Source organism: Ambystoma mexicanum, chromosome 8 (assembly GCF_040938575.1).
Source record: "Ambystoma mexicanum isolate Mex_15411 chromosome 8, UKY_AmexF1_1, whole genome shotgun sequence".
Lineage (NCBI taxonomy): Eukaryota > Metazoa > Chordata > Amphibia > Caudata > Ambystomatidae > Ambystoma > Ambystoma mexicanum.
This window is the reverse complement of record NC_090929.1, coordinates 898,525,399-898,813,756: the sequence shown is the minus strand read 5'-3', so window position 1 is coordinate 898,813,756 and position 288,358 is coordinate 898,525,399. Positions and strand designations below refer to the sequence as shown.

General features: G+C 46.2%; 2 long non-coding RNA genes across 3 annotated transcripts; one reads left to right on the top strand and one right to left on the bottom strand.

Moving 5' to 3' along the window:
- Positions 1-31,891: 31,891 nt before the first annotated feature.
- On the bottom strand, positions 31,892-43,925 carry LOC138472551 (uncharacterized). Its single transcript, XR_011268640.1, has 3 exons — positions 43,787-43,925; positions 42,764-42,826; positions 31,892-32,137 (listed from the first exon to the last, which is right to left on the bottom strand). It is a non-coding gene; the product is annotated as an uncharacterized lncRNA (long non-coding RNA).
- Positions 43,926-49,037: 5,112 nt separating this feature from the next.
- LOC138472550 (uncharacterized) lies at positions 49,038-286,318 on the top strand. Of its 2 annotated transcripts, XR_011268639.1 has the most exons (6): positions 49,038-49,101; positions 49,397-49,430; positions 93,531-93,576; positions 116,801-116,883; positions 164,968-165,060; positions 286,017-286,318. It is a non-coding gene; the product is annotated as an uncharacterized lncRNA (long non-coding RNA). The 2 variants fall into 2 exon arrangements; XR_011268638.1 differs by lacking the exon at positions 164,968-165,060.
- Positions 286,319-288,358: the final 2,040 nt, after the last annotated feature.

Below are 288,358 nucleotides of genomic sequence, written 5' to 3'. Positions count from 1 at the left end.
CACTGGCTACTCCTTCAACAGCAGGGATATCAGCCTCTTGCACATTCTCCATTCTGAACTAGCTGTCTCTGAGTAGCCCGTACCCTTCCATTGTTGCTTGTTTTACCAGGTGCTGCCCTACCATCTCCTCCGGTGACCTGATGGGCTGATCTGGCTTGTCTCCCGACAACTAGATTCATGGTACACGGATGGCGAGTCCAGACCATCTTTGCAGCTTCCATGTGGAGGGAGGTTCTCACTCTATGCCCCAGTAGCTCCTTGGTACCCCACTCACCTTCTCTGCATGCTGCTTCTCCAGGCTCAAAAGGGGTTTCCATAACTTCCAGGTTCCACAGTGCCTGCCTTCCAGTACGGCACTACTCAACCCCATTTGCCTACAGCGCCAGGACCTCTTCTCTCTGCAGCACAGTTGCTCTCTTCTGGCAGGTGACCCATATCCCCTTCTTTCAGTGGTCTCAGAGACTGTTACCTAACATGATTAGTGGGTGTTTGCGCACAGAACACCTTTAGAGGCCGGATCATTTAGGATTTTCTGAGGTTTCAGAGCATAAAAACAAATTCAACATCTTTTTCATTTGGGTGCTCAATGGCACCCTAGCGACATATCAGGAATAACATTCTTGCCAGTTGTCAGATCACACATGGACATAATAGTTTCAAACAGGACACATACATTGGAAGTCATGTTGACAGCAAGTGAAACACAAGATGTGTTAACACTCCTCTGCACCTAGTCACAAGCCAACCTCATAATCATCAAGTCATGTTCTTGGCTTTCAACATCAGCCATTGAATCTCTCTTGAAGTGGAAAAGCAAGAAAGGTGTCAGAACTGTTTGTGGGTTGCCTTGGAATGAGATGTAACTAGCCCCGAGATTACAGTGTGGGATTATCAATGACAAGGTTGCTGGTTCAAGTCCACTCATTGACATGGAAATTTACAAATCTGTTTTCATTAATGTACTAGAAACACTGGAAGACAAGCTTATAGGTGACTTCTCTTAGTGGTCAAGTGTATAGATTGTAAAAAAAAGGGGAAAGAGTCCAGTCTCGTGGGGGACTTCACAAAGGGTGTGAACATATGGTTGGCCTGTGGGTACCCTGAAATGTGTATTGGCTTCTGCATATAAAAAAAACCCTGACATCATTGAGGTGCCATATGTGTCAATACAGCTATTCTTGGTCAATAATATCTAAGGCCACTAAGAGGTTTGCCATGAAAATGCTTACATTCCGCCCCGTCGATGACAATGAATAGATCCTCCACTACAAGTTGAACGATTGATACAAAGGGCCTTCTCTGGATCCACTTCTGAGTTGCACCAACAAAACACGCATCCATTGGGCAGCTCTCTAGCTGGGCAAAAGCAAGCTGGGTCATCACTTCCCTAATAAAAGGCCAATTAGAGATGGAATGATAGTCATCAACTTGAAACCCCAGTGGGCATGGCACTGCCTTTCTCAGTGGCACCCAGATCTCTGTTTAATCTCTGCAAAATGTTTCCCTAAGAGGCCATGACAGACATGAGCTGCAGCCGCCCTAGTCCAATCTAGACGTGAGCCTGTGGTGGTAATGGGTGCAGATTAGGCTGGATTCTCTCAGATCAAAATCTGACTGTCGGTGAAGACTCATGGAACGTTTAGCGCGGTGCTAAGAGACTCTGCACTGCAAACAAACAGGTGGAAGCAGGCCAAATTCACAGAGCGCTGCAAAGTGCATTCTTGTGGAGCAATTCACTTTGCACTGCGCTAAATGGGCCTAATTCACAACAAAGCACTAGTTTAGCAGCATGGATGTAATAGAAACGCTGGAATTCACTGTTATGTGAAATAAGCATCTTTTAGAAAATAGTAACCCTTCTGAAGTAAAGAGCAAAGGTAGATGTGATGCTTTCAAATTAAATATCTGAAAAACTGTGCAAGGGCATAGTTGTAGACATCTAGCCCGTGATCATTTTCATGATTGTAAGAAAAGTGGAATTGTACTGGGGCAGTAGGGTACAGTGTGTTCACAATTTCGGAGCGATGTGTTCGTTTAGCACCTGTGGCAGAGAGTACTGGAGAGTGTTTTGTTTGGCATTAAAAACATTAGTAACGCTGCTTGGTGTCTGCTTACTGACTGCCGTGGACATTGGAGTCTTTCCTTGCTGCTAACTGGTGCCCGCATACAAAACCTTCTACAGCAGTGCGTGGCAGAGAGTGCAGAACTTGCAGATGGATGCCTTCATGGTGCAGCAGCACAGGACCCAATCTCTGGATTCTTGGTTGTGGTGACAAAAGAATGGACACTGAATGTGAACTTGCTGCAGCAGTTGACAGAAAAGGATCCCAACGAAGGATTCTTCGGTGCTTCTCGCCACTCTGTGATTTAGGCACACTTTTCAAGGTACCAGATTGTCAAACGGGAAATTATATCGTCCCTCCTATTGCAATGAATATATATATATTGGCCTACGCCAAGCTGCTTGTAAGCCACTTGCGAAGAAATCCGCGTTGCAAGGTCCTGACCTTAGAATCAATGTAAGCCGCCATTTTAGGTTCTCTCTGTAAAGTCACCCACTGAGTTAAAATGGTGGACGATGTCATTCCGAAATACAACATGGCCGTCTTGACCTCTGTGTGCAATTAGTATGTAACTTGCAGGTCACTTGTTGGGGTCGTGAACTGAGACCTTGTCCTTCGCTGACCTGTGTGTAAAGGATTACTTGTGCCAATGAAACTAATCCGTGAGCATATGCTAAGAACAATGTATCCAAATACTGAACTGAGAACACTTGTTTAACTACATTGTATTAATGTTTGGGAAGACCTTTATGAGAAATCCTAAAATACACTGTTACCATGCAGACTTGTTGGCGAATGTATTAAAGGCAAACCCTATGCATATAGATTTGTGAACTCGGCATGAACCCTAGATCAGTAATGTATTAGAGGAATATTAACCCGCAGTAGGGTTGGACATCCTGTTCGCAAACGTATATAAAGTGGGACTATTCTAATGTACAGCCCCACTCACTGAGCACACCGAACCACGCTGGAGTTCGTTGTACTGTACTGAGGGCCGATAGCTATCCGTTACTTTTGTCCTTTGAAACTGTTCAGTATAAAATAAAAGATCTTTGTATATTCCTTTGTAACCCGTGTTCAGTGTATTTCCTTTTGGGGTACTCAGCCTCGATATTTTCATTTTGTTTTCACAAGATGGAGGATGGTCATTGCTGATCAGATTTGCCTCGCTATCTCACTGCAGCACTCTAGTGATGGAACTTCAAGGAGTGGAGTCGTGGCTCTGGAGATCCAGCAGGAGTCGCCCAAGTTTACACATAATTCTCTTCAAAGACATTGCACAATACTCAGGCTCGAGGTCCCAGTGTATTGGCTGTTTGCAGCCCTTGAAGGTCACAGTTCATCGTGGGATGGTTCGAAATGCAGGTTGTTTCAAGACTAAAGGGTGCCAAGAGTCTCTGGGTCAGAGTTGTCATCTTCGGGACTACTATGTCATTTCAAAGAAGGGGTCAGCACAGGAACTAGTTTCTCTCAGGCACACCAGAAGACAAAGTTCAGTGGAGTTTTGGACTCCTCCCTCACTTCCTTCCTTTACATACATGCTGGAGCCTCTGCGGGATACACAAAGGGTTCCCACTGTATAGAAAAGAACAACCAGGACTTCCCCCACCCAGGACGGCAGAAAGAGTACCAAGGAAGGACAAGCACACTAAAAATGGCGAAAAAAGAAAGAAGCCACAATTCAAGTAGAATGGTGACCCTTCTGTGCATTACTGCGGCTCGTTTGACAACCTGCGCATAAAAATCACACAAAAGTAAGCAAAGTATGTCCACTGTCATAATAGTAAGCGCGTCACTGTAACAGAAATGTAACAGGAACAGTGAGAAAGGAGATACCATGTATCTCCCAAGCACTCCACCTAAAGTGGGGTGTGCTGGCCTCACTATATACAATGTAAACAGGGTGAAATTCCTCTCTACTGTTGAGAACAGTAGTTCTGCAGGGTAAGTCAAGATAAAATAAAAAGGGAACTCCAAGGGGGAACCTAGCAGCACTGCAAAGAAAGTGCTGTGTGCTGCAATAATAAAATATAGATGCCCAAAAAGTTATAGGAAAGGATAGATTCAAAAATAAACTATGGAAAGTCAGAAGAATGACACCCATAAAAACAGTAAATGAAAGAGTGAGGGGGAAAAGGTTGCCATTCACTCAGGTACATGGAAAACGAAACCACAAGTACAGCAAAAAGTGCTGGGGGTCTCACAGCGGAAGCAGGTTTAGCATCAAAATGAAAATCTAACCTAACACTCGTCCCCCCCACCTCTGACTAAGGGACAAGGGGATTTAATCCACTCTTGGATGGCTCTCTTGTTTCAGTAAGTTAAACGTACTGTAGAGTAGACAAGCTATCATTTTGTAACCCTTAGTGAGAGCATTTTCAAAGTTAATTTTCCTTAATAAACTATAGGACCTACAAGGATTGCTTGTCATTGTTCTCTTTTTAAAAGTATAGGGGATCTGATTTACCAGTCCCTGAGGGGGTGTTTAAGCTCCTGAACCTGCAATATGTGTTTTATTGGGATATTTAGCAAAAGGTCCAAAGGACCTAGAGGGGACTCCATGATTCCTATCCACCTCTCCCTCTGGAGCAGGTTGGGTCTCCGGTTTCTTAGTTGGAGTTAGAGTGGCAGCGCATGGTTTATGCTCCCACTTCCTCTTAGATCTGGTTTGACCTTTTTTATAGGTTTCCATACTAACATTGGGATTTTTAATTGGGTCCCCTGTAGAGGATCCAATAGTCTTTGAGTAATTAAACCTTGACTTAGTTTTACACCAGCTTGAAATGGTAGAGCTTGGTTTAGGCTCCCATTTTCCTACAGCTCTAGTTTTAGTTTTGCCTTTGTTAAAGGTTAACCTCCTAGCATTAGGACGTTTCGTAGGGTTCTCTGTAGAGGATCCCACAGTTAAGTCTCCAGAAATAGAGACTCTAGCCCTTTGAGAAATCCTATGCATCTCTCCTGTAGGAACAGTCGGAGTCAAAGGCTTTTTAACAGAAGGCCTACTAAAAAAGAAAAGTTTAGACACTTTCTTACTCTTTAGGTTGTTCAGCTTTTCGGGTCGGGTGGTTTCCTTCTTGGCACTCTGAACCAATAAAGGGGATACATTAATTTCCACCTGGGTCAATAATCTCTCCCGTCAATTGCTGGTTGTCCAAGAACCGTTAGGTTCTGGTCAACCTTCTGGATCACCTCCACTGCCGGTGGGTTTTCAGGAGATTCCAGATTTGGGGTTTTATGAACCAACTCTACAGTATGTGGGTTTTCAGGTGGTTCAGCCAATTCAGTGTTAACTGGAGGTGCTTTTGTGTTAATGATATTACACCATTCTGGGGTCTCGTCAACCTTGTGGATCACCTCCACAGTATGGGGGTTTTCAGGAGCATCCAGCTTTTGGGTTTTATGAACCACTTCCACAGTATGTGGATTTTGAAGGGGTTCAGTGACCTCAGCCTCAGGTGGGGTCACATCAGTGACCTCTAGCTTTGTGGGCCTAGGGTCTTGGTCCCTATTTGGAGCTATGGTTGTGACAGCCAAGGGCATTTCAGAGTGGCAATGTGTACCTTTAGTCTAGCGGTCCCCTAAGGTGGCCTCTATGGCTTTAAGTTTAAGAGCCTCAACCTTTTTACGGTGTCCGGTCAAAGGATGGGAAAAAAAGGATCAAATGCCACTTTTTTCAAAACCAAAAGGACCGAAGAAAAAAGTTTGGAATGCTTTTATTTATTTAAATATTTTTTAGTTTAGTGTGCAAAAAAAAGTTTTATTGGTTTTATTTGGTGTTATTAGACCCATCTTTATTCCCAGGGTTTATACCCTCTATATTTTTGAGAGCCTTAGTGGAATGGGTTTCAGAAAGGTTTTCTTCAAACACTATATTCTTCTTCACCTCCTCAGTATGAGGAGCCCCAGAGTGCTTGTGAGAAGCCCTTCTGGCTTGCCATAAGTCCGCAAGTAGTGCTAGTTTGTTGGGGTCAAGTTCCCCTGAGCCAACCAAGTGTTGTCTCAGTTCTGGAAGACTGGCATCAAAATGAATTTCTCGTAGGAGGGAATTCCTCTTACTATAAAAAAATACTCACTTTCTGGTTTTCCATCCGCCCATCTAAGATTTTCAGAAAATTCACTCACCCAGGTAGTCCATTGGACACCATCCATTTTTTCATGTTCCCTTGAGGGGTCTAGATATGGAGACAGTGTTGAGAGCTTGTCTCACCCTACTCTATAGTTATTTCTATCAACTTCATTCATATCCAAGAGCACTTTGTAGTTAATCTTGGGAAGCCTAAGAAGAACCCAGGGTATCTGTTCACTCTCAGTCAGACCAAACATTTTACAAGTAAGGTCAAAGATTTTCGGCCATACAACAATATCACTCTCAATAAATACAATCCACAAACTTGTCCCCATAGACTTATCATACTTTAGCATTTTTCTGAGTTTCAAGTTATAGTCCATTACAAGTTTCCTTTGGTTAAGTTCCTTGGATATTTCAAGATTCAGTGCAGGGGAGAATTGAGTAATGCTAGAAAGAGAGGAGGTGAGCTTTCAACCTCGTCATCAGAACCTTTATAGTTATCCTCACAATATTTTTGACTGGTGCCTAACATGTCATCATTCTGGTCCTCATTAATATAGTTAGAAGAGGATATAGGTTTTGTGGTAAACTCTGTATAGTCCCACAACCTTTGTATTCATTCCAGCTTACTTCCTTTACAATTGGGGCCATACTTTTCACAATGTGATATTATTAGTTCTAATGACACATTTAAGCAGGCCTCAGGCTTCAAGTAGCCCCTGGTTTCAGTTGTGATTATGTTCAAGTACACTTTCTTGGCTAAACCAAACCTGATGGATGGTTTCTCCTTACTCACAGTATCTCAAGTGCCAATGTAATTCAACCTACACAAATCCCACTGTATGCCAGCAGTGCTAGGACAATTTTTCTAAATGTTCACCCAAGGGGCTTTATAAAACTATTCTAGAGGAAATACAGTAAACGCCAACTCTTCGTAAGGACCTGTACTGCATGGGTAGCATTGACAGAGCATCTAGGCTTATTTTAGGAGGGAGAGAGGATACAAAGAACTTGTAGCATGCATATGCTCCAACACTGATACACTAGTGTATTGTAAAAAAATAATGGTTTATTTTACGGTTTATATATACAGAGGAAAAGAGAATTATTTAGGAAGGTAAGTACTAAGTACTATTATCATTCATAAACACAATTATAAAAACCGACACAATACTATGGTACGGAAACCTAAGTAGAAACCTTATTTAGAATAGCAGAATGTAGTTCAAGGTGAGTAAAACCTAGTGCTACACATCTAGAATGGCAGTATGCTATTCATGGGCAGTAGAACCACATTAGAATGCCAGTATGTAATTTGTGGTAAGGATAATCTGACTGTCCTGTCCCCCCTACCCAGGAAGTACACAGCTATTCTAAGAGTTGGAGTTTACTGTATTGCCCCTAGAATTGTTGTATAAAGCCTCCTGGGTGGACTTCAGAAAAACTGTCCTAACAATGACCAGCATCTAGATGTGCTGGAAGATGTTTTCACCACACATACTCAAGGGTACTGTGGGGTCATCGGATGTCACATGGGTCTTAAAGGTTGCGATTGTGGTACATCATTCCTAATGCATAACAAGCACTCTTGATGCCCTGCCTCATTCTTGTTGAAGAGCTTGCACACAGCTGTGCATGCCCCTGCCAGTCTTTTCCTCTCAGACAGGGGAAACACTGTCAGCTAGGAGAAGCATGATTAAGACATTGACGAAGCAGTTAGCTGTTCTTCGGGCAGTCTTTTGGTCCACCATCCCCCACCTCAAGAAGTGAGCTAGAAACATCAGAACAGCCCACCACCACCTCCTCTACCTTATATTCTTCCCTATGACCCTTTTATTCCATCCCCAGGTCTGCATCTTCATATTCCTTCTCACGACCCCTCATCTGCCTCCTCACATGCCTCCTACTGGCTGTATATCACCTGCCCCTCTTCTACCACCTTGTGCAGCACCTGTTGCCACTCCTCCTGTTTTTCACCTCCTGATGCCCCACCTACTCTGGGCCTGCATCTCCCTCATGTTCCGGCTCCTACTGCCTCTTCTCCTGCCCTGCACCCCCCTCTCATTCTCTTGTCTTGCATCCACCTCATTGTCTTTCTTCTTGGGTTGTCCTCCACTTTCAATCTCATACTGCAACAACTTCTCATTTGCTGTGGCCACCTCCTTCTGCCTTACAGTTTACGTCTGCTTCATTGGCCATGCAGCAGCTGTCCCCATCTCATCCCTCATCAGTTGAAGGGGTTCCCCCAAGGGCTCCATGCTATTAAGAGATTATACCTTTCTACCGCCTCGTTATGCTGTTTCAGTCCAGTTTTTCGCAGCTCTGCACCAAACCCCAAAATAACATCACACCTGGCTCCAGGATGGTCGATACCACCATAATCATTCCCAAAACCATCATGCCTAGAGATGAAGGTGTGCTAAATCGTTTGAAGACAATGTTCTCCCAAAGTCCATTTCTAATGAATTTCAGGGAAGTCAGGCCGGGACCCTGCCGTCACCCTTGCGACCCCTGTATTAAAATTAAAAGAATACAACAAATATATATATATTTTTTAAACAGAAGCTCCAATGGACTTGCCATTATAGAAATGATCTTTTTTTGGGTTCCGCAAGTAAAAAAAAAGGTTAAAACAGAAAGAAAAAATTTAAAAAAGGGGGGTTGGGGGGGAAACCCCCCCATTTTGAACAAAGAACAAAGAAGAAAAGACATTCAACATTTCTTTTTTCGACATTATGTTTTTGACATTTTGACCTCGACAAAATGTTTTTCGGAAATTATCACTATAAACCCCATTAGACTGATAGTGCATTTTAGAGGGCAGTTGCATGTGCAATGATAAACATTGCACCCTTATCCACTCAAAGATGGCTGTGACATTTTCTGTAATTTCGGCCTGTTTGTGGAGCTGGAACGGAGATGGGGCACAGCTGGCCCTTCTTTGCTCATAAGTCAGCAATGTGTGATTGTGAACTTCCTTTTTCTGTGCTCTGTCTGAAAGACGTAATCATGAGGCTGGAGTTGGGCTGCCTAATACTTCTCCTGCCCAGTCTTTTAGCCTTCAACCTAGATGTGGAGAAGAAGATCACGGTCTACATTAGACCCTTGTGGAGCTGCTTTGGCTACTCCGTGGACTCCACCTGCCAGACAGAAGTCTGCAGAAGGGCTCTATGCTAGCCACCAAGTAAAGTGATGTATGGACAGGCTGTTGGTCCGGGTAGTGCAATCTGTGTGTGTGTTTGTTGCTCTTACATCCTTCTTCACTACTCCGGAGCACAAGGTCCTGCATCCTCCCACCCTGCCATCTGCTTGCACGCTTTGTGGTCGTGCCAGGCTGCTGCTGCCCCCCTCAATGAGGTAGGTGCACTTGTACTGATTTGCTGCACCCCCAGCGGAAATAAGAAGCCATTTGCAATTAAAAAACGAAGATAACGGAAAAGCTTTTAAATTTTACCCAAAATCACTGTGTTACTGCACATTGAAAACACGTTGCCTGGCAGTTTCTCTTACTACCACTAGCTGCCTGTGTTTCAAAATCTTGTGGTTTCCGTATTGGTGCCTGCTTTTCTGAATACCTTGCGGCACTTGTAAGATAGCCGCCGTCTTTTCATTGTGTTTTAGGCAGTGTGGCTGAGCTGCCTTCTTTCTCCTCTCATTGGCTGCCAAGTGCCTTTTCCAACCTACTGGGGACTGGCAGGCTTTAGCTGGCCCCCTCACCAAAGGCCCACTCCTAAGACCCCTTTCTGCTCCCTGTCCACTACTAGAATTCTACTTTGGGTTTTTTCTGCACCCCAGCACCTGAACTTACATAATGCTGCTACCTCACTCCTCAAAGAAATCTGGACTACATTGACATTCACACCTCCTTAACTACGGGTTAGTTCCCTCCTTCTGGACTCACTCCTAGCCCCTTTTGACTGTTTATTGGCCTTCTCTGCCTGCTTCTCCCATGTTTGCATTCTGAATTGCATTGCATGTTTACGCCATTTGATATCATCTGAACCCAAATTGTAAATTCCAAATCTTGCTGCTTTTGCATTTTGGTTAAAAGTCAAAACTGGCTGTTTTTGCATTTTGGTTAAAGGACAAATCTTGCTGTTTTAGCATGTTGGGTAAAAGTCAAACCTTGCTGTTTTTGCATTTTGGTTAAAAGTCAAATCTTTCTGTTTTTGCATTTTGGTTGAAAGTCCAATCTTGCAGTTTTTGCAAACTTGCTCCGCTCTTTGCTTGTATTGTTGCTTCTCTGTAACTCACTGGCCCAGTGACTTCACTGTTCTCTTTGTTCCACTCTTACCTGTTTCCCCCTGCTTCTCCCCCTTTTCTCGCTACCACACCCTTGGTGCCGTCTGTTTCCCCTGTCTTCTCCAACTGCTTCTCCATTGACTATCCTTCCCTTCTCACCAAGTCTGGTAGGAAGAAGTTCTAAAAGGATATCTTGGCCTCAGACCGTGGTCTACCTATCGCTGACACCTAGTCCAGCGCTTCCTCCAGACAGACCCTCACTGACATCCTCTTTGTCATTCCTTCGCCAGATCCATGGACTCTTCATATGATCTCTGTGCTCTGTCTTGTCTCCTCCATGTGTCCGGCTCAGTGGGTTGGACCAGAGGGAAAAATGGGTAGGGAAGAGAGTCACAGAGATCACGGAAGAGTACAGTGGCCGCATTAGAAGAGTCCAGATGAATGTTGAAGTCTCTAAGAAGAAGCTTGGAGGTAGAGGTTAGGAGAGGCATTAGTTATGAATCAAAGTGGTCACAGGTCCCTGAACTTGAAGAGATATTTTAGACATGTCCAGCACTAAGTAGAAAGCAAAGTACTACAGGCATGGCGTTAACACTAGTGTATCTCTATAGGAACATTTTGGGGGGCATGAGTGCCCTATCCAAATAGTCACATGTTATTTGGTGTATTGTGGCTTGGTTTAATTTTATATCACGCAAAGGATGCATGGAGCACATTAGCATCTGTATTGATGATTTGCACTCGCAAGCTCAGGCCGAGCATGTGCTGCTTAACATCATATTTCACAGGGCTTGAATCCGACCGTCTTTTCACTTACAACCTTGCTACCGTGAGCGGATATCTAGGTTGTGTTTGTTCCCGTGCTCTGTGGCAATATTCTTTACCTAAAAGGGGGAGGTTTGCTTCTTGTGGATGGCCCCTCCTCGTTCGCAGGCTCGGTCATAGTTGGAATTCATCGTCAAAGGACAGGTTCCTGAGTTCAACACGGGAGCGACATCCAAGGGGTGTGGGGCTAGCAAGGCTTGAAACTCTGCTGGATGATTCTGTGAGCCCTTCTTTGCTGGGAGTTTGCTTTATGTACAGGCCTGGCTTTGCGTCAGCCAGCATAGGTACTTTTATTTTCCGGAAGTTAGAGGTACTGCATTGTTGCAGAAGTGTTGTAACATTTAGAGTCCTCCGACTCCCCCTTGTCCCCTGCACCCTCATTCATCATTATTTTGGGATAGCTCAAAAGGTCCTGCTGTTGGGCTCTTTCAAGCAGTAATCTGCCGTATGGGTGCTTAGCGTTAAGAGATCTTCAGGCACGGTATGTGGGGGTGCACACTACAGTGTCTCCTATAACTGTGGGAGCCCATTTCAACATTGTGGTTGAGGGCCTCCCTTGCTTAGAGCGAAAACAATCTGAGGCACCCGTTGGGTGCACAGTGCATACATTACAATGGCAACAAAGATATGGTTAACAGCAGCTGATTATCAGGAGACAGCCAGCCAACAGGGAACTGAAACACTAAATGCCCAGTGAAAAGCTACAAAGCATTGTTTGTCAGAAAGAGGCGGATGTGGAGGAACCTGTGCTGAAGAGGTGATAACACTTCTGTATACCCCAAGGGAAGGGACAGCCTGAAGCGCTCCAGCAAACGCAGCTTGTAGGGAGAGTGCTTGAAAGCACATATTGAAAACCCTTGACATTTTTAGTTTGGGCAAGCAACAGTTTGTCGCGACTTGAAACACTTGTGTATAGGCGCGTTACAAATGCCATATCATATCATATCATAACACCTATAATCCAAAACCATTGCAGTGTAGTACATATGGGGAGGAATAGCATATGAGGAGGGAAAGTCCTGTTTCATACAAGCATTGGCAAAGCAAACATTGTTGGCCTTTTAAGCTTTTACCAGGCACAGCTAGTAGATGCCCAGGTACTCTCGCCATTTTTCACCTGCTACCAATAATGGGTTATTAATTTCACCAGGGCTGTTCCTTGGCAAGTGCCTTTCCCATGTCTACACAAAAGCCCAAACTGTTGGCATTGCCAATGTTTGTTGTATGAGGGGCCAAGTTCACGGCCTGATTTCTCCATTGTTTGTCTCCAATGTTCTAGCAAGGTGTACTGCCGTCTGTCTGTCTGCGTTAAGTACAAACTAAATCAAACCGTGACTGGTCCTTTATAACATGAAGAGAATGTTCAGTCACGAGCAGTACTGAGTAGAAGGTAAAGCACTGTTAACAGTATGTCTCTAGGGGACGTTTTTGTGAGAAATTAGTGCATTCATAGCTAGCGTACGCATTGCTCTCAACTTTTCATGGCCCTTGGGCGGGTGAAAACACCCGGTTTCACATTTGGAGTGTGAGTTGAGAGGTATGCGCACATAGGCCTTTTCGGGTGGAAAGGTTCAAAACGGGCAACGGGGCAACGTCGTGTTTACACCAATCCACATTTGGGTCATTTCCATGGTCCCCCTTTTAAGCCTTTACCTGTCCTAGTCATAAAGCAGTGCAGGCACAGCAGCAGGGCGGGCACCACCACTGTCTCTGTGCGGGAACATTCTGCGAGAAATGAGTGTGCTTGTGGCGTCTTACCTTGACTGGGGGTTAACAAGATGTAAGTAGTTATCTCACTAACTGCACAGGAGCCAGATTCCTCCGGACCTTCACTTTATTCCTCCATGTTACAACTGAACTCCCCCTTCCCTTGTCCCTCCCTTTTCTCCCGCTTCCCTCTCAAAGGGGCTCTGTCCATTTTCACTCACACCACCTTATTTCTACTTACAACTTCCTTACGGCGAACGGCTGTGCTAGGTGGCGGTTGTTCGTGTGTTGAGCTGCTCCAGCTAAGTCCTTCCGGGAGGATAGCTCAGCGGCAACATGTTCGCCTTGGAAGCAAAACAACAACGAGAAACGCAGGTTCGAGCCCGGGTCCATGCTTAAAAACCTCTGGGTATTTAAGCACATTATAAATACACAACTAAGCCAAAAAAAAATTGCGCTTTAAAAATGCAACATAAGGGAGCAATCGAGTTTTCATGCCACTAGTTTGGCTTGTAAGCAGCCAAGCCTGGGGTTCAGGCCTGGCTCTAGGCGCCCACCACAGGCCGAACCTGGGAAATGGCTGCACAAAACACTTTCGCCAAAACATCTCCGTTCAGATGAGAGAAAACCCACGCATTGCTTTCTTCACGCTAACACTGGAAGGAAACCACTGCAGGCTGACTGAGTCAGGGCTGCACTTTTCGTATGCAAGGTCATGAGAAGGGTGTGGGGACGCCCCCGCCCTCCCGACATCCACACCTGGCGCCACCACAGCCAAGTAGTGATGCTGATGCGTACAGAACAAAGGCGAGGCACCTCGCCCGCCTGGGAGCGCAGCTGCTACCTTCACTTCAATTCCCTTTTATTGGAAAATGTTTTCAGATTAGTTTTCATGAAAGCACTGCACATCTTAACACACGCCCTTTCATCAGAGCTTCAAATAAGCACAGTGTTGGCTGCAACCACTAGCCCATGAAAACATTACCCAGCATGCCCCCAAACACATCTTCCTTCTGACAAAATGGTGGTAATTAACATAAGTAAACTGTTGTGTCAGCTAGTGCAATGTATTAAGTATTGCATTGGCATGCATTGAATCAATCTGCAACAGCACACATTGCTCTTCCGTCCAAGTGGGTGGTGTGTAGCAGCACACACTCGTAATTCTGCCACTAATATCACCGCCCAATAACCACCAATCTGGGAACACATTTTAACAAGCACGCCCCAAACATATTTTCCCTCCCCTCAAAGTAGTGACAACGAGAGGAACACACATTCCATCAAGCTGGCCCACCCCAGATTCCAACTCCATCCTGGCATCCAGGGGCGTACAAATCTCGCACCAGGCACAATGGCAGATGATGGGAGACAAGCGAGAAAGCAATATCTGTAGCTATACTTCACCCCGTCTATGTATGATGCGTGCAAGTATAGAGTTGTATCCTAGTAAGTGTATGGTCTATATCTGGTATGAGAGCTGAGGGTCTGTGACTGGAGCTTGGAATGTTGGCACAGCTCTCATACCAGTTATAGACCATACACTTAATAGGATACAACATATAGCGACCTACATTGCATTTGAAATGTACTTTCTCCCTTGTCTGCCATTGTGCCCTGTGCGAGATATATTTATTTATTTATTTATTAATGTGTTAACAGCTTAACATAAGCTTTTCACATATAAATCAATAAAAAATTTTAAAGAGTAAAATTCTATTTGAATAAAAAAAAGATAATATCATTAATACAATATGATCATAGAAGAAGAGAAGAAAACAAAAGAAAAAAATGAAATATGAAATATTAACAACATTACTTAAGTTGACACAAATGACCTTATATCAAAAAAAAAATAAGGACAAGACATTTAAAGTGTAAGATTTACACTAAGTTACATTTAAACCTTCTTTCAGCATTTATACTTTATGTATCTAATAATAATGTAACTTATATAAAATAGGCATTCAAACTATATTATAAGACTTACATGTCAGTAGCTCATATAAACCTTAACTAATACAAACAGCCATATGACTAGTTATAGTCACAATAATAAAAATAGGTTAAATATCTCTATATAGCTATTTCTAATAATTTTTCAATTGTTAGCCATACGTTATATACATCAATATAGAGATTCATTCCTGAGCCATTGAGTGCCCTAAGCCAAAAGTCTTCACTGCAAATGTGGTCCAAATGGTGGACAAAGTCCCCATAGCAAGTTGCATAGGTTTTTTGCATGGCCGGACATCTGGTTAATACATGTTTACCTGATTCAATCGCCATATTATTAATGCATAACCGGCAGGATCGTTCTATCTTGGTAAGATTACTCATAATCCCGCTAATAGCCAATACCGGGAGTTGGTCCATCCGCAATAATAAAATAAATCGTCTTAATCGCGGAGAGGGGCACAGAGATAGATAGGGAACCGGTTTCTTAAAAATGTATCTCATATGTTGGACAAATTTATAGCGTTTCAACTCTTCCAAGTGTGCATAGTTTTCAATCCAGTCATATAATTCCGATTTTTTAGATAAGGCACATAAAGTAGAGGTTCGAATGCCGTTGTGCCTATTTGACCAGCCAATCTTTTCCAGATATTCCTCCATTTGTTTTTTCATGAGAGGGAATGAAGACGATTTATTTATTTCATTATGCAATGTGTTCAGGAGAAGGTTTTCTGTAACTGGTGACATCTTTAAATATAGTTCAGCTCTTTTTCTGAGAACTTGTGCTTTTAAGGATATCAGGCCCAATTCAAGTCTTAGGATAGACATTGGTATACAATTTGGGAGGCCAAGTAATTTCTTCCAGAATTTTCCTTCTAATATCTGGAGCCACCCCAAATCCATGAGCTGCAGGGCTTCTAATCCATAAATAATGATAGGGGTTAAAACCTGTAGATATAGTTGTCGTGCAGCCCAGACTGTGTATCCGCAGTGAGAAGTGGAAAAACTATATATTAGAACACTGATTTGTGCCGCTCTCGTAATTCGGACTTGCTTACACATCGCATATTGGCCCTTTGGCTCTATTTCAATTCCCAAGTATCTATAGAAGGGAGTATATTGAATTCTAGACCCTTGTATTTGTAGACTCACTCTGGCGATTTTCTTATTGCTGATGACCATCATCTGGGTTTTGTCTAGGTTGATAGTAAGGCCATTCCTATTGGCATAGCTCCATAGTGCCTCTGCAGAATTTCGAAGACCTTTGATAGTATGGTCCATAATGACTAAGTCGTCCGCATAGGCTAGAACTGCACAGTGAGCGGGGCCAATCTTAGGTGGGCAGTTATGGACTTCAGATAAGGCTTTTGGAATATCATGAACAAAGAGATTATATAGTGTTGGTGCTGTCACACAGCCTTGCTTGATGCCTCGCGATTGGTCGATCTTATTGGTCCTATTACCCTTTGCGTCTAATTTTAAAAAGACTGTGGTATCCATATGTATCTGTTTAAGGTAATATAATATTCCCTTCGGGCATCCTAGATTTTCTAATTTGGTCCACAGCAAGTCTCTCGGCACTAGATCAAAAGCAGCCTTAAAATCAATGAATAATATGTATAGTGGAGGACTGCCGGGAGATCTGGCCTTGTTACAAAGTATATCCATTGTGATAAGGTTGTGCACCGTAGAATATCCACTCCTGAAACCACATTGGAATTGATCCAAGATCTTTTCTCTGTCCATCCATATATGGAGCTCTTGAAGTAAATATGTCGCAAATAATTTGCCAGTGGAATCCAACATAGATAATAATCGATAGTTTAAGGGGTCTGTGCGACTTCCCCTCTTATATATGGGGACCAAGGTTGCAGTTCGCCAGGAGTCCCGTATAAGGCCGTCTTTCAAAGTTTTTTCAAACAGTATTTTCAGGACCTCTGCCAAATATTCAGGGTTGCTTTTTAGTATAACATTCGCTAGGCCATTAGGCCCAGGCGCTCTCGATGATTTAAGTTTTTTGATCATGATTATCAGTGAATCGACCGACACCTTGAAAGGAGGGGCCGGGCTGTTCCAGACCGTTGTCACCATAGACAAACCAGATAACTGGTTATTGCGACTTCTCAGAAATTCCTCCCAGTGGCCCTTGTCAATAGGATTGTTAAGACTACTATTCGTTTCTCCTCTGGCCTGACTCAGTAAACTCCATATAGAGCGGGAGTTTCTTGTGCATATTATTTGAACTGTCTTTTGCCATTTAGCTAATTTGGACGCATAGCATTTTGTCTAAGCCAAGATCTAAAGGCATTCTTGCATTTCTTACTGGAAATCAGGTAGGTATCCCAGGTGGTAGAGTTTTTCTGTAACATCTTAAGTTCTGCTCTTAAGATTCTTTTAGCTTCTCTGATTTCAACATCAAATGTGTTAGTTATTTTGGCGTCAGGAGCGATTATGTTAATATTCACAGCGGCGTGATTGTGTGAGAAGGAAGTTATCCACTTTTCAATATCATTGCCGGACATACTGAGAAGAGCAGCATGGCCAATAGCTGTCATTTTATTCATAGCTTCTACAGCTTTTGTGATATTTTTATCTGACCAGCGAATATTTGAAGAAGTGTGGTTCGTTCTCAAATCGCCAATCGATCGAGGGCAAATATGTTGAAGAACAAAATTAAATGTTAACAATAGGGAGGAATGGTCGCTCCAATCGTTGTCACTGGCCTTCATATCCGCAGTCAGATTAGCCATTGATGGATTTACAAAAATGTAATCTAGAGTACTACGGGCTCTGGTATTTCTCCAAGTAGATTGATCTGGATAGTCACTAGGAGTTCTACCATTCAAGATTTCAAAATCCCAAGCGTTGAAAAAATTGAACCACAGCAGTCCCTCCGCATTCGCCTCCTTATGCCACATCGTGCCTATGTTCTTCAACGATGGGTTGTTAGTCTTACTCATCGGTCCCACAATATGACAGTTGAAGTCACCTACAATTGTTACCAGATTGTGGTCAGAATCTACCATCCAATCAATCAGCAGCGAATGGCAAGCTTCCCGGATGCGATCTCTGTGTGGAGATTCAGGTGGATTGTAGAGGTTGATCACTAACATCTTCTCCACTTTATCTTTACCAGTGAGTTCAATCTCAACAGCTAACACAAATACGTCAAAGTTCGAGTGGATCCTCGAAGATTTTAGTGGGTGTATGACTCCAGTTTTAAGGCCCCCATACGGTCTTCCCATGGGACCCTTTTTGGCTAATTCCTGATGAAATGAATAGCCATTGAGAAGTGCCCGAGTGGTGATCCACGTCTCCTGTAGACAGATACATGTTTTCCCTACTAGCAAAGAAGATGAGCCCACTGCCGATAATAAGTGGCTAAATCCCCGACAGTTCCATGTAATTAAGCTTTGATCTCATTGGGTTAAGGAAAGCGACGGTAGGGACTCGGCAAGCCATTTAAGAACATTTTGCACATCAGCTAGTTGTACTGCGTTGCCTTTAGGTAATTTTGGTACTATAATTTCAACAGCTTTGGTGCTTGGTATATGTATTGGCCATTGTGGATCGATTGTATTAGGGTCAGCGTCTACTTCAATATCCACTTCCCACAAACTTGCTTTGTAGCTGCGAATCAGGTTGGCAGTCGCTAAAAATTTACAGTGTAGTGCCGAGGTATTAGAATTCTTCGCTTTCAAGGGCTCCAAATATTCAAAGTCTTCTGATCTCAGCACCCTAAGCTGTGGTATAGAATACAGTCTAGTCAACAGCGCCGATCTAGAGAGCCAATCATGATCGCTGTTTTGATACAGGTTTTTGATAATACATATCCTTCCACCTTGATATGGTATATTATTGCCTTTGTCGTCATTTTGAAGTTCCCCTAATGGTACAGATACTATATCTGTTCGAGCTGGATTGATTGGTACGGTATTTGTAATATCCACTGCGGGGTTATCCTTCAACTCATCAAGACATGTTGAATGATCTGGATCTCTCTCATATGCTTGAAGTGCAATAGTACTCTTATTAGAGACAATCTCCTCAACTGTGTTGTTGGTAGTGCTCTTCTCGAGAATAAGCCAACTAGTCAGTTTGTTCTCCCTGCTAGCAGTGCCTTTATTCTCTCGAGGTGCCATGCGTTTGGATTTTTTCTTGTCTTGTTTAGGGGTGCTGCCTTTGGTAGGAGTGGAGATTTCTTCTTCCTGCTCCACTGTGTCCGGTGGTCTTAAGGTTGCCATTTGGCGCTTTTTCCTCGCAAGGGCTCTTTTAACCAGTCGTCGCTGTTTTCGTGAGTAGAAGACATCCACATTCGTTGTGGTGTTAGGGTCGATGTCTTCGGTCTCCGGGCAGTCTGGCGGGATGGTCTTCTTTTCCTTGTGAGGCGGATCAATATTACTGTTATTTGCTATATTTCCTGATGGTAAGGTAAGAGTGACTTCCAATATCCTCCCACACATCTTTAGTAGGATGTTTAGAGCAAATTGCAGAGATGCAACTGAAGATTGCAAATCAACCAAGGTTATTTGACTTTCTCCTTGATCCCTACAGCAATCAGGTTCTGAAGATTCCAAATGTACATCCAAATTTGGAGAAGCAGATAGACTGTTATATATTTCACGCTGTGTGTGAGTAGGCAGGTGTTGGTAGCTATCATTCTGGATAGCCGAATTGCTTCCTGGGTAAGGAGTCATAGATCTCTGCATAGATAAACACAGGTCCAATAAAGAGTTGTTATCTATTACACTTTCACCAAGTGCCTCCGCGGAGGTATTCATACCGGAGCCCCCCGTAGATTTATCCATCAGGAGTATTGGTGTTGTAATATTAGCGGTGTCGGGGAGTGAGAAAAAATCAGTGATTGCTCCTTTCTCCACAGGTGCTTCTTTTGGGTCCTTTACTTCTGTTTGTTTTTATTATCGGGGTTCCGCTCTTCTGATTTCGTAGATTATATCTCGTCGCAGAGCATTTCCTAACTGATGGCATGTTGGGTCTTGAAATGCTTCTTGAATTAATAATCTCTGGCAACTCAATATCACGTGTATAGAGACACTGTTTAGAGCAGTGTAATAACAGTTCCCTGAGCTAAGTATGCCTACAAGCTCGATTGCAAACACCCGATCACAGTCTATAGACTATAGACTTAACTAAATGGAATTCAAGTAAACCTAATTACATGACACTGAAATGGAAGGGGGGGGGGCCCTTGTGCGGCCGCACCTTGAGCCAGCGCTGCTGTGCTCTCTATCATGCCTGGACCCTCAACAAAACTTCGGCAGTCAGGCCGAAATAAAAGCAGATGTGACTGCGTCTTTCTTTTTTAAATTGTGTTTTAATTGTTATGTTATGTTACTTGGCATTTATATAGTGCCTTATATATCATTGGTATGAGCTCAAAGCGCTGGTAGGTTGAACGCCTTCGGGAACCGCAGTTCAAGTCAGTAGAGAGAGAGAGAGAGAGAGAGAGAGAGAGAGAGAGAGAGAGAGAGAGAGTGTCGTATGGTGCGTGGGGCCAAATGTTAGGAGTGGGCGAGCAATGGGTGGGGCTCGTGGCAGCCCCTGCTTTGGGCAGGCATGGGCCCTAGCGGGGTTCAGGCCAGAGCCCTAGTTGGGGCTTGGACTGGCTGAGCCCTGCTGGGCTTGCCCAGCTCTACTTAGGGTTTCACATCAAGGTGTGAAAAGACAGCAATGTGCCTAAGGGTGGGGGGCGGGGATTGTTTCTGGTGCAAGGCTAGGCTATTGATGGCAATCATACATAACGGACACGTTCCTCATCTGAAGTGGAGTTTCAGGCGCTTCTTTCTTCTCCGTGCTGACAGATTTTATCCATCAGCATGCTTGAGTCTCATTACTCCATCTTCGCGAGTATGTAGTCTTGGGCTAGGATTCTTCAGGGTCTGTGTGGACTTGTCACAGTAGGGCTGGTTTCACAGAGTCTTTGCTGTGATGGGGCAGGTCTGGCTGGCATGCATATAGGGGAGGCCCCCCCCTCAGGCCAGCTGAAACCAGCTTCTGGCCTGTAGGGGGTAGCGGGGGGCTTTAAATTGCCTGGCTGTGCCAGAGAAAGTTTTCTCTTTGGCGGCCGGGACGAGTTGTTACTGCAGGGATAAAGCAAGGAGCTGCGTGAGAAGTGCTGGGTGGGGGGGGGGGGGCGGTAGTAGTACCAGGTATCAAGTGATGTTACCGAAAACAGAAATTCTGAATCGCATCGAAAGTGATTCGATATTTATTTTAAAGGCACTATCAAGCACTTTCCCCAAATATTCTAGGACTGGAGTTTGATTATATAATTGCACCAGTCCTAGAATACGTTGGGGAGGGTGTTTAGTGCCTTTAAAGCAATTATCGAATCACTTTCGATGTGATTCGGTATTTCCGTTTTCGCTAACATCACAAAAATCCGTAGTACCAGGTTACACTATTGTGAAGTGGTGTCTGCACCCCAAGCAGAGCTGGTGCTGGAACGCAGGCCAGGAAACAATGAAGGTCATGGAAGAGAGGTTAAAGATAATGAAAGGTGTTGTGCAATTAGCAGGAGGTTCAAGCCCGCAAGAGGGAGCCAGAGGTGTGTGAGGTTGCCAGAACTTGCCTGTAAACAGCTATGAATGCAGGTGCGACACTGGAAGGGAAAGAACAGGGTTGGATGATAACACTGAAGTTAGCGTCCCTGCAATTCTGGAGGACATGGAGAAACGGTGTACAGCAACAATTGCCTGGAGATTTTGATCGTACTCCCAATTTAGGGCCAACACTGTTCTACTGAGGCACAGACCAGGTTATATATACACTCCCTCTTGCAGATGGCCCAGGCTGTAGATGTGGGTTCGAAGGATGGGAAGGACGCTTAAGATACTGATAATTTGGGGCACTTCACCCTCCTTCGACTACGAACCTATTGTAGTGGTAAACTAGATGGTAGACGAACGGCTGCACAGGGAGACGCGAGTAAGGGCCCTGGAGGAGGTACCCCAAGAAAGGGAGAAGGACTGACCCCTTAAGAACCCCATACATAATTAAAGGGGAAGATGTCTAGTGTCAGGGGAGGAAAGATAGCTCAGGGGCAACGAGCTACTCTTGGATACAAGCCAACGCAGCGCAACATAGGTTAGAATCCCGATCCCGCGTTTAGAAACCACTTGTTGGTATTAAGCGTGTTATAAAAGAACAATTATAAAAAAGGGTAATAGACCCCACAATTGCGGTAGGGCGGAAATTAGGGGGCAATGGTTTGATCAGGTGAATGCTGCCACGCCAGGGTAAGGGGTTAACTAAAATACACATATGTTACTGGGAGCGCGCATCGATGGTCTTAAATGAACTTCTATGTGTTTGGGAACTAACTATGTAGTGCATTATTATATTATTACAAGGTCCATGGATGCCATGCTTAATTGGGAGATGGACATTTATTGCTCCAAGGCTTTCACGCAGGACATGGGCTAAGCACGAATAATGAATGGGCACAGTTTACTGCTAGACGGCCAGAGTGGACGTTTACTCACAGCAGGGCCTGTGGAGCTGTACAGTGGTTAATGCAGGGTGCAACGGATGGTGGATTTCGCACACAGCATTCAAAGTGGAGACGTCGAACACTTGGGCTTGCAGGTCAGGAGCAAAGCAACATTTGCCCAGGTATTGACTGCGGTAGCACTGCAGATCAAACAGCGTTTGATCCGGGAGAAGAGGTAGCGTTATGCACCAACACCCACCGTGGGAAATCCAGATTTAAGGGCGGTGTAGGGATATGTGCTCACTCAATTGTAATATCTTGGACACAAATGTTTCGGCATTCGCCATTGACCAGTGACTTTGGGACCAAAGTGAGTAGGTTAGAAGATTGTGTGCAGAAAGCAAAAGGTGTTCGTAATGAGGTTTTCTGGTTAGGGTGAAAGTGAGAGGTAAGGACTACCAAAGGGCGAAAGTTAGGTCTACAATAGGAAGGGCAGAGGATGAAGGAATGTCGTCACCACGTTGCTGCTGAAATACTGGACACCCAAGGTGTGTTGGAGACTCTCCCCCCACGCCCCAAGAGCTCATAGGGGACATCCAGCACTAGGTTGTGTATGATAAAGAGGGTTGAGCGGAACACATCAAGAAATGGCTCTCGTGCAGGCCTGTGCATCCAAGGCAAGGCGTTTACAGTTACAGGTCAACAGCTGTGCTGTGCAAACTGTGGGATGGAGAGAAATCAAAGGGATGGAGTAGAAGGTATAGTGACAGCATAGAGGAGTGTAGTGGGGCAATATAGGTGCACATAGGTATGTGGGTACAGCAATTTAAAAAGGTTGCAGTTATGCATATGTCACATATGTCCGCCGGTACAGAAAAGAGTGCACAAAAAGACCAGTTGGTAAGACGTTAAGAGCGGGTAATAAAGTATAAGTCCGGATCTGAAATACCCTGAGAAAAAAGGAAATGGTGGATACTAATGTTGATGGTACAGAAGAGCATACAGAGTGAACAACATAAGGGTGACGAAGAAGGTGTTGTATAAACTATAAGGTGCTTTCCTCATAATTAATTTGCCCACAAATACTGACATTTTAGGACACTTTTAGGACATGTTGATCATGTGGGGCAACCGTGGCACTAGAGGAGTAACCCTGCTGTTCACCCGGGAAGATTGTAAGTGGACCAGGGATACAGTTTAGGACACTGTCATCAAAGTAATAGGAACAGCCCCTGGTGTAAATATGCAACTTATAGTTCCTGTTAATTTGGTTTACTAATGGGTGCAGAGTTCATGTTGACTGTTCATATTTGACTAAGAGAACCCGCAGGTACTGTGTTGAGGTCCAATTTAGGGAAGATGCCGGTGGCACTTGAGTTGGAATAACACCACCGTGGATAAGTTCGGGGGATGACATATGTGTTGCTTGAAAGGATGGGCAATTCTATTTTTGGCTATTGGACCACTGAGAAAGAAAAATGCTGCGAACGGGTCGGTAGGAAGTATACAAACTCTAAATGTGGGGGTGCTGTGGGTTGCGGTACAGCCACCTGCGATGCATGGCGTAGTCGCAGGACGATGCCAGCGGAGGAGGAATGATGCCGCAGCTGGCGCTGCAATGACTACCCTCCGTCCAGGGAGGCCGGTTGTGGGATGGGTACTCTCAACCCTAAGGACAGTTGGACTTCTCTGCAACTGTTGATTGGCCTGGGCAATGCTCTATATAGGGTATGGGAGTGAACAGATGGTTCATGGTAGCAAGGACTACCAGAGATGGGTTTGAACCCAGAAGGACTTTGCCCTAAGTGACGTGAAACCTCACCCGGATTTAAATTCCTGGGAATGGTAAGGGGCCACTGGGAAGTAATTAAGCCCAGAAGTGACACATGTCCCCTAATATGGATGAACGGGAATGGAAAAGGGCCACCCGGAATCAATGGTTTAGAGCCTGGTTCAGGGGGAACAGGAGATTGTCTGGTCTGAATTCATTCCCAGGCATGAATGGCGAGGAGCATGGGCAAGTTCTGCGGCTGGGAAATTAAGGAAGAGAATAAATAGGGCAATGGAGAAATGTAAGCATATGGAGGGTCTGAGCTTTGTCAGGCATAGAATGCTGTGTGAGAAAGACTTGATTAATTTCTCGCCTGATGGGGTGCACCTATCAGGCAGAGGACACACATTTTTCCTGCTAGATATCGTTGGTGCCCTTCGGAAAGCTGGGCAAGCAGGATGACAGGGTGAGTATAAGAGCTATGAGGTGTGGGGGCATTGGTGGTCACGGGGGGCACCCCCAAAGTTGGCAGAGTTATAGGGCGATCCTATCTGAGGAGGATCCACACTGCCGATGCTAGCCGCGGAGTCTTAACCACTAGATGCAGGAGCTAGGACTGGAGCAACCAGCTCTTTCACTTTCACTCTCAACTGCAGTGGCCTGGGTTTCGCTCCGTATAGGGGCACAGGAGTTATGAGACTTGCTGGTAGAAAGGCTACAAGAAGCTGGTTTTAACCCGGAGGAACTTAACCGGAAGTCACGTAGTTCACCCGGAAGTAATAATAAACCAAAGTGAGGTTTCATCGGTTTGGTTTGAAAAGGCCCACCTGGAGAATGTGCTTAGGACCAGATCGCCTTGGGGCCTGTACACTGCTAGGGTCGCCCGTAAATTGACTCTGAATGAAGTGATCTGTTTTCTTCCAAATAACCAAAATTACCTATGTGTAAATGATTTTAATAACTTATATTACATGGATGTGGGGCCATAGTAGGGGCTAGCCCCGCTTTGTAGGGTGATTGTGGGCGCCACGTGACTTGGGGAGGCTGCTGTAGTTGCATGGGCTTAAGTTCAGGTGGGAAAGAAAGCAGACTAGCGCGTCCACAGTTTTCTCACACAGGAGCAGCACGGGCAATTTAGACATATGATAACGGTGAGTTCCTTTTGGAACTTCCAGTGCTCCCGTTGTGCCCCTGGAGCTCTATTGAGGGGATAATCAGTGTCATGGGCTGTGGTTTGAAGGATTGTATCCCCTGTTCCAATTAAGTAATGTCTGCATTTGCCCAATGCGGTTTTATTAGCTGGTGCTGTGCAGGACACCATTTCTGATTTGACTTGTGTTGGGTGAACTGTTCGTAATTTTGGCATGGCCACTAGTGGGCCTGTGGGGAAAAAAGAGGGTTGCCAAGGCACCGAGAATCACGTGACCTCCCTGCACCTGACCAGCACCGAACTCTTGTTCAACATCCGTTCACCTGTGCTTTGAAACGGAACGAGCGAAGACGTCAGTTAACATATTTCGATGTGTGCATGGAACATTAGTGGAGGGAAACGGATGCCTCTCATTCCTCTTCATTCTCCGTGGTAAATGTTCTCGTCCTTTAAAAAACAACCAGGCTGGAGACGTGCCTTTGCAATATGCACTGCTCAGGAACCCTTTCAGGACCTCTGAACAGGTTTTTTCGGCTGGGTTTCCCGCCCTGTGAAGGGAATCCACAGTCTGCATGAAGGGATCAGTATTCTGACCCCCACAGATATGCTGAAGGGGGCCTTACTCATCCCCAGGTAAAACAACACATTTTACAATACATTTTGCAGGAGGAATTGGAAAAAATCATAAGGTTTACAGGCAGGTCTGGATAACAACCCAGCAACTGTTGCCTAACCTGGTGAGCTGTCTGTGCAGAAGTAGGCTTGAGAGAAGTCCTTGCTTCTCCTACACCAGCCAAAGAACATTGGCCAGTCACCAACAAACACCCACCCCCAGTAATCAAGGCTTCTGTGGTCCATTGATAATGTGGACTTCCCACTTTGACGTGTGCAGCACTTGGCAATGTTGCAAGATGCATGATAACACTTCACAAAGCTTCAGCCAAATCAGCGGCATTAACACCAAGCCTAGCTATCATGTGATGGACAATAGACGAAATGCAAAAATGAAACGTGACCTCGAAGGGGCCAATCGCTGACTCCCTTCTGAGAGGTCTCTGCACATCACCACACGCACCTGCAATCCGCAGTGACGGCAAAGTCCAGTTCGTTCGACTTTGTAATCATGTTTAGCCTATTTGCTTTGTTTCGTTGAACTGTGTTATGTGTGCCTTTTACCGAGCAGAGATAGCTTTTTTTTAACAGATCTCGCAACTGTCTAAATTACGAGATATTGGAAGCTTGAGCTGATTTGATTTCTGTCACATGCACGCGCGCACAAACAACTCCCCCCCACACACACACTGCTCCCGCACTCACGCACAAAGCAGACTGCTCCACACACACTGCCCCTTACACACTGCCCCCGCCCCACAGACAATGCTTCCAAACACCCACACACACTGCCTCCCACACATAGTGGTGCACACCACCACAAACAATGCCCTCCACACACCCATACACCAACACACACCAACAAACTACCTGCCCCCCCCGCAAACACACACACTGTTCACTCCCCCACACATGCACTGCCCCACCACACAAACACACACACTGGCCCCCATACACTGCCACTAACGCCGCATCCAAACCAACTGGGGACGCACTGCTCTGGTACACACTGACCGCCACACAAACTTCCCCCACACATTGCTTTCACACACTTCCACACATCCACTGCCTAAACACACATGCATCCACTTCCCACTGACATAAACACTACCCATGAAACACACACTTCCCACACACACTGCTCTTCCCCACACAATGTACCAAACATAATGACCGCACACATTGTCCCCACCACATTGCCCAACCACACATGTCCCCCTGTCCCCATGCATACTACCCTGCCCACACACACCGTTCACACATAAGCAAACTTTTGCTACACATGCACTCTCCCCCTCATGCACACCTCCCACAATTTCCACACACGCACTGCCCCCAAACACTTCCAAGCACACCTATTGCCAGCACACACTACATCTACCCTAAAATAGAGATCCCCCACTGCCACAGGCACACATGATGCCCTGTGCACATTACCCCCATGTAGTCATCCTCTCACACACATATTGGTGAGCATCACACATGCATGCATTACCCATACACACTAACACTGCACCCACACACGTGCATTAACACTACCCCTACAAACTAACACTTCTTTCACACATACACACACACAGACACGCACACACACACGCTACTTTTACAAATCCCCACATGCACACTGCCCACTAACCATACATTTCCCCCACAGATACACCGCCACACACACACACACACACACACACACACACACACACACACACACTCAAACATATTGGTGAGCATCATACATGCACACATTGATCTTAACTACAAACACTGCCGCCCCCACAAACAACCCTTACAAATTAAAACTACCCCACACACTCCCATACACTGCACCATGCGCAAACTGCCCCAAACACACTGCCCCCACATGTACACTGCTCCCCACACATATATTTACCTCACACATATATTTCCCCCATCCATTCACACACATTGTCCATGCACACACACACTGTCCCCCATACACACAGTCCTCTCACACACATTTACCCCAATTTCACCTGCATACTTTCAATACATGCACACTACCCCCACAGACAACCCACATGAACTCACTGCCCACATACACCAACACTACCACACTACACCCATCACACATAATGCCCCAAAACACACACACTGCCCCACACATGTACTGGCCACCACGCACAGTCCCCATGCACACTGTCCCCCCACACCACTGTCCCCTAAACAACCCCCCACATACACAAATACATAAATACACACACACACACACTGTCCACATACATCACCCCTGCACACACATAGAAACTCACACACACACACTAACACTGCCCACATATGCACACATTGCCCCCCCCCCCCACACACACACACACACACACTGTCCCCACCCAACACACAGACACAATAGTTGCTCTGAGTACCTGGCCATTTCAGGGAAATTCATACTAATTGTTTTTGTAGCTGGGTATTTGAAGTAAATCCCTGGTGAGGATACACGTGCTTGGACATATGTGACAAATTATTGCCAAAAGGTGTGAGTACCTGAGCATAGGATGGTGATACATGCTTATATAATACCTAGTCAAAAGCCCAAACTGTTGACTTTGCCAATGTTTGTTTTTCACTGCCACCCACAAATATACACCTCCCACACATATACTGCCCCCACACACATTGCCCCTGTGCAAACATCCTCTCACAAATGTTGGTGAGCATCACACATGCACACATTGCCACATTTCCACCCTGCACACACAAACACTGCCCCCTCGCAAATACTGTCCTAGCACCCACAGAGCCCCCACCCACACTATATACGCACACCACTACCCCAAAACAGACTCCCCCACACACAGAATGACCCACCACAACTTAGCCACATACAGCACAAATGCGCCTATAGGCGCGTTATAAATGACATCATATATCATATCATGCGTAGGCAAACTCTCATGCACCACACACACTAACACTGCCCACATATGCATGCACTGCACCCACCCACCCACCATGTTCATATACACACAAACACACTGCCACCATACTGTTCATACACACAAACACACACTGTTCCCCCTCACACAAATTATTGTGAGAACCTGGCCATTTCAGGGATATTCATGCCAATAGTTTGTGTACCTGGATGTTTGAAGTCAATCCCTGGTTATGATGCAAGTGCTTGGATATATGAGGCCAATTGTTGTCAAAAGGTGTGAGTAGCTGAGCATAGGATGGTAATACCTGTCAAATTTGTATTCATTGCCTATGAAAATGCCCAAACTATTGGCTTTGCCAATGGTTATTTTTTGCCATTTTGGTTGCAGAATCTTGACAGGGAAAATTACCACACTGCCCCCACAAGTGAACTGCTCACCACACATACACTTGTATACTTCTCCCACCCATACACTGCCTATACACACATTGGGGGTCGTTACGAGGTTGACGGTAGCCGTGCTGGTAATACCTGCACGGCTGCCGCCGCAGTCATGAATTTTACGGTGTCCGGGAATGGGCAATTACCGGGGCATTATAGCCCCAGCGGATCCGGTAATTGCCCATTCCCGGGCGCCGAAAAATATCACCCTCATTCCCATTTGAGTCCCATTGAACTCAATGGGAATGGGGAGGACGGATGCACCGGCACCATTCATGAATGGTGCTGGTGCATCCGTCAAGGTCTGTGAGCGGGTGCCGTTCCACCTGTCAGGTCAGATCTGGCGGGCTGAAAGGCACCCGCTCGCAGAACTCATAGTTTGCCAGTCCGGAAACAACGGTACCAGCAAGTTTACCGGTACCGTTGTTTCCAGACCGGCAAGCTTGTGATGAGGCCCATTACCCATGCAGACTTCCCCTCACTCATATTGGCTAGTTTCACACATGCTCACATTGCCCATACACTCTTTCCCCCGTTGTTCATGGAGAATGGGGGCATTTGCCCCCTTTGCCCAAATGTATTTGTTGCTTGTGAATACAGGTTGAATGCACGCAGCAGTGAAATACTGGGGGATACAAGTTCCATCTGGATGATGAGTGAAAAGAATCTGCCAGAGAGGTCTAACTCTCAGAAACAGCAGTGGTCTTTCTCTTTCTGACAGATTCTATGGCATGTAGTGAATAAGCCCCCAAGTCAGACTAGGGTCCACTGTGAGTACACTTAGGTGCTGCAATGCAACATCAGGGGGTCTTCAGGGCTTTACAAACAGTCACTTGAATAACATAACAGCCACTCCATCATTAGCAATAAAGCTGAAAGATGCCAACACCAGACAAACTCCAGCTCATCTATTCAAACAAGCTATCAGAAGCAGCTCCCCTGGGTATTACACGAATTGTGTTGAACACACTAGAAAAGGTTTACACGCTACAATTCGACAAGAGAGGGAGGGCCTTGCCTTCATGCTGTTTAATGATATATGTTGAGGACAGTGGAAGAGCTTCAATACTTTTTTCTGTGGGGTTGAATGGAAGGCTAGCAGGGTCTGAACTAGTGTTCTTTTTCTTCTGTGAAGTCAGCCTGGTATATGTGGCCTGAGTGCATCCCTAAGGTACTCATCACTTGCTGTGCCCCCCTGGCTTGAGCATGCACCAAATCTCCGGCCTTCACGCTCGGATTTCTGCCCACTATGTGTGACCATGTGGCAAAAGTAAGACAAAGGTGTATGCCCTCACCAGCAAGCGCTCTACAAAATCAAACTCTAGCCACACCAACACTTCCAATTGTAGATCAAGCTTTCTCATTACTGCCTTTACAGATAAAGATCCCACCTTGCTGGACTTTGAAAGTCGACCACGGCCCTTCCGACAGCCAGTCCATATTGCGCTGCCCACCCCCCCCCCCCCCCACTTATTTATGAAGGGAAGAAGTGGGATCACATCACTCTTCTGTCCTCTCTCCATTGGCTCTCACATGATGCATACATCTCCTATAAAACATCCTGCTTAACATACAAAACTGTCTTGATCACCCAGCTCAGTTACTAAAAGCACATAGTCTCCATTGTTGCATTAAACAGTGATACAACTCTATCCTCTGTCTATTCCTACCTCTGAATAGTCTAACACTGTCCATCAAGCCTTCTCTCGCTTTCCCAGAGAACCTGAAGCCCATTCCCCATAACATGATATTAGCACCCTCCCACCAGACCCTTAGAGGTGCCTTCAATGTACATGTGTGTCGTGTTCAACCTCTTTCACTTCTTGTTCCTGTTCTTACAAGGTCCTTATTCTGGCTGCTTATTCACTGTTTGCTCATTTTTCCATTTTACTTTCTGATGATAGACTTATCATGTTCACTTCTGGTCTGCACCATGCTGATCTATCGCTTCACGAGTAGACATTACCATAGAGCCCACTCCTCCCAGAGGTGGTTCTAACTTGGGTTTATACAAACAAATATGGTAATTGACATATGTTATAAGCAATTATTTTTGAACCTTTACCTTTTCTTATATTAAGACAAATTGCCAACTATCAACTTTCAGTAGACAAGGAATAAGTCCAAGCAGATGGGAGTTCTGATTACAGAACAGAATTATTAAAATTGTGATTTTTGCACAAGTACAAATGGTTGTTTGTATGAATGGGGGTGATAGTGGATGTGAGAAATGATGTGTGAGATGTGATAATTGGTTGGTGTGATATGTGTCTTTCTAGATTTGGTTTTTAATAGATGATGTGTTTCATGTGACTCTTTATAAATGTTTTTTCACGATGATATTTAACTGATGAATAAAATAAAGGAATTCTAACATATATACTGCCCTTTGTCTAGAATATATACCCTTTAAATAGGGTTGTTGTTTGGAAGGGACTGTGTGGCGTCTCTATGCATGAATTGCATTAGTAATGATTGGAGGGTTCGCACTTATCCACGGATAATTGCAGTTTTGTATGATCGATCGCTTCACAGCATGCAGCAGGGAGATATGCACGGGTTACCGTGCCTTTTGACGCTGTAATCACGAGAAACCGGGCCGGCCGTCCCTGCTGATGCAGGATTAGCCAGGTTTCTTCACTTGGCTCCTCCAGGCTCTGGAGCACTAGCCTGTTATTTGGCATAAAAGTAGCACATTCAGGAGGGTTTAGATGGTGAAGTGATTTAATGACAGGCTATGATCATCAATGCTGAACTTTGAACATGCTTGTGAGTCCATACAAGGTTTTCTTCTCCTAACAAGTGCAGATTGAAAGAAGTCGGCTCATGGTATCTGGATAGCGTTCGTTGGCTGCGAGCATCACTTCTTCTTCAATCCGGGGATCTGCCCTTTTATCTGCCCTGCCACGTGTTCCCCGGAGTCCTTCGCAGCCTTGCATCCTTTATCGATGACTGGAAGGGAAAAACAAGGTGTTAACAAAACAGCTTATGAAGTGGTCTTTCTTCTATTATAGGTTGAGTTGAGGTCTAGACAGACGTATTTATTTCTTTTCCTTGGGTCTCTCAGTGAGTAGCTATCCTCAGCCACCACCAGGATGCCAGAGGCACAACCAGGGGCTTCTCTGACACCAGTGGCCCCCAAGATGCCCCAGCCTCTGGCAACACAGGGAATTGCCAGGCAGGTTCTCTGTGAACAGGTTGTCAGGTGCTAGACCCTTCTAAAATGGGGACAGGTCTTTTTTTGCAATATTTCTGACATGAGGCTTCACAATGCAACCCTTTCCTTGGGGGATGGGGGGAGGCAATCTAACAGCTATTCCAGCTCTCAGTTATCTACAGATTCTGAAAGCGCTTTATTGGTTTAGGGATCTGCTTCTTAAAGAGTGCAGAAGGGCACTCTCTGATTGAGTTTATGGTGGCTCTGCTCTGATCATGAAATCGTTGGAGGTATCAAAGAATTTCGTGGAGATGACAATTTGATGTACTATGTCCAGCATATTGTCAATTTTGTATCTCCCATGGTTTAGCTTTTTTTGTGGCTCAGTTTGGGGAAAATTGAGATAATTATAGTTTCGTCCACTGAAGGCTCCTTTCTCAATTTATTGACGATGGGGCAAATTACGAGTCAGGTGGTCACCCTGTCAGTGCTACCAGCGGGTTTCCACTGGACTCGTAACATTTCTTCTGGCGCCTGACTTCCCAGTGCCACCAGGTGATTACAACTCTGGCGGCCCGGGAAGTCAGGCGCCCGTAAAATGTATGTCCCCATTCCCATAGAGTCCTGTAGGACTCTATGGGAGTGGGGACACGGAAGCACCGGCTCCATTGCTAACAGTGCCGGTGCTTCCGTGACCGGTCTGCCTACTGTGGCCGCTGTCCTCGGCAGGGTCAGACCTGTCGGGCACAGCGGCCATGGCAGGCAGATTCGGAATTTGCTTATCCGGAAACAAGGGTGTCAGTGAACTTACCGGCACCCTTGTTTCCTGACCGGCAAACTTATAATGAGGCCCATGTCTTAAAGCTGTGTAAAAGGATTCAATAGTTCCAAACACCCTATCAATCATTGTAACTAGTCCAAGAACAAGAAGTCACCATGCTGAACATACAGAGGCGTATCCAGGATTGTCTAGCAAGTGGGCCAACCGCAGTGGCATTAACATCTGTAAATGCCCACACAGCACTGCTGAGAGGGCATTTACAGATTTTGGGTTGGCCTTGCCCACTCAGGCCCTACCCTATCTACGCCTCTGCTGAACAATCATCCTTTGTATTGTTCAGATTTGGCAATCACGTGGATTCCTAGGTTTCTCTGATTAAGAGTTTCTCCCTGATATATTTGCAAGAAGCCCTAGCCAAAAATGGCAAAGTACCTATTCCTTCCATAAACCATCTCCCGGTGGCCGCTTGGCCCAAATACTGGCACAACTGAGGAAATTTAGGGAGACATCAAATCAGCAACAGGAAAACACCTGAGATTAACTAGCAAATCAGTTCACTTTTTTAGGATGTCAAAATACGTCCTTGATTATAATGTTGGGAGTAAATAAATTTGGTGACAAAATAAAGTGAACATTTAATTAAGAACACGAAGAATTGTCATATCTTCAGGGAACAAAATACAAGACAGCGTAGCGATTGGATTTGTACTAGCCCCAATCTGAGGACAGAGAGTGGTTGAGGTTAGAGGTGAGACATTATAGGAAAACAGAAATGCCATCAGGATGTTTAAGAATATTTCCATTAAAGAACTGGAAGTCGTATTTTAAACACAGTGCAATCTATGGAGACTTTGACTCCTGGGTTTCAATTTTTTGGGGGCGTTTTTGAGCACTTTGTGGACATAAGAATATCCAAAAATGACTTAAATGAAACACTGATTGGAGATGTTCCCCGGCAGGTGCCAGTTCTGGATGCTTCTCAGGCATCATTCCACTCTTTGGGGTGTACACTCGTCTCCCCCTTTACTCTTTCTTGGAACTGGTGCCCCGAGCTATCAAACAGGCTTCTCCGTCAGGGGGAAATACTACAGCGTTTTCTGGAAGAAGAATTGATGTATAGAGTGGGCACCACACTGGACTGGTGTTTCCCTAGAACAGAGAACGCCTGCCCTTTCGTTCCACCCGCCAATCGTTATAAGCGAACTTAAGAATTCAAGATGGGAATTCTGTTGCAAGTACTGCCCTTCCTACAGATGTGGAGACCATCTCTGTGCCATACGCTTAAAAGATATCTACTTCTTTATCCTTTCAGGACCCCCCGCTATAGATTCCTTGGTCCTCTGGGCATTGGTGTGTGTCTACATCATCAGAACCAGGTCATCCAGTCTGGCCTAATTTCAGTTCTTTTCGTTTTCAACAAGCTGATGTCAACAATGGCAGCCCATTGGCAGCAGAGTGAACTGCATGTATATCCCTGCTTACATCACCGCAGTAACTGATTTATCCAGGAACCCCTTTCTTCCTGAAATCAGCCACACCCCTTCTTCTTGGACTGATCATGTTGGTCAATTATGGTGGTCAATTAAGCAAAGGCTTCCAAAGGATAAGTTACTTGTGGGCCGCCATAGAAGCATGTGTTGGTAAATAACTCCAGAGAAAGTCCTGACAAGGCAAGAGGTGGGCCGCCACTTTGGCAATTGGAAGCCAACCACTGTACACTTATGAAACCTCATATATAGGCCTGATGGCTATATCTGCTCAAGTAGGGCGCCTTTGCAAGGCTACAAAGTCGAGCTGCAACTGGTGTTCCATAGGAATGCATCCTAGAAACGGCTGCATGGCCCTGTCTGGTATCCAAACCACCCCAGGGCAAGTTCTAGTATGTAGTAGTGAGAGACCCCTAACCGTACAGTTAGATTGATTGTCTATCAATATTTATTTATTTATTTATTTATTTTATTTATTTGCATTTTTAAAGCGCTCCCACAGCCCGGGGGCATCGAGGCGCTGTTGCAGAATTTTGTAGTTGTTGTCTTAGTTGCATATTTATAGCGCTCTTAAATACCCAGATGTTTTTAAGCACGCACCTTGCTTCCAAGGCGAGCACGTTGCCACTGAGCTATCCTCCCGGGACCCGTCAGATCAGATATAACCCCTTGACTCCGATTCGTCCAAACATAGGTGGGTAGTTAGCACGTGTCACTACCAAGTGCATGGCCCTGACCTGTGACCCTCAACTTTAGGCTGTCTTGCTGCCCTGTCAGGCCGTCCCTGCCTTATGAGTTTGTGTTCCTGTGAAAATACCAAAGCCACGTTTAACCTAAACAAACATGGCAGGACACACATCCATCTCTCTGCAGACTGTGGTGCTGAGCAAGAAAAGAGGCATGCAATGGCCTGAAACTACTGAGTTGGACAATCAAACAGAGAATGACTCCTCCATTCTACTCATAAATGGTCTTATCACAAGAAGGAAGCTGAAAAGATATTACTGTGGCGAGAGTGCCCTGAGTTCTGACCTACTGTGTAATCGCCTTCATTTTTTGGTCGAAATATGTTGGATGTTTACCTGCAGTGAGGAAGCTTTTCCCCGAGAGCCAGTATTAAAGAAGGTAGATTGGCTCTTTTGTGTTGCCTCTTGGCAAACAGATAATGCTAAGGTACGTTGGCCAATGTTCTGCCCTTCATGTCTCATCTGGCATTTGCACATTGAGCTGTAATAATATATGTGAGGCCTGTGAGTGATTGGTATGCACAAACAATCACAGAATGTTTGCATTACATTTCATAATTAAGTTGCATACATCAGCACCCCATCCAATATTGGTTTTGGAGGCTGTTATTCCAGTTTTGAATCATGAGTCTTTTTGAGCAAATGGCCTTAAGTAACTATAAGGTGGTGGAGTGGAAGGGGGCCTTGCTTGCCATCACCTCGTTTGCTACCCGGGTGAAAGAAAAGCTGCAGGTTTTATGTGCTAAGCACACTTGCATGTTCTTGCATAAAGACAGGGTATCCCTTCAGACTCATCCTTATGTAGTCCCTGAAATATGTTTTAGAGACACTTTTAGAGTGCTTAGTGTTGTATTTTTATGTCTTCTGTGTCTGAAATTCGTTAGATGTTGTGTTTTGTGATTTGTAAGTGATTAATATGTATAGTACATACCCACAGTGTGTATTATAAGGGTCATTTTTATGAATTTTATTGATGCTAATAAATGGAACCAATTTAATTAATATGTACTAGAGGAGTACTGAGTCCATTTTTTCAGGACAATCAGTGCCAGGAAAATCAATCGCCCATTTCTTTTGATGAGAGAATTTTGCGTGTTAAACTAAATGTATCTATCTCCTTGTACGTACGTAGATAGGTCCACCCGTGACCGTGGAGACAGGTTTTTTCAAATTAGGGGTGCGTTCTCAAAACCTATTTTATGCATATATGTCCCTGAAATCCTGTCAGACTTCCGTATCCCTGATGTGGGTTCCGGCCAACCATGTTGCCTAATTTGTCATTGGATCTGCAAAGGATGCAAGACAATTTTGACATTTGAGGGGCCTCCAACTTTGACATACCTTTTGTCCCCGCCAGTCATTGTATCTCTGTGAGGTAGGCATGGAATGTTTGTATTGTCAATAAAGAAGTGTCCTGCTTTGTTGAATTTTACTCTGGACACCTCTTCCTCTGCCTATAGAGGTCCATGCTCATTAGGTTAGAGTAAAAGCAACACCTGGGACATTCCAAATGCACACTCTGAACGAGGTGATAACCACATATACACATCTGCCATGTGGGCTACTGCATACATGTTCTGCTAATACTGGACACTGGATGCTACCTCGTGAGATGATGTTGAGTTCTGTCGAGCCACCATGACTATTATCTTTGGCTAAACCCTTAAAAATGTGTTTAAGTCCTTCACTCCCGTACTAAGTTAGATAATAATCTCGACTCTCCAAATGCTTAACTGGAAGTGGGAGCTGGGAGTGGGGGTGTGGGACTTAGTGGCTGCAATACCATTAGGCAAGATATTGCCAGACTGGAATCCAAGAAGTGCAAGAAGAAGCCCAGAAAGCAAGCAATCTCCTGCTATGCTCCTACGCGCTGGAGCAACCCACCATGCTAACATTAGTCTGGATCCCTACCACCTGGGGTTCAGGCAGGATGTGAAGACACACCTCTTCAGGGAGCACTTCACTGGCAAATCAGGACCATAGAGTGACAAGGCAGCCCTCCGCCCCTCTACCCCTACATCTATGTTCCACTCCCTTTATTGCGTAGCCCTCCCTTGCTTTCTAGCTAGGTTCATGCTATATAAATTACCAGCATACATATATGCATATATTAGTAATTGCTCATCATTTTGAGTTCTGTACTCCTTGCCCATCTTCCCACCTTCCTTTATTTGACCCATCTGCCTTTCCTTATTTGTAGGATGTGCCTAGTTACCAGAAGGCAAGAAGACTGAGTGGGATGTCTAGAGGGACAGTATTGGCTATGTTGCCATGCTGTGGATTGTTGTTCCTCACATGCGTGTTGGTGGCGATGGTGACATGTCATTTTTTTGCAAACAACATTGGTGTTCCATACTTACTACACAAAATCATTGGAAGATCAGATCCATCAAAGGAGTTGAACAATAGAGGAGAAACATGAACTTAACACAGAGTTGCAGCCATCACCCGAACAGGAAATACGTAGGCGAGAAAGAGGGGCAACTGCAATGCTCTGGGTGGGAGGAAAGAGCACGAGCTCAACAGGAAGTAAAACCCGAGGCTCAATAGGGGGAAGAGGTGGGAGCACAAAAACAAAATCACAGGCAACCACCATGGCTGAGGTCCACTCAACATCACATAAAGCCACTAGAAGCACAGAAGGGGGGTCCACCTTTCCAGTGCTTGTCTTTGGGTTGAGGGTGATAGGCCTCTACTAGCTCTATGCCGTAGCATTCCTTCCCACCTTAATTCGTTTGTTTTCGACGTTGATTACGTTTGTTTTTCGACGTTCATTTCAGCGTGTGCACTTTGAGCACTTTTCCTTGATTTCACTTTGACCACATTCTTTTTTGGGGTATGTGATAATGCGTGTGGGGATATGGGGTCAGGGGGTGGCTTGTGATATAGAAGGTGGGGTTTGCGGTAGACCGCCACTTAAAAAGAACATTTGGTCAAAGTCAAATTGTGGAAATGGGCCCAAAGTGCACACGATTACAAGGATGTCGAAAAACCAACGTGGAACCCCTTCCATTGCTACCAACTCTTAGTTGTGCCAGAAGCTGGTCAGACGGAGTAAACAGGACATGGCATGGAGGCAAGAGGCCAGGATGCGGCTAGGGCAGCGTGTTGCCAGGCCCAGTAGGAGGAACACAGGTTAGAAACCTATCGATGTGTTGAGTGGGGCAAGCAGCAGGCTAGAATCGGCAGTCTAGGGGTACCCAATAGCAAAGAAAGGTTCGCATGAATGACCACTCGGACGGCCATGTTTCAGTGGTGATCGAGGAGTATTGAAGGGCCGGCACCAGGAGGAAGGCTACCAAAGTAGGTGAAAGGGCTGGTACAACATGGAACCGTGGTGAGGAGAGGTGGACGAGTAGAATGGAAGTCTCCATGATAGGTGACTTGTGCAACCACTGTAAAGTAGCACCTCGCGTTAGAGAGTACCCCTTTCAAAACTGAAAATGTACAACTGATCTTTCAAGGATAGCAGGGATCCGAGCAGCCAACTGGAGCCACAGAACACACATTTTAGGTTTAGCATCCAGAATCCTACGCACTTTAATGATCTTCAGGGAGTAAGAGGGGAAGCATGGCTCCTTCTTAATGAGCATGCCATGTGCGATATATGTAAAGTGGTACAGCGTTCATTCATTAAAATGTTTTTTTCTGCAGATTTTTTTACCACCGATTTTTGGCCGGAAAAATTAATTGCAAAATATGCAGGGAGGGCGGTTAAGGGTTATAAGTAGTAGGGAGTAAATAACTAACAGGGAAATGGGGACTGGGATGCGACCCCGTAAAATAATGTTAAACATCGATGAGTTTTTTTGGGACAAAATTCAGCGGCAAAAAACTCAGTGAAAAAAACCCTGCTAATGGAATGACATAAAACCACCGAAAAGTACATGTGTGGCTAATAGTCCAGCTGCAGTGTGATTTTCAAAAACGGGTCTTGATGAGGAACGCGTTGGGGTGATTTAGGAGTGACATAAACACAATACAATGCATGGGACTGCCTCCCAGCAGAGATGACGGTGGAAAAATCGGTAACAGATCAAAACTAGAGTGATATAATCACCCCACTCGCTGTGCACCACTGCCATACCCTGCATCTGCGCATCAAGTCCACCCCCACTGCACCAGGATTCAGGACTCCGCGGGAAGCACATTGATTCCCTGGAAGGAGCACCTGAGCAGTTGGACATCATCCCCTTAATCACCAATCCAGGACTTTTCACTGCACTTGCACATAAACACTGCAAAAGATAATCTTGCACTATATATACATGGTACTACATCCCTTCATCGATAGTCTTTTTCGAAGAGTTTTCAACAAAACTTTTTCAATGAAAAAAACTCATCGAAAAATATGGGGGGGGGAGTGCATATAAGGGATCGGGGGCATGGAGAAAAAATAATAAGGGATGGGAGTTTGGGGGAAACCCCCCAAAATAAACAATTTCAATGAGTTTTTTTGTTGAACATTTTTCATTAAAAAAACGAATTAAAAAAAAAAGACTGTCAATGAAATGACATAGAACCATATATACTCCCAATGTTTATTGTATGGAAGGTTCAACTGTACTCATTTTTATTTATTTTATTTATTGGACATTTGTATGGCGTTTATACACAAGTGTTTCCAGGTGCCACAAGACAAGACGGAGGGTGGCGGACAAGGGAATCATGAGCGTAGAACAACAAAAAACAAAAGACGGTTAAATTAGCCTTGTGACAATCCTATGGTGCAAGTGCTTGAGAAGGTGATAAGTGCAGGGAGCGAGGGAGTAGAGAGGGAAGTGCAGGAGTGGGGTGCCCCCATGGAAGGAGCAGGGAAGTGCTGGGAGGGCCAATGTGGCAAGTGCCAGGGGAAAAGTGGGAAAGGGAGGATGAGTGCGGTGGGCCGGGTGGACCAAGTTGGGCTAGTCCGGGAAAGGGAGCCTGTGGGCAAGTGCTGGGAAAGGGTGAAGAGGGGACTGGTGGGGGTTGGTCTGGCACCTGTATGACTCTGAGGTTATCATATGTCACGGCTGCCCCAATGCCTCCCTGACACGCCTGGTTCATGTCCCCATCTTTGGGGTCCCGAGTGAGCCAAATGTGCTTATTTACATATTTTGTTGTCGTTGATAATCTTCTGGCCTGACCAAATCAATTCAACCAAAACACAGATTAGAAGTAAACACAGAATTTAGGACTACATAGAAGCAAAAGTAGGTAGGGAAATAGTTTTACTTTAAGGTCTTGTCCTGCCTACGAATATGGGGACCTCTTCCAGAGTGTTCATTTCATGAACCACTTGTTATTTGCTGGGGAACTTTGCTGCAAAACATGCAATTTAATGAGTTCTTCATTGATGAAAACACAATGCTCTCTGACCTTTTAATGCCTGGCTGATTGGAGCAGAGGTGCCATTTAATCCTAAATGAGGGTGACAAGAGTGGGGTACCTGAAATCCGCCGGGCATTATTTTGGATGTCATCCTGCTTGAGTTTTAGTCTCACCAACATCGTCTACATAGATTACATCCAGAGACCCTGCACCTCTTCTGCACCTTCCCTGTTTCCTTCTGGAGCCACTCGCTCGCCGGTTAGATGAAGTGAGGCTGTAGTCTCACCTCCCCACCCGGAATATCCAGCCTGTGACACCGCTCTGTGCACTCAATTACTTTCTTTATGCCTAAGGGGCCATGTCAAATGTTTCAATATTGAAATCAAAAGCATACTCTGAAATCTAATTGCTAAAGAATTCACAGAGCGTTTTCCAATGGGGTTTTGCCATTATAAAACACATCTGTGAATTAGGCCCATAGCCTGTAAAGAAGGAGAAGCTGCCCTTTAAACACATCCATGAACATCAATGTTTGATACATTTGTGGAAAACAAGAAGCGAAATTTCAATTGTGACGTATCAAAACTAAGGACAAAATGCAGGGCCCCTATTCCACTTTTCTGAAGCTTTTCACGAAATCATTCAATCAAGTTAATATTGTACCTATTTTAAACGAATACCCTGCACCTGCTAACTTCAGTTGCAAACAATGTTAAGCAGTTCTTGATCACTTTATTCTCTGTCCTACATCCTCTTCTCTTGGTATTTTGGGATCTGTTTTCACCGAGGTCTCCTCCAATTTTCCAAATGCACTTAGTATCTTGTGATGGTACATCGCCAGACCCCTCTCTGCATCTTTGTGGTGTCCCCCATGGCTCTGCTCTTGGTCCTCGTCAATAGTCTATCTTCGCTTAGCCTCTCACTGCAATTATTTCTTGCTTTGGGCTTTCTTATCGTTTCTTCAGGGAACAGTCTAAGATTCTGTTTCCTCTTCACCTTTTCCATACAACTATCTGCAATTGGTTATCTGCCATACACTGCTGAGTAACTGCGCACTCCCAACATCTTCTCTTCAAACAATTACAATTCTGCGCTCACTTGTCTTTGTGCTTTACTTCCCTGACTAAATTCCATTTCCCATAAATCTAAAAAAAAAAAAAAGCACTGGAAAGTTTCTGATCAAAATCAGTGAGAAATATCATTTGAAGAGCTTCCATTGTGTAGTTTGTAATCCTGTCTGGGTCTTTACAGAAGGGGAATGACTGCGTACATATAAATCTTAATCTTGTCCCTAACTACCAGCCCAGATCAACTCTCCATAGGAATAGTAATCCCAGACATGTTTTTGCTTTTTTGGTCCTGGGAGCGCCTCAGCTTGATTCCCGAGGCACTGCCAGCAAGAGACATATCACAGATAGTCTATGAAAATAAGGGAGCCATTTTGTGGTGAGTGGAGTGCAAAGTGGAAAGGTCAAAGTGCCTTTCATTTTGTGCCCCATCACATTTTAGTGCCTTTCCAAGGCTTCTGAGGGCACCATAGCAGAGCTAGCATCTCTGCTTTTCTCCTCCGTTTGGAAGAGCACCTGCTTTTACGACTGCATTTGTTTATTATGCTGGTGTAAAATCAAAGGATTCCTATGGGATGCACCTTGATTTAGCACCTGCTAAAGACCAGTTGGATTCAGTTATAAAATGCTGTCTACAAAGAGTAATTTGCAGGTGGTGTTTTACTTCTCGCGTAATTTGCAGGTGGTGTTTTATTTCTCACAAAGCGCAGAGTAAGAGTAAAAGTGAAGGCGATTTAATCTTCATTTACTCTTTCTAATCATACTCGGCTTTGTGAGTATCTGTGCAAGCGTTGATGACCCATTGCATGCAATTAGCATTTTTGGGTGAATGACCCCCCTCTTCAATAAACACTTTTCAAAGGCAATGTTTTATGATTTAGGTTTTTTCAAAGTTGGGGGTTTTTAGATATTTTTTGATGGTGAGATTTTTTATGTGGCTTTTCTAGAATTCTGCAATGTGTAAGCATACCGTGGCATGCTCACATACATGCATGTTCCATGTCATAAAAGCAATGGTGTATCCACTCACCTTCTTGTCCAACTGCTTTTCCGTGTTCCAAGCAGTCCTTTGCAACTTGCTCACCCTGACCCACTAAAATGAGAGGAAAGCAGAAAAACAAGACACACGCCAAGTTGTAAATCAGAAAAAAGGCTAGTTTCCATCTTGTATTGTAAAACATATTCATGTCATTAAAGAAAATTACAGACTGAATAGATTAAAATATCTCCCATAACAGTGGATATCAGTGTCATGTCGCTCGAGTCCAGGGGTCTGCAACCTTTTGCTCTCCAGATGTTTTGGACTACAACTCCCATCCACTCCAGCCAGTATAATCAATGGGGAGGGTTAACGGGATTTGTAGTCCAAAACAACTGGAGAGCCACTGGTTTTAGACCCTTGCTCTAGAAAATCTATCAAGCATATCACAAACTAGAACAACCTCAATCCAGACATGAAACAGACCTCGCCCACCGCAGGACACTACTAAGCACCCACTTCTTTGCAGGCAACCATCTCCGAACCATGATAGTCACACGATATTCCCCTAAACAACTCGGCTAGCAACATTTACTCACGTAGATACAAGACCCTGGAAACCTTTGGATTCTACTCAAAGAAATGTTCAAAATTCTAAAGAACTGCTCCTGAAGAAGCACATTTCATAAAACGTGTCGCAGCACAATTCCTGCAACATCAGTGCAGTTGAGAAACTAAAAACAAAACTCAGGCTCTTAGAAGGTTACAGAAAATGAATGCCGGACTTATTAGGAAATTATAACAGAGCAAAGGTGATTTATATATATATAGTCATATGTAAATCAGCTCCTTGATGCCTACGGGTTAGGTGCGCTTTATAAATGCATAAATAAATAAATATGTGGCCATTAATACAAGTGCAGTAATGAATAGTTGGGTATGAGACAAGGTACAATGGTGCATAGCCAAATGAAATTCTGTGTGCATTCATGGTAGGTGCCACTTATTCTTCTCATTACCCATATGCTCATCTGTGAATTACAAATAGTAATGATGAAACGGTTCCGTTTTTACCTGCATCTTGGGCCACAGTCTCAGCCTGCTTCGGCAGGCCTTTGAAGCCTTTGGGGAGTGACATGGCTTCCTCGGGAACACAGTTGAGCACAGAACAAACGACACTGGAGTGTTATTGTCCAAGTCGTGTCGTTGAAGCGTCAAGGCGCTCCTCTTATAGTTCCTCTACGGCTCTGCCATCTCCCCCCCCCCCACTCCCCTTCGGCCACTCCCCTTGTTTGCCTCCAGGGCACATGTGTCCCAGTGGTGGACGGGTAGGCAGCAGGTATGTAAAGCCAGTGTTATGAAGACATCACGCAGGGTGCGGCCTTTGAATGTATGCTCATCTTTTGTTCCTCTGCCCCCAGGCTTGGGTGTAACTCCTGTACTTTCTATTTTCCAGGTGAGCCACACAAAAGAAATGTGTGGTAAACTGCTGCATGCATCAAGCTTTTGGGTTGTAGCTTTCCATAGCAAGGTGTGCTGCAAAATCTATTGACCCTCAGTAGGGAGGGGGATGGGACTGTCAAAGATGCTAAAAACCCACTCCCACCACCCTTGACCAATTACTAAAGTGAAAAAAAGATGCTTCACTACAAAGGTATTGACAACAGACAGGCCTCATTAGAGTGATGCTAATCCCCCGATGACCGATAAGTAGAGTCTTTAGCATAAGAGGATACATTGAAATGGACTAAATCGGTCTCCTTGTGCCTCAATAAAGAACCTTTGCACTGGTGCAAGTGTCATTTTGAACCGCATTTGCACCAAGGATAAAATGTAACTAGTGTCAAAACATATACTTTCAAAACATGTTCGTATGGTGGCAAAGCTTGCCCTACTGCTACTATTCCATATTAGCATTAGCGATAACATTGCCCTGGTGCAGAAATGCATTGAAAGAATTTGGGCCCGATTCATGGATTTATTTATTTATTTGCATTTATTTATAGTGTTACAGGCTGTACTTCTCACACAGTTCACAGTACAAAAACATTTCCTTAAGCACAACTGATAAAAGAACAAACACTGAATTACAAAAAAGATATACAATTCAAACACATTTTTCAAAAAGTCTAAAACTCTTACTAAAATCGCAATTTCATTAGTGTTTAAAATCCTGATCCAGAGAACCTCCTGCCCTAGACGCATGTAGGCTGCCATTTTTTCATTTCTGAGAGGGGACAGTACTGGGCAAATTATACATAAATGTTTCAAAATTTCGTCCACAACTTTTCAGAAGCGACACAAACGCATGCCGCTTTGCTCATTTCCCCTAATCCCCAGCACCTCAATTTCTGGAAAGAGATTTAGTTTTAATCTTAATATTTGAAAGTGAAAAACTCTGCAAGGATGTTTCCTCAAGTATGGAGAAACTACATTAACATTTTTGAATGACCACCTAAAGTGGTCGTTAAAACAACGATAAGCCATTAGCTCTGCCCTCAGCTCAATCCATACATATCTGTACAGCTTTGTTTTAGTTTTGTTCAGGCTTCCGGCCAGCTCCTCAGTTGGCGACTTTTACAAGCAGCTCTATACAGGATTGGCCGCATTGATCCAGTACTCTGCAAGTTCCTTTGCCCAACATTCAGCTGAGAAGGCCAACAAGAGACGCAGGCGTGGGGACCAGTATGTTAGCAAACATTTGTAAGAGGCCCCACTCAATATAGGTCTGGGCTGGGAGTTGGCCCAGCTCATGCAGAATACCGACAAAGGGGGGTGCTTGCGGGAGATGCGAGGCTTTCTTCCCCATTGATGCTTCCAACTTATCCCATGGTATAGTCCTATCGTAGCTTTGGGACCAAAAATAAACCATGGCAAGATTTTCGGTCTGTCTAGTTTAATTAATGGAAGTGCCGAATATCTCCCAAATTTATAATCGAATTGCGGCAACTGAGAATCTGCTGCTAGAAATGTTGTTTTAAGGTCCTTCACCTGGCCCATCTTCCCTCATTTAGTGTATATTTGAAGGCGTACACCCATTCAAAAACCATTTACATTTTTTCCATTATGAGCATCCGGCATTCAGGACCAGAACTTTCGATTTGATAGTATTCACAGGGAGATCCAAGCTCCCCAGGAAAGCAGCAATGCTGTGCAGGGCCCGTTGCAGGCCAGTTGGAGTCAAGTCACAGATAACAATGTCATCTGCATAGTTCAAGTATTGTAACTTTACTGAACCCATCACAGGGGAGGTTGATCCGTGACAGTTCCCAACAAGCCGCCATGTCCTTAATATACAAATTGAAAAGGAAAGGCGCAAGAGCGCACCCTTGCCGTAAACCTCAGTTGGTTTCAATCCAAACCGAGGAGGACCCATAAGCATCTAATCTAATCGTTAGGGCTTCCAGAATATTGAATAAGGGGTGCTGGCACCCATTTGCATTTAGCTTTTCCCAAAGTGTTGCACTTTTGACATGTTCAAACTTTTTTTTTTATGTCCAGGAAAGCCAGAAAAGCCAGTCTTCGTTGATTATTTACCTGGACAGCCCGGAGGGACAAAACAAAGCTATTTAACAATGTCCCCACACCCTTCCTGAAGCCGCCTGACTGACATAAGTCTAAGTTATTTGACCCAGCAGCCCAAGTTTGCAGTTCTTTCAGCAGTACCCTACCAAACATTTTATTAGTCCAGCAGTGATATTGGATGATACTGCAATGGCAACAGATGATCTCCCCCCTTGAAAATCAAAACAATCAAGGCTGCACCCCATGACCAGAATGTTCCTGAACAATCGTAACAATACACCAGCCCATCATGGAATTATTTGCATGGAAAATAGGGGACTTGCACGCCAAACTGTGCCAAACTGCACGCAAATCCGAGTTCGTGGATTCATGGAACCGGCTGTGCAGGACTTTCTTGGGACTTGCGTGGGTTTTGCGCAGGCCTAGAATGTCTGTGGGATCCGTCAAGTGCCTTGCGTGAGACACCATACAGAGCGTGGGCGTGGCTTGCGCAGAGGTCTGGGAAGGGGGCAGAATTCAGAAAATGGGGAAGAACATGCAAAGAAGTGGGCGCTACGAGGATAAGTACACTTGCGCATAGGATTTGCAGCACGGAGGTGAGTTAGCATGTCGGATTTAGGGGACTGTTTATGGAACCGGGGTTCCGATCTAACTTAGGGGTGCACGTAAGCAGTGTAGTGAGGTGCAGGAACGGTTTATGGGGGGTTCGAATGCAGATTTTACGAGTTTGGACAGAGTTACAATTTCTTCATATGTATGTTGTCGGGGTGCCGGCAACAGTTACTGGGGACCCTGTGTAGGGTCCCCGAGATGCAGGCCTGCTTGCGGGGGAACACACACACACTGTTTGAAGGGTGCATGTATTCATGCCCAGAGGAGCGCGTAAAGGTAGCTGTCCTGGCTGTTGATGCTTTACGTGTGGGCGTGTCGGGGCGTTCCAGGCTCGACTTGTGTATACGGGTTTCTTTGCGCAGTAAATTCCATGAATACATGGGGCGCAGATATTTTTTTCTGCACGCGGGCCCATGCAGTGTCCTTCTCGGCGCACAGACCCTACAGGATTTCTGCGCACATTTCCACGAATCGGTCCCATTTGTTTTTTGCACCTGGGCAATTCTAGCCTTAGTGCTAATATTGTGCAAAATTGCACTTGCATGAGCTCAAAGTTTCTATAATGAGGCCAATGTAGTCCTCCTATTTCTCTGCCTGCTCTAACACTAAGGCCACACATTATGGATCATTAGGGGATTCGTGGTATTCCCAAACGGAACATCACATGCTTTAATTATCATTAAAGCATTTTGTATCCTGAGTGAGGGGTCCTCACGTGAAGATCTGATGGAATTCCTTGCGGGCCTAATTCACGGAAGCATTTTCTTTGGTACCTAGAGTGCAGCCCGATGAAAGGAAACAGAATGAAATAAAGTTCATAACAACCTTTAGTCACGAGAATGGTGAATTAAAGAAAGTATTAAACAAAAATTGGCACCTTTTAAAATTGGACCCCCATCTTGCTAACTTTATGGGGGACAAACCTAGGATGACATTTCTCAAAGCTAAAACGATCAAGATGTTTTTGAGTCCCTCACTACTCCCATAACTGAACCCGGAACCCAGGGGGACTTGGTTAGGATTAAGGGCATTAGGTTTTCGAAAATGTGGGACATGTACCATTTGCCCCTATGCCCACGAACCAACGACGAGTTTCACGGATCCGAGAGGTACACGCATGGAGGTAAAATAAAACATTAATTGTCGATCTAAATATATAGTATATGCCATAATATGTGTATGTAAGCAGATATACATTGGAAGCACAATAAGGGAGGTCAGAGTACGTATTTGTGAACATTTCGCAACAGTGGGGAACCAAGACCCAACTCTGCCACTGGCCCAACACTGGCAACTACAACACCAAATGGACGACAAAAAGAACCTGCAATTCATTGGTCTACAGAAAGTGAAACTAAACAGACAAGGGGGAAACCTAGAAGAAAGACTTAGGCAGATGGAAGCAAGAACTATATGCGAATTTAGATCAATTGAATTTGGTTTAAACCAGGACAATGAGATGATCCACTTTTTGTGATGTAACCATAAATATACTGTATTAACGATGCAAGTATTCAACAGGACAATTACAATTGGCAATGTGAACTGCAGTGACCATCCTTATCTCTTTCCCTATCTCTCACCATATTCGAACCTCACCCATGTATACATACCTCTCACACTAAGGGTGAGCTAATGGGAAGAAGGTAAATTTGAAACACCTAAGCAAGTGTCGAACCAGGCAAAATGACTTGGCAACACGAATTTGTGACATTACACCTATATGCAATATTAACTACCCAATAGTGAATAATGGGGAAGCATTTAGAGTGACCTGATAATTTAGGACTGGCCAAATGTTACAACTTAAATTATAAAAGTACACGTAATACCATCTGGTAAAGTGTTCAAATATGAGTAATAAAACATTCTTCATTCGTTGTTTATGTGGAATAGGCAATATTCAATGGACTAGGTATGATACGAATTAAATTCTCAATTTGATATATTCTCAAATTTAAACTTTGAAGCTCAAATCCGGTGCGTAAAATCAGTAGCATTAAATTCGAATCACTAGGTATTTTGGTTCAACGATTAACAAGGTTATATAGGATTTGTAATAGATTCTTAATATAGCACAAGTAATTTATAAGTCCATTCAAACATGGCGTCCACGTGGAGACGTGGTAGACAGTGAAGTAGGACAATGAGTGTTGTCAAGGAAACATTATACAAAACTGAGGACGCGCGTCGCTTAGAGCTTTTAGTAGCAGCAGTGCTGACACGTGAGAACATGTCCGATAGTCAGCCAGGTAAGAGGGCGCCGGGGGACGTACAGTTATGTCCACGACTTGGCCTCCTTTGAATACGTGAATGTAATACTCGGTAAAAGCCTTGCAGGGGCTCCGCGGGTCTACTTTGATTTTCGCGTTAGCTTTTATGTGCATATATACCAGCTGAAGTAGCTACACGTGCAAGCAGGATTGTACCAGCCAATATTATTTTAAACACCCGGCACGGCCGGTTATCACCCCCACATTAAATGACCGATGGCAGGCCAGGAGATAGCTACATTTTAAACTATATTATTTGTTTTTATTCTTACAGGGATTATCTCGTGATTGAATAAGAACCCAATTTGGTAAGCAGGCATGCATTACTCACTTCAATGTGAATTAGTAGTAATAGTGCACAATTATGTTTGTATCCGTGGCAGCGTGTTAAAGAGTCATTTTGCCTGACAGATGAATGTGACAACAAGAGCTGAAACGTATATATATATATATATATATATATATAAACCTTTTTTTTAGACGTGACTAGACAAAACAGAGACGTTACTAGACAAAATAGAAAATTATGATTGCATGAAAACAGTGAATATATGCTAATTGTGATGGAAATGTATTCCGGATGCTCATAATATTGCGTATGGATATATATATGCACATGAGGAAGCGAACTCCGGTGAAACTATACCTAAAAATGCATCGATTGTCTTTTTTATTTTATTTTTTTCATTTTTGTCCTGTGTACTGTCGTATGTGTGTATATATGAATAATAATCAATGGTGACTACAAACCCATCCCCCAAATTCTCTTTTTCCTCCTATTTTTACATATTTTCTTCCTTTGTGATTATGATTCATGTTGAATTATATGTAACAATTTTATTTTGGATTTAGAACCTGAACAAGATTTAATTTACTTGCCCAGAAACTTTTTGTTTTGAAAAAGGCCCTTGAGACGCCGAAACACGTGTAAACCAACAGGGCAATACATCTCTTTTGACTGCAATCACAGTGACAAATTATTTTTGGAACTACTAAAAGTTTGGTGGCGCAGTATAAGTGTGGATTACATACTTTTATTTTCTAATGGCGCAAACCCATTGGAAAACACACTGTGAATCAGGCCCTATGTGTGATTTCCTTAAACATTAAAAAAGTGCATTTCCATCCTTTGCGGTAAGCAAACGCATCCGGGCAACCTTTCCTCACATGTATGAACAGACTGGCTCACTGCACAGTGCTGGCATGGGGCATCCCGAGTGAGTGCACCTCTGCACACATTCTGATGCCCTTTCGGTGCTACACTTACCGTTGCGTAGCATATTCCTTCCCTTACATGGACATATTTTTGTAAAGATTTGATGAATAGTGTGTGGTTTTCTGCCTCCTATTCATGCACTATTTTGAAAATACCACGTTTGGTAAAACCTGTAGTGAGGCGTTTCAATGATTTAGCATCAATGTGGTAACTACGGTTACCACCTGCACTAACTAAAGGGGGTCGCAATTAGTATGTGTTCCTCACCGAGGGCAGTAAAACCATTCCGCACATGCAGTATTTCTGAATATTACACCCAGGATTTCCAAAATATCCAATGTATGCTTTTTGGAAAAATAAAATGTAAACAAGTGTCCATTCCTGCTTGAGGGACGGAAATGCATAGGGCAAACCAGCTGTTCGTACTGCTGCTGTTGCATGGAAAGGTTAGTTATGTTATGTTAAATGAACATGGTAAAGCGCACGTACCCCCGAAGGCATCTTGGCGCTGACGTGTGAGTAGGTAAATTTTAAGAGGTATCAGACTCCAAAACAGAGTAGTTTTCAATAGCCGTCGGAAGGTGAAATGATCCACAATTCCCCGTAAAGCCAGGGGGAGATCATTCCAGGCCCCTGCGGCCACCACAGAAAAAGCTCACCCCCCCTTTCGTGACAGTCGGTATCGAGGAACCACTACAAGAAGAGCAGACTGGGATCGCAGAGAGCGAGTTGGCACAGAGTTTGAGAATTTGACCTGCAAATACTCTGCCCCCACGCTGTAGAAAGCACGGTGCAAAATGGACATGGATTTAAAGAAAATCTGACCAGCAACGGGAAGCCAGTGCAATTTCCTTAGCATTGGAGACATGTGAGTTCCAAAAGGGGGACAGAGAATAGATCTGGCGTCCGCGTTCTGCAGTAGTTGTAGCCTCTTAATCAGCGCGGTTGAGCCAGATAAAGAGTGTTGCAGTAGTCGAGTGTGCTCAACACCAGAGCTGCAACCACCGGGGCCCGACACTCAGTGGGAATAAAGGATAAAGCCTTCCGCAAAATGCAAAGCGTAAAATGGCCAGCCTTGCACACCGCAGCCACCTGCTCATCCAAGGCAAGGGAAGCAGAGGTTTTAACCCCCAAGTTCCTGACCGACTGGACAGGCATGGGGAGAGGGCCGAGAGAAGTGGGCCAGAAGTCTGGGGTCCAAAGCAGATGGGGAGATGTTATAAACACAACCAGGACCTCGGTCTTGCTGCCATTAAGCTTTATCCAGTTACTCATCATCCATGCCACCAAATCCTCAAGGCATTTCCTTAGCCGGACAGCTATGTCGGTTTGAGAGAGGTCGAGACGGACAAGGATTTGGGTATCATCCGCATATGAGTAATAGCGGAACCCATGAGGCGCAAGAGAGGTATAATATAGACATTAAATAGGATAGGGGACAGTGCTGATCTCTGAGGGACATCGCAGAAAAGTGAAACCGGAATAGAACGAAATGGAGGGAAGGAAATAGACTGGGATTGATCGGACAAAAAGGCTGTAAATCAGTCAAGAACTCGGCTGGACAGGCCAGCATCTGAGAGACAGGAGATCAAGATGGGTGATCAACTGTGTCGAAAGCAGTCAAAAGATCTAATAAAAGGACTGCTACGACACCCCCCTGATCCACCAGACACGCCAAGTCGTCCAGCACTGAGTTCAGGACAGATTCAGTGCCTCTCCCAGGCCTGAACCCAGACTGGAATGAGTCAAAATATCGAGAGGACTTCAGGAAGTTAGACAGAAGAGAGGAGACCAATGCTTCCATTACCTTCATCAGAAAAGGGAGGTGAGAAATAAGACAGTAGTTGAACAGTACATCAGGAGCAAGGAGGGCTTCTTTAACAGTGGGATCACCAGGGCATGCTTGAGTAATGGCGGGATCACTCTGCTTGCAAATGAGGCATTAACTGCAGTAGTGATATGTTCAATCAGGTCACCAGATGCTTCCTTTAAGAGAGCCAGAGGTATGGCATCAGCAGGGGAGGCAGACTTCAATTTCTGAATGGCCGACAGTACATCAGAATTAGAGAACAGGGGGAAGGAGGACCAGGACCCATTAGCAGGGGCGGGGGTCAGCAAAAGCTGTGTCAGCCGTCAGCAGGGGTAGGTCATCCTTTATATGATCCCGAATGGCAGAATTATTTGCCAGGAACAACGCCGAAAGAGAGTCACACAGCCCCTGTGAGGGCGGCACCAGCGTACATCCTTTCTCGGGTGAGGACAATGATTGAACAAGGTCAAAAAGGGCCTTTGGTTTATTAAGAGCCGCCTCTACCATGTGGCTGTAGTAGAGTTGTTTTGCATTTAGGACTGCTTTATGATTGGCTTCGAGGGAGCAGCAAAAGAAAGCTTTAGCTTCGCTGGAATAATCAAGTCGCTACTTTCTCTTAGCCTGTCTACAAAGCAGTTTGTGTGCTCTAAGGTCTTCCGAAAACCACGGTTTCTGTTTACTTAGTCTGACAGGCACCCTTCAGGTGCAAGGTATGCACAGAAGGGGGATCATCCTGTGCATCTTCAGAAGCAGCCTGAGCAACCCTTTACAGGGCTCTGTCAGCATAAGCAGAAGGTCCATGGCATCCAGTGATATGACAAACCTGGGGGCGAGGAACACACACAGACACAGACACACACACACACACCCCCCACCCAGCCGCCCCCAACCTCTCGCCCTTTATTAGTCAGTGACGCACCATGGAACTTGCCCTGCTCCATCAGTAAATCGGCTTGTCTGCACAGCCACTAGTGTGTTGTTGCGCACTCTGCTGAGAATATTTCAGGGGTGATGTGTTATTCTGGGACCACTGATAAAATATATCAATATTTAGCATTTTCATTCCCATTCCCTGAAAGGACAATATGGTTATCCTGTTCTCATTACCAGTGGTCTCCTCAACATTTCAGATTGTCTGAGGAATTTGCCATTTTCAGAGGGTAAGTGAAATGTATTTTAAGGTCAGAAACAAAAGACATTACAAAGGCTGAAATCTACATGAAATCTACATGACACTAAGGATACTCCAACAAAACCAATCACTTTCTGGGAGCGGAATTCCAGTTCTTATAGGGAGATCCATTTGTGGTGTTACAGACCCTTCTCTGTCATTAGCCCAGTTTGAGTCTTTGGTCACTGCCATGGGAAGCCCCACCCTCGCATCCATCTTGTGTGCCCTGGCACAAGAGAGCCTGCGGAACTGGGATCCCCCCTCAGCCAAGGAGAAGACTGGGCACTCAAATAAAAGGTTCGCCACCGTTTCTATCTAGTAGTGCCAAGAGAACATGTTCTCAAACTGTACTGAGAAACACGCTAACAGTTTGGGCATTTCCTGTATCCCACCCGTCATGCCCCCTGTGCCGCCACTACAGAGGTGGCCTACAGCAAAAGCGAAAACTGTAGGCTTTCTGAAGCTTGTTTCAGTTTCTTTTTTTTCTTTTGACTCAACTATTCCCGCTGGAAGACTTTTCCCTGCATTTAACAACCTTTCTATGCGTTTTATTCGTAAGTAACCCTTCTCCCAGCCCTCAAAACAACTCTTACAAGAGGTGTGGATCTCGGCTAGGGAAGTCATGATATAAACCACAGCCATTTCATGACAATTGTACCCGCCATGACATGGCTAGCCTCTAAGTTTGTAAATGCCTCGATCATGTGTACTTTCCCTCCCTACAGATGTGTGGCTCCTTGGCTATCTGTATCCTATTTCATACCTCCATAGCTCTTTTCTAGACTATGGAAACTCTCTCTTTATCCATCTAGGATATGGATATTTCGGAACTGGTCGCAAGACACTATCCAGGGCCTCACCAAAGAGTTATACAGTGCTAACAGATGTTGGTTTTGACTGATGCCCAACTCCCATGTCTCTCATTTAACCGGTCATGGAATACATTTCTTTCCAGGGGTACATTATCGTAACCTTAATGGGACAGACAGACAGATGATCTGACAGTCTGCACGTTAATATGGTGGACTGGCTGGGCTAGAGAGCAAGCGAACACAGCGAGTTTGTCCTGTTCAAAATGCACTTCAGCAGATCTCCCTCTTGTGTACTCGGGCTGAGTGTTGAGGTGTGCTGGTGGAGAAAGTGCATTGTTGTGTAGAAGCTGCACCACCCTTGGAGTGCCCACATGATGCCCCCTAGTGGTAATATACATGCAAGGCAGGCCCGCAAGCTTCACTGTGGGTCTCTGGTAGAGGAGATGACAAGCCCGGCCACATAAATCACAAGGTGGTGCCTACCTACCAAGTGCAAAGGTTACTCCCGACAAGCAGTTTGGTCACACAGAAAAGGACCAACTCTCCTAAGCTACTATCACTTGCAACATATTTCACACTTATCCAAATGTGGAGGAAGAGGTCACCTTTGTAAAAGCTATAAAAAGGAGACACAAGGTTGTTTGTTTATTCACTTATATTGCGCGCCGGACCCGAGGGTAGGAGGGCACAGGAACAGACAAGAATATTCTCAGCTTAGTTACAGTGCTGTACAGTATTTACAGTGAGTACATAGGTTAAGGCAGTTACAATAGAGGCAGTGATATACAGATGAGGAAGATGGTGTAGTCGTTGGGGATGGCTAGCGAGAGGGCTGGGCCTGCGGCTGCATGGAGCCAGGACTCGGTAATGGCTATGAAGTATAGGGACCTCATTACACAGTAGGCGGTAAACCATGGTGCTATTAGCACCATGGTTGCCGCAGGTACCGTACCCAATCTAAGGGCTTTAAGGTGAGGGGAGAACCAGGAGTTCAGGTGTTTTTTCGGCTTACATTTTCTAATCTTTAATGGTGCAATGGAGTCAAGGGCTGAGCTCATGATTTTGTTGTAGCCTTCTACAAGGTCATGAGGGGTGGAGGGGGCTGGGAGTTGGTTCAAAGTCGGTAAAATGAGTGGGATTAGTTTTTCCACAGTAATATTTTTCTTACTTCTCGTGGGGATAGCTGAGGCTAGCACATTATTGATGATGGGACTTTGGGCTTCAAGGGCAAAGGAGAGGAGATGGTGGTCAGACCATGGTTGTGGGGAGTTAGCTGAGATGGAGGCTACACAGTTATAGTCAGCCACCCAGTCAAGGGTTCTCCCTTTGTTGTGGCTGGGGTGAGCACTCTTTGAGTGAAGCCTAGTTCTGATATATAGTATTATTGATGAGGGTGGCCTGAAGGTCTTTAGGGTCATTTAGGCCTAAGTTGAAGTCCCCTAGGAGGAGGCACTGGGAGGAGTTTTTTAGGTTGTAGGTAAGGATAGTCGTGAGGTCTTCCTCGAAAGAACCTATGGGTCCAGGAGGTCTGTAGAATAAGTAGATGGATATAGTTTGGGAGTTGGCAGTGGCAGCTTAGCCGTGAGTGATTCACAGGATGGGAGGTGGTTGGAGGAGTCAAGTCTGATGTTGAGGTGTGTTTTGGCAATTATGGCCAGGCCCCCGCCTCTGGATTGAGTTCTATCTGCTCGGAAGATGGTGTAGTCGTTGGGGATGGCTAGCGAGAGGGCTGGGCCTGCGGCTGCATGGAGCCAGGACTCGGTAATGGCTATGAAGTCTAGGGACCTCATTACACAGTAGGCGGTAAACCATGGTGCTATTAGCACCATGGTTGCCGCCGGTACCATACCGGTACCACCATGGAGAAAAGGGGAATTACCACCCTATTCCAAGGTTGGCAGGTTGGTAATTCCCCCTTTCTCCATGGCCCTTCCCCATTCCCATTTTTGCCCCATAGGGCTCAATGGGAATGGGCTAATTACGGTACCGCAAATTGCGGTACCGTAATTAGCACCAAGTTCCCTTTGCAGGTCCCAACTTTAATGGCTGGTCTACACCAGCCGTTAAGGTCGGGTCCCGCAAAGGGACCTCGTAGTAAGGCGGTAAGGGTTTACCGGTACCGGTGCCCTTACCGGTACCGGTAAACCCTTACCGCCTACCGTGTAATGAGGCCCTAGGTCTTCTGCTAGAATGAGATCTGCTAAGTCTGTGGCATGGGCCACTATAGAGCGTGCATTGATTAGGGCACCTCTTATGGGCGAGACAGTACTTTTGGTGTGAGTGGGATTAGAGTCTGTGTTGTGCACCTTATGCTTGGACCTGGTATTAGTTGGGTTGTGCTTAGGTCTTTCCAAAGGGGGGTTGGTGAGAGTGGCCATATGCATAGTTGGGGAGCGGCTAGTGGGTATAGACTGGGTGGTGTCTCTGGCTCGAGGCTTGTATAATTTGGGTAGTCTGGTGCGTAGTCTGGTATTTCTGGCTGGGAGGCTGCATGGTTTGGAAGAGTAGGGAAAAGTAGTTGAGGGGCGGCATACTGGAAGGTGTAGAAGTAGGGCCTATGGGGGCCACACAAAGGGTGAATCTTAGATCAGTGAAGGAGTTAATAAGGGAGAGAATGACTCTCGGCAGTACTAAGCAGAGGCCTGGTATGTACATTTTGTTAATTGTAAGTGGTGTGTGGAGGTCAGGTGGTAGAGCTGAACTAGGATGAGTTTGCAGCAGTCAGGGGCTAGATGCTGTATGGGTAGCTGAGTGCGACTAACACGGTACAATATCAAGATACAGTGTAGTGGCAGGCTTGATGCAGTTTTAAAAGGCAGGTTAAATACAGCTATCAAGGCAGGCTAAATGCAGCTTTCCGGCAAGCTAAGTGCAACTTTCAAAAATGTAGTGTAATGTCAGGCTAAAAGTGCACCTATAACAGGCAGGCTAAATGCACCTTTCAAGAATACGGTGAAGTAGCAGGCTAGATGCAAGGATAGCATGAATGTCTATCTAACACTGCCTGCAATTTGCTTGTACTAGATTTCGCTGGTGTGCAGCTTATCTAACAGCAGACAGGAAAAGAAAGGAAAAGACAAATCTGTTTGTTCTTCAACTATGCAAGGTAATAGGAATGGACCTCTTCTCCTCATCCATCAATCTCACTCATACACATCTAAAATAGGGGAGACAGGGCAATTATAACGTGGTTCAGTTGTCTAGTTATAGTGTAATACAATTGGAATGACCTATAGACAAAATGAATAACTCCCAATACTCATAAAGAGCGAATCTAAAAGCATAAGATATTTACTAAAACATGTCAAAAGTTTGTGAAGACCAAAAAGCATCTACTCTCTAGTGTAAACCCCTGTAGATCAAATAGGGCCACATCAAGAGTAGAGCAAAACTGTGTTTTATGGCTAGCGACCTTAGCCTCCTCACAGATTTTTCTGTCTACCGGTTTTAGTGGTTTTTACGAGACCCACTTTCTTCAGGACAGTCTTCATTAACCAGTGTGGTATACTCACTACCGTCTGGAGCATGATAGACAGGTACTGGGCTTCTTACCCCACCTTCCTCAACTGCTGTGTGTGAATTAAAAACAGGTGGCCCTGTAATAACCCAAAGAAGTACAGGGTCACACTTTTCGTTCCCAAAAAGCACACTTCATTTTGGACAAAAATTAACCATATACTTAATCCTCTTAGTTTCAATAATTGACCAACTGCTTAATTGATCTTGTAGGGCAAGTCACACCTGCCCGTACTCTTGTTTAGGGTCAAATCAAGAACAGGGTTATACTTATGCCAATAGCCCATACATTGATATAGAGAGGAGCACTGACCTGTATTGATTTCCAGGTGTTTCCTCGTATGAAATGCACTTCTGATATAGCAGGGCCACTTGGTCCAAGGGTGTAACTTCCCCCACTTGTTCTAGCTATCAGGATTGTGTAAAAAAGGCACAATCGGGGTCGTATGCAAACCCTCGGACAGGGGACTCAACATTAGTAAGTAAACACACTGACCTGAAGACGGGCCAGTGTTCTCATACACTCTAGCCCCTGGCAGGCTGTGTACCTCTGTAAAGACAGGCTGCTTAGACTTGGTATGCTTTGTGGCCCATTTGGTTCGTACGGACTGTAGGGGGAACAACAAAGCAAACTTCAGCACGCCAGGTTTTGTTCTAGCCTGCAACGTTAAGCAACTTTCTGTTGTATCAATCCTCTGAATAGGGGCCATTTCTATCCATTTGGATAGCGAATGCCTAATGTATAATTCTTACAGTGTAATGCTCTTCCTGATTGCAAATAGTATTTATGAGCAGCACTTGTGCTGCAACACCGCACCCGGTCAGCCTGTTAGCCTTCAAACGTCAGTCGACCGAGACTGCGGCTCGTCATGTGGTTATGAAAGCTAACTTGGATGTACATTGCGTGTCGTCCCGCTAGGATGGTCAGGCAAGTCAGGCATCCCTGACTTTGCTAGGTGTTGGAGCGCAATGAATTCGCAAGCACTCCCGGTACTGTGGCAATTATATTCACTATGTGTGCATGTCGCACATTGTCAATGGGTCCACATCCTATGTGCACAGGCTCTGAGTTGTACCCTTCAAATCAGGCAAAACCAGTTGTGGGTTTCACTAATCTGAAGTCGTGAAAAGAGCCTGCATCCATTAGGGTCTAGACATTATGATCAAAGAATTCAAAGAGTCTAATCTGAACAAAAATATTCGGAAATTGCAAAAAGACATTTTGGCTTTTACACATGAGCAGTCCTACCCATACATCCTAGATAGCCACTACGATGATGTGTCTAATGATACTGGAATTAACCAACCACAGAGGTGGCGTCTCCCGAGAAAGAACACAAAGGGAAACAAACCAGCAGCGTGGAGCTTCTCAAGTGGTAACTCAGACGAGGATGCCAGACCAAGCACTTCGAGAGGGGATGACCGGAACTCGTCAAAGAATCGAGACCAGTCTAGAGACAGTCATGTCCAATGCCAGGATAAATCTAACTCGAGAGGACAAGACCAAGTAAGGAGGCCTTTTTTATACCCACGAGGCAGAGGCAAAGGATGAGGAGGAGGACAAGCCTCCAGCACCTCTGGTAGACGCTGCACGGCCGTGGCGGCGATGAGCTTCTAGGCTATTGAATAGCCCAGCAAACCTACAAGGCAGATCAGCACTTTAGGATCGCCTCGCTCAGCGGAGTTATGCCCGTTCCAGCATATGCTTCAAGGCAACACATGATGTTTTTGTGACATGAGGGTCTTGGCTATCCTTAGCAAATGGACCCAAATTGCGTCCTTCTCTCTGCTCTTTACTTCTGGAAGACTGCCATTGATAGCATGCACACACCCGCTTGAATCAGTGACAAGTGATCCCGGATGCAGCTTATCTCTGCGCCTTTCACTTACGACAAGCACATTTAGCGCGTTCAACGACTGACAAAGCGGTCATGTTACCTGCAATCTTCCAGCCCAGAAGCATGCCACTCGAAGAAATTTCCAACTAGCTATCTGTGGGGCTGTTTAATCGTCCTGATGAAGGCGGCTACTATGGATAAATAGCAATCCCTCTGACTCAGTTTCAAGATGGATGGTACTGTCACCGAAATTTCCAGTTCATGCAAGGGGGAACTACAAGCCGAGTGTAATGGGCTCTTCTGATAGACTTTCTCATGTGATTCAAACACCATTGGTGGTTTGACCACACTTTACCCCTGCGACATTGGCATATGACGATCATAATTATTCTTTTTTCTGCAAAATTTACCATTCAGATGTATGACCATTAGAACTTTCTAGGCACTCGAATAATTCATGATGCACTACGCAAGTTAACAAAAATTCATGCACCAGATATTTTGAATCTGGATACAAAAAAATAATAATTTTAGGTGCAAACCTAGAGGTGTATCCACTATATATGCTATTCTTATGGTTTATGTTGTGAATTCGTTTTTCCTTTTAACCACATTAGTTTTATGACTATTATATGATTTATATATTAGTGTCATAAACAGAGGAACAGCATGTTTTCTTTTTTAGTCCAGTAATGTGTTGTACATGCAAGTGTTTATAAGAGAATTTTGTTTTTGTCTTAATACAATTAAGTATATTCACGATACAGCCCTTTCTGTGTGTTTTTTCTTCTTTGACAATTTCATGGGCAACTAACTTTGGGATATATTCCTTGAGTATAATAAGGAAGGTTCCCCAGTACAACCAAAATGTTTTGCATCCCTTGAGGAAGCAATTGGCTTGAGCCTACTAGTAGCAGTACTATCTCTTCTGTGTTTCCTCCATTTTTTATGCCTGAGTCTGCTACTTTTCAGCACGGGCATTCCGAAAATTCTTTTTGATATAGAGGAGGAGGACAAGGTCAGAACTCACCAAGAATAACCAGGAGCAGAGGGAAAGGCATCTTCCGGAAGCACCTCAAGACATTCCTCTTCGCTTGTGCCTTTGCCCCTCTTCTCCCCTGCTAATCTGTTTCTCTCGCTCTGCATCGTGCACCTGGCCACCCTCTGTCCTTCGGGCACAGGTACCTGCGCACCCTGTCTCCCTCCTGAATTGCCTCAGGGCCACCCCTGGCACTGGGATCTGTATCTGTACCCATACAGTCCCCCACTCTTCATCTCCACTTATCAGATATACCCTATCTGACTAATCATGCGCGTGCCACGTGTCTGGCTACACTACATTTTTGTCTTTATTTATTTATGCCACATATTATTTATTCTGTTCTCTCTTTTGTCCACACTTTCCACTTCTACCCCTCAATGCACTTTCCCCCTTTTCCCTTTTCCTTGCACTTGCACGTTCTTAATGTCACTGGGCCTAGGAAGATTGTATTTTTGTTCTCCCCTGTTCTCCTCCCTTTGCTTGGTCGCGCTCTCAAACACTTGTGTATGAGCGCGATATAAATAAAATATCATATCATTTCCAACAATCAAATTATTAGTAATTAACCTGTCCACATACTCACTCATGGCTGCTGAGCTTCAGTTTTACAGAAAGGCTTAAGTTTCGTTCCATCGGCACACTATGATCTGTTTGTTTGACACCAGGATCCAATTAGCTTGCCTGATGCGTAAAATACTACTCAAGCAATTCTTCGGAGACAAAACTATCACAGACGAGGATGACTTATCAAAAGATATCATGGGTCTACAGCCGATATCCACTTTTTATCCCACCGTAGTCTCTGCAGAATCCATCACCTTCGAAAAAGCGATAATAAAAAAGCTAGAAGAAATTGAAAAGGAACTGTATCATTCCTTTCAGAACATCTCTAACAGGAAGCGTGATGCATTAAAGAGTCTGAGCAATAACAAAGGCATCATTATTAAACAGGCTGATAAAGGCATTGCAATCGTAGTAATGAACACCAGTGTCACCATGGTTACAGGCCTACTGAACAACAGAGACAACTATCAACCTCTACCGGGGGACCCGACGAATACACTAAGAACACTCATTACAGGAATAGTGGAGGAAGCCCTATGTGAAGGGCACATCAGCCCTAAGGAAGCATAATGTTTATGTCCGAAATAACCTAAGATTCCAGCTTTTTACACCTTACCAAAAGTACACAAAGGCATTTCTCCCCCTCCAGGTCGACCAACACTGGCAGGCATCAACTCATTTCCAGAGCCACTATCACAATTTCTGAATTTCTTTCTTAAGCCTGAAATCCCCAAAATGCATTTGTACCTGAAAGACACCACAGGCATACTTAACATGATAAAAGGACTCAATTTTGATTGAGAAACCCAGTTTCTAGTGACACATGACATCAAATCACTATACACAAACATCCTGCAGATGAAGACTTCTAATAATTGACCAAGTGCTCCAAGAACTAACCCCACCACTGAAAATCCAGAGATTTTTCAACCTACAACTGGCAGAAATAGTACTGACCAAAAACGTTTTCCAGAAAAAAAAGTTTTTTCACCAATGCTCAGGGACTGCAATGGGGGCAATTGTCGCACCCCCGCGGCCAATTTGTACTGTTTTATTTCCAAATGTATTGGGTTATTGCTTTGCCTTGAATGGTAATGAGGTAGTTAACTGGTAGGTAAACTCTGCCCTAATGGATGCAGGCTCTTTTCAAGACTTCAGATTAGTCAAACCCACAACTGTGTTTGCCTGCTTTGAAGGGTACAACTCAGAGCCTGTGCACATAGGAAAGATGTGGACCCATTGACAATGTCCAACGTGCACACATAGTAAATGTAATTGCCACAGTACCAGGAGGTGCTTGCGAATTCATTGCGCTCCAACATCTAGCAAAGTCTGGGATGCCTGACCATCCTAGCGGGACGACACGTAATGCACGTCCATGTTAGCTTTCATTACCACATGACGAGTCGCGGTCTCGGTTGACTGACATTTGAAGGGTAACAGACTGACCGTGTCCAGTGTTGCAGCACAGGTGCTGCTTGTAAATCCTATTTGGAATTAGGAGAAGCATTACACTGTAAGAATTATATATTAGGTGTTCGCTATCCAAATGGATAGATATGGCCCCTATCCATAGGACTGATACAATGGAAAGTTGCTTAACTTTACAGACTAGAGCAAAACCTGGCGTTCTGAAGTTTGCTTTGGTTTCCCCCTACAGTCCGTTCGAACCAAATGGGCCATGAACCATACCAAGGCTAAGCAGCCTGTCTTTGCGGAAGTACAAAGCCCTGCCACAGGCTAGAGTGTATGAGGACACTGGCACAGCTTCAGGTCAGTGTGTTTACTTACTAATGTTGAGTCCCCTGTCAGAGGGTTTGACTACGACCCTGACTGTGCCTTTTTTACACACTCTTGTTAGCTAGAACAAGTGGGGGAAGGTACACCCTTGGACCAAGTGGTCAAGCAATGTCGAAAGTGCATTTCACACCAGGAAACACCTGGAAATCAAAACAGGTCAGTGCCCCTCTCTATACCAATGTATGGGTTATTGGCATAAGTATACTCCACGATTTTGAATCGACCCTAAACAAGAGTATGGGCAGGTGTGGCTTGCCCTACGAGATCAATTAGGTAGTAGTCAATTCTTGAAACTAAGAGGATGAAGTAAATGGTTAATCATTGTCTGAAATGAAGTGTGCTTATTGGGAATGCGATGAAAATGCATATTCCTTGTCTAATTGAATTAGTCTTGCAATAAAAGTGTGATCCTTTACTGCGTTGTTACAGGGCCACTTGTTTTTAATTCACACATGGAAGTTTAGGAAGGTGTGGTAAAAAGTCCAGTACCTGACCATCATACTCCGGACGGTAGTGAGTATACCACGTTGGTTAACAAAGACTGTCCTGAAGAAAGTGGGTCTCATTGTTAAAACCACTGAAACCAGTAGACAGAAAAAAACTGTGAGGAGGGTAAGGTCGCCACCCATTAAACATAGTTTTGCTCTACTCTCTGTGTGGCCCTATTTGGTCTACAGGGGTTTACACTAGAGAGGAAATGCTTTTTGGTCTTCACAAACCTTTGACATGTTTTAGTAAATATCTTATGCGTTTAGATTCGCTCTTTGTGAGTAACAGGAGTTATTAATTGAAATGGTTGTATGTAAGGTTTTAATTGCTGGCATTTCTAAGGTCGTAGGGGTGTCCAACTCGGAAGTGCGTGGGTGTTGACCATATATGGTATAGAAGGGTGTTTCCCCAGTACTGGTGTGTAGGGAGTTGTTATAGGCATATTCAGCAATCCATAATATATCTGACCAGCTCTCCTCAGCTTGATGGAGCATACAGCGTAGATACTGTTTGAACGTCTGATTCGTTCGCTCAGTTTGACCATCCGTTTGGGGATGGTGACTGGTGGATAGTCGGATGTCAATGTGAGCCAAGGAGCAGCACTTCCTCTAGAAATTGGACACAAACTGAGTACCACGATCCAAAACCAGTAGTGAGGGGAAACCACGGAGTCGCACAATGCATTCCATAAATACTTTTGCTAGAGTAGAAGCGTTTGGGAGCCCCTTTAGAGGGATGAAGTGTGCCACTTTTGAAAACAGGTCCACAACTACTAGAATGGTGTTGAATCCCTGACTGGATGGCAGGTCAGTAATAAAGTCGAGGGATAACGTGTGCCAGGGTGCTGGTGGGATATCCAACGGTTGCAAGAGTCCTGCTGGTTTCTGTTTGGATGATTTGTTTTGAGCGCATACGCCACAAGATCGGATAAATTGAACAATGTCTTTACGCCACGTGGGCCACCAATAATTCCGTTTTACTTTGGCTAAAGTTTTTGCGATCCCCGGGTGGCCTTCGATTAAGGACTCATGATAGCTGGACATGGCTTGTTCTCATAGTTCCTGATTTGGTAAGAACAAGCGGTTTCTGAAGTAGGGCAACTGGTCCCTTATCGTGTAATGTTCCCTTTGTCTGCACCACTCTTGTGATTGCTTAGGACTCATCAAGTTTTGGATTTTTCATGCAGTTCTTTCTGAGTGATGGTTGCTGTAATTCCCAGGAGTTTATCACATGGGTTAATAGGTATCGGGTCCGGTGGTTTGTAGTCCTGTTCTTCAATACCCATACAGGAAAGGGCATCGCCTTCCCGTTTTTGACTCCAGGTCAAAATGTAATCACGTAGTCATATTCAGCGAAGAATAGGGCCCAACGTAACTGTCGTGAAGATTGCGCTTTAGCAGTTTTTAGATACTGGAGATTTCGGTGATATGTTATGACAGTGATGGTGTGTCTTGCACCCAGAAGGTAATGGCGCCATGCCTTAAAGGCAGACTTGAGGGCTAGGAGCGCTTTATCTGTGATGGCGTAATTGAGCTCGGGGGCTGTAAATTTACGTGACCAGAAGGCAACTGGGTGTAACTGACTCGTTTCAGGATCCTTTTGCGAGAGGACGGCTCCCATGGCCATGTTTAATGCGTCCGTTTCCACCACGTATGGGAGTTCTGGGCGAGGATGCCGTAGAATTGGGGCCGAAGTGAATCGAGCCTTAAGTTCCGGGAAAGCTCTTTCTGCTTCCTCTGTCCATTGACATTTTTTATTGCTCTTTTTTAGTAACAATGTGATGGGATGTACTATCTGTGAGAATTCTGGGATGAACCGGCGGTAGAAGTTTGCGAAACCTAACATGCTCTGTACTCCCTTGAACGAGTTTGGTGATGGCCAGTTTAGGATTGCATCTACCCTGTGTACATCCATACGGATACCCTTTGGACTAAGAATGAAACCAAGAAACTCCACCTCGGAAACATGGAATTAACACTTTTCAAGTTTGGCATAGAGCTGATGCTGGCATTGTTTTGCCAGTACGGATCGAACGTGTTTGACGTGGTCTTGTTTTGATGCGGAGTACACTAGGATGTCGTCAATGTATACTAAAGCACAGACATCAATTAATTTCCTTAAAACATCGTTCATGAAATATTGAAATGCAGCTGGCACGATGCAAAGGCCAAAGGGCATTACTTGATATTCGTACAGGCCATACTTGGTACGAAAGGCGGTTTTCCATTTGTCGCCCTTATTAACTCGGACAAGGTGATATGCTCCTCTTAAATCTAGTTTTGTGTATATTTGGGCGTCTTTGACTTGGTCAAGCAGTTCAGGCAGTTTTTGACGGTATTCTGGTTCAACGCGCGATAGTCAATGCACGTTCTTAGGTCCCCTTCCTTTTTCGGTAGGGTGCACTGATTGCCCTTTGACAATCATTTGCCAATCTATCCTAGCACCATGGGGGTTACAAGGCTGTCCCCTGGTCACAAATGCCTCCATGCGCAGAAACAGACTGGCATGCAGAGTACAGGGTACTTCCAGGAACGGGGTCATTTGGTGGGGAAAGATTTTGCGGCACTGGTCTCCATGCACACTCTTTGCCTGTCCGGCACTGTGTTCGATGATTCCTTTCTCTCATGTGTCTGTCCTCCCACGCTCACTGAGTCAGAAGGGTACTATGTGCCCCAACCAGTGCTGGAAATGGAAAAAATGTATTGGGGCAACTGTCACCTCTTTGGAGAGGCAGGGCTGTGGGAGGGAGGGGGCACGGCCAAAGGGTGTGGCCCCCACCAGCTTGTTGAACACAGTATCTGTTCATAGAACCCAATCTGGGCAATAATTTGCATAAAAGCAAAGAGCATTATAGGAACATCCTAATACCCACAATTTTAAATGTTAAACATATCGTACAGTGCTTCAGTAAGAAATCATTTTAAGTGAATAATGGACTTTTATATTTTGATTGGCCACAATATTTACCCTAATAAAGAGATGTCTGTAAATTGCAGGACATATATATCAGTTTGGACAGCTGCAATATTTTATGTGAGGCTTTGAGAGTTTCTGTATGCAGTGCCCACTCGTTTTAGCAACTAGTGCTCTTCCGTCCAGAGCCCCTGTGTGCAGACTGCTTTCAAAGACTCTTTTGAAAGCAGAACCTGGGACATGCATGTGTGCTTGCCCCTGGGTCTGGGGGACGGAGCCGAGCTCCAGCAAGAGGTTATCTTTGGAGCCGCGCTCCTGCACTCCCCATCACCACTAGCCCATCTCTAGCCTCCGCTTACCTTTTTTTTTTTTTTCTTCAATTTCTTTTTATTGAAATCTCGGATCACATAAAGTATAATACAGTAACAAACGAACATAAGGCTCTATAGCTGTTCAACCTTCATGTGTCAGGACTTCCTTTTGTCTGATTTAACAATACAACTGTTGGTCATAAACTTGGTAGTAATTCCTTATGAAACAGTTTAAACAACTCCATTAACAATGAAGCTAAACACTGTTCCAGGGTAATCAAGGGAAAAGGGTAGAAGAGGGGAGAGAGACAGAGTGAGAAAAAATAAAATAAAACACAATGTCTTCTATGCTTATTCCAAACATACATTTTATACAATCTCAGGTCGTCGTCATGGGTTCAACAAGAGTTTTACCAGTCTTGGTTGAAAGAACATATGCTCCTTTTCTGCCACATATTCTAGGAAAGGGCCCCACGTATTCATAAAGGTAGTTTCTTGTCCATCGTGGCTGTCAATTTTTCCATGGCAAGTAGTTCCAAAATTTTGACCCACCAGTATGCTGTGTGTGGGCCCTCCACCTCCTTCCAAAATCGTGCTCGAGTGAGTCTAGCAGCCATGAGAAGATGGGAGATTAGTTCAGCTCTGGGGCCAGAATCTGGATACGAGCCATCCTCAGGGGAGTCGCCCAACAGCAGAATTTGCGGGTCCATTGGAAGTTATGTGCCACAGATGTCTTTGATTTTGGATCTTATCTTGAGCCAGAATGTTTGTATAGTTGGGCAATGCCACCACATGTGGCCTAAGTCACCCTTTTCCCCGCAAACATGCCAACACGTGTCTGGAATCTCGGGGTTCATTGCATGAAGTCTATGTGGAGATAGATACCAGCGATAGCATAGTTTAAGGGTGCCCTCCCTAATTGCCGAACACTGAGAGTTTTGTGGGCCCTGTTCCAAATCCTCTGCCACGAGTCTTAGGAGATTGAAATCCCCAATTCCTTTTCCCATGCAAGTATATATGGTAATTTCTCATCTATTGGGGCGTTTCCAGAAGGCGGTAGCAGGTAGCCATTCTGTGGGTCTGCTGACCCTCTAACACTGTCAATTCTATCCCTTTCGGGGGTCTATTAGCTGCTTGTTTATGGTCGGGTGTGTGACCCAATGGCGCAACTGCAAGTAACGGAACCTCTCTGTTTCGGGAATCCCAAATTTCGACTTACATTGCTCAAAGGTCAAGCGTGTGGAGTTTTCATAGAGATCCCGTAACCTTAGGGGTTTCCCCTCTGACCAGTTGTGGTATGCATTGGGTTGAAGGCCCGGGGAGATAGCTGGATTCTGTGTGATAGGCGATAGGGGGCCCAGACCTGCCGGGATGCCTCGTTGTGCGCAAGCTTTACCCCAGCAGTGAAGTGTATTTTTCGTGGTTGGGAGGAGGGAGGTTTGGCGGGCACATGTTTCTTTTGGGAGAAATGGGAGAAAGTGTAGGGGGGTGGCAGATTCAGCCTGTTCGATTTCACACCATTTAGGCCAACGCTCAGGCGGACTTGACCTTTCCAACAAACCTGCTACCTGTGCAGTTCTAAAGTATCTCGCGATGGAAGGGAGACCCAGGCCTCCTGACGTTTTCCCCCTCGTAAGTAGTTAGCGTGGGAGCCTCGGTTGTTTTCCTTGCCATATGAACCTGCCAATTTCTTTTTGGAGGTCAATGAGTTTGCGTTCCGGGATTGTTATAAGAAGAGCATGAAAAGAATATAAAAGCTTCGGAAGAAGTCATTTTGACCGCGTTAATATGCCCAAGCCAGAATATCTCCTGCGCTGTCCATCTGTGCAAAGAATCCCTGGCCTCTTTGAATAGGTTGGGAATGTTAGCCCTCTGAAGACCCTCATAAAATGGAGTTAAACGCACCCCAAGGTAGGTGATATGGGTAGAATTCCACTGAAATGGGTGTGTGGACTGAAGAGCTGCCAAAGTGACCTGAGATTCCGTCAACCCCATTCCCATGGATTTCCCGAAATTAATTGTGAACCCAGAGATCATAGCGAACCGGTCCAAAGAATCTACCAGGGTGGGTAAGGAGCTATGCGCATCTCTAAGGAAGCAGAGAATATCATCTGCGTATAACGCGATATTATGGTATTTCCCTTTATGCTCAAATCCCTTGATCCCTAGGTGAAGACGTATATGCTGAGCCAGGGGCTCCATCGCCAATGTGAAGACTAACGGCAACAAAGGGCACCCTTGCCTGGTGCCCCTGTGCAAGGGTATTTGGGCGGACCAGTGCGCGTTAACCCGCACGCGCGTCGATGGAAATTTGACAGTATTAGTCTGGAGAATTTCGGGCCAAAGCCAAAACCCCTCAGAACTAGCTGTAGATATTCCCAGGACATACTATCAAATGCCTTGTGGGCATCCAACGAGAGAAGAGAGAGGGATCCCGGGAGTGATGGAGCTAAGGATATTAGGTTTAGCGCTCGGCGAATGTTATCAAATGCTGAACGACCCTGAATAAACCCCGTCTGGTCGCGGTCTATAACAAGCGGGAGGACATCACCCAGCCGACAGGCAATAATTTTACTATAAAACTTCGCATCAGAGTTGAGGAGCGCTATCGGGCGATAAGATGCGCATTCTGCTGGGTCTTTTCCCGGTTTTAAAATTAAGGTGGTGGAGGACTCTGCCATCGTCTGTGTGACAGATCCTTCTTCCCATAGGGAATTAAACAACTTTGTAAGATGAGGGGTTAGTTCAGATTGAAAAGTTTTGAAGAACTTATTGGAGAACCCGTCTGGGCCCGGGGCCTTGCCAGTAGGAAGGGCCTTGATTGTATCGTCGACTTCTTGGGCCGTAATGGGATCTTGTAATGCAGCGCGTAAGATTTGTGGGATTTGGGGGACCCGCGCTTCTTGTATAAATTGGCTGGCAGATTGTGGATTCCCAACATGGGAAGCCGATTGTTCTCTAAAGAAGGCCTCCACTATGCAAAGTTTCCCCTCCTCAGAGAAAATAGCTCTGCCCAAGTGATCCCGTAGGAAGACTATCCTGTTCCGCTTCGCCTGCTTTTTGAGTTTCACTGCCAATAGCCTGTTAGCCTTGTTCCCTTTCGTGTAAAAATATTGTTTTACCCGTAGCATGTAATGTGCCGCTCTAGATGTATGGTGCGCCTCTAAAGCTTTTTGTGCTATGCGGAGGTCTCTCGGGGAACGGGGTGAATTCCTGCTCTTTTGTATTGCTTCACACTCCAGAACCTCTTCCTCCAGCCGAGCCTGCAAGATTTTCCTAGCCCTCCCTCTCTGTGTCGCTTGCTCGATCAGGTGACCTCTGATAACCACCTTTGCAGCATCCCAAACTACCCCAAGCTTCGTGCCCCCTGTATCATTCTCTTGAAAAAAATGTTTAATAGTTTCAGCTATATGAGCGCGAATCGCCTCATCCTCCAATAGGAGGTCATTTAGTCTCCAGGGTGGCCTTTGGAGGGGCTACCTGGGGGGGAATTAGTGATAAGCGGACCGGGGCGTGATCTGAAAGGGCTTCCGGGAGAATCTCCACCTCTGTTGTCAATGGAATAAGGGTGTCCGAGAGGAGGAACATATCCAATCTGGAAAAACCCCTATGAACCGGAGAGAAGTATGTATAATTTCGCTCGTCCGGATGTAGGAATCTCTACGCCTCTATAAGGGAGCGTTCTCGCAGCAGGGTAGTAAAAGCTAAAAAAAAATTCTTATCATTTGCAGTTGGGGAAGGGTCTTATCGAGGAGGGGGTTAACCACTGCGTTAAAGTCTTCACCTAGAACTATCTCGCCCTCTGCGTGTTGCTCTATAGTGTCCGAGAAGGAGGCCAGGAAAGCGTCTTGGTTGGTGTTTGGGGCATACAACGAAATCGTAGTAATTTTACGCCCCCACTTCATGTCTACTACTAACAGGAATCTCCCATCCCTGTCACGCATTATCTTTAAAGCTTTCAGGGGGATGCCTTTACGCACCAGGATGGCGACCCCACATTTTTTCGTGCCACTAGAAGCAAAATATCTCATTGGGTAAAGTCTATTGTTAAGGCGAAATTCATCTGCAGGTTGGAGGTGGGTTTCCTGGAGGAATAAGAATGCAGAGTCCAGTGACGCTAATCTATGTAGCAATACACTGCGCTTTAAGGGGGCGTTCAACCCCTGTACATTAAGAGTGATAAATGTACATTCTGGTGTCGCCATTCCGGGAACATTCAGGCTGCCCTGGTGCGCCACCTGCCCTCCACCCCTCTGCCCCCGGGGCCTCCTGTTCCCCAGCCATCAATCCGGGAGAGAGTGGTGTGGGTGGGCGGGATCTTCCCCCTCGAGGAACAGGGGTATGACATTGAACCAAGACCGACCAAAGAGGATTAGGAACCTGATGAAGACATGTTAACAAAGTAAGCAACCAATGATCAATAAAGTCAAAACATATAAGAAACCAAAAAATCAAAATATAAGGGGAATCAGATATCCCCAGTTTCAGTTTCAAACTCAACAAATCGTCAGCAACAATGGGCGCAATCCGACTTAGTCGCCCTAATTTAAAAACTGGTTCAGTTTTGCAGACCAGTCAATTCCCTTCCAGGAAATATTTTTCCCCGTGACCAGGTCCAAGCGATCAGTACTGCAGAAACATCCCCGGGGAGTGACCCAGCCACTTGATGACAGGCCCATTAGTGTCCTTCCTCTCGGACGGGCCCCTGACAAGTTCGGTGAGGTATTCCCAGGATTCCGCCACTACAGTTCCCACATCCAGGGCGCTGGCCCTCGGTTGTCATGTCGCAGGAGGGACAGATCCCACGATGATCAGGATTGTCAGAGTGAGTTTCCCCTTAATTCAGGTGGACCCCGGCACGCAGGGTGCCGCCCTACTCCTGACTATCCCCCAGGTCACTAGACAAGAGGCGTGTGTGGTTGCCATCTGCACCCTCTTTCTCCCGAAGAGAGGGTCCGCCCATTCGCCGCCAACCTCTGGGCTTTCTTCTTTTATCCTTTGGAGTAGGGGGGAAATCATGAACCTCCTCCATCTGGGGGTCCTGGCTCGACATGGATGCAGAAGTTCCCTCCATCATAAGCTCTCTCGCCTCTGCCTCAGAAGAGATCGCATAGTGCTGATTTTGGCAGTCAAACAGCAATTTACAGGGGAAACCCCAGCAGTATCGGATCTTCCGGGCCTGCAACCATGCAGTCACCTTCTGTAGTCGGCGTCGGCAGGCCAGGGTGTATGGAGAGAGATCCTGGAACAGCTGAATGGATGCACCACGGAAATGTATTGCTTCTGATTTCCTGGCCGCTGCCATGATTTCCTCTTTCTGGCGGAAGAAGTGAATCCTGGTAAAGACATCCGGCAGAAGATTTCTCCTCTGTTGGGCTGATGAGTAAACATGGTGCGTCCTATCCAGGATCAAAACCTCAGAGGAGGCTCAATATACTACGGAACAGATTGCTTACATAATTGGCCAGCTCTTGGCCAGAAACTTGTCGTGGTATCCTGCGAAGGCGTACGTTATTGCATCTAGACCTATTTTCAAGGTCAGCCTGTTTACCCCAGATGTCCTCCAGGTGTTCCTCAACTGTCCGCACCCGCTCCATGAGGACTTCCGTATCATGTTGTTGCTCGCATGTGAGGTTTTCTATGTCATTAACCCTTGCTTCGAGGCCTCCCAGGTGTGTAGTTAATTCAGCTAAGGATTTAGCTAAGGAGTCTCTTGAAGTGGATATTTCCGTCTTGATCTCCTGGGTGATCTCTTGTTTGAAAGCTTTTAGCATCTCTTCAAAGTCAGTTTTGGAGAATGCCATATCCAGGGGAGGCTCTGCGGCCGGGGCCGGGTGAATGTCCACTGTCACTAGATGACTCTGGATAGCGGGTGATGCCTGGTGTGTTAGAAAGACTTTTATATCTTGTGCCTTTTTCTTTGCTATCGCTTTGGGCATCGCCAAGGATTCAGGGCACCGAACTGCAATATCTCAGGGACGGAGAAGGGGACTATATAAACCTGACGCAGAAGATTAGAAGACAACGGAGACTGGCAATGGTTCCACAAGAGAATCAGGAGTGATCTCGGGCTTAGTGATCTCTCTGGAAGTCCAAAGCGCCTACGGTGAAAAGGCTGGGCCAGAATCTTCAGTCCCCATCCCCATCCTCCCACCTGCAGCCGGCTGGCGTCTCCAGTTCCCAGGGGCCAGCATAGGGGACAGGGATGGTGTTCACTGAGTCCCCGCCCGAATGCAGGGGCTCACGCAGGTCTGGCACTTGAGCGAAAGGCAGATCCGGGGCACACCTCACTCAGCCCCCTTCTCCAACACAGCAGCGTATCGGGTTCTGTTGTCCGCGGTGCCCTGGCAGGTGGGAGACGGGGCCGCAACTCCTCCAGTCCTACACACAACGAGCAACTCCCGAGGTCCACAGCTGCTCAGGAGGCGCCCCCGCACTCGGGCCTCAGCAGAGTCTCCCGCCCCCGCAGATCAACCCTCGGACTCAGGTAGGCGCTTCCGTGAAGGCGCTCCCCTCCTCCAGCACCGATGGGGGTCCCGGTCACGCATCTTCAGGACTAGCACTCGTCCTGCTCCTGCTGTGAATGGCACTTCTCGCCCGCAGGACTGGGGCACTGCATACAGGGCTCTGGGGCGCAGTTCAGGCTCGGTGGGGTCCTGGGAAATCCCTGCGGTAAATGGTGCAAGCTGCCATATTGCCAGCAATGGTCCCAAAGGCCCTCGGGGGATCTTTGGCAAATTCCAGCGGTGCTCCGCTCCGATTTTCGCTAAGAGCACTCCGCAGGGGTCCGCCTCATCTCCCGCTGATAATCCACTTAGTTTGTGGTCGGGGCATGCCTGCTGGATGCGGTAATAACGCTAATTAGGGCGACTTTCGGCGGAAATCACAGCAGGCGCATCCTCATAGCGCGCTGCCTAGCCACGCCCCTGCTTACCTTTTTTTTATATGTCTGGTTGCCTCTCCCTGATTGAATTCACCTTGTCAGCGCCTCCTTCAGGCCAGCACCTTTTGCCCTGCTAGTGGCATGGGACTTGCCGCTTGACTCCCTTGCGATTGGCTTTCTCCCTACCTTGTCCTGCTCCATTTTTGATCTCCACCTGTAAGTGCTCAATTTGGTGCATCCTGGATCCCATTGAATACAAGGGGTATGTCACGGAAGGAATGTACTGTGGGAACAGGGTGGACTGTGGGAACAAGATCACGGCATGATGACCTGGTCCCTACTTCCACTCTGCAGGTATCAACACAGTAGCATAGCTATCTTCCATTTCCCTCTCTCCTCACTAACCTAGCCTGCCCCCTCTCTTTCATAACTGCCAAAGTGTCTGCAGACAAAATCCCAGTAAATCTGGGCCATGTCTAATTCCAGGCGGTGCTTTAACTAGCAAGCACATTCTGCAAGCAACATTCTTTCTTACAAAAAGGATTTGTAGTAAAGTGCCCCATTGCAAGGAACTGTTGCAGAACCTAGGTATGTTGACCTCGAGCACTTTGGTCATCTTTGCAATCTGTGTGCCACTATGGACCTCATCCTGAAAAGATCTGTAAAGCTACCCTGGAAGTATGTGGTAATCACTGAGAGCGGTAGACTATCCTCAATTACATAAGGGCATCCTGCTTAGATATAATGCTTGCTATAGGTACTGGTTGGGAAATGACAACCTCCAGCAATCTCTACGCAGAAGTGTGGCGTCTAAACTAGTGGTAATTAACACTGGAAATAAGATCACCTGGTAGCTGAATATTACCTAATCTAGCCATATGGCCAATACCCGCTGGCTGCTATTACCAGCGGGCCGCCCCTTCCTTCATCAAGGCTTGTCCGTCTCTTATCAAAGTAATTTCACAAAGAATCAAAAACGCACCTTCCAAGCCTCTTCTGGTCTCTGCTTCATTGTGACTGCTTTTCCCAATTCCCTTCCATTCTGCACCAAGGCTACTGTCACCGATGTGCAGTACTTTACAAACACCCTAATCAATTACATTAAAACAAATACCATGATTGCAATACTGGGAAAGTGATTCCTGTTGCAGGCCATCTTCCCCACCATTTGCAATTGCTGGAGCCATTTTCAAATTGATTTTCCACGATTTGGCACTGCAGGAAAAAGCAAAAAATAATATCTCCTCAACCGGGGTCGTTTTTTTTTTTATCACTGGCATTAATTACCTTCACAAGGGGGTCTAGCATGGATGTCATACAATCGGAAAAGAGCCTGAATGCCAAACTCGCCAGCATGCTCCCTGCAGTGGAGAGTGTGGGTTACAGCTTTTATTCGCCGAATGAGGCCTTTTGCATGTCTCTTCCATAGAGTTTATTTGCACCGTTCCAGTCCACGCTGTAGCAAAAGTTCTAGTGCCATCTAGTGGCTATTATTTCTATAGTCGCGTAACTCTCAGTGCAATTTCTCAATAGAGGGTGTAGATTATGCACAGTAAATGCAGTCAATTACGTCAAGCACGTCTTCAGGTGGTAACACCACGCAGTGCACTTTTGGTTAATTGGCAAATGGTACCTTTCTTTCAGAAACCGCCTCAAAACCTGGCTGTTCAACAAACGCGACTGAGGTCTGCTGCATCCTGATGAATGATATGATCTGTCTTTTTCCCTTTGTGTTCTAGCGAGGACGAACATCTAAATTGCACTATGGTATCCTAGCCAGCAGGCTGGGCCGCCCTCCCCACCCCATTTAAGGCCCGATGCCTGTCTGCGGCTGTCTGGGTGCTGCCGGTGCGGATGTGCCTGCCCGTATGCTTCCCTGAACCCAACAGTCTCCGTACCGCAACACGTATTTACCTGCCTGTTGATCCGGCTTGCTGTGGCTGTATCCTTCACATGTATAAGGTACTCTGACACTGCTCTCCTATTCCCTGTTTCTCCTCATCTTCCACTCCCTCCGTCCCCCTCTTACCTCTTCTCCGGCGCCCTTTCATTTCCTGGTTCTGCCTCGCTCACCTGCACCTTGCATTGCCTGGAACTCTGCTGTTTTCTTGCGCCGGTCTTACCCCCAATCACTGTTTGACTCAGATCCGCGCTGTGGTGAGCACCTCATTTTCTGCACCTCTGACTGTCACTGACCTGTGCTTGAGCATCGCTCTCAACCATTTATGTCGCAAAAGCGGGTGAAAACACCCGATTTAATTTTTGGCGGGTGAGAGGCCCATTGAAATTAATGGGCGTGCAGGAGGCTTGGCGGGTGAGTCAGCTGTTTACAAGGCGGGTGACACTCGCCAAAGCGTGTGAGTTGAGAGCTATGGCTTGAGGATGTTTCTGCATTGATCCTCCCCCAACCGTGATTGACTCTGGGCCCTCGCTGCGCTGTGCACTTAATAATCTGCACCATTGGTTGACTTTGTCAGCGGTCTTTTACTGATGCATTGCCATTGATTCATGCAACCACTGAGGGCCCTTCAGGGCCTTATATAGTTTTGCATGCCTCATGTAGCCCCTCATGCTATGAGGCGTGGCTCTCTCCAGCTTATAGTCATTCCTACTTGTCTGCCATAATTACATTTGCAGTGTCCCTTACTTGCAACTCACCCAACCGTCCCTGCACCTTTTATTGTTGTTGCAGGTTTTCCGTCACCCCCCGCCCCTTCTTCCCCTTTCCTTCTCCTCCTCACCCTCTCATGTCTCAGCACTCGCACGTCGTGAAACCGTCTACGGCAGCTTGATAAACCCCCAGTACCATGAGGTGAGGCTTACCAAATTGTGATCCCATACCAATGTCACCTTTAACCTACCTGTAACTGCATACTTGGTGTAGCCCCTGGTACCATGAGGTGAGGCTTTTGCCAATCAACATACACACACCAGTCTTGCCTGTAACCATTTGCGTATTCTTGCACTTCACAAATGTGGCATGCACTTTCTGTAACTAGCACACAGATGCCTCAGGACTTGGTGAGCTGAAATAAATGTGGGAAAAAAGCAAAAATAAATGATGTATGTTTTTTTTATTTTAAACTAGCAAAAAGTACCCATTGCCCGAACGGGTTTTGTGGACAGACATGACAACACTCTCACCAATTTTCAATGATCCTGTAGGTTGCAGTTCCAACGCGCATATTGCTTGATGTGCTTGGCACACTGAAGCAAACTGCACTGAGGATAGGTGCGTGTGGCTGGCGGACATACCCCAGAGTAGATGTAGGGGGGGAGGCGAGAGTTGGCGGGCTGCTGCACACTGGCACCTACTGTGCTCTCTCCCCACCTGTTGCCTCACCCTGGTGTGGTGCAGTTCATTGCCATGCATTGCGCTGCAAATGTCCCAGAAACTGTGCATTCTAGGGTTGAGGACCAGTCCTTCTTCGACCGCATTGATGTTTCACCAATTTCCGGCAATCTTCTCATGTGTGAAGGTGCTGAAATCCAGGGAAAGGGGTGGGATGTCCAAATGTTATGTAGCTAGTAATGTCCAGAGGGTCCAAACTGGTAACTATCCAAAATTTGGTGCAGATTGGCAAAACGGTGTGTAATTGTATCAGGAACAATGCTTTGCCAAGCCAGAAAGCCACAAACACATTTTTGGTCGAATCTGGGGAAACGAGTGGGGTGTCCAAATGTCATGTAGCCAGTATTGCCAGGAGGGCCCTAACCGGTAAATATGCAGAATGTGATGCAGATTGATGGAACAGTGTGGAATTGTATAAGGAACAACACTTCACCAAGCCACAAACCCACACATTTTCACTTTTATAAATATGGATTAAATGTGTATATATGAGTATTTAAATTAAATGCATATGTATGTGTATGAGTGTGTGCGTGTATGTTTTTGTCAATGCTGTGTTTGGCTTTATGTATGAGTGCATGCAAGGAGTTGTTTGAATGCTGAATGAATGCATGGGTGAATGTGTTGTATTTTATATAAAAATAAATTACATAAAATGTAATTAATAAAATGTGACTGTGTGTGCCAGCTCCCACCCCTAAATCTAGCGGCTCTGCAGGCCATAACATTTAGGGGTGGAGCATGGCATTCATTTTACTTTGGGCTATTAGGTGGTACTTTAGTGCCACCAAAAAGAAAAAACGATTGCATTAGAGTACAGACAGTTGTGGAAATGAAATTTATTTTACTGGCGCTTACCACATAGTGCAGGGGAAGGAGGCGGGTCCAGTGAGGGGAGGATTGTGAGGGTTTTGGGCAGGTGTTTTAGTCACCCATAAACATTTTCCTCTTAGCCCCTCAGAAGATTTATCATGAACACCTACACAATAAACCCATTTATTATATTGTTGTCAGCAAAGTACAAAATCTGCACCCCTTTTAAACCTAAAAAATTCACTCAATATTTCCAGTACAGTGCAACATTGACAAGGGATTTCACAGGGCTCCTGCTCAGACCCTCAAGTGGGGAAGTATCTCACTTCTGAACCTAGCAACCATGGTTCAAATCCTTGCCCAATATAGTTTAAAACACAAACACACCACAGCATTCTAAAATAAATGTATATTACACATACATTTCCCAGGATTGTGGATCTGAAGCCAGGAAGACATTTTTTACTTGACCTGGGAAGATCCGTCCCAGTGACATCAGTGAGTACAAATAGGGAGAAATGGCATATAAGGAGGGCCACAATGCTTGTAGGTGTTGTTTGGTTGTTTGCCCACCCATTGACTGCCCATGGCCATCCTAATACCTTTGGCAATTCCCACCCAGTTCCCGGTACCCCCATCTAAAACACTTCATCGCGAGAACACTTTGAGCTAGCTTTAATCAAACTTTGCACTCAAAGGAGTTTCCTGAGAGTTGATGGGCGTCATTACAAGTGTGCCGGTCCGGTAACAACGGTGCCGGTAAGCCTACCGGCACCGTTGTTACCGGACCGACACACTACGAGTCTGCGGACGGGTGCCCTCCCGCCCACCAGGGTCTGACATGGTGGGTGAGACGGCCCCCACCCGCCGACTTATACGAAAGCATCAGCACTGTTGCACATGGTGCAGGTGCTTCCGTGCTCCCCATTCCAATTAAGTCCTATGGGACTCAAATGAGAATGGGGATATACATTTTCCTGCGCCTGACTTCACGGACCGCTGGGGCTGTAATGCCCTGGTGTTTTCCGTGAAGCCAGGTGCCGGAAGAAATTACAAGTCCGGCGGCAGCCTGCCGGTTTTACTGGCAAGGCTACCGCCGGACTTGTAATGAGGCCCGATGACTGACTGAATTGTAGTCATCTATTTCCCTCTCTTCCTGTGGTGTTCCCCAGGGGTCTAACCCCAGGGGTCTAACCTCTCGCCCTGCCTTTTCAACCAATACCTGGCAACACCCGCCCACTGCATTGCCATTTTCTGCTCAAATTGCCAGTGCTACGCTGACGACACACAACTCATTTTCAGGCTGCCCTCAGACACCTCCTCTCCCTCTCTCATCTCTGATTGCCTTACTGCCATTAAAGATTGGTGTTCCGTCAATGATTTTTGTCTGAATGCCAGCAAGACTGAGATCCTCCTCATTGGCACACCTTCTCGCTCCTTTCCTCTCACTGTCTGGTCGGCCTCCCTTGGCCCTCCTCCTACCCCCACCTGCGAGGCTAAGAACCTCAGGGTCATCTTTGATTCCACACTTTCCTTCTCCGCCCACATCTCTGATGTCTCTAAAAAGTCTAACTTCCTACTTCACCTCCACAGAGGTACTCTGCCCTTCCTCTCCTTGCCCCAGAAGCTCACTGTCTCCCAAGCTCTGGTTCTCTCTAGGTTGGACTACTGTAACAGCCTCTTTCTTAACCTACCTGCCTCTAGTCTCCGCCCTCTGCAACTAATCCAGAACAGGACTGCGAGACTTGTCCTTCGCCTCAAACCCTGTGATCGTATCTCTCCAGCTCTGAAATATCTACATTGGCTACCAGTGGATGCAAGATTAAATTCAAAACCCTTTGCATTGTCCACAAGGCTTTCTGAGGCCTAGGTCCAACATACCTTCAGCTATCCCTCTGCAAATACCTCCCTCCTTGAGCTCTTCGCTCTTCTACCTCTAACTCCCTCAGAGTCAGTCGTTCTTCAAAGAAACAAGCTCGGGGTAGATCTGTCTTTGGCTGTGCCTCCCTCTGGAACAGCCTTCCTGCCTCTCTAAAACTTGAGGAGAACCATCTCCAGTTCCAGAAGCACCTCAATACCTTCCTCTTAGCTTCTGCTTTTGCCCCCTCTCCTCTGCTGATCTGTTCTCTCCTGGCACTGTGCACCTGGTCACCCTTTGTCCTCCGGGCCCAGGTCCCTGCTCAATCTGCCCCCCTCCCACACTGCCTACGGGCCACCCCTTGCACTGGGGTCTGTATCTGTACCCATACAGTCACCCCCTTTTTTCTCTACCTGCACTTTTCTAACCTACCCCATCTGCTGTCTTAAACTCAGCACTTGCTGGCTGCACTACCACTTTTGTTGCTTTTTATTATTTATTTTATTTATTTATTATTAATTATTCTGTTCTCCTTTTGCTCTGCACTTTCCACCTCTCCCCCTCCTTGCACTTTCACCTCCCCCTCCCTCATGCACTTGCGCATTCTCAATGTCACTGGGCCTAGTAAGAACATTGTTTTGTTGAGCGCGATAGAAATAAAATATCAATATCACTGTCTGCTTGAAAAAATGCCTGATTTGCAGAGAGTTAGAGGACCGAAGGACTCTAGCAGGGAGGTATTTAGGGCACAAAGGTTGTATATAGAACATGCCCAGGACCCAGAAAGCCTTTTGGATGATGCAGAGGGTCTTGAATTTGATCCTTGCAGCCATGGGAGCCAGCTGAAGGATTTTAGGGCTGGAGAGATGCAGTCCCTGGGCTTGAGGCCAAGGATAAGTCTCACAGTCCTATTCTGGATTAGTTGAAGAGGGCAGAAGGGAGGAAAGGGGCAGACTGAGGAAGAGGCTGTTGCAGTAGTCCAGCCTCGAGAGAACCAAAGCTCTAGAGACATTGAGTTTTTGGGGGAAGGTGTGGAAAGAGAGATTGCCTCTGAGGAGGTGAAGCTGAAAGTGAGCCTTCTTTGCATGGTCAGCGATATGAGGCGAGAAGGAGAGAGAGGAGTCAAAGATGACACCTAAGATTTTTGCCTCACAAGAGGGTGAGGGGAGGGGATCCAAGAAGGGCGGCCAAAGAGTAGGAAGGAAAGGGGGCCCCTTTGCTGATAAATTGTCCACCGTCCCCCTCCCCTGTTGATAGACCCCACTCCCTTATATCTGTGCTCTCCTCACCATGTTTTTCCCCCTATGATTGTAAAGTGCTCTGTTTCTTCTCAAAGCTAGGTCTGCATGCAATAAATACCCTACAAATAGTAATATAATAATAATAATAATTTATAATGATTCAAGGATGGTGTCTCAGTGATTGATAAATATCAAATGACCAGCAGCCGAAGTGACAATAAACGTTCCAAAACAGGACATTCATGCAGGATGGCAGTTGATAATACGTGGTTGTGGATTGTTCCCTCACAACTCCTAGCCTCTGTAATAAGATGTACTCAGTTCAAGGAACTTCCAGACGGACACATTAACAAAGACTTGTTCTTCATCTGCATGCCACCACCTTGCTCTGGCTATTTACTACAATGTTTCCTATCAGGGGTGCCATCCAAACCAACATTTCAGAGCACTGTGGTGTGTGACAGAATGCCAAGTGCAAAGGAGTGTTATATTGAGCTTTTTGATTTCTGCTATGCAAAATGGTGTTAGTTTTCTCTGCCAGAAAGTGTGCTGTTCTAACAAGGCCTCAATTCCCATGCCAAAAATGTATAGAGCACACATGTGTACCTTTGCTGTTCCTTGTCTACTGACATACCAGCAGCTGCTATGTGATTTGGCATCATTGCAGCTACATAGTAACATGTACGGCACAGAAACTGCACTCATCGACCTCAAGGCCCAAATTGACACTCTGAGAGATAATGGGAAAACTGCCTTACTGCTCCTCCTAGACCTCTCGGCAGCTTTCGACCTTGTTGATCACAAGATCCTATGTAGCCATTTAGACTCGTCTGCCCACATTTCCCAAGATGCTATTAGCTGGATCACATCATTCCTGAGCAACAGATCCATGCGCGTCTTCTCTACCACGGCCTCCGCTGACCCCATTCCCATCACATGTGGGGTCCCGCAGGGGTCATGTGTCTCCCCCACACTGTACAACGTGTTCACTAAGCCCCTTTTTGATGATCTCGACGGTTTGGGTATCACCTACACTAACTATGCTGATGATACCCAAATCCTCATCCCGTTGACGGGAGATTACAACACGGATTTGGCCTTGGTGAACAAGGTGTACCTCATCATCCAGGCATGGATGGCATCCCATAGTCTATGCCTGAATGATGACAAGACCGAACTCATCATCCTGGGATCAGCCTCGAACCTAAACAAATTGGACATCAACTACTCCAGCTTCACCATAGACGGCAACCCTATCAAGGTAGCTAAGGAAATGAAAACACTTGGCATCTACCTCGATTCCACCCTCTCCTTCCATAAACAGGTCAGCTCCATGGCATCCACCACAGCCTACACTTGCAAGTTTATATGCTCAGCCAAACCCTTCCTCTCCACCCAAAGCTGCATTACTCTAGCCAGAGCTCTCATACTATCAAAACTGGACTATTGTAACTCCCTCTGTGTAGGCACTAACAAACCGATTACCAATAAAATCCAGATCCTTCAGAACAATGCCCTCAGAGCAGCGCTTCGCTTCTCTAAAAGAGAACACATCTCGAATACCAGAAGAACACACAACTGGCTCACTACTTCAGACAAAATCCTGCTTAAGGTAGCCTCCCTTACCCACAAATGCCTTAACAACGCAGCTCCCCATTATCTAACAGACAGAATAACCAGATACACGCCCAACAGACACACTAGAAACAGCAATGCTAACCTGCTCGCTGTTCCCAGATTCAAGCGAACGTAAATGGGCGGCAATAGCTTCCAGGTGAAAGCAGCCCAAAACTGGAACACACTACCACCCTCCGTCAGAGCACCACAAACCTACCACCAATTTAGGCGTAACTATATCCAATGGCTTAAGAACAAAGACCAATAACCGACACCCGGTAACTACTACAAAAATCTCTCAACCTGGAACTCTGTCGTAATTCTACTGTCTCAATGCACCCACTCACTGTGCCCTTGGATGACAATGTATATAATAATGTAATGTATATAATAATGTAAATAATGTACTGAACTGTAACTAAGCTGAGAATATACCTGTAATGCTTGCGCCCTCATACCTTCTGGTCCTGGTGCGCCATATAAATAAATAAACAAACAAAAACATACAGTCCTGAAAACAGCCTGCTGACATTACATTAGTTTCAACAGTCATAGGCTTTCTTTGGCAGTGGACACTGTCAGAATTAGCTGAAACATACATTTCACTAAGGTACATCCTATGATTTAACACAACCTAAGTCAGGCTTTACTTCCCACACTTTATATAAACTCACTTTCATTTAAAGAATAACAGCTACTTAAAATCTCCCAAATCAATAACAAGTATTAGTATTAGAGAAAGGGTGCATAAACATCATCTTTAATATGAATCACATCTACTATGAATTCCCACCATGTGCAGAGGTGCTGCCTTGGATTCCTAGCATGTGCATATAAGAGAAATACAAGCTACAGGGGCTTGCATTAAAATATTGGGTTTAGGGAGGCTGTGCTATCAATTCAGAAAGCACGGAAAATGTATTCATCTACTGTACACAGGAATATCATTTTATGATTTTCTGGCAGTGTACTCTATATCCCTTCCACTTCACAGATTGTGACTTACTAGCAGGTGTCTCCCCTTCTGTGGGGTGCAATGAGTGAGGTTTCAATGTTCATTTCAAATGGTGTCATTTTCTATGGAATGAAATTGGCCCAGCTAAAATCCCTTTCTTCCCACTATCTCTTTTTAAATGAATAGGTCTCCACAGGCCTTGATTTATAAATGGCTATGGTTAGTTGAGCACCGGTTCACATACCTTGTTGCTGGCTATACCTGTGAAAACATGCTGTTATATTTATGACTACAAAATAAAATTACTCCGCGCACTGCATAAAAATGCAATTTGTTCTATATTGAATCAGATTTTACTTGGCTTTGAATATAGTGACAAATCAATGGTCATTTTACACTAAAATGCAAAAGCATTCTATTTTGAATCAGCCCAACTTAATTGCTTCCCCTCCCAGTTTCACACATTCCGGGAACCTTGCAGAGAAATTATTCCAGACGGCATATATCTAATTGCGATGGGGATTTTTATACTCACTTTTGGGTAATTATCTTAAGGCATGGAACTAGCATGGATCCTCGTAGCTTCCTGGTAATCTCCCCAGTCTGCTAAGCTTTCTGACATCTGCTTTCTCTGCCTCTGCAAAATCAGGTCTGCCTCATGGAAATAAGGTCTCATTCTAGTTAAACTCTGCTTCAGACTTCCTCTTGGACATATAACATGGTTCCTCTCATCCCTTCAAATACCACCTCACCACAGCACTCTTTAACAGCCTTAATATTGACATGAGAGAACAGCAGAAAAAAGAAGGTGACACTTTACTCAGATTCAGCGTACGCGACAGCCACAGTATACTCAGGAATGTCGCGATGGATGAGGAGGGGCTTCAGGAGGGCTGATGGGTCACCAGAACAGCATGCACTTCTATTGGGCAGGCTAGTAGAAGTTACACATTACCCTGAGCAACTAGCCATAGTGAAATGGCAAGCCCACACACGAGGGGAGAACCCTGTCTCAAGGAGAAATGAAGCAGCAGACACGAAAGCAAAGTGCGTCACCTACTTTGGAGAGCTCCTAGAAATGTAGGCCTTGTCACATGTCCATGACTATGCAAAGACAAAATGATACTAAAGGAAGGGTACAATGTATTGCCAGCAACACAAATAATTGAGCTGCAGGGCGCTGCACCCGGGGAGGAAAAAGACCTGTGGACTAGGAGTGGGTGTACAGTATCACAGACAGATGCCCTATGGCGGCAGAATAATACAGGGAAAGTGGTCATGCCAGTTGCATTGTTGCACACAGCACTGACACAGTTACGTTATCCAACACATATGCGGAAGGAGGGGCTTGCTGCCCATATTGGAGAAACATGATTCTATCCTAATTTGACGGAACAAGTGGCTGAATTGAGGAGCAACTGCCTAGTTTGCAAGCAGTTTACTGCAGGACATACATTGAGAGTTGTGAGAGGAGCCATACCTCGCCCAGTTGGTCAATTTCAACACCTCCACGTTGACTATGTTGACATGATCCAAGTCTGCCAAGTATAACGCTTCATGATAGTGCTTGTATGCCCATTCTCTCAGTGGATTGAGGCAGGCCCCTGGTCCCATCCTGACACCTCAGGGCAGCGAAATGTCTGGTCTGGGAAGTATGACCACGATGGGGTGTGTGTGTGTGGTCCTGCAGTCTGTCAATGGCCCTCAATTCGCCAATGAGATGTTCAAGCACATCACAATGTTGCTGGGCAATCAACACAAATATTCCTGTGCTTATCACCCGCAAGCAAACATATTGTGTGAACACATCAATGGCTTTCTGATGGAAAGCATTGCATAAACCAAAAAGAGTACCAAGATAAAAAAAACTGGCTCCACTGCTTATCCTTAGCATTATTTGCTGTCATGATGCCTACCTCCAAGGAGCCAGGTCCGACCCAGCAACCCCAGAGGCAGGCATCATTTCCCCCAGGGAAGTGCCAGCGGGCCCAAGCTGGGGCCCTTTGGACACAGTCCTGGTGCCTTAGGCGCCAGGCTCATGTTGGACCCCTGTGCTGGCGCCTTAGGCGCCAGGCTCATAAAGCTAGACATGTGTTCAAGTGTTTTAAGGTGCACTTACCTGATGCAGACCATGCTGCTACATCCAGGCCCTCTTGAGGCCCTCTTGAGGCCTGAATGGAACTACTTTACCTGTGGACCTACTTTCCCCTGGGTGTGGTCGGGGAAGGATACATACCTGATCAGTGGAAGGATACATACCTGGAACTTCTTCCAAAGCTATTTAAACCACGCCCGATCAGCAACTCACGCTTCGCGTTGTTCTGCTCCACGCAGCTGGACGCTCACCGTATCAGCTCCTGCATCTGGACTTCAGCCACGCCTGTCAGCATCCTGGGTCACCTGCTAAGAGAGAATTGGAGAGAAAGAAGACCTTACCTGCTAAAGATGCATCACGGAGACTTCACACCGACGATCCTGAAAGGGAAGACATCATTTTAAAAGCATTTTGCTTCGATCGCTGCAGCGCTGCATTTCACTCACCTTTCCTGGGCACCTCCATCTTCAGCAGCGATCATCCGGATCCGCAGCCACTTCCCAGAGCCTAGAGAGAAAAAGACAAGAACACAAGGTGAGAGAAGGAAGGGAATAGGAAAAGCTCAGTTTCCTTCTAAGACTTACCTGTTGGGTCATTCCCATTTCATTTCGGGTCCTGCCGCTTCCTGGCATTCCGGACCCCGGCCCCTATGGGGAAAAAAGACAGACATTGAATGAGCGAATGCAAAGACATTACCCGAACGCTCATCCAGAACTTACCTGTCATTTACTGAAACTGCACGTTTCACTTTGGGTCGGCGCCATATCTCTGGCATTCCGAACCCCGGCCCCTAAGGGGAAAAAAGACATAAGCGATTAGCGCTTGCTGCAATAAGACAATGAACATTATTATAAGGCTTGAACTTTTGAACTTGCTACAGAACTCTTACAGCGCCTTACCTGAATAGTCAAGCTTATTTGAACTCCCATCAAACCTCAATCCAGTGAAGAAACTGGGTTTCAACGTGCCCCTGCATCAGAAGCAGGATGGAGAACTCATCCTTCCAGACCCTAAGGTGAGACTTCACGGGGAATCGAGGAAGGGTATTGTGGAGGGCTGGAAGGGAGTGGGAGGCTTGAGCATTATTCCGTCAGTAGGTAATACTCCCTTTTCACGCACAGGGGAATATTCCTGCGAGCCAGTGAGTCCATCTTCAGAGTTCTGCGCTTCACCATAGAAGAAGCATCAGCACTCGAAGCCAGACCTGCGCCTCCGTGGGAATCAGGTGAGCGTGACAGAACGCAAAGCCTACCCATAATTTCCCACCCGGGCGCTATAGAGACTTCCGAGACAGATCAGCTGGCCCAGCTTTTGGGGGAATTACGGGCAGAAGTGCACTCAGCCCGCGAGGAGACTAACGCTCTCAAAAGAGAACTGATCCTATCTAAGGAAAGAACAGATGACCTGGCCAAAAGGTTATTGCAGGCCCAGGCAGGGCACACTCCTTTACCTAATTCCGGAGATACTTCCACATCAATGGGTTTGAATAACCCGGTACAAATCAATCTACCTGGACACATGCCTTTGGCCCCGCCTGAATGTTTTGCGGGGGATCCCAAGAAATATGCCGTCTTTATGAACCAATGTCGTTTACACTTTCTATGCAGACTCGGGGCCTTCCCTAACGACCAGACCAAGGTAGCCTTTATACTATCTTACCTCAGTGGCAGTGCTGCCGATTGGTCTATTCCATTGGTAAATCAGGATGATCCCATTCTCCAGAATTTTCAGGGTTTCCAGGCCAGCATGGAAAGATTGTTTGCTCGACACTCTCAAGGACAGGCCCTTGATAACGAACTGCTATCCTTATGACAAGGTAATCAGGATCTTCTGTCCTACGTTGCCACCTTTAATAGACTGGTTGTGGAAACTGGATGGCCAGAAAACAAAAGGATCACATTGTTTCATCGAGGCCTGCGCGGAGAGCTTAAGGATGTTCTAGCTCAGATAGTAGATCCACCCCAGGTCTGCGCAGACTACATAGACTTGGTGGTTCAACTTGATCACAGACTTCAAAATAGAAAAGCAGATCAGTTCAAGTACGAAACCCGAGTACCGATCAAAACCCACACTAACTCCAAGAGTACCGACGTATCCGAACCTATGCAAATCGGCGGTGTTAAAGGACCATTACCACAGAAGGAACGAGAGAGAAGGCGGCAAATGCAACTTTGCCTGTATTGCGGGACTTCCGGTCACTTTCTTCGAAATTGTCCGGTTAAACCACCGAAGAAGGTGGTTGGAGCCACTGATAACGATTTATTGACACCTGATTCGGGAAACGACCTAGCCCGACAAGCGTAGGGGTCCGCTTGCCGAGCTTGAAAACAAACTCTTTGACCTCGCATTTTGTCATGCCAATGGTGCTAGTGGACCAAAAACAGCCTCAGCTGTTGCATGCTATAAAAGCATACATCGACAGTGGAGCTATTGGAAATTACATAGACCGTGAATTGGCTTCCAGGGTTAAGCTCCCTCTCCGCCCGAAAGTAACCCAAGATGTCATTACTACAGTAGATGGAACCGAAATTGCCTCAGTGCCTGTAACCAATTCCACTGTTGAAATGACACTGGTGGGTCAGGATGGACATCGGGAAGCAATCGTGTTTGATGTGATCAAGGCCCCACAATTTCAAGTAATTCTTGGAATTCCTTGGTTAGAAACACATAATCCCAGAATCGACTGGCGAGCAAAGAAGATACGTTTTCCTGATTGTGAACCAACTTGTTATCCAAGAAATCCAGTTATGGGTCTAGCCTCAGCAACTTCCACCCCTGTACAGCTACCGTCTGAATACCAAGAATTCCAAGACGTTTTTCAGAAGGAACAGGCTAACACGTTACCTCCCCATCGGTCTTACGATTGCCAAATCGATCTGGTACCCAATGCTCAACTACCTTGTAGTAGGATTTATGCTCTTACGGAACCTGAGAACCTACATTTGCGTCAGTATTTAGATCAGTACCTAGCCAATGGTTTTATTCGCCCATCCAAGTCTCCTGTCTCCTCAGCTCTGTTCTTTGTGCCGAAAAAAGAGGGCGACCTTAGAACATGTATAGACTATTGCGCCCTAAATCAAATAACGATTAAGAATCATTATCCTCTGCCCCTGATCCCTGAGCTTATCGACCAGGTGAAAGACGCTTGTGTGTACACCGAGTTAGATCTCCGAGGAGCTTATCACCTGGTGCGTATAAAAGAAGGCGACAAGTGGAAGACTGCATTCCACACCAAATTTGGGCTCTTCGAATATCAGGTGATGCCCTTCGGTTTGTGCAATGCACCTGCCGCCTTTCAGTACTTTATGAATGATGTTCTTCGGGAACTTATCGACGTCTGTGTCATTGTTTATATTGACGACATCCTGGTGTACTCCTCTTCAGAATCCGATCACAGAAAACATGTTAGGGCAGTTCTTGAGAAATTGCGCCAGCACAGACTATTTGCAAAGCTCGAAAAATGCGTTTTTCATACCACAGAAGTGGAGTTTCTCGGATTTATCCTGACACCTCAAGGAGTCCGAATGGACTCGCGAAAGGTGGACGCCATCCTCAAATGGCCATCTCCTAGCTCGGTGAAGGGAGTTCAGAGCATGCTCGGCTTCGCCAATTTCTATCGAAGATTCATCCCGGAATTTTCCCGAACAGTCCAACCCATCACAGCTCTCCTAAAGAAAAACAAACGCTTTGAATGGACTCTTGAGGCCGAACAAGCCTCTCAGGACCTGAAAACCAAATTCACCTCTGCACCTATATTGAAGCACCCGCACCCAGATCTCGCTTACATTGTGGAAACCGACGCATCCAGTTCGGCCATGGGAGCTGTCCTGTCGCAAAGAGACCCAGAAACTAACCAACTACACCCTGTGGCCTTTTGGTCCAGGAAATGTTCTCCTCCTGAAATCAACTACGCAATTACCGACAAAGAGTTACTGGCTATTAAATCTGCTTTCAAGGCTTGGCGTCACTACCTTCTCGGGGCAAGACACACCATCACCGTAATTACGGACCACAGAAATTTACAGTATTTAAAGACGGCCAAGGCTCAATCTTCACGACAACTCCGATGGGCTCTATTCTTTGCGGAATTTGATTTTGTAATTACCTATCGCCCTGGCTGCAAGAATGGTAAAGCGGACGCCTTATCCCGGATTGGCATGGAAGAACCCAATTCGAGTTTAGAACCTGTGCCAATCATACCTGAACAAAGAATCTTAGGCCTAACTTCATCGCAAACTATTGAGGATATCCAAACGCAAGTAAAACAACTTCTAGACTCTTCAGCCTTACTGGAATGGAGTCAAAAGGGTCCTCATTACACCGTTAAGGATGACTTACCCTACTTCCAGGAGCGGTTGTTTCTGCCTAGTAAAGAATTGCAAGAACTTGTTATTGCCCATCATCATGAATCATTAATGGAAGGACACCCTGGTATCGCTAAAACGGAGGAAAAAAATCAAACGCCACTTCTGGTGGCCTTCTTGGAGAAAAGACATAAAGTGTTTTGTTTTGTCTTGCGGAATTTGCGGCCAAAACAAGGGTCAAAAGAAAAGGCCAGCCGGCCTACTTCAACCCTTGGATATTCCACCGGCACCTTGGCACACCTTGTCAATGGACTTTATAACTGACCTGCCTCCTTGTGCTGGTTACAACACTATCCTTGTAATTGTGGATCTATTCTCCAAAATGGCCCACTTTATCCCTTTAAAAGGTTTGCCTTCAGCTTCCACCTTGGCCAAGGAATTTCTGGAGAATATAGTTCGCATACATGGTTTCCCTTCCATATCAGTCTCGGATCGTGGAAGTCAATTTATCTCCCATTTTTGGAAGAAGTGTTGCCAACTAGCACAAATAGATGTGCGGCTATCCACCAGCCACCACCCCCAGACCGACGGACAAACCGAGAGGACAAACCGAGAGAACCAATCAGACTCTCGATCAATATCTTCGGTGCATGTTACACCAACCCGAGTTAAATTGGAAAGACATCCTTTGGATCGCAGAATATGCATACAACAATTCAGTGCATTCTGGAACCGGACAAACTCCTTTTTATACTTTGTATGGTCACCATCCTCGGACCTCTGATCTAGATCCACCTCTGACCCTGGAAATGCCCGCAGTAAATCATCTGCATTCCTCAATAACCCAAGCCTTCAAAGAAGCTGCAACTCATTTACAGCAAGCCAAGAAAAAGTATAAAGAAAACGCTGATTTGCACCGAAGTAAAACTCCTCCTTACCAAGTAGGAGATCAGGTATGGCTAGCAACGAAACATTTACCCCTCAAGGGCCCGCAAACTTTCAATCCCAGATTCATAGGACCTTATCCCATCAAGACTATAATCAATCCCGTGGCCTTTAAACTGGATTTACCGTCTAACATGCGTATTCATCCAGTTTTTCATGCATCACTTTTGAAGCCAGTACAACCAGGGACCCGACTGTCCAAGCCTCCAGACCCAGTTCGAATGGAAGGGGAATTAGAATTTGAAGTTAAAGACATTTTAGACTCCAAGGTGTTAAAGTCCAAACTCTTCTATCTTGTTGACTGGAAGGGATATGGACCTCAGGAGAGATCGTGGGAGCCTAGTAACCATGTTCACGCACCTCGATTAATACAAAGGTTCCACCGGAGATTTCCGAACAAGCCAAAACCCCCGGAGGGAACAACCTTGGGAGGGGCCTTGAGGGGGGGTACTGTCATGATGACTACCTCCAAGGAGCCAGGTCCGACCCAGCAACCCCAGATGCAGGCATTATTTCCCCCAGGGAAGTGCCAGCGGGCCCAAGCTGGGGCCCTTTGGACACAGTCCTGGCGCCTTAGGCGCCAGGCTCATGTTGGACCCCTGTCCTGGCGCCTTAGGCGCCAGGCTCATAAAGCTAGACATGTGTTCAAGTGTTTTAATGTGCACTTACCTGATGCAGACCATGCTGCTACATCCAGGCCCTCTTGAGGCCTGAATGGAACTACTTTACCTGTGGACCTACTTTCCCCTGGGTGTGGTCGGGGAAGGATACATACCTGATCGGTGGAAGGATACATACCTGGAACTTCTTCCAAAGCTATTTAAACCACGCCCGATCAGCAACTCACGCTTCGCGTTGTTCTGCTCCTCGCAGCTGGACGCTCACCGTGTCAGCTCCTGCATCTGGACTTCAGCCACGCCTGTCAGCATCCTGGGTCACCTGCTAAGAGAGAATTGGAGAGAAAGAAGACCTTACCTGCTAAAGCTGCATCACGGAGACTTCACACCGACGATCCTGAAAGGGAAGACATCATTTTAAAAGCATTTTGCTTCGATCGCTGCAGCGCTGCATTTCACTCACCTTTCCTGGGCACCTCCATCTTCAGCAGCGATCATCCGGATCCGCAGCCACTTCCCAGAGCTTAGAGAGAAAAAGACAAGAACACAAGGTGAGAGAAGGAAGGGAATAGGAAAAGCTCAGTTTCCTTCTAAGACTTACCTGTTGGGTCATTCCCATTTCATTTAGGGTCCTGCCGCTTCCTGGCATTCCGGACCCCGGCCCCTATGGGGAAAAAAGACAGACATTGAATGAGCGTATGCAAAGACATTACCCGAACGCTCATCCAGAACTTACCTGTCATTTACTGAAACTGCACGTTTCACTTCGGGTCGGCGCCATATCTCCGGCATTCCGAACCCCGGCCCCTAAGGGGAAAAAAGACATAAGCGATTAGCGCTTGCTGCAATAAGACAATGAACATTATTATAAGGCTTGAACTTTTGAACTTGCTACAGAACTCTTACAGCGCCTTACCTGAATAGTCAAGCTTATTTGAACTCCCATCAAACCTCAATCCAGTGAAGTAACTGGGTTTCAACGCGCCCCTGCATCAGAAGCAGGATGGAGAACTCATCCTTCCAGACCCTAAGGTGAGACTTCACGGGGAATCGAGGAAGGGTATCGTGGAGGGCTGGAAGGGAGTGGGAGGCTTGAGCATTATTCCGTCAGTAGGTAATACTCCGTTTTCACGCACAGGGGAATATTCCTGCGAGCCAGTGAGTCCATCTTCAGAGTCCTGCGCTTCACCATAGAAGAAGCATCAGCACTCGAAGCCAGACCTGCGTCTCCGTGGGAATCAGGTGAGCGTGACATTTGCGTTGTGCAACAAGCCTGGGTCCGACCATCATTTAACACCACACGAGGTAGTGACAAGACGGTGCATGCAACTTTCCCTGGCTCTTTCCACAATGGCACTGAAAGATGCAGAGAGCAGTGCGACTGTTTTAGGCCAGGAGATGGGCCAGGAAATGGGCCAGGAAATGTATGATTATGTTACTTACTTGATTGCTAGTGCCTTTTTTTTAATCTCTCACCAGATACCACACCAGGGAAGCCCTGAATCCAACAGAGAAAACAGCAGTGTCAATGGCCCAGAGGACTAGTTAAAGGAACCACCTGTTTTTCCTGGGGACCAAGTCCTCCTATGCAATTTTGTTGGCCTCTGGGATGCACCCAGATTCACTGGCCCTTATACCGTCGAAGCTGTGACAATGGAGGGAAGGTCAGTCTGGAATCACCTCAGTCATCAAGCCCTACAAAGCGGTGGCCTCTCCTGGCAATGAGATCAACAGGTCCAATGAGCACCAGAAAGCAGAACAACAAGATCATTCTGAACTTACACTGCCGAGCGGAGGACACCCAATGGTTCCTCGCTCAAGGGCAGCAGAGCTAGGGCAAGGACTTCCTACACATCCAGAGTGAGGATACACTGCCTGTTTGTTATTTTATTCTCTACATACATTCTTTGAGAAAGTGTGACTGTGATATATTATGATCGTTCATGTTGCCCAATGATTTGCAACCTGATACTTTTTTGGGCCAATTTGTCCACTTTATTAGAAGGTCCAACGGCTTTCGAGAACATCCTCCTGGTATATATTACCACATTTTCCTAGCATATTTGGCCCAATCTTATCCTCAACTTGAACGAGGAAACCCATCAGTTCTCACAGTACTTCGAGACCCTAGAATTAGAACTGTATGGGAACAGTTAACTGTATTTGCCAGGTGCGATTACATGATTCACGGGGCTTAAAATTAACACAACTCTAATACATTAACACACATTCTTTGTGAATTTCAGGTGGGCAACTGATATCTTCAAGCTGTACAAGGATCCAGCAGCACAGGTAATGGATGAAATAATAAAGAATATGCTTATTTTGTTGTCTCTTATACCCATGTGGGGTCTTTGCATTCCTCTTTTGGCAAATATCGCTTGTGTCTAGTGAAACTGCTGTGTCCTCTACTAACATTACCCCTGACCCCAACAGGTGGAACGACCATGTCAGGTGGACAGGAGAGCACTGAAAGTATGGTAAGGAGAGGTAAATGCAGTGCTGACACAGACATGAGGGGAGTGGACCTATATCTTACGGACACTGCTCGAGTGTCTAATAACATGTGGTACAAACACATGACCAAAGTAGGTAAGGAAACCACCAGGGAGAGCTGTTATGTATTCTCATTAATCCCCTATGCCATGAGTGCATCCAGAACGTTCATAGCAACTGAAATACCTGCAGCAATAGCCCAATGCTTTATGTACCTGTTCATGGTTACAATTCGATGAAAATTTCAACGGAAAACAGCAACATTGAGATGGATGTTTCAAGCAACATTCCCCTACGAAGATAGTTACATAAGACTCTTGACATGATAAACAATTATTGGCAGTTAGACCAAGCTATACAATATGTAGCTGTTGGGCCGCGGAAAGAGCTGCCCTGCCCGCAAAGGAGGATGAAGGAAATAGGAGGAGAACCAGGATGCTGGGAAAGACCACAGATGCTTGTGTATGGCCAAGTATACACAGAGGAAGGATGTAAAGATGGAGTAGTAGGAAGAAAATGAAGCAAAGCACACGCCCTAGTACAATCACTAGTGAATACAGTACAAGGAGAGAATGACAAGTGCGAGAAGGAATGGGATGCAAGTGCCAAACTGCTCACCTGGGTAGACAATGAAGCTGGACCAATGCCTATAATACCTCTGAAGAAACCAGCATTGTGCTACAAGAATGAAGGAGAAGTGAGAGTTGGGGATAACACAGAATGTTGATATACATAAAAGCATCTAGCAATGAAGATAGGCACTGCAGTACTGATGGACCATTACTGGGCGTTTGGGTCCAATGCATATGAGAAGCTGCCACCCAACTTGGGAAGGAGCTTGCTCGTTGGTACACATCAATATGCCATCACTGGTATTGCCCCAGAAGGATATAAAGCTTGAGGACTTCCCAAAGATGGACAATAACACCAGAAAGAAAAGGTCAGTGGGAGTAGGTGAAAAAGGAAGACAGAAGCGATCAGTGGAAGTGAAGAGGGACAACTATTTCTCATCAAAGTCAGACACATCCCTAGATGATGTACCACCTGAAGATAGGTTATTCAGCAGGACAGATTTTTTTTTCGTGCCAGTGGTTCCAGAAGTACAGACATATGCAAACACAAAATGGCTGCAGATTACCAGGTGGGAGTTGATGCTAACAATAAACTCTACAGTGAATGGCTTCAACACAATAAAAGAAGAGCTTCGAGCAGTAAGGTTGATGGTGCTCCAGAATGGGTACATTCCGGACCTTCTGACAGCAATGGAAGGAGGTGTTTACCCAAAATATGGTAGTTCCTGCTGCACATTCGCACCTTCCAATGACAGAGAGAATGGCACACTGACAGAAGCAGTGACACAATTGTCTAAGCTGCATGCCAAAATGGAGGAAGAAGCCAAGGGGACTGGAAAAGGCCAAAGGTGGATAGCATACCTCTGGTCATGGATGCTGTCATGGCTGGCAGAAGGACTGAAGGTATTACTAGGGGCACTACTATTGGTACTAGTGGGACTGTGTGTGATAAAGATCTGCATCACTCAATGTCGCAAAATGACTGAGAAATCGATAGGGATGAAGATGATGATGGACGTGAATGTAGGAGGTGAAAAAGACAAGATAGTGGAAGAAAGAGACAAGCTGAGCGCAAGAATAAGGGAGTGTCCACTATTCCCACATGAGACGATGAAGTCAGACAATCCATACAACAACAAGAATTATGGAGAAATATGGGTATGGTGCAACCCAGAAGGAGAGTGCAATTACATGACCTAGAATTTTGACGATCATGCCAACTTCTACGGGCACCTCAGAGGACTGACCAAAATATGGCTACCAAGGATAAAGGTAGTAACATACAGTAGAGTGGTTGACAGGTCGACCAGAGGGGGGACTGAAGAGAGGGTCTCAGGAATGCCTCTCCTCATCCCCATGAACATGACAGGACAGGACGGAGAGTCAGGAACACTCAAAGTCACCCATCTTATTTTCGATGAATCCCAAGTGCCCCACCGGCTGACACGTACACAGAAAGGTATCCTCTCAGCCAACCTTACAGACCCAATCCAGTGCATATCCTTTCACAAACAGGGGACTCAACAGAGATTGTGGATGGAAATACCCTAGTGGACAGCCTCGATTAAGCACCAAGAAGCCATCATGCCGATGTCATTAGTGACACCACGACAAAGCAGCATTGGTCATGCAGCACACTCGCAGCCCTGCACAGCATTACACAAACACACATTTGCATACACGAAGAACATGCTTAAACAGTTCTACAGCTAGAGGATGGATACATATACATACTGTCAAAGCTTTATTATTGTTTTCATTAGCCAAATGCTGTAAACGCATAAACGCAAGGCAACGAGATCCTGAGCAAGCTTGCAGATGCTTATGGCAAATAACCCAATGGAACTACAGGAGTATATATGGAGCCTGATAGGACCATGTGTGACTAACATGTAGTTTACTTATAATAGTAATAGCATGTAGAAATCATATTGTAAGTCTAAAGAAAATGACAAGAGGCCTCAAGCCACAGAACACGAGACAAGAAGAGCTGACCTGGGCTGCACGGAGCGCAAAGCAAGCTCACAGCCACGATTAGAGATAAACAGCCACATTCCAAACTCTAGATGACAAGGGACCAGCTGCAGGAAAAAATGGAACAAAATCCTCATAAATTCCGACACAAGAGCTTGATTTTGTGGTCTACAAGCATGTGATGCAGCCGAGCTAGACTATGGGCATTCACCCATGGTGGGAAGGAGAGCCAATCCCAGCAACCCAGATGAAAAGAGTGAAACAAGTGTTGCAACGTGGAGATGCACTGTCATAGGTAAAGGTGGTACACTACCAGATACAATACAGACACATCATCGTTTCACATCACCATGAAGAGGTGCACAGAGAGCTGGGAACCAAATCGGGTCCCACGCCTGGGGAGACCAGCTCCAGCCAATCATGAAATAGAAAATCAGGGATGGATGGTAAGGGACAAGAGCCAATGGTAAGCCCACTACTCTGCAACAATGTAATAGATAGTTTCTTGAGGATGGGGCAGGCCAGCCACCTGGCATGCAAGGACCAGTAGAAAAAGCTATATAGGGTATATCTATAGGGGTTACCACTCTCAGCACCCAATCTGCAACGGGATAAGTTTTTGGGGAGGGCACAGGTGATGGCGACAAATCATGACAAAACTGTGAGCGCACATTGTAAGGTTGAGATGTAGTGGAGAATCCTGATTGTGTTGTATGAACCCTGTTTGTTTTTGTAATAAACCGCAGTTCTAACTTTCCATTGGCTGTGTCCTCGGTTTATTCTGGGGAAGGGTGCTGGGCCATTGGGAGTGAGAGGGACCCCCAGGTGACCTCTGGTATACCAGGGAACCATCCCAACAAAGCCCTTCTTACAGCAGAAAGGATTTGCCCATTGTGGGTGGCATGGAATGGACCAATATGCGGCAGCCAATAGAATATATAAGGGGGTGATACCTCCCTCCTTAACTGAATTATCTTTGATTTCATCTTGAAGAAACATCCTGAACGATCATCTCTTAAGGGTATTTCACTGGGAGCTACTGAGTATAAAGCCTGGTCAATGTCCCCATCCATTGGGGTGAAGATATGAATCTCAAAGGAAGGAGCAGACCTTCCCCCTAACTGCTACAGGGGAATATTTGAAGCAACCTGCTGCTTGTAAAGCCTGTATGCTACTGGAACCAAGGACTCTACCTGCTTAAGTTACAAACCTACACGTGTTCCTAGCAACCTCCCTGGCTGGGAATGTCAGAAGAAGGTCCTAGGTTTCATCATATACCCTGGACATGGCATCAGAACACCACAGAATCAAAGCAAGCTGCTTCTGGCTCTCCCTGCATCTGCGGACCACTGCAAGCTGGTTCAAACACCTTTGAGACCATTTGAGCTGCTGCAAAGACTCCATGGAGATGCTTTTGTCATTCTATGTTTTCAAAGCGATTCATGCCTCTTTGAGTGGCCAACTTGACATCACGTTCATGTTTTGCAGATTCTTAGTGCTTCAAGAGGATTGCAGCAGCCGAACCACTGCATCATGTCATTGGATTCAGTCAAGCCAGGTTGCTGCTGAAGTTGAATCTTCTGATCTCTGCAATTGAGTCATAATCGAGCATTTGAATGGTGTGGATCTGCACATCACCACTTGACATAAGCATCTTCAAGCCTTCAGTTGTTGCCATTTGTTTAGTTGTCCACCTTGCTGTGTCCTGTCAAATCAGCTCAATTGACTTGAATCTGATTTGTCTCACAGGAATCCACCCAGAAGCTTGGCTCAATGCTATTATGTAGCTAAAAAGAGATTAGTGATATAAAACAGTGGTTCTTCCCCCTTAGCCTTGTTCTGTGGGCCTCCTTGACCTTTAAGAGACCCCTTTATATCTTAATAGACATAGCCTTGCATTTGAACTTGCTACATCGTCTATTTGCCTGCATGCCCATGTTCTTCAAACCCGGAGTGTCCTTTTCACTGCCTCCACCTGCAAGACATTGTGACATACTTACGGTTTACTGTGATGACTCTACTTCTGCACACCATCAGCACACACCTCACACCACTGAGCATCTCAGGGGCTCACCACCTCCATGCTATGCTAATGGTTTTTCATGTTCACTGTGGTGGTATTCTACAACATGCCTGCTCTGACTGAGCCATGCCCCTGCTACTGTCAATGAATACCATGATAAATCACCCCTTACCGCTCAATACAGACCTGACTCCTGTCCTTATAGCTACAATTCTGGTCCCCACACATTTTTCATCTGCCGTGCTTCCCACCACGCTCATGCTTAGGATTCTGTCTTTCCTCTTCCTTATTGTCTGGCATGGAGTTTTCCACTCTTCCGATCCCCAGTACAGCTTAGATCCTACCTCATGCACTTCTACACTTATAATGTCACGCCTTTTGTGGGTCTAAAATGGATGCCTATTACTTCTGGGTTGAGGATTTTTCAACTACTATGAAATTAAGTCTGCTCATTTCTCCTGTGACTCAACAGTGTTACTACCTGAGACATGTGACTTGCCCCTCTTCCACCTCTCCCCTTTGTCATTGACTTGATTTTATAATCATATTATCCAGCAACAGAACCATCTACAGGTTTTTTCTTTGGTACCTTCACTGCCGCTTTTCTTCTCTAAGAGACTGGCCTGCTTTTCCAAATTCTGCTTTTTCTTGTTACACTGGTCCCTGGTAGTGCTTGACCTTGTGTTTGGCATGGCAGGAGGTAATGGGCACCCTATCCTCAACACCACTTCCTGACCTTTACCCTGGAAGAAGGAAATGGTCATCTGTCTTCAGCTCATCATCACCTAGATGGACACCAAGTCTCCACTGAGACCTGCCCATTTCACTGACAGCCCAATGTCAGAGACCACCTGACATTGCTGACAAATGGACATTATACCTTTATGTCTCCCTTTTGCGTATACTATGTCAGCCCTAGTCTATTTCATCTTAATTTGATTTTCCCATTGAAAAGGGACTATATATCAGGCCCCAATATGGATATAGATTTCAGATGCACCTCTCTGACTAGGGCCAGGGTTGGACACTTTGATAACCAACATTGTGTCATGTGCTGGGGGCACCCTGGTGAGGGTGCAGGAAAGGTAGGGGTGAACCCTACCAACAGGGCATCTCCCTTCTTGCTTCTGGATTGCCAAAGACCAGTGGAGGGATGTGGGTCCCCAAGCGTTGCTTAAGGTGGGGCAGAGGGGGACATGGCAACATACCAACAGATTTTTTGATTTCTTGGGTGGGGCGTGCTTCTTACACCCATGCTGCCCACCTGCTTCCAGCAGGAACATGTCTGTGTAGCTCCTGTCTCTGTGATGCTGCAGCACAGGGCCTGTATACACTTATTTGTAGCCCACCGACGGGTTCCTCGCCCTCACCACCACAGGACAAATTAAGGGAAATCGAGGTTGTGGTGGATGGTAGGGGCACCGGTAGTTACAGAATCATATAAGGCATGCCCAGACCTCATTGGCAAAATAACGGAAAAGGTAGTTGGCATGGAACTTCAAAAACACACAGGAACACACAACAATATAGACATTTAATCAGTATTTTAGCATGACATATTTCATTCCCCTTTCATTGCTAGTCATACATGCTCTCTCTGTTGCAACGTCTGCTGCTCTGACAGCAATGCAGGTGCATATGGTAATTTCTATTATGTTTACCAACTTGTTTACCTTAATTTCCGTAGCACAGCCATTCAGGAAATATTCGGATCGCTCGATAGACTAACCCCACAGGTACCAAGGTGTAGTTGTCGATTTCTGTAGTATCTGCTCTTTTTAGATGGTAAGGTCATTAATTCTACATGTCAATTCCAACCGTGTTCTCCATTGTAGCAGTCGTTTGCAGTTGTGATGGAGTTTTCACACTGAAGGTGCATTTACCCAAGTGACCACTCTTCTTGGACCAATTAACTCCATTTACAATCCCCGCTGGCCATTGAAAGGACAGTAATTGTCGGGAAAGCGGAGTGTGTATTTTAGTAAGTTTACTGATATGAGGTTTCCAGATGGTATGGAAGGGTTTTGGAATGACTGCTTGGCAGGAAGAACAACTGGTATGCTTTTAGCTGTGGTGGGTTTTGCGGAAAGTCTACTTTTAAGTTGATCAAGGAGGACCTAAAGAACTCCATGCGTATTTTATGTGCTTATGAGGAAGATGAAATGGAATATTGTTGATAAGTGTTTTAAGATTATTATGAATTAGTATTAATGTTTTTAAAGGAATTGCTGTAGGAACAAATGAATTGTTTTCTTTATTTTTTTCCCTTTTTACGTGTTGCTTTTAGCATGACTAAAGGTGTATTAGGTGAGGTTTGATGAAACATGTTTATTTTGTAGTTCATTGTCTTAAAGTGTGTTAAAGGCTTATTTTTTTCCAAATCGCAATAAAAAAAGAAAGAAAGAAAAGGACAATAATGATCTTTACCTCGCCACCAATCTTGGTAAACATGAACCTAGCAGAATATCTATCACCCGGCAACTGCAACCTAATTCGCAATTTATTGATCTGCCCAATTGCTGAGAAGATTCCTGCTCTAATATGGACGTCACGTGACCAGTAACTCTTCACATTTCCGGACGAAGGGACATTCTAACACCGTGGTACTGATTGTGGTGACCCGTGCCTCCCTCCCACTAGCCCCCACGCACCCTCTCCCCCACCGACCTAATTACGGGCAAGCTGTTTCTGAAAACTGGGAGTGTCCATGACTGTGTTCCTTGGCATGAGTTGACTGAAACGGAGACATGACCTTTTATGAGTCACTGCCATTCGACGGGCGAGCCAAATGGTCTGGGCGCCGGGCGGATGCGTCCTCTGACATGGTTGACAATGGGTGGGGCACTCTTATTCTCAGTGGATTTATGCATAAAGATTCATGAGGTGTTTGCCAAACATCGCGACAAAGCCTGAAAACCGAGTGAGCAGGAAATTCTGGTTTCTGCCTTAAGGAGGGCATCTGTTCTAGTGGCCAACGGACTTTGCGTTTCCTAGTAAACAATGCCTGCAGGGTATATATGCACACCACTTCCTGGCAAAGGCAAATATCACTCTGCAAGAGGGTAACTGTACTACATGAAGCCATTCTGGCTTTTGCTCATTTCTTTTTCGCACAGGTTATTTCTTGGGCATAGCACGCCACCTTCAAGCTAGTTCAGAGTGCTAAGATATCAAATGGGAAGAAGGGGAAATCTGTGATATTCATCTGTTCAGGAAAAAACTATCAGTGTAAATGCAAGGTTTCACTCTAGCTACTGTTTCCTAAGCTGTAAAGTCTTGATGGAAAGGGATGCTCTTCAGTTTAAGTGGAGTTTCATGTGGCTAAGGTGAAATGGGGAAGGATACTGGGATATCATAAGAAAGTGTCACACAATGGGAGATTGCAGCTCATACAGTTGTTGGTGACACATAGGGCTCATTTGACGCCTCTGCGGATCTCCAGATTCCCGAGGGCAGAGGCAAGGGGTTGTCCCAGGTGTAACACAATGGACGTGGGTATGGTTGATATGTTCTGGGCATGCCCAGTGGTGGAGGTGTTCTAGCAGGGAGTAGCGAGCGGGCTGAGGAAGAGAGGGATGGAATTGGAGGTGCTTTCCCCTGGTGCATTCCTGCTATGTTGCTTCACGGGCGCAAAGGTAGGACACATGTCAGTAAACTGAAGGACTTGGCATGCATTCTGGCTAAATGCAGGATAGCCATGGCTTGGAAATCGCTTAGGGGTCCAGGGATTGAGGATTGGTGGAGGGACATGGTTAGGTTAAAACAATAAAAACATATGAAAAAGAATAAATAAATAAATATTTTTTAAAAAGCAAGGCCACAATAGGCCATAAATAGTACGCATGATTACAAGAACACATCTCAAAACCCCATTACCCGAAAGCAGGAGCAGAGAAAAAGCTGGTTACGAGTAACCTACCAGTCAGCTCTCAAAGGTAAGAAACTCAGTGCAACCACTTGTAAAGGAAAGGGTTGTGGGATAAGCGAAGGAGTCCATGGGCCTCATTACAAGTAGGGCGCAGAGGGATACCGGGCACCGGTAATGACACCGTTGCCGGTAATCCCTTTGCGCCCTACTACAAGTTCCCTTTGCGGGTCCTTCCTTAACCCCAGGCATTAAGGACGGGACCCGCAAAGGGACACCAGGGTCAATAACGTTAGTGCAATTTGCGGTACCGTTATTGCCGCCTTCCAATTGAGCCCTATGGGGGCTCAAATGAGAATGGGGAATGGCCCTGGTGAATGGGGAATTACCGGTTCTGCGACCTCGGAGTGGACCGGTAATTACTCCATTCACCAGGCCGGAGTTGGGACGAGTTTGGAGGCAGCCATGCCACAAATAGCGGCGTGGTTACCTCCAAACTCGGAATTAGGGCCCATGTCTAGCAAATCTAAAGGAATTATTTGTTTGGGTGTTCAGTACTAAGGTCGGGGGATGGGTCATGGATGCGGTCTACTTGAGATTCAGTACAGCCTTTTACTCGGTGAACGCTCACAAACAAGCTTTGCACCCTTGGGATGGGAGCTACAGTGGCAAGTTGGGTTTAAAGCTGGCTGAGTGACATGTCGCAAAGTGTACTGGTAAACGGAGTTCACTCAGTGACGAGTATAAAAAGGGAAATAAGCTATACAAGTGATGAGCATTTCCGAATGGAAATTTTTCATGAACTAGAGTCATGATATGAGGCTGGTGTTTCAGGAGCAACATTGGTAAATATCTGTTTGCAGAAAGGATGATGAATGCCTCACATAGAGGTGCACATATTTTAGTTGTACAGTGTGGATATCCTTCCAATAACAGTATCCAATGTGATGTGCACTTCACCAGTCCGACCGTGAGGGGAACCTGTTTGTGTAGCAATGATATGATTTGATAGGTCATTTATAACGTGCCTGTACACAAGAGTTTTCTAGGTCACACAAGACAAGGAAGGGGGGACAGAGGAGGACAAAATTACGATCTTACTAGGCCTTGTGTCATTCGGATCGCGCAAGTGCCGGGGGGAGAAGCACCAGGGTGGGAAGGGGGAGGGGAGTGCAAGTAGCTTGTAAGTGCTTCGGTTGGAGGCTCATAAGTTCAGAGAGTCGGGGGACTGTAGAGCTGCAGTGGTTGGGAGGCCCAGAAGCAGTGCAAGGACAACTGGTTTGCAAGAGCCTGGTCCTGTAAATTCAGTGGGTGGACAGGTAACCAGAGTGCGCAATAGACACGGACTTCAGCAAGGGAGTGGGAGAGAGAAAGGAAGGCCTTGAGTTGCTTCCAGAACCTTAGATGGTAAAGCTCAAGTTTTGAGGGAGGCCCTTGCCGAAGAGAGAGATCCCAGATCCAACTTGGGACCTTCCTCTCCTCTATCTCTACCTGTGGTGTTACCCAGGGGTCTAACCTCTCTCCCTGGCTGTTTAACCAATACCTGGCACTGCTTGCCCACTGCATTGCCGCTCTCTGCCTCAACTTTCAGTGCTATGCTGACAACACTCAACTCATTTTCAGGCTCCCTTCCATCACTTCTTCTACTTCTCTCATCTCTGACTGTCAGTCTGCTATACAGGAGTGGTGAGCCACCAATGACCTCTGCCTTAATGGCAGTAAGACTGTGGTTCTCCTCATTGGCACAACCGCTCCCTCCTTTCCTGTCTCTCTCTCTGGCCGGCCTCTCTTGGCCCTCTTCCTGCTCCCATCTGTGAGGCTAAAAACCTCGGTCATCTTCGACTCCACACTCTCTTTCTCTCCTCACATCTCTGATGTCTCTAAGAAGTCACACTACCAGCTGCACCTCCTCAGAGGTTTTCTTCCTTTCCTCTCCTTCCCCCAGAAGCTCACTGTCTCCAGAGCTCTGGTACTCTCTAGGCTGGACTACTGCAACAGCCTCTTTCTAAATCTGCCTGCTTCTACTCTTCACCCTCTGCAACTCATCCAGAACAGCACTGCAAGACTTATCCTTGGCCTCAAGCCCAGGGATCGTATCTCTCCAGGACGGAAATCCCTGCACTGGCTCTCAGTGGCTGGGAGGATTAAGTTCACAACTCTCTGCATTGTCCACAAGGGATTGACAGTCATTGCATCGAATGCCTTACCATAGAAAAAAAATGCATAAAAAAAAAAGCATCGAATGCATTTTTTTCCTCATTTTTTTTAAAATTGGGGATCCCCGCAGCCCCCCTTTTATTAACCTTTAAAACCCATTATAAATAAAATAAAACCTTTATGTTTAAAAAATGCATTCAATGCTTTTTCTGCGATGCATTTTTTTCTATGGTAAGGCATTCGATGGTCTTGCATTCGATGCAATGACTAGATACCTCCACAAGGTCTTCTGGGACCTGGGTACTCAGTACTTCAACTCTCTATTCCTAAATATCTTCCTTCTGAAGCTCTTCGCTCATCCGCCCCAACTCCCTCAGGGTCAGTCGCTTCTCCGAGCAACAAGTTGGTGGTCGATCGCTTTCTTTGACTGGGGCCTCCCTCTGGAATAGCCTCCCCGCCTCCCAGAAATTTGACGAGAATCATCTCCGGTACCGTAAGCACCTCAAATCCTTCCTCTTCGCTTCTGCTTTCTCTCCTCCTTTCCCCTGCTGAACTTCTAGCCGAAAATGAAAATGCACTGATCACCTGGCTACCCTCTGATCTCAGGCTCAGGTCCCCTCCCCTGCCAGTTGCACATCTGAACTGCCTCCCTGGCAACCCCCGCGCTTGAGGACTATTTTCTGTATCCCTACAGTCCCCTACCAGCTCTAGCCACCAGCTGGCCGCACCTTTTACTTATTGCTTTTATTTAATTCAATTTATTTTAATGGGTGATCCCATGTACTGAACAGCCCCCACCCACTCCCGTCTGCACTTTTTCCCTTACCCCTTCCCCTGCACTTGTTCGATCTCAATGTTACCTGGCCTAGTGAGAACGTTGTCTGTCTTCCCTCTGTTCCCCCTCCCTTGCCTCGTCGCGCCTTGAAACACTTGTGTATAGGCGCGTTATAAATGCCATATCATCTCATATCATATCTACTCCCCCCCCCACACTCTACCTGGAGAAGCGTCTGACCCTCAGAGAGTTGGAAGTGGATGAGCGGAGGGCTCAAGAAGGAAGATGTTTAGGAAGAGAAAGTTGGATGTAGTGTGGTCCCTGGCCCCAGAAAGCCTTGTGGACAATGCATAGGGTCTTGAACTTGATCCTTGCAGCCAAAGGGAGCAGTGGGGAGATTTCAGGGCTGGAGAGATACGATCCCTGGGCTTGAGGCCAAGGACAAGCTTCGCAGTCCTGTTCTGGATAAGTTGTAAAGGGTGAAAAGTAGAGGCAGGCAGATTTAGAAAGAGGCTGTTGCAGTAGTCCAGCCTAGAGAGGACCAGGGCTCTGGAGGCAGGGAGCTTCTGGGGGAAAGTGAGAAAAGGAAGAATACCTCTGAGGAGCTACAGCTGATAGTGTGACTTCTTAGAGACTTAGGAGATGTGAGGAGAGAAAGAGAGGGTGGTATCGAACATGACCCCAAGGTTCTTAGCTGCACAAGAAGGAGCAGTTAGAGGACCCAGACTGGGCGGCCAGAGTGAGAGAGGGAAGGCGGGAGCAGGTGTCCCAATGAGGAGGATCTCAGTCTTACTGGCATTAAGGCAGAGATCGTTGGAGGCACAACATTCCTGAATGCGGACATACAGTCTGGTATGAGAGAAGGAGCAGAAGAGTCTCTAGGGAGCCTGAAGGAGAGCTGGGTGTCATCCTCATTACACTGAAAGTTAGAGCAAAAAGTGGAGATGCGGTGGGCCAGAGGTGCCAGGTTGTCGTTAAAGAGCCAGGAAGAGAAGTTAGACCCCTGGGGAACACCACTAGTAGAGAAAGAGATACAACAGAGGTTGGACCTGTGAGGGTCGATTAGTGAGAAAGGAGGCCAACCAGGCAAAGGCATGACCAGAGATGCCCAGGTTGTCGCAGAGACGATTGAGCAGGATGGAGTGGTTGACCATGTCAAAAGCAGAGGATAGACCAAGGAGAATGATGACAGAAGGAAGGTTAGATTCAAGATTGGAGAGCAAGTCTTCACAGGTGTTCAGGAGAGCGGTTTCCGTGCTTCTGGCTACTCTGAAGCCAGACTGATGGTCATGGAGACAACCAACAGATTCAATACGTAGATTAAGCTGGGAGATGGCCAGCTGTTCCAGGAGTTTGCCCTAGGAAAGGAGTGATGGAGATCGGGCGATAGTTTGCCGGATAGGAAGGATCGACCGAGGGCTTCTTAAGACGGGGGTACACAAGGGAGGGCTTGAGGGGGGAGGGGAAGGTTCCAGTGGCAAAAGAGTGATTGCAGAAATCGGCCAAGGCTGCAGCAAAGGTGTCAATGTGGTCCTTAATGGTTTTGGAGACACAGGGGAACCCCTGCTTTGACAAGACTTTCATAGATCGGACTTGTCTAGAAACCTCATAGGGAGTGAACAGGGGTAAAGCGAGAGGGAACAACAAAGAGGATGTCGGTGAGAGTCTGTCTGGAGGAGGCACTGGTGTTAGTATCAGCTATGGTTTATAGTCATTTTTTCGAATGACATTATCTCGAAAACATTTTGTCTAAAAAATGTTTTTCTAATGTTTTTCTTTCTTTCTTTTTTTAATGGGGGGGCTCCCCCCAACCCCCTGTTTTTTTTAAAACCCTTTTTTTTTACTTACAACCCCCCCAAAAACATATTAAATAATAAATTAAAAAAAACTTTTCGACAAAATGTTTTCGAGATAATTGCATTTCGAAAAAATGCATTCGAAAAAATGATTGGATCCCATCAGCTATAGGGAGGCCTGGGTTGGAGACCAGGGTGTCCCTTTTGAGCTTCTTCCTACCAGACTTAGTGAGAGGGATAGAATAGTCGATAGAATAGCAGGCAGAGAGCACCATAGAGGGTGCAGGGTGGAGAGAGAGGGGGGAGAAGGGGGACAGCCCAAGTATAGGCAGTAAAGCGCTAGGGGCAAACAGGAGGGATGCACATAAGGGGGTCACACAACACAATAGGGGCATGGTTACAGATGACACAGAACAATCACACTGAACCTTGCAAGGTCTTAGCGTGGTTGGAGGAGAACAGTGCAGGCAACAAAAAGTATACTACAATGGAACTCAAGATGGTGAGAATGCAAGTACAGTATAAGAATACAAAGGAGGAAGTCAAGGGGCCCTAAAGGGGAGGAAGAGAAGGCAAGAGATGCAGCACATAACAATAAAATAGTAACCCACAGAAAAAATCACACATACTGGGGGCACAAGGAAACCTGGAAGTAAGAGGAAATGCAGGCATTGCAATGGAATTACCACAGAACGTAAAGGATAGTCACATGGGAAGAACCCAGAGAGGGATACGTGGGGAGAAAGCAGCGAGTGATGCGTGGGGAGCATAGCAGCAAGGGATGCGTGGGGAGAAGTTCAGCGAATGATGCGTGGGAAGCAATGCAGTGAGGAATGCATGGTGAGCAATACAGTGAGGGATGTGTGGGGAGTATTGCAGCGAGGGATGCGTGGGGAGCAACACAGTGAGGGATGCATGGGGAGCAACGCAGAGAGGGATGCATGAGGAGCAACGCAGAGAGGGATGCATGAGGAGCAACACAGAGAGGGATGCATGGGGAGCAACGCAGAAAGGGATGTGTGGGGAGCAATGCAGAGAGGGATGCATGGGGAGCAATGCAGAGAGGGATGCATGGGGAGCAACACAGAGAGGGATGCATGGGGGCAACACCGAGAGGGATGCGAGGGGAGCAACACAGAGGAATGCGCTAGGTTAGGGGAGCGGGGGCAGGTTGCGAGGGGAGTTATTGAGGGAGGTGAGAAGGACAGGCACACAAGTGGGGGAAGCGTGGAGCATATTGCAAGGGGAACAACACAAGCCTAAGAGGGAGAGATGGAGAATGGGACAGACGCGCAAGTCAGGGGGTAGCATGGAATGTTACAATGCAACTCTACCTCCGTGAACCCTCCTACCTTGCGCCCGCAGAAAGGAGGGTGAAGTCATCCATGCTCACAGTTTGCGCCGCTACCCCATCACCGCCAAACACCTGCATCGCTCAACACCGCCGCCTTGTCCTGGTTGCGTACTGCCCTGTGTGAGGTGCATGTATTTCAATGCTATTGTGGGTCACCTTAAAGTATTTTTGTTTCGTTTATTTGACTGAATGCGACATCTCATTATGAAAGACATAACCTCACTTCTAGACATGCATTGCTTAAAAATTAACAATATAGAATCACCACAAGGAAAATCTATTTCTTTCCTTAGCCCTACATCTTCTCTCCTAGGCCTTGCAAATGGATTGAATTACTGCAATTTTTACAAAATGATCTTGCCTGAAAAAACACAAAATAAGAGTGTCGCTTACACTCTTTAGTTTGAATTTATGTATCAGGAAGGGGTTCCACGCACTTATTGGGAGGCAGGTGTAGGTGGCCACTAAATACTTTTTATGATGCTTTATATAAACACATGACCCACCAGCAAGTGTTGAGGTTTTACCGTTTTTTTTTAAATAAAAAGGGGGAACTCCAAGACAATATTTATACTATAAACGTACTAAGCACGGGGACAAAGAAAGAAAAAAGAAAAAAATAAGGATCCCCAACGCAAAAAGCTCCGCAGGGATCCTTGCAATAGAAAAGAAAATCAATTAGAGTAAAGGACCCCCAGCATCGCCGCACACGGATCCTTTTGCCCCAGGCCCCAGGCCGTACGAAGTACGGCACGATGGAGGGCCTGGGGGGTTAGGCACAGGGTGGGGGAGAAAGGATGTGAAAGCCGAGGGGAGGGGCGGCCAGATGGCGCCCTCACCCCAGCATTGCCAGGAAATGGCACAACGATGCCAAGGAAAGGTGTGAGGGGAAACAGGGGGGCCGGGGGAAGTCTGGACCCCTAAGAGAAGAACAAAGGGGCCTGGGGGTATAAGTAGTCCCCAGAAAGAAGGAAGGAGCACAAACCAGGTAAGGAGCTCACCTCATTCGGGTAAGCTCCTAGGGCCTGGAAAAGGGGGAAGGAAAACGTTTGCTCTTGCGGGCTCACTGTTTTACGTCCCCTTTTAACATACAGGCAAAAACGTTTGCTCTTGCGGCCTCACTGTTTTTCCCTCGCTTGAACGTGCAGGCATCGCTTCACCTACCGTGTCGGAGAGCGGGCCGTCGTGTGAAGCCGGGAGGAGAAGACCGGCAGAATCTCCAAAGGGCGTGCAGGATCAGGCATCTCTGTGCAGCAACGTGCGGAGCCGAGAGGAGAAGACCGCGGGAGCAGTACGTTCAGTGGGGAAGCAGGCAGCAAGTAGCATGAGGAGGTGGGAAGCAGGGTGCAACGACCAGCGCGCACAGCCTCGAGGAGAAGACCGTCGTAGCCCTTCGAAGGAGAAAACAAAAGGCAGCACAGAGATCCAAGGCGCGTCCTGGGAAAGCAAGCGGTACGCAGCGACCGGAGCATATTGGAAGAAGGGACCCGCCCACAAAACAGCACAATGAAGGAAGCCCGGGAACCAAGTTGTTTGTCTACATAGACACGGCAAACAAAGGGGCGTGGCCTAAGTCACAAAGATTAAAGGAACACAACCAAGCTTAGTGTTTAGAAGAATCAACGTGGGAAAGGCCGGACAGAAGGAAAGCATCAAAGTTAAAGGAAGATCGTGTTTTCAAGGAAGTAGAGAAAGTCTCTGAGGAGGTCAGCCCTGCAGAAAGAAGGAAGTCAGACAAGAAGGAGGGCGGAAGAAATGGCAAGAATGGCCCAGGAGTTCAGTGAATGGGCAACCAGGCAAGACGCTCACCTCGTTCGGGTAAGCGTCTTGGGACCTGGACAAGGGAGAAGGAACCGGTTTGGGAAACGTCTTTTGTTTTCTGTGTCCGGTGCGTCCCTTGAGCAGCCAAACTGGCGTGAGCAGCTGAGGAAGGAAGCATAACCTGGATGGAGGTCGCCCAATGCAGCAGAAAGCAGTAATTTAATTTGTCTTCATTCGTGTGCTTTCCTGGGTGACTGTTCCCGAGCAAGAAGATGTGCTATAACCAGAAGAGGAAGGTTTACGGTTGTCTCGGGGATCCAGCGCAGCGGCAATATGGTGGCAGCCAGTCAGGTAAGGAGCAGAGTAATACGAGGGATGAAAGCGGGACTTCAGCGCTGGGGGCCGCGTTAGCCCCTTGTAGGGGAAATGTCTAGCGGTATGGGAGCACTTTAGTGGTTTAATTAACGCCACTGGCCCTGGGTAACACCCACCCTCCCTCTGCTTGCTTCACCTGGGGGGTTGAATAAGGGGATTTCATAGTCGCGTGCGCAAGGACCACTGTAGGGTCGCAGCTACGAACTACAAGGGGGTGTGGAGATATGGTCTCTGGCGGCTGCGCAGCAAAGAGGTTAATGCTGGTATGGGCGACTATGCGGTAGACGTAGTAGAAAGGCACACGGCATTGGTGGCTTTCCAATATTGAAGTAAAATGTATATCTGCTCTTACTATGAGCGCCTGGAGTTTCTCTAATCTCTTGGTGATCAGAAAAGTGTGTGCGTATATTTCCAGTCTGGGTACACTAGGGGGATTCTTTGCTGATCGTTTTGCGTGCGTGGGGGTGTAATCATTCTTTTTCAGTCAAAAACTGTGAACACTTCACAAAGAGATTTTAAAACCAGTATTGTTAAATGATAGCATGTGGGGAGTTCGTATCGTGGGTGAAATCGGTGTTTTACTCAGTGGAAAAAGGTTGAATACTTTTCAAATATGGTTAAGACAGCCAGGCAGAAAGCTAAGGGTGCATGTAAGAAGCATACTTGACTACCCGACAGATGTGGGCAGTAGGCTACTGCTTTTGAAGAAGCCCTACCGCATACAGATTTCAGTGACAGATCATACTGTTTAATTTACGTGGCTCTAAGGCAGGCTCCAGGGCAAAGCATGCAACAAGTTGATTAGTCTGCCTACACAGTAGACTGGAAGGTGATTATTGGGGTTCAACAAAGGAGGTGTCGGCCAAGGTTTTGGTTGCACCGCGAATTGTGGGGCGTCGCAAGGGAGATTTTGGCGGGTCGTCCAGGGGTGCCCATGGGGACCACCCTCCGGTAACGCGGCTTGGCATGTTGTATCAGGGGTGCCGCTCCGCGCACAGTGATGTGGAAATAAGCTAGGCAAGGTGAAAAGAAAACGGCTGAGGTAAGAGCAAAGAGGGCAAAAGGAATGCAGCAGTGGGGCCGAGAAGGCAGAAAAAGTGTTTTGGTGGCCGAAGGGGTACTGGGCGTCCTACGGAAGGAGGACAGGGCAAAGGAAAATGTCGCCTTTGCTGAGTGAGGAGCCCGGCGGCAGGAGAGGGGGCACTACCACCAGGACAGAAGAAAAATTGGAAGTAAATTGTAAAGAGGTTAAGCTCAGGCATCACTGGTACGGGTAAGTCGCCCAGAACCAGTGACAGGAAGGGGAGAAAGCCGAATAAATACAGGGAGGAAGGGGTTTCCACAATCGAGGGAGAGAGCAGCGAAGAGGTAGAGAGGGACCCCTTGGAAGCATGGGTAAAATGGGAAGGGGTACTAGGTAAGGAGAGAGGGAAGGGCTCTGGTATAGAAGGGGTAGACAAGAGTGCAGGGGCAGGTCCATTACCACTAGGTGACCCAGGGGATCTGGGACACAGCCCTCAAGGGGCACCGACGGTATTACAAAAATACCCAGAGGATGGAGTGGCATTGTTAACTTAGCAACAAGGGGTCTTGAAGGTATACAAAGCATTGGGGGGGATGCATGAAAGGAATACGACCAGGAGTTGAGAAGGAAATGGACGGTTACCCGGACAGAGGGTGGGACGAGGAGAGTTATAACCGGTACATGTTTAATGGATTAAAAGATAAAGGGGACCACAGGGTCCACGGTTCAGGAGGGCAACAGGCATAGTGGGAAAATAATGATAGAAGCAAAGACAGGTACAACAACAGGGGATACGATAATAACGACAAGGAATCGTTTAAGGTCAGGGGAACAGAACCTTTGGGGCAGTCAATAGGGGACACAGAGAGGACGGCAGAGTAGCAAAGTAACATACCACCAACGGCTCAAGGGGGTGGCACGGGAAATATCGGGAAAACATAGCTGGGAGCATGGAGCATAAGCAGAAGGGCAGAAAAGGGGGAATTCCAAAGTGGTCAATAAGAACAGTTATATGGCAGTCGTATATCAACCATGAGGAAAAGATGGCTCGGGGGCAATAATAGGCAACTGTACGGCAGAGAACGCCCACAACAGGTAAGGCATGGGTTCCACGAATAAGCATCGGAAATGAGGGAAAGGCTAGCCATAAGGCTGACTGGAAAAGGAAAATATGGTCTCGTGTATGGCAGGAAAATAACGCCCATACCGGAAAAGGCATGGGTTCCACGAATAAGCACCGGAAATAATGAAAAGATTAGCCATAAGGTTGACTAGATAAGGAAAATATGGCCACGTGTATGGCAGGAAAATAACGCCCATACCGGGAAAGGCAGGGGTTCCAAGAATAAGCATCGGAAATTCGGAAATAATGAAAAGGTTAGCCAGAAGGTTGACTGGAACCAAAAGGGAGAAACGCCCACGCCAAAGAGGGCATGGGTCCCATTGAAAGCACGGGTCATAGAAAAGCTGGCCAGGAACGCCCTAAAAAAATGGGGGGAAAGGTTCAGGGAGCTGAGGCCGGATGCAAAAAGGGTGAAAAACGCCCACGCCAAAGAAAGCATGGGTCCCATTGAAAGCACTGGAAAGGAAAGGATGGTTGACTACAAGGTTAACGCAAAACAAAAAGAAAAACCACAGGAAACAGAACGGGTCACAGAAAAGTTGGCCAGGAACGCCCTAATGTACAAAACGGGTAAGCAGTACGGAAAGCATGGGAATAATGTATTGGTGGAAAGAGGAGTGCAAGATGTGGGTAAAGTTGCAACAGAGAAAATGGGTGAATCTTTGAAAGGGGCGTGTGCAAAAGGGGGAAAAAGAAAAAAGCTGGGCGGCAGCACACTCAGCCGCAGTTGCATACACCGCAAAGGTAGCCGGTGTACCAGATCCAACAAACAGCCCACGGGTAAAGTGTGCACTGAAGGGTTGGGCAAAGTTAGAAGGGAAGAAACCGGGCAGCAGGATGCCCCTGAATTTTGGGAAACTGGTGGTTCTGTTGAAAATATTACAAAGCGCATGTAGCAGCAGATATGAAACAGCCCTGTTCAGGGCAGCATTCGCCTTGGTATACTAGGGGGCCTTCAGGGTAGGCGAACTAGTAGGCCATAATACGATAGTAGGAGATGGCCTGGCAAAAAGCAACATTAGCATAGGGAGCAAGGGCAGGTCCATAATTTGAGAAAATCCAAAACTGACCATGCAGGAAAGGGGAGAGCTACAGACCTCAACTGCATCAGAGAGAAGGACCACTGTCCCAGATGCATCACCCAGGCATTACTAGAGATCCGACCAGAGGTCGGCGGGCAATTGCCAATACACACGGACGGCAGCGCACTCAGCAGGTACCAGTTCAGGGTGCTGGAGGAGCGGGGAGGAGATAGAGGCGCTTTTGGGGGGGACCTGAGCGGTCGAGGCAACGCCCACTCAGGTGTGGCGGCACGTGTCCAGGAACAGATGCCTAAGGGTAACAAAGACTTGGTGAGGAGAAGTTTTGGGCATCCACAAAGCTGGGCACGATGTGCCCAAAAGCACTTTATTGTTATATATGTTTTTTGTGTATTTTCTGTAAGCAAATAAAAAGCCTACGGCCTATAATTTTTCCACAACACAATTGGTCTGCAATTTTATTCCATTGGTCTGCAATTTTATTCCATGGGATGGGTCAGGTAACACGAGCAAAGGGAGCCCACACTACTCAGCCTATGCCCCAGGACCCGGGCTGTATGAAGTACGGCACAATGGAGGGCCTGGGGGGTTAGGCGCAGGGTGGGGGAGAAACGGCGTGAAAGCCGAGGGGAGGGGCGGCCAGATGGCGCCTTCACCCCAGCGTTGCCAGGAAATGGCACAACGACGCCAAGGAAAGGTGTGAGGGGAAACAACAGTGGGGCCGGGGGAAGCCCGACCCCCAAAGGGAAGAACAAAGGGGCCTTGGGGTATAAGTAGTCCCCAGAAAGAAGGAAGGAGCACAAACCAGGTAAGGAGCTTACCTCATTCGGGTAAGCTCCTAGGGCCTGGAAAAGGGGGAAGGAAAACGTTTTACCACCCTACGCACCCTACAAAGATAACGAAAGAAGAAGGAAACAGGCAGGAGCCGGAACGCCAAGTACTTTCTTCGGTAGACGGTACAAGAAAGTCGTAGGCGGCACGTGTCCGGGAACGGATGCCTAAGGGTAACAAAGACTTGGTGAGGAGAAGTTTTGGGCATCCACAAAACTGGACACGGTGTGCCCAAAAGCACATTATTGTTATATATGTTTTTTTGTGTATTTTCTGTAAGAAAATAAAAAGCCTACGGCCTTTAATTTTTCCACAACAAAATTGGTCTGCAATTTTATTCCATTGGTCTGCAATTTTATTCCATGGGATGGGTCAGGTAACACGAGCAAAGAGAGCCCACACTACTCAGCCTAACTCTACAAAACAAAAAAAAAACAATTGAAGCCAGCGCGAGCGGCCGCCGCTTAAAATGAAATGTCAACTCTTGCTTGGAAGGGTTGAGTGGCACTCTGCTCTGTACCTCTTGTCACCTCCGCTGGACCGGGCATAAATTGCGGTGTTCCCCTTACAGGCAGTGGAGCACCTAAGTCACTGCCACCTCCCCGGTGCCTCCTGTCATAGGGCCCTGGGCTGCTTATTTAGAAGCACTGCCCCAGCGAGGAGCGCCCAACATCAAAGTCCATTTCTGGGCTGCGTAGTAACAAAAGAAGGGTCTGTCCCCTGCCAGATGACCCACAAGGACTCCCTGGGCCTCTGTTAGCAGATGCAGCCTGGGTTGAGTGAGGTCTGTGGGGGCCTCCCACTGCAGCAGTCGATGCTGGGCTACACCTGGCATATGCAACCCGGGTCAGAAACATTAAAGGGACACCTCCGCATTGTAGGTTCTTGCAGGGCTGCACCAGACATAAACTGCCCAGCTAAAATGGACTTTGAGACCCCCACATATGCTGTTGCTTTTCTTTCTGATCAACACCTTGACTGCTGAAGGCATCAGAAAGTAGAGAAAAGAAAGCACTACAGCAGCAAGAACCTTGAGACTGGCCAGGCTATTTCCCAAGTAAGGCTTTTATAAGTAGTTACAATGCACTGTATGTACACTTTTATGTACACATTTTGAAAGATTTTGATTTTTAAAGAACATTTTTATATTTTTAAAGGGACTTTAAAAAAAAAGATTTTGAATCTTTCATTTTTCTTAGTTTTGCTGCTGCCAATACCGAGCACATTCCAAGGAGGTGATAGTCTCTTGTGGTGCCCAGGCTACACTTGGTTAGTTAGTTACACTTAGTTAGTACTGGTTTATAATAGACTTTTCTCTATTTTGAATATATATGACAAAAAGCAGAAAGTAAGCCATGGTTTCTTCTGATGAATTTCTTAGAAACCTTTGAAATCAATTAAGATAACTTTTTATGTAACTGTGTTTTAAGTTCAAAATAACGCTCACCCCTCATAACCAAGATAGCCAGGGTCCAGCCCAAGTAACATTTTTACATATTTGAACTCAGCTCTGATCAACGCGTCAAAGTAAGAACCCCTGCCCCGCATACATACTGCTGTATTAAACCATTTTGAGGTTTGACCATCGGGGACGTCATTTCACCAAAACGCCAGGGGTGAAAGTGACATCAGACGACCCTTGACCCCTGATGACATCACAGGAAGTGATGCCATTTGACCCCACACCGAAGTGATATCGCAGGAAGCGATGGAACACGACCTTTCACCTGTTGACAAAACAGGAAGTGGCATCACATAGCATTGTACACTACGAAAAATATGGTTATGATATCTCTATGTGATGTACATTTCATACAAGAATGGATCGCCATATGTATCGTTAAGATCAGTGTGTATAGGCCCATATTACCAAATTACTGTGAATGCAAGAAGACGTCCATAACCAAATGATAATGATGTGTTATTATATAGCACTTACGCTTAAGCGCTTTACATAGAAAAAATATCCAACCAATATCGCCCAACCTGTGTTGGTGCTCATTTATCGACCTCAGAAGGATGAAAGTATGAGTTGAGGCGTTTAAGATCAGACTAAATCAGTGATTCACCCCCTGAAGTGTGCCTGAAATAAACCTTTAATGAGTCTAGAAATTATTGTACAGAATTCCAGAAAGACACATTATTTGGTATTCCTATTCTTTCTTATTTAGGGTCAGTGCTGAAAGTGTTAGACTTGTGGCACTCCTGTTCTTATTCTTCTTCTTTTTGTTAAGGGGCCTGAAAAAGAAAGCCAGCCACTCCAGAATTAAAGAGTCACACGGTGCTGGCCACAGCACGGAGCTTGCATTAAAAAAAAAAGAAAAACCTTTTTTTTTTGTTTTTATTACAGCTCGCAAGGGAGACCATAGAGGTCGCAGTTGCGACCTCTGGCGACCCCTAAATGATGCCCCTGTTGACCATACCTGGAACCAGGTCAGTATGCTACATATTTTAATGCTGCTGGCTCCCCCATCACTCTGTACACCGATTTATGTGTTGAATGACATAATCTGGAGCATGTTTCTTAGTGATTTAAAAATCCTGAAATGTTTTTTGCATTACAAAAGTGTTTTTACTATTATTGCTCTAGAGTGTATCCCCAAACGTTTGCTTAAGGAGGCTTGTACTCAGAAAACCTAAGTGCAGACTGTGAGGAACATACTCAACCTACTTCACACAGGTGTTAATGCTAATGTGGACCAGCCACTCAAACAGGACTGAACCTCTCAAACACAGAGAAGAGAATCTTACGGAAGGGACGGAACCACTGGCAAGCACATCCCAGGAGCAGGCAAGGAGATGAACAGACCATCAGCTGTATGAAATTTCAGCCATCACCTCTTTTGTTTTGCTATAGTCACCCTGAGTGGGACGGGTATGCCCAGACATGGGTCCTGTTCTTTCTGGGCCTAGAGACACACTCCCTCACTGATGATGCCCAATGAGACCGAAACATGTCTGGGGATGATGATGGTCTTGTGAAGAAGAGATGAAACATAGCAGTTCGGGCTGGACTTCCCCTTTGGGGTGGGACCAAGCCTGATTTGCATATGGTCTTTCCCATTCTGTAATGGCTTGGCAGGTGAAGAACAATGGTCTGGAGGGTTGCCGAGAGCAATGCCAGAAGTTAAGATTAGTTCTAAACCTTCCAGCCATCTCTTCTTTGTTTTTGCTTTGTCACCCCGAGTGGGACGGGTATGCCCAGACGTGGATCCCGTGCCTGCTGGGCCTAGAGACCCAAGCTACTCCTCACTGATGAGGCCCAACAAGTCCGAAACATGTTTGGGAATGCTTGTGGTCTCGTGCAGAAGGGATGTGACCTAGTAGTTCAGGCTGGACTGCCCCTTAGGGGTGGGACCAAGCCTGATTTGCATATGGTCTTTCCCCCTTTGTAATGGCTTGACAGCCAAAGAACGGTGGTCTGGATGGTTGTCCAGAGCAATGCCAGAGATTAAGATGTATTTCTTTTGTTTTTATATGGAATTGAGCAATGTCAGCATGTAAGTGGGTCTGTGAAACAGGAAAGACACATTTAAAGATGTACCCAGATAATGACCTAACCCCTTAATCCCTTTCCAATACCGAGCACATTCCAAGGAGGTGTCATGGTTAAAGGTACTGAGCACTGTGTGCCGAAATCAAGAACCATCGCTACGTCTACTCCTTCACGTGTTAATTTGTGCAACAAGCGGCAAAGTAAATGCGTGCCATTCACAGGCAATCAAGCTCTTCAACGTTCACGATTCCGGAGGGCGCTCTTCCGCGGTAGTTGGAAGCTACCATGGAAACAGTGGCATCCGTTACTAGGGGGAAGGTCCCGGAGTCTTGGATTCAGACGGAAGGTTCACGTGATCAAGCCTTCATTAGTCCCGCCCCTGCAGTTGCACTCTGCTTCTGAATAACGTTGTTTCTTGCTGTTTCGAAGTTTATGCTGCCAAACCTTGCTCTGTTTCCTGAACTTGCCTTTTGTCTGCTCCTTGTCTGTTTTGGTAATAGTTTTGCTTCCACTTGTATTTCAGACTTACCTGCTACACTATCCGGACCGCTCTCTGCTTGCTCCTTGTTACTGTCTTGACTGGCCTGCACTTCGACCCAGATTGCTTCACTGGACCGCTCTCTGCTTGCTCCTTGATACCGTCTTGACCGCTTACACTTCACCCGGATTGCTTCACTGGACTGCTCTCTTATTTATTTATTTATTTATTCAGATTTATAGAGCGCACGTCAGCCCGGAGGCATCGTGGCGCTTGTAACAGACAATATCTTAGTTACATAGGATACAGTAATTACATAAAATACAGAATTTACAGTGGATATGTATACATTAGCAATGCAGTATATTTACATGGATTCCTGAGAGTTTCACGGATATTTCGCAAGGAATGAGGTTTTCAGTTTCCTGCGAAAAGTGGGGAGTGCGTTTTCCGCTCTAATGTCAGCAGGGAGAGCGTTCCAGGTCTTGGCTGCAATGTAGGGGAAACTTAGACCTCCGGCTTTGGCTCTTTTGATGCGTGGGATGCAGATTAGGTTGGAGTATTGCGTCCTGGTGGGACGGGAGGAGGAGGGTTTGAGGATGGTTTCTGATAGATAGGACGGGGCGGAGAGAGAGAGGCATTTGTGAGTGAGGGTGAGGATTTTGAGAGTGATCCGTTCTTTGACCGGGAGCCATTGGGCTGAGTGCCTGGCCTGGGTGATATGCTCTCTTCTTGGGATACTAAGAGCAGCCCGGAGAGCATTGTTCTGGGTGATTTGTAGTCTGTTTATGTTTTTGGCTGATGTGCCTGCTAGGAGTGCATTGCAGTAGTCCAGTTTGGCTCCAATGGTTGCCCTTGCTATAGAGAGGCAATTTGGTTTAGAGAGGTAGGGCTTGATGGCGTTTATGAGTTTGGTGGTGTGTGCGGATGCGGATGTGATTGCGCTGACTTGTCTAGTCATGGATAGTGAGGAGTCAAGGTATACTCCCAGAGTCTTTACGGCTGTGGAAACAGGGATGATGGAGTTGTCAATGGAGAAGTTGGCGTACAGTTTGTCAAGTTTGTCTAGGGTGTTCTGTTGACCTAATATCATGATTTCCGTTTTGTCACCATTGAGGCAGAGGCCATTGACAGCCATCCAGGCCTTGATGACGGAGTAGATTGTGTGGAGTGCCTTGGCGTCTTTGTTGTATGATCCTGAAAGGGGTAGAAGTACTTGTGTGTCGTCCGCGTAGTTTGTGTATGTGATGCCGTATGAGTCAAGTTTGTCAAAGAGGGGCTTGGTGAACAAGTTGTAGAGTGTGGGTGCAGTGCAAGATCCTTGAGGGACCCCGCAGTGGATTGTCGTGGGAGTGGCGTTGGCGATGTCTGAGAAGACTTTCATGGCTCTTCCCTCGAGGAAGGAAGTGATCCAGAGGGCTGCTTCTTTGGAGAAGTTGGCTGAGTGTGTGAGGTGTGAAGTGAGAGTCTTGTGATCAACCAGATCAAACGCGGCTGAGAGATCTAAAAGGAGCAAAAGAGCAGGCTTGCCTTTGTCCATGATTTGGGTGATCTGATTCTTCAGATCTACCAGGGCTGTTTCCGTGCCATGTCCTTTCCGGAAGCCTGATTGCCTAGTCCCGAGGATGGAATGGGTTTCCAGAAAGTGTTGGATTTGGCAGTGTGCAGCTTTGTCCAGTAGTTTCAGCAGAAATGGCACCGTGGTTATGGGTCTGTAGTTGTTTGGTTGTAATGGGTCGAGAGTGGTTTTTTTTAAAAGAGGCCGGACCCAGGCCTCTTTAAGGTTGGCTGGGATGATGCCTGTTTTAAAAGACGTGTTGATGAATGCCGTGAAGAGCGGCGCAAAGCAGTCTGCGCAGTTTTTGACGAGTTTTGGTGGGCAAATGTCTCCTTTACAGGGGGAGGGTTTGAGATTTTTTAGTAGGTTAATAACTTCTGATTCAGTGACGTCTCTGAAGGAGAAGACGGGTATGGTGGGCTTGGGCGAGGTGGGTGTGGTGCTGGTGGGTTTAGTTTCAGTCTGTTGGGGAAGTGCTTTGCAGTTGTCTTTGATTTTTTTTTGGAGAAGGTCAATTTTGTGTAGCATGGCAGTTTGAATGCTGGTACACCAAGCTTCGTCTTTGATTATTTCGTCTGGTGTATTAGGGGGGGAGATAAGCTCATTAAAGATGGCGAAGATCTCTTTGGAGTGTGATTTGGCATTGGAGATACGCGTGTTGAAAGCGTTGGCTTTGGCATTGGTGATGGCTATCTTGTATTGGTGGGAGATTGAATTGAATTTGTTCCTAGTATTGGTGCAGGGGTCCGATTGCCAGTTTTTTAGTGCTGCTCTTTTGTGGGATCGCCTTGAGTGCAGTTCTTCAGTAAACCATGAGTTGGTGTGTAGGGATTTCTTCTCTTTTTTCCATACAAGTGGTGCTATTTCATTGATAGCTTTGGTGATGACATCTTTGTAGATGTCTGCTAGGATATTGGGGTCATTAGCGAATGGGGGAGCTAACTCAGGGGTATTGAGGTATGGGCGCAGGTTCTCCTCTGAGTTTTTTAGAGCTTCTGACTTGTGCAGCGCTGGCTGGGGTCAGAATTTTGTGGTTTTTGGTGATGGGAATAGAGAACTCGATGCAGTTGTGGTCAGTCCAGGGCAGTGAGGAGTTAGAGGTGACAGTGGTGAGGCAGTTATGGTCTGCAATCCAGTCAAGAATGCGGCCTTTGATGTGAGTAGGACTTTCAACTTTTTGGGTGAAGCCCAAGTCATTGAGTTCCTTGGTGAGAGTGGCTGCAGGTTTGTCCTTTGGATCGTTGAATCCAAGATTGATGTCTCCTAATAGTAGGGTTTTGGTGGAGCTTTTAATATTATTGCTGAGGATGTGAATGATGTTTTCCTGGGAGTCTGTGGTGATGCCTGGGGGACGGTATAGTAGGTGAATGTTGATGGTGCTGTTGGGTGATAGTGTGAGTTTGGCCGATAGGCGGTCAGAGTTGTTCGTCGAGGCTTGACTGACAGGTCGGAGCTGAAGGTTCTCCTTGTAGATGAGGGCTACTCCTCCTCCTATTCGATCTGGCCTATCTTGTCTGAGTATGGTGAAGCCAGGTGGTAGTGCAAGTGCAACGGCGGGGCCTGATGCTTCATGTAACCATGTTTCAGTGATAGCTAATAGGTCAATGTTATTGTTGGTTATGAGGTCATGGATATCGGGTGCATGAGCTGGGAGAGATCTGACATTGAGGAGGGCACACTTGATGTGAGGTGTGAGAGGTTTGTTTGTGGAGGTGCGAGTGGTGGTCGTGACCGAAGTGTTATGTGAGGTGGTATTGTGAGGTGTGGCGAGGTTAGTGGGTGGTGGACTGTGGGGGAGTGGGTATCCCGTGCGGGGGCAGCAGTTGGAAGTGGTGCGAGAACTCAGTCTATAGTTTCTGTATTCTGTGGGAAGGGGTAGTGTGCTAAGTTCTGTGGTCTGTGTGCGAGCCCTAAGTCTTTCTAGTCTGTGCATAGTTACGACACCTGGTGTGTGATGTGGCATGGTTCGTGTGGTATCTGGGGTAGCGAGATGCTTGTGGTAGGGGAGTGGGCTTGGTGGTGTGGGTATGAGGGGATGGATGGAAATATAGAGTTTGAGAGCAGTGAGAGTTGCGAGGAGAGTGAGCAGCGTGGTGGTGGCCACGTTGAGCTTGCAGGACGCTATGGGCATGGTTGTACGCTGGGCGGGGCTGTGTGAGGAGGAGGGCACAGTCGGATAGGGTGGACCTAGCCTGAGGTGGGCAGGAATGGATAGGTTCAGAGTGAGCTGCCTAGGTACTAGGAGGTAACAGAGTGGCTAGCCGCAGCAAGAGGCACTGGCCTGATCGCAGGTGTGCGGCTATTTGGCACGACACAATTCAAATGTGGTCTGAAAGCGACCATAGGGCACGACACAATTCAAATGTGGTCTGAAAGCGACCATAGGGCACAACACAATTCAAATGTGGTCTGAAAGCGACCATAGGGCACAACACAATTCAAATGTGGTCTGAAAGCGACCATAGGGCACAACACCAGTATAGACAAGCGTGAGTGACAGAAATTACGGGTGAATTGACCAGGCAAGTCTCCTGGCGCCGAGATCAGTACTGCTGTTCATGACAGTATGTGCAGGGTGACAGGGTGCAGTCGCCAGGATGGCAAGTAAACCGAAGGATAGCACCTGAGGTGTGCCGCAGGGACGTGCAGGCTGGATATGGCAGCTGGAGTCGAGTATGATGGCGACGCCTCACCGCTGCGACCCGGGGCTTGCTCCTTGGTACCGTCTTTACCTGCCTACACTTAAAATTGGACTGCTTTACTGGACTGCTCTCTGCTTGCTCCTTGGTACCGTCTGGACCCGCCTACATTTCGACCCGGATTGTCCAACCTGCTTTCTTTTCTCCACGGAACTCTGCATTAGACTGCCCTCTGGTGTAGTGCTCAACACCACGGACTAGAGACTTCTGTGGGTGTGTTGAACTATTAGGCGTCCTCGCTTCGTCGGCATAGGGTCTTTGGACATTAGGCGTCCGCGTGCCGGCCGAGTAGGTTTTGGGACTACCATCATTGCCACAAACTTTCTTCGTTTAGAACATTCATGGACTCATGGATTCAACGTGGTAAGCCCGACTCTCCTCTTGTTATCTTTTTCTTTCTTGTTGTCCTTTTAGAGCACTGTAAACTATTTTCGTCTGTCTTATTTACAGACCATCTGATACCATTCTGTGCATCCCTAGTCCTGACTTCTTGCTTTACCTGCCTTAGTAGCACAGGCCAGTTGGGTCTTTAACTTTTGCCTTGAGTTTCATTTGTTAAAGTTAAACACTAATCATTTCCGTGTTTTCCTTGCAGCCATTGGTGTCTCGTGGGAATCCAATCTTTCAATTAATTAATCCCTCTGTATGTTACTAATTACATCCAGAGGGGTACATTAGTGGGAAGAATTCTTCTTCTACACTACGGGGTCAAGCCATTGAAGGAGAATTCTGACAGGAGGACAGTTTCAGCAGACAACACAACTAAGTGGTGGGAGAGTCCAGGCTGACGGCCTCTTTGGTTCTTGGGAAGGAGGTTCACCTACTATGGCAGAGATCAGGGAAGGGGATGAGTAGAGAAACAGGAGGCCTGATGTGTACTAGGGTTGCGTTGGCAGGTCAAAGAGAAAGAGAGATCCCAAAGATCATTTCCCAATTTACTTTCTGTGCTAGATGCCTTCTCCTCGGCTTCAGGGAACAAACTTAACAAGGATAAATCTGAAATCCTCCCGTTAAACTCATTTTGTCTCAAGCATGAAATAGATTAATTTGGTGTTAAATGTTGTGACAGTTCCATTAAATACTTAGGCCTTCTTTTGGTTCCATGTCATTTCATCGCGGGATGTTTTTTAGTGGGGTTTTCTACAGCATTTTTTTAAATGAAAAAACCCATTAAAAAAAATTCAAATTATTTTTGGGGGGGATCCTCCTAAACCCCCCATTTTCTTTAATTTGTATTTATTTCCAAACACCCAAAACCCAATGAATATAATTTACTACCCCCCTAAAAAATTCGATGTTTTTTTTCAAAAATAAATTCGCGGCAAAAAACCCTGCGATAAATCATCCCGCGATGAACGGACGTTGTACCTTTCTTTTTTCCTCCTCGATTAGTGGCACCATACAACTTAACATGAATGTCTTTTTACACAGACTAAATGAATTAACTTCCCTTTGTACTTGTCTTGGTGGGGGCATCTTGAAACAATCAAAATGATGTTATCACCTATTGTGCTTCATTATCTACAAATGTTACAAGTTCCCCTTCCTTCCATCTTTTTTAAATCTGTGAATTCTATTTTAATACATTTGTTATGGAGCAAAGCTAAAAGTAAAGGAATTGCCATCAGTAAGCTTAGAACTCCCTATGAAGATGGTGGGGTTAGGCTTCCCTTCTTTAAGAGATATGACAAGGTATTTTTTATCAAGCAAATTCGCATTTGGTTTACTTACGAGGTTGATGCTGATTTTCCCACTTGGTATCATTTCGAGAAAGAATTAGTATTCCCCATTAACATGTGTGATCTGGTGTATATATTTAGCTCCACTTTTTCAAAATTTACAAGTACCATCAAAGCCTCCACATGTGCCCTTGGATTTTTCCTCTTTCCCGCGGTTAATGCTCCATCAAAGAGGTTTTCCCCATTTTTCTGGCACAATAAGAATATCACTTTTGAAGGCAGGCTGCTTAGCAGGAATCTTTGGCTGGATGAATGTATCAGGTTTATTCATCAAATGTATTGTGCGGCCAGTTGGAAATATTTTCACAATCTGAGAAATGATTTCTCCCTACCATTATTGGACTATACATTTTCTAATAAATTGGTGAATGCTTGCCTAGACAAATTAAACAAATTTACAAACTATTAACTTATCCCGGATGTGATGGAATACGCTGGACACTGGATATTTCCAAATTAAAGGCAGTCTTTATTGACTTAATAAAAAAATAACTAAAGTACCAAAGAAAAAAAAATGAACAGGATGTCACTTCTCCATAAAGATGAACTTAGAGTTGGCAAAGTCCCCTTGGGTTTCTAAGATAAGGCAGGTATCTGTGCTTAGTCATCGTATGCCCAACGGAACTCGGACCCTTCTTCTGCTCCTCTGTCTCTGTTCTGAAACCGAAAGAAGAAAACTTCATTAGTCCCTTGTTACTGTTTGCTTTATATAGGGGCAGGAGACCGCTAATCCAATCAGGGCTCTCAATGCTGTGAAAGCATAATAAGCCCCCCCAAGCCCCACCCCCTTTCTTTTCGAATGCTGGCCGCCATAATGGTTTATTCATGTGGGATTCGCTGGAACTGCCTTCTGATGTTACCGCCTTCGGGGAGTTTGTGACTTGACGGTAAGTGTTTTTACAACCAGGTTGATCTACATGGTTTGTCATGTTCTGCTGGCAAGGCATGCTTATCGAGGGTTTTCCATATGGCTTTATTTTTCCCCGCTGATGTGCGCGGTATCCCGTTCTTTCAAACCGTCCCCTTTTGTTTGTTTGCTGCATGAATGTGTCGTTGCTTTCCGCAGCGAGGGCTAAAAACAAGCAATTACTGCTTTCTATTTCTAGCTCTGCAGCCTGAGTCTTACTTCCAAAGGGGCGAGTGCGGACGCCACCTCTAATCCCGCCATATATTTCTGGTGTTAGTTTGTTAGTTTGCCATCTGAGTCTGTGATAGGCAGTCTGCTGCTTTCAAATGAAAACACAGTGGCTGGCATCTTTCTGCATTTTGGGTGACTGCGGTCGCCTCTGTGGTGCTTTCCAGTTCTCTGGGATTCGGTTAGTGGGTAGTCACTTGCGGATATGTTTTCACCCCACCATGTGTTTTCCGCGTCCTCTTGTTCCCCAGATTGCATACCTATCTTTATCGGTTTGTCCGCTCCGTATCTTGTCCGTGTTGAGACCCTCCTCTGAAGCCACATGGTTACACCACCCCCCCTGAGGAATGGAGCTGGTCAGGCCAATCTAAGCTTCTCGACAGATAGGAACAACCTGGAAGGAGGCTGCTTTGTGTATGGTGACGAAACAGAACTCTTGTAGAGTAAGAAACCATCTCAGGACTCTCTGGTTTGAGTCTTTATGCACCGCCAACCATTGTAGAGGAGCATGGTCAGAAAAAAACGTAAAGGTCCGTCCCAGTAAATAATATCTTAGGGTTTTAATGGCCCATTTTATGGCCAGACACTCTTTTTCCAAGCTTGAGTATGACATCTCATGTGGTAGTAATTTTCGACTTATGAAAGCCACGGGGTATAGGTCTTCATCCGTTCCTCGAGATAGCACAGCACCCAATCCAGTACCGGATGCATCTGCCTGTACAAAGAAATGTTTCTCAAAATCCGTACATCTCAGAACTGGAAGGGCTGAGATGTTTTTATTTATGGTTTTGAAAGCCATCAGTGCCGAAGCGTCCTGTAGGATATCACCTTTATATTAATTTTTCAGTGCTTCCGTTAGTGGGCTGGCCAGGCTAGAGACCATGGGTATGAATCTCCTATAATACCCAACAAAACCTAAAAATGCCCAAATCTGTTTTCTGTTACTTGGCATGGACAACCTGATGATGGCCTCTACTTTGTCTACTTGCGATTTTATAACTCCACCACCCACTGTATAACCTAGATACATTGGGCCTCATCACGAGTTGGGCGGTAACGCAGTGCTATTAGTGCCGGTGTTAATAGCACTACCGCCAAACCCCCTGGCGCTATTAGTGCTGGAATACGGGTTTGGTAAAACGGTTATTGCCCATTCCCCTTTGGGCCCATTTGGGAATTTCTCATTCCCCATTGGGCCCAATGGGGAAAATGTGCGCTATTACCGCCAGCAGATTACCCGCCGGCGGTAAACGCTCCGAAAATCGGCAAATTTGCCACAGATTTCCCCCCAGCTCAGAGCTGGGGAGAAATCTGCCATGGTCATGATCTGGCGGACCCTTAAATGCGGCGGTAATAGCGCTAGAGCCGCATTTAAGGGTTACCGCCAAACTCGTGATGAGGCCCTTTGTCTCTTCTGCCGCCAGTATGGTTTTCTTTGGGTTGATGTGTAGTCCGGTTCCATCTAGTGCTGAGATCACTTGTTTCAGGTGACCGATGTGTTCGTCCCAATTTTGGCTAAACACAATTATATCATCTAAATACGCTGAGCTGTACTCTCCATGTGGGGCTAAGACTTTGTTCATCAAAGTCTGGAAAGTTGCTGGTGCCCCGTGTAAGGTGAAAGGTAGTACAGTAAATTGGTAAGGGCCAGATGGTGTCAAAAAAGCAGTTTTCAGCTTTTCTTCCTTTCTTAAAGGAATCTACCAATACCCTTTTGTCAAGTCGATCATGCTGATGTATTGTGCTGTACCAAGTTGTTCTAACAATTCATCTATTCGTGGCATTGGGTAGGTTTGATATGTTAAGATGGAGTTTAATTTACGATAATCCATACAAAACCTAGTGGAGCCGTCTGGTTTGGGCACCAAGACTATAGGAGAAGACCAGTGCCTAGTTGACGGTTCAATAACCCCCAGGCGTAACATTTCTTCAACCTCACTTTAAATGGTATCCCTTTTGGACTCTGGCAGTTTGTATGGTCTTATCCTCACAGTTTTATTGGGATCTGTGTATCTCGTGTTCCACCAGATTCGTCTTTCCAGGGAAGAAGGAAAATACATTCTCCATTGGTTGGAGGTGTCTCTTCAGTTCGGCTATTTCGTAAGGGTTTAACTGTGCTACCACATTGAAAGCTGATTCTTCTGCCTGTAACATGTTTTTGCTTTGTAGCCCCCCATCGGGGTCTTTCCATTCCTTCAGAAGATTAATATGCTAATTCTGTATTTTATCCTTTCTATCGGGTTGCTCCACTAGATAGTTCACTGGGCCTAGGACTGCTGATATTTTGTAAGGCCCTCGCCATTGTGCCAACATCTTGTTCTGGGAGGTGGACAACAAAACTAATACCTTGTCGCCTACTTGAAAGGACCGTGCACTGGTGTTCCTGTTATAATATTTTCCTTGAGATTATTGGGCTCTTCCCAGGTTTTCTCGTGCCCGTTCCCTCAATTTGGTAAGATGGTTCTTCAGTTCTGATACATATTCTGTGAGGGTTGTCTCTTCCTCCTGTTCTTCCCATTCAGTTTTTGCTATGTCGAGTATTGTTTTGGGTCTATGTCCGTACAATAACTCAACAGGCGAAAACCCTGTGGAAGACTGTGGGGTGTCTCTTAACACCATTAAGACCCAGGGTAACACTCGATCCCAATTTTTACCAGTTGGTGCAGTGACTTGTTTTAGCATTAATTTAATCGTTTTATTGTATCGCTCAACTAACCCATCAGTCTGTGGGTGATAAATCGAGGTATGTATTTGTTTAATGCGCAATTATTGGCACAATTTGTGCATTACCCCGGACACAAAATTATGGCCCTGGTCAGTCACAATCTCTGTAGGTAATCCTACCCTGGCAAAAAACGGAACCAGTTGGTTACATACTTGTGTGGAACTTATAGCCCTCATTGGAAAAGCCTCTGGGTATCTGGTGGCATAGTCCACTATCACAAGAATGTATTGATGTCCATGGCTATTGGGTTCCATTGGTCCCACAAGATCCATCCCCATTCTAGGAAAGGGTTCCTTTATAAGTGGCATGGTATGCAATGGGGCTTTCTGTGGTTTGTACGGACTGGTCTTCTGGCAGACTGGGCAATGTTCACAGTACTTGTCTACTTCCCTGTATACTCCGGGCCAAAGAAAAAGACTTTAACAGTTTCTCTTGGGTTTTTTCTTTTCTGAGATGTCCCCCAACCACATCATCATGAGCCAACCTTAACACAATGTCTCTGTAACTTATAGGGACCAGCAACTGCTCGGTTTCTCTTTGTTGGGGGTCCACTGTTACACGATATACCAACCCCCTCTTGGCCCTGAAGCATGGGTATCCGATGCTTAGGACTGACGTGGCCTGCTCTCTGGCGTTACTTAATGTTGGATCCGTTAATTGTTCATTCCGGAAGCTTTTCTGTCGATCTTCCGGTAGCCAATCTATCAGTCCCATGCATTTGCTAATTTCCGCCCATTGTTTTTTTCCATCTCTCACTTCGAGGGGATTGGGTCCTCCGACGTATTCCATATCTATGACATGTAATCACCACAGCTGTGCTGCTTCGGAAACTTTTTCGGCGTCTGCGTCCTGCGTCGATGACGTCGATGCGCCGTCGTCGAGGACCTCCTCCGACGTCCGGCGTCATCCGATGTGATAAGTAGGACGCACGACGCCCATAGCCTCAGTTCCGTTTTTTCCGCGAACGTGTTGCTTCGTGTTTCTCGGTTTGAACGCCTCGACTCTTTGGAGTTCTGTTCTTCTCGGTTCTTCGAACCTGTTCGTTTGTGTAAATCCTTCTGAAGATGTCTTCTACTTCGTCTTCTACCCCGCGTCCGGGTTTCAAGAAGTGCGGGGAGTGTGGGTCCAAGATGTCGGTGACGGACTCGCACGACGCCTGCCTCTGGTGCCTCGGGGAGGCCCACGACACGGATGACTGTATCGACTGCCAGTCGCTCACGTCCAAAGCCTTACGCGAACGTAAGAAGAAGTTGTCGGTAGGTCGGGTGTCCAAGCCCCGGAAGTCGAAGTCTGCGGGGCTTTCGACGGATGATTCGAGGGGTGACTCTCCGTGTCATCGTCGGAAGTCTCGTGGGTCTCCTTCTAGGAGTCGGTCTCGCCACTCCTCTGCCTCTTCGAGGCATTCTCGGAAGCGCCGACATCGGTCGTCTTCCAGGTCCTCTTCGGAGGGCTCTGCCCGGCACGTCGCTTACCCCTCGGGCCGTGCGACGCCGGAGGAACAGGCTTCCTTCGGGAAGAAGATGTTGGCGATTCTTGAGTCGCAGGGTACTCAGCCGTCCGCGCCCCCGAGTGGGGTCGGTCGTGTGAGGTCGAGAGACACCGCTCGCAAGAGTGGTCGGCACGAGTCACGGGAAAGGTCCCGTTCGGACAAGGGGACTCGTTCTCGACGTACCCGTTCCAGGTCCCGGTCCTCGACGCGTTCGAGACCGTGTGCACCTGTGAGGTCTTCGAAGAAGGCTTCGACGTCTGTGGCGTCGAGGGCGTCGACAGGTTTTCTCGAGGCTCTGGCTCCGAGGAAGTCGTCGATGCCGTCGACGCTCAGGTCGTCGAGGGACACGCTCGGGGCTCCGGCCTCGAGGGCTGTGTCGACGCCGCCGATTCTGGAGGCGCTGCATCTGACGTCGACGCCGATTTCCTCGACGCCGATCCTCTCGGCGCCGATGCCGGTTCTCTCGACGCTGGCGCCGATTCGCTCGACGCCATCGACGCCTTTCGTGTCGGAGGTACCCCAGGGCACGGGTGGACCCCCTAGGAAGGCTCTGGTTAAGAGCAAGCACTCTCGAGTGCCTTCTTTTCGCCACCTGGATTATATTTCAGAGGCGGATGAGGATTCTGATGGCCTGGTTCCTAGTCAGGTTCCGGATGACATTGTCTCGGGCCATAGTCAGTTTGACGAGTTGGACAGTCACTGCATGATGCCAGTGGACTGGACACCTCTCCGGAGGTGGAGTTTTGTAGGCCTGAGCCTGGCTCTCATGCCGATTCCTCGTACCGGCGCCTTATGGCTAGGGTTTCTGAGTACTTGGGTTGGTCTGCTCCCCCAGGGGAGTTTGTGCAGGATGATCTGACGGACATCCTTGATGTTGGTCCCCCAACTGACCCGGTTCTGCCGTTCCATGTGGCTTTACAGAGAAGGGTGGCGGTGGCTTGGACTGCTCCGGAGAGTCTCCCGGCGGTGGGCAGATCCTTGTTGCGAAAATACCGTCCAGCCAGTGGCGACCCCTGCTACTTGACCAGGCACCCCACTCCGGAGAGTTTGGTGGTGCAGGCGGCCACGGCCCCGGCAAAGCAGGCGTCGTACCCTACCATCCCTCCTGATAGGGACGACAAACGTTTTGATGGCTGGGCGAAGAAAGTGTTTTCTTCTGGGGGTATGGCGCTTCAGGCGGCCAACTCCATTTGTGCCTTGTCACGTTTCACGCACACTCTGTGGAACTGTGTTGCGTTAGCGGCTGAACATGTTCCCGAAGGGGATGAACGGGATGGTTTCCTTGCTATGGTCCAGGATGGTAAGGATGCCATGTGTGAGTCCGTTCAGTCGGGTTTGGACTTAGCTGAATGCGTCAGTAGGTCCATGGCGGCGAGCACCGTGATACGCAGGTTTGCGTGGTTGCGGAAGTCGGGGTTTGCGCCTGATGTGCAGTCCCGGCTCCTCAACATGCCCTTTGATGGTGAACACCTTTTTGGCAGCAAGGCTGACGAGAGCCTTGAGAGGTTGCAGACCTCAAAAGCTGCAGCGAAGTCGTTGGGCGCTGCAGTTCGCCAACCTCCGCCTTTTCGTCCCAGGGGACAGCAGTGGAGGGGTGGTTCCTTTCGCTATTACTCGTCCTTCAGTAAAGCGAGAGGAGCTGGCAGTCAAAGGGGCCAACGCAGGGGTACCAGAGGTGGACGACAGGGTACCCGTGGTGCCAAGGCCGCTCGGGCAGTTGCCTCTTTGCCCTCAGGTAACGCCGCAGCCGCTCCCGCTCAGTCGTGAGGCCATGTCCCATGGTTCGCCGGTTGGGGGAAGGCTGGCGCAGCATCTTGTAGAGTGGCAAGCCATTACTTCAGATGTGTGGGTTCTGGAGATCATAACCCACGGCTACTGTCTTCCTTTTCGGCACAGGCCTCGCGACAATCCACCGGGGAACCTCTCTTTGCAGAGTCCGGATCCGCTCCTTGCGCAGGAAATTCAAGCCCTGCTGGAGAAAGGCGCCATAGAACTGGTGCCTGTAGCGGAGAAGAACAAGGGATGGTATTCCCCTTATTTTTTGGTTTCGAAGAAAGACGGGGGATTGAGACCCATCATGGACTTGCGCGGTTTGAACAAACTCCTCAGGAAGGACAAGTTCAAGATGGTTACTCTCTCTCAAGTCCTCCAGGCCCTTCAGCTTCAGGACTGGTTGGTGTCACTCGACCTCAAGGATGCTTACTTCCATGTGCCGATCCATCCCAAGCACAAGAAGTACCTGAGGTTCGCGGTTGGCGACTCGCACTTTCAGTTTCGGGTCCTGCCGTTCGGATTGACCTCCGCCCCGAGGGTTTTCACCAAGCTCATGGTGGTGGTGGCAGCGCATCTCAGGCAAGGGGGGATTCACGTCTACCCCTACCTGGATGATTGGTTGATCAGGGGGAGCTCTCCCGAGCAAGTCCTGGATCATCTATCGATCACCTGTCGCTCCCTTCACAGGCTGGGCTTCTCCCTCAATTTAAAGAAGTCCCATTTGACGCCAACACAGCGGCTCCAGTACATCGGAGCAGTGCTCGACACTTCCCTGGGGCAGTGTTTTCCTCCCCAGGTGAGGGCTCTTCACATTCAGCAGATGGTGCACAAGTTTCAGCATGCCCAGACGCTCCCAGCGTTCGAGTTCCTGAGGTTGCTCGGCCTCATGGCATCCTGCATTCTTCTGGTGCCAGAGGCTCGCCTGCGGATGAGATCTTTGCAGTGGGCACTCAAGACGCAATGGTCGCAGTCCTCCGGCAGGATGTCGGACTCGATTCAGGTGCCGTCCTCGGTCGCCCGGGACCTTCTGTGGTGGGCCGTCGAAGGCAACTTGATGAAGGGGGCTCCATTTTGGCTTCCCTGGCCGGAGGTGACGATCGTGACGGATGCATCCCTCACGGGATGGGGAGCTCATGCCAACGGGCTGACAGTCAGCGGTCGTTGGTCTCCGTCGGAGTCCAGACTCCATATCAATCTGTTGGAGCTGAGGGCCGTCAGGCTAGCCCTGAAGGCTTTTCTGCCGTCTGTGCGAGGGAAGAATGTCCTGATCCTGACGGACAACACAGTGGCCATGCACTACCTCAACAAAAAGGGGGGGGCAGGGTCACTTCCTCTGTGCAGAGAGGCGATGCAGCTCGAGTTCTGGGCCATCCAGCAGGAAGTTTCGATCTCGGCAGTTCATCTGGCCGGAGCCGAAAACGTGACGGCGGACGCTCTGAGCAGGCAGAGCGCGATCTCTCACGAGTGGGAGTTGGCTCAGGAGATTCTCCTGGAGATCTTCGCCCTTTGGGGGACCCCTCAAGTGGATCTCTTCGCCTCCAGTGTCAACCGGAAGTGCGAAAGGTTTTGCTCGCGGGAATTTCCTCCAGAAGGAGCCTTAGGAGACGCGTTCGTGGTGGAGTGGTCATTCCCGCTGCTGTACGCATTTCCTCCAGTCCCCGTCATCCCGCAAGTGCTGCGGAGGTTACGGAAGTTCGGTTCCCGGGTGATCCTCATTGCCCCGGCGTGGGCTCGGAGGACGTGGTACCCGGACCTTCTCGACTTATCCATCTGCCCTCCACGTCGTCTTCCCTACCGAGACGATCTGCTCTCACGGGAGGGGGGTCAGGTTCTCCATCCAGAGGTCAGGTCCCTCAACCTTCACTCTTGGCTTCTGAAAGGTTGAGGTATAAGGATTGGGACCTCCCTGAGGACGTGATGGAGGTGTTGCTTTCGGCCCGAAGGCCGGCAACAAAGTCTCTGTACCGTTGCCGTTGGCGTAAGTTCTGCGACTGGTGCAGAGTTCAGTATGTGGATCCTTTTGCATGTGACATCCCCATGGTTCTGTCCTTTTTGCTTTCTTTGGCCCACAGGGGCTTGCAAGTGGGTACCGTTAAGGGGTACCTGGCGGCGCTGTCCATCTTTAAGCGCTCGTCTGAAGAGTGTTCTTACTTTAAAATCCCTTTGATTTCACAGTTCCTGAAAGGGCTCACTAATGTGTTCCCTCCGTCACCTTTCCTGGTGCCCGGTTGGGATTTAAACCTGGTTCTTAAGTTTCTTATGGGTGCTCCGTTTGAGCCTTTACATTCTTGCCCTTTGAGGCTGTTAACTCTGAAAACTGTGTTTTTAGTTGCGGTTACTTCCGCTCGCAGAGTGAGTGAGTTACAGGCACTTTCAGTTAAGCCTCCCTTCACTGTATTTCACAAGGACAGGGTTGTCCTTAGAGTTCGTCCTTCTTTTCTTTCGAAGGTAGTGACGGAATTTCATTTGGCCCAGAAGGTTGTTCTTCCGGCATTCTATCCTCCTCCGCATCCTGGTAAGGAAGAGGAGAGGCTCCATAGGCTTGATCCTAGGAGAGCTTTAAGCTTTTATGTTTCACGCATGTCCCGGGTCAGAGTGGATGATCAACTCTTTATTGGTTACGCTGGAAAGCGTTTGGGGCAAGCTGTGACGAAACAGACTTTGTCTCGCTGGATTATTTTGGCCATCTCGGAGTGCTACCGTTTGGCGGGTAAGGACCCACCGGCTGGCTTGCGGGCCCATTCTACCAGGGGTATGGCTGCGTCTACTGCCCTGCAGAGGGGTGTTCCTATTCGCAACATCTGTGATGCAGCCACCTGGGCTTCAGTACATACATTTGTACGTCACTATTCCCTTGATTCCATCCGAGCACAGGATCTGGCCTTTGGCAAGGCGGTCCTTTGCTCTGCTATTTGATTGGCTATTCTACATTTTGATTCTAAATTCTTTCCCTCCTCCTTGCTTTGGTACTGCTTTGGGAGTCTGTCATAGATATGGAATACGTCGGAGGACCCAATCCCCTCGAAGAACAAGTTACTTTCTTACCTGGTAACGTTCTTTCGATGGGATGGTCCGACGACGTATTCCATATCGCTCCCGCCCTGCCTTCCCCGCTGCAGAATTTCTTTTGCGATTGCAGCTTACGTTCCGCAAGGCTTTGTGTCTGACTGGCAGTTGACTTATGTCACACGTTCTGGGGGAAAAAACTATAACTGAGGCTATGGGCGTCGTGCGTCCTACTTATCACATCGGATGACGTCGGACGTCGGAGGAGGTCCTCGACGACGGCGCATCGACGTCATCGACGCAGGACGCAGACGCCGAAAAAGTTTCCGAAGCAGCACAGCTGTGGTGATTACATGTCATAGATATGGAATACGTCGTCTGACCATCCCATCGAAAGAACGTTACCAGGTAAGAAAGTAACTTGTACTTCTCTCCTGGTTTTCATCATAGCTTCCTTACAGAGTGGTTCAATATCAACTTGTGAGTATGGGGCAGTTTTGAGCCAATCATTCTCCTTAACACACTCCCCAAAAGATGGTAGATCAGTACCCACAAGAACTGGTGTTGGCAAGTGTGGCATTATCTTGAATGAACCCCATTCACTTCTATGTCTACCGCTTTGGATGGGTAGTCCTTTGTGTCCCCATGCACGCACGTAATAGGAATTTGACTGTTCCCGTCCCCGACAGCCCCACTTACTTCTGGATTTATGGCAGTCTGTTCACTTCCGGAATCGAGAAGGCCTTGACTGGGTTTTCCACCCACCCTGACTTCCACCAGATATGGCTCTTTTCTTCTTCGGAACTCTCTTGGTTGGGCCAATCCTATTTCCATAGGTTCAGGTTTTTGTTTCCTAGGGCAAAACCTGGCTATGTGCCCCCATTCTCCACAATCAAAGCATTGTGGCTGTCGATTGATCGTGGGCCATCCGGGTCGCCTTGTTTCTGAACGGATAGTCTTGGTCTCGGCAGTCCCCTTTGGCATCAGCTTGGGTGTTTCAATGGCAGCTGGATGAGAAGGCCCTGCTTTCTGGAAGGCCGAAGCAATGTCTATGGCTTCAGCCAACGTGGGTCGGTGGTGTTGTCTAACCCATCTTTGCATGGCTGCTGGCAGTGCCTCAACAAACTGTTCAAGTTTGATTTTGTCCATGATATCTTGTACTGACCCTGATGCTGGTTTTAGCCACTTGTCACTTAGATTGTGGATTCTATAGTACAGTTGTCTTGGTGTTTCTCCATTACGAAGTCGGGTTTCTCTTAGCCTGGTTCTGTAGGCTTCTTCATCTATGCCCATCCTTTCAAGGATGGTTTTCTTAATGTCCGCGTACGATGCGTCGCCTGCTGGATTGGCTGCCTGGAATGCCCCTGGCATTGGCCCCATTAACAAGGGGGCAATGAAGTGGCCCCATTTTTCCACTGGCCATTGGGAATTCCTTGCCAATCGTTCAAAATTCATGAAGAAGTTTCCTGGGTCTTCTCTTTGCTGAAATTTCTGTAGGACATTGGTTGGGGCCATGCTTGTACCCCTTGCAGCAGCCATGTTTTTCGTGAGTTGTTTGATAGCATCTTGTGTGGCTGCTTGTAGCTGTAAAGCCTGCTGTAGGACCTGCCGGTCAGTCTGTGCCTGATGTGAGTGGACTTGCATTAACTGTTGTAGCTGTTGCTGTCCATCTGTTAGGGCTTTAATGATGGCCTCCATGGCGTTGTGCAGATCCCACCGCTGCCACCAAACTTTGTGATGGAATACGCTGGACACTGGATATTTCCAAATTAAAGGTAGTCTTTATAGACTTAATAAAAAAAAAAATTAAAGTACCAAAGGAAAAAAAATGAACAGGATGTCACTTCTCCATAAAGATGAAAAAAAAACTTACAGTTGGCAAAGTCCCCTTGGGTTTCTAAGATAAGGCAGGTATCTGTGCTTAGTCCTCGTATGCCCAATGGAACTCGGACCCTTCTTCTGCTCCTCTGTCTCTGTTCTGAAACCGAAAGAAGAAAACTCCATTAGTCCCTTGTTACCGTTTGCTTTATATAGGGGCAGGAGACCGCTAATCCAATCAGGGCTCTCAATGCTGTGAAAGCTTAATAAGCCCCCTCAAGCCCCGCCCCCTTTCTTTTCGAATGCTGGCCGCCATAATGTTTTATTCATGTGGGACTCGCTGGAACTGCCTTCTGATGTTACCGCCTTCGGGGAGTCTGTGACTTTATGGTAAGTGTTTTTACAACCAGGCTGATATACATGGTTTCTCATGTTCCGCTGGCAAGGCATGCTTATCAAGGGTTTTCCATATGGCTTTATTTTTCCCTGCTGATGTGCGTGGTATCCCGTTCTTTCAAACCGTCCCCTTTTGCTTGTTTGCTGCATGAACGTGTCGTTGCTTTCCGCGGCGAGGGCTAAGAACGGGCAATTACTGCTTTCTCTTTCTAGCTTTACAGCCTGAGTCTTACTTTCAAAGGGGCGAGTGCGGACGCCACCTCTAATCCTGTCATATATTTCTGGTGTTAGTTTGTTTTTGCCATCCGCGTCCGCGATAGGCAGTCTGCTACTTTCAAATGAAAACACAGTGGCTGACGTCTTTCTGCATGTTGGGTGACTGCGGTCGCCTCTGTGGTGCTTTCCAGTTCTCTGGGATTCGGTTATTGGGTAATCACTTGCGGATATGTTTTTACCCCACCATGTGTTTTCCGCGTCCTCTTGTTCCCCAGACTGCATACCTATCTTTATCGGTTGTTCGCTCCGTAACCTGTCCGTGTTGAGCCCCTCTTCTGAAGCCACATACTTACACCGGATCTCACAAGAATACTATTTCTGACCAAGGCTTCTGTTGTCAAAGCATCTCCATTGTACAGATTGCTGGTCGTTGCTAGACCTCGAAACATGAGGTGATCCTCGGAACTTCAGTGGTAAACTGATTGTGGGATATCATTTGATGATATGACGTGGGGTAGGCTAAGGTCCAGAATTAAATGTATATCTCCATCAGCTAATATTACGCAAAATGTATTCTTTTTCTTGCACAGGGCATTTGCAACACCAATGAAATTAATTAAATCTTCACATAGTTCTGATGGGTGTTGTTGCTCCTGTGGTAAGGTGCAGTGGACCTATTCACATATGTTCTTCGAATGTTCGTTTGTTTATATGTTTTGATAGGATATTTGGATTTTATTAAAGATATTTAAGATAGATGTCCCCTTATCCCTCACATGTTTTAATGCGCAGTATTGCTTGTGGTAATAATTTGAATCACCCCTCTTCTCTTCTGTATGATCTTTTTGTTGCCATTGCATGTGAATTATTTACGGCCAACTGGAAACTTTTTCAAAACTTAAATATCACTGATTGGTGGAACAATATATGTCATGTGCACAGACTTGAATATTGTATGGCCATTCGTCTCCACTTAACAACAAAACATGATGATAAATGGGCATGATTTACCAATTATTTAACATTTGACAATTTCATGGCTCTTGAATTGTCCTACTGTATCATTTTATCAGACATCAATGTATGTAATGTACTATTTTATCTTCTAATCAATTATCAGTGTATGATTTGAAATTGTTTTTCTTTCTTTCGTTGGATGCTTGCACCTGCTCACTATCAAATGGCAGTATCATATTTCCTCCCTCCTCTTCTGTTTTCCTATCGTGTCCTGTCTGTCTTGAGATATTTGTCCATCTCTACTGTTAGTGTAGTTTACCTCATCATATATTTAGATTATATTGTATGGTAGGCCTCAGTTCTAGCCGCATTGTACATTTATATATTTTACTTTTGTTTTCTAACATATCACTTTTGATATTTTGTGTCTCATCTTTGTTCTCTATTTTTAGAGTACTACTGTATAGACCATTGGTCTTCATGAGTTTCATGAACTCTCATCTATTAAATTTATAATCTTCATCGGTGTCATTAAGATCTAAGGCTTCGTATATTCTGGTTTTTATTGTTAAAACCTCAATTAAAAGAATAAATATAAGAGAAGAGAACAAAGTGTATGTGGCATGCCCGGTATGTACCCGCATGTGTGTCCGTGCGCGCACACACGCGCACACACGCACACACACAAGCATACACACACACACTCAGTGTCAGACACATGCTGAAGAACAGGGCTCTACTAAAGGGAGGCTACAGGACTAAGGAGTGTGCAGGCAGAACAGAAGGAAAATATGTGTCCTGGATGGTGGCTGAATATGCTAGAAGCAGCTGCCGACAAAATGACGTTTCAGGATTGCAGTGGTTTTGTTTTCTGAATGTTGAATATTTTAGTCAAGATGTGTTTTTATTTGTCAGCTTAATTTGTCTTAGGTTTCTAGTCATCGTCACCTTACAATAATGCTGTGACTGTATACTGAGTGAGGTACACTTGTCTCAAATCTTCTTTCGAGGTCAATGTTTGGTATTGCAGTGGTTGTGTCCTCCCCTGTTTGAGGTACACTTGTCTCAATCCTTCAGTGAGGGCCAATGTCTGGTTTTACAGTGGTGGTAGACATGTCTCAACCATGTAGCAAGAGACACTTTTGTATCGGAGCATTGGTACCATTTGTGAGGTGCATTAGTTGCAGTCATGCTGAAAAGATTAGCATGTGGAGGGTGGTTTCTCTGGGCAGGCATAATCTCTCTAAACATTCTATTGAGAAACGTTCATATAAACATGACTTGTATGGGTTGCAGGCTTTCAACATATGCAGATAAACAAAAACTGAAATGTGACAAGCATAGGTAATACATTGATTGATTGTGGAGAACCATCTGAAACATTAAACAAACTGCTTAAAATATCACAAAACAGAAAATAACTATATCTATAATATTTACAGTTGGGAGCACAGCTTCGCATCCATTTTAACTGGGACCACTTTAAGCATATCATTTACATGCATGCTCACAGTTTCTAAACACATGTAGGAGATCAGTTCACTTTGCATCTGTGTTCGTTCAGGATAGTCACTACTACGGGTCAAGGACAGTTGTGGCCCAGTTGAAAGACTGGCAAGGCTGCACCTTGGAGCACCAGGGGCCTCACCGGCTTAGTCCTTTGATGTTGGGGCATGCAGCGGGACACAGGTACCAGGGCGTCTAGGCTGGGCCACATTCAGGCACTCCTGGGATGGAAAGCCTCTGGATGTTGACAGGGCAGCGGTAGCAACATGTCAGTCACCTCCCCTTCTCAGCCACACAAGCATCCCTTCGGTGGAGTGCCGCACCAAGGTCAGTTCCGGCTGGATGGTAAGCCGCCTTCGGAGAGGCCACACCATGCAGCAAGCAGGAGTAACATCCTTGCCGCAGGTTGCAGGGCCGCGAGACATCGGTGGCATGGTGTCTGGTTCACACTCCCCCAGGCAGGAGTTATATCTATTCGCACGACAGCAGGAGGCCTCCCTCAGTCTCTCCATCCCCCAGGCAGGAGTTTCCTGCAGGACATTGCCGGTTACAGAGATTGCACAAGCACTCAACTTTGAGCTGCAACTCTTGTGTGTACCTGACTTGGACATGTTGCTGTTTTATTCCTTTTTTATCTCTCCAGGAAACAGTTCTTACTTCCCTTCCTGCCCTCTGTGGCCAGGAGGGATCCTGGAGTGCTGCTGGATCTCGACGGATGGTTGTTCACGCTGCTACAAGGCTCACGACCAGTACATGCAGGACCTGGTGCGTGTACCACATTTCTTGGTACTGCCTTTCATGTCGGCGATGGACAGTGCCTAACCGCTTCAGTATCTCTTTCTTGCCATCCGTACGTACGCATTTTCATCACCAGGTGTTTGAGCGTAGTATGAGGGTAGTGCGAGTCACAGCACATGCAGTTGCACGTGTGTTTTTGCATTCTAAAACTACCATCTGTGTGCCCATGTGGCTTGGCACAGGCATATTGTTTCTTTTTTGCTGAGGCTTACCCCAGTATCTGACAGCGACACAGCCAGCCCCCCGGATATTCTTGAGACGCTGTACTTGGGCCCCTTGTTGTTGTGCTGCAGTACAAAATGACTTTTCACTGACTTTGCACAGCAGAAATGCACTTTGCACAGTTCCATGAATCAGGGTTTGTGTCAGCAGTGCAACTATCACTTTTCAGCAGTGCAAAGGCACTTTGAACCATGCAAGAAATTCCATGAATTGGGCCATCAATTGGGCCCCTACAGTAGAGTTGCATGGATACAGAAACAGCATTACATACCCTGTGTGGACTGGTATACATGTCCTGCAATGTAGAGACATTTTCCCCTTAGGGTGAGTAGTATTAAAACTGCAGAGCCCAACTTCCATTATTAGCTGAAAAGGTTTTGTTACTGAAGCACCATAGGACATGTTTCAATGTAAAAATTCTGGACATACTTATTTTACCATAATGCTCTTTGCTTTCATGCAAATCACCAGGATTGGGGTCCATTGAGAGATACTGTATTGTGTGGCCTGGGACCATGCCCCTCTCCCCGCCCCCTCCCCAGGGCCTCGCCCCTTCAAGGATGAGAGGGTTCCCCCAGTACATTTTTCCCATTTCCAGCACTGAGTGTTACTCAAGACTGTATAATGCTGCTGGAAACCAACTGCTTAGCTACAAAAAGCAAACAATAAAAAGTGTCTGCGTCTTCAGATGCCAACACATGCCTCACTGCGACCCTAATAATGTAGACTATTAAATTGCTGACTCCCATTATGGCGCGGCACAATGATCACATAGATCACTGTGCCCTGCATCCCCATAACCGCCTCCCCCTATCCACTTACCTTTTCGGCTGCACACCATGAAGTGTGCCACTGTCTCTCCTCTGACCCTGCGGCGTCAGTTCTCGCCCACTAACGTGGGTCTGAACTGGTGTTGCAAGGTCCTTTTTTCCTAACTTTTTTTTTTTCTTTATTGTCCCCCGCAACCATCTAATCGAAGCAGGGGACACCCCCGCAATCCCCGACCCCCACTACAACTCTGTTCCCATTAGTCGGTGTTTTTGTTGTTTGTTTGAGCTTTTGAGCTTTAATTGGATACACCTCATTTGCCATTGAAACTGACACCGCTGCCCTGATTTAGAACGTTGTCTCTCTTTCAAAAGCTGCCACTTTGTTGCCCTGCAGTGCACACGCAGCAAGAAGGAATTTCAGGAACTTTCACTCTGCTTCAAGCCTTCATTGCTGCCATTGTGATCCAATTTCAGAACCCGATCTGGACATTCCATTAAAGACTTTCCAGGACCAGCCATCCTACATGTCAGCCCATTGTGAGGTCACAGTCCATGCCGAGACCCACTCATTGTACTGATACCTAGAGACTTTGCAGCACAGAATAGTCCCACAAGATTCCATAGGCATCTCATCTCCACCCATAGCTGTGCACAACGTGCTGTGCCCCACCTACGCAGGTTCCCACTGAAGCGCACCACGGCATGCGTCCAGAGGGCTAGCGTGTAGGACACACACGCAGCCACTGATCCATCGCCTGCAAGCCGGAGCTATCCCTCGCAGCCTCATTTGATCTCATAGGGCGTCTTCTTCGTGCACCGCCATGCAGAGTGTTCCTCCACCAACCAAGTTTCTTCCGTGTCCTGGCACTCCCACATGTCCCTGGGAACAGTGGATAGATGGCTTTCAGGTTTACCTGAGGGCCATTGGTGGTAACAAATTCAGCGATGACCTCAAAGAGGCGACTCTACTTAACTGTACTGGGGCAGAGGCCCTCAGGATATTCAGGGCCCTTCCTGAGCCGGATGATGCAGGGGGTGACGCCAACGGCAACCGCAAATATGAAAACGCACTGGCTAAGCTATCCAAACATTTCGGCAACAAGACAAACGTCGTCAAGGAGAGGTACAGATTTTTCTCCAGAAAACAATTGAAAGGTGAAACTGTTGATGCCTTTCTTGCGTCTCTCAGGATGCTCATGTCGACTTGCAACTTCACTGGTGTCGGAAATGAATACCTCAGAGACCAGCTGGTGCTGAATGTCGCAAATCCACAAATTCAACAGAGACTGTGGCAATCCAAGAACCCATCCTTGGAGGAGGCCACCGAGATCGCCAGGAGCATTGAGTTGGGTGACCGTTGCTTGAAGGAGAGATTCGACCAGGCAGGGACCTCTGAAGTGAGATCCATCGAAGCTAATATAAGTGAACATGCAATAGCCCTTGTAAGGAAGACATCATCGCATGCCTTGAGGCCCTATCCACCTAGAGCAGTGGTCTTCAAACGTTTTTGGCCTGGGCCCCCCCCCAGAGCAAAGTTTGGGCAGGCCGGGCCCCCCCCAAAAAGTGCCAGATGGACAGTATGTAGAAATCGCTACCTTTGCGTGCCGTCACTGCACCCTACTCCCAGTACAGATCCTGGGCTCTCCCCACCCTACTCCCACCACTATCCCAGTGCTGCCGCCCATCCTGCTCCCACCACAGTCCCATAACACAAGCATACACACATCCATACACATTTAAATAAAAAATAAATCGCCATTAAAACATACCTTGTGTGGTTGCTAAAATGCCCCGCTCCAGGTTGCTCTGCCCGCATGTGCGAGGAGGCGCAGGAGCACCCCCTCGCACCCCTTCGCACATACATACATACATGCAGTGCCCCAGCCAGCATTTCCAATGAGCTATGTAAGGCTGGCGAATAAAAACATCCCCAGCGTTGCATGGCTCAGTGATCATGTGCGGCTGGGGAAATAAACTGTCAAAGGCAAACAGAGTTTCCCTTTGACAGTTCAGCCAGCCCAGTAGCACTCCCTCAGCTGAAAAAAGCAGCTGAGGGAGTGCTCAGTGTTTCGCTGGGCTGGCTCCTCGGTTCCTCAATAATGGGTGAGGTGTCCAGTGGGTGGACGCCCCCTCACCCATTACGGATGAGCCAGCAGGCTTGGACTGGCCTATAGGGCAATAGGGAGAGGACTGTACCAGAAATGCAAAATGCTAGTGTAGGCCAGTAAAAATGGGCCACTTTTTTGGCCAATGTGGGCCATTTGAGGAGTTACTTCACTATGCAGATAGTAGTTTTGACTATTGTTGCTGAATAAATATTCTTTAAATATCACCATTTGTTTACATTTGAACAAAAAACAACCCCTTGGGTACTATTCAAACAGTCTGTGACTAAACACTGAATATCCATTTGCAACTGCTGGCCATTTTTTCATGGCCCAGTCTGACCATGTGAGCTGCCCCTTCCCATTTCCTCCAATCTAATCTAAAAAAAGAAGAAAAAAATCAGTTTTTTTTTTTTAACATTTCATGCTGGGCTCTGGCGCCCCCCCTGGGATGCGGCCGTGCCCCCCAGACCTCTGACCTAGAGGGAGGAACTCGCTACGCTTCAATAAACCTTCTCAACGCTGCCAAAAATGTGGTTGGCAGAAACACAGCGATGTTGACAGAGTGCCCTGCAGCAGCTGTCGAGTGCTATAGATGTAATCAGATTGGGCATTCCGCCAAAGTGTGCAAAAATACAAGAGGCAGGTCGAGTGGCTTTAGGAGGCCATTTGCCAGGCCAACAAGAGGCACTGTGCGAGCTGTTGAAAATACTCAAGAACACGATGAGATGTTAACTGTTAACATAAGGAGCCCACCCATACAAATACTGACCGTCACCTCTTTACAACACTCTAGGGGCCCTTGGGTCAACATGCAGATCAACGGAGTATCACTGCCTGTGATGGTGGACACAGGATCCCCATACACAATGGTTGGTGTAGAAACCTTTCTGTCTGAGCTATCTGGTAAAATGAGTGATTTAAAGAACACCACAGTACGAGCTACAGGGTACGGGAAGAGTCCCATTGACATTATTGGCTATACATGGGTACAACTCAAGTTCCGCGACAGAACGACCTACTGCAAGCTTTTCATAGCAAATAAAGGTTCATCCATAGTAGGCTGGGAAGAGAAAGCCGCTCTTTGTGTGAGAATCCATCCCGGCGAGGAGAACCCCATAATGGCTGTTCTGAGCGACGTGAAAAACATCAAAGATACCCTGGCAATACAGTTTCCCAAAGTGTTCTCTAAAAAAATTGGACTCAGCATAAGATCATTCTCAAGAAAGGGGCCATTCCTATAGCCCACAGAGTCCGTGGAGTCCCCATAGGAACAAAAGAAGCACTCAAGAAAGAACTAATGTGCTTATGTGAGCAGGACATTATACAACCCATTGAGAGCTCAGAATGGCTTGCTCCCATAGTGCTTGTGAAGAAACCGGATAACTCCATAAGAATGTGCGTTGACCTGAGAGACTTAAACAAAAACATATGGATTGACAGGCACCCCATCCCAAACATATCTGAGCTGTTAACGACCATGAAGCCAGCGAAGTACTTCAGTACCCTAGATCTTTCATTTGCATACCACCAAATAGACCTGGAAGAGGGTTCCAGAAGCCTCACCTCATTTGTCACTCCTCTAGGAGCATTCAGATTTAAGAGGATGCCTTTTGGTCTCGCATCTGCCGCTGCTGTGTTCCAAAGACTAATGTCACACCTGTTTGGGGGTTTGGGAGGAGTACATTGTATCTAAGACGATATCCTCATATCGGCTGTATCAGAACAAGAACACAATGCAATACTTACCAGCGTATTAAGAGTGATCGAGAAAAGTGGCCTCACCTTAAAATTAGAAAAATGCAACATCAAATGCAACAAAGTGTCCTACCTTGGCCACTCCATAGACTCCAATGGCATCAGTCCCAAGAAAGAACTAATAGATAACATCCTAAGCATCGCTGAACCGATAAACAAAGACCAATTGAGAAGCTTTCTTGGAATGACCGAGTACTATTCAAAATTTGTAGGCAACTATGCCGACAAGACCAAGAACATGAGGAGTATCATGAAGAAGATGAACAAGTTCGACTGGTCCGAAAAATGCAAAACAGAATTTGAGGAAATAAAACACAACATCAATCAAGCACCCGCCTTAGGTATCATGACTGCAAGGCAAAAACAATCATATCGGTGGATGCTAGTAAGATCTGTCTAGGTGGGGTCCTGGAGCAAATCCATAGCAAGGGCAAAGTAACGATTGCCTTTGCATCCAGGGTACTAAAAGGAGCAGAATTAAATTATTCCACGATTGAGAGAGAGGCACTGGGAGTAAAATGGATCCTGCAACATTTTCGGAATCTAATTTGGGGTTTACCCATTACACTCCGAACAGACCACAAACCACTTGTACACATTCTTCAGTCAAAGACACCTCATCTCATATCCCCGAGAATAAGACGGTGGATCCTCGATATTATGCAATACAATATCAACATATGTTACACTCCAGGGACACAAAATCAAGTGGCTGACTGCTTCTCCAGGCTATCGACCAATCAGGACATTGAACCTGAAGATCCAGACCAAGACATAATAGCAACCATAAATCCAGCCATTCCAATCGATGAGTGGAAAAGCAAAACAAACAGTGATCCTGAGCAAAGAGAAATTAGGAAAGCAATAGCAGACGATTGGACAACGCCATCCCAAAGTCTAACAGACTTAATTCCCATCAGGCAAGAAATATACATGGACAAAGAACACATCTACAGAGGTGACAGATTAATCCCACCGATACAGCTCAGAAAAAAGTTGCTGGATCCGTCACATGAAGGGCACCTTGGGAGAAGTCTAACCAAGAACTGTTTAAGGTGCAACTATTGGTGGCCGAACATGTGGAGGCAAGCGGAGGAGTTGGTCAAAAACTGCTCCGCCTGTTCCTCAAGTGACAAGTCCAAAACCACAAGGAAAACACCATTACAGCCAATTGAAAGCCCAAAGAATGTATGGTCTAAAGTGGCCATAGACATCATGGGGCCATTTGAAAATCTAGAAGCGGTCAAAATCTATATTATAGTCTTAGTAGACTATATATCTAAATGGGCGGAGTGGGGTGTAGCAGAGACAAATGTAACCACAAAGAAAATCACTGAATTCCTAACGGACATATTCAATAGGAAAGGTGATACCAAAGAACTAGTCTCAGACAATGGGTCACAGTTCCTGTCACTAGAATTCCAGGAGTTCCTCAAAGACAAAGCTATCCATCACATCACCACCTCCTTGTACCATCCGATCTCCAATGGCCTCGTAGAGAGAATGAACAGGCTGGTGAAAAGTGTGATTCAATTAGCCATCGTCAACACACTTCCATGGAAGGAGACACTCAAGGAGGCCTTATGTGCATACAGGACAACTCCACACTCCACCAGCAGTGTTGAACCATTCACAATGATGAGAGGCAGAGTTGCCTGCAATCGACTCAGACCAGCCTGGATCTTTATGGACAATGGAGAGGTGAGATTGGACATGGATCACATTCAGGAACGTGTAAGAGAGAAACAGAGCAAATACAAAACATACTACGACTCAAAAAACAAAGTAAGAGAGATGGTAATTCAAGAAGGAGATTTGGCATGTGTTAAAGAACCCAAGAAGATCCTCAAGGGAGAATCCCGCTTTAGATCCCCGCAAAGGGTAGTGAGATGCTTTGGCAAATCTGTACTGTGGGAAGATGGAAAGATGTGGTCCGGCGATGACCTAGTGAAAATAGAGAGAGACCACAAAAAGCCCAGTACAAGTAAGGACATACTAACGAGAGAGGTTATCCAGCCAGAAAACACACATCAACAAGACTGTGATGAGAACAGTGACATGACCTCTGAACCTACAGTCAGCCCCTCTCTAAGAGGAACCGGAGAATCATCCGAAATTATAACGATGACTACGTTTATTACTGATGCACGAAGCACTGCAGTCTACTGTCAAGAGGAAACCTCCGATGACGAAATCTTAGTTATATTTCCGATGAGAAAGTGTTACAGTTATATTTCATTGTCCTCCTTTCCCTCCCCCCTCCCCCTTCCTTCCCTTTCTTTCTTCCTTGTAAGGGAGATGTTATAATATGTACACACTGACCTTACGTCAGTGTGGAATGTTTGGAGTTGAACGCTCTCACACAGTGTTCAACTCATTCCCATCATAGCAGCCCAACCACCGGGGGCCTTTCATTAAAGCTTATACAAAGCTTACTTGGGTCGTCTCCTAATTACTTCAGGTCGGCATGTTATTAAAGCGCAAAGGCGCAGTGATTAACATGTTGCAGTGTTCGGTCGACATTTTTGTATTATTCTCTAAGAATTGATCAAATTCTTTCAATACCTGCGTGGAGTAACCTTCCATAATGGAAGCCGAGTTAACCCGCCCAAGGAGAATGCATGTACGTTGAAAACATATCTTGCAGCAGTATCCCATGCTTTGCTTTCTTCTTTGAGAGCAGGCACTTCTGTGTGGTGTTGAAGGCTTTCCCCTCCATAAGCCTGCAGTTAACACTGATAGTCCACCAGACTGTTTATCTTGAACCTTTACTGGCTCATCCAAACTCTTGGAAACAGATGGTTCCAAAAAGCCTACTTCTAAAGGCAGTGGCCTGGGGTGGCACGTGCTACCCCTGGAATCTGATTGGCTACCCCAGGTGCCACCCCATATCCTAAACTATGATGATTATGTGTGTGTGCGCTCGTACTTCATGCCACCCCTTCATAAGTCAGTGACCCACCCCAGTCAAAAGAGTCTGGACACGTCACTGATTCCTGCCCATTATGCTCCCTAAAACTAGGTAAATGCTTCAAATAAAACAAGGGAGCAGTACATTGGCAGGTGTCTGACGCTTGTTGACTCATGTATTGCTGCGTTGACATGCTCGCACCAAAGACAAGAGCGGCACATGCTAGCAGAGGAGGTCTACTATTGTGTCACCTAACCTGAAATGAGCCTGCAAGAAAAAAAAAGGTTGTATTTATGGGAATTACTGGGTACAAGGAAAGCATGTGTCAAGGCAAACATAACTAAGTTTATAAAAATACATTCTTTTTTTCCTTGCCCATAAATAGTCAGACAGCAGTGATAACCGCTTTGTTACTCTCTAAGAAATCATTTTACTCCCCACTTCCAAAGTGCAGTGGAAAATGCTCCCAATTCAAAATCCCACCTGGAGCCTTGAGAATAGGAATAACTGCTAAACCCATCTGCCAGCACATCCAGAAATATATCTAAGCTGACAGGGTTTCAAGTAATCAAACCAAATCGGAAGTAGCCAGATGAAGCCTCCTCCCGCCCTCACATGCAGACAGTGAAACAGCTTACAGGACCCAGCTAGGTTCACCAAAGAATACTTAAAAGAAATGTCCTTTGAATGGAGTACTTATAGAGCTAGTGCCAAAGTCGAAGGCAGCTGATGAGTAGTTAAAATCACAGGCCTAAGACACCACGTTTGGTAGAATTTGCAAAGGAGGAGAAATCTCAGGGATATATGAAAACCTTGATGTTAAGTCGGGAGCAGTACAAACACTTGGTCTCTCACAATAACCAGTGATGAAAATACCTGAATAATCAGGAATTTCATTTGACATTGGGAGTGCTGCCCGTGTGTTTACTGTTACTGGGAAGGAGCTTGGCAGTAACAGACTTTCTACAGCCTCTATTCTTTTGAAGGTGGAACAACACATCAAAACCAACAGCCACAGCGAAGCGCAGCTGAGTGCTGTGACTGTGTTTACTGTTACTGGGGCGGAGCTTGGCAGTAGTAGACCTAAGCTGAGTCTTTCTACAGCCTCTATCCCTTTGAAGGTGGAGCAACACATCAAAACCAACAGCCACAGCGAAGCGCAGTGCAGTGCTGCGAGTGTGTTTACTGTTACTGGGAAGGAGCTTGGCAGTAGCAGGCCTGAGCTGAGTCTTCCTACAGCCTTCCCTCCCTTTGAAGGTGGAGCAACACATCAAAACCAACAGCCACAGCAAAGTGCAGCGGAGGGCTGCGAGTGCGTTTACTGTTACTGGGAAGGAGCTTGGCAGTAGCAGACCTGATCTGAGTCTTTCTACAGCCTCTATACCTTTGAAGGTGGAGCAACACATCAAAATCAATAGCCACAGCGAAGCGTAGCGGAGTGCTGCAAGTGTGTTTACTGTGTTTCCTGTTGTTTCTCTGATACTTTGCTTGGTCATTCCTACGGCTAAGCTACACTGCTCTGGGGAATCTCGCCTCTTTGGGCCAGAGCTGTCAATATTATACACCTTTACAATGAATAAGATGCTGAGGATGTGAGTAAGGTGAGCCCCTGTGAGGTCTGGTGAGTGTTAGGTAAGAATTGGTGCAGTCACACTGTGTGAGACTACACAGCACTTATCTGATTGGTATTAGGTAGCCCACCTTTTGGTATAGGTCTGTACTACACAAGTTGGTAGTGTAACTGAGCAGCCAGGCCTATCTCAAGAGGTATCAGGTAATAATGTCCCCATACATAATGTCCCCATACATAATCACGCCAGGAAAAGCCATTGGCAACATTATATAAGGTGACATTATGTATGAGGATGGGTTGCAGGATGTCCCCTGCTCCCATTTATAATAAAAAAACGAGGTTGCAGGGTTGTCCGCCACATGTTCAATGCAATAATGTCTCCGCAAAAAACAGTGACTTTTTTGTCATGGGACATTTTTGCAGACACATTATTACATGGAACCTCTCAAGAGGGGTAAATGTGAGCTGTAGGGCTGTACAATTGAAATTCGTAAATACATGTAAACAAGTAACACTTACTCTCAAGGTTTCAGTTATAAATAGTTATTTATTTAACATCCGTTTAAAATAAGCATTTTCTTTGAAGGCAATTCGTTGTAACAGTTCAAATACACTTTAACATTACTTTTCAGGGTCAAATAAAGCTAGTGGATAATCTTTGGATATGCTTCATGCACTACAATTACAGGGATAGTATTTTCATTTATATATCACACCAATACACTTGCGTAGACTCTGAGTTGCAGAAAGGAAGTTTAGGGAAGTAAAAAGCTTAGAACAGTTTCTCTAAATATGTAAGGACAACTAAACCCTCCAATGAAGTCTAGATAAGCCTTCCCCAGCAGTAACAGTAAACAACAAGCTACCACCTATGAGGGACAAACAGTATCAAAGTCAATGGACCAGAAGAGTGCCTTCAGGGAGTCAGGACAGCCAAATTCATTTGGGACACAGTCTATGGATCTGATGCACTTCTTGGATAAAAAGTCTTGCACAAAGTTAGAGAGTTTCAGACAAATCACTGTTGGGTCACACGCTGTAAAGTTGAAATCAACTCGAAAAATGTAAGCCAATGCAATTCCCAAGTGAGAAAAGCGCAGCTAAAGGCAGTGAGGTAAGTACCCCAAGCCCAAACAGTACCTCTGGTTAGGAAAAAAGTGGTCCAGCTTGATTCCGTCTTGCTACAACGGTGCAGACCCTGGTTCCTGAGCCTCAGTCGTGGGGACAAGAGGGAGGACGTCTGTAGGGTCCTGCGGCAGAACTCGGGAGGTCGTCGGCAGCTACAGGCTCTTTTCGGTTCAGCGGCACTTCGTGGTTTCATCACTTAGCAAATAGCACTGGTGCGGATCATGGAAACCGGTTGGACTTCCTTCACTCCCTTGGTCCTGCACTCTGGTGAGGGGACTCTAGAGGTCCTGCTTCTCGAGGGTCCTTCGCAGGCACCTGGAGCTTTCAGCCGGATTCGTTATGTGACAGCCATTGCACTTGACTATAGACACTCAACCCCCGGCATTGGGCTTCCGCTGCAACAGAGAGGCACAACAAGTCAGGGATAGTGGTCCAGTGGAGTTCGTCTCAGGGTTAGTTGGTCCCACTAACCCAAGGGGAGAAGTTGTTCTGTCTGGAGCTTCTCTGTTGAGGTGAAACAGGAGGTCAGCACAGCAGCAGGGCTCTTCACTGGGCAAATCAAAGCTCCAGGAGGTGTGCAGCAAGCTTCGTTCATGGTTTCTTCGTCGGGTGTTTCTCCCAGTGGTCGACTCTGCCTGTAGTCCCAAAACCCTCACCTTTTATGCAGGTTTCTCCCATTCATGCACAGCTTAGGCTGTCAATCACACAGCAGGATGGCTGTCCTTCAGGACTAGTTGCATTCAGGCATTCCTCGAGACAAAGGACAGGATAGTTTCAGGACCCTCCCTCACATGCTGTCCTTCCAAACACACTGGAGCCAGGGGCGGGCTTCAGGGATGAAGCCTGCCAAAGGCAAGACAAACAAAGGGCTCAAACCTGTCTTAACACACAGAGTAAAACCAAACAAAGACGCCAAAAACAGAAAATGGTGAAAAAAGAAGACATGGGTCATTTTGACAAAATGGTCACCCATGGGTGCTGTACTGCAGTTGAGGGTTCAGCCTGCGGTATAAAAGCACAATGGTAGGAAAAAGTAAACCACTGCCACCAGCCATTTAAAGTAGTGAGGGTAACATACAAATATTACATGAGAATGTAGGATAAGGGGCTGCTAAGTAACCCCCCCAGAACTCCACACAAGATGGTGTTTGCTGGACCTACAAAGAGAAAAGATAAGTAAAGTCAATTTCACCTTACTATTCTTGAGAACTGTAGTTCACTCAAGAAAAAGTATTTAAACCTTAGGCGAAATCTAAAGGATTTCTCAGTGACACTGCACTGAACGTGCAGTGTGTCAAAATACAAAAAGCAGACTCCAGTGGAGTTTGTCAGACTCCAAAAACAGTTAAAACACAAAATCCAAATCAGGTAAAAACCCATGAGAGAGTGAGAAAAAGGTCTCACTCACCCCAGGGTTAAAATGAAAAAGTCCTAAGTCCAGCAAAAGAGCTGGAGGTCTCTAAGGTTGAAGGAAATTATTGCAGAACTGAAAATCCTCCCTAAAAGTGAGTCACACATGTATGCACATGTACGCACATCTACGCCGCGGCTGTGTAAATGTTTTTGCATGTTTCTTTCAAGGCCATAAAGGTTGTGAACCTGAAGGGAGCGCTTATTCTTCTTCCGCCCTCCTGACCGACCTGCCCTAACCGCCTAGTCAGATACAGATGAGTATTTATTCTTTAAGGAGTGGAGCCAAGAACTCCCTCACTGAAAACCTGGTGGCCCAAATTGGGATTATTGAGCAGTCGGCAAGCTCACATCAACAACACCCCCACTATGTTTCCTTAATGCTTCTACCATTGACTGATACTGTGTTTTTACAGCTATCCTGCCTAAAAATTAGTAAAAACATGAGTGCGACTTCTCTAGAGAATTTTCAAGAAGTGAACGCTCCCAAAAATGCTTTCCACACCAACTAGACTCAAACTTGGAAACACAGCAAACTGCTTTTTGTCCATGGTCCCAATTTGTAACAGATGAAAATCTGTCCCAATCTCTGACGTTGTTCACCTCTGAACATTTGGACCCCAAGCAAAGGCATTCACCTTTGGACCTCTCACTGCGGGATCTCTCACAAGAAGGTGAGGGATCCATTCACATGCACACTACAATACATGATGTACCCAATACGCCGGGCTCTTCCCTTCATGCTTTAAATTTTACTTTTTCCCAGATGGTGAACTCATGCAACTTAATTTCGGAGGGGTTTTGTGAACAGCGCACACCACAATGTCCTCCAAATTGGCCTTTTTGAAGGATTTTATTCATGGTAAGGTTCAGAGCCAGGGTCAATGCTCCGGTCATGTTGTCTCACTACAGTCCGGAGGAGGGGGGAGCTAGAAGTCAGCATAAGTCCTGGCCTTGAGCCTCCCTCTCTAAATTTGAAAGAAATCGGAAGAACTGAGCAGTGTAAAATGGTGGATAAGGCAATGAAATGGGACCGTCTAAAACTAAAGAAATCTAAAAATCAGTAATTCCCCCCAAAACGAGGGTGAATTGGCTTGTGGAGTTTTATGAGGAACATATGGCGCAGCCAAAGCCTCTCCCCTACTATTGAGGAGGAGGTTTGCAGAACAAGCCAAAGCCTTTCTCCAACAAACAAGGAGGAGGTTTGTATTGCTAGCTCGGATAATATAACTCCTGCAAAACACTTAAGTAAAAAACCATCATGTCCTCCAAGAAAGTCAACAAAGAAACTTAACAAGCAGGCAAAGTGCTTAGTGGAAGGGCTGAAGGTCCCAATTGACAAGTTTGTAAAACCCACTGTAAAACCTGTTGAAGGTTCGGACCAAAGTGTTATGTTTTTGTACTCGGTCATGGAGAGTGTGGGCGAACCAGACAATTTAAGTTTGGCATATATAGAGCACTTATCGCCAAACTCTGCTTTGGTAAATGCCTCGACCTCGGTGGAGATGGAGCAGAGGGTGTATCCCGCGGAAGGTCAGCATAGATTGTAGAAGAGAGCTCAGCAATTTGCGCCAAATTTCCAGACATAGGGCTTTGGGGCCAAATTGCCATTGGAAACAAGCCCAGGAAACATGAGCCAGCCCATAAATGATCTCCAGTTTCTTAAACCCAAGGTCTTGGATGTGCAGCGAGTGGAACTGGGATGCCCAGGAGCTCAACCAAGTGTATCGGGCCACTTGGAGAAATGAGTAGGCACCCAAAGAGATCAATGGCAGAGCCCCTTTTCGACATTAGAAGAGAGGAGGCAAAAATCATGCCTGATAAATAAGGAGGACTCAAACCGAGTAAAATCCCCCGATAGGGGCTATAATTAGCCACAGCCAGCTCCAAAAGGGAAAGGGGCCTCTGCTGCTTCCCTGTATTGTCCTCCTGAGCACCTGAGCTGTTTGGGTACGGCAAAACTCTTACACAATAGAGTAAAAGAGAAAGGGGGAGATAATATCAGTATATACGATCTGGTATGGCACCTAAAGCAAATCTCCATGACAAAAAAAAAGAGATGAAGCGTGTAGGTACAACTTGCGAAAAGAGCATACTTTAATTCTGTCTTAGGTGTTCCCAAATGAAGATTCACCTCAGCTAAATGGACCTCAAATCTTGGTGCTGTTTCAGGAGATTTGGAGCCTGAGATTGATCTCCTCTTGTGATATAGCGCTGGTGCAATTTCCAGTAAGAGCCAGAGTGAACTTGGCAAAACTTTGTTTCTCATCGCAAATGAATAGGGCATTGGTTCTGTCTGAACTAGAATCTTTTTAAACTTTGGGATACAACGTAGTGCAGACCTTGATGGACCCAAAACCAGCCTGAAATTATCTCTTATTATCTCAGCCCTTACGACCATTCTTTGTCCATTCAAGAATTGATTACTTTAAATCCACTCTCAGTAGTCATAAATATGCAAGCTCAAGAAAAGAGAAGAATCATCGAGGAAAATCCAGGAAGACCACCGCCTGAGTATGATTGGTCCACGGTCTTGTCTTCACTGCATGGAGGGGAAAATACACAATCCTTTAGCAGATGATCAGTGGCTCTTTGTTTAGCCCTGTGGAACTGTAGAGGATATACATTCTTTGAGTCATATTTTCTTTACTACCTGAATGTGCATTGCTATGTTTACAGGAGTCTTGGTTGACAGCATGTCCTATAATAGATGGTATGTGGTTCTAACAGTAGACGCTACTCAGGGAGCACAGGATCACCCAGTAACAGGCTTCTTGTGTGCTGTGACAAATGGCATAGGGCTAAAAACTGTTAATATTGAAACACATAGGAGGGACATCCAAATAGTAAAAGTGGTAGGTGACTGTGGTACTATGTCAAACCGACGTTGTTATGTTTGTAACATATAATTTAGCCCAAACTCTGTTGCGATTGAAATATTTTTGAAAGCGATTTCAGCTCTCGTTGCAAATGCCGTGGAAAAAGAGGACACCAAAATAATTGTATTAGGTGACTTCAATAGTGAATGTCTGGATTCTAAATGGTACTCTGAAGTGCCCAGGTGGGGGGCTTCCAAAATAGCGAGGAGTAGAGAAGAGGGAGGCTATAATCTTGGGACTTCATCATAGTAAACGGAAACTTAAGTGAAGACACTCCTCCTGAATGTACTTGGGAAAATGTCCCCTTGAGGTCCACTTTGGATTGTGTTTTCTTATCTGAACCTCTATTTTGGAAATGTGATGGCTTTAGAGCAAAACCACTAAAATCTAGTGACCATCACATGTTAGTTCTAACTATGCAGAAATGTGTAAATGACACCCAAAGCAATAATTGTAAAGTTGCAGTAGAGGTTAACTTAGGGAATCATGCATTAGTGTGGAAGCCATCACTATTGCATCGATTCAATGAAAGTATCTTTTATGTGGGATCAAAGTACGAATGTGACCTGGATACTGCAGCCACTTACGATAAAGTGACCCAACAGGCCTTGGGGAGAATGGCAAGAAGGCAAAAAAGAAGCAAGGGTATAGACATAAATATGCTTCTATGTTGGCAGACCGAAAGAGGGAACTCAATAAAGCGTTGAGACAGTTAAAAAAAGGTCCATCCGACTACGAAGAAAGAACGAGATTACTGAAACTCAAGCATGAAACCTGGGTATGGGGTCACCTGTTCTTGCTCTATCTAAATGATTCAGAGGCAACTTTGTACACACTCACTTGTAAAAACTCAGCCTCCTTTTGGCAACTGGTTAAAGATCCAATGCATCAGTGTTCCCTGCAAAGCCAAACTATCCCGTCAGCTGAGTGAGAATCCCATTTTGGTACCTTTTATCGTTCAAGTGAGGAGATGCAGGAAATGCCTGCTTCTAACAGACCCGCAGACAATTAGAGTAGCCATTAAGAAAAACAACACTTCAAATGCCCCGGCCCTGCATGGCCTAGCAAATGCTACACTTAAGTCTAACCCCAACCTCTTGGCAGCCATTTTACACGTCCTATTTTTGGAATTTGTTAGGATGAAAATCTTACCGCCCTCTTGGAAAAAGGCCAATATTGTTGTAGTCTACAAGAAGGGAAACAGTGCTATTCCGTCCAATTATCACTCTGTTTCCCTTCTAGATGCTTCTAGTAAAATCTTCGGGGCTATCATTTTGGAAAAACTGCAAGAGTGGGCATATAATAATAATATAATTGATACATTTCAATTAGGTTTCCGAAAGGAGTTGAGTACTGCCCACAATTGCCTCATTATCATCCTCCTGCAGACCCAAGTCAAACAACAAAAAAGGCTGATTTACCATGTCTTTCTTGATATCTCACAGGCTTTTGACCGAGTTAACTGGCAACGCCTTTGGGAAAGCTCAGGGAGATAGAATGCCCAGTTATTTTGGTGGACATCCTGATGGCTTTACATACAGATACCAAGGTGAGGGTGCGCTTGGACCAAAAAGGAAACTATACAAGGTGGGTGCCCAAACATTGTGGGCTACGGCAGGGATGCTTGTTGGCTCCTTTTCTACATAGTTTGTATACTTGTGACTTGGGAAAGACCTTCAAGCAGATAAGAAATGTCCCTGCAAAGCTGGGGAGCTTATCAATGGATTACTTGGCGTATGCCGATGATATTGTTTTGTTCGATCTGACACCTATAGGCCGTCAAAGAGCCTTAACTGCGACCAATAAATATTTTGCAACACTAGATCTGCAACTAAATGTTATAAAATGAAAAACATTTTTTTTTTAATTATGGCAAGAAAAACAAGCCTAAATTCAATTGATCCATTGCAAAAGATTGCCTGGAAATAGTTAAATCTTTCAAATATCTAGGGGTTGAAAATATTCAAATTCAAAGAGAACAAAACAAAACTATTATGATCGCATGGTGAAGAAATCTAAATGCAATGCCTCAGAAACTTTGGTGTTTGAAAGGAAGTTTGGTAGATTTTCAACAATCCCAATGATCAAATACTATCACCAAAAAGTGGTCCAACGTCTCTTGTATGGAGTCGAATGGGGTCTTCTGTCAGACAGCTGGCGTAGAATAGAGTCATTTATATGGAAAAGGCTGCTTGCCCTTCCTAGGGGGACACAGATAGCAGTAATCATTCACGAGGTGGGCTTAGTTTCACTGCAAGCGCGGTCAGACTGGATCTTCTGCTACCCCCTCTATAGTTATTGCGGAAAAGCACTGTGCGTAACTCTGCTAGTATACTATTCAGTGTCTTAACAGAGGGATTCCATTTAGGTACAAAATTGTTGGCTGATTATGACCTGAACCTTGATAAATTGGTAGCGGCTCATGTCGATAAAAAGAAAAATGTGTTTGAGCTTGACTGTGTAAGACTAAGCTCTGGGGTATCAACTATTTTATAATGTTAAATATGAAATTAGAGCATTTAATGATATGTCCTTTCATCTGAAACAGCACCCATAAAGAAACATTGTTCTGACATGTTATGCTTTAAATTGAATGTAATCTCTACTAGGGAAGTTACAGGTTTGAGACAGGGAATTTAACGATCATTGAGGTTATGTAGGTATTGCTCCAAAGACGTTGCCATCTTTTATTGGAATGCCCTAAAACCCGCTATAAGCTCTTGTGCCGCTTTGTTCCTGATATAGCGCTAATAAATACTGATGGGTTTGGGGAAAGTTCTTGAACAGCTATGAATTACCTTTGGATGTGTTAATGTTAATGTTAGAGGACATGTGTACCGTGCACTATCACCACCGGAGTGGTCCCCTGGCGCACTGGCGGCTCTGAAAGAGGAAGGGAGGATCAGTTAGTGGGAGAAAGCAGGAAAGGTGCAAGAGAGCAGTGATGTGCTGTTGGCGGCCTCAGCCCGGCTGGTCCGTTGGCTGGGCCTGGGGTGTTTGCGGCCGGTAGTCGTTGTGTACTGTTGTGGAAGTCTATGTGTGGTTTTTGTTTTGTTGCAATGTAGTGAAGTTTGTGCGGTTTGTTGTGCTGTAGGTTTGTGGTTGTGTTTGGTTTGGAGTTTGAGAGGTGTGTGCAGAGGGGGGAAATTGTTAGTGGAATTGGTTAGTTGGCATCTCTATCCTGAATTGAGGCCCTGGGCTTGCGTAGTCTCTCCTGATGCGCCTCTGACCTGATCTGGGCCCATCTTGCATTCAAGGTCCCTTTCACATCTGTCCCCCACCTCCACCAGCCTCCCTCACAACCCCACCTATCCTCCCTTCCAACTCCTGTGGCCAGTGCACCTGCCAATGTCCACCACTCAGCTAGTGTGGTGATTGTTAGTATCTCAACAATTCAATTGACACTTTGGTACCTCGTGGCAACTAAGGGGGGCTGAAGTTGTTGGTGGGATTGGCTGGGGTAGTTGACTCCGTCTCCATGGGTGTCACCTGTGTTTCAGTCTATCCGGTGTCATCCGTCCCGGTACTGCAGGAGCTTTCCTGTCGGTTCTGGGGCTGTCAGTGTCCTTTCCAGTTTAGTCATTCTTTTTCTCTGTTGTTTCAGATTTCAGTTTGAGTCTGTGGTCTTGAAGAGCCAGGTTTTTAGTAATTTCCTGAATTTGTGATGATATTCAGTGTTTCTTATCTCTTTTGGGATGGTGTTCCAGGTTTTTGCGGCTAAGTGCTAGAAAGAGGTGCTTCCAAGTTTTTTCTTAAGGTATGGTTTTAGTTCCATGTGGATTTCGTTGCTGGATCGGAGGGGCCTCTTTGGTTTGTAGATTGTTATTTTCTTTTGAAGGAATTCTGCTCCTTGTCCACTGATTGCCTTGTGCGTTATGCACATGGTTTTGAAGGTGATGCAATGTTTTACTGGGAGCAAGTGTAGTGTTTTTAGGGCAGGAGTGATGTGGTCTCTTCTGGATAGTTTGAGGATTAGTCTGGCTGCCGCATATTGGATTCATTGTATTTTCTTCAGGAGGTATTCTGGTATTCCGAGGTAGAGGCTGTTTGCATAGTCGATTGTTGACATGATGAGGGCGACGATACTGAGTGTTTTGTGCGTGAATGAGAGGAAAGGTAGGATTCTTCTTGCCGTGTGGAGGAGGAAAAAACATTTCTTCACTGTTGCGTTTAGTTTAGTTTATTAGTTTAGTTTAGTTTATTATTTATAGAGCGCGCCAGACCCTGGGGCATCAGGGCGTTTATTTGTGGTTCTAAGGTTAGGGTGTTGTCCATCAGGACTCCCAGATTTTTTACTACCTTAGATGGTGTTGGTGCGGTTCCCATTTCCATTGGCCATGGGATGGCGGTTTCGTTCTCTTGGTCTTTGGATATGTTCATGATTTCGGTCTTTCCTGGGTTGATTTTCAGGTTGTTGACATTCATCCAGTTGAAGACTTCTTTCAGACAGTCAATTAGAGTTGAGTGATCCGCTTCAGTGTCTTTGATTTTGTAGATCATTTGAGTGTCATCTGTGTAGTTGTAGCAAGTAATGTTGTATTTTTTGAAGATTCTGATGTCCGGAGTCTGGTAAATGTTGAAATATAGTGGTGATAGTGAGGATCCTTGTGGCACTCCACAGTCGTCAACTCGTGAGGCTGATTTGAAGGGTTTAATCCATACGGTTTCTGTTCTGTCTGCTAGGAATGATTCAGTCCAGCGTAGTGCTGTGTCTGTTATGCCTATGCCTTCTAGTTTTTTGGTCAGGTTGTCATGGCTAACTGTGTCAAAGCATAGCTCTCAACCATTTGTGTTGCAAAGGCTGGTGAAACCACCCGATTTTGTTTTTGGCGGGTGAGACGCCCATTGGAATGGATGGGCGTGCAGGAGGCTTGGCGGGTGAGTCAGCCCTTTAAAAGGCGGGTGACACCCGCCAAAAGCGTGTGAGTTGAGAGCTATGGTCAAAGGCTGCGGAGAGGTCGATTTTAAGATTGTCCATTTTAAGATTGTTGGAAATCACTTTAGGCGAAATGGCAGATAATACCTGATGATTTGTAGTGTTTTAATGTTCTCTTTTATATGAATTGACACCATGGCCCTCATTACAACCCAGGCGCTAAACCATGGCGCTATTAGCACCATGGTTGGTGCCGGTATTGTAACAAGTCCACCATGGTGAAATGGGGAAATACCGCCCCATTCCAAGGTTGGCGGGACGGTATTTTCCCATTTCACCATGGCCCTTCCCCATTCCCATTTTCGCCCCATAGGGCTCAATGGGACTGGGGAAGGCGCTAAGTACGGTACTGCAAATTGCGGTACCGTAATTAGCACCCAGGTCCCTTTGCGGCACCCTACTTTAACGGCTGGTAAAACCAGCCGTTAAGGTCGGGTCCCGCAAAGGGACCTCGTAATCAGGCGTTAAGGGTTTAACGGCGCCAACACCTTTTACGGCGCCGTTAAACCCTTAACGCCAGGGACGTAATGACCCCCCATGAGTGTAATGTTATGATACATTTAAATTTAAATGATTTATGGATTTTAAAAGTTTTAAAGGTCGTAAACATGTACTGATATTATGAATTGTAATGCAATTACTTTATTAAAAAAGGTGTTTCTTTTCAAAGGTTTGAATTAACCAAAATGCTAATAAGTAAATAAATGTGACATTGTAGCGGAACCAGAATCGGAAAGGTACAGTAACAATATAGTACTGGGTGAGAAAACTTGCTACAAAAAAGACACAATGCAGATGTTGTGGATGGTGGCATGTTTTAAGTGTCCCCGACACTGAACACATATTTCAAAAGTGGGTCTCACCTTCTTCCTGGGTTAATTCCCAGGTGACCCTTCTGGTTTTTCTGTGCCCTGGGTTAGTCACCAGGTGACGTTTCTCGAATGTCTGTGGCCTGACTAGTTCCCGGATAACCTTTTGATATGATGTGACATGGCATTTATTTATGCGCCTATACACAAGTGTATCAAGTCGCGACAAGGCAAGCGAGGGGAGGGGGAACATAGGGAAGACAGAGACAACGATTTTACTAGGCCAGGTGACATTGAGATTGCGCAAGTGCAGGGGAGAGGGAAGGGGAAAAAAGCGAGGGGAAAGGGGGACGGGGCAGTGCAGTATATAGGATAAACAGTAAAATAAATAAAAAATGCGGCCAACTGGTGGCAAGTGCAAGGGTAAATGCAGACATCAGGTGTCAAGTGCTGTTAGGGGGCTGTAAGGATACAGAAACAGCCCCTGAGTGCAAGGATTGCCAGGGGGGCAGTGCAGGTGTGCAACTGGCAGGGAGGGGACCTGGGCCCGAGATCAGAGGGTAGGCAGGTGACCAGTGCAGTTTCAGCCAGGAGCTCAGCAGGGGAGAGGAGGAGAGAAAGCAGAAGCAAAGAGGAAGGTCTTGAGGTGCTTCCGGAATCGGAGATGGTTCTCCTCAAGTTCCAGAGAGGCAGGGAGGCTGTTCCAGAGGGAGGCCCTAGCCGAAGAAAGAGATCTACCACCAACTCATTGCTTGGAGAAGCGACTGACCCTGAGGGAGTTGGAGGCGGATGAGCGAAGAGCTTGAGAAGGAAGATATTTAGGAAGAGAGAGTTGAAGGTATTGAGGCCCCAGGCCTCAGAAGGCCTTTTGGACAATGAAGAGGGTTTTTAACTTGATCCTCACAGCCACTGGAAGCCAGAGCAGAGATTTCAGTCCTGGAGTGATACAATCCCTGGGCTTGAGGAGGTCCTGTTTTGGATGAGTTGCAGAGGGTAGAGTGTAGAGGCAGGCAGATTTAGAAAGAGGCTGTTGCAGTAGTCCAGCCTGGAGAGCACCAGAGCTCTGGAGACAGTGAGCTTCTGGGGGAAGGAGAGGAAAGGAAGAATACCTCTGAGGAGGTGCAGCTGGTAGTGTGACTTCTTAGAGACGTCAGAGATGTGAGGAGAGAAGGAGAGTGGAGAGTCGAAGATGACGCAGAGTTTTTAGCCTTAGAGGTGGGAACAGGAAGAGGGCCAAGAGAGGCCAGTCAGAGAGTGACAGGAAAGGAGGGAGCGAGTGGGCCGATGAGGAGAATCTCAGTCTTACTGGCATTAAGGCAGAGATCAATGGTGGTACACCACTCTTGGATAGCAGACAGTCAGAAATGAGAAAAGGAGAAGAGGTGGCTGAAGGGAGCCTGAAAATGAGCCTATTATCATCCACATAGCACTAAAAGTTGGGGCAGAGAGCAGCAATGCGGTGGGCAAAAAGTGCTAGGAATTGGTTGAACAGCCAGGGAGAGAGGTTAGGCCCCTGGGGAACCTCACAGGTAGAGATAGACATAGAGGAGAGAAAGGACCCAAGTTGGACCTGGGAGGGTCGATCGGTGAGAGAAAGAAGTCAGCCAAGCCAGGGCCTGATCAGTGATACCCAGGTTATCATGGAGACGCTTCAGCAGGATGGCATGGTTGATCGTGTCAAAGGCAGAGGAGAGATCAAGTAAGATGAGGACACAGGGGGTGTTGGAATCGAGGTTGGAGAGCAGGTCTTCACAGATGTTCAGGAAATCAGTTTCCATGCTTCTGGCAGCTCTTAAGCCAGACCAATGGTAATGGAGACAACTAACAGATTCAGGGCCTCATCACTAGTTGGGCTGTATTCCTGCTGTAATTCTGCTGACTGTAATAGCCCTAGCACCGACCGGTCCGGTGGTATTACCACGGATTCGGCCTTACCGGTAAAAAACCCCATTCCTGATTGGGTCCATTGGATCCAATGGGGAACTTTTGGTGCTAATACTGCGGGCTAATACAGCCGGCTGTAATACAGCTGGAAACAGGGATTTACACCACCAGAAAAAAGCTGGAGGTAAAACAGCCGATTTAGCGCCCAACTCGTGATAGGGCCAGCCCTTAAATCCAGCGGTAATACCGTTACCACCGCATTTAAGGGCTACAGCCCAACTCGTGATGAGGCCCTCAGTGTGAAGATTAGGCTAGGAGATGGCCAGCTTTTCCAGGAGTTTGCCCAGGAAAGGGGTGATGGAGATTGGGCAATAGTTAACTGGGCAGGACGGGTTGGTAGAGGGTTTATTAAGAAGAGGGTGCACAAGGGAGTGCTTCAGAGGGGAAGGGAAGAATCTAGTGGCGAAGGAGTGGTTGCAGAAGTCAGCCAGAGCAGGAGCCAGGGTGTCAATGTGGTCATTGAGGTTTTGGAGGAACAGTGGTGTACCTGTTTTGACAAGACTTTCATAGATCGGACTTGTCTAGAAACCTCGTCTGGGGGGAAAAGGGGAAAGGCAGAGAAGGAGGGAGGCGAGGTGGCCGAAGAAGGGCCAGAGGAAGAGCAGGGAGTAGAGGGAGGAGGGGGAGAGGAAGAGGAAGAGAGAAAGGACAGGATGTCCTGAGTTTTAGAGATGAAATGAGAAGCCAGGGCTGTTCAGAGAGCCTGGGAGGGGACAGGAGAGCTAGAGACTGCAGCAGGATTGGCCAGCTCCTTGCAGATTTTATAGAGTTTGGCCGAGTTGTTAGATCCTGTAGAGACGCAGGCTTGGATGTGGGCTCTCTTCTTGGTGCGGACAGAGAGCCGGTATTGCCTCTGGAGCAGGCGGCAGGCCAGTTTGTCAGAGGATGCACTGGAAGCACACTATTTCCTCTCAGCCACCCTGCACTTGTGTTAAGGGTGACAAGGTCTGAATCGTACCAAGAGTTGCACTTTGCTTTGGGCTTCAGGCGGATCCTCATGACAGGGGCAAGAACATCGAGAGTATCAGATATAGCATAGTGGAGCATGGAAAGGGCTGTGTCAGGGTGTGAGTCAGCTAATGGGGGTAGGTTGGTGATAAAGTGGAGGCGAAAGCCTCAACTGACACACGCTTCATGGGTCGGATAACCGAGAAGGGTGGTGGCAATGCTGAAGGTGGCTTGGCCTGAGGGGTAGAGAGGTTGAGCTGGGAGGAAAGGAGAAAGTGATCACTCTAGGAGAGGGGAGTGGTGAGAGGGATAGAAAGGGGAAGGTCGGAAGAGATCAGAACATCCAGAGTGTGCCCTGCAGAGTGAGTCAGGTCTGAGGTGAGAATAGAGAGTGAGAGAGAGTTGCAGAGGTTGTGAAATAGTCCAGAGGAAGGACAGGAAGCATTCTAGGGCAGTTTCCCTTTCTCCTTGATAGGGGTTTTCATCCTTTCTTTCTTCACCTTCTCCTAGGGCAGTTTCCCTTTCTCCTTGATCAGGGTCTTCGTCCTTTCTTTCTTCACCTAAAGGGGCTTCCCTTTCTCCTTTATCGGGGTCTTTGTCCTTTTTTGCATCGCCTTCACCTGGGGCAGTTTCCATTTCTCCTTGATCAGGGCCTTCGTCCTGTCTTTCTTCACCTTCTCCTAGGGTAGTTTCACTTTCTCCTTGATCAGGGTCTTCGTCCTTTCTTTCTCCGCCTTCTGCTTGAGCACTTCCTTTTCCCCCTTGATCAGGATCACAGCTCTCTCGTTCTCTTCCCTCTCTTTGGATGCTTTGTCTTTATCCGTGGCAGGGCCTTTGCTCTCTCGTTCTCTACCCTCTCCTTGGTTGTTTTGTCTTTCTCCTTGGACAGAGTCTGCACCCCTTTTTACTATGCCATCTTCTTGGGTGCTTTCTTTTTTCCTTGGTCAGGGTCTCTGACCTTGCTTTGTCTTCCCACTGCTTGAGAATGTTCTCTTTCTCTGGGATCAGGGGCTCTGTTGTTCTGTACTCCACCGTATGTGCCCTATGTTCTGTATGTCCCCATCTGACCTTGCTTCCCTTCTATCTCTTTTATGATTCTTTCCTAATTATTGCTAAAAACAGTAATATTCTAATGTTACTGCTACATTTTCCTTCTCCCTCATCATCTTCTTAAGCTGCTTAATTGCTTTGTGTCCGCAAACTTCTTTCTTCTTCTGTTTTCTTACTGACTTTGCTGACTATTCACGTCCTTTTCTTTTTCTTCTTGGCATTTCGACTAACATATTGTTTCTTCCATCTCTCCTTACATCTTCATGGCTACTCTTACACTTCAAGGAACAGCAAAAGAAAAATGTCTCAGGAGGATAGCTCAGCAGCAACGTGATTGCCTTGCAAGCAAGACGACCCGGAGCAACACAGGTTCAATCCGTGGGTATTAAGCGAGTTATAAATTACCTATCATATCATATCTAGAAACTTCTCTCCAACTCGGACATGACTGGTTTGCTCCCTCGTGCTCTTTCTACTGCTGCTCCATCTGATACTCTTATTCCTGCTGTCTTCCCTTTGTACAACCCTTTTTTAGATCTCATTTTAATATCCCTTTACTGACTGTCATTTCCTTCTGGCTGTAAGCATGCTACGATTACCATACTCAAAAAAGCCAGTCTTGATTATTCTCTTCCATCTAATTTTCAGCATGTTTCTCTACTCCCATTCCTTTCTAAAATACTAGAGAAGGCTGATTACTCTCAAATTTCTACCCGTCATGATGACCAGTCTCTTCCACCCCTTTATCAACTGGATTATCACCAGAGTCATTCAACTGAAACTGCTCTTTTGCATCTTAGTAACTCCTTACTTTCTGCTTGCTACTCTAACATCTCTTCTATTTTTGTTTTTCATGAGGTTTCTGCTGCATTCAATACTGCTGATTACTCTATGCTTCTGTCTGTCAATGGTTTCACTCTTATCTCAAACAGCACCTATTTCATCTGATGGGCTGGCGAGCAATCATATCCTATTTTGTCTCAGTTTTGAGTACCAAAAAGACTCTGTATTGGGTCCTTTATTTTTCTCTCGATACTATTCCTCTGCCTATTATTATTTCTTTCTTCAATCTCTTCTGTGATTTCTATGCTGATGATTAACTGATCTTTTTATTTTTTTCTTCTTTCTCAGACTCTCCTAATTTTACTCTTTCTGTCTGTGTTCTTGCTGTCTATTCCAGGATGGCTGAATATTCTCTTCAGCTTAACTCTGTTTAAACTGAGGTTATCTTCTTCCATGCCTCAATTAGTCTGCCTTCAACTCTTCCCTCTTTTCTCTCTTCCCCTCCTTAGCAATTACCTTTCCTTCGTCGGCATGTAACTTTGGCCTTCACCTTTTCAATCTACATAAAGTCCTTGTCTTTCATTCTGGACTGCTAAACCTTTTACTTTATCTCTAACTTAAAAACATATGCTTAGGCTCAAGTCCTGCCCCAGCACTCAGGTATCAGTGTTGGTTATGTGGCTGAGATACTTAGAAAAAGAAAAAAACGTTACGACTGCAGTTGAGTTTAGTGCTGATAAATTTAATAATTTAATGACAGGTTAATAGTAAACTTAGTGCTTACGTTAGACTGAATGACATTCATTCAGAGTCTAAGTTTGTAGTATTCAAAGTAGTTCTTGCCACTCAAAGTTTTTAGTGAGCTCAAGGTGTTGATTAAAGCCCAATGTGTAGTGGTCCTTGTGGTTACTCATGAATGTTTTAAATTGCCCCTGTTGGGGTTGTCCTTCCCCAATTGGTCCAGTAATATAACTTGTTAAAGTTGCCTCAGTTAGGGTTATCTTTGTTCAGTGAAAACAAATGGTAGTCTGCTACTGTTGATGGCTGTATCCTCTTTGGTGTTGTTGACTATATCCTCTTTGGTCTCCTTATTGGAGTTGCCTTTATCCCTCTGTAGCCCACTACACGTGTTTCACCACACTTGCGTGATTCATCAGGAGAGATTGTACAGTAGATTCAAAAAATGCTCAAAATAGCTTGTGCTATTGTAGCTTGTGATTGTGAAGATTCCTGTTTCATGTATCTAAAGAAAGGGTTATATATGGTGCATGTATAAGAACCTGAACATGGGCAAATTGGTGGTTAATCATTTCATATTTTGAAATAGTGGTGAAGGGAAAGGAAGGGTAAGGGTTAAGAAATGTTAGCCAGACTCACCCACAGGTCTTCGTGGGTAGTTGTGTGAAGAGGAAAGGTTAGGATTCCCATGGTAAGGCAGTGTATCCTATAGAGTCAGAAATAAAAGCATGTATGTAGTGTCTATAGCGTTTGTTTAAAGTCTAAAAAATTTTTATGTTCATGGCGTGACCTAGTTCCTTACCTTTTGAGGGTTGCAGTGCAGGGTTTGCAGTGTTGTTTGAGTAAATCCAAATGAGTCTGATTCTGATGGATACAGCGGTTTGGGCAATGCCAGTAGATATAGAGGCTGTGAGTGATGTCATTACATGCGTGATGTATGCGCGGTGACATCATAGGCGTAACGTGATGATGTCACCGGGAATTGCGCTTATGTCGGCCAAAATGGAATATGCCAAACAGAGCGGTGAATGGCATAATGGCCAGAACTGAAGAAAAGGTGTGGTTATGCAAAATCTTGCTAATGTGCACATCTGGTTTGCGGTGAATGACAGGTTATTTATGTGAAACAATAGTTTGAGTACAATGGACAAATAGTAAATAAATGCCATATACAGAGTGTGGTATCATAGATGTGAGGTCATGAAAAAAGGGGGTGGTGGGTTCCATGCAAGTATTATGGTCGGCCTCATCTAAGATACGTAATGACTGGGTACAAGTTTGAATAGATTATGAGAAATTGTGTAGTTCATTATCCTGATTTAACCCAGTTAAACACAAATTCATGGAATGTATCCAAAACGCTTCTCTCTGTCATAAGCGCTGTTCTTTGTGGCCTCCTTTTGGTGATTGTTTTATTCTTTCCAGCCCTACACATTTTTAAAGTGCTGGGTTGCCATCGGGATGTTCTTCTACGAAGTGTGCTGCCAGTGCTGCTTTGTTTCTGACACTTCTGAAATGTTCCAAAATCCTGGTTCAAATTTGTGTATGTGTCATGATGCCTACCCCCGGAGCACCAGGCCAGGCCCAGCACCCCCGGGAGCAGGCATCACGCCCCCGGGTAAAAGCCCAGCGGCCCTTTATAGGGGCTCTTTGGACTCTGTCCTGGCGCCGTTGGCGCCAGGCTCATGTTGGGCATCAAACCTGGCGCCATAGGTGCCAGGCTCATAAGGGGAAGTGTTTGGTGCACTTACCTGAAGCAGACCATGCTGCACACTCACCTGATGCAGACCATGCTGCATGAAGAACCAAGCAAATGAGGCTTAGGAGGGACTATTTTTCTGAAGGAACTATTTTGTTACTTGGGTGGGACTGTGGAAGAATACTCACCTGGAACTTCTTCCAAAGCTATTTAAGCCACGCCCGGACAGCCACACGTGCTTCGCGTTGTTCTGCATCCCAGCAGCTGAACGCTCACCGTGTCTGCTCCTGTACCTGGACTCCAGCCACGCCTGCCTCGAACCTGGAACACCTGTAAGGGAATAAGAGAAGAGAAAGGTGAAAACCAAGAACTTATTCAACCTTCTTACCTGCATCCGGAATCTTCACGCCAGCATTCCTGAAGGAAGACTTCCATTTAAAAGCACCGCGTTGCTCGCTGCAGCGCCGCGCTTCACTCACCTGTTCCCGAGACGCCGCCCGGCTCCATCGCGGCTCTCAGCACCGGTCGCCACATCTCTGCACCTAGGGGAGAGAAGAAGAGACAAAAGGTGAGCAAGGGAACACAAGAGGAAAGCCGAATTTTCAGCCATATTACTTACCGGCTTTTCTTGGTGAACCATTCCACATCTCGGGTCGGCGCCACATCTTTGGCAGGTACCGCACCCCGGCCCCTATGGGGAAAGGACAAAAGACATTACTGGGGAATTATAAAGACATTTAGAGGGGTCGCCCTCATCACTAACTCACCTGATTTTACTACCGGCAATTTAACCCCTCAACGCATCGCCTTTGTTCTGCAACTGAAATAAAAGACAGAAAAGACAACATAAAAGGAGGCTCACACTTGAACTTTTGCATCTTCATACTTACGGCGTATCGCTCAGAAAAGTCAAGTGGATGTGCCAGCGCCATTCTGAAAACCAGTGAAGTAACTGGACGAACGCGCGCCCCTGCACCAGAAGCAGGATGGAGAGTTCATCCTTCCAAACCATAAGGTGAGCTAAAAGCGGGGGTTTTGGAGGAATCAGAGAAGAACGAAGGGGGAAAGGGGGAACAAGCACACTATTCAGCAGACAGTTAATCCCCTTTCTCATCTGCAGAAGGATATTCCTACGGGCCCGACAAGCAAGATTTGGGGGTCCTGTTCAATCGGTGGTCCGAATTCTGCGCATCACGCTTGAAGAGACCACAGCAACCCAGACCAGACCAGCGCCTCCGAGGGAGCCAGGTGAGCTTTACAGTATGGTACTGCCTATGTACCAGTTCTCACAGATGCATTGTATGCCGTATATGACATATTAGTATTGCAATTGATAAAATGTCGGATTTTATTCCTCCTGCCATTGAGTAATTTGATGTCTTTGAGATTGTCCATCATGTTGGGACAGATCTTAAAATGTCCACATTTGTAGTTTCCTTTGGTATCTGGATGGTTCCAAGATGCTTCTAAGGTTGTGGGCTTGACAGTCTTTCTTATGTAGCTTGGACCTAATTGATTTTTGATTGTTTTGGCTTTTCGAAATTGATTGATGGTTTGGGGTTTATGTCGTTTTTAAGGTGATGGTCTAATTGTAGAATGTTCCAATGTTTGTCCAATATTTTTCTCAGGGTTGTGGCATTCGAACTGTAAGTGGTGATGAATCTCATGGTTCTAGTATTGGTTCTTGTTGGAGGGCCCTTGTTCTTGAGAATGTCAGACCTATGTTTCAATTTGGCTCTTGTTTCAGCTTTATTGAGAAGTTTGTTGCTGTAGCCTCTTTCTTTAAATTGTGTCCTTCTGTAGAATTGTTGTTGTTCATATTCTGAAGTATCACTACAGTGCCTCTTAATTCTGAGTAATTCTCCATAGCAGGGGTGTTGCTAGGGGGGGCTAAGGGGGCTATAGCCCCTGATCTTTCGGTTGTAGCCCCAGATAGAATCTCAGGAGCTACAGCCAAAAGACCAGCCAGCCCCGAGTCCCAACAGTTCCGGACATCAGCTTAGCCCCAGGTCTTTTCCAGACCTAGCAACTCCCCTGCTCCATAGCGTATGTTATGTACAATGTTTCTAAGGTTGTTACCAAGAGCATGTAGTGTGCTATTGCCAGGTGTCGGCTTCTTATACAGAGTGGTTTCTATGGTGTTGTTTACCTTCATTTCCAAATCCAGGAAGCAGATTCTCCCGGTGCTTTCATCAATTGTCAGTGTGATATTGTAATTGTTGGTGTTAAGATAGTTGATATAGCGGAGGAGAGATTCATGATTTCCATCACATATGATTAGAATGTGGTCTATGTTTCGGCCCTAGAAGATGATTTGGTTACTATCATTGAATGCTGGGTGTGTCCAAGCATGCTCAATTTCGAAATGCCCCATAAACTGATTAGGTAGGAGCACATTTTGCTGCCATAGCTGTTCCTTGAAAATACTGGTATGTTTGTTCATTGAAGCTGAAAATGTTATTGGTGACTGTAAATTTCAACATTGATGAGATCATTTTGTTCTGTTGATAATATGAGACAGATCTTGATTTGAGGAAATAGTTGGTGGTGTCTATTACCTTCTGGTGCTTGATGCTAGTGTATAGCAATGTGACATCCAGAGTCACAAATCTGTAAGTCTCAAGCCAAGAGATTTAGTCTAGTTGTTGTAATATATGGGTGGTGTCTCTGATATAGGAGGCCAAGCCTGATGCCAATGGTTGTAACTGGGTGTCAATGTAGGCAGATATTTTCTCAATCAAAGATCCAATGCCGCTCACAATGTGAATGCATGGTGGACATTTCTTAAAGGTCTTGTGGATCTTCGGGATAAAGTAAATTGTAGCCATACTTGGGTACGGTGTGTTCAAATAGATGTACTCATCTTCATTCAAAACACCTTTGTCACACCAATCTTTGCTCATGGATCTCCATTGTTTTTTCAACTCTGGAAGTGGGTTGTGGGATAGTTTTTCTAACATTCTTTGCCATTGGGTTGATGAAGTGCTTCTTTGATGTAATCAAACCGATTCATGATTAATATTTTGCCTCCTATGCCTGCTGCTTTAACTATGTAGTTTTCATTTTTTTCTACATTTCAGAGTTCCATTCTTTCTTTCCATGTGAGGTAATAGTACATTTTTGGTTTGTGGTTAGATAGATACATTTCCCTCATGTCTTCTGTAGAGGAGCAGCTGTATACATCTACAGGAGACGTGCCCTCCTTCCTCCCATATGTTGGAGACATGAAACTGTTCCGTATTTGGCACCAGCCGTTCTGTCAATACCACAGCCTGTGTTCGGAAGACAATACCCATTAGAACAACCTTACCGAATGTATCCCCAAAATGATGAGAACCTAAGGGAGGAACTCCCTGAAGGAATATGAGAAAGAGCAAAGAAAAGAAGTTGGTAATGCCATAAAAGTATGTATGACGTCCCGAGATATTGACTGAAGAGAAATGTATAGATTCTAAAGAAACTAATGACAAAGTAAAGAATCAAGTGAGATTTTAAATACAAAAGTGCTGCAGAAATTCAACCATTCAATAAATGTACAGACGTTGAAATGCAAGGTATATTGAGTTATCATAGAAGCTGGCTATACGTAGTGAATAGAACGCAGGCAAAGCCGCCATTATATAGAAGCTGGATCAGAGAAGTAATTAGAATCATTTATTCAAAAACTGAATCTAAATGATTTTGGTATTTCCTTTACAGGTAACTCCAGCAACCAAAAAATAGATTTTCTAGATCTAACTATTTATGTATCTAGCCAGAAGCTACTTGCAAGAACATACAGAAAACCCACAGAAGTTAACTCTACTATTCTAGCAACTAGCTCTCATCAGAGATCAGTGATACATAATATTCCACCTTGCGAGGTCATCAGAGCTAGACGCAACTGTGTAGAAACCGAAGCTTTTGAGGAGGAATGTAAACTACTTACAGACAGATTTTGAGTAAGAAGGTATCCGTTAACCACCATTCAGAAAGTAACCAACAAGGCATGAACAATGCCTAGAAGTGAAACTTTGAAACAGAAAAACAAACAGACCAGTTCCGATACTCATAGCATTAACTTTATAACAAAGTACTGTGAGAATCTCCATGAAATCAAGAAAGTACTTAATAATTATTATTTGTTTTATTTGTTTAGTTTCATAAAAACTTTACTAAATATTCACTTTTACATTGTCTTACAACAGTTGTGATCACAATAGTTCAATATTTAAATCACACAATTCAAATTCAACTTAATTATTGAAATGCACAAAAGATTTATGAAAGGTTTCATTTATCAATTCTTATTTCTTTTAAAAAAATGTAAATATACAAAATATACTGGATACTACTTACTTGAGACCAATTATACGTATAGTTACTTACTTTAAGACAATTAAACACAGGTACTTAATACAAATTGGCATATACTCCACCTAGATAAGGATCTTTCAAGATACATAGAGGATAAACCCACAGTGATATTCAAAAGGTCGCTACTCTGAAGATGAGACTGAGCTGATCTTAGTTACCAAGTGCAAACATTGAACTAACATGGCTTCAACCGGCAAGGAAAGGATTCTGCAAACGTGGCACATGTAGCATGTGCAAATTTGCTCACACAAGTACTGAACAAATCATTGACCAAAGAGGAAATAGACTACGTATTCATGAAAATATCAATTGCAAATCATATTTTGTAGTGTACACCATAGTATGAGTCTGTGAAAAGTGCTACATAGGAAGCACTATCCATGAACTAAGGCTAAGGATCAGGGAACATTTCTCGACCATTGGAAGCCAGGATCCTAAATTACCATTGGCCCAGCACTGGCAGCAGCTAGACCAACTTGAACACAAGAAGGATTTGAGATTTATAGGATTGAAGAAAATTTCTCTCGGTAAAACGGGAGGGGGCAAGGAGCTAGTAGTATGCCGCATGTAAATTATGGGCAACAGAATTTGGGTTAATCACAGATCAAGAGATTGGTTCATTTTTATAAGTGCCTTTATTTATGACATATAGTCTCACATTGTATAAGAGTTTTGGGACTACAATTACCGAAGATATTTAAGAACTAACTAATGATACAACAAGTTGGAATTATAGAATTAACTAAACTCGGTGAGGAATTTAAATGTAGCTTACCTTAATGAGTTCTGTCACCAGTTGACTTTGCTAAATCACATTCATTTTTGTTTGTAATGAAATCTTAGTAAGTTGCAACATTTTAAACATAACAAACTACAATAGGTTATAGCTAACCTGGACAGTCATATGATCGACCTACAGTTCAATATCTATAAAAATGTATAATTAAGCCAACTTAGACATATTGGTAGCAAATATATAGCATGTTTATCAACTAGCTATAATTCGGAACATATTTGTCAGATTCTGATTCCTCTGACTCTTGGCTCACCTGTTTGGTTTTGGATGTCTTTTTCTTTGTGGTCACAGGTTTTTCCTTTTTCCTGGAGGTGCGGGTTTCATGCAGGAATGGGCGAGTCTCCTCCGATGCCACCCTGCAGGTAGGTACCAGGCAGGCAGTACCCCAGGCTCTTGCCCAGGGTCGAGACGTTCAGTCCAGGAAGCAGGTCAGTATACCAAGGAGGATTCCAGGAAGGACTGAGGAACAATTTCGCCAGGAAGGGATAATAGAAGTTCGGGAAGTTCCAGAAGCCGTGCGCGCAGCTATCCACGAGCAAGTGGGAAGAAGCAAAGGAGCGGCGCGAGGCCAAACTCACTGTGGAAGAATATAAAGGTCAAGTAGGGGCCTTGCAAGTGTGCGAAGCCGGGAAAGAAACAGAAAGGCAGAGTGAGGATAGAAAGATCCAGGAACAACTCTACCAAAGTGCTGAGCAAGGACAGGCCGAGCGGTGAGACGTGTTGAGTCGCGGAGCGTGGCACTTTTCAAAGAAGTTGCAAGTAGTACCTGATACTAGACTGCTGGTTCCCCCATGGCGTCGGCCATGTTGAAGGTGAAAATGGACACTGTGATACAGCGCCGGAGCAACAAGGTAATCCAGAAGGGGTGATATTGGATATTCATGAGAATATTGGAATGATTAAATCCTAACACTGACCTATGACCAATTGAGTACACCGATGCCACCCAAAAGGTATTTATACAGTTACTTTTGCCCATTATAGTTGATATAGGGAAGGTTGTATACTTATCCAGGTCTTTTTTGTAGGTACACCTATTATGGCACACATATATCTTTAGTAATGTGGCTTTGCGTCATAAATCGGGCTTCATTAGCCCTAAATATGCCTGCCAAATTAAGCACCTATATATCTTCAGCAATGCAGATTATCCGCATAAAACTGGCTTCATTAGCCCAAAGTATGGCCGCCAAAGTAAAGGGAACATTGCGCGAAATGCAGTTTGTAAGGTTGTAGGTTTGTAAAAGATCTGGGGCTAGAGCCCATTGCAAGTTTGGACTTCACATAACTACATGATATGAACGCACGCGCCAAGTTGCAATTTCAAGCGTTAATATTGCAAACTATACTGCTGAAAGTGCTCATGCTCATTTGGAAGACTTGCCACTCCAAAACATGAACATTCATCCAGTAGTGCTATGTAATACCTATTGAGGTTATATAAAACAAAGAAAAGCCTTTGGTCAGGACAGCCAAAGACTTGGCATGGATTGAGAAATTGTATTTAAGCTGCAACTGGAGAGATATCTGTTTGCTACATTAACCATACAGTCACTTACTGCGGGTTGTTGGACTGACAGGGGTTAGCTAGTGGGCTTACGAAGTGGTAGGACATAACAAATGTAATTATGCAATGTAGCGAGTGAACGCAGCGAGCAAGCCTCAACTTGACTAGGGTGTACGGGGTATGGGGGGTTCTCTCCCTCCCACTCCCCACAAGAACATTTTTGAAAAAATGCTGTCAAAATCACACATTTCAGCATGATTTTTCCAAAATAATCAGCATTGTACATATGTTTCTTAGTGATCTAAATGGCTGCTGAATACTATACCACTAATAAGCTGCAGCAAGCAGGTGGGATACAAATACCCACTATAAAACAACTAACAAATGAAAAGCATTTTCAATTCCAACATTGCGTCATCACCGTTCCCTAACAGGATGATGTCACGCGCACCTCAGTAGGAATTGTCCAAAGAGAAGTCTGTTTAAATTAATATCCCGAACTGGAGACCGTGATCAGGAATTAATCGCGCTACGCTGATTCGAAAACCTGCAGTTTGGGAAACTACACAGGTAATTGATATTTGGCTTTGCAATTGAATGGAAGGGCTATAACACAATTAATATAAATCTGAAGGTACATGCTACCCCTTACAATATTAGATTGTTTTTTGTTTTGATTTGTTGTTGCAGGCACTAGGGATCTAACCCGGAATATATGATTCAGGACGTAAACTGTAGCAGAAATAAAAGGAATAGCTCAAAACACAAATCCAATGGTGAGTAATGTTGTATTAGTATCACCCACAGACATGCACCATGTCAAGCATGAAAATCACCCCAGAGGCTAGAGGAAAGCCACTGGGAGATATTAAAGAATCACGTTACAGCATGAAGGGAGACCACCTCACTCACTTAGATTCAAGTCACAAATAGGTGACTGTGACTATGGGAATTTTCCAATTCATTTAACACAGTAAAAGCTTAAAAGCTCTAATGAAATAGTTTAGTGATAATATCGGAATTCCACGATTTAAACTGTATAGCGACATGTGTTCAACAAGTAACTAATATGTTGTTGACGCTGGTTTCTCTCTCTCTCCCTACCGATCCGACCCAATACCACGCCTTTATTTTCTGCCTAACCACATAATACAATATGTATGTCCATGTAATGTGAATTTGCATTTCATTTTTTTTTTTTTTGCAACTTTATTTTAGAAAAAGAAGAAAAGACAATAACATATTCACAAAAAAAAAATTACATACCAGTTCACTGAAACATCAAAAACAAGAATATTTTAAATACAAAACCCAACCCAACCCACAGTTCACATCACATTACCTATAAAATCAAACTCAATACAGATCCAAAAAAGTCCCCCATATTTTTGCAAACAAACCATTCTTACCCTGTTTCCTATATATACATTCCTCCATAGCTGCCAAATCTCGCATTTCACTTATCCACAACTCTTTCTCCAATGCAGCAACAGATTTCCAATTTCTAAGGATAATTTTCTTACCCACTGCAGCTCCTCTAAATAACCATTTTTTCTGGCATTGAGAGAGATCATCCAAGTTGAAGTCGCTCCCCAGAATGATTGTCTCGAAATTAAAATCAATTGTCACATCCAGGATTTCTTCACAAATTACACCGACATCATTCCAGAACCCTCGAACCTTCACGCAATCCCACAACATATGCTCCATTGTACCATTCTCCTGAACACATGCCCAGCATTCCGGACCATCCCTTAAACTTCGCCTCCACAATTTTTCCGGGGTCCAATAGACCCTATTCAGGATCTTAATCTGTCTTGTCCGCTCAGTCAAACTCAAGGAACACAGTTTGACATTCTCACACATCCGTGTCCAAACTTCCACAGAAATGTCCGTGCCAATTCTCTTACTCCATTCAAATCTTAGAAAATCATTGCCTTTATATTCAAGCAGAATCTGCCTGTATACTCTGCTCGCTAAGCCGCCCTCATTCACCAAAGATTTCCTTGTAAGAAATTCCAGGTTCAGACTATTTTGAAAATCACACACACCAACAACCAACTTCAGTTTCCTGTAGTCTGAAAACTTGAAACCCTCAATGCGAAATTCTCTCTGCAAATCTCTAGCGCTTTTCCATTCACCCTCAGTGAAGAGGTCACCAACCCATTTGACACCACCTAAAAACCATTCAGGCCAAAATATTGTTTTGCCGTTTAGTTTGATAGAGGGATTCATCCATAATGACGCATTCGGATCTCTGCATGCATCCACACCTAACAATGCATTCAGATTCTTCCAGGAATTTCTCAATGATGTAGTCAATATATCTTTCACACCTTTCGATACTGTGGTCAACAATGCCCTAGGTGACAAAGGGCCATTAGCACTCGCCTCGGCCACAGCCCACACACTAGGATTTGTTTCCATGAAGTCAACCACAAAAGCACAATTAAAGGCTAGATGATAGGCCCTGAAATTTGGTACTCCTAACCCGCCTTTCTCCAATGGCAACTGTAACTTCCACAAACTCAATCTTGGCGGTTTCTTGTCCCATAAAAATCCTTGTGTAAGCCTGTCTAATTCTTTCCAATAAGAAGCCTCAATATTCAATGGGATCATACCTAAAATATAGTTGATTTTAGGGGCGGACACCATCTTCAAAGCGTTAACCTTCCCCCAAAGCGAGAGATACAGTAATTCCCATCGTTCCAAGTCATTTTTAAAAGCCACAGTAAGCATATTCATGTTCACTCTTACCAAGTCACTAATCCTCGGAGTGATCCAAATCCCCAGATATAACACCTTATCTGGACACCAACGAAAACCCAGATCAGTGACATATTTTTTGCTACATCCAGGAACCAGCGGCATCACTTCCGATTTGCTCCAATTTACTCTATAACCAGAAATCTTCTGGAATGAAGTTAAGACATCCATTAATGCTGGTAAAGATAGATGCAAGTCCCGCAGGACCAAAAGTATGTCATCTGCAAACAACCATATTTTCTGTTGTAAACCCCAACACGAGACACCGTCAATATCCAGTTCATTTCTAATAACAGCTGCCAAAGGCTCAATCGCCAGAACAAACAACAAAGGCGAAAGCGGGCATCCCTGTCTCGTCCCCCTTTCCAGACTAAAAGGAACAGAGCGGATCCCATTGGTATTAACATCTGCTGTCGGCTCCGAATATAAGAGCCTGATCCACGATCTAAAATTCACTCCAAATCCCAATTTCTCAAGGACTAAGAACAAGAAATCCCATTCCACCCGATCAAAAGCCTTCTCCGCGTCCAATGAAAAAACGGCTGCATCCCCTGACTCATCCGTCGCCTTATTAATCGTATGGAATAAACGCCTGATGTTGCTAGATGTTTTTCTCCCTTTCACAAAACCCGATTGATTTTCATTGATCAACTTCGGGAGAAGATCCTCCACTCTAGAGGCCAAGATCTTCGCCAAAATTTTGTTGTCCGTGTTAATAAGACTAATCGGACGATAACTCCCAGGAAGCGTCTCATCCTTTCCCTTCTTCGGAAAGACAGATATCATGGCGTGTCTAGTCGAAGGCGGCAGTAGGCCACTAGCCAAAGAGGATACATACATGTCCCTAAGTAGATACAGGGCTGAATCCGGCAATATCTTGTAGAACTCAACCGGAAAGCCGTCTGGCCCAGGTGACTTCCCAACATTTAATTTGCTAATAGCCTTCTTAATCTCATCCAATGTCAGGTCCTCCTCTAGTGTCTGCGAATCAAAATCAGAAACTCTAGCAAGGTTCGCCCTCTCAAGAAAGTCCACACTCCCGAGTGGTTCATCGATTTCACTCTTATATAAATGCATGTAATAATCCCGAAAAACACTGTTAATTTCATTTGGCATAAATGTGATCCGGCCATCTTTATCCTGAATAGATGCAATCGACCGTTCAGATTCCCTCATCTTCAACCTGTATGCTAACCATCTATCACACTTCTCACCTTTCTCAAAGTACTCACATTTCAGGTTATGGTATTTCTTTTCCGCTCTCTCCTCAATTATATCACTAAGTTCTCTCTTTAGTTTTTTCAATTCATTAAGACCATCTCTGTCAAACGGGTCAGTCATGACCACCTTAGATAAATCACCAATCCTCACCTCAAGTTCCTTCTGCCTACCAGAATTCTTCTTTTTCAATCCACACGTCAAATTAATCAGATAACCCCTCATAGTGCATTTCAAAGCTTCCCATACAACCTCAGGACTCAATTCGCCCGTGTGATTTACTGAAACAAAAAAATCAATTTCTGCCCTCAACTTCTCCACCTCCTTATCCATCTTCAAATACGTATTATCCATTCTCCAAGTATATTGCTTCTGAACAGGACCTCCCAAGCTAATACACATCACCACGTGTGCATGATCCGTCAGTAAGATTGTGCCTATTTCACTGGATTTATAGTTCTTCGTCATTAGTCCAGCTGTCAGCAACATGTCCAGTCTAGAGTAAACCGAATGTGCACCTGAGTAAAAACTATACTCTCTAGCATGTGGATGTTCCAACCTCCAACCATCCCGCAAAGCATGTTCCTCCAGCAAGTCCTTCAGAGAAATCAAATGGCGGTCACTATGTCTATAATTTCCAGACACACTTCTATCCAAATCATTATTCAAAACAGTATTAAAGTCACCACCAAGAATTATATTATCCGAACCCAAGTCTTGAAGCGTCTGAGCCACCTTCCTAAAGAATGAACCATCATCCACTGATGGGGCATAAATATTACATAGCGTCACAAAACAACCTTGAATATTAACCAGCAAAGCCACCATCCTACCCTCACCATCTGATATTTCCCGTACAATCTTCAATGGAGTATTCTTCCTAATTAAAATTGCCACTCCCCTTGATCGAGTGGAAAAACATGAGCCATAGACCCTTCCAACCCAACCTTTATTAAGGGTACTGACTTCATCTTTAAGCAGATGAGTCTCCTGAATAAAACAAATGTCGCACTTCAGCTCTTTCATGTAATTCATGATCTTTAGCCTTTTCTTTGAATTATTTAGTCCATTAACATTCCACGTAAGTATACGTAAATCATCAGCCATGTTCACTGACCCACTATCAACGCCAAATTCACCAAATATAGGATCCACTACCAAACCAGAAAATCTTAAAAGGTAACTACAAGATGTGAACAAACCCTCCCCCCCTCTGAAATAGAAGCAAGTCAGCAACAACAGACAAGTACTATACACTAGATATAACATTCTAAATAGCCCAGTGTCCTGGACACCCCTCCTATAAGCTTATGAACATTATCTATAGAAATAATCCCCCCAAAATTTACCAACTAGTCAAACGCCACCTTATGTATATTAAATTCGACCTTGACAACCATCCATATATTTGTTACAGTTTCCATATCTCCAAAAGCATTTCACTCACCAATTAAGCGCTCATCCCACACCACTGATAACACCTCTAGCAACATGCATCAGCCTCAAATAAACCTAACAGTATCCCAAACCCACAGATTTGCCTCCCCCAAGTCCAGCATATTGTCATCAGTTAGGACAGTAGCCCCTCGAACACACTCCCCACAAAGAGCGAGTGCGAAAACAATCTGCACAGGGAGCCTGGGTGATGTCCCGTGGGCCGTACATATATATTCAAATAAGAGGCAGTATATCCAAAGAAATAGCAAATTAAACTAAATAGATCCAACTACTCTTCACATAAAGACTGAATCCATATTTAGTCGGACCCACCCAATCAAATTAAAACACCAAAATGAGCCGAGAAAAAATAAAAATAAAAATCGGCATGGAAAATAGAAGACATGCAAGGCAAAGAACATACAATTTTGAATAAATCAAGAATTTTTAGGTGCATCTATAAATAGGCAACTATATAAATATATAAATATATTTCATATTAGGTAAACATGTACCCTGTCACCAGCATCCATTAGACACCCCTCCATTCTCTCGCAATTATCAAATGAGGACAATAAATTCACCAGGAAGGAGCAGCCAGTACCTAGAAAGAAATATGTTTATAGCCAATACTAATACTTTCAACAGGGCATATAACAACTCACTTCGTCCCAATCTACAAGACCCAGCACAAGCGTAGCAGTTTTCTTTTAAAATATATTCCCAGACAAATGATAACAGTATAAGTCAACATCCAAAAAGTGCTAGGCTTCCCATCTAAATAATTAAACATCTACCTCCCCAACTCAACCCACAAAGTCAAAAATCCCATTGAACACAAGGTCCTATAGCGGAGGACCATAAATTGGAAGGTTAGTCACAAGAAGGTCAACAATCAGACCATATTATAGAGGTGATGGAATGACGTTCTGTATGGCTTCGCACACTTTACCCGGACATCAATCAATGTCTCTATGTCTTAAAGCCTCCACACCTATCATCAATATGCAGTCAAGACAAACCCATCAGTCCTCACGCCGAATTGGGAGCACACAGGAAGGTTCTTATCCATGCATCGTGTGAGCACGATATTTAAACACAAGTGGCAGCGTGTAAGTGCATCTAAATACACCTGAAAGAGATGGTGCTTTGTAATCATCGTTTCAGCAATTGAGTTGTTTGCACATTCTCTGCTGATTTGAATAATACACACGCTCATAGTACCAGCTGCACAATGGACAAGCAATTGAAACATAGTTTAAAGCTCTCATTTGCTGGCAGGGTGGTGACATTCTCAGGTTTTCCCATACCGAGTGCTATTTGTTCTTGCCCAAACGAAAAAACGCACTTTCTTTGCAAAGCATGTCTGGCTATAGCATTAAGAGGTGGATCACATGGGCTTCATATCCTAAAACCCATTCAAATGCATTCACTGTACGTGTGTATTGATGTTGCGGCGTATCAGACTTCAAACCCATTGTTGAAGTCTTTTTTTTCCAGTCGTTTTGAAATGTTTGCATCGTCTCACACACTCCATCTGTACCCAGAAGAGGCAGAGGAAAAAGAAAGATTGCTTTCGTTTGTTGTTTCCGTGTTTTGACAAGGCAGTCAATTCCACCTTCTGCCAGAAGGTGGCAACAGTGGATAATCATTTGACACTTCAGCAACATCAGTTTCAAAAGACAATGCTGAAGCAGAGCTGTGAGGATAGCTCATTGGCAACGCTTCGGTCTTTGAAACAAGAGCAATAGGGTTCGAATCCTGCACCAGCCGCGCTTTGGAAAAAAAAAACTAGAAAATGAGGTAAGCGATCAATCCATGTGGACTTACCAGCAGATCATGGCACTCCTCCCAACGGATAGAAAATCCAAGAAACGTGCTGTGAATCCCGGTAATGATACGGACGTGCCTTGACTGCTTCCTGGATCTCACAAGGCACGCAAGGGGCACGTTATAGGGTGCATTCTTCTAATTTTCAGGCCACAATACGGAGCACAGAAATGAAAACGCTGAAGTGAGTGTTCATTTAAAATCGCCCAAAGTTCTAAAATCTTCAACTGTAGTGAGGTGGCAGCGCCATTTTAATTAATGTAAAAGCGCATAAATTCAAGGTTTAAAAAGGTAGCGTTTGAAAACTTAAAACACACGCAGTAGGAAATATTAAGTACATCTTCCCCTCAATGGTTCCAGCCATTTCAAAGCCTCTTTAGGGTCAGAAGTGGACTTTTCACCGTCAGGCAAAACCAAGGTCAGCAAATTCGCCCTGTTAAGGATAGCTTTAACACCCACCAGTCTTGCCAAATCTTTTGCCTCTTTGAAAGACTTCCTAATCAGCAGAGTCTCTTTTGGATAGTCAGGATACACGAATATTTGATGACCCTTGAAGTATGTGTTTCCTTTCCTCCTTGCTGCTCCTAGAATAGCTTCTTTTGTCCTGGTGTTCATCAGAGTGATCAAAATTTGTCTTGCCTTTGGACCAGCGCTTTTTCCCACTCTATATAAATTGTCCACATCCCCTGGGATTATTTGGTCACAACCATAGCAAAACTTCAAAATGTCCAACACCAGCTGTATCAAATCTTCATTAGGACTTTCCTCCACTCCAACAAGCCTCAGATTTTTGTTTCTCATCTTCAAGTCCAATTCCAATCCCTTATCTCTACCTTTTTGAACTTCCTCCCTCAAAGTGTTGTAGGCTCTGAAGCTTCCTGTAATTTCTGAGGACATAGATATTGATCCACTCTCCAGGGCAGTAATCCTACCATCCAATCGAGATACCTTCTCAGACAAATCATCCATTGAAGTTTTGACATCCCCCACATCATGGGCCACTTTCTCCAAGTCCTGAGCCATTTTGAGCAACAAAGAATAAATATCCTGAGTGCTAGGTATTTCGCTCATCTCTGATGTTTGCTTTGATTTCTTTGGTATGGGGTTATCGGCAGTTTCAATCTTTTTCTTGATGTTCATAATCCAATATTATCAGTAGCAGGAGGGGGCCAGGAGCTACAGGATTATGCTGCTGCCTCTGCTGCCTGCATTCCGGAATCATCGTGAATTTGCATTTCAGAGTGTGTGATTTTGTTCCGTAAAGAGTCAATTCGACCTATTATTAGTTTAATTAGCCCGATTTTTGAGAAAGGCATTGGAGGCCGAAATACTTGGCAAACCCAGAAGGGCGCAACAATGTAACTATTATATGTTTGATGAGACCACACTGATCCAAGATTTATGCTTAAGAAATTATAAAACTACTTAATTGAAAATAAAAACCAACTAACCTAACCAGAATTATTGATTCATCAGCTCGGCACATCCACCGAGTACACTTGGTTATTGATCAAGTTTTCTAAGGTGTGGGTATACCTTAGATACTCAAGGCCGGTGTGAAAAGCGTGAATTTGATACCCCCATTGATTCAAGGTTGGAATACTATTTGTGTGGTGCAGAGCGGCAGTCCCACAACCCACCGGCATAGCTCCATATTGAAATGTATTTCCCAATCTGCCTATCTCTGCTCTTTGCCCTCTTCAACTCAGCCAGAACAGGACTGCAGGACTTATCCTTGGCCTCAAGCCCAGGGACTGCATCTCTCTGGCCCTGAAATCCATCCATTGGTTTCCGGCAGCTCAAGGATCAAGTCTAAGACCCTCTGCCCCGTCCACAATGCTTTCTGGGGCTGTGGCCCTCACTACCTTCAACTCTCTCTTCCTAATTACCTTCCTCCTAGAGCCCTCTCTCTGCCTTGAGCCGGATCTCCTTACTTTCCGGAAGCTCCTCAAGACCTCCCTTTTTTCCCACTTCCTCTCCCTTGCTAACCTTCCCTTGCTCCTGCTCCATCTGTTGAATGTCTGCTCAGTGTCCTCTTGGTCTTACAGGGCACCAGCCCCCCACCCCCTCACCAGTCCCCCTGATCTTGCCGCCTGGCCTAACTTGCACTGCTGCCTGGCTAACCATGCACTACCATGCTGGGATTGCCCACTGTAGTCCCAGCCTTCTTTGCACTTAACTCGGGGCCCTGCTGCTCTGGGTGCACTTCTCCCTGTACTCTCCCTCCTGCTCTTCTTGTTGAGCACTTGCACAATCTCAATGTCACAAGGCCTAGTAAGATCGATGTCTGGTCCTCCCTTTATTCCCCCTCCCTTGCCTTGTTGCGCCTTGAAACACTTGTGTACAGCTTCATAATAAATAAATCAATCAATCGCACACAGACGTTCTTCATGCCAGCACTACACAATGTCACTGCTACAATTATGGACTCTTTTTTGTCTTTGTGGAATCATGGCCTACTTCCACCTCCCTCCCTCATGGAATGGTCTCTGCTCACTGGTCTAATTCATTCACTGGTCCTGATTGACCCTGAAAAATACCTTTCAGTGTCCACTCAATAAGCCCAAATACCCACCACAGCCACATACTAATGAACAGACAGAAAGACTTGAAACTCTGACTCGCAAGCAAAGAAGTAATTATTATTCTCAGGAATCTACAGACGCTCTCAACAAAATACCCACCAAATACCTACACTTCACAAAAACTGAGAGCTTCTTTGCCTCATTGTTAGGCTGTGGTCACAAGCAACGTTCATGCCTTTACAAGCCTGAAGAATCACGGGCACCCAAACCGAGGTCAGTAAAGACTGTGGATGAGTGGTACCACTCGGGTACATATGTACATCTTGATGTGAAAGCGATTGAGTCCATAATATACTTACTGGCTGTTGTCATATTTCACTACGTGGAAGATACCAGCTTTTCTTAACTAAAGAACGAAGAGAAGAAATACCATAGCCCTACATGTTCTACATTATGACAAAGGTCCTTTTTAGTTAAAACTTCATCCACAATAACATTTGAAGATCTCTGTTAGGCCAGAGATAATTTGTTTTTTATTTTTATTGTTCTCCTTCTCCTTAGGAAAACCGGGTCTCTTAGATTTATCTCCACACTGAAAGAAACTAAATGTCCTGTTGAAGACCATCCCTTACCTTGGACAAGAACGTACCGGGACGGACAGATCTTAAATGTGGGGCCGAAACACAGTGTGTCGACCTTCTGTTTGACTAGATACCATTTGCCTGCTAGTCAGTCCCTTCCAGGATTCAATTCCTGAGTCACAACAAATCACGCTATTGTACTCTGAAATAGACCACCCTTTATTGGTAGTCCAAAAAAGTTCCCATTAATAAGACCTAACTCTGTTTAAACATACTACATTTGAATAGATGTTCAGTGCAATAGGTTGTGAAATGTGTGACCTTTTTATTACTTTTCAAAGTTTATATTTTGTGTTTAAAACTGCACTTGCACACACTTAGTGTTTGCACCAAAGGATTAGTACACCAGTCTTCCCCTCCCCCCCACTTTGTAGTATTGTTTTGTAAGGTGTATATTAAATAGTGAACAGTTACTACTGAATATTTTGTTTTCCATGTGATGTATTAATCCACTTTTTTATTTTATACAAAAGAATGTAAAAACATTAACATATCTGTTTTTTAATCATTTCTGGTATATGAGCAGTTATTAAGACGTGTTTGTGGAAGTTGTACCTCTCATTAGTAAATGTACATAAGGGAGGGTTAGCCTGTTCCACTGTTTCTATATTTCTAAGTGCACTCTTCCCTCTCTGAAAAAGGGCCCCAAAACCATAAAAAGTAGGAATTGCCATAGTAATGCTATGTGTAGTGATCCAGCCATCACGCTCTTCCCCTTGGGGACAGCTCACATGCACCCCTACCTCCTCTTCATCATCACTGTTAGGCAGTTGGTCCCCGGTGTTGGCTTGGGGACATATCTTCTGAAGCACAAATTATATAACCTACAGTACACAGTGACAATGTTTCCCACCTTTTGTGGTGTATACACCAGGTCACCAACTGTTTGATGCAGACACCAGAATCTAGCCTGGAGCCCGCATCAAAGGCCCTCTTGATTGCATATCTGGTTTCGATGTGAGCATCATTATAGCTCTGTTCCAGTGGGCTGTGAGAGTTGCATTACAGTGTCAGTATCCATGACATGAGCAGGTGCCCAGCATTAACTGTCGGCATGATGTGGAATGATGTCATATTCATGGTTTCCTTTAATGTCATTCTGCGTGTCAGGAGGGCATAAGATTATAGGTGGTGGTGTATTCATCTTTTCCTCAGACAAGACATTTTCAGGCAACAGTTCATCTGATAGGATGTTGTGCAAACTGTTTTAGATACCTCAACAGGTGCCTAGAAGATGGCCATAGTGGGTGTCTCCTATGGGTTCTGAGCATGCTGGACAAGGGTCTTGGCTTTCCCTCTCTTGTTGCTACCTTCAGTCCTGATGTGCGCATCATTGACCTTTTCCATGAGATGGACTTGCTGACATAACTGAAGTCATAAGTGTTGGGGTGGTTGTAGTGGTGTTAGTTGGGGCAAGTGACAACACTATTGGTGCTGGTTTATCAGAGGATTATGTTCCCTACTTGTCACTCGAGGTGTCTTCTATTGTGTTCTATTATCTTCTATTCACTGTGCTTTTCATCTGTTTTGCTATTTTTTTTCGAATTTGGCTGTGCCTAGTGGCTTCACTGTGTTTTTCATCTGTTCTGAAAATATCGAATATGGCTGTGCCTAGTGGCTCACTGTGTTTTTCATCTGTTCTGCTAATTTCAAATTTGGCTGTGAATAGTGTCTCACTGTGTTTTCCATCTGTTCTGCTAATTTAGAATGTGGCTGTGCCCAGTGGCTGAATTGTGCTTTCATCTGTCCGACTGTTCCTGTCTTGGTCTGTCGCTTCTGCCTGCACCCCCCTCTCCCTGTGTTCGCCCCTAGTGTCCCCACCCCCTCTGCTGCTCCCTCATTTCCCCACCCACCCCTCCTCTTTCCTCTTCCCCCCTCTTCCACTTCACATATGGTGCTCTCCCTTTATCCTATCTTCTCCAACTGTTTCACTATCGACTAGCCTACCCTCCTCACTAAGTCTGGTAGGAAGAGGTTCAAAAAGGATATTCTGGTCTCCAACCTAGGCCTCTCTATCGCTGATACCTACACTAGCACTTCCTCCAGACAGATCCTCACTGACATCCTCTTTGTCGTTCCTTCGCCAGACCTATGGACTCTACATATTGTCTCTGTGCTCTCTCCTTACTCTTCCTCTCCCATTAATGGTGGCATCCTGTGGGAGGCCCTTCTGGCTTCCTTCCACTCATCTAAGGTCATCATCAATGTCTACCTCAATAGTCTTGGTCCAAGGCTCTTAGGCCAACCTCCTCCTCTTCGATAGACGCTTCCCGCACCTTTTCATTTCCTTTCCTCTCCCGCTGTCCCTTCTCTACCTTCTTCGGCTTCATTGCATCCACCCTCTGCAGCTCCTCTGGCGCCCTCTTCCTCCTCCTCGGCTACCTTGCCCTCTCCTCCCACCTCCTCTGCCCACCCTCTGGCTCGATCTACACCTCCACAGGGAGTACCTCTGATTTGTACCCCTCCCCGGAAGTCTTTCAAGGATGGCAGTCTTCTCCACCTCGCCACTCTTAACTCTCGCTCAGCCGTCAAACACTCCTCTGACATCTGCCATCTCCTGGAAGCACTTGACCTTGATGTCCTTGGTCTCACCGAGACATGGCTCATGGTCAGATCTTTCTCAAGCTTTGACACTCTCCTTCCTGATGGCTACAAGATCCTCTGCGAACCAACCGTTCCAGTGGGGGTGTAGCCTTGATCTTCGCAGAGTGGATTCCTGCCTCTGTCATCCCTGTGCAGACCTACTTCTCCTTTGAATGTCTGGTCTGTAGGCTTTCTCTCTCTCCTGGTCACTCTCTCGCAGTGGCCACTATCTACCGGCCACCTGGTCAGATCTCCCCCTTCCTCTCCGAGTGGGCGAATCTCTCTTCCTCCCTCCTGGCCTCATCCACTGAACTCCTCCTTCTCGGAGACTTCAACATCCAGCTGGATGCTTCCTGTCCCACCATGGGACTCTTTTGCGACCTTTGCGATTCTCTCTCTCTCTCTCTCTCTCTCTCTCTCTCTCTCTCTCTCTCTCTCTCTCTCTCTCTCTCTATTTTTCCCTTTGGCCCGACTCACTGTGCAGGACACACTCTCGATGTTCTGATCTCTACAGACCTCCCCCTCTTTAACCCTCTCACCTCCCCTCTCTCATGGAGTGACCACTTTCTCCTCTCATCTTTCTTGCTCTACCCCTCAGGCCATGCCTACCCCCACATTGCCACCCACCTTCTCAGTCATTCGACTCATGAAGCGTGTGTAAGTGGGGGAGAGAAAGAGCATCCACTGACACATGCTTCATGGGTCGAATTACTCTTTCTCTCCCCCAGCTGCACCCCTGGCTGACTCGCACCCTGACACAGCCGTTTCCATGCTCCGCTTAGCTATCTCTGATACTTTTGATGCACTTGCCCCTGTCATGAGAATCTGCATGAAGGCTAAAGCAAGTACAACTCCTGGTACGACTCAGATCTCATCACCCTTAAAAGCAAGTGAAGGGGGGCTGAGAGGAAATGGTTGGCATCTTGTACATCCTCTGGCAAAACTAGCCTGCCGCCTGCTCCATAGGCAATACCACCTCTTTGTCCTCACCAAGAAGAGAGCTAACAAACAACCCCACGTTTTAGCAGCATCTGACAGCTCGGCCGAATTCTTTCAAATCTGAAAGGAGCTGGCCAGTCCTGTCGAAGTCTCTACCTCTCCTGTTCCTTCCCAGGCCCTCTGTACAGCCCTGGCTTCCCACTTTATCTCAAAAACCCAGGACATCCTGTCCACCCTCTCATATTCTCCTACTTCTCATTCCAGTATCCTCTCTTCCTCCGGTCCCCCACACCCTCCCTTCTCTGCTTTTCCTCTCTTATCTCCAAACGAGATTTCTAGACAAGTCCGATCTATGAAAACCTCAACAAACCAGGTTCTTCCCTGATCTTCCAAAACCATCAAGGACCACATTGACACCCCCACTCCAGCTTTGGCTGACTTCTGCAATCATTCATTTGTCTCTGGAACCTTCCCCTCCTCCCTGAAGCACTCTCTTGTGCACCCTCGTCTCAAGAAATCCTCAGCCGACTCCTCCCTTCCGGCTAACTATTGCCCGATTTCTATCACTCCTTTCCTGGGCAAACTCCTGGAAAGCTGGCCATCTCCCAGCTTAATCTTCACACTGAAGCTGTTGGGTGTCTCCATGACCATCAGTCTGTCTTCAGAGCAGCCAGAAGCATGGAAACTGCTCTCCTGAACATCTGTGAAGGTCTGCTCTCTAACCTCAATTCTAACCTCCCTTCTGTCCTCATCCTACTTGATCTCTCCTCTGCCTTTGACATGGTTAACCATGCCATCCTGCTCAATCGGCTCCGCGATAACCTGTGTATCACTGATCAGGCTTTGGCCTGGCTGACTTCTTTCCTCTCTGACCGACCCTCCCAGGTCCAACTTGAGTCCTTCCTCTCCTCTATCTCTCTCTCTCCACCTGTGGGGTTCCCCAGGGATCTAACCTTTCTCCCTGGTTGTTCAACCAATACTTGGAACCTCTCGCCCACCGCATTGCTGCTCTCTGCTCCAACTTCCAGTGCTATGCGGATGACACCCAGCTAATTTTCAGGCTTCCTTCTACCACCTCCTATCCTTCGCTCATCCCGTTTTGTCTGTCTGTAATCCAAGAGTGGTGTGAAACCAATGATCTCTGCCTGAATACCAGCAAGACGGAGATCCTCCTGATTGGCACACCTGCACCTCTTTCCCTGCACTCTCTGGCCAGCCTCAGGGTTATCTTCGACTCCACACTCTCCTTGTGTCCTCACATCTCTGACGGCTCTAAGAAGTCAAACTACCAACTGCACCTCCTCAGAGGTGTTCTTCCTTTCCTCTCCTTCCCCCAGAATCACACTGTCTCTAGTTCTCTGGTTTTCTGCAGTCTTGAAGCAGCCTCTTTTTAAATCTGCCTGCCTCTACTCTCCGTCCTCTCCAACTCATCCAGAACAGAACTGCGAGACTTGCACTTGGCCTCAAGCCCAGGGATCGTATCTCTCCAGCACTGAAATCTCTCCATTGGCTCCCAGTGGCTGCAAGGATCAAATTCAGGACGCATTGCATTGTCCACAAGGCCTTCTGGGGCCTGGGACCAAAATATCTCCAACTTTCTCATCTGAAGTATCTTCCTACTCTTCGCTCTTCCACCTCCAACTCTTTGAGGGTCAATCGCTTTCCAAGCAACGAGCTGGGGGCAGATCTCTCTCTTTGGCTGGCGCTTCCCTCTGGAACAGCCTCCCTGCCTCTCAGAAACTTGAGCAGAACCATCTCTGGTTTCGGACGCAGCTCAAGACTTTTCTCTTTGCTTCTGCCTTCTCTCTTCCTCTCCCCTGCTGACCTCCTGTCTGATACTGCACTGGCTACCTGGCTACCCTCTGAACCTCGGGCCCAGGTCCCTGTCCTCCCAGTTGCACACCTGCACTGCCACCTGGCAACCCTGCACTTGGGGCTGTATCTGCAACCATACAGTCCCCCTGCCTGCACTATCTAATCACTTGCTGTCTGCACTTAACCCTTGCACTGCCATCTACTGGCCGCACTTCTTGTTTTTTTATCCTATGTCCTACACTTGCTCCTCCTTCCCTTACCCCGGCACTTCTGCCCCTTTCCTCTCCCCTGCACTTGCGCAATCTCAATGTCCCTGGGCCTAGTAAGATCGTTGTCTTGTCCCCCTTGTTCTCCTCCAATGCCTCGTTGTGTGTATAGGCGCGCTATAAATAAAATATCGTCTCTTGCTTTTCCAAATGATATGATATAAGTGGTCATTGGCATAGGTCTGCAATGTTGAGCAGACTTCTTCATCATGTCTGACAATAGGCAGCTGCTTATGTATTTTCCACACTGTCTTTGCAGCTGCGTAAGGTGGTCTTCAGACCTCCACATAACATATGTCTGCCATCATATCATGAAAGACTTGCATATAGAAACGTGCAATGTGTTAGATAATGTATGCATGTGTGACACTGATAGGTGACACTTCCTGTGGGGAGTTAAATGCTATGACGTTGATGCAGCCTGTTTCTATCATCTCTGTAGACATATGTCATGCTTCCCTTTTGGAGACATGTGGCTGATATGTGCCCTATATGGTTGGGACATTTGCAGGACATTGGTAATACTCTTTGATAATGTCAAGTATTGCATGCATTAGACTTACCCTTTGGAGGACTGATACATGTGTATGTTTCAAAGACAGACACATGACTTGCATTGTGTACCCATCACAGTGGAGTTTACAGTGACTTATGGGTACCAACATCCACAATCTATAATCAAGCTCCAATATTGGCATCAGTAAAACCTGTCCCTCCCATGATGCCCATCACACAAGCTTCATTTGTCTCCCAGGACTACATGAAGGGATCAGATACTGTGCCACCACCTTTTTCATCACATTGTTGGTGGCTGCCTGACAGGATGCCATGCATTGGCTATTTCAGGTCATCTCTGGGCTTATGACACTGGGCCTCATTAGGAGGCAGGCGGCCGCGTAATGAACGGTGCCGGTACGGGAACGGCGCCGTTCATTATGGGCTGCCCTATTATATGAGACCAGGCGTCCTTAGAGGGTCCCGCTAGCAGTCCAGGATGCTAACAACGTGCCCGTCATTAATGGGCCCATTGTTAGCATCCTCCCCATTCCCATTGAGCCCTATGGGGGCTCAAATGGGAATAGGGATGCACCGGGTCCGGGTCCCGCGAAAGGGATTTGCCGGGCCCTCCAAGGTCAGAATGGCCCGGTAAGTCCCCTTTTGCGGGACCCGGATCTGGACCTGGAACCCGCTTTTAGCGGCATGGCTACCTCCATACTCGTAATGAGGCCAACTGTTTGATACCACTGGGATATACTGACACCACCCTGAACCCGTTCTGCACACTTTCCTAGAATTGGGTGCACTTACTGGGCATTGTTTTGTCTAAGAGATTACCAACAAGCCATAGGACCACCTTAGTGACCTCTTCAGACAGGACTGTCAGCTCCTGATCAGTGAAGTTGGGATTGCCCTGGTGTTGATCACCCTATTTGGCACCTGTTGGGTTTCCAGAATCATGAGAGCCACTAATTGTTGCTGGATGGTATATGGCTGTTCTGGTTGTCAGTGGATTTTGAATCTATAATGGCCACCACCTACAGTGTTATGGTGCCATTTGCTGTATTTTTGCATCCGGTTGTGCTTTTTTTGCATTCAGTGGCACGTTTTCGGCATCATCGCAAGTAGTCTCTTGATTTTATCTCATGCAGTATTTACTATTACCGCTTACATGGTCTTGAATTCTTAATCATATAGTGTGCCTCATTTTGCCATGTTTGGTCATGGAAATTGTTTCAGGTGATTTAACAGGCTGCTATTTCGCAAAACTACTGATGAGACACATCTTCTATAGCTTGCATGTCCCTTCCTAGCTCTTCTCCTTCGTACTAGTCCCTGTTAGTTATCTGAGTGCCTCTCCCTCTTTGTAGATGCTCTTCCGCATCCCTCTTCCTAACCCCTCTTACTCTCCAAAGATCCTGATCCTTCTCTGAGCTCCTGTTTCTCTTATTCATCCTTACCCCTCTTCCTTGTCCCTTTTCCTTGTCATAGTCCCTCATCCTAGTTCCTCTTCCTATTCCTTGTTTTATTCACTCTTCTTCAAATCTGTCACTCATCCATTTTCTTAATCCTAGTCCTCTCCCTCATCCTATACCTTTTCCCTTGCCTAGTCCCTCTTCCTCATCATAGTTCATGTACATCATTTCCATCACTCATCCCCCATTCACTTCCTCATCGTAGTCTCTCCTAGTGCCTCGAAGAGATGGTCCTAGGAATGCCCCTCCTCACCCCCATGAACATGACAGCCCGAAGAGTCAAGAACGCAAGATGCAAATCACCGTTTGGAGAGCCCCCAGGAGGGCTAGTGACATCCACATATGCAAACAGATATTCTCTCAGACAACCATTCAAACCTTATCCAGTCAACGCCTTTATGGATACAGGCACCACTATACTGATCATGGATTCAAATGCCTAAATGGATCAGATTGACTAATAATGGAAATCTGTTGTGCTGATGTCACTAGTGACACCACGACATAGCAACGTTAGTCATGAAGCAAACTCGCACCTATGCACGGAATTACATGGACACACATGAAGAACATGCTTACACAGGTCTGTACATAGAGGACAGATACATATACATACTGTCAAAAGCCTTTATTATTTGTCTCATTAGCCAAACGCAGAACGCAAGGCAAAAAAGAGATCCAATCTTCATTGCTAAATGTTTTTCTGTATACCTACACTCCAACCATTATTGCTCCATCATTCTGGAAACACAATGCTGGTTTCTTCAATGGTATTATAGGCATTGCTACAGCTTCCTTGTCCACCCAGGTCGGTAACTTTGTGCTTGCATCCCATTCATTGAGGCACTTGTCATTTTTCCTTGTACTGTGTTTACTGGTGCTTGTACTCTGGTGTGTGCCTTGCTACCTACCACTCCCTCCTTCTATCCTTTAGCTGTGTATACTTGGTCATACACAAGCATTTGTGGACTTTCCCAACATCCCGGGACCCCTCCTATTGTCTTGGGTCCTTTCTTAGGGCATGGGAATTCTTTCAGTGTTATTGTTTTTGTCTCTCCTTTCTGTGAGCCGGCAGTTACGTACTGTATTGCTTGGTCTAGTTGCCAGTAATTGTTCATCATGTCAAGTGTCTTTATATAACTGTCTTCATAGGGAAATGTTTCTTGGACATCCATCTCAATGTTGCTGTTTTTCCTTAGAACCTTCCTCGGGTTGTAACCATGGATAGGTACATAAGGCATTGTGCTCTCACAGCTGGTATTTCAGTTGATATAAAAGTTCTGGAGGCACTCATGGCATAGGGGATTAGTGAGCAGACATAGCAGCTCTCCCCATTGGTATCAATATAAGTGAGATAGAGTTCCACCCCCCATGTCTGCATCTGCACTGCGCCAACCTCTCCTTAGTGTACTCACAGTGCTTACTTGTCCACCTGACATGGTCGTTCCACCTGTTAGAGTTGGGGTTGTGTTAGTAGAGGATACAGCAGCATTTCTAACAATATAGGACACTCGCCAAAAAATGAGGGTGGAAATACTTCATGAGTATAAGACACAAGACACAAAAATCCTTCTTTTAATAATTCTTTCCATTACTTACACCCTTTTGGATCCTTGTGTAGTTTGAAGATACCAATTGCCTGCCTGAAATGTGCAAAACAAGCATTACTGTGCTAATATGATGTTAATTCAAACCCCTCGAACAAAATAGTCTGCCATATCAAGAAGGAATAGCTGTTCCCACGCAGCTTTTATTCTGGGGTCACAGAGTAATGAGAGTACAGATGGATTTCCTCTTTCCAGGTGTCGATATACTTGGGACAAATAAGCTATGAAGACGCAGAAATACATGTTCGGGTGTCATCTTCTGGTACTGTTGGATCTCCTAACAAATTGGACAAATTGACCCCGAAAGTTTCAGGATGAGGAACACTGGGAATCATGGAACAAATGCAATAAAAACAGTCGCACTTTCACAATGAATGTGTGCGGAAAGAGAAATAACAAACAGTGTGCCCTCACTCTGGATGTGTAGGAAGTCCTTGCCCTATCTCTCCTGTATGTGAGCGAGTAACCATCGGATGTCCTCTGCTGGGTTGTGCTGGGTCCAAGTTATTGTTTTGCTCTTCTGTTTGAGGATATTTGGCCCTTTTGATATTGGTGCTAGAAGAGGCCACCGCTTTGTAGGGCTCAATGTCTCCAAGGTGATTCAAAGTATTTTTCCCTGCAAGCTTCACTGCTTGCTCAGTGATCAGTTCAACAGTATTTGGTCCTGTAAAGCGCGGTGCGTCCCACTACCTTCAAAAGTTCCTCGAGAGTACTTGGTCCCCCGGATACATTTGTGGTGGCTTTAATAAGTCCTCATTGGTTTCGGTGCTGCCACTCTCTTCTCCTGTTTCAGGCCTCTCCCGTTGTCTTTGCAGCTGGCGAGAAATAAAAGAGGCACTAGCAATCAAGTAAGCAGTGTACTCCTACATTTCCTGACCCAATCCATCAGATACATTTTCAGGGTCTTTGATTGCCCTAGTGGGAGGAGCCTGGGGAAGTTGCATGCCCCTGTCACCACCTCATGTGGGGTTAAAAGGTGACTAGATCCTGGGTAATTAAGCAATGCATACAATGCTAAGGGAAGACAATGGAGCCAACTTTTGTTAAGAGTCTCTTTAGTTTTTGCTATACTTTCCTTTAGCATGCCGTTTGCTTGCGGGTGATAAGCACAAGAGCATTTATGTTGGATTCCTAAAAAGGTTGTGAAGTGTTAGACCATTTCATTGGTGAAGTGAGGCCCATTGTCACACCGCAGGACCTCAGACATGCCCCATCGTGGGAAGATTCCCCTGACCAGGAATTTCACCGCTCTAAGGGCATTAGGATGAGAGCAAGGACCGGCTTCGATGGGAAAATGGGCATACAACCACTATCATGTAGCGGTAACATTGGCATACTTGGATCATGTCGACATAGGCAATGTGCAGGTGTTGGAATGGACCCACTGGGTGAGGTATGGCTTCTCTCACTTTCCTCAATGTATGGCCTGCAGTAAATTATTTGCATACCACACAATTAGTCATGAATTCAGCCACGTGTTCCACCAAGTTAGGACAGAACCATGTTTCTCCAATATGAGCAACAAGCACCTACTTCCCTATATGGGTCACATGGGGTAATTGTGTCAGTGCAGTGAGCAATAATGAGAATGGAATTACCACTTTCTCTGTGTTATTTTCCGGCCATAAGGCATCTGTCAGACACTGTACACTGTGGTCACAGGAGGATAGCACAGCGGCAACATGCTCGCCTTGGAAGCAAAACGACATGTAGCAACACAGGTTCGATCCCCAGGTCCGTGCTTAGAAACCTCTGGGTATTAAGCGTGTTATAAATAACCAATCATATCATATCCCCTCCTTATGCATAGCTCATTTTCTTCCCTTGGTGCAGCTCCCTGCAACTCCATAATCTGTCACTGGTAATGTGTTGCACCCTTCCTTTAGTATCATTGCTTGCTCATAATGGTGCGCTTGGGACAAAGCATCAATTTCTAAAATTTCCCCAAAGTAGGGAGCGTGTTTTGCTTCTGCATCTGCTGATTCATTGCCCTTGGAGATGGGTCCTCCCCCTTGTGTGTGCTTGGCATTTCAATACTGCTATTTGCTGTGGGAGGTCTGTGGGTTGTCCATTGCCTCTTCAGTCTGCTCAATAGGAGTGTGTGCTGCACTGGTGACCCATCAGCATGCTGGAAGCCCTTCCTCAGCCAACGTGACAGCCCTGAATACATTGTGGATGCCACGTAGGCTGAATACGAATACACACTCTCTTCCTTCTGCGTGCTGTGTTCTAGTGCCAATATTAAAGCTATTTGTTTTGCTGCTTGTGCTGAAAAGTGTGATGGTAGACGTGTGCTTGTTACTACCGTGCTTGTCCCGTCCTCTCTCAATCTCCTACTGCTGTCCCAGTATGTCTTTCCCCAGTCGTTTGGTAACTGTTGTTGACCTGCCAATGTAAAGTATGTCTCCTCCCTAAAGTGCATACTCCTGTACCTTTCTTGTGTCACTGAATTGTTCTATGTTTGCTGTGCAGTCATGTGCATAGTCACCCTTCTGTAAAATGTTGGCGATGAAAGTCACTGGGTTGTCAGGTCTGCATCTCACTATCTTGAGAGCTGGGTTTGACAGAAACACCTCGTACCCTGTAGCTCTCTGTGTTGTCAATGTAATTTTCGGTCTTTCCAGTATTACAAAGAGAGCATGCTTCATGTAAAGTGTGATGCTGAATCCCATGGTAAAACTCGCTGATTTGTCCACTGCGAAAAAGCTTGCAGACGCTTATTGCAACTAACTACAGGGTCATATAAGGAGCCTGGAAGAGCCACATACTACTAACCTATAAGAAACATGGCCCAATATAGATATGTAGAAATTATAGAATAACTGTAGTGAGGTTACATGAAGCTGAGCCAGACAATGGTTATACACCCGCGGTGGAAAGACGAGCAGTTCCCAGCATCACAGACACGAAGTGAAACTTGGACTCTAACAACGTTGCAACCCTATGGGCACTCTCAAAGGCAAAAGTGGTAATATTGACGGTTACATTGGGAACACATAGGGCCTCATTATAAGGTTCACGCTTGACCGGCCCCCTTCATTCCGGCAGGGCTGATTACAAGCTTCCCTTCGCGGGACCCGGATAAGACGTCTGGTTAAACCAGACGTCTTTTCCGGGTCCCGCGAGGGGAAGAGGGAGGTAACAACGGGACACACATAATGTGCCCGTTGTTACCTCCCTCCCCATTCCTATTGAGCAATATGGGGGCTCAAATGGGAATGGGGATGGGTTCCTGCAAGGAGGACTTACCGGGTCTTCCTATGTTGGAGTAACCCGGTAAGTCCCCATTGCAGGAACCCAGTAAAGGAGGCCGGTTTGGAGGCAGCCATGGAGCTAACAGCTCCATGGCTGCCTCCAAACTCGTAATGAGGCCCATAGTCTTTCTCATCACCTTGAGAAGGTGCACTGAGCGCTGAGAAGAGAGCTGCGTCCCAGGCCTGGGGAGATCAGCTCCAGCCAATTAGGGAACACAAATCCAGAAGTGGATTGCAGAGGGCAAGGGCCAATGGTAATCCTGCGACCCTGCAACAATGTAATAGTTTTTGGGTAAGGGTCAGGCAAGCCACCTGTCATGCAAGGACCAATAGAATAATCTCTATTTATTTTTTAATTTGTTTATTGGACATTTAGTCAAGGATTGGACATTTAGTCAAGGATACATTGTAGTTGTTATAGCAGATCACAATAACCAAAAATGTCCAATTAATTCTCTGCTTGTCTACTCAGCAGTTTTAAGGAGCTAACAAAACCTGTTCAACTAAACAACTCACAAACTTTCCATACAAAACCAGGCTCGTCCACCAGTCAGGCGTGGGCTGACCCACTAATTTAGGGGGCTATATTTAAACATGAAGGCTTTAGGGTATCTAACAGGAGGGGTACCACCCAGCAGTATGTGCTGGAGTCGGAGGCCCAAAGGCACATCTTACAAGTTTTACTAAGTCCAGTCTTTCATGGCGGTTTGTCGTCCGATGGGTGAAACATGGCATCAACCAGTGATTTCCAGGCTTTCAAAGTGTCAGCGAGAGGGCTAGGCACTTGGCTCCGCCTCGCACTAGGTTTCAAAGTCATGGAGCCAGAGTTTATATTGGGGGCCCTTCGGTGACTTCCATGGCATGGCAATCCACCGTTTCACGAGCATGCATGCCAGTCCCATGAATCTGGTAACATGTTTATATTTGCTTTGTCTGGAATATACACCCAACAGACACTTCACCGGGCTCCAGGAGTATCTGGCAACCCCAGCCACCCTGCATGCTTGTTCAATTTGGGACCAGAAGGCCTACACTTTAACACACTTCCAAAAAATATGTATGAGATCTGCGTTGTCCTGGTAGCATCGGGGGCACCGCGGCTGTATTTCTTTATTAAACTTAGCTATTCTGCTGGGAGTCATGTATGTGCGATAAAGCACAACAATTTGGAGTAGTCTGAACCTAGCGTTTCGGGACACTTGCCTGGGAAAACTGAACGCCTGTTCCCACTCTGTCAGTGATGACAGAACCCATAGCCGCCTCCCATCTCAATTTCAGGTTGGGGTCTCTAACGCGGACTCCTTTCAGTAAGCAACTATGCAGCATGGTTATGGGTCTACAGCCATCTTGTAACATGTACCTCAATGCCAGAAGCCCCATTTCCTCTGGTTCAGCGGGCCACCCGCCAAATTTGTGACTCGCGACTCCCCTCAATCTCATGTATTTCAGGAATTGTCCCTTGGGCAGGCCTGACTGTTGTGATAAATGATCCATATCTCTAAATTGGCCATTGTCATACATGTCCCCCACATGTAGACCCCCCCACTCCTCCAAGAGCCTTGCAACACCCAGGTCTTCCCTATGTGTGCACACATCAGCTACTATCGGTACATTACGTGAGTATGGGTTCTGTATTTTGTGTATTTTCATTTCCCAGGATCAGATCTGCCTGCCCAGTCCTACCAGCATTGGGACTACGTTCACACAGCACTCTGGGAGCCACAAGATTTCACTAAGCGTGGCTGGGGCCACCAGCTGTTGTAGCAACAGTGATTCTGTTGTAGGGGGTTCAGTTAGCCATTTTGAGACAAAAACACTTTTGTATGGGCACGCTATAAATAAAATATATCATATCATAAAACATAGTTGGGCGGCTAGGTAGTAAGGTTTAAGATTTGGCAATTGTACCCACCCGTCTTTCCAAGGCAATTGCATCACATTGAGAGCCAACCTGTGGCGACCTGTGCCCCATTTGAAGTCCCTGATCACTGAATCAAGATGGCAAAAGAAAGCTACCCCTATGCAGTGGTGGACATTTGTAAAGTTATAAAGAAATCTTGGGCGAACAATCCTTTTAACAATGGCGAGTCTGCCCATAATTGACAGCGGCAGTCTGGACCAGAAGGACATGGATTTCTCAAGGCCCCCACCACCCAAGCGTGTTGAGGTTATGTGTCACTATGGGTGTGTGCGTCATTTGGATACCTAGATATATAAACGATTTAGCCTCCCAAGGGAGTCCCAAATCAGGCAGAGTGGCCACGTCTACCTCGCAGAGACCAGCCAGGGGAAGAGGTAAGACTTCTGTCTATTGAAAGAGATCACTGACAGCTCAGTGAATCTGTCCAGTACCTCCGGAATAATGTGGAGATTGTGTCATGGTTCACAAAGGTAGAGCAGGGAATCGTCCATGTAAAGCGATATTAAGTGCTTTGAGATGCCTATCAAGATACCCACTTGCAGGTGTTCCTGGCGTAGGAATGCTGCTATGGGTTCCATGGCTAGTATGTACAACATGGGCAAAAGTGGGCAGCTTTGACAGGTTCCCTGCTGTATATTCCACACTCAATTTAATTCCAGCTATTGGGGAGGTGTATAGGAGTTTTACCCAATGAGTGAATCTCCGTCCCAGCCCAAAACCTTGCAATGAGGCAAGTAACCATTCCCAATAGACCGTATTAAAGGCCTTGGGGCCGTCGAAGGATGCCTCCACATAGTGTTCTTTGCGGGTGTGTGTTTGATCAATAATATGTTGGAGCCTTCGAAGGTTCAGGAAAGTACAGCACCCAGGTACAAACCCTATCTGGTCAACATGTACCAATGCTGTGATTACTTTACGGACATGTGTTGCTAACACTGTTGTAAGTATCTTAATGTCACAGTTTAGCATGGCCAGAGGCCTGTAAGAGTTGCACCTATCCATTGGTTTCCCAGGTTTGGGGATGGGAATCACCAAGGTCTCCCACATGCCCGCTGGGAGTATGCCAGTGTCATAGGCTTCTTTGAACACCTTTAGGAGTATTGGGGTCAGGGTAGTACCGTATGCCTTATATAATTCCGGGGGGAGCCCGTCATTACCCAGAGTTTTACAGGTGGGTAGGGAGGCAGTAGCTTCGCCCAGTTCTTCTACGGTGATGGGTAAATCTAGGGAGTCTCGCTGATCATCAGAGAGCCTAAGGAGGTGCATCTGTGAAAGGCCTCGTCCAAGTCCTCCTTGGGAACTAGGTTATCATCTCTATATAATTGAGTATAGAAGGATGTATTAATTGGTAGTTGGGATCTCCATGGAGCCCCACACTCGTCATAGAGCAGCGTGGTCGGGGGTTTTCCCGTTTGCAGAGCCATGCCAATAGTCTCCTGGGTCTGTCTCCGTCTACGTGGTCTCGAGCTATCTGGGTGGCATAATCAAATTTAGATAGTCTCTCCCAGGCATCCCGACACCAGGATCGGACCTCTGTCAATTTCTCCTCCATTGACTGCTGGCCTGAATGCTCGGTTTCCAGCGTCTTAATCTTCTCTTCTGTGGACTCCAGGACATCACATAAAACCCAGTGAATGCCCCCAGCACTAGCTATAACCTCACATCTGGTCGCTACCTTCATGGAATCCCAGATGGTGCCCCAACTGTTTACACCCCCAACATTGTTCTCAAAGAAATTAATTATGAAGTCTGATAATGACCTTTTTGAAGGTTGCATTAGTCAGTGCCCTGGTAGGCAAGCGCGACGTCGGAATAGGGGTCTAGGATATGTAAAGCACCATTCAATCACCAGGGGGAAGTAGTCTGACACTGTGTGGCCCATGTATTCTGCACTGCTAAGCTCTGAGAGGTGCTCTGATCCAACAAAGAAATAATACATTTGTGTGTGTAGCTTGTGAGGGGTGAGTAATAGGAGTATCCCCTATTGGCCGGGTGTATTTCCCTCCAGGCGTCTACCAGGTCAAGGTCTGTTAGCATCGCATTCAAAGCAATAGAGGCTGGGGAGGGGCCACTTTTTGTGGGGACGATCTGTCCAGCGTTGGGTTTCTGACACAATTAAAATCTAAACCCCATAGAACAAAACCATCACTCCTATCTGCAACAAGCTTACATAAGGCGTGTGCATGTGCCAGGATTTTGTGATTTAGGAAGTATGGATTGACTATGCAGAGTTCCCTGTGATCAAGGTACCCCCTGACAATTAAGTAATTCCCTTCCTTGTCCTTTTCTATCTCCATTAGTTGGAAGGGTAGCAACCCATCATTCCAGATATGCACTTCTCTGGCAAACCTAGAATAGGTGGCGCTGTATCCCGTCCCATCGTAGCGGGTCAGTAGTTTCTCCTGTCCCTAAGGGAGCAGGTATGACTCCTGAAGGAGCGCTATGAATATTCTCTTGAGTTGTATCTAGGACCTCACCCTGTTTCTACAGAGGTAAGAGCCCAGGCCCTGCTCATTCCAAGACATTATTCTTATGGCTTCCATTGTTGCAGCGCATGTCAGATGGCCCACCCCCGTGGCCTAAGTGTCTTCTCCTGTGGCTCACCCCAGCCTGCACATCTCTGCTAGACCCTTGCCAGTATCGTATGAAGCTCAATAGATCCCCAATGCTAGGGTGAACATTGCAGATGTCCCAAATCAGCAACGTCTGTGCCCGTCTTGTCTGCCAGATGGGGGCCCTTATGAGCAGCATTGTATGGATTGAACAAAAAAACAATAACAAAACCTGAACATATTGCCCAACAACACCAGGTTGTTCAGGCGGACCTGTACCTCCAAGGCCTGGTTCGGCCATTGTGTACCTGGTGTAGTCCCCAAAAATAGGGTGGAACCCAGTGGCAACTTGTGGGTGGGTGGATAAGACCAACAGTGGGTAGCTGGGTTCCACACATACTGGTAGTTGCAACGGCATTAGTAGCAGCAGTAGTTTGTGCTCCTTGTATAGTTAGGTGAGTCAGGATGACCCTTCGGTGGCCAATTGTTTGTTCCCCTCAGAAATGGGTTAAGTGCAGCATATGGGCTCAATATTAATCAGCTCTACCATTTGGAGTCTCTTTTAGCAACCGTCGGAGCCCACAGTACAAGGTCCCTGGTTTTTGTGAAGGACTATTTATTGCACTACAGGGTTGAATTGTTCTTGCTGGACAAGTTGCTGTGGTCCATACACATGGTCGCAGCCTCTGGACTGTTCAAAAATTGTGTTTTGCCATTGTACAGGATTTTTAGCTTTGCAGGGTATATAAGCATATATTTGAGCCCCAATTGTCTGAGCCTTGCTTTTGTAGGTATGAATGTGGTCCTGCCTCTTTGGACTGTTGGTGTATAGTCCGGATAGATAGCAATCTTCGAGCTACCCCTTATTATCTCGCTCCCTTCTCTGGAGTGTTGCAGGATAACTTCTCTGTCGCGAAAGTTGAGGATCCTGTCAACCATCAGTCAGGGATATGACCCAGGTAAGGATCTTTTTTGAAGGATCTATGGGATCTTTCAACAGCAAACTCCTGTGAGAGTTTGCCACGTCCGATCTTCTGGAGTAGCAGGTTTTCAATTTAAGAGGTAGGGTCTGGTCCCTCAGTTTCCTCCAGCAGACCAAGCACACACACATTATTCCTGCGTGACCTGCCCTCAGCGTCTTCTACTTGCAAATCCAATGTTGTGGTTCGTCTTTCTAGTTCCTTGACACTAGTTTCTAAGTCCTTGGTAGAGTCAGTCTCTTTCAGGAGCTATTCGGCAGATGTGACCCTTTCAGCTAGCTGCCTGACATCCTGCCGGAGGAGCTGGATGTTGATTTTGACCTTGTCTATCTTTAATAACAGGGATGATCGCAGGGCAGCTATCGCCGCAAGAATCTTGTTTTATTGTGGGTCCTGTGGGGCTGTGAGGGCCGGTGGCTGGTTCGTGCTCTCTGCCTGCGAGGCGTTGCAATATTTGCCCTGGACCATAAATGATTTCATAGTCATGGACTTGTTTGTTTTTGGTGGGCGACATGATGTAGTGTTGTACTGTAGGCAGGCTTAGGTGAACACCTTGTTGCATGGCCAGGATGACCCTGGTGTTCTTGCACTGTGTCTCTGGGTGCAGACCCGCTGGGTACTCTTGTAGTGGCTTAGTCTGTGGTGCCTTAACTTAGCGGTAGATAGCAGTGATCGGGCCACCAAGTGGGCACAGTTTCAGTGGGAGGTAGTGCACTGTGGGGTGTGAGCAGCAGGGCTCCGCTAGCTGGTGTGCACACTCTGAGAGGTTGAGGAGCTGCGTGTGGGTAACTATCACAGTGGTGTACCGATATTTGGGTACATTTCCTCAGGCACACAGATGGTCCTCACTCAGCGTATGGGGTGCTGCGAGTCCTACGCTGCTACGTTGGCCCTGTGATTCTGTATCCGGTGTGGCGGACCGTGTCCCGGATAGTCTGCTTTGGGCGAGTAGGGGCGCCCACAGTCACACTGATGATTGTGTTACAGTCAAGAGCAGAGGACAGAATGTAGTGTTGGCAGGTGGATTCCCTTTATCAGTGTCCCCTGAAGCGGAGAGGTTGTGTTCCCCAGAGGTCTGGTGCCATTGCTGGGGCTGTGCTTAATTAGGGGTCCCAGGGATAAGGGCGAGGGGCACTGGATCAGGCAAAGATCTGAAAGGGGAGTACCTGCCATGTGGTGGGTAGCAATGAGCTGTGGGTCACACGTCACGCCGGCAATGTCTCAGGCTGCGGGTTGGTAGTAGTGGTGTTCCGGACGGCTCCCCTTCAGTCCTGGGCAGCCGAATGTTGTATCAGCTAGCTCCGCCGCACCTCCGCATGCCGATGTTGGATCCCGGGCAGCACCCCAGGCAAGCAGTGCCCCATTGAGCACTGCGGGCGATCTAGTCAGTTCCGTCAGGGCTGAGTTACGAGTCCCAGCCCATACACCCTACTGCACAATAGGGCCGGTGGCAGGTCTCGGCAACTCTGCCTGGACAGCGGCAGGGACGTGTTGGCTGGGTAAATGGCCAGCAAACCATGAGGGAGGATCGGGTCCTGTGTAGGCGGTCAGGCTCAGCGATATTTATGAGCTGCTCTGTTTTTCACTCCTTTTCGTAGCAGCCGCCATCTTGGAACACAGAGGGACTCTGGTTTCTTTACAGATTATTTTGCTTTGCCGGCTCTAGTTTTTGTCAGGATAAGGCCAGCGGGTTGGGCGTTGGTTTCTCCTGCGTGGGAGTGTATTTTGGAATAAGTTTAAGCCGTTTTGGTAGCCGCTGTAAGCACCAAGCCAGGATCGCAGTGGGAGCTCCACACAGCTTTGTCTTTACTGCATGGGCTCAGACCAAGCCCCCATAGAATAATCTCTATAGGTGCCATGTATAGGCACTACCACCCCAACTACCCAATCATGTGACCTCGTAGGTTTTTGGGGATGAAACCCATGTTGTGATGCAGTAACTGAACAAAATATTTCGGCATGGGCTCAGGAGCAGTGATTTTCGGGAGATTCTTAATGTCCTGTAAGATCCCTGTCTGTGTGTGTAATAAACAACAGTTCTAATTTTCCATTGGATGAGTCCTCCGTCTGTGTATTGGGGCAGGGTTTGTGGGCCCTGGGAGCGTGAACAGTGAGCTTGTAGTGTGAACCTCAGCCCCTCCGGTATTCCTAAGCCAACAGCCTATTCCACTTCCATGTTCTACTCCCTCTTGCACTTCAGTGACCATGTCCCTCATCCCTCACACTCTTCTTCTTACTTGTTCTATTCTTTCTTGTTCCTATTGCCTTTTTTAGTACCACTTCCCATCCCAATCTTTCTCACTTGTTCCTTTTCCACATCCTAGTCCTCTTCATCATCCATCTTCTGATCCCTCTTGCGTATTAGTCCCTCCTCCTTTTCGTAGTCCCTCTGATTGGTCCTAGTACCCAATTTGCATCATACTCCCCCTTCCTCTTCCTAGATCCACCTTGCCCTTTCTAATCCTAGTCCTACTTTCTTATCCTAGTAAATGTCATCTGTCCTTGTCCCAAATCCTCATTCTAGTCCCTCTTCCTTTTCCTTGCTCTCACCCACTTTCTTTGTCCTTCTCCTCTTTCACTTATCCTAGTTCCTCATTCCCATCCCTCTTTTTCATCGTAGACCCCCTTCTTCATCCAACTCCCTCTTCCTTCTTCTAGTTCCTCACCCTCATCTCTCTTTCCCACTTAGTCCAGAAGTCTGCAACCATTAACTCTCCAGTTGTTTTCACTATAAATTATAATTCCCAGGCATCATAGATAATGGTGGGTGGTTATGGTTGTGATAGTCCAACATATTTGGAGAGACACAGGTGGCAGGCCACGGGACCTAATCACGCTCACTTGCCCCAATCCCTCTCCTTTATCCCAGTTCCTCATCCTGGTCCCTCCACCTCATCCTTCTTCTTTGTCTCTCATGTGTGCCTTAATCTATTTTCCTTGTCCTTGTCCCTCTTGCTCATCCTATACCCTCTCCCTCTTCCCAGTCCCACTATCCCACATTAGTCCTGCTTCTTCCCTCTAGTCCCTTTTCCTTCTTCTAGTTCCTCTTCCTTGTCCCTCTCATTTTTGCTCATCTTAGTACCTTTTATTTGTCCCTTTTCCCTCGTCCTTATCCTTAGACCTTCTTCCTCATCCTAGTCACCCTTCCTTGTCTGTGTGATCCTCTTCCTTATCCTTAGTCTTTTGTCACTTCCTTCATCATAGTCCCCCTCCCTCATCCCAATCCTTCTTGTGTGTTCTTCTGTCTTTTCCTAGTCACTAATACTTATTCAAGTATCTCTCCCATGTCCCAGTTCCACGTCCTCATCCTAGTCCAGCTTTCTTTTTAAATATAAAACTTTATTTAATTTGACAATTTGAGGTAGAGCACAACAGATTACATTTGGTATCAGACTGGTTAATTACATACAGACAATCAATAAACTGCAGAACAGGAGGCAATTGTGAAACCGATAAACACATAGCATATCCACAAGTTTCATATCTCAAATTAATTTTACAAAAAGATATGGGGCATAAGACTGGAACCCTAAGCGCTTGTATGGTCTGTGACCTTGTTATGAGAGGATTGAGTATACATTTAACTGATTTAAAAGTAAAGTAAACTGGATCCTCTGGCCAAGGAATCCAAAAAGACTAACAATTCCTTAGAATTACACAACCACACTGCGCAAATACAGAAATTTGATCAGATTTAATAGGATTGAAACAGCTGACACGTGTTTTAACCACAGGTCTTCTTCCAGGATGAAAGTGCTTCCTGCATTGACACCCGACCTTTGGGAAATACGAGCTGAATGATATTGGCTGAATTACACCGCTAATGCAGAACGGAACTCTCCTCTCTCAAGCTGATAGCCCAAACGCAAACACAAACTGTTTTTTGTTAGTCTTAAATGAATTAGTACAATGAGGCAATTGGTCAGTAGGAGCATGGTTAGCCAAATATATGGGCTGAGTTCCGAGCATATCTCTCGGCCTAGATGTGCGGGGCAGTGTCTCGATATATAACTCTTCACAGTTTTGGGCCCAGGTGAGTGCAACCAACCACGCCTGGGCTCCAGGTGGGCTACTGCCTTTCCACTTGTGTAATGTACACCTTTTGTCTATCATGCATCCCATGTTCACAAAGGATCGGAGCCTCTTATTCATGAAATGTGTTCAATAGGGAGGCCCACTACCTCAGACTGAGTTTTTAGAATAGAGTCCCAAAAATCTTCTATGCAGGCACAACTCCAAAACATATGCATGTGGCCAGCTTGGGGTGATCGGCATCTTGGACAGCAATATTCTTCAGAAGGGTATATTCTACCAGGTTTCATAGGAGTACAATCTATTTAACAGTTTGAATTGTATACATTTGAAACTACAATTCAAAGAAATATTCTTGGTGTTTATATACATTTGCTTCCACTGGACATCTGACTGCTCAGTAGCCACATTTTCAGACCACTTGATCCTTGCCCTTTGAGCCGAGGGCACCAGTTTATTTAATCCCATTTTATATAATGTGGAGAGGAGCTGTTGCCCTCCACTAGAGTTAGCAATATATACCAAAGCCGCATTTTCAGGGGCTTCACTGGGATAGTCTGGCCACTGTGCCACCACTGCAGACCATATCCTATAGTATTGCATGAGCTCCACCGTTGTGTTGGCATGTTCATGCTGCCATGTTTGCAGGGTGATGAATCTTCCTTCTGGTAACAAATCTGCCACTGCTCTATAGCCCAAGTGCTCACACTGTAAAGCCACGGTCCTGTCCCATGTAGGACCCAGTTCGGGGAACTTCCACAATGGGAGCCATTTGTAATACGGCCGTTCTGCCCTGGTCTTAGAGAAAATGAGGCGCAAAGCTAATATCGTAGCGGCCACAGGGTCAAATACGCAACTATCTCTGTATTTTTGGTCAAGGACCAATGTTCTGTGATCTGACTTGCCTGCTGCCAGTTTTTCCAATTTGACATGGGGCGTAGGTGAATCTTCACCATATCAATAGGTAGCAAATTAGGCCTGTGCTGCCACCCAGTATAGCTCAAGATGCAGGGCTATGAAGCCCCCTTTTTCAGAAGGAGGTGTCATATCAGACCACTTTTTTCAGACGGCTCCTGAGTGCCACAAGAACTGCGCAACTGAACCATGTATTCTAGAAAAGAAGGATTTACCAGGCCAGAAAGGGATGTTAACAAATGCATATAGAAGCTTGGGCAGTAGTACCATCTTTATCAAGGAAAGTTTACCGCTGGGACTGGGAGCGGCTTCCACCAGGTTAGTCTGCCCTCTACAAGTCGCTCCACTGCCAGATAGTTGTCGTGCAGCAGGGTGGATCCCTCTCTAGACACTGCCACTCCCAGGTACTTGATATTATCCGGGGACCACCAGAGGGGATAGACACCTCACGGTTCTTTGGTTTCGCTAGTCAGCGGGAAGATTTCCGATTTTGAGTAGTTTATTGTGAATCCAGAGAATTCACCAATCTGCATAATATCTCAGAGAATCGGGTCTAATACATCATCCGCATATAGCGAAATTATCTCTTGGGAGCCAGTAAAGCGGTTGCCGCGTTGCTTATGGCGGCCCCGAATGAGGTCCGCCATTGGTTCGATAGCCAAGGCAAAAAAGATTGGAGACAGGGGGCAGCCCTGCCGGGTGCCTCTCTCAAGGGCAAATTGTTCAGAAACACATGAATTAACCAGCACCCTAGCCAGCGGTGAGTATATAGTAATTTGATGTTACAGAGCAATTCTGGACCCATTTGCATTTTCCCTTGCACTCCCACAAAACCAAGTCAAAGGCCTTTTGGGCATCATCTGTCACTGCACCACCTCAGTTGTTGGGTCTAACCTGGCCATGAGGTTGAACAAGCGCCGGATGTTAAGCAATGTGGACCTGCCCAGAACAAAGCCAGCCTGATAGCTGTGGATTATGTGGGGCATTAGTGGGAGCAGACGGCTCGCTAATGCTTTCGCATATATTTTGGTATGCATGTTCATAAGCAAGAGGGGCCAGTAGGATCCACATTCATTACTTGGTTTATCAGGTATAAGTAGAATCGTTATAGTGGCTTCCCGTTGTGATTCGGGTAGAAGGGAATTGCGTAGTGACTCCTCCCAGACCTCAATGAGGTGGGGGCCAGGAGGGTCACATATTCATGGTAGAATTCCGCAGTTAGGCCATCGGGCCAGGCGCCTTACGTCTGGGCAGATCGACAATTACTGCAAGGATTTCCTCTACTGCGAGAGGGGTGTCCAGCACGTCCCTAGCTTGATCGTTAAGGTGCGAGAGTGGTATCCCTTCTAGTAAGGAGTGCATGGCTTGTGCTCCACGTAGAGGATCCAAAGTATATAGGGACACAGAAGTCACGGAACACCTTGAGTATATCCTGCTTTGCCCAATTGGGATTACACTGTGCATTAAGGATGCAATCTACTTGGGTCCACCCACATTCAGCCTTCACTAGTTTAGCCAATGTCCTCCCCGGTTTCTCCTTGCAACCATATTTCCTAGCAGCCAATGGGCGAGAAAAATATCGGACCTCCCTCTGGGCATGGGCCCCAAACTGCTCTAATTCTGAACATATTTGCACCAGCGCCTGTGGATCTGGTGAACGGATATAGTCCTTCTCTAGGGCCTTGAGTGTAGTTTCACACCGATGTAGATTTTGTCCAATAGCTTTAAGAACCCTGGCTTCTCTAGAGATCGCCATGCCCCTAATATAAACCTTAAAGGCCTGCCACTGTATGCCAAGGGATGAGGCACCCGCAGTATTGCAAGCAAAGAAGGTCTTGATATCTGACCTGATCTCAGCTTAAAAGACTATGGGGGTCATTACGACCCTGGCGGTAGAGGGTTAACGGGGCCGGTAGAGCTGCCGGCGGATCCGTTAACCCTCTACCGCCTCATTACGAGGTCTCCTCGCGGGACCCGCTAAGGACGTCTGGTAAAACCAGGCGTCCTTAGCTGGTCCCGCGAACAGACCAGGATGCAAACAACAAGCTCGTCATTAACGGTCCCGTTGTTTGCATCCTCCCCATTCCCATTGAGCCCTATGGGGGCTCGAATGGGAATTGGGATGTACCGGGTCCGGGGTCCAGGGAAGGGGAATTACCGGGCCCTCCAAGGTTGGAATGGCCCGGTACTTCCCCATTCTGGGAACCCAGACCAGGATCCCGGTATGGGGGTAGCCAGGCCGCTAATAGCGGCATGGCTACCTCCATACTTGTAATGAGGCCCTATACCTTTCAGTGCTACGGTTTTGCATCGCCAGGAATACCCCGAGGGAGAGAGTCTATCTGTTCTAAATGACATTACCACTGGGGATTGGTCGGACAGGGTGCGTGGCAATATATCTATATCCAGTACCTTGCCCATGAGCGAGCTAGAGATTCAAAACATATCAATACACGAGGCAATTTTACACACTGAGGAATAGAAGGCGTACCCCCTAGCATGCAGATGTAAAAGGCGCCATGCGCCACTCAAGGCCCCAGAATCCATATGACTAGTAGCTGTCGAGCCGCCATTGATTGGGGCCTGGATACCACACTCAATCCTTGACTGTACCATGGACAGACTAAGTTAATACCCCCCATTAAATAGGAATCCCAACGTAACCAGCCAATATCCCTGCTACAACATCATAGAACTTAATATTCGGACCATATGCATTTGTCAATAGTAGTTCAATCCCTACCAGGACACAATGGATGATGACTTACCTCCCCTTTGGGTCCACATACACCTTTTTCTCAGCAAATTTCAAGGATTTATGTATGAGTATCATGACTCCCCTAGATTGCGTCGAGTAGGAAGTAAAGTACTTATCGCCTCCTGAGGATGGGGCTATACCCCGTCATACCCCCTCTTTAGCATGTGTCTCCTGCAAAAGAAGAATGTTTACTTTATGTCTATTTACATAGGCCATCAGTTTCCGTGATTTGGTGAAGTTCCCTAACCCCCTAATATTCCAGCACATCACATTTAAGCGCATTGCAATAATAATTTGATGACGATATGCCCTTTATGATTTTCCACGCTGTCTATTCCGCCTGCATAACTCAGAACAACAATATCTGTGTATTCAATTGCCAAAACATTTTTCAGGTTTTCAACCCACCTTGTGCGAAATGAACAACCAGCTTAGATGCACGTTAAGAACTGTTTTTTAAACACAAATCCCAAACCTTACCCCCCCACCCTCACTGCCACCCACCAACCTGCAGTGTAAACCCCCCCCCCCCAGGTCATCCCCCCCAACCATACCAGAACTCAACAAGGCCACAAGGAACATATCGATTCCAACATATATGGAGCAGCTGCAATGGGTCTAACTGTTGCTGCATCACCACATACCACAAAAACAAAAAGGGAATCACATGCAAAAGTGAAGAATTGGCTGCAGAAAATTATAGAACTGATACTATATACTCATAAGTGGAGGCATCTGACAATATCTAAGGAGAACGCAGTCAGTCTGGCAAATGCTCAACAGCAGGATCCTCCTCAGGATTACCAATTGGGATCATAGCTTCAATGAACTTTACTGCTTCGTTCGGGACTGTAAATAAGTAAAGTTTACCACTGAATTGGAATCGTAGGCACGCCGGGAACAGCATTGCATATTGAATGTTATGTTCATAAAACATTTTCTTAACCCCTATAAGCTGGCGGTGTTCCTGCTGCACTGGTAATGAGAAATCTGGGAAGATGCAGACAATTTGGGAGACCCGATGCATTTCCGTCTTATCTCTGGCCAGGTACAGTAGGTGGTCTCGGTCCTGATAGTTTAAGATTTTTGCGATAATGGGCAGAGGAAAATCTCCAGATTTTGGCCTGGGGTGAGGGATCGATGGACCTGCTTCACTGCAAAAAAAAAAAGGGATAACTACGGATCTCCTAACAGTTCTTTGAGCAGACGTTCCACAGCCTGCTCCATGCCCCCAGACAGTGCATCTTCCGGGACACCTATTATCCAGATATTGTTCCTGCGTGATCATGATTCCAGGTTGTCACATTTATTTTTCACAAGTTTCATATCTTTCACAAGGGTAGCCACTGTATTTTGGAGCACTTGTACATTGTCCTCTGTTGCTCCAATCCTCACCTCCGCCTCGGTTATGCGAGAGCTTGCTTAGATTATGCCCCTCCATCAGGGGTTCACAGTCCATTGTTTTCTGCTCGGATGAGCACCAGATATCGACGCCACAACCAAGATGATCGTGCCGAAGGCCGGAGCAGAAAGACTAGGCAACCATCTTGATCGGCTGCTTAACAGCATCCCTGAGTCCAGCTTTCTTGACCTAGTCCCTTTTCCTTGTTCTAGTCCCTCTTCTTCCTTCTCCTAACCCCTCAATGTCCTTATCCTATCTCTATATCTTCCTTGTCCAACTTATTCTTCTTCATCCTTAGTCTCTCCTCGATCCCTTTTCTTTCTACTAGTCCTTCTCCATCATTCTAGTTTCTCTTCCTCACCCCATTCATCATGTTAATGCCGCTTCCTCATTTTAGTCTCTTTGCCATCCTAATCCATTATCCCTCATGCAAATTCCACTTCTTCATCCGAGTCATGTTTTCCCATCATAGTCCCTTTTCTTCATCATAATTTCTCTTTTACTTCCATATACAAACTCTCCCTTCCCTGTTCATTTTCCTTATACTCCTCCATGTCCCTCATCCTAGCTTCTCTTCTTCATCATATCAGTCCCATTTTCCTATCCTTAGTACCTCTTCCACATCCTCGTCCTACTTCCTTGTCCTAGTCCCTTTTTCTCACCCTAATCCCTAACCTACTTTTTTGTCCCTGTCCCTCATCCCTATAATCATTGTGTCCTGTTCTCTTGTACTCCCCCTTATCCATTTTCCCGCTCCCACTACATCCTCCTAGTCCTTCTCCCTTGTACCTCTTCCTTGGCCCAGTGCCTCTTCCTCATCCCACTTGCTTGTCCTAGTACCATTTTCTCATCCTAATCCATCTTCCTCATCCTCATGTCTCATCCTTGTCATTCTTCCTATTCCTTAGCCTTGTCTATCTGGATTTCTTAGTCTTATTCTGTCTTCCCCTTCCTTGTCCCAGTTCAATTTCTTCATCATTAATCCCCCTTATTCATCTCCACCTCTCTCTCAGCCACTAATACTACTTTCATATCACCAATACTACTGTCACACCATCCCTAGCTGATCACTCATTTGCTTCCACCACCAACTCCTTTCCACCCTCTGACCTCTCCTCACCACTTGCCTCACCTATTACTAAAAGGAAATGTAAACCTTCTGCCATTCTTCCCTTTATCTTGGAATTAAAGTTCTTAATCTCCTTCACACCTGATTCCTCTTCCATAAACGCTCACTGTTCCAGCATCCAATCCCTAATATATTACTAATTCTCATCTCACTTCCCATTGCTAGCTTTCACCGCTAAGTCTCAGTGTCCTCAAACATGGCTCTCACTATTCATATGCTTTATCTGCACAGACATGTATTGGCTGCTGCGCAAATGTAGGCATATCCATTTGCATGAGAAATTGAAATTCTACCTCTCTGTCCTGGAATCTCTCAAGTCATCTCAACTGATTTCTACCTCACCCACATTGACTCTCACTCCAACTATCCTCACCATACAAGGCACCCTAAACTCACTCATCACTCCTCCTAAACCTATGACCATCAACTCCACTCTCACAGCTTATGACCTAGCTGAATACTTCACTGTAATAAATGTAAACAATTAGAGATTATCTCCTGACCTTCCTCACACTCCCTACTCCTACATTTTACACTATGCCTACTCTATCATCACCCTCTGCCTCTTTCTCCCACTTTAGTCACACTAAAACTGAAGAAGTCCTATCTCTATTGATGAAGGCTAACCCCTCTTGTGGCCCATCAGACCAGCTTGCTCCTCAGCTAGTCAAGCCTATTGCCCCTTTAGTGGCCTCTCACCTCACTGAACTCTTCAACCTGTCCTTCTACCTCACTTGGATTCCCTCTTTTTTCAAAATGTCCATGGTCATACCTTTCCTAAAAAAGCAAGTAGCTGACCCAACCTATCGGCTAACTTTCGCCTGTGTCTCTCCTTCCGCACCACTCCAAAGTGCTCAAAAGATGTGTGTTCAACAGTCTTACACATTTCTTAGACATCAACAACCTTCAAGACCCCCTGCAAGCAGGTTTCTGCTCCTGTCACTCTAAAGAAACTGCTCTCCTGAATGTCTCCAACTTAATCGCCTCTGCTATGCACTCCAACGTATCCTCTTTCCCGGGGTTGTACAACTCCAGGTCTCGATGGCCGGAATCCACACTGTTTTTTAAGATATTCCTCATTCTTCTTTATGAGAAAAGATTTGCAAACATTTAGGATCATTTTATGCAAATGTATCTCATGAATATTAATGAGGGGTATCCTGGATATCTGATATGTTTCCAGCCTTCAAGTCTTGGAGTTGGAAACGCTGATCTATCCTTATGATCCTTGACCTGTCTCTTGCCTTTGACACTGTAGATCACTCTGATCTCCTTAATGCTCTCTTTCTTCTTGGGATTCACGATCAAGCCCTTGCCTTGATTTAATCCTACCTGGCTCATCTCCAATTCTCTGTCTACTGGAACAACAACACCTCTCAACTCACTCCTCTAACTATTGGTGTTCCAAAGGCTGTGTCTTGGGTCCTCTCCTCTTTACACTCTACACCTCTCCTCTTGTGGCAGTAATCTCCTGCTTTGGGTTCTCGTACCAACTCATCATGGACAACACTGAAATCTTCTTCTCTTTTCCTGAACTCTCTTCTGATCTCTATCAAAATTTCAAACTTTCTCTCTGCCATTAAATATTGAATGGCTTTGCACTCTGATGTTAAACTCACCAAAACAGAGGTGCTCTTCTTCTCTGCCAAAAGCTCTCTCTCATTTCTTCCTCTGCCTATCCAGTTTCCACCTGACAATCTCCCCTGCTCTTTTTCAGCTAGAAACCTCCACATCATCTATGACCCTTCTCATGTCTTCTCTACTTTCATCTCATTGGAAGAGCAGCTTGACTCTATCTTCTAAGTATTAGGAAAATCAGGCACTGCGTCCTTTCAGCACCACTTAGCATCTTGTAACCACTCTTGTCTTCTCTAAACTGGACTACTGTGCCAGCATCCTCTTTGGTCTCCCTAACTATGCTTTCAGTCCTCTCGACAAGATCATTAACTTCGCTACCAGGACTCTCTTTGAACTCCTTCACTTCACATCTACTTTCTCGTACTGTCACCAGGCTGGATGGCTGCTTATGCAAAACAGGGCCACATTGAAATCTCTTCTCCTGGTTCACACATCTATCCACGTTAAGGCACCACTGTATCTATCCTCCTCTATCCAACTCTACAAGCCTTCTTTTAATCACTGCTCTGCCTCCTCAACTACCCGTGTCGCTCCTCGCCCTCTGTGAAGAATCTTGCAGACTCATCAAGACATTGAGCCTAAAGCCCCTCCCATGTGACCAGGGAATCGCAGCTGCTGCCTGATGCTAACCCTGGGGGTTCTATCAGGAGGGAGGATCACATGGGAGGGGAAGGATGTCAAGGGAAAGTGGTGACTCCGTCAGGAGAGAAGCAGTGTTCATCCTCCTCTGAGGATGAGGTTTCCCTAGTGCCTGAATTTGTAATGACATGTTGTCACAGTGGCGCTCCCCTCCCAAACTTACCCAAGGTGCAAAGTATGAGAACTCTTTATATTGGGCCTCATTACGAGATTGGCCTGAGCACTTAAATGTGGTGTTAACGGTACTACTGCTGCATTTAAGGGCTGGGCAAATCACAAGTTGGGCGGAAAATGGCATTTTTTACCTCTAGCTTTTTGCTGGAGGTAAAAATGGCAATTTTCGGGCTGTTTTCAACCTTTTTTGGCACTATTACTGCCGGCGCAATTACCACTGGTGGTAATAGCACCCCCCTTCTCAACCCCATTGGGTCCTATGGACCAAATGGGGAATGGGAATTTACTGCACCCCCGCAACTTGGGGTCCGGTGCAAATTGCGCCAGACCGAGTGGCGGTAATGCAAATTGCATTGGGCTGTATCCCGGCTCAATTAAAGCCGGGATACCGGCCAACTTGTGATGAGGCCCATAGACCTGAACATTATGTATATAAAGGTCAAGGAGTCAATATTGCTACTTCTAGTAGTTTTGATTCTACATTGTGTTCAGATTATAAACCCAAGAGAACACCATCACTTTCTTTGAAATCTTCCCTTAAATATACATCTTATAAATCGCCCAAACATATTGGATTAAATAAGGAGAAAAAAAATAAGGACATTAGGGACGCCAAGAACCCACAATGCTCTTAGTACTGAGATGAGAAAGAGGGGTCCAGAGTTACCCAACTGTGATGAACGGTCTAGTTGTCATAAGGATCCACACCTGAGCGGGGCCTTTGAACATTTAAATGCCTTTTAGGTGAGGGCTAAGGAGGAGCAGCAGGGAGAAGCAGAAGCTAATGTTGCCACTTTGCGGACAGCGGGACGCCATGCAGAAAATGTGGCAGAAGTCGGGAGTCCTGGTTTATGCAGAAGACACGCAGCGGGTATTGAGGCCAGCTACCCTGAGGGAGAGAGAAGCTCTCTGTGTCCTGTGACCTGCTCCGGTGTAAAGTTCGCACCGGAAAGCGTACATAGCTGTGAAAGCTCTATTGACGGTCAGCACGAGCAATGGCAGACTCACAAGAGCTGCCTAACGCTGAGGAAGTACCGACAAATGAAGGAGTACCGGCGAGTCAGAAGGAGACGCCAGGATATACTAGTGAGTTAGCCTGATGCATGTAACCCAGGGCGCTCTTGTCAGGTTCAGGTTCAAACTCCCCCTTCTCCTCACCTGAGTCCTCAGAGGAACGATCCTTACGTACAGTTTCAGGCTTCTTAATGTCCTTCTTCCTTTCCTTGGGTGTGTTCTTCAGTTTCCGACCTTTTCTTTCGTGTAAATAAGGTCTGGCCCCTCCAGAGGCCACCGTGACAGAGATGAGAAACTGCCCAGAGAGGCCCCCAGGAGGGCCAGCCTCGCCCCAGGGAAAAAGCCCGAAGGCAGAAAAAACCCTGGTATTGAAGTCTTGCAGAAGAAAGTAAATGTTGTTTCCAAATACTGCAAGATGTGAATGGCTCAATCACACAGAAGAATATTATGAACAGAACAAGTACTGGAGCTGACAGGAAATGTAAAAGTATAAACTGTGGTAAAGAATTCCCCAATACCGAAGAAATACTAAGATAAGCAGGAATGGCTAGTTGCCGGAAGCAAGTAAGAAAAATGAACTGGAAGTCGCGAGAGCTGTTCGCGTCCAGAATAGGAACACTGCCGCTTGCTTGTTAAAATAAAGCGGCCGGGTTAGAATGGCAGGGCGCCGTGAGTGACGGCAAGGCGGAAGAAAGAAAGGCGACAGAAGCAACAGAAACAAGGGTAGCGGTTAAACTGGAAGAAGTACGTACAAAAGGCAACAAAAGAATTGAAAACACAGATACCGAATTAGATGGACCCAAGAGGGTCCGGGATTCAAAGGAATAATCGTAAGATAAATGCACAGGAGTAGCACCGGAGTGCGAGCGAAGTAGCAAGAGAAACACAGATACAACGCACCGGCTGAAGGGGAGGAGTCGGAAGTTATAGTGCAGGCCACCATATTGGATGAGGACTAGAGCGCTATCCAGAATAGACTTAATGCCGCCAGTAATCCCACGCTTTCCACCCACCGATCCTGACAGTATACCCCCTTCTCCTCGGGGGTCCCCCTGGTTTGCCCGGGTGGAAGTGGTGAAACCTCCTAACCAATCGGGGTGCATGAATATGGCTCACTGGTTCCCAGGATCTCTCATCCAACGGATAACCCTTCCAATGCACTAGGTATTGTAACTTACCCCGGCGGTACCTGGAATCAACCAAATAGGCCACCTCATATTCTTCAGGTGTTGATTTAACTTGAGCACGTACCCTGTGGACTGGTCTTTGGAAGGGATCCTCCTTGTATTCTTTGAGTAAGGAGACATGAAAGACCGGATGTACCTTCTTGAGGTAATCAGGGAGTTTGATCTTAAAAGCAACAGGATTCATCCGTTGGACAATGGGGAAAGGTCAGAGGAATCGGGGGGGAAAATTTACCAGAGTGGACCCACCTGGGCAGGAAACGGGTAGACAACCAGACCAATTGTCCCACCTGCCACGTAGGGTTGGGGCTTCTACTCTTGTCTGCCCACCTCTTTTGAGCCTGTTGACTGACCAGGTGTGCTCTTTTCGCAAGTTCATGTACCTCATGTAAGTCCTTCAGAACCCCGTCCACCGCAGGAATCTTGGTGGAAGGGGTTCTGAGCCAGGGCAAATGTTGGGGATTATACCCATAGGTACAAAAAAAAGGACTCATCTGGATGGAAGTATGAATGGCATTGTTGTAGGCGAACTCTGCTTGTGGGAGGAAGCGATACCAATTCTCCTGCTGGGGACTACAAAAACATCTTAGATACTGTTCCAGACTGGCATTCAATCTCTCGGTCTGTCCATTACTCTGAGGATGGTAACCCGAAGAAAGAGCCCTGTGAATTCCCAGTGACTGGCAAAGAGAAGCCCAAAATTTTGAAGTAAATTGAGGTCCTCGGTCTGAAACCACCGTCCGAGGTAACCCATGTAAGCGGACTATATCCCGAAGGAATACAGCTGCGGTCTCTGAGGCTGATGGAACCTGTTTGAAAGCGGAGAAGTGAGCCAACTTACTGAAAGAATCGACCGTTACCATGATCACCGACATGCCATCCGAAGGAGGGAGATCCACGATAAAATCAGTGGAAATATGTTCCCAGGGACGTTCAGGTAAGGCTTCTTGCTGTAGTAATCCTAGCGGTCTTCCCGTTCGATCTTTGTTGGAGGCACAAACCGAACAGGTAGAAACATACCGGCAAACATCGTTCCGCAGGGTAGGCCACCAAAAACCCCTGCGTAGCAAGTTATAAGTCTTCCTGACTCCTGGGTGTCCTGTTAAAGGGGAGTCGTGGCACCAAGACAGGACTAGAGTCTGAAGTTTCTTGGTGGGAATGAACAAGGCATCACCCTGATAATATAACCCATCCTTGCCTTGGATGATAGAGGATGGAGGATCTGAGCCTGTTTGATATTGAGGTATCAAATCTTGAAGAAAGGATAGAGTGGATGCAACAATCCTAAGCCCTGGGAAGACCAATTCGTGTCCCCTGTAGGTTCCAGAGCCTTCCCCTTGACTACGAGACAAGGCATCCGCCCTTAAATTTTCTGTACCCGGAATGTAGGTAATGTTAAAATCATATTGCAGGAAGAAATAGGCCCACCTGGCATGGCGTGCATTGGTGCATTCCATTTGTTGTAAGACCCTAAGATTACGATGGTCAGTTCTGATGTCAAAGCTGTGAGCGGCCCCTTGCAACAGATGACGCCACTCTTGACAGGCTAACTTGATTGCCAACAGTTCCCTTTCCAGTACTGAATAGTTGCGCTCACTAGTTGTAAGGGTCTTTGAAAAATAGGCCACCGGATGTTCCACTTCGTCCTCTGATTTCTGTAGTAGAATAGCCCCAACCGCACCTACGGAAGCATCCGTTTCCAAAATGTATGGTTTAGTGGGATCTGGCTGGATAAGTATAGGCGCCTTAGAAAAGCATTCGAGTGTTAGAAAGGCTCTTCTGGGTTCCTCATCAAAGACGAATCTTACACCCTTCTTCAACAGAGAGGTAAGCGGAAGTACAGTATTAGAAAAATTGGATATAAATCTCCGATAAAAGTTTGCTAAACCCAGGAAACTCTGTAGCTCCTTTATATTGGTAGGTTCCTTCCAACTTCTGATAGCCTTGATCTTGATAGGGTCCATCTCTATACCCTCCTTAGATACGATGAATCCTAAATAGGATACTGATGTCGCTTCAAATTGGCACTTTTCCGGTTTGATAAGCAGCTGATGGAACTTAAGGCGCTGCAACACCTGTACAACCAGTCTTCTGTGTTCAGAAAGCGTCTTGGAATATATCAAGATGTCATCAAGGTAAACCACCACTGTTATGAACAACATATCGGAAAACACCTTGTCCATGTATCTTTGGAATATCGCTGGAGCGTTTACAAGGCCAAATGGCATGACCCTATATTCATATAGACCAAATGGGGTGCGGAATGCCGTCTTCCACTCGTCTCCTTGTCTTATCCGCAATAGGTGATAGGCACCTCTTAGGTCGAGTTTAGTGAAATAGACTGATCCTTGTACGGCTTCTAATATATCCCTTATAAGTGGCATGGGATATCTGTCACGAATGGTAACTTTATTCAAGCCTCGATAGTCTATACAAGGACGTAACTCTACTGTATCCTTCTTAGGGATAAAGAATAACGAAGCCCCACAAGAAGACCTTGATTCTCGGATAAGGCCATTCTGTAGATTTTCATTTAAGTATTCCCTAAGAGCCTTCCGTTCAAGAAGCGATAACGGATACATGCGTCCGAAGGGAACTATTGCTTCAGGTATCAAGTCGATGCAACAGTCCTCTGCCCTATGAGGAGGCAGAATCTTGGGTATGGTATCCAGGAATACTTCAGAAAACGCCTGATATTGAAGAGGGATAGAAGAAATGATTCTGGAATTGTGGGTAGATCCTCCTTCTTCCGATCTGGCATTGGTGGTTTGGGTAATAGGTGGGTCCATACAGCTGGTCCTACAAAACAGTGAATCAAAGCTCACCTTATTGTCTGTCCAGTTAATCTGCGGGTTATGCCTTCTTAACCACGGGATCCCTATAACCACAGGAAAATGAGCGGCTCTGATCTGATCAAACACCAAGATTTCTTCATGGTGGCCCATCTCCATCTTAAGCGGGAAAGTCTCTAAGGTGATGGGTCCAGATGATAAAGGCCTGCCATCAACCCCTTCTACAGGAATAGGAGTTGACTTGAGTCTCGTAGCCACCTGGTGTTCCTTGGCCCATCTAAGGTCCATGAAATTGCCTGCTGCTCCGCAATCCAACATGGCTAATACCTCAATGGGAACCGAATCAGACAGCCACAGTTTCACCTTGAACACCATCAGACTGTTTTCTTCCGTGTTGTCTAAGGTTCTTGAGTTGTTGCAAGGGTATTTATCAAGTGCCCCGACCCTTCCCTTGCAGCAGAGCGGGGGCTGAAGTTTCCCTTCCGTCGAGGGGGTACCTCCGGGCAGTTTCTCAAAAAATGTTTGGAAGACCCACAGTACATACACAATCCTGTGTCCCGTCGTCTTCTTCGCTCGTCTGGAGTCAGGGGACCTCGAGTGGCTCCTATCTGCATGGGTTCTTCTGCCCCGGCTGAGGTTCGTGTTTGAGGAGAAGGGGAAGGGAGACTCATGGTCTGAGGAGTTCCATAGGTTCGTCTTCTTTCTCTTCTTTCTTGTCGTCTTTCCTGTAGGCGGAAATCTATCTGGAGAAACAATGTTACCAAATCTCGGAAGGATGCTGGTCTGGCAACTCTAGCAAGCTCATCCTTGATTTCGTCGTGAAGACCTCGTCTGAAAATGGTCTGTTGGGCTGAATCTGGCCAGTCTGCCTTAGCTGCTAATCTCTGGAAGCGGGAAACGTAGGTTTGAAGATCCGAGTTTCCTTGACAAACATCCAGAATGGCTTCCAAGGAGGAGTAGAAAACCTCAGGTCGGTCAAACCTTTCCTTGAACAGTTCCATAAAACGGTCATAATCATCTAGGGATGGGTCATTATTAGTAACCAACGGTGTGACCCAGGATAATGCGTTTCCGGAAAGGTTTGCGATGATGAAACCGACCCTTGATCTGGCCGTTTCATACGCATGGGTCCTGAAGGCAAAGTACACCTTACATGCATCCAAAAAGTCCTTAAGCCCTCCAGGGTCCCCGTTGTACTTGCCGAAGGAGAGTGGCATAGTGGGCAAGTCACCATGATCCTCCCGACGTAAAACAACCTGTTGTCGGAGTGCAATATTCTCCGTTCTCAGGGCTTGAACCTCCACAGTTAAATTCTGCATAGCCGCAAACAGTTCTTGGTATTGCTCCAATGATGCCATAGTGGGAGTTGGGCGTTGTATGCTGTCAGGTTCAGGTTCAAACTCCCCCTTCTCCTCACCTGAGTCCTCAGAGGAACGATCCTTACGTACAGTTTCAGGCTTCTTAATGTCCTTCTTCCTTTCCTTGGGTGTGTTCTCCTTCAGTTTCCGACCTTTTCTTTCGTGTAAATAAGGTCTGGCCCCTCCAGAGGCCACCGTGACAGAGATGAGAAACTGCCCAGAGAGGCCCCCAGGAGGGCCAGCCTCGCCCCAGGGAAAAAGCCCGAAGGCAGAAAAAACCCTGGTATTGAAGTCTTGCAGAAGAAAGTAAATGTTGTTTCCAAATACTGCAAGATGTGAATGGCTCAATCACACAGAAGAATATTATGAACAGAACAAGTACTGGAGCTGACAGGAAATGTAAAAGTATAAACTGTGGTAAAGAATTCCCCAATACCGAAGAAATACTAAGATAAGCAGGAATGGCTAGTTGCCGGAAGCAAGTAAGAAAAATGAACTGGAAGTCGCGAGAGCTGTTCGCGTCCAGAATAGGAACACTGCAGCTTGCTTGTTAAAATAAAGCGGCCGGGTTAGAATGGCAGGGCGCCGTGAGTGACAGCAAGGCGGAAGAAAGAAAGGCGACAGAAGCAACAGAAACAAGGGTAGCGGTTAAACTGGAAGAAGTACGTACAAAAGGCAACAAAAGAATTGAAAACACAGATACCGAATTAGATGGACCCAAGAGGGTCCGGGATTCAAAGGAATAATCGTAAGATAAATGCACAGGAGTAGCACCGGAGTGCGAGCGAAGTAGCAAGAGAAACACAGATACAACGCACCGGCTGAAGGGGAGGAGTCGGAAGTTATAGTGCAGGCCACCATATTGGATGAGGACTAGAGCGCTATCCAGAATAGACTTAATGCCGCCAGTAATCCCACGCTTTCCACCCACCGATCCTGACAGCTCTGAAGGAGAACGCTAAGTAGTAACACGGAACATTTGAATGAAAGCAAAATGGTCGCAACTCTCCTATTAAGAGATGTCAAAAAGGGGAATATTATAAATTGCAATGCCAAAGCCAAAAAGGGGCAATAATAAAGCAAAGTGGATTCTACTTTTCTAAAGAGGGATATCCAATGAGGGAATACTGTACCCTACATTGCCAAAGTCAAAGAAGGTCAATAGTAAAGCGATGGGGACACAACTTTGCTAAAGAGGGAAAGTCCTCCTGACTTTCGCTGAAGTCTTCTCTGGTTCCTCCTCTTCCAGCCCAAGACCTTCTTGTTAAACTCTCCTCCGCCACTTCCGGCTGCTAAGCCACGTGGTGAGTTTGTGACGTGTCTGTGCAGCATCTCCTTCTGTCCTCCTCTCCCTATACTCCTTCTATATGGCACTCGCCATTTCCCCTATCTACTCTAACTGCTATTCTATTACCTATCCTCCTTTTCTCATGAAGTCTGGAAGAAAAAAGCTTATAAAAAAGAAAAACTGTCCTCTAACCCTGGCCTACCTATCACTGACACCTACATCAACGCTACAGACTGTCGCTGATATCCTCTTTTCTGTCTCCTCGCCAGACCAATGGACTACTCACTTGATTGCCACTCTTTCCCCTTCTCCTCCTCACCCATTAATAGTGGCAATAGATGGGAAGTTCTCTTGGCTCACTTCTCCTCCTTCAGGTGCATCATTAAGGTCTACCATAATGGCAATGTCATGGCACAGGGTCCTCAACCCAACCTCTTCCTTTTCAACTGGCGCCTGCTGTCTCTTGTCAACTTCCTTCCGACTCCTGTTATTCCTCCCTCCTCTCTTTCTGAAGCTCCTCCTCCGACGGGCATACCACCCTGGCATAATGGAGTACCCCCAAGCTAAAATCCTCCTTGGAAAACCTTTAAAGCCATTGATCGGCTTTACTTCGCCACGCTAAATGCTCATTCTCCTGTCCAGCACTACTCTGATATCAGCCTCCTTCTTAGAGACTTTGATCTCGACGTCCTCACTCGTACCGAGATGTGGTTCAATGCCAGCCCAGTCACTGCTTTTGACTCCCTCCTCCCTCAGGGCCACAAGATCATCTCCCAGCCTTGTCTCAACCGGCCTGGCGGTAGAGTTGCACTGATCTTCCCTGAGTGGGTCCCTTCCTCCCTCATACCCACCCAGCCTTATTCCTCCTCTGAAAGCCTAGTCTGCAAGCTTGCCGTTTCTCCTTCTCTCTCTCTCACCCTTGCTACCATCTGCAGACCCCCGGACCCTATCTCTCTTTTCCTATCCGAATGGGCTGATTTCTCCTACTCCCTGCTGACGTCTACCTCTAAACTCCTCCTCCTTGGGGACTTCAACATCCACCTTGACACCTTTGTCACTGCCTCCACTCTCTTTTGCGATCTCTGCACCTCTATCTCCCTAACCATTCTCCCTTCTGGACCGACACACTCCGCTGGACACACCGTTGACACCTATATTCATGCTGATCTTCCACTCTCCAATCTTCTCTCCACCCCTCTCTCCTGGTCAGACCACTCTCTCCTCTCTTCTCACTTGGGTCCTCTTGCCCCACTGACCGAGCCTCCCCCAGCAATGCCAGCGTCCATGCGGACATCTGTCCGATGAAACAAGTGTCAGTTGCTGTGCTTGCCTCCACCTTCATCTCCCCCCGTTGACACTCCCACCGACACCGTCCTTGACATTCTTCACTACTCCATTACTAACACTCTCAACATTTTTGGCCCGGTCCTGTGAATCCGCCTGAAACCTACCTCCAAGCATAACAGGTGGTACAACTCTGATCTGGCTGCTTTGAAACGCAAGTGCTTATCTGCTGAATGGAAGTGGAAAACCTCTGGCTCATCCTCTGACAAACAAACTGGCCTGTCGCCTACTGCAAAGGCAATACCATCTCTCTATCCACTCCAAGAAGAGGGTCCACATCCAGACCCGCATCTCTGGGGCATCTAACTACACGGGTGAACTCTTGAAATCTTCCAGGAACTAGCCAATCCGTCTGCAGTCTCCACCTCACCTCTACCTTCTCAAAACCTCTGCACTTCACTGGCCAAACACTTCTCTTCTAAAACTCAGGACATCCTGACTTCTCTCTCCTCTCCCTCCAACCCCACTCTTCAACACATGGCCTCCTTTGACCTTTCTACCCTCCACACCCCTATCTCTGCCTTTTCCCTTATCACCTCAGACGAGGTCACTAGAGTTGTCCGCTGTATGAAGGTCTCATCCAAACAGGTCTCTATCTGTTCTTCCAGAACTATCAAGGACAACATTTGCTCCCTCGCACCAGCTCTCGCAACAACTCATTTGCTTCTGGCTCCTTCCCTTCCTCTCTGAAGCACTCCCTTGTGTGCCCCTTCTAAAAAAGTCCTCTGCTGAACAGTTGTGTCCCGCCAACTACCATCCTATCTCTATCACTCCCTTCCTTGGGAAACTCATGGAGAAGGGAGGATAGCTCAGGGGCAGCACGCTCACCTTGGAAGCAAGATGACGTGGAGCAACAGAGGTACGATCCCTGGGCCTGCCCTTAGAAACATCTGGGTATTAAGTGTGTTATAAATAAACAATTATAATTATAAAGCTTGTATTCCCCCAACTGACCCAACACACTGAGCTTGTTGGTTGCCTGCACGACCATCATTCTGGATTCTGAGCATCCAGAGGCATGAAAACCGCTCTCCTGAACACCTGTGAAGAAGTGCTTGCAAATCCTGACTCAACTCTCCTTCTGTTCTCATTCTCCTTGACCTCTACTCCGCCTTTGACACAGCCAATCATTTCATCCTCATAAAGCGGCTCCAAGATACTCTCGGTATCTCAGACCGGGTACTGGACTAGTTGACCTCCTTCCTCACTAACTGTCCCTCCCAGGTGATCCTGGGCTCTTTTTTCTAGCACTACCTCTCTCTCTACTTGTGGTGTTCCCCAGGGCTCTAGCCTCTCTCTTTGGCTCTTCAACATCTACCTTGCTCCTCTCGCTCACCTGATCTCATCATTCTCTCTAACTTCCAGTGTTATGCAGATGACATACACCTCCCTTCCTCCCTCTCTATCATCCCTCATTGCCTGTCCGCTATCCAGTCCTGGTGTACCTCCAATGACCTTTGACTCAACGCCAGCAATACGGAAATTGTTTCTATCGGGGCATCTGACCCCAGCTTCACTCCTGCTGACTGGCCACCCACTATGGGTTCTTCTCCCACTCCTTCCTCTGAAGCCAGAAACCTTGGGGGTCATCTTTGACTCCTCTCTCTCTTTCATTCATCACATCCTAGACCTTGCCAAGAAAGCCCACTTCCAACTTCACATCCTGAGAGGAATTCTCGCTTTTCTCACCTTCCCCCCAGAAGCTTAATGTCTCTATAGATCTGGTCCTCTAGGTTGGACTACTGCAACAGCCTCTTCCTCAACCTGCCTTCTTCTTCTTCCCTCCGTCCTCTAGAACTAATCCAGAACAGGGCCGCAAGACTTATCCTTGGCCTCAAGCCCAGGGACCACATCTCTCCTGACCTGAAATCCCTCGAATGTCTCCCAGTTTCTGCAAAGATCACATTCAAAACCCTCTGAATCTAGCTCCTCTGGGCCTCCTTCAAGATACCTTCGATCCTCTGGCTCCAAGTCTCTGCTTATCAAACGCTTCTCTAAGCAGGGAGCTGGTGGCAGATTTCTTTCCTTGACTGGCCCCCTCTGCAATAGCCTGCCTCTCTCTCTCCGTCTTGAACTGAATCTTCCTAAGTTCTGCAAGCTCCTCAAGACCTGCCTCTTTTCCTCCTCCTTCCCTCTCTCCCTCCCGTGCTAACCATCACTCAGTCCACTGGGATTGGCAACCAGAACCCTCAAGAGTCCATACAGGGTCCTGACCTTCCGTCCAATTGCCACCAGCATCCGCCTGCTCTTGCCCGGACCCTCATCTGCCTGCGGTATTGCCTTAATCGTACTTATATGTTGTGTGGTTGACCTCCCCCTCTAGGGCTGCCACCACAATAGCACTTAAATGTTGCCCTCGCAACAGGCACCCTGGCACTTCGAACAAGGGCACCCTCCAGAGCTTACCCCTGTCCCTCTCCCTCCACATCTTCTCTGCACTTGCATGAGCCGAATGTTACAAGGCCTAGTAGGACCGTTGTGTTTATGCTTATTTGTGCCTTTGTTTGTTGTTCAATCTTTATTCCCATGCTCCCTTCCCTTTTTCTTGTGGCGCTTTGAAACACTGTTTAGATGTATAATCACCTTACAAATGACCAATAAATAAATAAAATATCCAATAAACGGCCATTGCAACGTGCAATGCTAAGGCCAAAGAAACCTGACAGTGACACCAAGGCAGTTTGAATATGATGTTCCCAAAACAAGATACCCTGTGGGAGAACGTTGTCAACACATTACCAACAGCCAAAGGCTTGTGTAGATATACAAGGAAGGCATTGCTACTGCAGTCTCTGATTTCTAAGGGATCAAGTGGGTGAGAAGTGTAACCTGCATTGCCTATGGCAAACAGATCAATGGGCCTCATTCCGAGATTGGAGGTAGTCATGGCGCTATTAGCGCCATTACTGCCTCCAAAAACGGTACCAAGGGCCTCATTACGACCCTGGCGTTGGACCATGGTGCTAATAGCACCATGGTCCATGCCGGTAACTTACCGACTCCGCCATGGCGGAATGGGGAATTACCGCCCCATTCCGAGGTTGGCGGGGCGGTAATTCCCCATGCCGCCATGGCCCTTCCCCATTCCCATTTTTGCCCCATAGGGCTCAATGGGAATGGGGAAGGCGCTAAGTACGGTGCCGCAAATTGCGGCACCGTACTTAGCACCAAGGTCCCTTTGCGGGTTGGTTTTTAACGCCTGCAAAAAGCAGGCGTTAAAGTCTCCAACCCGCAAAGGGACCTCGTAATCAGGCGCTAAGGGATTACCGGTACTGGTACCCTTACCGGTACCGGTAATCCCTTAGCGCCAGGGTCGTAATGAGGCCCCAAGTCTGCTCTGGTTCAATGGGGACTTACTGGTCTAGTCCGACCCTTCCGGGACCGGGAAGTCCCCATTGAAAATGGCAATCCCCATTCCCATTGAGCCCCTATAGGGCTCAATGGAAATGGGGAGGGAGCTAATAACGGTACCGCAAATTGCTGTACCGTTATTAGCTCTAAAGTCCCTTAACGGGTCCCGTCCATAATGCCTGGTAAAACCAGGCGTTAAGGAAGGGACCCGCTAAGGGTACTCGGAATAGAGTGCAAAGGGATTACCGGCACCGGTGTCCTTACCAGTGCCCGGTATCCCTTTGCGCCCAACTCGTAATGAGGCCCAATGTGAGAATCATTGGGCCTCATTACGAGTATGGAGGTAGCCATGCAGCTTTTAGCAGCATGGCTACCCCCATACCGGGTACCTGGTCCGGGTCCCACAAAAGGGGACTTACCGGGCCATTGCAAACATGGAGGGCCCGGTAAATCCCTTTTGGGGGACCCGGACCCAGTAAATACCCATTCCCATTTGAGCCCCCATAGGGCTCAATGGGAATAGGGAGGATGCTAACAACGGGCCCGTTGTTAAAATCCTGGACTGCTAGCGGATACCTCTAAGGACGCCTGGTCGGACGAGGCGTTCCTCAGCGGCTCCCACTGCAGACCTCGTAATAGGGTGACCCAGAATGAACGGTGCCGGTTCCTTACTGGCACCGTTAATTCCGTGGCCGCCTGGGTCGTAATGAGGCCTGTCCTTTGGTGCAATATATTTATGAAAGAAGCTATAAACCCATTTTGTTGAAAGTCAAAAGACTAAACCAAGAAGCAGTTGTTGCTTCAACTCTTTCCATTGAGGATTTAAGTGTGGAAAGTTTGGAACAAGCCTTAGCAGAGAGTACAAGTTGTAGTAGTATAAGTTTTATCCGGGCAGGCGAGTAAACCAGGAAAGGGACAAATAGTGGTTAGTCCTGGCAGGCGGGTGGACCAGGAAGAAAATCATTTGAAGTACTGTGAATGTGGTAGAAGGTTGTGGTGGAAAAGTGTGAATTCCACTACCGTGATTTGATGAACTGTTGTATAACCATCCTGACTAAAGAATGTTGTAGAAGGTTGTGGTGGAAAAGAAGTGGCAATTCCACTACTGTGTTTTGATGAACTATGTTAGGAAAGATTTCGTAATTGTGGGTAATTTTCCTTCCATGTGGCAACCCCTAAACCTTTTGCTGTTGTTTTCACCATGATCTAGACTTTGCCAGAGAAGTGCAGCCTTCTGCCGCACTCCTCTGGGCTTTCGCTCCATTCTTACGGGGAAACTGACATGCCCTTAAGACAGTCAGTACCGGGAAACGCTGTTTTCCGTAGTTTCTTTATCATGTTGCGGCTTTTGTGCAACATGACACAAGAGGGCACTGTAAGCTAAGTTACTGCTCTCTTGGGTCTCTAGTCTTCTACAGGCCCTAGATACTCTTTTTGGATTGTAACTGATTGGTGCAAGTGAATCACGGGCGGGAATGGTGGCAGCGATCGTTTCTTGTGTTTTGAGCTCCTTTTGGCGTTTTAAGCGCGTTTCTCGCGCTTAGCCCAAAATGGTGGCCTGGCTCCCAAAATGGCCAGACCACGAGGCTCCTTTGTCCTGTCCGCTGACCGTCTTGCCCCCTTCACCTTCCCCAGGTCGAGCCGACCCGGGGCCTTCCTTTTTTGGGCACGTACTTCCCCGCGAAACACGGATGCTTTCACGGGCTTCTACAGGCCTTGTGTGTGCCTCCAGGATGTGGGCTGGGATGTCTGGTCCCAATACACATCCTGGGTGCCAGAGAGTCTAGGGTGGTGTGAATGCCTGGGACCACCGTGGTCCATGATAGGTCCACGTATGGTGTGAGTGTTTGATGAGCGGATCTCCCATTGGGTCCCCTCCGTTTTGGCGCAAAGGGAACCGTGGATAAGAGGGGGCTGGAAACGCCACTACCATGTCGATCTCCTGAGTTCTCATGAACAAAGGAATACAGGAGCCAAGTATCCTGCAACCACGAGGCTGAACCTAGGAATCGCTGGTGACCCGCTGAAGGACTGCTCCTCTGCACTGCTGTTGCCTTGTGAAACCCTTTCTACCTCTGATCGAACCAGAAGGCCTGTACTGGTACTTCGACCCTTGGAATAGCGGGGACAGCTATTCTCGGCATCTTCACCATCTCCTGCACGTAAGCCTTCGGAAGTGTCTCTGGGCCATCCAGCAGACTGACCAGCCTACCTAGGAGTCTTGCTCTGTAACCGCCGCCAGGTTGTGTTGTATTTCGAGTCCTTGTCACTCTCACATGATTCGTACACTTGGCATTCCCAGGTCTGAAGTGAGTAGTGTACATTTGGCTGAGATACACACGGCCGCTCCGTTGCCCTGCTGTGGTAACAAACTGTGCGGGTTCACTTCGTTTGGGACATCTTTAACTCAACTCTGCTGCTGCAGAATCTACACGACGACGAGACGTCCCCTGCTCCCCTGAACCTGCCAGCACTGAAACTGACGCGGAGAAGCCTGGGTCTGCTTGCATCGGGGACCGGTGAGTAGCATAGCTAGGAACTGGTCGCCCTCCTGCAGGAGCCCATAGCTTTTCCCCGCTGTGTCAAACAGCACGCCTTTCCGTACTCGCGCTCTGCTTCTGCCCACAGTGGAGGCTGCGCTTGAGTCGCGGAACTCTGTTCTTCATTTGTGCACCAAACTGAACTGCCTGATTCCCTCGAAGAGACTCCCCTTTTTGCCCGTTGGCACCAGCGTGTGCAGGTACTTTTGAGCACAAGGCTCCACTCTTTGTAGGGCTTGGACTTCCTTTTAGTTAGGTGCCTCTGAAGGCAGACTGGGTCTAATCATTATTTCGCACTGCCTGTTTTCCTCCCCGTCTAGGTGGACTACACATTTCGTGCATCTAACGCTTTAGACTCGTTTGTATTTGTATATATATTGTATTGGTTTGGTATGTGTTGGTTTACTAGAGTTTTATCGTGATTTCTCGCTACGGTCATTGTTGCAAAGGCCTTGGAATAAATGTGTATATATTTTTAATATAACACCTGTTTGGAGTAGTTTGTAAGTGTCCTTGCTTTGTGTGCTCATTGCAGGCTTTCAGTCACCCTCACCCCTCTTGAGACCTAGTCTTGACCGCTGCGATCGCTACCCTGATTGGTCTGGCTTGTCCAGAGGTTACCCTGTTCAAGTAATTAGGTTGGCCTTCTGAACCTCTGCGCCGCCAGGACAGAGTTCAGAAATCCGTCTTAACAAACTATTGTTTAACAATCATTACTAAAGTATATCTCTTTAAGTGAACTATACTGACTGAGGTGCTATTTATGAAATGATATGATAGCTTATTTACATAGCGCCTATACACAATGGGCCTCATTACGACGTTGGAGGTAAGGGATTACCGGCACCGGTAAGGGTGCCGGTTCCGGTAATCCCTTACCTCCATATTCCGAGGTCCCTTAGCAGGTCCCGCTATGGGCGCCTGGTTTTACCAGGTGCCCTTAGCGGGAGCCGCTAAGGGACCAGGGAGCTAATAACGGGCCCGCTATTAGCGGGCCGGTTATTAGCTCCATCCCCATTCCCATTGAGCCCTATGGGGGCTCGAATGGGAATGGGGAATGGTTCTCGGAATGGGGACTTGCGGGTCCTCCAAGGTTGGAATGACCCGGTAAGTCCCTATTTCGAGAACCCGGACCCGGAATATGGTAAGGGGGGTAGCCATGGTGCTAATAGCACCATGGCTACCTCCAACCTCGTAATGAGGCCCAATTACATTCTTATAGGCCATGAACAATAAGGATGTGAAATTAACTATTGTACTCGGCTTGATGACATTTCAGATAGTGCAAGTGCTAACACATAGATACGGAAGGGAGTGAGTGAGTGGGAAGGATATGGAAACAGATAGGCGACTACCGCACTAGGCCTAACAGCATTTCTGGTAGAGCCAGAGAAAAACAAAAGGTGAAGGAGAGGGGTGCAGAAAGGGAGGGGAGGAACAAAACAAGTGACTATCGTACTAGGCCTGACGACATTTCAGATAGTGCTGGAGGGCGGGGGGAACAAGTAAGGGGACGGGGGAAGAGACAGACGTGTCTGCTATCATACTAGGTCCAGGGACAATTCTGATAGAGTTAGTGCATAGAAGAAAGTAAGGGGATGAGGGGAGGATATAGGAAAAGGGAGAAAGGCAGAGGAGGAGGGAACAGAGAGTAAGCAGTCAAAAAGAGTGGAGAAGCAAGAGGGGAGAGCAAATTCAATTGCAGAAGTCAGTAGTAACACATAATGTTGCAAGCCAGGATACAAGATGAATATGGGAACAGCATGATTCAGGGCCACCATGAGTACAAGATCTAAAGGAAGTCCAGCATGAGAGTTGAGGAAGGGTACTTTGGCCAGGTGACCTAGATCCACTTTGCTCCCCATCTGAAAGATAACACTGATGTGACAACAAGTGATTAATCTTCAGAGAAAAGAAAACTTACTTTTGACTTTGTATTTGATGTGCGAAGAGAAAGTCTTTTGGTTTGCTAAGCAAGTTTTTATGGAATCTTTAATAAATGACATTAAGTGTGAAAAATCCTTTGGAAATAAGATAGTCTCTTTGCCAAGTGAAGGACATATTGAATGAGAAGAACTTTGTATTCAACCTTGAGTGGAACTTGGGTAGTGAAAACAACTGAAGTTTAAACAGCCAAATAATTCCTGTATGATTTTGTTGTATGTATAAGTGTGAGAGATAGAAAGGTTTGGACATTAGGTCATTTTCCTTTAGCCTTAGTTTGTTAGCTCGGGAAATCCTTCTTAGCATAGGGAAAGAGAGGCGTTTGTCTCACCCCTTTTAATTTAATAAAATGTCGACTTATGAGAAAACTATACAGATGTGTCCATCTCTCATTTCTGACCCCTCTCATATGGTGTCAGAAGTATGATCGGATTCAGCTGATACAAACTGGGAATAACATATACATTTGGTAGACACAAATCCCACATATTTCGGATTGGAAGAAGAGTGGTATGGACCTACTCCCTCCCTAGATAGGTCATAAGCTCAATCATCAGAACATAACTCCATAACATCTACAATGGGGGGAGAAATAACCTCAGACCCCATTTTCATCAGGGGAACAGGAACATTGAGAGAAGGTTATAATAATTGTTGGGGTTAATGTGGGGTAAACATTTGCAAACTCCAGGGCAAGGTCATCAACCCGATCGGAAAACCTGAAGAGGGTAATATTTACCATCTTCATTGTCCTCAAAATTATGTAATTCCAGGGATGGATAACATCTTGATTTCATTATAGTTAGAGATTGAGTGTCCTGTTTACATATCAGTCTATATTATACCTTTACAAGAACAGGGTTAAAAATATATCCTTTGGTTTCTTGGTGGAAGGAATTTAAACCAATGTTCCTGAATACTGCAATGAACTCACATGAAAACCATAGAGGTGATAAAGTAGGAAGGTTGATGTATGAGACAGTTTGTGAGGCATGGAGTAAAGAGACTAACAACCTAACAGAATCATTTTTCCCCACTTGTTTGTAAAGTGAGACTAATTGCAAGTTTCTTGGCAAAAAGGATGATAAATCCATTAATATGACAACATGTTTTGAACAGGAACAGACAGAACCCAGAGGTTTTTACCACTCCACAAATGTTAATCTAAAGTGTGAGGAATTAGAACCTTCTTGCAACTCAGATAAAACTGATCATTATTCGAAAAATAATATAATATCATAAGTAACGACACCCAAACCATCTTCTCTTTTCCTGAACTCTCCTCTGATCTCTCTATCAAAATTTCAAACTGTCTCACAATCATTAAATATTGGATGGCTTTGCGATGCTAAACTCTACCAAAACAGAGGTCCTCTTCTTCCCTGCCAAATACTCTCTCACCTCTCTTCCCCTGTCTATTCAGTTCCCAGCTGACACCCTCCCCAACTCTTCTTCAGTTAGGACCTCAGCGTCGTCTATGACCCTTCTCACACCGTCTCTACTTTCATCTTCAAAATTGCAATGGCGGCTCGCTTCAGTGCCACCAGTCATCTCTTAACTACTCTTGTCTTCTCTAAACCAGACTACTGTGCCAACATCCTCTTTAGTCTCCCATCTATGTTTTCTGTCTTCTCAACGAGATGAAAAAAGGCTACCAGGACTCCCTTTGAACTCCCACACTTCACACCTACTTCCTTATACCGTCACCAGGATGGATGGCTGACAATGCAAAACTGGGCAGATTTAAATTTATTCTCCCAGTCTACAAATCTATCCACGACAGGGCACCACCATATCTATCCTCCTCCATCCTACTCTGCAAGCATTTTCTTAATCTCAGCTCTGCCTCTTCGACTACATTTGAGGCACCTTGCCCTCACTCTGCTTCATCTCGCTTCCGCTCTTTCTCTCTTCTTGCTCCACTTGCATGGAATTCTCTTCCCCAGGACATCCGAGAAACAGTCCTTACCAAATTGTTCAAAACCAAACTAAAAGCCGATCTCCACGCCTATGAGTTACTCTTTTAACCTATCTCACATTTGCCTTCTAGCTAACCTTTTTTCCCTCTCCTCTAACCTGCCTCTGCTCCTCACTATCTCTGCCTCCACTCTAGCACTTCATCCATCTTGGTCACATCTCTAAATCATCTGGCCATACCACCTTCTGCACTTAAAAAATTCTAATGTTGGTTGCCCTTAATCTATGTATGTCCACCCTTGTATTCTCCCCAGTGACTGTTCCATTTACCCCCCTCCACAACACGGTCAGAATGTCACTCAAACTCACCACATTGTAAGAAGCTTCTTGCTTCCCATCTATTCGGATTTCCTATCTATTGTATGTTCTTTTGTAATCAAAAGAGCATTCTTTTTCTCTGTATATGCCAATAAAATAAATAAATATACAATACTACTAGTCCCTATTTGTCATCCTAGTTTCTCTTCTTCTTCCTCTTTATGCCTCTATCTCCTTCTCTCTCTCATCCCTATTCCACGTTCAAATCTTAGTGCTTCACCCTAGCATCCCTTCCTCTTCCTTGTCCTAGACCCTCTTTCTCTTCCTTGTTATAGTCCTTCTTTCTAATCCGTATTCCTCATCCTAGTCCCTCCCATGTCATATTCTCTCTCCAAAATCTGAATCCATTTCCCTGCTACCATGTCCCTTTTCCTCATTCAATTCTCTCTTGCTTATCCCTCTTTAACTTGTTCCTCTTGCTTTTATGAATCCCTCATCCTGGTCCCTCTTCTTCTCTCTCATGCTGGTCTTCCTTCCTCATCCTAGTTCATTGCTCTGATTTCAGTCCCACTTCCTCATCTAAGTCCCCCGTTCCAATCCCTATCCACATTTCACTTCTTCCTCTTAGTCCCTCATCCTAGTTTCTATTTCTTGTCCCCCTTCCACTTTCTAGTCCATCTTCCACTGTTATTCTGATCCCTCTTGCTCCTGCCAATACCTCTTCTTCATTCCAATTCCTCATACTCTTCCTTGGTCATGTCCCTCTTCCTCTTCCTCATCCCTCTTTCTCCTACTAGTCTGGGAGTCTGCAACCTTTGATTGTCCACATATTTGTGACTACAATTCCAATCAGCCCTAGCTGCCAGTCAAAGGTGAGTTGTTGTGGTATTCATTGAGAGCCGCATGTTGCTGACATTTGGTATGAATCACTCTCCATCATCCTAGTTCCTTCCATCATTGCTCTTCGACATCTCTGTCCATTTTTCTCATCACTCTTGTATTTCTTAGTCCCTCTTACTCATCCCAGTATCTATTCCTGGTTCTAGTGACTCATACCCATCTTGTTCCTTTTTCCTCTTCTTAGGCAGTATTTCTCTTTCTTGTTCTAGTCCGTCTTCCTAATGTCTATACCTCATCCCAGTCCCTTTTCCACATCTTTGTCCTGCTTCCTTGCCCTAGTTCCTTTTCCTCATCCTTATCACAATTCTGCTTCCTCATCCTAATCCCACCCTATTTCCTCATCCAAGCCACTGATGACGCCCAACAAGGCTGAGATATGTCTGGGGATGCTTGTGGTCTCGTGCAGAAGGGATGTGACCTAGCAGTTCGGGCTGGACTACATCTTTGGGGGTGGGACCAATCCCGATTTGCATATGGTTTTTCACCTTTTGTAATGGCTTGGCAGGAGAAGAACAATGGTCTGGAGGGTTAGCCAAAACAATGCCAGAGGTTAAGATGTATTCTAAACCTTCCAGATTTGCTATTGTCACCCTGAGTGTGAAGGGTATGCCTAGACATGGGTCCCATGCCTGCGGGGCCTAGAGACCCAAGCTACTCCTCACTGATGACGCCTAACGTGGCAGAAACAGGTCTGTGGATGCTTGTGGTCGCATGCAGTAGGGATGTGACCTAGCAGTTTGGACTGGACTACCCCTTAAGGGATTGGACCAATCCTTATTTGCATATGGTCTTTCCCCTTTTGTAATGGCTTGGCAGGCGAAGAACAGTGGTCTGGAGTGTTGCCCAGAGCAATGTCAGAGGTTAAGATGTATTATAAACCTTCCAGCCATCACCTCTTTTGTTTTGCTATTGTCACCCCGAGTTGGACAGGTATGCCCAGACGTGGGTCCCGTGCCTGCTGGGCCCAGAGACACAAGCTACTCCTCACTGATGATGCCCAACAAGGCTGAAACATGTCTGGGGATGCTTGTGGTCTCGTGCACAAAGGATGTCACCTAGCAGTTCGGGCTGGACTACCTCTTTGGGAGTGGGACCAATCCCGATTTGCATATGGTCTTTCCCCTTTTGTAATGGCTTGGCAGGTGAAAAACAATGCTCTGGAGGGTTTCCCAGAGCAATGCCAGAGGTTAAGATTTATTCTAAACCTTCCAGCCATCACCTCTTTTGTTTTGCTATTGTCATCCCGAGTGGGACGGGTATGCCCAGACGTGGGTCCCGTGCCTGCTGGACCCAGAGACCCAAGCTACTCCTCACTGATGACACCCAAAAAGGCTGAAACATGTCTGAGGATGCGCGGGGTCTCGTGCACAAAGGATGTGACCTAGCAGTTTGGGCTGGGCTACCCCTTTGGGAGTGGGACAATCCTGATTTGCATATGGTCTTTCGCCTTTTGTAATGGCTTTGCAGGTGAAGAACGATGGTCTACAGGGTTGCCCAGAGCAATGCCAGAGCTTGAGATGTATTCTAAACCTTCCAGCCATCACCTCTTTAGTTTTGCTATTGTCACCCTGAGTGGGACGGGTATGCCCAGAGGTGGGACCCGTGCCTTCTGGGCCTAGAGACCCAAGCTACTCCTCACTGATGACGCCCAACAAGGCTGAAACATGTCTGGGGATGCTTGTGGTCTTGTGCAGAAGGAATTTGAGCTAGCAGTTTGGGTCGCACTGCCCCTTTACCTCATCATAAATCCCTCTCCCTCATACCTTTTCATCTTCTTCCTAATCCTGCTTGTTCTTCTGCATCCATGTCACTCTTTACCAGCTTAGGTTCTCTGCTTCAACAGCCTCAGTGCCTAAGTGTAGTCATGCTTTCTCTGTCTCCAGAGGATAGCCCAGGGGCAACGTGCTCGCCTTGGAAGCAAGACGACGCAGAGACACAGGTTCGATCCAAGGCTTAGAAACCTCCGGGTATAAAGCATGTTATAAATGATCAATCATATCATTTGAGTACCCTTTCCTGGTCCCAGTTTCTGTTCTTCATCCCAGTCACTCTCCCTCTAGCCAATCCCACTTTCTCATTTTTAGACTCTTTTCCCATCCTAGCCCCACGCTCCTGGCCTAATCCATTTTTTTAATCCCAGTCTTCATTCCTCTTCTGTGTTCCTCTTCCTACTCCTCATCCTACCTCACCCTAGTCCCATTTACTTTGCCTGTTTTACTTCAAATCAGTCTGTCAGGTGCAATCTCTCAGTAAGTCACGATATCTCCACTCTCATTTGTATCACGTCATCTGTCTGCTCTTCTTTTCTTCTTCTATGTGGCCTTTTCTTCCTTCTTTCTTTTCTTCCTCTCTTTCCCCTAGGCTGTTCCTCATTCTTATCGCCCTTCCTCATTCTTTTCTTCCTTCGCCTAATCCATCTTCTTTATTCTGCTCACGTGTCCTATACCCACATCTTAGTCCCTCTACTTATATTTATCCATGTCCCTTGTCCTAGTCCTGCTTACTTGTTTGTGTCTCCTTCCCTTTTCCACTTCTTCCTCATTTCTTTTCTCCTTCCTAGTTCTAGTCCTTCTTCCGAGGTCCTCTTCCTCATTTTAACCCTTCTTGCTCTTCCTCGTTCTAGTCCCTCCTTCTCTTACTTGTTCTAGTCCTACTTCCTCATTTTTCTCCTTCATTGTCCCTCTTCCTCAACCTAGTAACTCCTTCTGGGCCTAGTGCCTCATATTCATTCGAGTCCTATTTCATGTCCATCTTCTCAGGCTTACTTCCTCATCCTAAGCCTGTTTCATTGTCATAGCCAATTTCCCACCTTCCTGTTCCTCTTCCTTGCCGAAGTCCCTCCTCCTTTTCTTCCTCTTAGTCCCATTCCTTTTCCTCATTCATAGTCCATCTTCCTCATCCTATTCCTGCTTTCATGTCCTAGTCCTTTTTTCTCACCCTAGTTTCTCTTCATTGTCCTAGTCCCTCTTCCTTTCCCTTCTCCTAGCCAATGTCCTCTTTGTCTGTCTTCGTAATCTTCATCATCCTTAGTCACTCATCCCTCTTCATCAGCCTAGTCTCTCTCTCTCCCCCTAGTTCTTCAGGTTTGTCCATCTTCCTCATCCTAGACCCTCTCACTCATCTCTTTTCTTGGCACATCTTGCTTGTGCTATTCTCTGTTCCTTGTTCTAGTTCCCCTTCCTTACCTTACATTCTCATATTAATTTTAGTTCCTCATCCTAGTATTTCTCCCTAGTCTCTGTTTCATCCTAGTCCATGTTCCTAATTTTAATCCTCACCCCTTGACCCAGACCCACTTCCTCATTCTAAACCCGTTTCCTCATTTTAGACCATATTCCTCTTCCTAGTCCCTCTTCCCCATCCTAATCCCTCCTCCATTCCTTGCCTAGTCCGTCTTTCTCATCCTTAGCCCCACTTCGTTGCCTGACTTCCTCTTCCTAGTTTCTCTTCCAAATCATAGTCCATAGTTCTTCATCCCTCCTCTTCTTCCCTGTCTTAATCATTTTTCCTCCTCGTCGACCGTGTTCCTTGCCCCAGTCCCTTTTTTCACTCTTCCTGTTCCTCATACTAATCCTTCTTTCTTGTCTCTCTTCAAAGTTTCTCTTCCTTGTCCTAGTCATACTTCCTCATCTGAACTTCATCTTTATCTTTGTTCATTGTCGGGTTCACTCTTTCCATTCCTCATTCTAGTCCCTCTTCCCTTACACATCCTAGTTCCTCTTCCTAGTCCCTTGTGCTACTCCCTCTTCCTCCTTCCTCTTGTCCCTTGTCCCAGTCCCTCATCCTTTTTCCTAGTCCCTTGTCCTGGTCCTTCATCCTAGTCCTAGTAGTACGTCTACTCCTATTCAGCATCTTAGTCATAGTCTCTCAGCCAGCCACAGGCTTCCTCTCATCCCCCTTTGTATCACTTCATCTGTATTTTACTTCTCCATACGTCCCTCTTTGTTTCTCAGTCTCTCTTTATTCCCTACCCTTTCTTTCCCTCCTTCTCACTTAGGAGTGTGATACTAGTCAGAGTGGAAAGCATGGGGTGTTTGTCAGAGTGCTTGCTGCCGAAAGCATAACATGCCATGAAATCTAAGAGAATTTCACTCTGTTATGCTGAAACATCAGTCTGCAAAGCCTGCATGTGAATCTTTGTGTTCTATTTCTACATTTTAAAACAGGGGGCCTTGCTTGTTTGGCGGGTACGAGGTATGAATGGAACTTAAAACTCTGTTAATAAGTGTGAAAACTCTGAGAGAGCAGCTGCTTCAGTTGTCCCGGAGATAAATGTCAAGCCATGACTGCTGCACAAATGCTTCTCAACCATAAATGGACATATTACCTAAAGACTATTGGTTCTATGTGAAAATACCTCATTTTAAAGGTCTCAAGAGAAAGACCGATTTACAATGCCCAATTTTCTTTTGATCGTAAAAACAATCTTTTGTTTTTTAGACTGTTAAAATGTGTTTTAAAAAAAAAATATTCGGGGGTTTCATCCCCAAGCCCCCGATTGTTCACACAGTGGTCTTTCTAAGTCGATCTTTTAGTGAAAAGATCTTTTTAAAAATATGTTTTCACTCAGAACAAGACTATCAGCTCTTCCTTAGATCAGTTAGAACTAACAGATTTACATGAATGTTAATGCCCCCTTTGCATGAGCATGGCTGATAAATTGGTGCTGAGTTTTGGCCGAGCACAATATTCTTATCTTGCTCTCATCAGTAGTTATTAAGCAGTTAATGCATTCTACACATAGTGTCATGCACCATGTATGTCCTGTAAGGGTATGAAAGTAGGAGACCGACACACAGGTGGCATGCGTTTGGCTTTAGACTTTTATTGGTGATAAAATAAAAGAGAAAACCCTGTCTTACCCTAATTCTAAGAGGGGTTTCCTGCCTCAACTACATACAAGGAATCTGTCAGGATGTCAGTCTAAACCAAACAGTCCACCGTCCTGTTTCCAAAAACTCATTTCCAACCCTTATATTATAAACTCATCTAAGGAAAAGGTGTGGTCTTCTTAACCTGAAGAATGCTCTCTATCTTCTGGATGATAGCTGAAAGTTCACTAGAATGGGTGCTCAAAAGCAAATGTTCTTCTTAAGGGATACAAATCAGAAAGTCTCAAAAAGGTTCCTTAGATTGAGGTTCCAATAAGTCACATAGAACAAATCGTCTTGTATCTTCACAGTGTTAGGGGGATGACTCCCTCCCCCTGACCTTTCTCAGTTGTTTTCCCAATGTCAGGACAAGTGTCTTTCTTCTCCTGGTCTTTATCAGATTCTTCACAATGCCAAGAGAAGGACTCCCCCCTCTTGGCTCCTTTCACAATGTCCACAAACACCAGGGGGTATGTCTCGCTTCCCCATGCTTTTCTCAAGCTCCTACTTTGCCAAAAGAATTACTGTCTTCTCTCGACTCATTCCACAATGTTCATAAACACCAGGGGGTATGGCTCCCTTCCTCTGGCTTTTTCACACTGCTCACTGTGTTCACAGCCCACCTGGTTCACTATCCTGCCAGGTACTGTGATTATGACAGTGCTTTTAGAGGCAGTTCGTTATTGGGTGTGGATCCCATTCTCTGCTTGGCTCTTCATGATTCTCAATAATTGCACATTGTTCACTAGCCTGTCAGGTATTCATTTTGTCGGGTCCCAGACTCCTGTGGTATTGATCTCTTTATTTTGGGTCCAAGACCCCTTTGGCTTCTTTCTCTCGGGTCCCAGACCCCTTTGGTTTCTTTCTCTCAAACTTGGTCTAGGCAGCCCTGATCTTCCAGTCTGCCAGGGACCACCACGAAGATGTTGTCTCTGGATTCCACTCCTTATTGGATGCAGGTCCCAGACCCATGCCCCACTACAATATGGTCCCTCTGGGTTCCCAGCAAGCCTCCCAACCGGAGAATGGGAGAGGAAATCGTTTCCTTGTTCCTTCCCCTTGCAATGCTCCACACTGAAACAGTAGGGTTGGAGATCGGGGAACCAGCGCATTACTCGTGGGCGTGTGTCTTTTCAGAGACTTAGAAATGTGAGGGGTGAATGATCTGTGATTAGCTTGAATTTCCTACCTGTAAGGCAATATTTCAGGTACCCAATAGCCCATTTTACACCTAAGACTTCCAATTCGATGGCGGCATAGTTTCTCTCTCTTGGAAAGAGTTTCCAGCTGATGTAAAGCACAGGATGTTCTACACCATCATATTCCTGTGATAACAGTGGGCCTATCCCAACTTTAGAAGCGTCCATTTGGAGAATATATTCCTTGTTAAAATTGGACACTTTTAACACAGGTTCACTGCAAAGGATGGACCGCTCACTAGTCTCGGTTGGTTGCTTCTGGGTCTCTCGCCCACCATTCGGATACCTCCTCCTCTGTCCGAGCTCTTTGGTGGCTCTGCAGTGGCTTCCTACTTTGAAGCGTGGTGTCCCAGGTCGGAGCACTCTCTCCAGCTCTCTCGATGATCTGGCATTTCGTCCTCCTGCCTCCAACCACGGCCCAACCACAGGGGAGCTCTCTGGAATGTTTCTGCCGACTGGTTAGCATTCCGTCCTTGATTGCTTTGTTCAGCTCCTGACCGCGGGCTACACAACTCCGGGTCATCCAGGGAGCATCTCCCTCTCTGCTTGAATTTCCCGCTTCTATTTCAGATGTGCCTTGGTCAATAGGAAGACTATAAACACTAGACTTCTCAGTATGGTTCATATCTTCCACGCTTCTGCCTCGTCTCAGTATTGATCTTGAGGATTCCCAGTGAGCCAGTTGGTCTCTTCCTCGTTTCAGTACATAAGGGATATAGGTCCCTTGAGGAGCTTGCACTCTTCCTCGTCCCAGTACTTCCTACCTTACTGGTTTTAAGGAAATAGATAGAAACACGAGGGATGGTGTTGTAGGGGGTTGCTGAGGAAGATTGGTTAAGGCAAGGTGGGCTATGAGGATACAGTGTTCTCCCCAGGCTGTCACTAATCCCATACGGGGCTTTCCTCCCCATGAGATCCACCCACTGAGTACCACCCCCAGGAGGATTATTGGGTAGCAGCCTCACCTCCCTGGCTTCATGGGAAGGGGCTCCCAATAGGGGAGAAGTGATGACATCCAGGTATTCATCACAGTCCCCTCTTAGTCCTTCTTCCTCGTCCAGAATCACTTCCCTCATCCCAGTCCAATCATCTCCTTATAGACCCTCTTCCTCATCCCAGTGCCTCATCCTCATCTAAGTTCCTCTTACTCATTGGTCATTTTCCTGGTCTCTCTTCCTTGTCCTAGTCTTTACTCCTAGTCCCATTTAATCTTTGTTGTCCAAGTTCCTCTTCCTCATTCATCCCTATTCCTTGTCGTAGTCCCTCATCCCCTTCCTCTTTGTCTTCTGTGTCCATCTTCCAGTCCTTCGTCTCTTCTCATTAACTTCTCTTCATTACATTTTCTCTTCATCTTCTTCCTCCTAGTCTTTCTTCCTCTAGCTTGTTATAATCAGTCCTGCCTGGCCCTCTCGCTCTTCCCTTGTCCAGCTCGATCACCCTAATCCCTCTTCATTTTATTCCTTCTTCTTAGTCCTAGTCTCTCTTCCTAACCCCTCTAACATGCCCCTCTTGCTTGTCCTGGTTCCTGGTCCTGCTATCTCTTCCTCATCCTAGACTCTCATCCCATTCTCATCCTAGTCTTTCTTCCTCTTCCTAATCCTCATCCTAGATTCCTGTCCTAGTTCCTCTCGTTCATCCCAGTTCCCCTTCCTCACCCTAATCCTGCTCATTTCTACTAATTCATATCCTTTGTCACTTTTGTGGGTTACCAGACATTTGGTCGAAAAAAATTGGTCAACCAGACAAATGGTCGAACCAATTTGGTCGAAAACCAAATGGTCGAATTTTAATTTTTTTTATTTTCACCTTTTTTTTTTTTTTTGGGGGGGTCCCCCCCCCCCGAACCCCCTTTTTTTCCTAAAAACCCATTTTTGTAAAAAACGAAAACCCGAAAAATAAATATATAATTAAAAAAAAAAAAAATTCGACCATTTGGTTGTCGACCAAATGTCATTCGACCAGTTTTAGGTCGACCAAATGTCTGGACACCACTTTTGTGTTCTCTTGCTTTCGCTATCTCTCTCACTGGGGAGTGTGGTACTGATTGGAGTAGAAATGGTGTAAAGGAAGGTAAAGTAAGAACTGATGGCTTTATGGAGAGTTTGTAAGAAGGCTGGAATGTGACAGGATTACATGTGATGTAATCTATGAGACTTTTGTTCTGAAACACCACCCCCTTAGACTGCCTATGTCTCTATGTGTGATTATTCTACATTTTTTAACTGGTGAGCTCACTTGCTTTGAGGGATCGTGAAAATGCATGGAACAAATGCTATGTTCTTAAACCTGAATTTAGTAACTAAACCCTGAGTACAGCAGCTTCTGCATCAGGTGCACCAGAGATAGATGTTAAGGCTTGAACTCTGAAATGGTTTTTATCCCTACCTAAGCAATAAACCAGAGATGGGTGGGTATCTCTGATCCGGTAATGGCCTGGGGTCCGGTGGCCTTAACATGGTCCCCATTACCTCACCGGTAATGTCCGCCTACCAAGGGGTTTATTGCTATTAGTACCCTGGTGTGCTTTCTAAGGTGCTGATAAGTTTGGAAACGTTGTTGCCGCCATGGACGTATGCAGAAGGGGACGACATGTAGTCCCTCCTCGCTTTCAAGCACAGCCACTGCCACTCAGGGGACGGGGCAGAACAGTGGGAGTTTTGCGAACTAGCAAGAGGCAGATAATTGGCACCTGGTTTGTGATGGTGTGGGGAGTTGGGGAGTGGGTGGGGGTAGGTGGAAGTGGTGAAGGGAGCATGGGTGAGAAAAGGCTTGCCCCCGGGAGGGAAGATGGCAGCCTCCCGCTTTTCAGGAGGCTTGGAATTGAGATAAAGCCCACCTTCCGAGCTCCCAGATTATCTGGGAGGCCCCATTATTACCCGCCCCTCCCCGCAGGTGGTAATAATGGATCTTTCATTAATTATAACTAGCATATTTACATGAATGTTAATACCCTCTATACACAGACATTGCTACTAAACTGGTTCTGGGTCTTTGCACATGATGTTCTCATCTTCCTTTTAGACATGTTCTTTAGCTATATTCTATAGTGGTATGGTCCTACTTGTTGGTCCTTTAGAGAAATGATTGTCAGTCACTGTTCAGCTGGACATTGCTTATGTGCCTAAGAAATCGGGGTTTGAGGGTGTGTTTTAGCATTATTGATGATGCCATGCCGAATGGTACAGGCATAGGGAGCATTTTATGAGTCTGTTGTAGACCAGGAGGCTGCGAGCTTGTTCCTCAGCTGCCGTTGTAAAATGTTATAGGGCCTCATTACGGCTTTGGCGGTAGCCATGCCGCTATTGGCGGCATGGCTGCCACCAAAACCGGGTCTGTGTTCCCAGAATGGGGAATTACCGGGCCATTCCGAGTTTGGAGGGCCCGGTAATTCCTCCCTCTGGGAACCCGGGCCCAGACCTTCCCCATTCCCATCCGAGCCCCCATAGGGTTCAATAGGAATGGGAGAGGGGGCTAACAACGGGCCGATTACGACCGGCCCGTTGTTAGTTCCCTGGTCCCCTCGCGGGACCCGGTAACGACGCCTGGTTTTACCAGGCGTTCTTACCGGGTCCCGCGAGGGGACCTCGCAATTTTGCATAATGGGTTTAACAGCTCCGCCTCCATTAGCGGAGCCCGTTAACCCATTACGCAAACGTTATAATGAGGCCCATAGTGTTTAATCTGGCAGGAGGTTTACAGCTCATTCAGCAATAGTCAGGAGATGACTGGTCCCTCAGCTTTGCCTATTTTTTGAGCTGGGCCCATTCTTTGAGGATGGCATAAATGCATGCTGATAAATGTACAATGCAATGAACAACTGCACAAGCCGAAAATGCGTGGCTTATCCAATGCTTATTATTACAGTGTTCCATTGCTTACTAGCAATGTTTGTGCTAAATAATTCCCAGAAATATATGCATAGAACTGAGGTACTTTTTGAATTTTAATACATTTCATTTAGCAGCAAAATCATCTTTTGAAATGTGAATAACTGAGCAGAGGACACAGATTAAGTGGGAAATGCAGTAAGGGAGAGAAATGCAAGTTTCATGTTAGGAATATAGCCAGACAGGTTCATTTATGTGTCTGTAGTTATCTGGGGTCATCCTCAGGCACCTAGAGCAGAACTTGAATGGCGGCATGCAATTGATAGTGCTGGCCCAGTCTTCAGAGGCTCACTTCTTACAGCCACCACCACAGTGTTGCTCCTGGTTAGGTGGGCAGGGATGGCCGTGGTCTCCTGGAGAGAACATGAAAACAGAACATAGCATTAGATAGAGTATACTTGGGAATAATGTCCTTTCAGTAGTTATTTGCCTAACAAAAATGGTGAACAGATTCCCCACCGAGCCAGCCTATGAGCGTTTGCTTGGCTACTCTTAGAGGAAACCCCAAGTTATTTATTTTATTGGATATTTATAAGGCCCCTATACAGATGAACAGTGTTTCAAGGCGCCCCAAGGCAAAAGGGAAGGGAACAAGGGAGAAAGTAAAACAATGACAACAATGGGAATTAGATTGAACGAAGATAACCTTTCGAGCGAAAGCAAGATCAATCGAGGATTGAAACAAGGGTGTCCATTGGCAGCAACACTATTTAAGTTATATATTGTTTTTTATTTTTTATTTTATTTTAGCATCAATTAGTTTCTGAGGAAACTTTAAATGCATCCTAAACAAAACATTAAAAAAAATATAAAAGAAACATCACATCAACTATATAGGGAGAAAAAGTGATAAAGCAGAAGAAAAGGAAAAAAAAAAAAGAACCAAGCAACTAAATGTCCAATTTTGTAAAAATTTCTCTCGCAAAGTTCAACAAGGTCAAAGTCATGGATACTTTTCCTCCCCATCTTAAGATTGACCACCTCTCCTGCGTAGATAAAGTGCTCAAATTTTGGAAGTGTATTCCCAACCATCTTTCTCTGGAACTCGATAATGGAGCACAGTTCATCGCCAAGTGCTGTAAGGTTTCCACCTCCTGTCCACAGCAACGACACAAAACACTTCGTTGCTCCCCCTTTTTGGTTCTCCTCCCTAGAACTTCTCTTGTATGCAGGAGATTTAAACGAAATTTTAGAAAGTAGTGCCTTTCTGTGCATGAGGGGAATTTGTCCAGATACGGATGCACCGTACCTCTACAAAAATGCTCGTCCATACCCTGGGTTATAGATGGGAAATCACTAAGCCTGACCAACGTGACTATCCAGTCCCAGTCCAAGAGTTTCTTCTTAACCCTGAGCGGATTTTGCATAAGGTTGTCTGTGTTTAGAGCTATGTTGTTCAAAATTTCTGTGCAAATTAACTGCCATGTGTTTAAGGCCGGAATCTGTTTTCTGGTCAGAGCTTCGTTGATAGCCAGAAAACCACTTCTTTCCTGGGGATGCAGACATTCATCAAGGAGGGTCAGTGATTTCCAGACCATGGAGATATAGAGTGAAGACAACCCCAGTTCTTTCCGCACGCTTTCAATCGGGATAGATGTTGGTAAGCTCAACACTCTTTTCCAAAATAGACCCTCCAACAAATTCCAGACCTCTGGGGCAAGAAAAAAATGTATCTCAGCGGCATAAGTTAGAATAGGCGATACTTTCAATTTATAAAAATCTATGAGTGGTCGGAGGGAAAAAGAGCAGTAGCGTCGCTTGATTAACAATGCTCGAGATGCTAAATTCGTGACTTTACTTCTAAGTCTTTCGATGCCCGGACCATCTTGGATACTGTTGTTTAAAGTTATTCCCAGGTAGTCCATGGCCGGGACCACTGGTACAGCTTCCCCCGACAGATACCACCTAAGATTTCTGACAACAGTGGTTCGACCTAGTCTCAATCTTTAATTTCATCGGGTTAATTTGGAGACCATTTCCTTGTATATACAACTCTAGTGCTTTTAGTTGTCGCTGCAAACCTACTGCAGTCTGATCTAATAGTAGAAGGTCTGCGAACAGCAGCCTTCCCACGGAGGTCCCCGCGATCTTGGGGGGAAAACATCTCACCGTTCTGAAGGCTTCCTTCATGTCCGATATAAAGAGACAAAATACCGCCGGGGCCAACCGACATCCCTGTTTCAGCCCATTCTGGGCCTCCACACTGCTTGAGAGGGTACCCTGTCTGTCCAACCTGACTTTGAGAGTTGCACCATTGTGTAATGCCTCCAAGGGTTCTCTTAGATTATTAGGGAAACCCCATTTCCTCAATTTATGCCACAGGATGCTACGGTTGAAGGAGTCGAACGCCTGTTCCAAATCTATGGAGGCAATATAGATGTTCTTATATTTTTTTTCCTTGAGCAGGCATTTCAATATGTTTAGAATTAGGACGTTCAAAGATGTCCCAATGCCCTTACGAAACTGATTGCTAGGGGTCCAGATGGTTTGCCAGCCGACACCAGTCGTTCAAGTGTTTCAAAATCACTGCTGAAAAATTTTTGCCCACGACATCCAAGAGGGCGATCGGTCTGTAGTTCGCGGGCACAGACCTGTCACCCTTCTTGAAAATCGGCATGACTATGGACGTCGTCCAAGATTGGGGTATCCTTTTTAGTCTCTTTATGTCATTGAACAGATTCAGCATAAATGAGGCCCATTTCTCCGGATCTTTCTTGAGAATGTCATTTGTGAGGCCATCCGGCCCCGCAGCCCTGGAGGAATTTGAGTTGTTGATAAGGTCCACAATGTCCTGCTTTCCAAATTCAATGTCCCAGGACTCATTAGAGGATAAAGTTTTTGTGGACCACAGACTTTCCCCGTAGCATAGAGGTTCCAAAAATGGGCCTCCCAAGCTGTTGATGCTATGGGATTTACAATTTTAGGGTCGGGGGGCATACCAGTGTCGTTGATCAATTTCCAAATGCCAGTGATATTTTTAGTAGTTATCAAATTTAACATCTTCTCACTGTCTTGTTGCACTAGTTGGTATTTGTGTTGCAAGAGCCAGTTTCTGTAGTTATTTCTACATTTTTTGTACAGCAAAAGGTCAACTGGTGCCTTGGCTTTTACAAAACGACTCCTGGCTTTTCTTACAGCCTTTTTTTTGGCAGCTACTTGATGATCGTAGGTGTGCCGAGTAAGTTGATGACTTTCTTTGGCTACCACCTTTGTACAAAAGATCTTTAATACTTCAGTATATTCAATAAGATTCGCACATTGATTCTGATCCTCAGATTTTAGCTTACTTAATGAATCCAAAGCCAGGCCCATCTCTTTTCTTCCCATACGGAGTCTGTTTCCCCCCGGGACTAACTCAAGAAAGTGGTTTGGTAAATGTTGAGCAGGTGTAGTAGGCAACTTATCCCAGGCCTCACTTTCGAGTTCCAGAATGTTATGGTCACTCTGTAACGTAGGGACCACTTTCAACGATATTAGTTTCCCTATAAGGTTCTCTGTTACAAAAATATAGTCCAACGTGCTAGTTTGATTAGCACGTTTCCAAGTTGAGGCAGCCGGTTGGTCGCCCCGCAAATTTCCATTTACCATGTAAATGTTCCTCGATGTAAGTTCTTTCTCAAAGTTCACTCATCTTATTATGTTTTTTGTGGCAGACAGGGGTAAGAACTCGATTTTACTCTGCATTTTATCATAGCATTCCATGTTAAAATCTCCACAGAGTAAGATCTCCAGTTTGGGGCACTCAATCCTGCCATCATCTATAACTTTCAAGAGAACTTCCATAAATCTGTCCTCTACACTTGCTGTAGGTCCCCAGTACACATTACAAATGAGCAGCTGCCACTCTTGGATATAAGGTGAGGGTTTTGTCGTGAATAGAATTGTAGTGAGCTGAATCCAAGGGTTCTTATTTATTGAAGAAAGCACTTTTAGGCCGCTAGTGCGCTTTATCCCTAGTAAGAGACCTAAGCTGGGTCTCCCTTTCGAACCCTTTATTGCTGGATTTAAAAATAGTTCAAACCCATCTAAGAGTGGAAGATCACAAAGCCAAGTTTCCTGCAGACAAAATAGTTTGTAGGTTGTTAGATCTACTGCTGGATTTGCAAGCAGATGCGAATAGCCCCTTGTGTTCCAACTCATGATTTGTATCCCTTTTAACAAGGGACTGTGTTGGGCACTCCGGGGGGGCTGTTGGCATTATGATTTAGCTGCTAGAAACCCAGGCAGCCAACTCCAATCCTTTAGGCTGTTTTCCGAGTTCGGCCCAGATTTATCCAAGTCAGTGCGCACATAATTTCCTATACCATCGACCACTGGAACATCCCGGGCCGTCTTCACCACTTGGACAACCTGGCCCTTTTTGGATTATGTTGTTGACTTTAAAGATTTACCTAACAGGAATTTCAAGTCCTTAGGACCTTCAGACTGTGTACTGTTCCCCTCCTCCAACTCCTTGAGCACAAACCCACATAAATTGAGTTTCGAGCCCAACTCTAGGAGTGAACGTTTGGTATTCCGATCCCCTATATGGAGAATCACACTATCATGACGCTGATCATTGTGGAATTCAATCCAATCTATATCCCTTGATTTTAATTGATCAGGGGAATCCAGGGAATGAAGAAGTCTCATAACATTGGCCCGATTCATAGTCAAGTTATCTTCGTAGCCTAATGTTCTTTCCAGTAGCACTCCTGTAATGTGCTAGGGCATTTTTTACCTCAGGCCCTTTGTCAGCATTTTGATTTGTAAGCCCAGATGCTGACTTACTCTCTGTTTTTTCCGCCCATTACACTGTTCTTCCGACTCCTTTTGTCAGCTCAATGAGAGGTCTGTTGTTGTTACTATTTTCTATGGATTTCAGGACCAATGAGTTCCTCCTGCTTTCCAGTGTTCCGGAATCCGAAGGACTGGGGATGGAAGAAACCGTCCTGTCTTGTTCTAGAGAACAGACCTTGTCATCTCTCAAAGTGTGCACTCTGGATTTCCACATGTATTTCTTGGCGAAGTCTGCTGTTGACGCAGTCAACTTGACCAATGCAGGCTTTTTAGGTGCAGTATGCTGGCCCCCTCAATCTTTAAACTTGCGGTTTGCCACCACCCTTTTTTGGTCCGCACCTTTGCTCATGCTGTTAGCTTGGGGATCCTCTTCATCAGTACTGCTTTCAGTTTCAGCTGAATTTGTTCCAGACTTTCCATCCCATGAGTTGTTCATATCCGAATAGACTGATAAATCCATGAGAGAATTATTCACATTTTCATTCTCCCTATCCATGTCCAAAGGGCAGCTAGTCTCATCTGAGCGCACATCTGGTGAGTGGGCAATGGCTTCACCTGATTTCTTTGAACTTCTCTCATGAATCGGCGATTTAGTAGGTAATACCAAGTTCCTGGGTAGAGTTAGACCGGTAACTATTCTGACTCGAGTTGAAACTTTCCGGGCATTAGCAGGCCCCGGACCTACGGGTTTTTTCAGCAGTGTAGAAATCTTCCCATAGTTTCTTTCGCTTTCTTATTTACTTGAGGTTTTCCTTCGTCCAAAGGAGAGGCTTGTTTTAGGTTTCCTAAAAAGATCAAACAATTTAACATTGCTATTTGAAACAGGTACTTTTAAAGAGTCAGATATAACCTGTGGTGAGGTGTTTGGTGCCGTGGAAATCATTGAATTACCATCTTTGAGAACAGTACCCCCCTCTTTCACTGTTGGAACAATCACCCACGAAGTATGGTCAGTGTTAGTGGATGAGTCCGTGTATTTTGGTGGATAAGTGTCTTCATCTGTACTCTTAGTGGGCAACAAGGCCTGGGGGTTCAAGGTCTTAACCGGGCTTGCCAAGTCTATTGTGGAACCACCCACTCCACCTGTCCGTAGACTTAACCTTTCAGATCTTCTTGTTTCTTTATCTTTAATAATCGGCTCAATAATGCTTTTTAAGATTTGAGCCGTCTGTTCAGTATTTTTATCCAGTTTAGACTGAATTGCTGAAACAAATCCTTCTACAAAAATCATTTAAGAGTACATCATGGCAATTGTGGTCATGTGGTCCCGAAGCTGGTCATTTGCATCTCAATGAGTTTCATAAAGGGGGCCATTACAATTGCAAAAGCTGTTATCATTTCGGGATCAATTTGAGGGTCCTTTTTAGATAGTTCCTCCACTTGAGTGGTTGTCAGGATGGACAAAAGGTCCTCGTCTGAAGGTGAGGGTTGTCTTCTTAATCGTTTGCTGGAAAATGGAGCTTGCTGAGAAAAAGCTCCTTTGTGGGATCTTTGAGAAACACCCTCAGTTTGAAATGAATTTGTAGAGGAAAGTGACGCCCCCTTTGTATATGAAGATACGCCCTTACGCTCAGGAGCTGTAGTATGAGACCTCCAGTGATCCATTTGATAAGGCGTTGGCTGCAACAGAGAGCGGTCCGAAGAGTCTCCTTGGGGGGGGGTCTCCTTGTTGAGCTGGTGCGCACTGTGGGGGTCAGAATCAAATTTACTATTCAGTAGTGAGACCCCAAAAGGTTTGCAGCCTTTATCAGGCCTTTGCGTGTGTGGCTGGCAACCCTTAGTCATTATCCATACCAAGACAAAAAGGTCCGCATCCGAGGAGGTGCTTGTCTTTGGTAACCCAATTTGGTCGTCAAAAGCCAAACCAAAGTCCTTTGGCGGGGGGAGGGAAGTGCTTTGCGGAGGTGTTTTTTTTATGGGAATCACCAAGGGTTGTAGAGATTGTAGGGGTTGTAAGAGATGCAATTGAAGACCATCTCCTTCTCCTACACCCGTACCTTCCACCCCCCCTCTGCTTTAAATTGCAGAATGTTTTCATGGGTATCAGTTTTACACGTGATGGCCACTTCTGGATAAAGTTCACAAACTAGCCTATGCAGAAAGGCTTTTAGAGCCGGAGAGCCCACCATTGCAAACAAATCGTCTTTCAAGGAGGGTGGGACAAGTAAACCTGTGTTTAACGCCTCAATGCAATACACGTTCACAATGAATTTCGATGACTTTCCGCTTCCTGTTAGTACGTGGCTACAGGCAAGAGCAGACTGCTCAGGATGGTAAGAGGAGCACAGCAATGGGGAATATACACCCCAGGACTAGTAAGAAGAAATGCTCCTTCCTGTTTACACTGGACTAGGCGAGATCAAAGAGGGAATTCCTCCACAGCCTCTCACCCAGCTGAGCGCCACCCGCGCCTAACAGCCACACAACAGCCGATGGGCTTTTCTCCGCCGGGCTTAACGCCGCTCGGGCGTGTCACTCGGTCCTTTGTTCTGGGGAGTGGTCACGTGATGGATCACATTTCTGCCACTGGCCCCGCCTCCTTCAACAACGTTCAGAGTCCTGCAAGAACCCTGTGTCGGCTCGCAATGCAGGAAGCACAAAAAGAAAACACGTTCGCCTTGCCCAAATGAAGTTTGAATAATGCACTTCACAGTTATATTTTACAGACTTGCCAAATGCACTAGAAACAGCAACAGCTGATCCGCCAAAAATCAAGCTGTGACAGCTATAATCTATGCCGATGACTTAGTGTTGCTCTCACAAACTCAAATTGGATTGCAATGACTACTAACCACGTTACATTAATATACAAGGAGCAACGATCTAGTAATTAATACGGAAAAATCCCAAATAATAGCACTTGGAGCTGAAATGACATCAAGAAGCAAAAACCTCAATTGGGAAATAGAATACAAAAAAATGAAACAGGTTGAATCCATCAGATATTTGGGGATTTGCTTCAACAAAAATTTGGGAGAGAAAGCATAGCTAGATGAATTACAAGCTAAAATACTGGCAAGAAGAGGCATGGGAGCCTCTGCAGTAAGCCTTTGATTGGTTTTCAGGTTTGATACATGATTGACAATCAAACATCTGATGATGGAATGTGTGGTAACGAGAAATTCTAGACATTAATTTCTCAGTAGATTCATGTCCGATGTAACATACTGGGCACACGACTGCCTTTGGGAAAGCCTGATTGATGGACATTCGCATCAAAAGACGAGTGCTGTAGTCAAGATGCTTGAGGACTGTAAGATAGAACTGTAAAATCCTTTTAAAGATTGTGTAAATTCTGTTGGAATTGGTCTGGATGTGAATGTTTTGTTTATTAATAGTATACATTTTTTCCCCTTCGTTCTTTGCAAAATTATGTATTTGATTCGAGATTTGTGAAAGGTTATATTTTTTTTGTAACCATATACAATAAAAAAAATATATATATAAGAATGCTAGCATTACAAGGAGTGATAATACACGCAAGATATGGCAAGTTCACCGTGACACCACTGATCGCGTTCTAGAAACTAAAGGTGGTGCCAATAATAACCTATGGGGGAGAAGACACCCTAAATCTCTTGTGGACGATCTGGAATGTGCTTGAGTGGAAATATTGGAAACAAATACTAAAACTACCAAAACGTACCCCAATGGTCGTGATCAGAGTGGAACAAGGACTGCAATCCTTACATTCAGTAATTGTCTGGAAGTCATTGGCTTTCTTACAGAAAGTGATGCTGGCAGATGCAGTAAAGCCATATCGAATTCTACAACAATCCGACAAAGGAGTCTACCGTGGGCTACTGAAAAAGTGGCAGGTTAAATGCCTTGGGCATTTAGAGTACTTGAACACCACAGCTGAGTGCTTGATCTGTAACCCATGTGCAGTTAAACAAAAGCTAAAAAGGCAAGATTGGATAGAGTCGCAAGAGCAGAGAATTCAATACAAATCCATGCCGGACTTATGACATGAAGAGCACGCTTTAAATACAATTGCAAAATATCTCGCTAGATTTCTAAGTAGGTTCCAACGAAATCAGTTCCTGCGATTGAGATTAAACCTAGTTCCGACTAAAAACGTCTGTTTGCACAGAAAAGAGAAAATTGTAATGACGCTTTATGCCGATTTTGTAAATACTTCGAAAAGGTTGAAACAACTAAACACTTACTTACGCAATGTTTTGGTCTAACGGGAATTCGCACAAGATTTCTTTTTGTCCATGTGAAAAATGCACTAACATTGACTCCAGACCAATGGCGGAACATGTTTCTACTTGGACACAAGACGACCTGGGTTTCTGCAGTAGTAGACCTCCTAGGAAACATCCTAGATGAAGACTTTCTTCCTTAGATGCATTAATTAAGTAAGATCAGTTGGAATGTAAGTAAAAGTTGACCAATTGAATGTTGACATGATGATTAAGGAAACAGGAAACAATGGACAAATAGCTTAAAGAGTGGTGAATTGGTTCTCCTTGTCTTTTTTCATTAAGGAAAGTGATGTGTAAGCAGTTCTCTTTTAAAACTAAACACAATAAAATAAAAAAATAAAAATAATGACAACAACTGAATGATAGAAGTGGAAGTGGTCCTGCTAGGCCTTGTGACATTCGGATCGTGCAGTGAAAGGAGGGAGGGTCGTCGATGGGAGGGGAGTGAATGGGGGGATAAGTGCTGGAGTGGTCCCCCAGGTGGGGGAAGGGCCAGAGGTGCCTAAGGGGGAGGCAACAGGAGTGCAAGGGCAGAGATGTCCCATGAGGAGGGGGGAGGGAGTCTGCCACCCAGCAGGTAAGTGCAAGGGTAGGGATGATACAAAGTGGCAGATGATTGCCACAGGCAGTCAGGTGTGGGCCCAGCAGGCAGTCCAGGGGTGGTGCTGGAGGTGACTGGCCTGGACCCTGTTGGATGCAGGAGGGACCAGGCCGCCGGTCTCTGCACCAGTGGGGAGAGAGTGAAGGAGGTGGAGAAAAGAAAAGTCTAAATTGATTTCAGAACTTGGTGGTCCGGTTGAAGACAGAGGGAGGGAGGCTATTCCAGAAGAGGGAGCCAACCAAGAAGAGAGATTGATCTGCCCCTGAGCTCTCTGCTTGGAGAAACGTTCGATCAGAAGAGAATTGGAGCTAGAAGATTGAAGGAATCTGGGAGGACGGTATTTAGCCAGAGAAAGCTGTAGATAGTGTGGCCCTAAGCCCCAGAAAGCCTTGTGTATGATGCAGATGGTTTTGAATGTATCCCTTGCAACCACCAGGAGCCAGTGGAGAATTTAGAGCTGGAGAGATATGATCCCTGGGCTTGAGGCCAAGGATGATTCTCACAACCCTATTCTGGATCAGCTGAAGGGGGCAAAGGGAGGAAAGGGGCAGGGTAAGGAAGAAGCTGTTGCAGTAGTCCAACCTGGAGAGGATCAGAGCTCTAGAGACATTGAGCTTCTGGGGGAAGGTGAGAAAAGGGAGAAGGTGAAGTTGAAAGCAGGCCTTCTTGGCGAGGTCCAAGATGTGAGGAGTAAAAGAGAGGATTCGAATATGACCCCAATGTTTCTGGCCTCCGTGGAAGGAGGAGAGCCCATAGAGAGTGGCCAGAGTACTGGAGGGAAGCAGGGAGCAGGTATCCCGATAAAAAGAATCTCGGTCTTACTGGAATTAAGACAGAGATCGTTAGAAGCAAAGCAAAACTGAACAACATGTGAGCAGTGATTATTAGTTACTCACTCAAAAAGCCTATGGGTGGTAGGATATGGCAGGGTCTCAGGCTCCTCAATGTGGGCCATTGGAAAAATGTATTATGCTGGTATAAGAGGAACCCAGATATTGGCTACAAGCTGGGAGGTTACCTCAAGCGCAGCATGGTAACCTTGGGAACAGGATGAGGGTCTGAGTCATGGGCTAGATGCCCCATAGGTCTTTGTACCCTGAGGTGGATAAATAGAGTTCTACATTGTAGAAAATAATGAGCGTAAAAAGTTGCACTAGTTTTGAAGCACACTAACACTGGATTCATGGTGATAGTTGAGCTACATTAAACTCCCAAGTCCAGGTTATCTAATAATTGAGAAAATGCTTAGATAATACTGAATGGAACAAACATGTATTTGTTACAATCCATATTATTTAAAAACATTCGTACTAGGGCAAAAATGACTCAGGCTGTTTTTGTACTATGCTGTTGCTTTTCATGTTGTATAGCAAACCCAGGACCGTTTCATTTTTGCCCTAGTGCAAACCTAACCTAAACCTGTTTGTTCCACTCCATATTATGGCTGCTGCAGTGATGATAAATTAATTTGCACAAGGGTAAAGTTTTGTAAATCTGACTCCTGAATTGTTATTATTATGTTTAAGTAAGATACACGGTATCTGCTCAGGTGCACTGTATCTGCGCAGGTGCTTCAGTGTTTTGTATCTTTCAAGTGCTAAAACGCAGAGAGATAAGGCGATGGGCCTCGGCTTGCGTAAAAGAGCTATTTTCCCGTGCTGGTACTTGTGTACCTATGCTCTTATTCATTTGTCCCCCAAAAACTAATATATATATCTATATATAGATATATATATATATTTTTTCTCTTTTGCTTTCAAGAATGCACATGGCCATTCCATGCTTTGCGTGGTAGGCATTTTCTCAAGGCCAATATTTGTATAATAAACATTATATACATCCTGAAATGGTCACAAATGCAGATTCCAAATAAGGGACCCCCCCAACACAAATTGTGTTGCCACAAACGTTGTGGTGCAGACAACCAGCGACCTGGTAGACTGCTTGCTGGCTTGGGTTTAGGCCAAGGTTATAAACTGAACGCATCAGCACTGTGTCGGGGTTTGATGACATTAAAGGCTGCCAAAATTGTGTAAGATTAAGGGCCTGATGTACAAAAATGATTTAACATTGGAAAGCCCCACTGAAAACATTTTTGTAAATTGGGCCCAAAGCCTACAACAGACTATTGTTATTGTATTGCTTATAGCTCAAGGCTTGAAGACAGAACGAATTGCTGAGAAAATGTAAGCTGGGTGGTGGGCACAAAACAGTGAGTCTGAAAAGCAAAAGAAAATGTCAAAAAACGTATTTAAAAATGTGAAAATGAAGCAAAAATGATTGATTGAAGATTCATTATTTGAAACAAAAAAAACGAATAAGAATAGAGGTACACCTTAAGATTGTATACGTTTAAGTGCAAGAAAGGAGATCTTTCACAGATGCTTAAATACAATATTGTTTGGCATCTGAGAGTTTATGAGCCCATAATGACATTAATACACAGACATACTGTTTTACACCCAACATGGACAGCTTGGACTTTATCAGCGCTCCAAAGCACCATCCCTTAGTCAATTTTACCTGTTACAGGGAATGACCAGCCTCTTGGAGGGTCTGTGAGTTAATCTTGAATCCCCAAACCTCAGAGCAATTTAATACCTGTCAAAAGAACAGTTTGAATAGAGAGGAGTCATGGCATTAAAGGCTGCAAAATAGCGCACATCTAAGGTTATAATAGACTTGAAGCCACTTTCGCAGGAGGCGGAAGGCTGAATGGAGAACAATGGTGGTATTTGCTGAGAAAACACACGCTGGATAGTGGGAAGAGAATGGTGATAGAGGCCTATGTGATACTGAGGCACCAGCAATGCCATTTGTAGATAGGTGAGTCAGTAGGATTTTCTAGCGTAGGAGGGAGGTTAATTAGCGTGATGGAGGTGTCTGTAGCAGTCATCGTGTAACAGAATGGGAGGCGTAATGATCTCACCCGAAATGAATTATAAAGTAAATCAGGTCACTAATGGGAACTGTGAATGAATGTCCCCAAACTCAGGCTGTTCACTGTTTGGAACACTGAAAAATCCCAGTTAGCATGCATTAGCACTCTGGCCATGGGCACCAGCCAATCAGGGAGCTCGGAACACAGGCTGACACTACTACTGCCCCCGCCTCTCCGCCCCTCCGCTCCTCTCGGTACATGAACACACAGAGGCCAGAAGGTAGGATGAGTGTTAATGGGTGCCCCGCCCCTCATCCCTTTGTACTTGCTGCTGTTGTGCTGTGGTCCCACAAGTGCAGGGAAGGGTGGAACACCACCCACTTGCTTGCATGCACTCTTGCCTACCCACATCCTTCAACACCTCTGAGTCCTTGCTTCCCCTGGGTGCTCTAGTGTCGTTCGAGTCCTGATAACATGAGGGGAGAGGGTTTGTCAGAAAAGGGGGAAGCATCCTTATCTTTCCTCGGACCAATCCCTGTGCAAAGTCCCTACTCCCTGACCCACTATCCCCCCCCTCTTCCCAGATCTGGTACACAAAGATAGGCGGATGATGGATGGCTTATGAGCCTATGCCCACTACTCTCAAAGTGGGCCCCATTACTATACCGTATGCAATTTCGAGTGAATTCCAACACCAAAGCCCTCTTAAAAGACAACCGTAAGCGCCCAGAATGTATAGCTACCTCTAGGCCTTGAAAGGAAGCTGCAGGAGTCTGGAGATTGTTTTTTTGTGGCATCATCACAAGAGAACCTAGACTTTCGCATCTTATCATGCGCTGATCTACAGAAAAGGATAAGGTATTAAACTGGAAGCCTGACCTCTTCTAGTCTCTTTGGCAGTGGGGTGGAGGAGCTGCTGGAGTCATAAAGGGGTCAAAAAGTAGGGGCTGTGAGAAAATTGGATGGTTTTGTACTCAAATGGTTGGCCTCCATCTATGCTCATGCCCGAGTACTCCATGCTATGCCAAGCCGCAGTGCTTAATTACGTGCTGGGACTCAAATATTTTCTAACACAGCCATTACACCTCAGGCTGGACAGCTCCCTGCCCACTGTTGCAACCACACATGGCTGCTCCTGATTCTGTCAACATATATGGGTTTAAAGATACAACTCCCACTGGCTTATTGTGGTTGACGGATGTACTCACTACAGCAGATGCGTGATTTACAAATGCCAATGGACATATACATAAAATAACATACTCGCCATGTCTTGACATGAGACACATGTTTAAGTGTGTCTTTAAACACAATCATTTACATTTTGCTCTGATTCTACAGGGGCTTGGTCTTGTGACTGGCAGTTAAAATAATAAGGTTGCCAAAACACTACTTCATAATCAAACTGAGTCTGAGATAAGTGCCAGGGCTCAGAAATAAGTGCCAGGGCTGAGCCCTGGCAAACACCCCCACAGATTAAGCACTGCCAGGCCATACCTTAATGGCCCACAACCATCAAACACTCACAGCCCACCCTGCAAATTCTTAGAAAACTTTCTTCCAATCCTTGTGAAGGTTTCTGAGTACACAATCTTGCACTGATATCTGCTTTTTATCTACGCTTGAGCTTTCACTTACCTTTAAGACCGAACCCAGCCGTAGGCTGTACTTCGAGACGGAAAAATGCATTGTTTTGCTATTTAAAACATGAGCACATTCCGCCTCTTCATGTTTTCGTGCCACTACCTTTTGACCCTGAGAGCCGCACCTTTCTGTTACTGTGAACAGCCCCTGTCAGAGCTTGTGAGCCAGCTCCCTTCTGAAACCCGAGGAACCCCTTTTCAGCATGGGTCTGCCCCCTTCTTTGCCTGTGAGTAGCCCAGCCCCCGAACCCACGAGATGCCCCCTTTCAGAGCCCAAAAGCACACTCCTTCCAGAGCCCACAAGCAGCGCCCTTCCTGAGACTGTGTAAACCCCCTTCAGAGTGTTTAGACTGCCCCTTTCTGAGTGTGGGAGTAGCCCCGCCCCTCAGCCCACAACATGTCCCCTTCCAGAGCCCAGAGCACACTCCTTCTGGAGCCCAGAAGCAGCCCCCTTCCTGAGCCTGTGTGCACCCCCCTTCAGAGTGTTTAGACTGCCCCTTTCTGAGCATGGGAGTAGCCCCGCCCCTCAGCCCACAAGATGTCCCCTTCCAGAGCCCAGAGCACACTCCTTCTGGAGCCCAGAAGCAGCCCCCTTCCTGAGCCTGTGTGCACCCCCGTTCAGAGTGTTTAGACTGCCCCTTTCTGAGCATGGGAGTAGCCCCGCCCCTCAGCCCACAATATGTCCCCTTCCAGAGCCCAGAGCACACTCCTTCCAGAGCCCACAAGATGCCCCTTCCCGAGCCCAGAGCACACTCCTTCTGGAGCCCAGAGCACACTCCTTCTGGAGCCCAGAGCACACTCCTTCTGGAGCCCAGAGCACACTCCTTCTGGAGCCCAGAAGCAGACTCCTTCTGGAGCCCACAAGCAGCCCCCTTCCTGAGCCTGTGTGCACCCCCCTTCAGGGTGTTTAGACTGCCCCTTTCTGAGCATGGGAGTAGCCCCGCCCCTCAGCCCACAATATGTCTCCTTCCAGAGCCCAGAGCACACTCCTTCCAGAGCCCACAAGATGCCCCTTCCCGAGCCCAGAGCACACTCCTTCTGGAGCCCAGAAGCAGACTCCTTCTGGAGCCCACAAGCAGCCCCCTTCCTGAGCCTGTGTAAACCCCCTTCAGAGTGTTTAGACTGCCCCTTTCTGAGCATGGGAGTAGCCCCGCCCCTCAGCCCACAATATGTCCCCTTCCAGAGCCCAGAGCACACTCCTTCCAGAGCCCACAAGATGCCCCTTCTGGAGCCCAGAGCACACTCCTTCTGGAGCCCAGAAGCACACTCCTTCTGGAGCCCCCAAACAGCCCCCTTCCTGAGCCTGTGTGCACCCCCCTTCAGAGTGTTTAGACTGCCCCTTCCTGAGCGCTGGAGTAGCTCCTACCCTGAACCCACGAGATGCCCCCTTCCGGAGCCTGTGTGCAATCCCCTTCACAGTGTGTAGGCTGATCCTTGTGAACCGGTACTCCGCTCCCTGATGACTTGGCCTATCCCTGTCCGCACCTTAGAGCTGTGCCTTTTCCACCACGTTCTCCTTCTCCTGCACACCAGACCCTAAGAACAAATCGCGGAATGACGCAATTTAAAGTCGGCTCACTTGCAAAGGTCCACTCAACTTGTGTTGAACTCAGTCACATCCGCTGAACCTGGAATGTTTGCAGTGATAACCACAGGCATTCTTGCCTGAAAGCTTCACTATGAACAATGGCTGCGACTAAACTTGTCCAATTATGGTTTACTAAAACAATGAGTATATTAATTCAAAATTGTAGCCAAACAAAGCTAACCCTTGGCGACTCCTCAAATGATTCGAGTAAGTTTGGTTGTCAAGCAGAGAAAGTTCCCTAAAAGAGTGTGGCTGCCACACAATAAAAAATGTAAGGGTTAATGCGAATGGGAGTGTTTCTCAAATGCGCCAACCATTAAGTTCATGAGAGCGTAAAGTTATCAGGCGAGTCAAATATTTAAATAACAGGCTGACACTGAGTTGAGTTGCTATAGAGATTGTACTCTATTTTCAATGTTATTCTCGTTTTGCTGGTGTTACTTCACACCTTTATCACTCAAATTAATTGATTTCAAATTATCTCAAAAATGTAGATCTTGATTATTTTCTTGATTCATTAGTCTCTCATTCTTGATTTGACGGTGTTGCTTTACACCTTAATTGCACAAAATAATTGAGTAGCTCCCCTTAAATAAAATCCTCTGAAAAAAGATTGAATGTGAAAGAGTGCACAGAGACTGTGCTACATACAGATGAATATGTAACCAGGTCTGCAAAAACTATCACAAGACCACCATGTACTATTTCTAACTATGGTGCCAGAGTGTTTGGATTTCATAATCAATGTTGTGCTATTCTAATTAAGCTATATTGGCATTGTATTTCATTTATGTATTCTTTTTTCACCATTTCTTGTGTGGTTGTTCTTTCTTGGTCCTTCTGCCATTCTGGGTGGTCAGGTCCTGGTTCAACTTTTGTCTTCAGTGGGAAACGAGGGAGGCGTCTGAAACTCCTCAGTCCTTTGTCTTCTGGCATGCCTAGAACCCGTTCCAGCTGATACAAATGGTAGGTTGGCTGTCTTCAAAGGACAACCACCCCCCAGAGTTTGACTTTAGCATGAGTGCCGGGTTCCTGGACAAACGTCTTGGATCTGGAAGTTGAAGTCTACTCGACCACTGGAGCTGAATCCAATGAGGAAGAAGAAAAGATTCCTGTAGCTATTTCCAGCGAGTGGAGATGCCTGCTGAGTGACTGCTGCTATGCTGACCCTTGCTTCCATGCGACAAAGGAGACCCGAAGAGGACGTCTCCTTCCCTTGGACTGGTAGGACCAATCAATCTTAAGACCTGCATTTTGAGCCATCCGATGATGAGCTGTGACATTCCTGTGCTGCAAACGCCAATACCCTGGGACCTCAAGGCTGTGTGCTGTGCATCATCTTCCGAAGAATGAATCTCGCTGAAATGTGGACTCCTGCTGGACCTCCAGAAGCAAGATTCCACACCTTGAAGTTCCCTCACCAGAGTGTTAGACCAAGAAAGCAAGGCGTATTGATCAGACGACATACGTTATCAATGTGGTATCCTGAAAAGGGTGCAAAATCCACAGAGTCATGAGAAGCTAAGAAGAATCCTTTGCTGGGAGCCTTTCCACTCGACTACTGCAGAGAAATTCTAACCAGTGTTCTTTCTTTCATCTGAAGACCAAGAATCCATCAACCGGGTCCTGCAGCTGCTGCATCATGAGGGCGTCCACCTGTATTGTCTTCGTCATTGTGGAGGTACTGTGAGACTCAAGGTAATATGTACCTAGAGTGGTTCTGCAACTCCTTTTTAGCTAATTCATGTAGTTTGCAGTTTGCCCATCCATATTCTACAAAGTCCCTGAACCCTTTTATCCACAAGAACTGTTACACTGCGACAGAGGATTTCCCCAGGAACTCTTGCCTTTTCTACAACTTGTGCCTGCCTTTTTGACCTCCAATCAGATGCTGAAAGACACTCAAGACTAGCTAGGGAAGGACTTACCTACCTTGTGTTGGTTCTGTCATGAGGATCTGAAAACAAATTACTACTTATCTGTGAATTGTGTATACTATTCAAAAACATATTACAAGTAACTATTATTCCTGAAACAGAATAGGTTCCAAAGTTATTACTCTACTTTTCAGAATGGCATTATGTAATTCAAAGGTATGGGCAAGTTTTTACTCTCAAGCAATGGGCAAGTTTTTACTGACCTTTGAATTGTATCCACTTTATAAAAAGTATTACAAGTGCAACTGTATTATTCCTGAAACAGAATAGATCAGAATGTTCCTACCTTTGAATGATATGCTGTCATTCTAAAAAGTATTACAAGGTTATTATTCCCCTTTGAATTGCATACTGCCCTTATAAAAATAAATTGCTCAGTTCTTTTCTCTCTCAATTCTAGGTTTTTTCTCCTACTAGTACTGCATTTCAAATCTAGGTGTTCCCCCATTACAGCTCTGTTTATTTTCTAGGTTTTCTCTCACTACTACTCTGCTCCAACTCTAGGTGCTTCCCCATTACTGCTGTACTTCGAATCTAGGTGTTGCCCGTCCACTGCTGTGTCTCCAACCAACCTAAGGGTCTGCCCGCTGCTCCTGTGTTCCTATTTTGGTGTTTGAATATGCAGACAACCTGTGTCATCCTCAATTAATAGGCATTGAACAGAACCACTACCTGTAGCCACCCCCAAGGCCTCTCCGCATAAATTAGCCTCAGCTAGAGGGGCTGAATGTTGTTTCACTACAACCGCCACGATCCCCGATCCCTTCCACCCAAATTAGTCAATACCATGCAGGTAAACTCTAGAAAGCCTCGGAACAGGACCGAGCTGCGCCATACCCCAACTACCAGAGATTTATACACCCAGAACAACAAAATCACACTGAGCAATAAAGGAAAACTGGTCAAACAACCCAACCATGAGGGCTTGCACCCCTGGTTCCACAACCCCAACCTCATCAACTATAAGCAACAACTAACTACAAACAATGAATAATTATCCCCAAGGGCCAGGAAACAAACCAATCCAAAGAGGACTCCTGCTCCAAGAAAGTCGACCCATAACTGAAAACACCATGCTACGCCACAAGAAAGACAAAGATGCTAGAATGGGAAACAGAAAGAAGAAAGAAGACTGATATCCAACTTGCCTTACCCAGCAAAGATCCTGGAGAACCATGTATACAAAATCCCATTTAAATGCGTTGAAACAAACGGTATACTCAACCACTCACAAGTCAGCTCGAGACCAATGAGTGGAACCGAATCAGCACTCCTATTGATATGGGATTACTTGAAAAAAAAATGCAGATAATGGCGCACATTCTGCCTTGATGCTATTGGACATATCTGTGGCATTCGACACAATTAGTGGCACAAAACTAATAAATAAGATTGATGAATGTGACATATAGGAATCTGCACTAAGGTGGCTTACCTCATTCCTCACAAATTGAACAGAATTAACCTACTTACCACCTTTCATCTCAAACACCAAAAACATCTCCTGCGGAGTTCCACAGGGATCCAGCCTCTCCCTGCTACTCTTCAAAATCTACATGTGTCCCCCTGATGAAGATCATTCGAACCTGCGTACTAACTGCCTACAACTACGCAGACGACACACAACCGATTGTGAAGATGATGACCCAGGAACCAAACAACTGCCTTAACAACTGTTTCCCAGACATCTACAACTGGTTGACAATGAACAACCTCAAACTTAACCTGGCAAAAACGGAAATCACATTCTCACCTATAGATCAGCACAACCAACCCACAACTGGACTAGCTGGCTGGCATGGGAACTCAACCGGAGACTTCCATCATGGTAAATAAACTAGGAATACTCAAGGACAACAGACTATACCTGGAACTGCAAGTCAACGCAATCACTAATAAGGGCTCTACCTCTTAAGACTACTCATGGATTGCCCCCATACCACTGCTTTCCACACACAATCCTTACAATCATATCCCTGATACTAACAAGAATTCACTATGCCATCAGCCTCTACCTAGGAATGCCAGAAAGACTCACCAAGGAACTCCAATGGGTCCAAAACAATGCTACCGGTATTCTCACCAGTGCGCACAACGACAAACACCACCCTAATATCGTACGGCACACTCACCCAACACAAACACTAGCACACATCCGAGGCAATGAGTCGTTCCCATACAGTTACAACATGCAGAGCCTCTCGAAACAAATCCCATACGCAAGGCAAAGCTCACAGATGCCAGTTCCTTTTGGTTCTAAACCTATCCTATCATCCTATCCTCCCTAACCTACCCGCCCTCTTGTAAAGAGCCTTGTGAGCACCCGGAGAGTGCCTTTGGTTGGTAGCAGTGCGTGGTATAAATCAACATAACATAACAATATATTTCCAGGTGCTATCCAATACTTTGTGTTCTACATCTGATCCTTGATGTGGTGAATGCCACACTGTGCACATCAATAGAATGCATGCCATTGGTTATTTTAAATTAAAGAAACATATGTGTAACTAAGTTCCAGAAGAACTGCATATTGGTTGCATTTTTATGGGTTACATATTTTGGGTAGGTTACTTTTCAGCTTATTCCATACCTTGTTTGTCACCCTTGTGGAAGTGATCGTGGCCGTGGCCATGCCCCTGACCATGGGTGTGGCCATGATCATGGCCATGTTGCTCTCCAGGTTTGCATGCTGAAATTTAAACAATATAAAGCCTGTGAAATGTACAGCTTATTACATGTTTCCATTTCTTCAACAAAGACATTTTCACCATCCTAAATTATAACACAGTTAAAAGGGAAGAACATGTGTAAATGGAAGCCGGGTGGTGGGCAAAGAATGGCGATTCTGAAAAGCAAAAGAAAATGTTCCAAAACATTTTTTAAACATGTAAGAATTAAGGAAAAATTATTGGGCCTCATTACACGTTGTAAAAAACGGCATTTACCGGCATGGCACTAGTAGGGTGTCCACCCTCGCAAGAGGCCGCTAATTGCATCCCATTACGAGTACGCGGACACGAGCATAGCGCCATGCCGGTAATTACCCTACCGCCATGCCGCAAAAGTTCCCAAAAAGTCCCTTACCGGCTTCGACTAAAGTGCTGATAGCACCTCCGCCCTCACGCTACATGCAAATAGCGGTCACCGCCACTAGCGGTGACTGCTATTAGCGGTCACCGTTAAAATTGCGTAACCGGAAATAGCGTCATCGCACAGGAACGGGAAAGAGCACGGCGGCCATCTTTAAAAACACCATTGCCATCCTCTGCATCCAGGACCTGTTTCCAGAGAACTCAAACACAAATTTATCCCGGATAGCCTGAAGATGCCCAAGGCCTTCAAAAAAGCTGCTGATCGCCAGCGGAAAGAAAAATTCAGCAATGAGGAGCTGATAATGCTAACTGAGACACTTGCGGCAAATGCCGATGTAGTCTTCAGCAATGATATGCGGCGGGAGCCCCTCCTTAAGAAAAAGGCCATCTGGGCCGAGGTTGCCCTCAAAGTCAGTGCGGTGGGCACCACCACCCACACTGTAAAGGACTGTCGTAAGAGGTGGGACGACCTCCGCTTTCGTGTCAGAAACATACTGTCAGTCAATCGCAAGCTGGCAATGGACACAGGAGGTGGCGCTGATTCCCCTTTGAAGCTCCGGGAGTGGGAGGAGACCTGTGCCTCCACAATTGGAGTTGAATCCATAGAGGGTGTTGGAGATATGGAGCATGGTGTGGCCATTTCATCCGATGGAGGTGAGTGTATGCATCAAACTATGCACAGTGAAGGGTGAGGGGCCCCCCAAATATGTGTCCATAACCAGGCCATTGATCCAGCCACAAACATACATGCATGCATCGCCACATACACGTGCAACACAGACCCATTCATGCATGACCCACCCGACATCCCCATTACCGGAATCAAAAATAAAGAGGCCCCAATGCATAGAGCGGCATGACGTTAACATTCTGCATAAGGCACGTAGAACCATAAACAATAATATTCCCTATTTTTGTCCCCTACAGGATCACAGACAGACAATGAAGACCCATGCACTGCGACACCTGCTCCCCCAGCAGTGAAAAAGCCCAGGAGAGATGAGACCGGGGACACCGCCACCACCTCAAGGGGAACCGGGAGGAGTATCCAGCAGCAGAGGGCCAAAGGCAGCAAGGGCACCAGTTCCACGCAGCCTGAGGCCACGGCTGCTGCTATTGTTGCACCCACGGCAGTGTGCCCCATTACCTGTGAAATCAGCACAGAGGGCACGCACTCTGCTGCCACCAGTTCAATTGGTGAGGCAGCAGCCACCGTACCGCTTTCTGACGAGGAGGACGCAATTGACTTTCTGGCTCAAAGCCATACCCCCAGCCCAACACGGTCCATTGAGGCACTGCTTGAGACCTCAGCATATATGCAAGCCAGACAAGGGAGGGCATGGAGGCCTGCACGAACAGGATTTGCCAGGAAATGGCCCTACTCCGCCAGGCCATGACACGTATTGCATATGCCCTGGAGCGGCAAGACCCACCCCCAACACAGGATCAACCGGGCACCTCCTCCTCTGGGAGTTCCCGGCAAACAAGCCCCCTGCGCCACTCTCAGCACAACCTGAGGCGCACCACATCCCAACCACCCAATGGTGGAGGAGGCCCTGAGGCTTAGGGCCAGCAAGGACTAGGTGGCACATGTGGAGCAGGACACGTAGACACTATAAGGCTCACATGGGGGTGTTGTGGGGGGAGGGGGGAAAGGGTGTTTTCGGGAGTGTTGTGGGGGGAGGGGGGAAAGGGTGTTTTCCGGGAGTGTTGTGGGGGGAGGGGGGAAAGGGTGTTTTCGGGAGTGTTGTCGGGGGAGGGGGGAAAGGGCGTTTGCACAGTTGGGGCCATGCACTTTTTGTTCACATTCTGATCACAATACACTGTTGAAATGTTGAAACACAGGCTTGGTCTTCATCATTGTGTATGTGTACTTTATTGGGGAGAGGGTCCTTTGTAGGCCTCACCACATGCATCAGGGCAACAATACCCATCTCCATCCATAATAGTTCTCCTTTGTATCTCATAAAACTTGATACATCAGATGCTGACACACATCGTGTCCCTCCTGCACATTGCCTCTTGCATGTGCTGGCGGAGCATTTCACCCATCCTCATCCCCATCAACATCATCCTCATCTGGTGGTTGCATGTCAATGTCAGGTGGCATAGGCACATTCCGTCCGATGCACATTTTGTGCAGCATTACACATGCCATGGTTATCTTCGCCACTTTGTCATGGCCGTACAGGAGAGCCTCACCCGGCCCGCTTAGGCACCAGAGCTCTGTCTTCGGAAGGCCAAATGCCAGCTCTATCACGACGCGGGTACGGGTATGTGCAATATTGTAGTCCTCTTCCTGCTGGTTCTGTGGGTTCCATACAGGGCTTAGGAGCCAACTCTTCAGGGGATAGCTGGCGTCGGCTGCATGGGGTGAAGAATGGCTACCTGTTACCGGTCACCTCTGGTGCGGCCTGTGCATGTGACACAAATCGTCTTTGCATTGTGATGGCAAATCACCACTACCAGCATGCATGCAGACGATCTGTCTGACTGCAATGTGCAAAGCTGAGCTCGACCATGCAAGTGGACATGCCCGAATCATGCCTCCGACAGTAATAGAAATGTCCTGGGTGAGCCCAGGTCTCAGGTGTCCCTGGGCCCAGGCCAATATAGTACCACATTGCTAGTGTGCTACCATTCCGACATCGATGTTGCCATGCTGTGAAGCATCACTTCAGTGGTGCTATAGGTGTGTGGTTCGATGCTATGGCTAGGGGTGCTCTCTTTGCATGCATTCAAGGACACATTGCTGTATTGATGTCGTGCTGCCCTAATTCTGTATGACTGTCTTGACGGCATGTTGCTGATTTGTGTATTATGTGGTGTGGCATGATGTGCAATGTGGGTGTGGATGGATGTTTGATATTTTGAAACATGGATTGTTTTCAATGTTGTGCAGCCGCAATTTGCATGTGGGGTCTTCTCAAGTACATTGTGGCCTTCCCTGATGGACATTGGCGTACATCTGTATGTCCATTTGTCCTACGCACGACAGGCAACACCCGGTTGCAGTATGTATCTCCCTCCCTCCCATTCACACCACCATGTGCATGCCCTGCTACTCACCAAGTTGCCACGATTGTTGTCCGGCTTGTCGCTCCATGTTGCGTGGTATGGTTGAGTTCTGCAGGACCGTAGAATCATGTGTTGATCCCGGATATCTGGCACAACAATGTGTGATTATCTTGTTTGCGTCACATGCCATTTTGACATTGATGGAGTGGAATTGTTTTCTGTTTCGGTAGACTACTTCATTGTGATGTGGGACCACCAATTCCACATGGGTACAGTCCATGGCCCCGATGGTACTTGGGATGCCTGCCAGTGAATAGAAGGCAACTTTGGTGTTTGCGATCTCTCGGCCAGTCCGTGGCAGGAATATGTGTTCACGTGCATGCTTCAGGAGGGCATCGTGTACCTGGTTCAGCCTGCGTGAGAATACTGGTTGTGAGATGCAATGCATCTGCCCCACAGTATGCTGCTAGGAGCCTGTGGCCAGGAAGTGGAGCACAGTCACCACCTTCTGTAGAGGGGGGGATTGCAGTTCTGATGTCTATGTGGCTCACAATGTCGCCATGTATCTTATCCACGATGCTGGTGATGGTATCCCGGTCCAGACGGTATAGAGTAGGTATCTGCTCAGGTGTTAGGTAAAATGGACTGGCTTGGATCCTGTGGATTGTTGGCTGCCTCTGTGGTATTTCTGGGTGCCCTGGTGGTGCTTGCTGCCCCAGTCTTGCCCTCCTCCTCCTCCTGCGTCTCCTCTGTGCTGCCTGTTGTTGTTGGTGCTGCACTGCAATCATGTCCTCCAGCCCATGTAATGCTGCTAGTATTGCAACCATCTTGATGTGGGAAGGGGTGTGATGTGCTCTTTTGTGCTGCCAGTCTCCATTGCCTCCACCTGTGCTGATTGTGTCCACCTGTGGCAGGTGGGAACACTGCTCAGGTCTCTTAACGGGTGGTTCGCGATGCCGGTATTAGCGCCATGCCGGTAAGGGGTTTTTGGGTCTTTACAATGCCGCTATTTCCATGTCCGCATAGCTTGTAATGGCGTATTATTAGCAACATGCTGCTATTTCCGACCTGGGAGTCGCGCGCCCACCGACTTGCCGCTATTAGTGGCACCGTACTTACCGGGACCGCTAATAGCGGCAAGTCCGGGTCGTAATTGGCTAGGGAATTTAGCGGTACCAGTAATCCCTTACCGGTACCGTTATTCCCTTAACGCACAACGTGTAATGAGGTCCATTGACTGATTGGAGATTTATTTTCTTTAAGAAAAAAACACAAATAAGAACAGAAAGAAGCTTTTACAGATACTGAAATACAATATTGTTTGGCATCTCTGGGAGTTTATGAGCCCATAATGATATTACTACACGGCTATACCGTTTTAAACCCAACATGGGGAGCTTGGACTTCAACACTCGAAAGCACCATCCCTTAGTCAATTTTACCTATTACAGAGAATGACCGGAGCAGGGGTGTTGCTAGGTCTGGAAAAGATCCAGGGCTACACTAATGTCAGGACTGTCGGATCTCGTGGCAAGCTCGCCTTTTGGTTGTAGCCCCTGATCTTCTGGTCAGCCCATAGATGGCTGCTTACACCTTGCAGCTTGCCGTATTGCCCCTCACGCCCCCCGCCCCCATTTCTAGGTTGACATACCAGCATTGGTGATGATCAATGTAGAGACGCTGGAGCCGCCCCACCAGTACAGCTGCCGCAGTGATGCCATGCAAGGTCCAACAAGGTGGTGGGTAGGGTCGGACTGGGGCATAAGATTGTCTCAGGCACCCATGAAAAAATGGCAAACCATTGCAAATGTCAATTTGTTCCTTTTGTGACAGACTGCTTCAATAGTTTCCAAGGGGGAGTTTTTTGATAAAATGTAATGCAAATTTAAAGATATTTACTCAGCAACAATGGTCAAAACTACTAGCCGAATATTAAAGTAACTCATCAAACTGGCACGCATTTGGCAAAAAGTGGCCACTTTGAAAAACTGGCACACACTAGCATTTTGCATTTTGGTTTGGGCATTGCCCTGTAGACCAGTCTGAGCCTGGTGGTGGGAGAGGAGTCGGTGATGGGGCTACAGATGTGGCAAATTCATCATGCAGAATTGGTGGAGATGGGAAGGCTTTCAATTTGGTACATGAACACACAGATGCCAGAAGGGAGGATGGGAGTGTTGATGGCTGCCCCTCGACCCTCATCCCTTTGTGCTTGCTGCTGTTGTCCCACAAGTGCAGGGAAGGATACAACACCATCCACTTGCTTGCATGCACTCTTGCCTATCCACATCCGTCAGCACTCTGAGTCTTTGCTTCCGCTGGTGCTCTGATGTCATTTGAGTCCTAATAACATGAGGGGAGGAGGTTTTCAGAGAAGGGGAAAGCATCCTTACCTTTCCTCTGACCAATCTGTGCTTGGTCCCCACTCCCTGACCTACTATCCCCCCCTCTCTAGGATCTGGTACACAAAGATAGGTGGGTGGTTGGTGGCTCACGAACCTATGCCCACTACTCGCAATGTGCAGCCCCATTACTATACCATTTCAACACCAAAGCTCCCTTAAAAGAGAAACGTAAGTGCCCAAAATGTATAGCTACCACTCAGCCTTGAAAGGAAGTTGCAGGAGTCTGGATATTGTTTTTGGGTGGCATCATTGCCAGAGATGACCAAACTTTAGCATCTTACCATGCGCTGATCCACAGAAGGCTTATGGTATTAGGCTGGAAGCCTAACCTCTTGTAGTCTCTTTGGAAGTGGCATGGAGGAACTGCTGGAGTCAAAGGAGTACATAAAGGGGCCGAAATGTAAGGCCTGTAAGTGGGAAAGTTGGATGTTCTGTACCCAAATCTTTGACCTCCATTGCTGCTCACCCTTATAAAATATGCTCGAGTGCCCAATGTCATGCCAGGCCGTACCAAAATGTGCCTTGACCATCAAACACTTGCAGTCCACCCTGCACATTCTTAGAAAACATTTGTTCAATCCTTGTATAGATTTCCTAGTACACAGTCTTGCACTGATATCTGCTTTTTATCTGCGCTTGAGCTTTCACCTACCTTTAAGATGCAATCCAGCATGAGGCTGTAAAATGTATTCTTTGGCTCTTTAAAACAAGAGCACATTCTGTCTCTTCATGTTTTCATGCCACTCCCTTTTGAGCCGGAGAGCTACACCTTTCTGGGACTGTGAACAGCCCCTGTTTGAGCTTGTGAGCTAACTTCCTTCTGAAACTAGGAACCCCTTTCAGCATCTGGGCTGCCCCCTTCTGAGTGGGCCTGTGATTAGTGCCATCCCTGAGCCCATGAGATGCCCCCTTCCAGTGCCCAAAAACACACTCCATCCGGAGGCCACAAGATACCCCCTTCCAGTGCCCAAAAGCACACTAGTTCCGGAGGCCACAAAATGCCCCCTTCCTGAGCGTGTGTGCAACCCCATTCAGAGTATGTAAACAGCCCCTTTCTGAGCCTTTGTTGTGGGGTGCAATCAAAGGCACCAAACCAATGGAACGGAAGGGCCCACTGGGAGTCTGACCTGCCAGCATTCAGAAACTTTCACGCTGAAAAATTGGGCCTATTCAAGCAGACTATGCGAGTGTCTTTCTGCAAGGGAAATACAGAGAAGGCTAAAACAAAAATGAAACCTGAGTGCAGATTGCAAAAGCACATTACATTGAGGGCTGAGTAATAAATGCAGAATTATTTTTCAATTAAATGGTCACTCATCAAAAGTGGGTGCACTGTGACCATTCAGACCTACTTTTCAGCAGAAAAATAAACAGAAAGTAATTAAAAGTGTATTTTGTTAATGACTGAAAGAAACAGTCCTGCACTTTCAGCGCAAATGGCAAAGGGAACTTTGATCCATAAAACAGTGTGTCAAAGTAAAAAGGCTGATGTTAGAAAATGTAGTAGGTGAGTTCATTTCAGCCAAGGACATGGGCAAAATTCACAAGTGGCTTTCCAAGTGCCTGCCTGGTTTGTACATCCCAAATGTACAACTGCCTGAAGGGTGTAAGAAAACAAACTCTCTCTAGACTTGCTGTTTCTGCAGCACAATTGGCCCTGCTGGTGCATGACCAGAATGTAGGGGGGGTAGGTGTGAAAACAGGGGCTACAATCAATGGAAGCGGAAACTTTGAAAGAAATAGAAGGCTTTCAACGATGGTCCCCTGAAGATAAGAGCACAGGCCTTCTGACATCACAGGGCCGTCCCAGCTCATTATCTGCAGTGGGAGATGTAACGCTCACCTGGTATCCACGGGGACGTCACTCAGCCTGTTCTGACCTCTTACGACCTTGAACCCTTCCCTGGAGTCTACTTGACTGGAGACTGGGCCTGAAACACAGGATTGGTAGAGTTTAACTCCATATTGTCTCTGTGTGCTTGAACCCCTTCTTCCCCGGGGTGAAACCCTTCCCTTTGATCCACAGCTCACCTTGTTTTCTTGGAAAGTGTGCTCTCTGTCCTGCTTTCAGCGCAGGGGCGCGTTGATTTATGCGGGCTCGTTGCTGCCTAGTTACTTCACTGGCAAGAGTCCGACAGGTAAGTATAATGAGTCTTTTGAACAGTTCTCTAACTTCGTTCCTTTCCTTCCTTAGATGATTGCCGGTGTCCGGGGATGGCGACGTGCTGCTGAGATGAGTAGTGCTGAAGGTGAGTGAGAGCGCGATGCTCTATGCGACCCTTTCGTATTTGTATTGAACTGAGTTCTTTTTCTGTGTCTTTTAGGTGCCGCGACATTTTCAGCGTGGATGGCGGTTATGAAGAAGAAATGCGGTGAGTAAGCGCGGTATGCAGCGCCTCTAGATGTTTCCACGCTAACCTGGAGTGTCTTTTCCCTCTTGCAGATGGATGAGAAAATCCGGAGACTGAGTTCCCCCAGAGCGGTTGGAATTCAGGTAAGCGTTTGAAGCTTGTACAGTCTTTAAACATGAGCGAAGATTTGCTGAATGCTTACTAATGCCTTTTTTCTGTTCTTTTCCCTTTTCCTTAGGAAGCGGCGTGCCGGGATGGGAATGACACCGCCGAAGATGCCTGCAGAAGAGAAGGAGCGATGAATGATGGGCAGAAGTGCCGCAAGGTGAGGCTGTTCCTAACGGTGTTCTTGCAGGAGCTGAGCACAGAAGAAATATGCAGGCCTACTGGAGACCAATCCGAACACGGTGAGTGTCACGCTGCAGGTGCAGAAAACACAAAGCATGTTTCTCAGCCTGGGCGTGGCTTAAATAGTCTCTGGGTATCCCAGGTGTCTCTGGGCTGAACCACACCCAAAAGACTAGACTGCACATGCAGTTCTGGGAACCGAAATATGTGGGGGCATCCATCTTGTCCCAATCAATGTACTACAAGTCCAATCCCCAATGTTATCCTATGGGAGTGAGTGAGTATGTTGCCACAAGCGCCAAGTCTGACTCCAAGTGGGTCTTTGGAGGGATGGAGAGGCCCTTGAGGGCCATGTAGGTGATCGTGGCCTGGCACCAGCCTGACATCTTGGAGGGCTGGGGACAAGAGGGGCAGGAATCATGACAGCACTCCCTCCCAAGGCCCCTCTCAAGATGGCTCTTCTGTCTGGTCCTGGAATCTTTGGATGGTTTTGATGAAATCGTCTAAGCTAGCGAGGTGCATGGATGTACTCACAAGGCTCCCATATCCTGTCTTGTGGACCATACCCCTTCCAGTCTAAGTAGTATAATTTGGATCTGACGTACTTTGAATCCAGGATGTCCTTGACTTCGAATTCTGGCTCCCCGGTGACTACTACTGGCTGCGGTGGCGTTGCTACCCAGGTTGAACAGGTTTAAGGAGAGACACGTGGAACACAGCACAGGATGAATCTGCATGTTTGACGGCAGAGCTAGTGTAACCGCCACAGGATTTATCACGGAGGTGACGGTGAATGGACCCAGGTATCTTGGATGGAAAGTTCGGGTTCCTTTAATGGACACGTGTTTAGACGGCAGCCAGACTTTGTCTCCCACTTGGTAGTTGGGGGCCTTTGCTCGGTGTTGATCAGCAAACTTCTTTTGGCGATTCTTAGCTTGAAGTAGGTGTTCAGCCGCCCTTTTAAAGGTTTGAGAAATGGTTGTGTGCAAGGTTTTGACTGCTGGCATTTCCAGGGTTGTAGGAACGTCCAACTCAGAAGTACGTGGGTGCCTGCCATACATGGTATAAAAGGGTGTCTGCCCAGTGCTGATGTGTAGGGAATTATTATAAGTATATTCGGCTATCCACAATAGGTCGAACCAGCTTCCTTCAGTTTGGTGTAACATGCAACGCAGATACTGCTCGAGCGTCTGATTTGTCCTCTCAGTTTGACCATCCGTTTGGGGATGGTGACTGGTGGATAGCCAGATGTCGATCTGGGCCATAGAGCAGCATTTTCTCCAGAAGTTAGATACAAATTGAGTACCTCGGTCTGAGACCAAAACTGAAGGAAACCCATGGAGCCGTACGATGCCTTCAAGAAATACCTTTGCCAGAGTGGAAGCATTTGGGAGCCCCTTAAGAGGAATGAAATGTGCCATTTTTGAAAATAGGTCCACGACCACAAGAATAGTGTTAAACCCTTGACTGAGTGGCAAGTCAGTAATAAAATCGAGGGACAACGTGTGCCAGGGCGCTGGTGGGATTTCCAATGGTTGTAATAGCCCAGTCGGTTTTTGCTTGGATTACTTGTTTTAAGCACACACTCCACAAGATAGGATGAATTGGATAATGTCTTTACGCCACGTGGGCCACTAATAATTTCGTTTTACCTTGGCTAGGGTTTTAGCGATTCCGGGGTGGCCGTCGATCAAGGAATCATGATAACCGGACATGACTTGTTCTCGTAGTTCTTGGTTTGGTAAGAATAAACGATTCCTGAAGTAGGGCAACTGATCTTTTATCATGTAATGTTCTCCTTGTGCACTCCACGCTTGTAATTGCTCCGGACTCATCAGGTTTTGGATTTCTTCATGTAATTCTTTCTGAGTTATGGTTGCTGTGATTCCTAGGAGCTTGTCACTTGGGATAATTGCTATTGGGTCAAGGGTCAGATACCCTTGCTCTTCCACCCCCATACGGGAAAGGGCATCGGCCTTCCCGTTTTTCACCACTGGTCGAAATGTAATCATGTAGTCATATTCAGCAAAAAAAAGAGCCCAGCGTAGTTGTCGTGAGGATTGGGCCTTTGCCGTTTTTAGGTACTGGAGGTTCCGGTGGTCAATTATTACAGTGATTGTGTGTCTGGCGCCCAAGAGGTAGTGCCGCCATGCCTTAAAGGCTGACTTAATGGCCAGGAGTTCTTTGTCTGTGATAGCGTAATTGAGTTCAGGGGGTGTGAATTTACGCGACCAGAAGCCAACAGGGTGTAACTGGCCCGTTTTGGGGTCCGTTTGTGAGAGGACGGCTCCCAAAACCATGGTTGAGGTGTCTGTTTCCACCAGTGAAGGGGCCCCTGAGGGACCCTCGTTTGTGGAAACAAGGCACAATCACCACACACGAACTGATACGCCAGACACAAGGTTGTATTCCCAAAATCTAGGGTTTACTGCAGAGCAAATAGTCTCAGTTGGCCAACTGGTCCCACGCCCCGTGACGTGTGTCTATCAGACCTCAGGGGACGCAAGAGAGCGAAATTCATACAACAGTTACATATATACAAAACAAGCAGTTACCAGACATTTTGTCAAAAAAAATGGTCGACAGGACATTTGGTCGAACCATTTGGTCGAAAAGCAAATGGTCGAATTTTTTTTATTTGTATTTTCACTTTTTTTTTTTTTTTGGGGGGGGGGGTCCCCCCCACCCCCTTTTTTTCCCTAAACTAAAACCTAAAAAATAAATTCGACCATTTGGTTTTCGACCAAATTCCGTCGACCAAATGTCTTTCGACCAAATGTCTTTCGACCAAATGTCAGGACACCAAACAAGCATCTAGTAATCAGTAGTGTCACAACTTATACCGCCCCTATTACATTTCTTTGAACTAGGCACGATGATTGACAATGGTGACGAGTTTGACACCTTCAAACATTCATTTTGCAACAGTATGCAATTTTGTAAGCCCACAGACATTAAGTCTGTGTTTTAAAGAACACATTGCTTCTCTTCCAGCAAGCAAGCTGTGCGTAGGGAGAGACACATTCCAGGCCTTGCTATCTCCTAGTTTCTATTCGTGTGTCGGGGGGTCAACTTGCTCTCCAGGGCTCTGCCGGGCTCAGAGAAGGGGGGCCGCAAAGAAGAACATAATTCAAGTCATTTAATGTTCGCTCTAGCATTTCTACTGTGCTCCCGAGACTAGCTGGCACATGCTGTACTGATAAGAATGCCTTGCTGTTCACTTCTCCAAGGATATGGGTGGGAGGAGACCGGGCATTACTGTCTGGGTTACTGCGTTTTGTTCCAACATGCCACTCGTGGCCTTGCATTGTGCACCAGTGAAGCAGAATAACATTTCAGCAAAGCAGTTTTACATGAGGCAAAAAGCAAATGTTAGAGAAAACAAAATGGCGATTTCAGTCACTTTAAAATGGCCCCACCTTAGTCAAGTTTATGGCTATATATTTCTAATACTAAATGCATGAGACGGTTGGTCTTCGGCCAACATAATACATAGTCTTATGATCGAGGGGTGTCTACTTTTCTAGATCGACACCAAGTATGGGAGATCAGGGCGAGGGTGGCGTAAGATTGGGGCAGATGTGAATCTTGCTTCGAGTTCCTGGAAAGCTTTATCGGCTTCTGTTGTCCACTGGAACTTTTTGTTGCTTTCCCTTAGCAATGACGTGATGGGATGCACGATTTGCGAAAATCCTGGGATGAACCGGCGGTAGATGTTTGCAAAACCCAACATACTTTGAACCCCCTTGAATGAATTTGGGGATGGCCAGTTCAGGATAGCATCTACCTTGTGCACATCCGTCGGGCTGAGAATAAAGCCCAGGAATTCCACCTCGGAGACGTGGAATGAGCACTTTTCGAGCTTGGCGTAGAGCTGATCGAGAGAGGGGCGCCCGCTACCTTTGCAAACTGATGTTGATGTAGTTTCTCCAATACGGATCGGACGTGTTTAACGTGGTCCTGCTTTGATGCAGAATATACTAGAATATCGTCGATGTACACTAGAGCACAGACATCCATCAATTCCCGTAGGACATCGTTCATGAAGTATTGAAATGCTGCAGGCGTGTTGCAAAGGACAAAGGGCATTACTTGATATTCGTACAAGCCGTATTTGGTGCGAAAAGCAGTTTTCCATTCATCCCCCTGTTTTACGGGAACAAGGTGACATGCCCCCCTCAGGTCTAGTTTTGTGTAGATTTGGGCATCTTTGACTTGATCAAGCAATTCAGGGATCAGTGGCATGGGGTAGGGTTTTTTTTACGGTAATCTGGTTCAGTGCGCGATAGTCGATGCACGTTCTCAAGTCCCCCTCCTTTTTCGGTACGAAGAATAGAGGACTGGCTGCTGGAGACTTCGAGGGACGGATGAACCCGTTGGCCAGGTATTGGTCAAGATAGGCCTTCAAGTCTTGTTTTTTGTGGTTCCGTGAGTGCGTAAATTCGCCCACAAGGGATTTGTGCGCCGGGTATCAGGTCGATTTGGCAATCGTATGGTCTATGCGGTGGCAGGGTATTAGTCTGTTCTTTCTGAAAGACATCTTGAAAGTCCTGGTATTCACTTGGTAGGGTGCCGATTGCCACAGTTGCAAGCGTGGAGGTTCTGGTGTCTATTGGCTGTTTCTCTTGGCGATAACATGTGTGGGCGCAAGTCTGGGGAAAGGCCAATTCTTTTGCTCGCCAATCGATTCGAGGATTGTGAGCTACCAACCATGGCATTCCCAAAATCAACCGGAACTGTGGTGCCTTAATGAGGTTGAAAACGATAGATTCTTGGTGTCCATCCTGGCACAGAAGGGTTAAAGCTGCAGTGCATTGGGATACTGCACCAGAAGCTATTTCCGTGCCGTCGACGGTGGTAACAGTGTCGGCGGTTGATTTAGGGCATAACAGAAGCCCCATCTTTGCCGCAAGATCCTGGTCGATGTAATTCCCAACGGCTTCACTGTCAATGTACGCTCTTACAGCGTGCATCCGAGATGGTTGTTGGTGATTGATCAAGACCACAGATAGTGCAAAATGGGAGGTCTGTAGTTCACTTTTTTCGCTCGACAAGTGGACCCCTACACTTGCCGGGCTGGGGAGTTTTCCGATTCCTTGATGGTATCTTCCTTGTCCGTGGCCCCTACCATCGCTCTCACTCTGTTCTCCATTCGGAGCTACTGATGAGTCAAGGAAAGTTCGAATAGAAGATCCTTCTTAAGAAGTTGATGCAAATGTTCTATTTAGGGTGGTAGTGTACTTCAATATATCAATTTCAAGATCTTCTTAGGAAAAAAAATATTTTAATTAAAAGTAGGGGAGGCCAGCTGCTGCCTCATCAATAAGGGCTCATAAGCCAATGCATTTGGAAAACTTTGACATTAATTGCAATGCTAAATCCATATTTTTTGTACTGCATCTTGTAGGTCTCCACCCTGTCGAAGGAGAACTTCTCCAAAATGCGTTTTTCCCAACCCTTTTGTTGGATTTATTTGTGTAACAAGAAATTAATTGTGAGCCACAAAGAAGGTGGCGTGTGTAGTTTAGTGTGATTTCTATTACCTATAATTCAAATAAATGCAAATATATTTCCTGTACACCTGCCTTGTTCTTGGCTCAATGGTAGCTCAGGGGGAGGGATCGAAGGGGCATGATATGAGGCTGAGATTGGGCTGAATAAAAAAAAACTAACATTAACTATTTATTGTGTGACACTTAGCTTGGGCAGAGAAGGAACTCCCTGTGTTGAGGGTGGCCTCTCAATAAGCCGTTGGATTGTGCTTCCCCCTCCTGAGACTGTACTGCAAGTAGCCCTGTCCCCGAGCCCACAAGATGCCCCCTTCCAGAGCCCAAACGCACACTCCTTCCGTAGCCCATGAGACGCCTCCTCCCAAAGCCCAGAAGCACACTCCTTCTGATGCCCACAATCGGCCCACTTCCTGAGCCTGTGTGCAACCCCCTTTAGAGTGTATAGACTGCCCCTTTCTGAGCATTTGTTCTGCCCCCTCCTGAGCCTGTCCTCTGCTCCCTGATGACTTGGCCCATCTCCGTCCGAGCCTTTGAGCTGTCCCTTTCCACCATGTTCTCCCGCACACCGGACCCTGACGACACAAGTTGAAGTCCTCTCACTTGCAAAGGTCCACTCGTCTTGTATTGAACTCAGTCACATCCTCTGAATCTGGAAGGACTGCAGTGAGAACCGCAGGCATGCCTGCCTGAAAGCTTCACGATGAACATATTCTTCTCCAATAATGGTTTCCTAAAAAAATGAGTAGCTCCCCTTAAATAAAATCCTCTGAAAAAAGTATTAATGTGAAAGAGTGCACAGAGACTGTGCAACGTACAGGTGAACGTGTATCCGTGCCTGCCAAAACGATCACAAGACCATGCATTATTTCTAACTATGTTGCAAGAGTGTGTGGATTTCGTAATCCCTTTTGTGGTGTTCTAATTAAGCTATATTGACATTAATCTATTTCCAGGTGCTAGCCAATACTTTGTGTGATACATCTGTGCCTTGATGTGGTGAATGCCACACTATGCACATCAATAGAATGCATGCCATTGCTTAATTGTTTTAAATGAAAGAAACATGTGTGCAACCAAGTACCAGAAGCACTTCATATTGCTTGCATTTGATGGGTTACAATTTTTTTGTAGGTTATTTTTCAGCTTATTACATACCTTTTTTGTCGCCCTTGTGGCAGTGGCCGTGGCCGTGGCCATGACCGTGGCCATGATCATGGCCATGTTCGTCTCCAGGTTTGCATGCTGAAATTGAAACAATATGATGCCTGTGAGATTGACAGCTCCCATTTCTTGAACAAGACATTTTCACCATTCTAAATGATAACATAGTTTAAAGGGAAGAAAACATGTTAAGAAGGGACCCATTTTGGCCTGCACTATTGAAATCTCAAGAACCTCTGTGGCACATGAATAATAATAGAACAGTTTTTTTGAGTCATTTGATCTGACAAGGATCAAGCTCGAAGAAGCAGACAAAGGATTTTGCATAGAACATTTCATTGCAGCAGAAGCACTTTGCACATAAGCTTCAGGCTGATGTGCTTGGCCCCATTGTAGTAAGCAGGAGTTTGAAAAAAAGGGATTTTGCACAATCAAATGACATCATATTTTTTAATCAAATGCTGAACACAGGTTGAGAACCCAAGTCCTCAGGTGCCATGGTCAGTGATTTAATTAAGAGACGCACCCCCTCACGGTGTACAAGCTATATAACACGATGTCCAGTCTTTTTACGGCAGAAGTTTCATCACAGAAGTGTTTTTTTTTTGTTGGGGTGAGGCAACATGCGATGTAGAGAGGGTGGGCATTGGAAGTGTGTGGGGACATCATGTGATCGCGAGAGCGCGGTCTCGCGAGATCTCGACCCAAAGTGATCTTGCGGACCCGCGCTCCGCGAGCGGGGACTTTGGCGCCAGTGTGAGGCTGGTGGAGCGCCAGACAAGTCGGTCTGGACAGCGCTGCTCTATGTGAGGAGCCAACATGACTAAAGGCCCAAGCCAGTACCAGCTCACTTCCAGGGCGTATGTCCAATGCCATAGGAGGCCTCCTGGGGGCCCTGGAAGTATACAGCATGCAGCACAAATGCACACCCTGCTTCCAGTGCAAATAGCTGGAAGGCCTAGCCAAGACTGAGTACCTGCCCCGTCCCACGCATGGACTATTGCAATCCCGCGTTTTGTTAACCAATGAAGGCAATTACAATTACCCTGGCGTCCTGTCGTCCTTAGAGGCCACAACAAAGTGCTTCCCTTCATTTTGCAGCAAAAACGAATTAAAAAGGGAGTAAGAAATGCAGCAGTGAAACTACCTCGGTAAAATCACATAGACCACAAAAATGACGTACATGAAGATTTTACAGCAATACACAGAGGCTGCGATTTTGCATTATAACCTCTTTACCGAACTGCCAGTAGCAAGGACATGAGAGGGTTCATTCATGAAGACAGAACAAATACTCTGCCCTGCGCCACCATGACCCAGGTGCACTTCATCACCATCAACAGTCTATAAATAATGCCCAGGCCCCCACTTCGTCCTCTTTGCTGCCGCCAGTCAGGTAAGTGACATTTTTTTTTACTAGGTATTCTGTGTTTGCGATGTGCGCTGTTCTGTAGTCAGTTTGGGTCTAAGATAACACACTGTCTGCACATTTCTATTTGCTATCATGCCAGTGCAGCAGGTTCGTAACCAGTGATCACTTGTTGAGCTTCATACAGTCTGCCCGTAGTCGCCAAAGAGAAAGAGAAACACCCTTCGGTGAACTGGAAACACCGAAGGGATTTCTCTTTCTGGACGGCCGCATTGCGGTGCGGTGTCCTTGCGGGGAGTTTGCTCCCTGAGGGAGGGGGGCTCAGGTGTCCTCCGGCGCGCTGCTGGGTCGGGTGACAGTACTCTGGCTCAGCTGCGGAGAGTCCAAGGAGTGGGGGCACCAGAGGCGTAGGCAGGGTAGGGCCTGAGGGGCAAGGCCCACCCAAAATCTGTAAATGCCCACTCAGCAGCGCTGCGTGGGAATTTACAGATATTTTTGTCAGTGCAGTGGGCCCAACTACATTAGCATCAGGCCCCATTTGCTAGACAATCCTGGCTACGCCTCTGGGGGGGCACGCATGCTTCCTGGTGGCGCGTGACGGTGGCTGTGCGCGAGCTGTCAGCAGCAGCAGTCAGCTTTCCATGCCTCTGTGTGATTCCTTTCCAGCGTCACAGTGCTGCTTTGTTTCTGCGAGGCACGACATTGCCTTGGGCATTTGTTCATGCTGTTTTTTTGTGGGGGTGTCCTCTGGTGGTTTTCTGGGGAGAGCCATGTCGCACAGTGGCAATGAGTGTGGGCCTGGGGAGGGCCCTTCCACAGTGTCTGCATGGCAGTTTCAAGAGTTGGATCAGTTGCATTCTTCTCTGTTGGGCGCTGCACACTCTGTCCTCTTCTATGGCTACCACCTTAGTGGAGCTGTCAGTGGGGCACTAAGCGGGGTCCCCGTTTCGATTGCTCCTGGTGAAGAGGAGCAGTTTTGGTCGACTGACTTGTCAGGGACAGAGGAATCAGCTATGCAGGCACCTTTGAAGAAAAAGACGGGGCAGTGTATGGGCAGAAGTCCTGCAGAGGTGCAAAAAGAGTCAAGGTGGTGTGTGTGCCTTAGCCAAAAAAGGCAACCCGCGATAAGTGCAAAAGCCCTGTGTCCATGGTGGCAGGGGTGAGTTTGCCACAAAAAAAAGGAAGCGGGATGCCGTAGCCTCCTCTTCGAGGAGAGATGGGGATGGCAAGTCCGATTCCGCTGACCTGGGTTTGACTACAGAGAGTCAAAGCCGGCATATATATGGCTCTGCACCCCTTATAGGTGAGGGTAGTGCTGGCCCTTCTGTTGAAGCACCTGAGGCCGCACAGGAGATTTTGGATGCACACGGGTTGCCTTTGTTTGTTCCCTCTGCTATTGCCCATCAGGGTGGGTATGTTTTCCCCATGTAGCAAGGTATTGCCCATCAGACTGGGTATGTTTTCCCCATGTAGCAAGGTATTTGGATGGTAGGATCTGGAAGCCATTGGAGAAGGAGAAGAAGAATAGGCTATGGTCAGAGTGCCCTAGGCTGTCCACTTTTCAGAAGGTCACAGTAACCTGCAGTTGGTGATTCTTTTGACCAAGTCAAGCAAGAATCCTAAAAAGGGTTTGGATAGAGCCCTGACATTGTGTTAGGACAAGGTACTTGATGTTACGGGTCCTCTCGCTAACATTTTTGATCTCACGGGAGGAGGCACAGGAGCAAAGGGGTTTGGTAGATCCTGGTGTTCTGAGTCAGTGGGTGCAGAGAGCGATTTGTTTTTTGGGCACACATCCGGCGTCAGTGAGTGCAGGAAGTGTGTGTTTCTGGCCCGAGACCTCAAGTTGGCAGATTTAGCCCAGAGAGAGCCCGGTGTTAAGGCAGGCACACAATTGTTTTGGGACAAGTTCAGTAAGGATAGATGTAAATATGTGGGCTTATATACTTCTCTGGATATGGAACAGGCCTCTTTGAAGAGAGTTTTTTGGGGGGGTGTTTTTGGACAGACCGGTAAATGATGGGGTTGCTTACCTGGCCGCATCAGTCAAGGCTCCAACCGTCAGTCATGGGGTTTGTGCAGCTGTCAGTGGAGGTCCCTTCAGCCCACACCTTTTACCCACAACATATTAGAGGATGGAGAGCACAACAGAACTTTCCTCTAGGAGGACAGAGTTCCGGGATGCACAGAGGCTAGTCCTCTGTTTCAAACGCACAATTCTTTCTGGGAAAAGATAGGGGGCAGATTAATTGGGTTTTTCTGTTCTTGCTGTGCCCTCACACACGATCCGTGGGTGCTGCAGACTGTTCAAGGGTCTCACATACAGTTTATGAGGAGCCCTTGCATGTGACGCCTCAGAGGATGATTGTTTTCTCGCAAGAGAATATGCAGGTGATAGATCAGGAGGTGCAGCAACAACTTCAAAAAGGAGCGATTTGGCAGCTGGCATGATCCTCTCCCGGTTTCATCAGCAATATTTTACGGGTAAAGAAGAAATTGGAGGGGTTATGACCAGTTATCAATCTCCGGGAGTTACGCGTTCCTGGAGTACAACCATCTCAAGATGGAGGGTATCTATCTTCTGAGAGACAGCCACTCTTCTTCCAGGGGATTAGATGGTGAGGTTGGATCTCAAAGATGCTTACTTGACCATACCCATTCACGGGCCGCACCTGAAGTTTTTGCAGTTTGTGGGCCAGCAAGAAAAGGGCGTTTGTGTCACAGCCGTTCGGCCCTGTGGTGCTCCACGAAGGTGATGAAGCCGGTGGTGGCGGCCCTCAGAGCGTGAGGGATTTGCGTCATCATTTACTTAGACACCATTCTTTTGATGTCGTAGTCCTAGGAGATGGAACTGCATCAGTTACAGATCACAGTGGCCTTATTGCAGACTCTTTTGTGATCAACTGCGACAAGTCTCGGATACAGCCGAGTCAGAAGATACATTTTTAGGGGCTCCAGATAGACACCTTGCAGGAGTCCCTTTTGCTGCTGCCGGCCAAAATCAAGGAGATTGGGGCAGTCCTGGCAGCCCAAATGTCACATAGATTGAGATTGTGGGGCTTTTGCCGGCATCTATCCAGACAATACCTCATTATCGGGCCGTTCAGAGGCTGAAGACGCAACATCTGAGGTGGGGTTTGGTTTTGCAAATTGCATTGCCCTTTCCACAGAAGCGAGGGAGGAGTTGGAGTGGTGGCTTCAGCATATGCAGGCATGGAAAGGCAAGGCCATTTATGCCATGTCCCAGGAGATGGTCACAGAGTCAGATGCCTTTTTGTCCCGTTTCCTCTCCGTTAGCCCAGTGGGTTAGATGGATGATGTCCCTATCTGGTATTGATGTGTCACCAATTTGGCACCCATTTCTCTAGGGGTGCTATGGCTTAAAAATCATACTTAGTAGGGGTACCTTCCTGGATATTTTGAGAGCAGCTGATTGGTCTGGCGATTTCACGTTCAAGACGTTCTATTTCAAGCTGGTCGTGCATGCTTCACAATCGGTGGTAAATGCGCTTTGAATGTGCAACATGGCAGCTTCTGTGGCTTGCTATAAAATGTCGATTTTCTTAGCTAGTTGTATATGAAAATTGTGATTTTAAAGTCAACAGAGAAAGATTTTACCATCCTTGTCCTCGCCCTAACTGATTGTTTGTTTCGCTTCAGGAAACAACATCTGAGGAGGTGGTCCGGTTGGAGGAGAAGGCATGCACGACGGTTTCCTGTTGATTCATGCTGTGGGTTCTTTGGTGATGGCATGTCAGGCAAAGAAGAGGACGAGGCGGGGGCCTGAGCACTATTTATAGGTTTTTGATGGTGGTAAAGTGCATCTGGGTCATGGTGGAGGAGTATCTTTTCGGTCTTTGAGCTAACACTGTCATCTTTGCTGCTGCCAGTTTAGTAAAGAGGTTATAATGCAAAATCTATGTCTCCATTGCTTTTAATAAAATCATGATTTTCGTACACAACTAGCTAAGAAAAATCAACATTGTTGAAAACTATTGTATGCACAGTTCTCTTTATATGGTGTGTTAACATGTGAGCAATTGTAATCATTCACAAGGGAGCAAAAACAACAAACTTGCTAATGATATTTCAAACAAGTAAAAGCAAGTATTGTAAAATATTATTGCTCTTGAAAACAGTGCGTGTGTATACTATTCCATCATTGGCAATTGCATATCGGTATAAAACGAGCATTTCGCCGGTTATTCTATGCCAGTCAAAAGCACTCTGCTTCCATGTTTCCGGTCTGTGGACCCCAGGAAGGAATACGAGAAAAAATCACAGGGTATAAGGCTGTTTCACTTCAGTGCTCCCTTGTTATATGAAAATTAAAGTGTGCAACTGTAGCCATGTTTGAACAATTGCCAACTATTTGGCTCTATGTCCCTATGCGATGCCACCCTCTGCCAAAAGCCCTGTAATCGATGGGAACTGGGTGCTCAAAGCACAAACCTCCCAAATACACCTCTGCCAATGGCGTGTTGGTGGATATCTCCCTACCCCCTCTATCGGGTAAAATGCCTTGGTTCCACGTGATAATGTCACCTCATTTTTCCTGACCCCTAAAATACTTTCCCCAAATATTTAGGAGGGGTATCATTTTTTTAGGAAATGTTGCCTCCTGGTGGCCATTTCCCAGGTGACTTTATCACTGGACACCAATGCCGGTTGTTTGACCCACGACTACCCACACAAACGTTGACTTTCGCGCAGAGAAATGACAAGGCTGTCCCGCAGCGCCAGTGAGACAGCCCGTGTGTGCAGCAGAGAATGCGGCCCTGTGTTGAAGCATAGGTTTGGATGCTGGATTAGGACACCGGAGCAGACCGAACTAGCTGCCAGTGACCATGTGCCTGGGGGCCGCTGAAGAGCAGTGGGAATCCGCTGCGGACATTGCCTGAGGGCGTGCAGCGATGGAGGCCCCGGGCACCTATTAGCACACCAGAGAGCTGCCCGCGCTGGGGACGCTGTAAATAACACAGAGCAATGTACCGCAGTGTCCATCCCTGGGCAGCGGGCTTGTGCAGCAGGGCAGGAGGGGAGAGACTGTACTGCTAAAGCCTGCTCCTGCCCCCCCCTGAAGTGGACTGGAATGTAGGGGGCACAGGGACAACAGAGGGCTGCCTATTGTGGAACACAGATCTCTGGAGGGGTTATTCTGCAATACAGGTCCCAATTCAAGAGCAGGGATGGACTCGGGATGCCAGCCTGCACACACTCAGACAACCGGGGAGAGTGATCTACCACCTAGACAGGAGCCTACGAATAACTGGGGACCATCTTTAGGAGTGGATAGCTAATCAAGTGTCTGGGGGTACCAACCCATACTGTGATCCCCAGACGAGAGGCGGTGTAAAAGATCCGGAACCTGTGAGTCTTCAGGTGCTTAGCTCCTGCTTGTTCTACCCGCCTCACAAGCGAAGTAGAACTCAGGGGGTGTTGTGTTGGACCTGCACCTGGGGAAATCAATACATGGACAGATACCGTGCAGGGTGGTTCACGACTCCTTGAAGACCCAGAGAGGCAAGGGACAGTGAGACAGTGGAGGTGACGAAACGGCAGAGTAAGAAGGGCTACATATATTGCTTAGTATGGTGGCCCCTGGAAGGCACACCAGAGGCATGGCCAGAATGTGGAAAGCACAACAAATGGAAAGCAACACCATGTCGAAATCACAGAAATCTGGCAAACAGCTGAAGTTGCAATTCGAGGTACCTATGTTGGCCAAGCACCTAGTCTCGGGGGAGGATTCCCCAGGCGGCACTGTTCATTCTCCCGGGTTGGACCCAGGAGGAGCACTCAAAGACATCCAAATAAATGCTTGGTCAAGTGCAGGCAAGCATTAAGTCTCTACACGGGAAGATGGACACCCTGACATGCAAAGTGGACCATATGCACGTATGCCTGGACAAACACAGAGGGCGCCTAGATGAGGTTGTGGGCCGGGTATCCACTATCGAGGATGAATCCCATACTGCCACAAGAGAACAAGTCTTGATTAA